Source organism: Dromaius novaehollandiae, chromosome 3 (genome assembly GCF_036370855.1).
Source record: "Dromaius novaehollandiae isolate bDroNov1 chromosome 3, bDroNov1.hap1, whole genome shotgun sequence".
Lineage (NCBI taxonomy): Eukaryota > Metazoa > Chordata > Aves > Casuariiformes > Dromaiidae > Dromaius > Dromaius novaehollandiae.
In genome coordinates, this window is record NC_088100.1 from 26,130,679 (window position 1) to 26,419,036 (window position 288,358).

General features: G+C 37.6%; 5 protein-coding genes and 2 long non-coding RNA genes across 19 annotated transcripts in view; 3 read left to right on the top strand and 4 right to left on the bottom strand.

Moving 5' to 3' along the window:
• Positions 1-11,991: 11,991 nt before the first annotated feature.
• On the top strand, positions 11,992-159,777 carry MCPH1 (microcephalin 1). Of its 7 annotated transcripts, XR_010388216.1 has the most exons (16): positions 11,992-12,111; positions 14,249-14,340; positions 16,814-16,932; positions 21,653-21,737; positions 22,363-22,483; positions 22,764-22,904; positions 24,930-25,022; positions 27,254-28,267; positions 34,452-34,564; positions 48,757-48,794; positions 51,621-51,783; positions 56,757-56,834; positions 151,093-151,434; positions 152,169-152,289; positions 156,335-156,492; positions 158,435-159,777. XR_010388216.1 is itself a non-coding variant. In XM_026097021.2 (14 exons), exons 1-14 carry the CDS (start codon positions 12,093-12,095, stop codon positions 146,589-146,591), a joined length of 2,370 nt encoding a protein of 789 aa, XP_025952806.1. In that variant the 5' UTR covers positions 11,992-12,092; the 3' UTR covers positions 146,592-146,801. The 7 variants fall into 7 exon arrangements, 4 of the variants coding, with proteins under 4 accessions (XP_025952806.1, XP_025952807.1, XP_025952808.1 ...); XR_003258697.2 differs by lacking the exon at positions 156,335-156,492 and having other exon boundaries at positions 158,435-159,775; XR_010388217.1 differs by lacking the exons at positions 151,093-151,434; positions 152,169-152,289; positions 156,335-156,492; positions 158,435-159,777 and adding exons at positions 135,483-135,613; positions 144,156-144,244.
• Positions 60,022-109,874, bottom strand: ANGPT2 (angiopoietin 2). 2 transcript variants are annotated; one of them, XM_026097025.2, is made up of 9 exons: positions 109,193-109,874; positions 84,624-84,779; positions 82,259-82,380; positions 78,866-79,098; positions 76,090-76,220; positions 67,879-67,980; positions 67,248-67,414; positions 61,966-62,096; positions 60,022-60,449 (listed from the first exon to the last, which is right to left on the bottom strand). In XM_026097025.2, exons 1-9 carry the CDS (start codon positions 109,475-109,477, stop codon positions 60,289-60,291), a joined length of 1,488 nt encoding a protein of 495 aa, XP_025952810.1. In that variant the 5' UTR covers positions 109,478-109,874; the 3' UTR covers positions 60,022-60,288. The 2 variants fall into 2 exon arrangements, with proteins under 2 accessions (XP_025952810.1, XP_025952811.1); XM_026097026.2 differs by lacking the exon at positions 84,624-84,779.
• A 14,188-nt stretch (positions 159,778-173,965) lies between the features above and the next one.
• Positions 173,966-176,799, bottom strand: LOC112981399 (uncharacterized). The gene is made up of 2 exons (XR_010388218.1): positions 176,544-176,799; positions 173,966-175,006 (listed from the first exon to the last, which is right to left on the bottom strand). It is a non-coding gene; the product is annotated as an uncharacterized LOC112981399 (long non-coding RNA).
• On the top strand, positions 176,750-238,264 carry AGPAT5 (1-acylglycerol-3-phosphate O-acyltransferase 5). 2 transcript variants are annotated; one of them, XM_026097020.2, is made up of 8 exons: positions 176,750-177,247; positions 194,308-194,377; positions 196,657-196,772; positions 202,587-202,676; positions 210,356-210,446; positions 220,196-220,357; positions 233,246-233,369; positions 235,675-238,264. In XM_026097020.2, exons 1-8 carry the CDS (start codon positions 177,029-177,031, stop codon positions 235,898-235,900), a joined length of 1,098 nt encoding a protein of 365 aa, XP_025952805.1. In that variant the 5' UTR covers positions 176,750-177,028; the 3' UTR covers positions 235,901-238,264. The 2 variants fall into 2 exon arrangements, with proteins under 2 accessions (XP_025952805.1, XP_064364614.1); XM_064508544.1 differs by lacking the exons at positions 194,308-194,377; positions 196,657-196,772.
• A 5,163-nt stretch (positions 238,265-243,427) lies between these two features.
• On the bottom strand, positions 243,428-249,342 carry LOC112981402 (uncharacterized). Its single transcript, XR_003258696.2, has 3 exons — positions 249,252-249,342; positions 247,328-247,388; positions 243,428-244,018 (listed from the first exon to the last, which is right to left on the bottom strand). It is a non-coding gene; the product is annotated as an uncharacterized LOC112981402 (long non-coding RNA).
• Positions 249,343-275,539: 26,197 nt separating this feature from the next.
• Positions 275,540-282,659, top strand: LOC112979053 (transmembrane protein 14A). 2 transcript variants are annotated; one of them, XM_064508550.1, is made up of 5 exons: positions 275,540-275,598; positions 276,411-276,496; positions 278,371-278,472; positions 280,944-281,031; positions 282,033-282,659. In XM_064508550.1, the coding sequence occupies exons 2-5, from the start codon at positions 276,421-276,423 to the stop codon at positions 282,070-282,072; spliced, it is 306 nt and encodes a 101-aa protein (XP_064364620.1). In that variant the 5' UTR covers positions 275,540-275,598; positions 276,411-276,420; the 3' UTR covers positions 282,073-282,659. The 2 variants fall into 2 exon arrangements, with proteins under 2 accessions (XP_064364620.1, XP_064364621.1); XM_064508551.1 differs by lacking the exon at positions 275,540-275,598 and adding an exon at positions 275,932-276,115.
• Positions 282,660-284,708: 2,049 nt separating this feature from the next.
• LOC135327822 (glutathione S-transferase) overlaps positions 284,709-288,358 on the bottom strand; it is a 9,241-nt gene continuing 5,591 nt past the window's right edge. For all 4 annotated transcript variants that reach the window (XM_064508549.1, XM_064508548.1, XM_064508546.1 and 1 more), the window contains 3 exons: positions 287,242-287,383; positions 285,892-286,023; positions 284,709-285,093 (listed from right to left, as the gene is read on the bottom strand). In XM_064508549.1, the coding sequence (XP_064364619.1) occupies positions 284,971-285,093; positions 285,892-286,023; positions 287,242-287,383 (397 nt within the window). In that variant the 3' untranslated portion in view covers positions 284,709-284,970. The remainder of the gene's footprint in view (positions 285,094-285,891; positions 286,024-287,241; positions 287,384-288,358) is intronic.

The window sequence follows — 288,358 nt, forward strand, 5'->3', positions numbered from 1 at the left end:
TATCATTTTAGGTTTCTTACATTGAAAAGTAAAAACATTTACATTAACTCCCTCAACCTTGTTGGTACCTGTTTATATTCAGAAATGAAACCCTTTGGTCATTATCCCTGAATCATTTTGTTACCCCTGAATTTAGTAAATAAGATCTTTATCTCTGTTGGTCAGACAGCTTACTTTCAGAGTGGGAGAGCAAGAGCAATGTCCCTATGATGTAAAATAAAACTATTGCAAAAATTGCTAGGCGTTTCCTTTTTAGTTTCTAGGTGACTTTTGAAAATCAATTGAGATTGAAAAGTTATGTAAGAATAGTTCTGAAAAATGAAGAAACTGCTTTCCCTGAAGCCTTTCAGATTAATGGCACTCCTGATTTTCTCTTTGTAACCAGAAGCATTGATCAGCTTTGATTCATGTAAGGATAATCTTCTGGTGTGCTTCTTTCTGTGATGTGATGGATTTAATTTAATTTGCTAAAACTCAGTATGCTTGTTTTGCTAGGAGAAGCTTATTTCTTGATTCTTGCTATTTTTCTTCCAAATTATGCACATTTTCTGTCTTCACCAATCAAACATAACTTCTGCAGCCATACATGCCACATCCTGGGTTCACAGTCTGCGTGTTGTGAACCTGATGTTGTAATCACGATGAGGTCTGGGACATGGCTACAATTTTCCTTTTACTCTCTGACACCAGATGGGAAGAAAGTCCTGAATTTTTTTTCTCATACAACATAGGGTCACAGTCTGGAAAAAGCAAGGATCACCACTGAACCAGATGGCATGTATAACACTGCTATCAAAAATGAGGCTGTAGTTCATAATACGCTGTCTTTAATGATGAAGCACACTTAAAAATTTCTCATCCCCAGCAGCTCCTTCTAGCCCCTCCAACTTGCTGTAAATCAGATCACCAAAATGAAATAACACTCTCAGAAAAATGGGGCTTGGAGGGGAAGACAGTACTGTAGAACACAGTCAATGAGGCATCATGAACATCAAACAATTGTAATGCCACACAGAGCGGGCAGCAAACAACGATGATATTAATGTGCATGCATGAAAGGGTTAATTTCTTCAGCCTATTTCACTTTCAAAGTGATTTTATCGCGGATGTACTGCCTGAAAAACTGTGCCCAAATACCTAAGGTCTCTCATGAAGTTTAAAAATGCCTCTGATATTTACTATACTGAGAATTATGATGAGCCCAAGTGGTGGTGGACTTGTTAAACTGTTCGAAAGCATACATCATCCACATAAGCTGGTAGTATTTCTCCATGCTTCTAACAAGACATACACATACTGGATCCAAAGTTCTCCCTTTATAGGGGCTTTCTTTAGTGTTGACTTCACCAGAAAGACAAAGACCTCACTCATCCTACTTTTTCTGCTGAGCTTTGGTGCTCCTGGAGTTTCTTTTTGTAAGAACTCTTTGTCTTTTCCTTGGCCTCAAGAGACATTCAAATCCTTTTTATAACCCAATATATTGCCAGAAAGAACTCCTTGTTCCAATAGGAAGGGAAAGCAGATGAATTCTACACCTCTGAGTATGTTCCTAGAGCATGAATCCTTTTACAATCCCACTTGTGAAAGACTTCATACACTACTTCTTATTCAAGCAAGTATAATGATGCAACTTTATTCGTAATAATACATTCACTTGCTTTTTGTCTGATATAGTTTTGCTGCTGCCCGCAAGTCCTACATGAAAGCCTAATAAACAGTATTTCTTTGCATTCTGCCATTCTTGAGAATGTCAGGTTTAGACCTAGATTTTTTCAAGCTAATTAACAGTTTTAGATGCTCAATCCAAACATCTCAGTGTCTTGTTTCAGAGAAAGGTGGACAATATTTTCTAAGAGTATCAGCAAGTTACCCAATTAAAAGAGGTTAGCATAGGGCATGAACATGCAGTGAATTTGTCATGCCATTGTAACCATCTGTGTACCTACTTTGCCTCTCATAAATAACATTATCTTGCTAGTCAGCAAGAAAGGATCGTCAATCATTTCCTTGCTTCCAGATAAGACAGTTGCCCTTGGGCAGTCACTGCACAACCTGTTGTGCTGTGACTTTGAACCTGTATGGTATACAACACCAATAGTAGCCTGACTAGTAACTGAAATTTAGGCACATAAAATTACCATGTGAAGTCTGATCAAGGGTCTGGAGCCTACTACTCATGGCCAAACTGCTTGTATTGTGAGCCCTTTCCTTGAAATCTTTAACACACAAGTCTCGGGTCTTAATTTCTAGCCTACAAAACCAATGCAAAAATTTCAACTAGATGAATAGTAACCAGTTTCAGAAATGTAATGTTGCTCTGTAGAGCTGCAAGAAAGAATAACTTTTTAACTTTTCCAACAGACATCTCTTTACAAAAGGTGATGCAGCATATGTGCAGTAGATTTAACATGATATAGCAAGAAGAAGGTAATCTTTTTGTTCACACAGTATCTAGCTTTGTGTTACACAAGTATATCAGAACTGCATTATGTGAAAGAACACAAAAGCCAAAGTAGCTAGATAATCACCTCAAAATAATCTCATTCTTTTCCTCAGGACTTTGTCCAAAATAATCTTTGCTCTAAAACTTTGGGATACCTTATAAAAGTCAAATAATAGTCCTGCTATCAATGACTGGCTTTCAACATTTTCCAGTCTGTGGATCTGTAGAGCTTTTCCAGTAGATATATGTGTCACTTCAAATTTCCACAGCCATGGATTATTGTATAACAAATACTGTTCATATTGCAAATCCCTAGGAAATGATCTATGTATCTGTAGCCCACAGGGCAAAAGCACTGCCATAATACATATAATGCATATACGTATTCTGCAAGCATTACATAACAACACTGATCACTCAACTGGGAGCACCCTTTTATCCCATTTCATATGTTTTGGACAGTTTGACAAAGTTGCTTACTTTTCTGAAAGGTTTTGTTGCATTCCAATGATCCAAACTTATTTCCTCTGTGCTTCACTGAAAGAGAAATTTGAATCCAACTTCAAAAAGCAGAAGAACAAATGGGTTAATCTTTAGCACTCCCAAGAGTCCCACCTGCCATTTAGCTTCTTCCTTATAATCCATTTTTACATTTTCTTCTACTTAACATTAGATTGGTCAAATTCATTACTGGCTTCAGTAGAATTACACAAAAGATTTATGTGACCCCTGAGTAACTAAATGCATATCATGAGCATTGGAAACAATCAACATGCATTTGTTCTACTTGCTCATGAATTAATGTTTATCTAACATTTGTCATCTGTTCATAGCAGCAACTTTTGCTGTTAGTCTATTATCTGCTTGCATATGTAACAGTACTCAGAGTTATACCTAGTTCTGTCACATTTCTTCTATGCACTTAGTTTGATAATAGATAAAACTAACTAAACAGAGCTAGAGGAATGCAAAAACATTTTGTAGCTCTTATTCTATATACTGTTTAGATGTATCACAGAAGGGGGGGGAAATGGACAAGTAAGATGAAAAAAATACTTTAGTCATTTTCCAGACTAATAACTTCATCAGAATATACAGCACAAAAAGGCATTAGATAATGGAAACTCTGGTTGACTCTGTCAATACTATTGATAAAATACTTATTGTACTAAAAACTAAGTGATCCATAACCTTCTGGAAGACGGCAATCTCAATGCTGATGTGTTCTTCTCTAAAAGATCAGATTGTAAGAGGTAGAGACTAGAAAAATGTTTTTATTCCCTCTTTGCAACATTGGCCTGATATACAGCATAAGGTGATGTCATGCACTGCTCTGAGGGTGCAGTTCCACTACTGGTGAAACTGGTCTAATTCAGATCTCCTTCAACCCCTCTCTCAACCATGTGGCCCTGTCCCCTGCCTTGTACATGCACTGTTGCTCATAAGTCATGGGGTAACCTCATTCAGGAGCTGATCTAGCTGAAAATTCATACAATGAAAGAATAAATCAGGTTGGATGGGACTTTTGGGGTTTGTTCAGTCAACACTGAACTGAGACCAGGTTTGCTTGGGACTTTATCCAGTTGGGTCTTGAAAACCTCCAGGAACTGAGATTCCACAAAGTCTCTGGGCAAGCTGCTCCACTGCTTGACTGTCCTCGTGGCAAACATTTTTTTTCTTATGTGAAGTCAGAACTTCCCAGTAGGGAGGATTCCAATTCTTATGGTGGAGAAATTTTTTTGTATATCCAGACAGCATCTCCCCCGAAGCAACTTATGCCGGTTGCTTCTAGTCCTGCTGCTATGCACCTTTGTTACTGTACTGGTATAAGCTCTTCTTGTGGCCCATGGTGTCCCATTCCAGTCTCAACTCAAGTTGACACTCAACTCAAGCCAGGCTCTTGATACGTTTACTTTCCTTCCTGAGTATAGGGATGGACCATGCTGTCTTAAAGACCTACCAGCTTTCTTTCCCATACACACACACACACACACACTCTCTCTCTCCCTCTCTCACTCAAACAGTCTCCCAGTCGACCCTCTCTCCCTGCACCCACACCCTTCAGTTCCTCTGGCAGTTGGCCAGGATTCCCCCCAGCCTCTCCAGTAGTCAAATCCCTCTTGGTCTCACCCTTACAGACACACACACATACCTAGCTCTCAGGTCACTTAACCAACTTGCCAGCTAGTCCAGCCTGATATTCACCAGTGATCACACACTGACTTGCATATACTCACTTGCTCCAATTGCTGGCATCACTGACACACAGGCCGCTATGACCCACAGTCAGAATCTGGTTGCTGGCACTGAGACCTCCACACACACATATGCACACAGAACAGAGTTCCTCACCCAGGAAAAATAGTTAGAAAGAAATTTAATATGAAGACAGGAGACGGACTGTGCTGATCAGGTGCACGGCATGGCCAGACAAGCATACTGACCCGCCCCTTGTTTACATGCAACTGGTCCTTTTTATCCCTTTATACCTCTAGTTTCCCATGTTTGCTCCTCCCCAAATCACCAAGATCTCTCTAATTCTCCACCTTTGGTTTCTTCCCTAAACAACCCATAATAAGTCTTGTGCAATCCCCAAATGCTCTTCCCCTGCATCCCACAATGTGTCCCATACCCCCAGGCAGTAACACCCTCAGACTGTCTCCAGGGACCTGCTCCCATTGACTCATCTTGATGGTTTTCACACCTGAGCAATGCCCCCCCCCCCCCATGCTCTCCTGGGACGGTCCTGGGAGAAGCCAGACAGGGTGTCTGCTGCTTTGAGTAGGTAATTTGGGTTCCTCACCTGCCACTGTGCCACTGCCTTCTTCTGAGCTTGTGGAGACAAGCCTGTGTGATGGGCTGAGCACTCTCCTGTGATGGGCCTGGGAGTAGCCAGGACAGGGCATTACTCAGGTTCCCCCACCTGCCGTTGTCCCTCCATGCTCCTTTGTGTGTGTGCAGATAAGCTTCTACCACATAACCCAAGTTATAAGTTCAGGAAAGCATTTAAGTTAAAACTTCAGTTTTAATACATTTAGTAGCCCTCAGTGTATCTTCCTTCTAGCCTCCATCTCAACACGATGTCCACTTTTGGCATCCACAATATCTGGCTGTTAGGAGTTCCACAGTTTACATTCCTCTTGTGTGAAGAACCACATTTTCCTGGTTGTTCTGAACCTGCTTTCTGCTAATTTCTTTTGATGCTTATACTTTTTTAATAGGGGAGGACAGTGAACAGGCACTCCCTAATTGCCCTCTCCAGGCTACTCATCAATCCATAGACCTCTAGTATATCCCCACTTAGTTGACGGTTTAACAGACTGATGAGTTCTAGCCCACTTAATCATACAGACCCTACTCCATATCTTTGATCATCCCAGTCCCCCATCTCTGAACCTGAGTAGTTCTTCCTATTTAACTAGGGAGACAAGATCTGCTGACAGAGCACTATAGTTACATGCATAATGGTATTCCTTATTTTGCTGCCTGTTCCTGAAGAGACAGAAACAGAGGGCTCCTTTCATATGCGTACCATTTCATTCATAAGGCATGTTAGAAGCTCTAGTTGGAAAGCACTCTAGGTGCCTTCAGATGAGCGTTCGTCATTCATGTCAGGGGGATAGAAGAAGTTCCCACTTCCTGTCATTTGTTTCCTTTGCTATATGTATTGCTTCAGGAGCTGAATCATCAGCAGCAAATGTGAATCAGCACCTCACCTGCCTCAGTTCACAGCCTGGACTCCTAATTTACTCTACCAGCACTTTTACTAACGGAAAAAGTGGAGCAGTTCTGGAGCAAACAGCAGGAGAAGACCTCTTAAATGGCTCTCACATGTATCACCAAGATCTACCTGAAGACACCCAAAGGGAGGGTGTTTTTAGACAGTCTCTTTCATGCTGTTTTGCCAAGTGAGAACAGCAGGATCATGAGACATTTCAGATTCTCTTCCTTAATGCTGTCTTCCATAGTCCAGATCTCATCTCCGCAAAGAACTGTATGAAAAGCAAGCAACATACAGTCAGTATTCCAGCTCTACATTGCTTAGGAATATCATACAACTTCACTGCAGAATTTTACTATAGAGGTCAGATAACCTGGCTTTCCCATCCCTTTACAGTTGCTGTCATAGCCTGAACAGCAGGCAGTGAAAGCTCTTTGGAGGACAGATGTGTAAGCTTTCCACACCAGCATGAACAACACAGACACCTGTTTATTAGCATGTTGTCGAGTCATGCTCTCAATTACAGAATGGGCTGTTATTTCTCAGTGTGGTGCTGTTTTTCTTTTATGCTAGGTCTTTTGGGGGCATAGTATGTCAAAGAGGTGTCTTGCCAGGTGAGTTAAAACTTACAAGGGTAGGTCTCTATCCTATTATCAGCATTTTGCAAACTCAAAATAAAGCTAGTGCTGTGTCAGCAGATTAGCTGTGGAGCTAAAAGGGATGATTTCTTAAACTGCAGGGTAGGAAGAAAAAATAAAATTGGTGTCACTGCCTCACCTGAAAAAAAATGAACTGCAGTTTCCTTTTCTGAAGAAGGCCTCATACTTAGCACATGTCACTTTCTTGATTGTGAACATCAGCATTAGAAAATGAACAAAGCCATCTCATTGACGAAAATATTTAATAATTTTGTAAGACTACATGATCCATAATATTAAATTTTCTTTGTGACAAGAAAATGTGTCTCTCATACTTTTTTCCATATACTGTCAAACACAAATAAGGAGTGAGGCTATCAGTAAAGGTTTTTGACAATGATAAATACACATCTATCTGACAGGCTTATGCAATACTCTTTCTCAATATCGCTCACAAAGATCCTCTTGCTATGTTAAAAAACCCCTCTACACTTTTTGTTTTAACATAATATATACTAAAGAAAGGGGAAACTATGAGATAAGAAATTCCCCTTGTCTGTTTAGATTGGATTACCCTGTAAAATGGAAAAGCTTTCATTGTTCTGTAGAACAGAAGTGCAAAGCTAAAACATGCTTTTTTAAGCAACAGCCAAATGAGGGAAACAGGAAAACAAACAAGCTACTGTTGGCAATCTCAGGAGGCATTCTGCTTGTGGAGAAGCAATGAGACTGGAATGCCTCTGAGACTATTGATGCATGACTCCTATATCTTATTTACAACAGTGCAACACGAACTACTGCCAGCATGTGTGTCAGCTTACTCTTCGATATGAAAAGTGGCAGTATCAGAGTATCCTTTCACTAATGTAGTCCTATTTTGAGCTGTATTAGCACGGCTTTGGGCTGGTTTCCTGGTCCACTCTGCATCATCAAAATTCAGTTCTCAGCAGCTGGAGGTGGCCATTCCTGGGCTCAAAGATGTCTTCCTTTTGCCAACTGCTCAGGAATGAATCTGCTGACTTCTATATCAACCAGAATAGAAGTAAGAAGAAGGGATTCAGGAGCAAGGCATGCCACAGAGAAGAGACAAAAATTCTCAATGGCACAGATTAGGACTCTTGCTATCACTTTAACATAGCACCTCTCTTTGATAAGAAAATCATTTTTTAGACAAACATAACAACAATTAGATCTATGTTACTTCAATAAAGCATTTGATATGTGGTAAGTTGTTATCTCAGAAAACAAAGACGAAGACAAGGAAGAAGAAGAAGAGGAGGAAGAAGAAGAAGGTGGTTTGCTCAATAATTCTTACATGGGGAAGGTAGATAAGGGTGAATTAGATTGCAGTAGAGGGAGAATTGAAGAGGTTTCTAATGGAGGTCCTCAATGGGCAGTTAAGATCCAGTCTTAGTTCTAGTTAAGTCTTAGATCCAGTTAAGATCCAATATGAGTTACTATTTCATTATGACCTTGGAAACAAAGAAGGTGTGTGCTAATGAAATTTGCAGAGGGCCTGAAACAAGGCTTTATTAAAATATAGGCAGACCAGAATATAGAAACAATTGGATGACCTCACAGATTGGAATGGGGTGAAATTAGAAACTAATAAGCAGGCAGCTACAATTTGGAAGCTCATCAGCTTGAAATATTAGTCAATTACAGAGTAACTATGTAGCCCTGAAAAAAGGCACATAGGATCCTAGAGTGGATATTGTAAAGTATATCTAGATATGCAGTACTAATGTCATGGTGCATGGCAGCTGGAACTCTGTGTAGTTTTGCGTGCTACTTAAGAAAGTCATGTTCAGACTGAAACAGGCACAAGCAAGAACTGTTAGGGTTATCGAGAAAATGCAGAGCCTATTTTCTTAGAGGAGACTATGATGGCTGAAGTGGCCAATCAGAGCTATTAGGAGGCTTTCTGCTGCTGCATCCTCCACGCAGGCAAAGTGCAGTTTGCACGAAGTATTTCTTCACATCTCTGCATCTATAATGGCCAAGTAGCATACTAGGTAAAATAGCTGACCTCCCCAAGTATGTTTTGGTGTATTCAGGTGTTATATACACGGATTGATTGGGATCTGCTACTTAGGGAGATGTAATGTACCCCAACTTTTTCAGTTTATCGGGGATTCATAGCTCACACTTGGAAATCTAAGAATGAATAAAAATACAAAAGGTTAAAACTGTTGTTTGTTCAAGTTAGAAATAAGTCTATCAAAACAAACAAAACCTGCTGATAATATATGATGCTAGATTATACTTAATAATAACATTCCTTCTTAATTGTTTTGGCTATCTTTTACATAGCTCAATGCTATGTCTGAGGGAGTAATTCATACCCCATCATCCAAACTGTGTTTCAGTGAAATGAAACTTGTCCCTGTGTTACAGCCTTACAGAGCACCACCCAAAGATTCCTTCCAATTTGCTGAGAGGGAATCTTTTGAATTATCAAAGAAATTATTGGTAATACAACTCCTTTTTATGTTTTACCTATTTTAGGAAAACTATTGCACTGTAGCTTTTTTAAAGTTGTTCAAGATTGTTTCAATGCTCAGTAAATATGTAGAATTTTTTAGGACTATGTTACCTTTGCTGTTCAAAGGATTCTTTGGGATGTTGACTATTCTTTTTGATCAGGAGGGCAAGTGAAATGCAACTTTCACTGGTCCCCTAAGATAACCTGTAAAACACTTTCTTCACAGTGCAGGAATCTATAAGCTGTATATCATATGAGATATTGACTGTAGAGAAACCACGTTAATCTTACAGTTCATGAAGTATAGGAAACTAGGGAATTTTAAGACACTATGAAATCCACAATCCTAACAACAAGCCTAGCAGGAGGGCACTTACATTAAGTTGACTTCCACTCCATTTGTTGCCATTTTCAGGAGTTCGTTACATCACAAAAGCTAAAACAGCTTGATGTGTTCAAACTAGTAAAATAACGGCTGCAAAAAGATTACTGCTTTCTGTAAGTACAGGGCAATGAATGCTAAGAAGGAAAAAACTATTTAAAGTGAGAGACAATATTGGCACAGGAACAGATAGGTATTAACTACCTATGGAAATCTGAAGTTTTGTCAACCATCAGAGAATGATGTAATGGTAAAGCTTGAGGTAAGTGAGGTCAAAACTTCAGCAGTTTAACACGAGCTCTGTAAATTCGGGGGATATTTTTGGTATTGTATATATTAAATAACAAAGGTCGGTGTCCCTAGTGCAATGTTGCTGTGAATAATCCTAGTCTGCTCTGACACTGAGTTGTTCCATCCTCTTGTAGCCACTACTCTTCACTGTGTCTACCAGTGGAGAATCAAAGCATACAGCTTTGATGGTACATTTCTGCATATTTCCCTTGAAAGTATTTTGAACAACTACAAAACCTGCTGACTCATCTGGAAACTATTCACAAAAACATATAATTTCTGCAGGTATAGTGAAGACAGGATCACTCTTTTCATAAATCAGCTTAAGACAATTATGAATCATCAAAAGTTTTGCAGTTTCCTGTCCCCATGCAAATCCACAGAGATGCAGCCAATTTATGAACTAATGTTATTTGCACATGCACAGCAGAATTTGATCTGCTCGCTAATTTTCCGAACATCCCAGTTTCATTACATGCATTTTCAAGCTCCATTGAAAGGCTCACAGCTATTTACTTATTCTATCCATAAAGATAATCTAATATAGGAATGGTCCTGAATCTAAGGAAAAAATAATTCAATGAGAAGACTCTTACTAATTTCAGTGGGACCAGAGTTTCACTTTGAGAGATTAAATGCTACCTCTTCAGCTGCTTCATCTTCTTATCTCTCTGCACTTCAGAACTCTTATCGAGCACAAGCTTATCTCTGATGGTACTGAGAACAGAATCTCTCTGACATGGTACGTTTAAATCTCCATCACCTCCTCTTCCAGAATTGGCTTCAGACCAATGGTGTTTATAGCAACTGAATTAAGACTAGATTCCCCTTTCCTTGAGCCAAGGTTGAGAACATTGGAAATAATATTTCATTATTGCCTAGCATGTATCTGTGTAACTTACTGACAGAAGTATAACTAAATATACACACATATATATACACACACATATATATACATATATATATACACAGAGACATAGATTCGTTGGTCATTTTGTTCACCCAGTGAATACACATGTGAAAGGAAGTCTGACACAGATTCAGAAGATGGAACTACTAAGAGATTTGCTCCAAACAAATAGAGCTAGGGTCATATTTACGCCCTAGAAATATTTATGCCCTAGAAATATTTCATTTTGCTTCTCTATTTTCTTTTAAGTTCTGCTCTGTCCTTTTACACAAGAAGAAATGAGAACAGCGCGTTGAAGATTTCCGAATGGCACTGATTTGTACAATGGTATGGCAATGTTCTTGGTTTTGTCCTGTGCTTCTGAGTTGTGTAGGTTGTAAGAGAGCCGCAAAGCACGACTTTCCTTTAAAAAGGTATGCCAATTATTTTTCATTGTAAATCTACTTGTGTTGGCTAATTCCATTATTTTATTATAAATCTTATCAATTTTCCTAGGGTAGACATCAAGTTTTCTAGCTTTTAGATCCCTGTGGTTTTTGCTGCACTCCAACCTTCCAGCACTAAAGCCCCTGAAGTGCTTTCACTAAGGGTTGACTTAGTTTAGCAAGAGTTCAGCTGCCCTCAGGTAATGCTGAGCTCCTGGGTAAACGCCATCTAGTCTTGCCCATTTGTTAACCCTCCTCTTGTTGGCTTGCTCAGTGTTTCCTTCTCTCCCAACACTGCAGTTTGAGCTGCTGCAGACGTCAGAAGACAGCGACTGGATTCTCTGATGCACCTTCCTACAAAAAAATTCTTCAGCGAAGCCTGTGGAGGGTTCCTTATGGTAAAAGCGGTCATGAAATATTAATTTATCGTTCCAAAACACTGTTTTCAGCAGCAGTCAGCTGCTCCCACACGCACAAACTAACGTCCACCGGAGCTGGACAAAGCAGACACATTTCTAAAAAAGTTATCGGGAAGCGAGAACTAGTTATTGTCACTGACTGCGGCACCCCTCCTAGCAGCGATGCCCGAGCACCACTCCCCGCACCGTCCCTCAGCGCGCCCGCCACAGCCGCCCAACGGCCGGCCCCGCCCCTCGGCCCTCCCGCTACGCCGCCGCGGGCGGGCGGGGCCAGGCGCGAGGCGGCGGCGCGCGGGGGGCCGGGCGCAGTGCGCAGGCGTGGGCGGCGGCGTGCGGAGGCGGGTTTGAACGGTGGCGGGCGGCGGAGCGGAGCTGCGAATGGAGTCCGTCCTGAAAGGTACCGGCCCGGCCGCCGGAGGGGAAGGGGCCGCCCTTCTCCCGGGACAGCCGCGGGGCTGGAGCGGGCCCGTTTCACGGCGCGGGCCGCGCCGGGCCTGCCCGGGGGGTAGGCCGCTTCGAGGTGGCGGCTCTCCTCCTTCCCCGCCCGGCCCTGGCCCTCTCCCTCCCGGGGCCGCCCGGTGCCAGGTCGGAGAGGAGCCCCGGCCTCTAGCGCGGGTTTAGTCCTCGCCGGCGCCGCGTCTGCCTTGTTTCGCTTCGTGGCTCTGCGGGCGCAGGCAGGGGGCGGCCCCCCCCCCCCCGCCCATCCCCCCATCCCCTCATCCCCTCATCCCCTGCAGATCCGCCGGAAAGCGGCGGCGGGAGCGCGCCCTGCCCCGTCCCCCGCCACGCGGCCCGGGGCGGCGGTGCTGCGCATGGCTGCTCTCGTCTCGTGTCCTGCCTCGGGGCCCATGGAGACGCCTCAGGCCTCCTTAGGTTGCCCTCTGGTCCTGTTTTCCTCACTATCACTGCAGCCTTTGAGGTCTTTTAGCATAGGTAGCCCTTCTGCAAGAATCTAGCCCTTCTCTTCCCAGACCTACTTGAAATAAAAAAGAAAAATTCTGAGCTCTTTCTCATCTTCGTTTTCATCTACTGTACAAAAACTACAAAATGCCTTGTCTCTCTCTTGTAGGAGTGTTTTTAATTAGATAAAATTGACTTAATTAGAGTGCAAAATGTACCTTTTATCCTTTTTGTTTTTTATCCTCATTTTTTTTACTCTTTTTACCTTTTATAGGTACATGCATTCCTCCAAGACCCTTGGTAGAACTTCAGTGATATTCTCCTATTTTTCTAGCAGACCTCTAACAGGGCTGTAAAGGCTATAAAAATACTTGATACAGGAGGAAGCTACTGTTTTTTTTTTTTCCCCCGACATGAATGCAGTATTTTTCACAGTAGAATAGCCAAGGAAAACAAAGCAACTCTGATAAAAAGCTGCCCTGGTGCATTAGTAAAATGAACACAATTAAAAAGAGAGAATTGGTACTAGACTTGTTCCAAGTTCCCCTGTGTATCTAAAGTCACAGTGCTGATAACAAGATTCCCCCCCCCCCCCCCCGCCCTCGGCTAAGTGCTCTATATTTCTTGTTTCTTTTATGGTAAAAAAAGTCCAGCAATTATAACATGTTAATTGATAACATGTTAACCTTTATAAGAGTACTTCTGCTGTTTCAGCATTATTCTGTTTTGTATTTAGAAAGAAGACAGATGATACTACATACGTACTTCCGATGCATTATTAACTGAGATACATAAACAATGTTTGCCAAGCATGACACTTAAACTGGCATTATCAATTTTATTCATTAGTTTTGAGAGTTGTCTGGCCTGCAGTTTTTTTAAAGTTATTCTTGGTACACTAATGGCCTTCCAGTTTTCTGTCGCTATTCAAAGAAGAAGTTGACCAGGGTAGCTATACATCTTTTAGTCTAATGCCCATCCTAAGTAAAACTAATGAAGGGATTGCTATGAATTTAATTTGTTCGTCCCTCCCTGTCAATACATCTATGGTGTTTTTGTAGGGAAAAAAAATTCAAGCTGATTCATTCCTTGAAGAGATTCTGAATCTGGTTGTTAAAGGAAGCTGTGTAAATGTACAAAAAAGTCCTGTGAAACAACTCACTTGAAACATTGTTATGTTAGCCTTGTGATCTGTACTTAGTTTGTGTTATTCAATATAAATAAGGAACTAGTGAAATTTTAAGTCAGTTGGGAGTCATTAAGTAATAATTCCATTACACTTTTCCCGTTATGTTCTGGAGTAACTTGTGTTAAAATTTCTGATTGACTCAAAGGTTAGCAGTGTTTAATGGTAAAGATAAGCAGACATGTAAAGATACTGTATTGCTTGATTAGCAGGTAACGTGTTTTAAGTTATCTAATAAATATCAAATGTAATAGTTTGTTCCATTACAACTAATTTAAATACTCTTAAAAGGAATTTTCCTTCTGCTGCTGAGATATGATATTCAGTTTATTAAAAGCTATAACTGTTAGGGAATGTAATATGTATCAAAGCAGAATTTTGTTGGGAAGACAGCTGTACCAGTTGTATCTCAGTATACTTAAACGGCTGTAACTTTTGTCTGATCCAGGTGTTTCAGCATTTGTAGATGTTTGGTCATCCAACAGAACAGAAAACTACTCGAAAACCTTTGAACAGCAACTTCTTGATATGGGAGCAAAAGTAAGGAAACTATTTAATTTGAAACAAATGGAATAGGAAGGCTCTTAATTACAAACTGTAGTTTACTTATTCTACTTGTCGTGTATATTTATTTGTAGTATGAGTTTATGAAGTGCAGGAAGGAAGATAATTGCAGACCTGAGAACAAATGAAGGTGCTATAGAATTCTTGATAGTGGCAGGATGGGAAATGCATTTAAAGCTTATGTGTATATATGTGTGTATTTGTGTGTGTGTGTATACACACACTTATATATATATACATACATATATATATATAGTATGCTGTGTACCATGACATTTTATTCTCCTCCTGTAATGTGGTTCAGTTGCAGAAAGTGCTAGTAAAAACGCGTTGGAGGGTCTTTGTATATGTTTGAGTGATTTTTTTTTTTTTTTTTTTGGCCATATCAAATATGCTTGACTTGTAACTGCAAAAGATGTTTAGCTGTCAGCTATAAAAATTCAACCTTAGACTAAAGGCAGACTAGCATCTCCTCTTCTTGCACATTATCACTGGTTAGTGGAGATTTTTACAGTCCACATTATGCTCTTAAAATTTGTATGAACTCTCAGTGCTTTCTAAATGGGTATGTTAGATGTATCTCATTGTAATTTATTAAATTTTGCTTATGTCCCTGAAGCCCCTCTTTCTCTATGAATTTAGCTGAGGCACCATGACAGAACAATAGAAGAACTGGTTTTATTATAAAAGCAAATGCAACTCACAAGGTGTATCTTTTGAGTAAGAAATATTTTTTGTTATGTTCTTTTCTACATGTCTGATAGAATAGTCTGACTGTTCTGATGACTTCTGGTTTCTCTCACAGAAAATAATGACAAAACAAAAGATTTAAAAATCCTTTTCCTATTTTCTGTTAATCAGAAAGTAGCTGAATGTGATAAAAGGTACAGGCAGATGATACAATGAGCTTATTTAGCAGATCGCTATGACTGAAAAGGGGCGGTCCTCCTTCATCACTTGATTCCTGGCCAGGTGTTCCATTTGCTTTTATTGGGCTGATATTATTACATAATACAGAATAAACTGAATTGTCTCACTTTAGCAGGAGAGCAAATTTCCCACTAGATTGTTGGTTGAGTGGTTTAGTCATCTCAAGGTAAGGTCAGCTGAGCATTGGAGAACCTCTGGGGTTAAGGGAGGAGGCAGGAGAGGGAGACTGCTGCATGCAGCTGTACTTTTGCTGTTGATTTTGTGATGAGAGGAAGGTGTGAAATGGTGCTTCTCCATATTTTGAAGGCAAAGCCACATCCAAGAATCTTGCTTCCTTAGGACATAGACTGTGAGCCTGATGCTAGCCAAAGTGACTAAGAACTTGTATCTGGAGTCATAACTTATTCCAAAAGAGGTTCATTGCTCCTATATAACTAAATATTTAAATCTCATGGTTTCTGGTTTCTGTCCTCTGTGAAGAGGTAAATCAGCTTGCAACTAGAAAAATCTTTAGAAAAGTCAAATAGTTTTTTCTCAAAGCTAAACATAGATCCAGTGTATTGGGAGCCAAATATAGTGGTGCAGCTGAGAGTCACAACAGAAAGCTACACAGCTACTGCTGTTTGGTTGTGCTGAGAAGATGCCGCTGTAAAATATGATCGTTGTTGTAAGTGAGATGAGTGGGATCACAATAACTGATCAAACTGTCCTGTGCATAGGATGTTTAGTCCACACAAAATGAGACTTTGGTTGTGAAGAATGGAGTAGCTATAAAGGCTTTCATTTGGTTGTCAGTAGAGACTGATATCTGAAGGCTTTTGAAGAGTTGTGCAATGCAGTGCAAACGTGTGAGGTGTGATGTGAGCTATTCTGACTTGGTTTTCGTATCTCTCACTTTTTAAGCTATAAATGTTCCCATATAACTTTTTTTGTTCATCATGGTTCCACCCTTCCATGATGACTCCCTCAAAATGAAAAGTGATCCTGAATGATGTGAGTTGGCTGAAAAGATGAGGTTAGCTTTTCTCTTTAGACCTATGATTTCTTTGCTAAATAGAAGAGATGTAATGGGGATTTCTTTGGGTAATGACAACTGATTTCTATGCTGGCTGTTGCATAAAATCATGTTGGGCTACTTAAAAATGTTGAAAAATCAGTGATATAGCTACAGTAGGGAGATGATACAGGTAACCTAGAGAAAAGAAGCTTGAAATCAGAAGGCTATTCTAGTCTGCCTTGTGTCAAGAGTACTTGCTTCAAGGTATAAACACTTAAAAAAAAAAAAAAAAAAAAAAAAAAAAAAAAAGAAGAGTGCATTGGTTTGACTAATGAGACTAAGGTTTTGGTTGCTTCAGGTTTTGTTGCTGAGATGGGAAAAATCAAAACAGTCCTTGATGTTATGTTTAGAGAAAGTTTTTATGTTAATGTCTTATGCAGAAAAAATGGACTACTCTGTCTAGTTTCATTAGCATTTTTTGGCTAGCAAACTGAAAGATGAGATCTCTGTGTACTTCTGCAGGTTTCAAAAACTTTCAACAAGCACGTGACCCATGTAGTCTTCAAAGAAGGACGTTTGGCTACATGGAGAAAAGCACAGAAGACTGGTGTAAAAATAGTTTCTGTACTCTGGGTGGAGAAGTGAGTAGTACTGAATATAATGAATGTGACTCATTCCAGACAGAATGTGTTCTAGTATTGTTTTATTTAAGAACTTAAAATACAGTACCTATTTGGGTTTTTCTATGCGCTTGAACCAGTGATAAATCTACGGGTAAATGATCACTGTGCTATGATGACATTATTCCTAATCTAAATTCTATTACTTCTGCCAAAAAGGTAGAATGTTCTCTCTTGAAAAATAAATGTGTTACTGAAGTAGTTGTGTAGTTGTTAACCATCAAGTGTTCCACTCCTTTGCTCTCAGATGGCATTCATAGGCAAGGCAATGAAGACCAGATATTTATGTTGAATAGAATTCCTCCATTTCCATACGAAAAGGCACATTTCATCATCTATGCATAGCACCTCCCCAGATTCCATCAGGGACAAAAATGAAGGAGGTAATTGTACTGTTTCTGCACTTAATTCCCATAGACAGAATATCTCCTGGCAAGTATATTTTCTAGCAAGTAAGGAAAAGGTCCATATGTAGTCGTGCGCTTAAGAAATGTGGCAGGGTCAGAATGGCACTGCTTGAAAATTCTCAATTTCCATATGGAAAAAGCTAAATTAAAAAAAAAAAACAACCTATCAAATTCCTACCAAATTTCAGCTTTGCTGCAATCCTATGAGAAAACTTGCTTGTAGTCCATGTTTTTTCCGCTGAATTTACTAAGTGATTGCGAGGCTTAACTTGGATTTCAGATAAACTGTAACAACACTTAAAATCTTTAAAAATGTGCAGGTGTTCTACTCAAATGCTTCAATGGATGAATTGCTGTGATAATGGAAAGAAAAATATAAGTTAAGTAAAAGGCCCTCTCCTATGCTGGTAAAGTGCTACATGCATGAAGAAGCATCAGCTGTCTAAGTGGAAAGGAAAAAAAAAACCACAACACCAGTATCTATAGCTGCAAAAGAAAATCATGCAGTTCTGCAGAAACAGAAACTTTTTTTTATTAGCATATCAGATGTAGTAGATAAAGCTGTACAATCCAGCTGGCTTTAACACTGAGAAACAAATGTGTTGTAAGTTCTCAAAACTGAACGTGAGCAATATAAAATGTTGTTTATATGAATATTTCCTTCTGTGACCTGGGGCTACCTGAGTGCACGTCAGATTAATGCTTAGTTCAGCAGTGAATCTTTGGTTATAAAATTAAATATACTTCTCAGATGGCTAATTGTGAAATTTGGAACCTTAGTCAAAGGAACTGTATTCTAGGACTTGGATGTGTTTAAAAAAAAAAAAATTTCTAATGAGTAGCATCTGTAACAGAAGAAAGAGAGAGAGTGCTAAGGAGCCTCCAAGATGCACTGTCATAATGGGGATAGGATTTCTGTACAATATTCAACTTTAAAAAGGAGTCTACATAAAACTGAGGAAGTTTGTTAAAAAGAAACCAAGACAGTGAGGGGAATAAATTCCTTGCTGGTATCATGGAGACTAAAGATGTATGCAATTGGTCTATCAAAACAGATTTTAAAAAGATGTGAAGGAAATTGGCATGATAGAATAGTTTAAGTAAAATAAAAGAACAGATAAATACAATTGAAGGAAAAGTCAGTGCAGCTTCTGTTTAGCGAAGCCACGGCCTGTGGCTGTGCTGGATACCTTTGAAGGAATCCGTAGGGAACTGGACAAAGAAAATCAGATATAATCTAATTGGCCCTATAAAAGGCAGTCAGCATGCCTCTGAAGGACTCTTTAATGAGCTGTATGGTGAAAGAATGTTCACAAATGAGTAAATTACTCTTTAAAAAAGGTAAGATGCAGGAATAAATCATCGGTTTTGCTAGTTGTTCATCAGTGGAGTCTTGCAGGGATATGTGCCGAGACTTGTGTGGTCCGGCATATTATTAAATTGCATGGAGAGGATGAATAGTTGGAAACATTTGCTGATGACATATTCTTGTCCTTAAAAAACTTCATATTGTGAAGAATTGTGATAGCACTTCACAAAAACTAAATAAGCAAAGCAATGCATGTAGATAAATGTAAAGTGATGTGCATGTCAGGGGGAAGACAGTCTTCACATTGTTTGATGATGGGCCTGAATTGATTACTGACAGGGAAAAATAAGATCTTGTATGTTACAGTAGATTTTTCATAGCATTCTCACTGCAACAGTAGTCAAAATCAAATGAAGTAGCACATAAAACTTTGATTTGCGTAATGGGATGATTGTATTCTGATGCTTACATAACGAACTTTCCTTACAGTTCTCCTTAGTTCTCCTTACAGTTCTCCTTACAGGAGGCAGGTTTAGAGCAAACAATAGTTGATGTTTTTAGCATAATACATAGTTAAGCTATAAAACTCCTTGTTAGAGAGTCGTTGCAGATGCCCAATATTTACATGGGTTAAAAAAAATGCAGAAAAAATAAAGGAAGAAAAATCCAGTTAATTGTTACCAAAGATGCTATTGCCTCATACTGTCCACAAGCCAAAAATCTGTGGAGTATGGAAGAGTAAACTGGAAACATTTGGCTGTGTTTTCATGTTCATACATACTCTAGAGCATTTTGATATTGGAGACAGGATACTGGACTACTTAATCTGGCCTCTTTGTTGTTTGGTGGTTGATCTCAGAAACCACTAGACAAGGAAGAAAGTCATAAATAATTACTACAGCATCTCCTGACTTTTCTGCTTTGGGCCAAATATTCTCCCACTTAATAGCGAATGCGCCCCCTACTTCGAAACTGTTATGCGTACACTAGTATTGCTTTCCTTTGAGCACTGCTTGTACCTCTAAGAGGAACACACCCTACAGTTTGAGAAATATTATAATACTTTTGTCCATAAAAAACAGTGTGAGTTATTAGAATGCAAAATTTTGTGCAATATTCCTTATTGAATGATGTCTTGTTGGACTCTCAGTAGATTTTGAGTGCTCTCTCTCCGATGATGTTCCTGAAACTTGTATTGGAAGCTTCTACCTTGCAGGGCAAGCCTCTCTTTATTTGTATCTAAAGTGAATGCAGTTCTATAGTTTAACAAGAAGTAATTTTATTGAGAAGGAAAGAAAACTCTATAAAGCTATAAAAATCTATAAAAATGACATTTGAAATTCCATAAGATTCCTAACTGCAAAGAGTAGAGTTAATGTATTAAAACATCTTTCAGATTTTTTCAGTTTTTTCCTAAGAATGGTAGATATGTCTGTCCTTAAGAATAGTGCACGAGAATCATGGACTTGCTGTAAGGTTCATTCAAACGGATTGCAGATTTAATTCAAAATGAGTGACACTTTCTGAATCAATGAGGCATTTGAATTGAAGAAGCACTAAAAAAAATTTTCAATGAGCAGTTTAAAAGAAAAAGAAAAAAAGTTACGTAGAATTGCTGAAATCTGTGTGTCCAAATTAAAGCCAAGAGGACTTAATGCTTACAAGTCAAATATACAGTTGGCAAACTCTACTTGTGTTTCCTTAATAAGGTAACTTGCTCATGTCACAAACATGATATGCTAAATCATTTACACTCAGATTTGTTTGCCAAGCAAAAAATTCTTCTAAGTTCTTTAATACTTACATTTCTTCTTTTTAGCTTCTATGAGTATTAATTTAAACTTTAATGTAGCCTCTGTAATGATTATTATCTAGAGGTTAACAATAGCCACTGAAGTCCGGGATGTTGAGTAGCATCTATTTGATGTTCCAGGGAACTTTGAACTTAGTTGACACATATACATGTAGTTGTTTGGCTTTTTTTACTCGAAACCGAGTAACTCTAAACATTAGATTGTAATTCTAAAAATATGAACTTTAAAGCAGTTAGATCACTAGGTGTCACTAGAATCACAGTTTTATATGACTTCTGGAGAAATTCTAGTGTAGTCCATAAGGTTCCATACTCTTTCTCATAGTCAGTTTTGTTACTGAAAAAAGCATTCAGGAATGAAATTATATTTGGCTATTTTGGTCAAAAAAACTTTAATTTTTTAAATTTTTGTAAGGGGTTCTACACTAATAATCTTGTCTTGACATTATCCACAGTGTTCACAACTATGGTTGATTGTATCATACCCCAAGATAACATTTGTTCCAGTGTTCTTAAGTCAGTCTGTGAATACAAAGAGACAGGAAAATCTGGGAGTAAGGTATAAGTTTGGCTGAAAAATGTCTGCATAAATATAGATTGTCCCTAGATTGGGGGTGGGGAGAGCTGGAAATCAGAGAGCTGATAATAATGGATAAATTGTAAAAGCCAGGATCAGGTGAGGCATCCCTCTTCACTTGCGTGAATAGAGGCATTTCCTTTTTCTTTCTATTTTCATGATATTCTGTAGATTGTAGTTGGGAGATTACTGTTATCAAAGTGTACAAGTTAAGGTTAAGTATCTGACTAGCCAGACTAGCACTCCAGTCCCCCCCAAAATTCAGGGCAAGGTTTGAGGTTCATGTGAATCTGGCCAGAAGAACTGAATAAAGGGAACTTTGAATGCAAGGGGAATAACCCAATGCACTGATGCAATGATTTTAGAGGACATCATTAGGACAAAAAAAATTGTATGATGTCCTTTATTAAGCATGTATGGTATAGTTGGGGGTGGGGGGGGTTAACGTTACAGTAGTAATGCTAAAGGCAAACTTGGAAACAGTTGGTGCTTCACATATAGGACTCGGACAAGTTTTTTGCAGTAAAGGTTCCCTTCCTAAAAAAGGATATTGACTGTTCTAATTTATTATACAGATGTCGAGAAACTGGAGTACATGTTGATGAATCTTTATTTCCTGCAGTATACGCTAATGAAGGATTGCCATTGCTGATTAAAAAAGTAAGTATGTGATTAAAAAAAATAGGTCCAGAGTAAGCAAACTTTGATTTTTGAACTTGACTTCCTGGCCTCAGGCATTTGAATATTTTTATTTCCAAATGTACTGTAAACTGTATCTATCCATTTGAGCAGGTTTTTAAAGACAATAATAGGTAATAGAAATGGAGATTTTCTATTTGTGAATAGAGATATATGGAAATAAAGATTTAAATTAAAATTTAATGACAATTGGCCATTAAAAAAAAAAGCCAGAATGACTTCAGTGTGGGAAGTGTTCCATTGACTTGCAGCAAATCTTAAAATCCTGGTATTCAAAAAAAAAAAAACCCAAAAACTTTTTAAAGCTTTTAGCTTTGCTGCAAGCCAAAAAAAAAAAATGTTAATCAGACTGGTGGCATAGTCTACATTTTTCTGAAATCTAACGTAAGCGCTCTTAGGGCCTTTTTTACTTATTTTGTATTAAAATTCATTTTGGAAAATGTTAACTTCTGCAGTTACCTGTGGCTCTCAGAGAGATGATTATGAATAGCGTAGAATAATAAACCGATATGTGATGAAGTGATAGGTACGTAAATTCTTCTGACAGTCTTATAGTATATACTTAATAGTTTTATATGTCTTGTAGCACAAATGTATGCAGCCGAAAGACTTTGTTGAAAAAACTCCAGAAAATGATAGAAAGCTGCAGAGGAGGCTGGACCAGATGGCTAAAGAATTAGCTATACAAAAAACGGCAAGTAATGCTGGTAAGAGCTACTTCAGAGTGAGATTCAAATATCTTGAAATTATTTCTTTAAAGCACTTAGAGTAGATTTCCATATGGCTTTTGTGCATCTCACTATAAAAAAGAAAGTTTAGTTACTTTTTATAGCGTTTATTGCAGGTTTGTGGTATTATCAAGGCATGTGTAGTGATGTTAGTATGTAGAAATTAAGTTCATTTTTTCAAAAAAGGCTTTTGAAAAAGTTGATATGTACATGCTACAGCAGCTTCAGAATAATGTACAAATGCATTTTTTTTGTGTAGAAACTGATATACCAGTTTTATTATTTGAAGATGATGGTTCGCTTGTATATAGCCCTGTTAATAAGATAAAAGACCAATGCAGTGCAATGGAAAGACGAATAAAGGAGATGAAGGAAAAGAGAGAAAATCTGTCTCTTACTGGTAAGAAATTAAATTTTATTTATTCATAAACAGGCACAGATGGCTACCATCCTTAATGCTGAGTTTTGGCACTTTTGTCTTGCTCTGTCCTTTAGGCTTCCCCCCTCGCCATACATTACTTATCTTGAAACATTTGCTTACCTTGACTTGAAATGAAAATATTTAATTTGAAAGGCATACATACTTAAACTAGACATGACTTGCTATTCTATCTATCTTAGAAGGATGTAATCTTGAGCTGGTACCATCAAAGTCAGTTAGGGTCTGTCATTACATGGATAAGCATTTCTAAAGGCATTAGTCCAGTAGTGTCCATAAATCACTAAAACGAAGGCTTTCCTTCGTCCAAAGTTGGAGCTTTGAGTCTTCGATGTAGCTGGTGTTAAGGGATGCAGTTGTTATTCTGACTGTGCTGCTGGTCTAAATGGTATGCACAGAACAGGTGGTACTTGTTTCCTCCTGCAGTTCAGTATTAGAACTATGTTTCTGCCCATTTGAAGAATTACATATTTTGTGTTATGATTTGGATTAAGTGTCCCTTATGATGACTGGACCCAAAAGCTGAGTTTCATTTGGATTTGAATAGATCCAAGTATCAATGAGCTTTCGAAGCTGAGCCCTTCTGTGGATTCTGTGCCCTGACCACCTTACCTGTTTGGCTGTACATTCTCCTTTCCAGTAGATGTGAATGTTTTAACTCTTAGTTTCCTTCTATTGCAATGGCATGAGAAGTAGTTATGGAACACAATTTTTGTAAAAAGGAATTCTTCAACAGTCATAGGACTGTTCAAGAGTACTAATGTATAAATCGGACTTTCTAAACTTGTGAATTATTATAACTATACAGCAAAATCCTAAATCTTATTTCCTATTAAGTTTTAATATTAACACTTTAATTGACAAAGATTTTGGGTTTTGCCTACAGTGACATTGCAAAATTAAAATTACAAAGTTTAGGAATTAAGACCCTGATTCTGTAAAGTACTTCAATATGATGTGCGATGTCCCCCTGAACTAATGGGAATGCTTAAATACTTTATTGATCAGGTATAAACTATTAAAAGCACAAAGATTTAAAATTACATGTTTCTAAGTTTTGTTTTATTGCTGAAGCAGTATTCACTTCAACAAATGATAAGATTTTTCAGTACTTGCAAGAAGTTAAGAGTGCTTTCATACTCCCAGGCCAACAGCTTAAAAAGGAGTCCAAAACTAATGAGCCATATGTCTAGGTACTAAAGAATGGGATTTAAAAATAGACTCAGTTGAACAAATCAAGATGACTTCGAAATACAGATCCTAGTGAATTATATCTAGATTTCAGCTTTCAACTCATTTGGACACAGGTATTTATTCTATGTTAGCGTTTGTGTTACCTTTCAGTAGAAGTATGAATGAGGTCTAAATTTTGTAGTTTAGTATAAAAAAAAAAGTAATTAAATGTAGATCATATTTTATAGTAATATTTGAAGGTTCAAAAAAATCTATACCTGCTACACTTTGAGTTTATCACTTCAAAAAATTGTTATGGAAAGAATGTGAAGAACTGGTGACATATGGATGAGAAATTAAACCTAATTTATTTTAGCATGGCTTGTATTTTGTGTTTTGTTTTGAAGTGTTAAGGTAATACCTTCAAAATTTTTGAAAAGCATTTCTACTATATCAAGGCATTACTGCTAATTGCAGAATTTGACAGTTTATTTAGTTAAAAAAAATGAACAAAAAACCCTCAAATGGCTTAGAAATATCCTTATATTTCATCAGTTGTATTTTGGTCTCAGAAAAAAATGGTGCTGAGTTTTCTAGAAATCAGACAAAAATTTTAGACTAATGACTTTTTTGTTAGTGATACTCCTTTTAAATACTCCCTAAGCAGTCTGATAAGCGTTCGTACGTTTATAGTTAGTCGACAAAGCAATCACTTATCTCTTACCATTGAGCTGTTTGAAATATGATTAGATGCTATGAAAATCTGTCTGTTTGCAAATAGCGCTAACTGATCTATTATTCATCAATTTCTAGCTTCACAGATATCTCAGATACCTCCATGTAATTCACCAAAAGACTGCCAGCTGTCCGCCTGCATTTTAACTGATTCACCAGATGCATTGCCAGGTAACTAACAACTTCTGTATATTTTACTTCAGAATATGCAGTGATATAATTGTGTACTGTAATAGGAACTTTGTGTTTGCTGTATCGTTTATATTTGAAGTTGAGTTATTTTAGTTTTCTTAACTGGTAAACTATGTAGAACTAAGAATTCAGGCAAAATGGAGCATGAGAAATCACTTATGGTAAATTCCCTGCCTTACTGCAGGGTTGATTGTGTCAGCTCCCCTTCTTTCCTTGCCCAATTCCCCATTAGGTCATTGTACTAGCGTTCTACCAGTTTTTCTATTCTTGCCATGATCTTGTAATAGAACACAATGTGTACGTTCAACAGTGTGATTTAGGAATCAAAAAAGAGAATTGAAGACAGCTGTTTGACACGTTAATGCAGATATGAAACACTTTATTGATGAAGACAATGGAAAAATCTGAATTTAGAAGAAAACCAAATGTGTTATCCAGTTTAAATATTCAGGGAGTGAAGACAAAAGTGCAAATGACAAGAGTTAAAAATCAGCCCTTGAATATTTGTTATGGTTACAGATTAATTCAGTAGTTCATGTTATCAAGGTTCTTAGTCTGATGCTCAGGAAGCTAGGTATTTGTTCATGTGTTTTGGCATAGTAGTAGGACCTAAGGGAGACGGTTACTCTGAAGGAGGTTGAACTACATCAGTGTGCATCTTTATTCATTTTGTTTTTGCTGTTGTATGCTTCAGATCGCTTTGCTCATGTGGCTGACATGAGACATGAACAGCAGTCAGATGCTAATGATTGACTGCAGCTTTTAGAATTCATTATGAGGGGCCCCTGGGTGGCCTGACTAGTTTTCTGTTCTACCATGACAGTAAGCCATAGCTTAAACTTTTTTCAAATGTTGTATTTTATTGACATCATACAGAAATTCTGCCACTGTGTCTTAAATGAGAATAGGGGCAAAGATTATACAAAGCAGGGCTATGTAGCCTTTGTTGAGACTGGTTGATATTTCTTAATGCATTGTTATGGAGAAGTATAGTTCAGTTTTGAAAGTAGCATAGCCATGCCAACAAACTCTTTGTCTTGGTGAATTAATCATGTGCTGGTCAGGATGGACACCATTATTTGAGAGCTTATCTTTAGTTTGTTCCCCAGCATTTTGACTGCACAAGGTAATTTTACATCAAAAAAAGACCTGCACACCCCTTCAAGAGATCCAGGATAGCTTCCATCTCTGATGTGTTATGACGGTGACCCTTTTGTTTGCACTTGTGAGACGTAGGGGAGTGTATTACTTAATAATGATTAGAAGAGTTGAAGAATCCTGTTTAATTAGAGGACATAAATTAAGACTTTTTCAGTTGTCATTTTGGGTGTCTGATCATGTCATGTGAAACCTCTCCATGTCTTTCATTATTCTGAATTTAGCTAGCTACACTGTATGTTTAAAAGTATTATTTATGTTTAGTAAGCAGATAACATCAAGAGTTCCTCTAAAACCAACAGGAGCAATTACAGAAGGAGTGTTGCCTGAAGCTTTGCACCCAACAGTGCATATTAATGTAAATACTTGTTGCATTAAGTATTAGAGTACAGGACCTTAAGAGTACAGGAGAGCTAGATTTTTAAATACATATTCTAAATAATTAAAGGTTCTAGCCTGTTCCAGAGGAAATTTTTGCAGAGTTATGAATAGATCCTATGTCATCCCCATTTCATTGCAAAATTGATTCATGAAAATAGCTATAAGAAACAATACATTTTTCCATATTCTAGTTGTTTTTAATATACTATTTTGATGTATGTGATACGGTAATACCACACTGTATTTAATTTCATCTTAACTCTAGGGAAAATACAAGGTGGTGGTAGCAAAAATGCTTATTTAATTTTCAGTATTATTATAGCTAGCTTTATCAATGTAAATGTGCTTTACGTGTGCTATTTTCTCCACATAGTTAAGAATGAGAGTTCCTCTACTGCTTTGTTTTAAAGAAGCAGAACAGCATTTGGGGATACTTATTGCCACATAAGAAGATATGCTAGCTAGTGCTATTCTTACTCCTTGCCAACGTAGAACTTGCTTTGTTTCTAATCCATTTTCCGTTTAATTTTTGTTATTAACTTAGCCACAGTTCAGACATATGGCTAAATCCTTGTTTACTTCTGTCAATAACTTCATTTTTGTTTTACTAAGGAATTTTGAACTGTTTTGCGATGTTAAATATTTATATTGTTGCTCTTCATATTTTGCAGAAAAACAGATGCAAGACTGCCTAAACTCAAGTTTTGATGATCTTTGGGGAACTAATAAGTTCAAAAGACAGAAAACAGAGGTAGTTGAACACATCTGTGATACTCGGAGTGATGCACACATTTCCATGAGTGCATCAGTGAATCCTCCCTCATGTAGCTATAACCAGAAGACCTTAACACCAAAGCAATCTAGCAGGAGATGCTTAGGTAAAAAACAGATTTTGCAACACACTTTGGATGATAAATTGTCTTCAGAAAAGAATGATTTTAAAAAGTTTCCAAACAAAAATTGGATTGGTGAAAATACCATAACTCCATTTGCAAACAAAAGTTCACTTCCCCAAATCAAGGGCTTGAGTCATGTTACTCCTTCTGAAAAAAAATTCCAGTTAAATACGACTACTGCTTTGGTTGGCAGTCACTCTGATTCACCAGTGAGCAGTGAAGACTTAAATACACATTCATTTGGTAGAAGTTTGCCTGTTGACATAAGCGATTGTACTCTTGAAGACAAAAGGAAGAAGAAACCAAAAGTACGATCTAGTTTGAAACTGGCTACCTCAGAACTGCGTGCATCAGGGTCTGAAAAGGAATTCTTGAGAGCAGTTACTACATATAACAAGCCTTTGTGCACTGAGGAGGCATCTTATGAAGACTACTTTTCATCATCTAATTTAAATGAAAATGAAATACAGATATGGGTACCAAAGAAATCACAGAATCCTCCTGAAGTTTGTTGCAATGACTCTTTTAGAAAAATAGAGTCACTTGATGTGAGTTTCTATAAGCTTCATGCTACTCCTGAGAAAAGTAGGGAAAAATCTATTCCAGCAAACGATGTTTCATTAGAGAATAACTTCAAGTCAACTGAACATCCAGAAAGCATACCATTAAATTGTATGTCACAGGGTGAAAATGCTGAGAATACAGAAGCTCTAGATTCTGACATTGTGGATAGGCATGCTCTCGACAAATCCTACGGAACCAATATGAATTACTGTACTCACATTACTGGTAAGTTGCTACATAGAGCTGGAAAGTGAAAAGATATTATCATGCTGCATTAGAAATATTTGTGCAACTAAACTGCAAAATAAATTTTCATTTCCAAGGGAAAATATATTTCAGAATTACATCAAAAGAAGAAAATGCTGCAGTGGTGACTTTCTTTTCTGAATGAATTAAGTGAGTGCATGGGAACCAAAAGAACACCTATTTATTTTTCCATGCATTACAAATATAAAGAAGGCACCAAGAGATAAGGGAACCGTGTTCACAAAATGCAACAAAAGTATATGAGCCTTCTTTTTCCCCTTATACCTGGTATTCTATAAATTGTCTTCTAGAGTGTTCTTAAAAACCATGGTCCTCTTGTTTTAAATGCTATGGTGCTCTTGTAAATTGTTTATAAGTAATTCCTAGTCATAGGGTCCCTTGCTTAGATTATTTTTATTTCACAAATTAAAATGGCTACTTCAAATTAGTTGCAGTTAAGGCTTAAAAACTCTAGGAAAACCTAATTTTGAAGTTAGCAATTTCTAACTTGTGTTGTGATGAAGACTGAGTTATAAATTAGAGAGCACATGCAAGAGTTACAAAACAAACACCTTTTTCAACCAAAACTTTTAATATAAAACTGACTGTAGTTTTTAATAATAATTTAAAGAATACTTTTGATATTTGAGCATTTTCAAGTTAGTTTAGCCACAATTATTTCAATATAGTCATAGATTAGAATATCACATCTCAGGAACTTCACTGAAAAATGCTCTTTGCATTGTGGTAATTACTTCCAGGTGTTGGTATTTTGATGTCTGTGTGTCAGCCTTTACATAGGGTTAATTACTTGTAATTATGATTGTATATTTTAGCCAGATTTTTCCCAGGAAATTCTGGAACAGTGCATTAATAAATTACAGTAAATTTAATACTAATAAGGGGCTCGACAAACATGCTGTCAGACTTACGAAATCATCTGGTGGAAAAGTTGAAAGGTGGCTGTACATATATCTGTGGGATTTAAGTTGCTGAACTGTGAGCTGTTAAGTCGAGTTCACTACATCTGCATTTTAATACCTGGGGCATATCATTATAGCATAGTTTTGAAAAAATTGTCTATGCAAGTGTGTGCTCATACAAGTGTACGTGTACATCCACATGTGTATGAACTCACTGTACACATTTTATGCCATGTGGCCATGTACTAGAAGATGATTCTTGAATGTATTTTTTAATGTTAAAAACCTGTAAGTTTTTCCTTAAACGATCACAAAAACAAATGAGGAGACTCAATTCTAACTGATACATTTTAGTATTTGAGTATGAACAATGTTTGAATATGCTACACTTTTATTTCCTCACTGGTCAATGTGCTTAAACTAATAGATTTTGGAGGAGAAGAAAAAGCAGTATCCAACAAAGAACTTTATCAGATATTTGTACTTTTCCTCCTTTTTGGTTAGTTAGGTATTTTTGTAAATCCCGAGTTGCCTCTCTAGTGATTTTTAATAATGTCATTTATCAGTGATGGCCATTTTCCTTAAAGAAGAATATGGTTTAATCAGCTTTGTGCATGTGCTGTGTAGTCAAGTAGAACCTCGAGTGTGACAGCTCAGGTCAGCTGTCTTGAAAATGGGAGACCCATAACAAAAAGTGAGTTGCATTTTATGTAATAATACAAGTATTGTGGGAAAAAATGAAAATCTTGTTTTAAACTTTAAACTAGTTACTGTGATTGTAATGTTGAATTATGTGTTTTATTAAGTATTGACTTAATATATTTTCTTATTTTTATTTTGCTTGAATGTAAGTTATTGTCCATGTTAATGAGTAAATAAATAGTAATTGCATTGACTTTTCTGTATGTTCCAGGTGATTTGAAGAGTGGTAAATACAGTATATTATTTTCAAAAACTAAAGGATCTCTTCATTCATCACATGTATGGATAGGAGTATTCAGCTATCCATATAAGATTTAATTATATATCTATATATATTTTAAATATCAAACATTTTTCTTGCCCATTTTCTCCTTGTATTTTTAGGTCAGTGGTGGTCTTACCCAATGTCTGTAATGAAAAGCAGTAAGATTTTGATAAGCGTTCTGTGTATAGACTAACTGCAACCTTTGATTTTAATGCAGAAGCGTACTATGTAGGCTAACCGGAGACTGACTTTTCAAGTCCTAATGCTTATATTGTAGCAAACTTCTCAAGTTCCTTTTTAGGGCACACTTGTGGCCATCCGTTTCTTCTGCTGAACAGCACAAGCATAAATCTGACTAATTTTCATCTTGTTTAAGTCATAAATTATGTAGAGATCTGTCGCAGATGGAAGAGTTGAAATTAATTAGGAGTTATAAGAAAATATTAAAAAAAAATCTTTCCCACTCAGATTTGCTTTTTCACCAGAAATAACCATGAGGAAGATGAAATGAGTTTTCTATCCTTTTAAAGCAACCACATGTGATATATTTCAGTGCTTTGTAATCAATAACTGTTGTGTAACTGGTTTTTGCATGTCAGCACCAAGATTTTCAGCAATTACAGGGTGAGAAATAGGTAGCTTTTCTCTATCATGAATAGAAGTTTATGGAAATGCAATAATGCTACTTTCTGTGAAAGTTAAAGATCTATGTTAGAAGGAATGTCTGAAAACTTCCATGTCATTCAACCTGTGAATTGCATTGCTTCAAAGTCCAGTTCATAAGCTTATAATTTATTTTGGTAGGGCTGATGGTAAGATAAGTTGTCACTTAAACTACATGGTTTAGAATGCTAACGCTTGCTCAGATTTTTGAATTCCTGTCTCTTCCCCTGAGAACTACAGCAGTAAATAATATTAGGCAAGGAATGCAAAAGATTACTCATTCTAAGATTTTATCATCTAACAATCACTTAGAAACTTGAACCTGGACTTACTATTATTTCTAGTCTCAACAATAAACTTAAAACTCAGTTGAGTGAATTTTAGATATTTATGGTGAATGTTGAAAGCAAGTATCATCTTATTTGGCAAGAGATGCAAACTAAGATCCATTACAGTCTAATGGACTTAGTTCAAGGTTAAGATGGAATCTAGAATATCTTTGTTATTTGTTGCAAAGTTGAACAAATTTAATTTATTTAGATGAATGAGTTTTACCTGAGAGTCTAGGTCCAGAATTTCAAGATGAGTGCTTAACGCTGCTAAAATACTGTTTCTTTAAAAACACACATTTGAATCTGCTTAGATTTGATATGCTTTTATTTTTTCTGTTTCCAGTTTTAGAAGAAGAAAAGCCCTCAGAAGTGTTGTATGATTCTGAGCCATTAAGAGGTTCTCTCTGAGAACCTGGTGGACACAAGCTTTCAGAGAGCTTGAAAGTGTGTTCTGATTAGCCATTGCTTAGTATCTGCCCACCCTGAAATAATGACACAAGTTATTAAATATTCTCTGAATGCATACTTACAGGATTAAGAATGATGACAAATTCAGACTTATTTTGTTCACGGTCAGGGTAAGCAACTCTGGATAAGTACAAAATAGTAGATGTGATAAAGTTTACTTTCAGTGAGACTGTTATAATATTCTCCAAGTAGAACACTATACTCTAGATGAAATTCTCATTATATGAACATGGTCGACTTGATTGACCAAAAACTAGCCCAAGGTAGCTAATCTTTACTTTGCTGTCAGCTGGAAGAAAATATCAAATGGAATTTCAAAGATATTCTTCTGGATCAAAGCTTCTCATTGATGATAAGCAATCATGAATGATGAGAAACTTAAATTGCAAGTTAGAGTCACTCGGAGAGGTTCTAATACTTCAGAGGACTATCAGATTTGAGGAAAGTTTGGTAGTTGTCATTGAGCAATGTTTTAGAAGAGAATCTAGGGGACCTAATGGCCTGCTTTGATGCGAGTTAGCTGAGTGTTTGGACTAAAGTTAGGGATAGCTAACAGTACATGAATTGCTTCAACAGGTTCTGTAAACCTCACCTGAAATACCCTAGGAAAGGGCTACTAAAGATGAAAACTCTCCACTTGTGACCAAGAAGGTGTTCTAACCAGCAGCAATGAGGGAAAAACAGGCAATAGATAGGCTTTAGAGCTACAAGATGGAAAAGCTAGGAAGTACTGAGAAGGCCTGATAGGAGAGAGGAAGTAGGAACTGGATTATGAAGAATGGTACGTATTCATGTAACACATAACCCAAAAGAGATAATGGATTTGATTCCCTACTACTGCTTTCCTGTAAATGTAAAGAATTAGTGAGTAGTGAAACCAAACTGGAAAGAGGTCCAAGCATTTGGGTGTTTGGACTATATCTCCAAGAGCGATAAAAGCTGAGGAGCTTGAGCATTCAGGCCAAGAGTGGCAAAAGGAGTATTTTACCAGTTCTCCCCCCCCCCCACCCCAAACCAGTAGAAATAGTGCTCAGTCCTTTCACAGTGATAATAATTGTGGAGTCCTTACTGGAATTTAACAAAGAGAGATCTTGCTTTTAAACAAAAATGTAAATATACTGTCCTGCTCAGAGTAAAGGAATGCAGTAGATAATCTCTTGATATACTTTGCAGTTCTGTATTTCTTTCTTTTAGGATCCAAAATGCATTTTTTAATAACAGCTTTTAGAAATCCTATTTTACAAATAAAAGGAGTTAAATTTTTTTTAGCAATGATTTTTCTCGTTTGGCACATGAAGATCTCTTCCTCTTGCCATTGGTCTTGCTCTGTGACTGAAGGTGATAAGCCTTAGTGCAATGAGAAATAAAAGTTAATACAGTGAAGTAATCAGTTCTGCATTTGTTAAATTACACTTTTTAGCTAAATACAAGGTTTAAGTTAATGATTGCACCTGAAAGCCAGCCAACCACGACAGCTGATTTGTGAGTTCAGGAAGGATTGTTCTTTGTGTAGATGTGTCTTCAGTTTTGGAACTAACATGCTCTGGTTTTCTTCTATTACACAAAGCTACTGTGACACTGAATATAAACTGATATAAAACTTGGAACTTCAGGGTGAAGAAATGATGAAATCTTGACTAGTTTAAAAGCTTAACACATTTTAGGGAAGTAACTGGTAGTGGAAAATGTTTGCCATCTTGTGTGGTGATGTGTCTTTTTTTTTTTCTGTCATTTCAAGGATTAAAAGTTTAAGTAGTTGAGAGGAGGAGAAATAAATGACTCTTGGTTGTTATATGCTTATATATGTATCTTAAATTCACTTTGGAGGATTTATGTGACCGAATTAAATGCAGTTAGATTAGTAACTGTGGATATAGTATCCTTCAGTATTTTCTAAAAATGATCAAAACATCTTATTTAGGAGGAAATGGATTTAGACCACTTAAAGTTTAGTAATTACTGATTAAACTGGTCTCAAGCATTTATTTGAAATTTTTTTTTAAAATTAAGGAATTTCCTAAAGTAAACTCCATTGAATTAAGTTTGGGAAAAATGACCTACTTTAAATCTTCAGTAGTTAAAGCTTCATTGATCAAAAGATAGATCAAAGGGTTTTTTTTTTTCATTTTATGCAAGCAAATTTTCTCAAATGAATCCAGAAGTTTTAGTGCTTATGAAAGTCATCCTGACAGCATGGAAGAATTAAAATATATCTTCACAAAATAGACAATGAAAGTACATACTACTTTGTGGTAGCCACATGAGAGTACTTTCTTATAGGCAGTGCCTTTTTAAAGGATGGGGCTGGTAAATGTGCATGTGCAGTTATTCCTTGCCTGCTAACAGTTTGCTAGATGTGCTTGCAGAGTGTCATTTGAAAACATGTTTGACCTTCTAGTCATTACAGATGCACATAATGGGTATTGAAAGCACCAACATTTCAATAAGAAGGGAAAAATCTAGCCATCAGTGCTTTAAACTCTCAAATTTCTATACTGTGTGTATTTAGAGAAATAACAAAGTATTTAATAAATAAAACTAATTTAACTGATACTTTAGCTCTGACTAATATATGATATTCAAAATATTGAAAATTGGGAGTTTTGCAAGAAGTTTGTTTCGAAGATCAGAAACTGAAATACTGTGTTTTCCATAATTGAAATAAAATAGAAAAATAATTGGTACAGATTATTAACTTAGATCTCTTAGTTGTACATAGCTCTACTTAGATAAAATAATTAGTGGCAATTTCATTTCACAAGATCATGGTTTTATTTCAAGTTTCTAAATTTAATACACTTGGTTTCTAGGTGATGAAAATGAAGTTTCAGAGTGTCATGTTACTGATGGCTCTTGCAAACTTTTTAATGAACAAGAAAATAAGCTCAATGGGGGGTTAAGGAAAACTGGAAGACTTCAAAAGGTCAGTTTAACTAGACATTGTTAAGCTCTTTTCGTGATGAATCATTGAGTGTTTTTTAAAAAAAAAAGCACCTGCATTCTTTAGGCACTATCAATTTAAACCTTTTCTGAATCTTATTTTCCTTGAATTAGTATGTGAATTGTGTTCAAAGACAATATATACAACCATGGAATTTGGCTTTCCGTATTAGAAACTTGTGCTGGCAGAGTTATGTCAAGTTAACATCGTAAGGGAGGTTGGCAGACTGGCTTAAACGACTTTAGTCCCATCCTGTTACCCCCTGCAAAAAAAATACCAAAAAGGAAAAACAAAAAAACCCCAACATACAGCACAGTAATGGTGTTGCTGCACAAAGAAAGTCCTGCTGTGGAGCAGTGTGAATTCTCCAGAATTTGTAGTGTAGCTGTGAGTCCCTGACCTGAAAAGATGTTTATCCTTTTTGGAGGAATTATTAATTGTAGTAGTTTGGGTGTTTTTTGTGTCTGTGGTGGTGGTGGTGTTTTTTGGTGGGCAGTTTTTTGGTTTTTTTTCTTTTGTAAATATGAAACTGATCAGAAGGAAAATAAATAGTAGTTCTTTTTATCAGTAAGTAGCAAGTAGTACGATTAGGAGGAGGACTGATTCGTCTTGAAAATGGGAGGTCCCAAAGCACTGCAAGAAATATGTAATTCTATGAACTAAGTTAGGTTCAGATGTTTCAGTGGTAGCTATTGGTGGAGTTTCAAAGAGTTTGATCAAAGATTTTGATCCTTTCTTATGTTAAAGTTCTCAGCAGGTGCAATTAGTAGGCAGTTCTAAGCTTCTTGAAGGTAGGCTACTAATCTCTGTGGACCAGTGATCTGCTCTGGGATAAAAGTATGATTTGACTTCCTGCCTGCATCTTATTACTTGATATATTTCTTAATTATTTCTTCAGTTTCTCTTTCTAAATATCAATGTATGTATCATTTATATAACTAATAACTTGAAGCATTATATAGAATGTATGTCAACCTCATTCTAGATCCACCTTCTGTAGTTGCATTAAGATTGCCTATGTTTTAAGCTAAAGCATCTGTCCAGAACAGGTTCATTTCCTGCAATAGAAATATGACTAAAACTGCTAAATATATTGCATATCCACTATAATCAGTGGCTCTTCTTAAGGCTATCCGCAGAAATAGTGCTTAGATTTATCAGATTTGATGGTACTGATTCCTTTTCCTGTGTAATTATGTTACAAGAGCGTTTTACAATATTGCTAATTTTTATTTCATTGTTCTGAACATAAAAATCCCAGCATAATTACTACATAACAAAGAGAAACAAAGAGCAATAAAATGTTCTTATTGTTCCTGGCTTTCAAAGCAAGGACCAAACATTGGCGTTCAAGTGACAGGTGGTTGTCTGTGAATTTTGCTCCGTGGTATCTACTAATCTTTCTCTTGCTTGTTGAAAAGCTTTTTCTGTGAGGTGTCTGAAGGTAGCAAAAACTAAGTTATAGCTGGAGAAAATTCATATTCAGTGTCTTGAGGTAGCTTCTTTCATTCATCCATTCCGTGATGAGGAAACCTGAAGAATGCATTCACTCAAGGGTTAATACAGATCAGTTCTCAAATGTCATTAACATAGCAGCACACTCTTTCTCTCAAATCATCAATGCTTTGTTTTGTCATTTTAAAGGCTTCCTGGCATGGTCTGTTTGTACAAATTTTTTTTGATGATAACATACAAACTTTGCAAAAAAGATTGTGACATTTAACCAACCAATTTGCACTGGAAAGCTTTTAATACCTATTTGCAGACAGTTGCTGGAGGAAGGGAAAATAAATATTAATGTTCATGAATTTATCTCTTGAAGATCTGTTATCCATTATTTGTATGCAAATATACATATAAAATTTATAAAACAAACACTGGAGATCCCTAGAAAATTCTTTGTGAAGAATTTTTAAGAGGTTTTGGTCAAAATTAGACCAAGTGTCTAAATTTTTGTAAAAAATTGCAAAGCTGCTTTAGTTCCAATCAAAATATTTTCATGAAGCTTTAAAAAAAAAAAAAACCTGAGAAAATTTTTTTATAAATATGAACACTTTCTTTGAATGTTTACAACTTAAACATTGCAGCATTTTACTAATGTTTAACAAGGTGAAAGTGAAGTTAAATTAGAAAATATTGTTTTGTTTCCTTTACCTGAAGCAAGAAGTGTGTGAGAGGATTAGCACAAATATTTTAAAAAATGTGATTTTATTGACTCATAAGATTATGGAGAGCATTTTAATGCTTGCTTCCATCTCAAAAGGAAGCATATCTGAAAAATACACGCGTAAAAGAAATGTCATTTCATTGCTATTTTAATGGAACAATTTTTCCAGAAATATGAATCTCCAGACCTTTTCTTTCTAAAAAACAGTGCTTGAAATAATATATTAATTGTAGAATAAATGCAATTTTATAATAAATCATTCAAATACAGGGCTTCAGATCATATTGCTGGTGTCCTAAGAATCCGTTTTAACATGCAGTCTGTTAATTTCATTATTTAGCTTTAAGATTCTCAATCTTGAAAGCAATGCAAACTGCAGTTATTTTTTTCCTTGGAAACATAGTTTGAGGTATAATCTTTCTTTAAAAATTTTAGCTGTTTGCTGAATGTAATTCTTAGAGAATATTTGCATTGAAACTTTACGTAGTACTTCTATTATAACTCCATTCTACAGTGAATGTATGTCAGGTATTTAAAGTTTGTGATGTAGTAGTAAAACTAAATTTACAAAGTACATGCAAATATCTGTAGGAATTATGGCCAGAGTTAGGTGTTTAGATTATTCAATTTCATTTGATGTGGTTTCTTTAATATATTATAAATCAAGCTTTAGATTTGGTGTTTCTCTGCAATGCTGTTGTTAGGCATTTATTTTCTTCAAAACCTCATGCAGTTTTAGTTGTTTGTTTTGTCTGTTTTCTGCAGAAGTTGAGATAGAGAATGAATTTGTTTAGGTACATTTATATCAGAACTGTAGATTACAAGTGCTCATATTTTCATTCTTTATCTGTACTATTTATATAGGCATGCTCATTGTATCCTAACATGCATGACTTCTAATCAAGGTTATCTAAAATTCTTACTTGTAAACTAACAAAAGCTGTGAAGACAGAGCAGTCTATAACAGCAACCTCAGGCATGCTGGGCAAAGATAAGTGATACTTTAAAAAAAAAATCTCAGTAGCATCAGGAACAAGCTTTTTTTTAATAACAAAATCAAGAGTTTTAAAGTGTAATACTTATTCATGTTCACGCAAAGGTAGATTTTTAGAAAATGCCCTAAATGCAAGAATTTTTAAATTATGGGTTGTCGTGCCTCAAAACTGAGGACAGTTCCAGATCATTCACATGCAGAGCTGGTAAGAACAAGTGGTGTGGGTTAATACCTATGAATGTCTGTAGGTGGCTGCCCTGGTCTAGAAATCTAAATTGATGCCACTGGTGTTCCGGGATGAAATAAACCCCTTACATACTGTGGTGCATTTTTCAGTTATTCCATGGATTTAAATATGTTGCTCTTTGCTGCTATGCATAAGGATGACCCAACAATATCACTAAAAACCACAAAGACAAAAATTTATTTAAATAAACTCAGTAGTGTTTCAGTAGTGTTAATTTGTTGGTATGAGGTTGAGTGCTTGTTTCATTGCTTAATGTCACAAAATGTTTACATTCATCACCACATTTTTCACATGCATCACAAATGTGTACATTTTAAACTTTAAACAGATCAGAGAGACTCATTATGAATAACCAGTTAACTGCCAGTTTTTCAACTAAGAAGTTGTTTGGGGTTTTTAGAGGGGGTTTGGGTGGTGGTGGACTTCTTTTTAAGGACCTAATAGTATCATGTCACTTAAAAATGCAACTGGAATAAATTTTGCATTTGAAAACCCCTAAGAAACAACTGTCTTTTGAGTGAATAGAGCAAACTAACCATGTGAGAAAGCAGTTAAGTATCATAAGAAGTAATTAAAACCATATATTCTCAAAGAAGGCAGCACAGACTTAGCTGAAATTCCTTAAGTTTTGTTTTTAAACAGATTCATCTTGGATTTTTAACACTGAACTTGTGAGATTTTTGAGAGACAGATTTTTATTAAAAAAATCTCAGCTCACACTGTGGAGAAGCTGGTATGAAACAAGCCATCTTTGGATCCTGTTGTCAGCATACTGCTTTTTAAAAATATTTTGTTCATGGCAAAACAGGTTTTAGTGTCCTGAAAAATCTACAACTATAAAACATGAAGTGCCCGGCCAGAAATACAAGAAAGCGACTTTATGTCCATAAATGTGCACTGATTGAAACAGATTGCATCTCAACAACATCTCATTTTATGTTTTCCTTCAATTTGGATTTAAGTCACTGAATAGCTAGATAAGTATTTTAAAAACTGATACTTAAAATGTTAATAACTTCCAGTTGCAAATGAATGTTAAACTACTCTGAATTAGACATGGTGGGAGCACTCAAGCTCATTTATAGTTAACATTGATGGTGTTGGAACTACCTGCTTGTTTATGGTCTGGAGAGTTATTCAAATTGATTGCTTCTGGGATCAGAGATGAGCGAGTGAAGCTGCGAATTGTACGAGTGCTTGACTGACTAACATTAAGGTTAAATTCTAGGATTTTGACCAAATGTCGGATGGTATAATTTTATGCAAATCTGATTAGATCCTGGAATGTTTCAAGTTCAGCTGATATCTCGTCCTACATGAAGTAATTGAGTGTCTGACCAACATCTAGGTGAGGGCAACTATATAGTTGATTGTTGTTTAACTAGTTATCTAGCTGACTCAACATACTGAGGGTTGAAGAAAGGGCGGGAAACAAGTTATTGAGCATACTGCATTGTTGGACAATAACTTTGAAAGGTAAAAATGTCTAGTGATAAAAAAAAGATTAAATGTTGTACATAACTGCAGAAAATGTGCTGCCTTGGAGCATCTGAAATAAGCCATTGAATGGGACATTGAAATCCAGTAAGACTGTTTGTTTCTACTGGCAAGATGCATCTTACGTCATTTTTATATTCAAAATATAGATGTGGTCATTTGTTCCAAACCTCTGGATTTTATAGTAATACTAACATTTGAGAGCAAAGTCAATACCCCTCTATGACAAAAGGCACAATCTTCTCTCAAGTTGAGAGTGTTTCCTGTCTTCCCGGTGAGACTTGCACCTGCTGTCCACACTGTTGATTGGATGGCTGTTTGAAACTCTGGAAAGATATACCATGCTGCTGATGTAGGAGGTGGTTGACTTTGAAATTTGTCATCCTGGCAAGCAGCGTGGTTAAGATTCAGGGAGCTGAATTCATCCAAATTCTTACTGAAAGTTGTCATTGAATTTCTATCCAGTTAGCAGACTTACATATTGGTTCTCTATCAGAACCTTATTCAAGAAATAGTGGCGTAAGTATACAGAGGATTTTGGTTTTGTCTGCATAGAATTAAGAAAAAAACTTTTCCTGTGTTTCTTCTTTTCAGAAGATACGCAGGTATGGTGTTTTTTGGTCCGGAGGCTTACATAAAGTCAGAATATAATCACTCCATCATAAGGCAAGTGTTTTTGATTCCCCATCTTAATTCATGTTTGCAAAATAACTACTTGGAGTTTTACATCTCCCTTTTCCAACACCTGTATAATTATGGAAACTTTCAGAGACACATCGTGTTTTAGTAAAAAATGATCTTCTAGATGCTATTCGTTAGGACTCCTTCACTTTAAGGCAAATGGGAGATGGTGTTAGAGCTAACTGTGGTGAAAAGTATATATAGATAAGCACAGAAAGGAAAATCCTAAAATCCCAAGTTATTTGAAGTACATCTACACTTTCTCTGTCCTTTTCGTTAAAAGTCCATGGCATTCTTGGATGTGGTGGTGGAAGAGAGGTTTACGGGCAAGAAATGAATGCAATTCTTTTTCTGGCTCTGATCGTGAGGGGAAACTGCACAAGGACTGTCGGAAGTATGAGGGCAAAATATTCTTCATGTTTGAGTGCTTGAGACACACGTCCGCCTCACTGAAGAAGATGTTGTATGGTATGACTTAACTCTCGTTACTGGTAAATAGTAGTTCTCTGTTTCCTTGGTACACTGTTACGTTTAAAGCTCTAGGTCATAGCTATCATGCCCCAAAACCAAATAATCCACTGGACTGCAGCTGGCTTGGCAACAGATCAGTATAAAACTGAGCATATTTTCCCTCTTGGCATCTGAAACCACCAGGAGGAAAAGCAACTGCTGGCTAGATCCTCTTGTTTGGGAAATTTAACTCTTGGAAAAATGAGCATCCTATGTAAACTCACTGATACCTGGCATGACTGTATAGGCCGGAAATCCTTTAGTTGATGGAACTGCTTTCTAAGTGATATCCTCACAGCTCTTGAAAATAGTTGTAAATCAATTTGAACAAAAGACTTCCTAAACTCTGTTTCATTAGCATATGACATATCTTTCCATTAATGGTTTCTCTTTTTTAGTAAATTAATGAATACCTTCATTCTTTTCTGTGTCTAAATCGTTTTATGGATTCTAGGTGTAATCTCTGTAGAATTGTGGTATGAGCTCACAGAAGTCTGAAAGGTACAGTAATATTAATATGCAGTCTGAGAAGAAAAGTCTTGTACCATATTACTCTTTAACAGTTGTATCTCTTTAGTATAAAGAATCAGAAATGCTGAAATCTGTGACTGTTCATCATAAGTACACACTCCAGAATTTCTTTTTCAAAAGAATTGTCTATGTATGACTAATTCATAATCCTTTAGGAAATGAAAATTCCTTAATAAGCTGCTTTTTAGAGAAGAAATTAATACAAAGTGGGTTTAATTATTTTCAACTTGTTGTATCTATGCTGAAATTATTTTTTTCTTTTACTCTTCATAATATTGCTGCTGCACATCAAAGCCTTCAATAAGTACTGTTCAATTCAGTTGCTTATCTTACTGTCTAGAGGGCAGTAAGGCTTTAGCTCAGACTGACTCTGACACAGGTGGGTTACAGTCTTGTTAGCAGAGCATTTACTGAAGTTTGCCATCTTGTATCGTAATCTATAGCTAAAATAAATCCAGTGTTTGGGGGGAGAAGGGGAGGGAGGGCTGCAAACTGTGAGGTTCAGGAGTATATTCATCTGAAATTCGGCTCTCCTGCTGCTTGGCTGGAAATCTTCAGAAGACTTCAACTATCCAAATTAACCTCACTATGTTAACTTAATTTAACAGTTCAGGTGATCTGAAGATGGTTCTTTCCCTCTTATGATTTCCATTTCTACAACCAGTGCAATGGGACTCTGTCTCTTTGTGCCTCAGTCGCTTCTGTCTGATGTCAAACCCATCGTGAGCAGTGTCATTGAGCCCCCGACCTCTGCAAGGAAGTGGCTGAGAGGCAGGCCTGGTTTGTTCTGTTCTTTCCATGATGGGTGGTAACCACCATTACCGAGATGGAATGGATAGCTGATGAGGGCTTAAAAACCACACCATTCATTTCATTAGAGCTACTCTACTGTTGCCCTCTTTTGTAAATTGTTTTTTTTGTCTCACAGGGTGGTCTCAGTTGAAGCCATATGGAAATTTTTTTAAGACTCATAATTCAGTTGTGTCTGAACACATTGTTCACTTAGTCAGATGAAGTTATAAAAGTATAAACCAATTTTAATGTTTAATTAGATGAAACATTTGCTCTTAATTACATCATATTTAAATTTTTCCTGAAATTATTGATGGAAGGGCACTAATTGTATTTCTGTTAATCTCGGGGAAAGGGGGAAATTTTCATATTGCTTAAGATTTCAGCAGAAAAAAATTAGCTATGCCTGACCTTCTCACAGATTATTTGGAAAGGTGAGTATACACTGGAAACTATTTGGTGCTAATGATAGAATTTATTTTTACTTTACTGCAGTCTTTAAAATATTTCTGCTTGCGTGTATGAGTTTTCTCCTTAACTCTGTGTTGCCCTATAACAACCCTTGTTCCTCTTTCTCCTGCCATGTGACTTTTTGGGGGCTGGACAGGGAGGGAGTCCTTCCTTCACCTGAGCTTTCTTTTTCTATGTTAACTATGTTTTAATTTAGATTCTTTCTTCATCCTTAACATCCCACTTCTTGGACTTCTCTTCTGTCTTACATGGGCAGGCTCTCCCTCTTTGCCTCCTCAAGTTTCACATTATATGGTCTACAGGCAAAACTAATAAAAGGCAACTGAGGACTATGCCGCTTCTTCCTGAGTGGTACCAACCAGCAAGCTAAACATTAACCTCTACTCATTGGAAGGACTTGGGCTTCAGTCAAAATGAGAATCACTCTTGCCTGTGCTTGCCGGTTGCTGTAGAAACGGTAGTCATTGGCTTTTGGCTTTTTTGGCTTTTTATGTCACGCTGATGGACTTTTACCTTTCTGATTGCAGTCAAAGGTGTGAGAAGGAACATCTTTGTTACTCTGCTGTCCCCCTTATTCTTTGTCTGTCCTACAGAAAAAAGACAGTATCTGGTTTTGCTAATGGTCACAGCCAGATAAACAGGTACACTGAAGTTGCAGAGGGCTGGGAGATCTGTCCCTTGCTGCAGAATTTTACATCACCTGTAGTTGACTTTTTTTTAAAAAAAGACCACTTTTTTATTATTGTGTTTAGCCATTGTGGCTGTGTTTAGAAACTGAAAATGTCAGTAAGTTGTAAACATTTTAAGTGACACTGCTACTCTGGAATGTCTGAACTGACAGCTGTTCATCATCCTTTATCTTGCCCACAGAACTTCTAGGGGTTCCCACGTCTTGATTATAGGATTCCTTATTTCCAGTACTTGACAGTGAGTGACTTCTGACACTCTGGCACCTGCCATGTCACTTTTATTTTTCTGTCGTGTTATAACCTACATTTTTTTTTCATCTTTCCCCATAGTAGGATTGATTTGATTAGGATGGGCACATCTTTCACATCTCTATAGGATCAAAGCAGAGGTCCTATTTTTGGTCAGGAAGTTAAAGTTGAAATTCCCTTTGCAGCCAAATGAATCCAGAAAAATAACAGTATCAAAGAACTGATAAGGAGAGGTAGGCCAGCCAGAAGGTAAATTACAGCTTTGAGTAATCACTGTTTAAAACTACTGAATAGTAATCATTCACTACAATTATGAATTACTGTCAACTGTGACGCATGGTTACATGAATCGAATAAGGTAACGGAATTTAGAGGTTGTTTCTTAGAAGCAGGCATAAAGCTTTGGAATTTCATTATAACTTTTGTATATAAAAGCAGAGTGAAATTAAGCTGATTCCTGATTATTTCCATGCTCCACATAGTTCTGTTTTATGGCTCCTGTAATAGTAGGACTAAAGAATGTGACTTCTGAAGTACAGCTGTAAAGACTGAAAGCAAACATGTAAGCTCTGAGTCAGCCTCAGAACTATCTGTTGGAACTATGGTAGCCAAAGGAAAAAGGAGTTGAAAGAATATGAAATGGCTAGGGATAATACTCCTGTATTCTCCCTCACTCTTAATTTGCATGCGCACGCACACGCACTTGCATGCACGCCTTGTCTCCCCTCCCCCCAAAGTCTTTGATCCCTGGCTTAAGGGCCAAAGCGCATAGGGTATCTTGTTGAGTCCTAAAGGTGAAGGTCTTTTTATGCTGTTACAGATTATGTCTGAGTATAAGAGAATGTTGAAGATTATTCCTTTTGGGATGTAGGTCAACTTCAGTAAGTCATGGAATGCCCTGCATATTAGAGGACTATTCGAAGTAAACAGTACATTCTTGAGGAGTCATTTGTATTGCCTGATATCCTTTCTTGGGGGGGGGGAAAAAATCCGAGGCCTGGGGACTTGTCCCAAAGACAAAATAAGATCTAATTTACTTAGGCCAGAATTTAAGCAGTGGCGAATGTAAAACATTAATTCCTGTCAAGTAAATTCTTATCATGAATGTGTTTTATTCTCAAGGATTAGCATGGAAAGACATTTTTTTTATGGTCACTTTTTAGTTCATTTTATCACTCATGGTATTCCTAGGGAAACAAAATTTGAAGTCACTTTTTGGAAAAGCAGTTTGTACAATATGATTTTTTTTCTAATTGACCTTCAGCTCCAAGAAACACCTGCTGAAACTTAGCAGTAACAAAGAACACATTTTGAAGTTGGATGTCTCTTTCGTGGTGTGGGTGTAGGGTGTAGGTCTGTTCAGTTGTGTATAACACAATTGAATTGTGTTATAAGTATTGGGAAGGTTTAGAAATATTGTTTCCTTTGAGGTATTGAAATGCATGTTTTATATGTCATATAACTTGGAAGAATTTGATTGTTGGCAGACTCTAAAAAGAAATATTAATGCAACAGTACTCTTAAGAAATACATAAAAGAAAGCTGAAACGTGTGCTATAGGTACATAGTTTATAACAGTCCACATTCCAGACCCCCAAAAATAATTCAGAAAGAAACGCGTTCTGATTTAGAGAACAAATATGCAGCTTTTTAGTATTTGGAGATTAGTTATAAATAAAAAGGGCCATTTAACTTAATACCACCTTTTCCAGTGTTTTATTAATAGTAATCCTGCTACAAATATGCATTAGAATTCATAATGATGCTCACCAGATGTCTTTTTGCTAGTCAGAAATGAAAATATTAATTCAAAATATTTTGTAATAAAGCAAAATGTAAAATAAAACAGACACCAGTAGTGCAGAAGAAAAATTGTATGTCAAGGCAGGGGAGAAAGCAATTAACTTAAAAGATGTATAACTGAAAATTAAAGCATAGTTTGGCTAAATTTTCTGATGAGTAACTAATCATCTTAAGGAAGACAGCTTGTCTTTATTGAAGCAGTAAAACAAAATGTTGTCTGCTTAGCAAATGACCTCTGACTTGCTAAAGATATGCTGTTTTGAAGGAAGATGGAATAATAGTTTGGAAGACATTAAATGTATACCAGTTTCTACCTTTTGTATGCCTCCTTTTGCATTCTTGAATCCTTCAATGTCTTTGAGACCACTGACAGAGGAGGAACACTGAAGACATTTGCACGGTATTCACTGTGCTCTGATATACTCTGTACTCTTTATGCTATGTGTTGTTCTAATAAAAGCTGATTTTTCAGGGTAATGTCAGGACAGGCTGTGGTTTTCCCAATTTCTGTGAATCTAGTCTGTTTACTACCTTGAGGATGGAGGTATTAAGGAACTGCAGGTAGCAAATGTTTCTGCTCTGAACCTGAGGAAACAGCTGTAGGATCTGAAGCTACTTTGTTGGCCTTTGTTTATAGTAATGCTTTTGTTAACAAAAGTTTTGGCAAAACTAATGGTCTGATCATTAATGTTTTTGACATTTCAGTTGCAAGCATGGATGTTTTTCTGCACATTCCTCAAACTAAACAGCTGCATCAGGATCTGAATTTGGGGCACATGCTATACAGGGGCCCCAAGGACCTAGTGCAGTTATTTGTGTGGATTAATTCCAGACTTTTAGCCAAAGAGCTTTATTCAGATGGCAGTGAGGCTTCACTTCAGGTACTGAAGGAGAATATCAGGGTCATGCTGAAGCAATCTGCAGATTTGAGTCGAGGCTTACAGCCTGGAAAAATTGGGTAAAGAGCTAAACTATGGTTTTAAGCCATGTTTTGTGCAATCATGGGCTCTCAGATCCACAAGGATCCCTTAAAGTTTTGGGAGTTTATGTAAATTTCAACAACTTTTTGTGTACTGGGACAGTATGAGGCATGTTCTCATTATTGTATATTGTGTCCCTGTGTCTGACTTAATCATCTTTAATCACCTGTCCCAGTATGACCCAGAAAGCCCAATATTGCAGTCCATCTGCCAGGAGAACCCTTACTGGAGAGAGATCTTTTTGAGTGGCTAAGCAAAACAGTTGGATTTTTGATTAACCACTAAAATTCAAATGCAGAATTGAAACTATGAAGGTCTTGGAGCTTCCAAGACTTATTAAATGTGACTGTTTCTTTGGAGTTCAAAGTAATGAAGTAGAAGGTCTTTTGGCTAAGAATACAACTAATTTTGGTTAGCCTGAGACATCATCAGTAAGTATTTCTGGTAATGTTAGGAATTTTGAAACTTACATTGCTATAATATTGCCTAGAATTTTTCCTGAAGAAATAGGAGATTTAAGGCCACAGGTTTGTATCTCCACTGTAGCCCACTGCTTCTCTACTTGCGTTGTATCTTCTTCCTTACAGTACTTAGCTCTCTTACCTTATTTTCACTTTTCTCATTTTTAGTTTCCTCATGTGAAGTTTTATTCTATTCTGTAAATAAGATTTTATTCTTTCACATTCTATATATTTTCACTTCTGTAGTGTTGTATAGTTTACGTAATGTTTTCTAAGTGTGTATTTATCATGAACTAAAAATTATTTGAAAATGCTACATTATTTTACTTCAAGATTTAAATAGCTTCTGATTTTATGTTCCTCTAATTTACCCAGCTTCAGGATGAAATTAGTTTGTGTAAGCTAAGGAAAAGACACCCTCCCTTCCCCCTCTCCACCCCCTGCAATCTTACTGGCGCTGTATGATGTTTTTGATTAAAGCATCTTTGGAACAAAGCATTGCTGCAAAAGAGATAATACTAGCATGTATACAGCTAGTTTTTAATATCTGACTTGTCATGAGTATCTAAACGGTGTTTTATTTATGCAAAGATTGTTAATATGATGAACACCTATATAGTCATGGTGCAAACTAAAGGCTATTAGTCTATAGAGCTAATTCTAAGGAACTCTGTTCTTCTTAAATGTGACAAATTGCTTGAATGCTTAATGGAGAATATTTCTGTACTGATAAGAGAGGAGGGATTAGAGAGGAGTTTTATTAGAGTAGGTTCCATCTTCAGTTCTGTGATTCATTACTGAACAAAGTTGCCTCTTTAGTCTTTTTTTGGCCTGTGCTACTAGCTGTAAGTTGATTCAAAATATTTTTGTGCTCTCTGCTCAAGACATGAACTCAAAGGAAACAGAATTTTAGGAGAGATTCTGGGAGCTTACCATTGTGGCTGTGGTAATATGTGGGGCAGAGGAGAGAAACGGGAAAGATTTGTTTTTTATAGAGCTGTAGATGTTCAGGGAAACAACTTGGAATTCATAAATTGATTTTTAAAATTGCATTGCTTCACAGCTTTATAATACTTCCTAAAAGTTAATTGACCTACTATTTCTACAAACTTAAAATGTTTGTATATGCATACCTATGTATGTTTATGTAGTTATCAGTAATTCTTAGCCACACTTTTCAAACACTGTTCTTATGTAGACTTTTTTGGTGATTGTGTTATGTCTAGTTACGTATTTCTCTGATGCAGCTAAAATTCAAGTTCTGTCCTACCTTCATGCTAGAGGCTTTCATGCTCGTCACTGATCCCTAGAGGACACCTCTTTCTCTTCTGACTTCTATAATGTTAACTCTCAAAATGCGTATATAGAACCTGTATGGGACAAAAACTCTTACTTTGCATGTAAGCTAGGGGGATCTGTTGGGGAGGGAGGTGCTTTTTAAGGCATCTCCAAATTGCAAATTTGAGAACTGGTGCACTCTTTGAGTGTACCTTGTGTATTATATTTCTCAGTCAGCTTTTTTTTACTAGATGAGATTTAGGAGTGAAATAATGTTTGATTAAAAACCTAGATTTACATTACTGAAATTTCCACACAAAAAAGAGCTACAGCACCAAAATAAAATTAAAAATATTCAACTTAAATATATTCTTTTGTTTCTTCACCATCTCAGACAGTTTCTGCCTTTCTTTTGAAATAAACTGGAATCACTTTTACTAAAGGGTGGTTTTTGTTGAAATTAGGCTGCTTTTTCCTTTTTATCTGAGAAGAAAAAGGAAGATGTCAAAAAACAAACTTTTTTTGTGACATCTCTGTCTGGAAAGCCTTTGCTTTGTTTTGGTCTCACTGGTGGAAACTTCCATTCTTGTTTTTTGCTATTGGATGGTTTGATACCAGATGTGATGGAGGGGCTTTCTTCCTTATCCTTGAAATTTAACATTTTTAGTGTATATGTTAATTAGTACAGCCTCTGCCTCAGCTGACACTGTAAGTATGAAGTAGTTTAGTCCTTTTAATGAAACGCTTTGTAATTTAAGGTTTTTTTCAGAAATAACTTTACAGATTTTTGATGTTTTCTTGTCTCTTCTTTTTCACATGTCTAGCCAACAAGAACACTAGTTATGACGAGTATGTCTTCTGAGTAAGTACCAAACATTTTGACTCTAGTCAGCATACAATTTAAACTTGAATGTTGTTAATCTTTTCATGCGTGTAAAAAAAAAAAAACCCAGAATTTGTCTATGCACCATGTGTTAAAATATTTTATTTCATTCTGTCTTCTAGCTGAAAACACACACATACATATTTTGCTGCTATTGCACACTGTGTAGACACTCGTGTGTGTACATGTGTGTCGTTATGGTATAGACAGAAGTAGTTTTTCCATAGGTGAGCTCAACAGGGCTTAATATCAAAAAGAATAAAATCAAAAAGAAAAAAATTAAGCAAGTTTTGAGTTTTTCTGAAGGAAGCATAAAAAGTGGAGTTTTATGCAATAAGTGGTTCAGACTTTCAGCCCAAGAATTAGCTTTTTCCACATGAATTTCAGTAGTTTTTATAAAAAATGTCATTATGATCTGAAACATCAGTTTAAAATGTTTTCTTTCACATAAATAGTTGCTGAAGAAATATCAGTTTTTAGGCTTTTTAGCTACTTTAGTTGCAAAATATTAGAAGCAGCTGCCACTGCATATTTGCAGAAGAGTTGATATTTTTCTAGCTTGCTCTTATCATTCTCTTAAAACTCTTAGAAAATAAAGAACATCCAACAAAAACACAATTCCATATTTCATAGTAAGCTTAGTTACAGTTTCTGAATTCTTTTTGAAAACTCAACATATTTGTACAAAATATTTCAGGTTTAAAGAAAAATAATTATATCATGACAGTTGCATAGATGTAAGCACTAAGAAGGAGCACTCTGGCTGTCTTTTACAAATCTTTGTGAATGTCAGTAGCTGTTACCAAGTATACTATACTATAGGTCAGAAACAAAACAAATAATACTTTGCTTAATAAAAATGGATACTAGTAACACTGAGACTGTAAGCGCACTTCACAAATCATGTAGTACAGTATCACCGTGAGAGAGCTAAAGATAATAGCTGCAGTGTAGATGAGAGTAGTGGGAAAACGGAGGCGGTGATCTGCATAAAAGAAGAGAACAAATCCTGGCAGGGCTGGCGAAAATATTTTGTTGAAAGAATGTTCGTGTGATGACTTTTCTTAATAAACAGTTGCTATTTTATTAAATAATTTAAAAGTCTGGTGATAACAATTGTTGTTCTTCATAACTTTTTCATCAAGATTGTGCTTTTGGCTGTCTAGAGTAGTAGGCATTCATCAACCTGTGAGTGGGTGAAGAGAAAGGAAGTGCTTCTGAAAGAATTAAAGAACTGAAAACATTCCTCCAAAGTACAAGCCAACAGAGAAAAGCCAATTATGTTCAAATTGGCCAAAAGTAGCCAAAAGCTACTACCGGGTAGCTACAATTATAAAAGTGTTTCATTAAAATTTAAGTTGCAAGATACATTAGTTCAGTGGTTTAATGGCATAGTGCTTTGAGATTATATTAATTGCTGCTCAGTGATTTACAACAGTAACTACCAGTTTTACTGAATCACAGGTTCAGTGAAATTTTGCTGTGAATTTGCATGCAGCAGTTTTTGCAGCTGACTCAACTGTGAATTTGAGAGTTTTCACTGTAATTTGTAAGGTATGTTACATTTAGCTCTTAGATGTATGGCAGGACCTTTTATTCTTAGGAATGTCTGAAGTTAGGCAGTTAACTTAGTGGTTTGATTATTAAGCGTCTCCACATACAATATCACCTTTTGACTTCAGTGTGAAGTTAATTTGTGTGAAGCTGTCTGTTTTTACTATTCATTTTTTGTTTGAAACTTATTTTTTTGAAAAAGTTGCTGGATTCCCTGTGTAGTGTTTGCTTTAGCTAGTGTATTTTTGGAGCTTTTTTTAACTGAGTTACTTTTGGTGGAGAAATACATAGCAAGAATAAAATTGTCCCAGAGGCTTGAGGAGGTGTTCGGAGTGTGCTCATGTTACGTCAGTGATTTAACTTGCTGTTTTACCGGAGAGGATCACCATTTTGTTAGATGTGACTTCATTCAAGGTTGTGCTTAATTACTTGCTCTTGTGTAGAATGCCACAGACATTTCCAAGAAGTCAGACAGGGAACAGAGAATCCAAGGGAATCAGGCTTTCATTCACAGATCTTCAGTAGTAAATTGTTCTTGTGCAGCAGCTATTCTCTAGGGATACCAAGATCTCACTGTTTTTGTGATGATACATGCTTCAGTATAGCTATGCAGAGGAGTTAACTTAGGATTCTAGATAGAGGTGACCATTCTGTATATGGCAATTTATATGGAGGTAATTTTTTATTTTTTTAAGGATAAGTGAATTTCACTAAAATACTAGCTCAGATGTATAGCTAGAAAGCCAAAACTTTAAGACTTTGCTTTAAATTTAGATGCATGGCATTTTATGCAGATGCTGAAAATCTGATACTTCCTAATGATACATTCAGAAAGCTTTGTCTAGATGGTTATGTTTCATGCAGTACTTTTGGTGACAGTAGTCTAGAAGCAACTGTGAATGAAGCTCTCTTGTACTAGCCACTGTACACAAACAATATGAAAATTTCTAATTCAAAAAGCTTCTATTTAAGCAGACAATATAGATGTAGGGAACAAAAGAATTTTGATATACAAGTAGATACAACTAGATGACAGACATTCTGTTCAGGTTTTGGGTTAAGACTAATGAATTTATGGCTAGAAAATGGGTAAAGGCTGCAGGAGGAAAAAAGATAAGGGGTGAGTGAGTAAGGAAGAGGTAGAAATAATGTAAGAAAGTTTGAGTTAATCTCGGTGTTGTGTGTGTATATACTTTTATAATTGTGTATATTCATTCAATATTGTATGCTTTTCCCTTTTCTTCTTTTTAGAAAACAAAATACCATAATTCAGGTAGTGAATAAACTTGGAGACTTTTTGTTCTCAGATGATGTATGCGAAACAACAAGTCATGTAGTTGCAGGGAGTCCTCGTCGCACCCTGAATGTTATGCTGGGAATTGCTCGTGGATGTTGGATCGTTTCTTATGAATGGGTAAGAAATATACTTCAATTTTACTGCAAAATAGAGTAAGTTTATTTTTTGTAGCTGAACTATCAACTGTATAACCGTGTGTGTCCATACTGCCTACAGTGGTGCAGTGTTTGGGTACTTGGGCTTACCTAAATAGATAGCTCAGCTAGAGGAAACTTGTCTCTGTGAAGCTCTGTGTTACCATGACTGACTGTCTTTTGCTACTTAATCTAACAACGTTTTCTTATAATTGCACTTCAGTGTGTAATTTGGAAATGCCTAAAGTCTCAACATCTGTTGCAGATGGATAAAAAAATCATGTCACAGGTATTATTTCTGGATAGATTAATGCCTAGACAAATCATTTCTGCTCGACATTAGCCAAGATACAGATTCTGAATAGGAATAATATATCAGGTTGACTTTTTTATATTTATTTAATATACTTCTGTTCTGAAACATAGTTTTGTTCAACACTGGTAAAAATGTAGGGGTATTATTAGATATTTTGCTGAGCAGTGGTAAAAACTCTTTTTCACCAAATGTCTGGATCAAATAATCACTGTATATCCTCAGAATTTCTTGTGGACTATCACATAAAGTTACCAGACTGTTCCCGTAAAGACAAGATAATAATGAATTACTTGCTGTGATTATACTGGTCAATTGCCAGCCATTCCTACAGACAGTTTCTCTGCTTTCTTCATATTCCCAAAGTTGCAAAACATAGCTGTTGAACAGCTATTTCCATAAAAATCCCATCTGATACAGAAAAGGGTTGTAGAATAACAGGGTTATTATATTATATTATAATAAGGGTTGTTTCTTTCATTTTTCTCATAAATACTTTAAAAATTAGTTATTGGGCTGAAAACAAAATAAATATTGTTGCCTTTTTGTTTACAAAATATTTGTCTGAACCAGTGTGAAAAAGTTGGCCCAATATGATATATATGTAGTTATCTGAAGAAAGCTGTTATGGTATCCTTTGGGTTTTCCTATCTTTTGTACACAAGGCAGTATTTGGATAATCAGTACTCTGACAATTGGTGTTCTGGAATTTCATTGCTTGTTTTATGCACTGCCATGACTTGTCATTTTTATGAACCACTCTATGGCAAAAACATCAATGTGCCCTTTGCTAGACCAGTGTTGACTGGTAGCGAAGCCAAAATCTCTTCTGCTTTGGAATAATTCCTATGGGGTACCATTGGACTCATCACAATCATACATCTGAAGTATTATTATTTTTCTTTATTCCTTTTCCACATCCTAAAGAAGTACTGAATAAAAGGATATTAGTGGCTTAACAAGAAAAAGTAGTTCCCTCAAGAATATTGCAAACTGTGCCTTGTTTTGGTCTTACATGATTTTGAGGCTTTTTTTTAGTGCTTCTATGAAAATACAGTTTGAAAAATTCTTTACTGAAGTCAGAAGCAAGCTTTTTTGTGTTCATGAAAACTCTGAATGTTTTAGTGAGTGGTGACCTAATTATTTACTGCAGGACCTGTTCATGAACTCTGTATCTCATTTCCTTTTAATCTAAGAAAGTAGATACAGTGCCTCTGTACTCAATTCCAGACCCATGATAGGCATTAATCCATCTTTTGTTCAGATAAACAAAATTCATTTCTAAACAAGATTCTGTAAATACTACAAGGATTGATAGAGGTTATTACTGCAAAATTGGCCTGTAAAATGAAATGAGATTACTTAAACATAACTAATCTTTTGGGTTTATGTTTTAATCGACTTGGGTTGTTTGCCAGTTACTCTTGGTACGGACATTTTGGTTACTATATGGACATGAGGTATATATTATAGAGCATGGTACATCTGTTCCTGCTCAAGATTTATTTATGAAGAAACAATTTTCACGAAGTATGTCTCTAAGAAAGAATTGCGTTAAAAGCTTCAACTTTCTTGGTTCTGTGAAAGTTGATTTTTCACTGTGTGATTAAAAGAGAAATGGCTTGGATTAACAAGTTGCTCCTTTTTTTGCAATAACTGTATAAAGCTGTAAGTATAGAGCTAACAGATCTCAATATTCTTATTTAATTGTAAAAAATATGAATAAATCCCACCTTAAAATTTGTATGTTAAAATCTTAAGTTGCAGTCTTAACTGAATGTTTTTAAGAAGTTACTATATTTGCCTTAGCTACATAGAGCAATGCATTGTATGTTTCAAATGCTTTTTTTAAAAGGTCATATTTATTAATGTCCTTAACTCTTACTTTTAGATTTGGTGTGCTTATAATGATTACAGAAGTAGTTTCTCTTTTTGTACAGCTGTTGCATTTTCAAACGTTCAGTTGTATATTTTCTAAAAGTAAACATTCTATTCTCTGAATTTTTGTAATAATAAAGTTCAACAGTAAGTTTGGAGATGTACTGCTTTTCATTAACAGCAAAAAAAAAGCTGTTTACTTCCAATAGCCTGCAATACTGAGCATCTTCCTTCCCCACACAAGTAAAACATCACTTCCTTGGTCACACAAAGCACCAACTTTTGCAGCAGTCTATGTAGGAGTTTGCTCTGTCCCTGAAAGTCATCAAGCATAGGCTACTTTTGACCAAAGACTTATTCTTGATAATTATGCGATTGCTTTAAAAATTCACTTTGCAATTTGCTTCTTGTAGCAACAGAATTTGGGCAAAAGAGATCTTTATAGAAAGTTGTTATAAGATGGCCAAATTGTATTTAGGAAAATGAGATTTAAAGTACTGGGTTATAATCAGTCTGTTACGTCTTCTTGTTTCATTAAGTAGTCTGTACAGTTGTAAAGGATAAATATATCATGCTTATTATCTATTATGCTAATTTTTGTCCAAGTGAAACGTTTTGTAATACTGCTTCCCAAATTTTATGTGCCAAAAATTTTAGAATTTTAATGATACATAATAATAAATAGACTTATACGGCATCTTCTTCCAAAAGAATCAAAAAATTACAAAATATTTCAGTTATTTGTAAATCAAGCATAGAAGTAATTTCATGCACCAATGAAGTTCAGCTTGTTTTAAGGTGAATAATGACTAAGTTTAATAGTGCATGGCTATGCTAACAGTAAGGAACAGACATGATCTATTTGAAATGGCTAGAGAACTGTTTAGGCAAAATGTGATTGCCAGAGGAAGAATTATGCAAAACACAGGGATTTACCTTCTAATTCCATGTATGCCATTTTTGGAAGTATCTTCTTGTGCACTTAATGCTACTTATTGCTTAAACAGCAGGGTATTGGGGGGTTGTTTTTGAGTACATGAATTGTGCTCTCTCATTAGCAGGTAAGAACAGTTATTTGAATTGTATTTAGGGATTGCCAAATGGGTGGGAGCTACAGGAAAGTTGTTGGGGAGCTCAGATATCCCTAAAAGGGGAAAGTTGCTCAATTGTGTGACAGTGAACAATACATGCAAAGAATTTGTCAGTCTCTTATTACCTGTTTTGGAGTTTATTGCTCAACTGACACCGAAGCCACTGGGGAGAGAATCAACTCCCCTTCCATTAGACTCTATCTGTGTTTCAGATCTTAAACTATCTAGAAATTAATAGGAAAATTTATAGGTTTAAGGATAGCCCCATGATACGAACTTAAATTTTTTTTCCATTTCTTATAAAGACAGTGTTTTCTGCTCCCTGAGGCATTATCTCTGAGCACTCTTCATAAAGTTTTCTTTTAATATTTTAGTCTATTAGCTGCAATTTATAATGATAAATTGCTTTCAAGAATAATTTAAAAGATCAACCCAGTAAAAATCCTGGATGGAGTGTTTTTAGAAAGTCTTAGGAAAACACTGTATTTCAGTAATTGAAAATACAACTATTTCAAGTAGTAGATAAAATGAGTGAAGATCCCTACAAATGAGATAATAGTTCAACTACCATGTTCATTTGTTCATTATATATTGATATGATAGAGAACTATTTCTGTGACAGGCAGAGGGAATGTCTTAATATAGCCTCAGTTTTCAATTTGTAGATATGAGCAATCCGTATGGAGGGAAAAAGTTAATTTTTTTTTCCCGCCACTGTTGTTGTTACCCATCTTGTGATGGCCTTGATGGGAGTCACAAAAATCTAAGTGTTAGGACTGCTGCTCTCCAAGAATCATGACCATCCACAGTTTAAGCTAAGTTGAACGCAGATGATCATATATTTTCCAGACAGTCAATGCTCTGCATTTCTAGCAACCTCTTTTTGTAATCTAGAATATGTTCTATATATAGAATATGTACAGGAGAGAATGAATTGGAGTTGCTTTTCTTCTGGCTTACGTATGTAATGTGAGTTATAGACAATATTTGCATAATCCCAGTTGCTAGTGGAGTACCCCAGGGGTTGATACTGTTTAACGTCTTCATCGATGACCTGGATGGTGGGACAGAGTGCACCCTCACCAAGTTTGGAGATAATGCAAAACTGGGAGGAGTGGCTGATACACCAGAGGGCTGTGCTGCCATTCAGAGGCACCTCGACAGGCTGGAGAGATGGGCAGAGGGAAACCTGCTGAAATCCAACAAAGGGAAGTGCCAAGTCCTGCCTCTAGGGAGGAAATATCCCCATGCACCCGTACAGGCTGGGGGCTGACCTACTGGAAAGCAGCTTTGCAGAGAAGGACCTGGAGGTCCTGGCGGACCACAAGTTTATCACCAGCAATGCACCCTCATGGCAAAAAAGGCCAACAGTGTTCTGAGCTGCATTAGAAGTTGACTTTTCTAATAGCCTGGCTTCCAAGACTTTTGACAATTAATGTAGCTCCACAAGCAAATATGACTGTGGTATTTTTAATGTTGTGTTTCAATTGTAAAATTTGTAACTTTCCAATTGCTTGATTTTTTGGGGGGGAGGGTTTGGGAAATCATTTGGTTTTGGTAAATGAAATATAAAAAACAACTGTTGTAACTGCACTGTTAATTCTTATTACACATGCAGAAAGTTTACTCTTTTGGAAGTAATGAGAGTTGTACTTACCACTTAATTTATTTTAGGTTCTATGGTCTTTGGAATTGGGCCACTGGATCTCAGAGGAACCGTATGAGCTATCATCCAACTTCCCTGCTGCTCCTGTAAGTTAAATTGCCCTTTATATTTGTGGACATTCTTTTGTTTTTCTTAAAAATGATTGGCCCTGTAAATAGGTTGTGAATAAGAATGCTTACTAGAAAAAATATTCCATTAAAGAAAATGTTATTTTTTCCTCTATCCGCTATTTCAAAGTGTGTGCAAAACCTTTCGCAACAGATTGATTCATTGATTAACCTTTGAATAACTTTTTTCTTTTAATTTAAGTATAAATATCCTTTAATTTACTTATGGTATATTTTATTTCTATCTGTACTTGTATATAAATTGGAGAGGCATGTTTTCCCATAATAGGAAGGTGTGTCAGGTTATGGACTCAATATTAGTCCAGCTGCTGCTTATGTTGTTATTTTTTCCCTTAAGTGACTTTGGGAATGTAAAATTACTGTGGGCTTCTAAAACTGTGAAGTGAATAAAATGGTGCATTTTTTCCATGTTGAATGCTCATTCTGAAGTAATGAACAGCAAACTAGTACAGAAGTCTGTATGTGGAGGCATGGTTGTCTGCTCTGGAAATGCGAGCAGGGAAGTTGTTTTTGTTGATTACTTATAGATCTGGGTTATATCCAAGTGTATCTTCACTCCATGTGTTGTAATTGATTAAACAGAAATTTTATTTTGGATTTTGAACAAGTAGAATTTTACCAGATTAGTGGTCAATAACTCTGACAGTTTTGTCAAAAAGACTTCATAATTTTTCTTGCTCTGTAGCAGCTGCATAAATGTATTTTTATCTGCTATTCATTTCACAAAGCTTCACAGATGCTTTGAAGAAAGAACATTTAAGGGGGGATTGGACTTCCTTTTTACTATAATTTTATTAACTTCAAGAACTTGTTATTTTTAACTTTCCTTCTAAATCTATGATTTATGTAAATTTACACATTCAAGATGAAGACTTTATTCCTTGGTTATAAGCGGTATGTTCTCAAAGCATAGGGAAAATGTAACAGTTATTCTGAAATGAGCCCAGAAAAATTAATCATCCACTATAATGTAGTATTTTTTCTAAAGGGTGGGAGTGGATTTTTTTTGCATAGCAAATACTTCAAGAATGGCAAAGCTTAATGTGGACAATAAATAAGGAGCAGAAAAAGGGGGGAAAAACCCAGTGCTTCAGATTAAGCCGTTTGTTGTTTTCTATTTCTTCTCAGACCACGTTGTCTAATAACTATGTATGTTATCGGTAACTGCTTAGTTTTACATACCATTCTTTGGAGGTGATTGCTGCTGGTGTTGTTTTTCAGATTCTGTTTACAACATTTATCCTTACAGCAGAAGAAGGGGGGACTTGGGAGATGGTGAGAAGATAAAACTGAGAGAGGTTTTGGTTGTGCTGAGAACTTGCATCACTTCTGTTTGCAGTGCGCTGCTTTTGTAGAGAGACAAAGTCAATATCCAAGTGATAATTCCAGCACCTTTCCAGTCATTCCCTCTGGAGTCATTCTCTTACTCTAACAGATGTCTTATTTTTACAGTTATTATTATTTGAGCATGAATGAATGTAAAATATTTTGTGTAGTATTTTCTGTAGTTCTCTGAGTAAATGCAGGAAAAAAACAGGAAATAAAGTAATCTAGTCTAAATATTTCTCTTAAATGTTATAGAAACAGAATAATTTAGATCGGAAGGGGCCTCTGGAGGTCATCTAGTTCAACCTCCTGCTCAAAGCAGGTCTAATTAGATCAAGTTGTGCAGAGACTTGGGGACAATGTTATTAAATAGTCATCTTCAATATATTGAGATTTTATACAATTCTTCAGAGGATGACTCTTAATTTACATTCATTAGGTTTATTTAAAGTGATATCATGAAGTAGTACTAGAAGTATTTTTTTGTCTCTGCTACGTTTTGGTAATGCTGACATTACACATATTCAGTGAGAAAGAATGGTGTTGTTCCAAACATTAGGGTACTCTTGGACAGCAACTTTAATGACTGTCAATATGAAATGAAGAGTGTTCTTCCACCTTTTTCAAAATCATTTAATGCTTTTAAGATATAATACCTTTTGGTAAGTAAGCTGCCAGAAACTTTGTGTCCAAGTTGTTTTTTTGTTGTTGTTCTTTGGTATGAGATATGTTCTTGTCTTACAACTAATTCAGTCATCTGTTGAAAATAAAATTTCCAAAATTATTACTTCAAGGCTAAGATGAAGCATGAGAATTAAAACCTGAATTTAATTTGGGGAGAAATCTCTACAAAATTATTTTGTGTGGTTTATGAAGAATATCTTCTGAATCTGAACTGCAGTGTACAATACACATTTTTAAAGCATACAATAAAAAATGCAAAAATCCCCTGGTGGTGTCATTTATTCATGTTGTATCATACATTGAGGGCCTATCTTCTTCACAGAGAATTTCCAGGAAGAAGTGCTAACCTCACTGGAAGAAAAAAAACATAAGACCCTTACTTTCAGTTTTTTTCTTCTTTTTCATATGTAGCAATTTTTATCTTAATACATGAGCAGAAATTGAATTGCATCAAAGCACATGCATATTTTTTTTAGATAATTTAGTTGTACAAAAGGTATAAATGGACTACAGCACCAGGTGAAAATTGATTGTCATAGACAACTGGACATCTGGTGTTAATGCCGTTGTCTCAGTTTTATGTAATACTTGTCAAGTATTTTACAGTTAAATGACAAGGAAAGTGCGATCTTCATAATAATATAAAAGGAAACACATACTATAACTTGCAGGGATTTTTGTAGCTTAAAGATAGTGACTATAATAAGTTTAAACTGAAAGAAATGGTGTTTTCTTTTTCTTTTTTTTTTTTTTTTTTAGCATGATATTTCCCAAGAATGAATGCAAAGTACTAAAATGCTATTTATCCCTTGTTAAGTAATACAGGCTATTGGAAAAAAAATCCCTGAATACGTGTAAGAAGTTTAGGGAACTATAGGAGAAAGAATATATTCTTTAACTATGGTATAGAGCTAATTACAGGACAGTATATTTTTTATGTACATAAACAGCAAACATGACATGGAGAGATAAATAGATCTAGATCTAGTTAAGTGTTTTATATTAGAGTAATGTTTAAAGTTCAGCGATGAAGCAAAAGGCATATTTCTAAAACTATTTTAGATATTTTTCACAGTTCCAGTTATTTACTAACACATACATAAATGATCAATAAAACAGAGTCCTTTAAGCTGTCTGACAGTTTCTTGGATGTTCTTTTTATTCAGTCTTTTGGCCAATTCACTGTTATATCAGGTTCATGCTTTAGACATGAATAATACGAGCTTTAGCTGATCGAGGCTACTGCAATTCAAGAATCGGAATGAACTGATCCCTTCAGAACACTAGCGCATGTTTTCTGGGCTTGAAAATGAAACAAGTTGCAGATGTGTGCTTATGTGCTTGGCAAATGAAGTCCTTGAAGACTATACAATACATAATTCATGTAAGAATGCAAAAGCATTTAGAAATCTGCTGGTCGAATCATCATAGTTGTGGCTTTGAGAGAGTATCCTGACCCTTTCCAGTAGTACCACTTGATACCATTAAACTTGTTGTTGTTCTGTCGTAACGGATAATACATTCCATTGAGATTAGAAGGACCACATGCATCAAACCACCATCCTGCAAGACCAAAAAAAAAATATCAGCAGATGAAAATATCAGCTCAGGTAGTTTTCAGAACTGTATGTGTATGTATACATACATACATACATAAAACATATGAGAAGGTGTTAACACTTTGTCCAGAAATGAGAAAGAAATCTAAAACCTATTTTTCATACTTGTGATTTGGAAGTGTCAATATAAAATATTTGCCTCAAACTCAATAAGGAAATGTATTTATATATTAACTGCATATTCTTGAAGCTTATTTAATACAGAGCTAGCCATAGGAGTTTAAAGTTGAAAGGGAAGTTGTTAATCAAGGTTAAATCATCATCAATATCAAAGATTAATGTTGACAATCTGAGGGCAGAACTTGGCCTCGACTTTAATGATGCTGGATCTTCTTTATTTTTCATCTGCTTTTTGATAAACTTATGTCCTTCACACATTTAAACTCTACACTTCTTAATATTTTTTCTTTTTTTTTTAAGAGGATTAATTCAGTTTTCTGTTTCAATTCTGTATGCAGATCAATTCAAAACCTCTCTGTGCTGAAACAGCTGAACTTGGTAAGAAGGAAAAGGAGAAAAAAGCAGCGTCTTTGTGGTCCTGACCTGTTAGTGGGTCATAAAGAAAATTTGTTTTTATTAATAAGATAATATTTTATACTTCTATTATGATGGTGATAATGTGTGTCCTGTTTTATAGGGCAGTAATCCAGTTATCCTTTTGGATAAACTGAAACTGCCTTTGCAGTTTGCATTTGCACCTAGTGGTATAGGGAATCAAATCATTGCTTAAGAGATAACAGGAAGAGAAATCAAATTTACAAAGCAGTGTTTATATCTCAGAATGTGGAATTCTGGACTTCTAGAATTCTAGAAAGTTGTCTGGTTCAAGATTAAGAAAATATCACCTAAAACTCCAATAACAAGTGAACCATCATTAGAAAAATGTAGATGCTCCATAAATTATGGTGTAGCTTAAATGTATGGATTGTCATTTAACCTGTGACCTGTACTGTATATAGCAGGTGAAGGCTTTTTGGTTTTTTGTTTCTTTTCCTTCAAGAGCCAATATAATGTTTTCTTTGCCTTTGGATAGTTAGGGAAGGTTTTTATGCATAAAGAATCAGGAATCATTTCACTGACCAGCTGAGTTTCTAGGGCAAGTTTTTGGACTTCTTAGGTGTTATGACCTCTGGGACTATGTTATCTCATTCCTTTGAAGAATAATCTGCTGTCACTCATGCTATTTTCACAATTACAGACTTTCTAGTACCACAACTTGAGAGATTGGATTCTGCACTCCCCACTCCAACACATGTAGTTTTAACTTCTCTCGTTTCATTTGAACTGACCTTTGTCAAATAGTAAAATATGTCATTTGAGGTCACCATACTAGTCCTTCTATCCGAGTAATGGACTTCTTCAGTAGTTAAAATTCAGTAAGTCAAAATTACCACTGTTTACCTCAGACATTTCAGCGCCAATAAAAATAGGAAGACTAAGAAGCTAAAAACCATTCTTACCTCCTGTTAGCATTTGTGAACATTTGCAAATACATTTGTCATTGTCTGCATCCTTTGTGCTAAAATCATTTCCTGGTTGGCTTATACTACTTATTTTGCCTGCTGTCCCAGTAAGTCCTTTAAGGTGGATCCTGTAGAAGTGAGCAATGGAAAATATTAGGTGGAAGTTAATGGCAGTTGATCTACAAAATAATGATGAAATATTTTTGCAATAAATATCCTCTTCAAATAGTTGAGTTCTATTCTGGCGAATGTACTGTTGTAAACTGTTTTGGAGCTTAATATTTTGATATGAGCAGAAATAGTCAGTGCGCTGTTATAATGAATAGAGAGTTTAACCTTATGTAGAGATGATTGTTTCTTTCAGGTCCTACTAGAACAAACTGAGAGCAGGTAGATAACTCATAATTTTTCATGTACACCACGCATTTCTTAATACTGTAAATGCATTGTGTGCAGATAACTTTTTTTAATTGAGTTCTTTTTTTTAGTTCCTATGTTGTTATTAGCTCAATGTGGCAATGTATCATTACAACTTTGCAACTGTGATGGATAAGAAGATTACCTGGACCACCAATTGCAATTGATATTTTAGGGTTTTCTCAATATTCCTTTTCCATTTTCCAAATTGCTCTTCCTTTTCGCATCTTTCATAGGTATAAAAATGTTAGATCATCTCAGGTATTTATCAGTGTATTTCACTTCCCCTAGGAAATTAAACTTTCAGTGAGGCTGCTACTGTTGGGATCTGCTCATCCAGGTGCAAATGCAGTCTCAATGGGGGGAGATATGGGGGTGCTGAACTGGGGAGGCGATTACACAGCTGCTGCTGTGGTATGCAACTTAAGAGTCCATGTGTTGAATTGGAAGGGCTTGAACCCCCCAGGCCCACAGTAACTCTGCCAGTTGCATTCCTGTGTCAGGTAGCTTATCTGTCTCTCAGAGCTATTCTGTTTGTTTAAGGAAGAGAACTGACTTTTTGAGAAGTAACTTATCCCCAGATCTGTCTTGATCTTGCATGTAATTCTCTGCTTACTATAAAAGTTGTTAGACTGAGGATTTTTGCTGTAGGATATGTATCATTATACTGCTATGTATTACCTTAAATGCTATATAATTTTAATTTCTGAGTGTCTTTGGTAGTTTAGCAGATTATTTTAAATATTTTTATATATTCCTTATGTGAAAATTGTAAATTCTCATTCATTTAGGTTTCAAAACACTAGATCACTAGAGATTTTTTTCAAAAATCTCTTTCAAAGACTTCTGTTTTTCCAGAATATACTTACTAGCATTCTTGTAAATTCAAAACTGTTTTCAAACACTGATCCCTGTAAGGCTGTCCCTAATGAAGGTAGAACTAAAGTTTCCAAATACAATGTTATGAGCCTAGGCTTGATTTTCAAATATCACTTGAAGACTAATATAAGTAGAGTATTATGCAAATGACTGAATTTTAAAAAGTATAACTTGGTATAACTGTTTGTAATATTGCCTTAGATTACAATGATTGTACTGCTGCTTTTTGAAGAACAGCAATTTCCCTGGCTATTCAGTCATAATTTCTCCATTGGTGATTTGGCTTAGAAGGTCACTCATTTTCCTTCTATACTTTATTTAGGGAGGATTCATTTAAGAAATTAATTTCCTTCTTAGTCTGTATGTTGTGAATTATACTTCGTAATACTTATATATTGCTCTCACACACATATCTGTGTGTGTTAGGGCAAGCTGATCTCTTAGGGTATGGCTGAAGACGAGAATAATTTAAAAAACAATGGAAGCAAAGAAAATCTTAACAGCTGCCTTGGACTGTTCCTAAATAAAGATGCAAGTGTAGTTAACGATGCAGAAATGGCAGAAGCACTTCTATTCCATGGTTTGAAAAGGAAGATACATTGTTACAAAATGAAGTTTTTCCAATGTAGCAACTTAAGAGGTTAATAAATATCATCTGTGTGGCATCAAGAGTCTCAAAAGAGGGAGCATCAGTAGGATAGAAATCTCCTTGAGCAAAACTGAGGAAATTCCAGAAAGACTCTTAAAACTATTTGAACATGAAAATATTCAGAAGGAATGAACAGGATGATACACGCTGTTCCTGAGTATAACAGAAAAACTTTGAGAAATGATCCTATCTACTAAATCTGATATCATTCCGATATCATTCTTTACCTCTATTATGGAAATTCTTAATTCTAATTAGCTAGGTCTAATACAGGTAGACCTGTGTAAGAGGTGTGTGTGATGGTGGGGGCTTGTTATTTTTGTTAATTTGTTTTTGTTCTTTTAGTATTCAGTGGGTAAGGAACTGACTGGCAGATACCAACAGTCATTGGTGGAGTATTTCAGTAGTTACTGATGGAATAGCAATTGCAAGGAATAGTAATTGTAAAAAATCGTGGGAACATTTTTCTTGGTCCAGTCTCAGGACTGGATGCATTTCTACAAATGTTTTACTGAATCCCATGTTCCACACACCTGTCAGATGCAGAGATATTTGGTTGAAATATAATGGCTCTTGACATATCAGAGACACAATATCTGGTGGTCCCTTCTGTTGGGAGCCCTGTGAAACTTGTACAAAGTCTTCCTACATATACCTTTTTTAAATGAGTTAACAAGTGAAAACAGTTTGGATAGAAACTAGGTAACATGGGTGTGCAGAAATTAAGATACTTAAAATCCCTGAAAAGGGGAGAATTTGAATGATATCCCCTTGTCCAGATAAAAGTAATTCTCCCTGCTATAGAATTCATGTAACTGAGCTGCAGGAGTTGTGATACAGCCATGTCACCATTAACACTCTGTCAGTATGTGTGAGAAGTAGAATCTAGGTCATCTTACCCTATTCAGATGATTTTCACTGTGTACTAGCTTGAACTAACATGAAATCTACAGTGGTGCATGTCAGGAGGATGAGAGGCAGTAGATATAAATTGAAACGAGAGCTTCTGACTGGATATCAGGAAACACATTCACTGTGATGACAGACGAGCAGTGGAACAGGTTGTGCAGCCTCCATCCTTGGAGGTTATCAAGACCTGACTTGCCCTAAGCAGCCTTGTCTGACCTCTTAGCTGACCCCACTTCAAGCAGGAAGTCGGACTCAACTGATGCCCATTCCAATCTGTTTTTTTCTATGATTCTATGAAATTTTGTTTTTCTGACCCAACTCATGTTCTTTCCAGCGTTCAAAAAATGCATTCATGTTTTTTAATGTAATGAAAGTTGCTCTTTATTGAATACTTTCTTAGTTTTTCTCTTTCATAATATAAAACGTATTCTTTAAACCACTGCATTCAATGATGCATTTAATATTTGGTTGCATTTTGAAAGGAAGTATCTATTTACAGACAATCATCTTCGTTTTTAGTAATTATTTTTTAATAATGTAGATGGACAAGGGTAATGACCCATTTTGCAAAGGTTGCCTTTATAAGTATTTTAATGCATTATTTTAAAAATCTCTGCTGTAGATTCTAACTGTTTCCAGATGAAAAAAATATTGTCTTTGGAGTTGAGACAACTGTATGCTACTAAGGCATTAAGATTTAGGGGGAGGGAGATACCGATAGTTTTGGATTGCTTTGCATATGAGACTAGAGTTGAAGTAACAGCATTGTCTTCCATTTACCTTTTATTAACTTTTGAAAGGGGAAGAATGTACTAGTTTTGTCCATGACTGGTACAAAATCTTAATTATATTTTATTAAAGTTATTTTAACAGAATGTAGTTCTTAACAGAATTCAGTTCTCTGAGGTGTCAGATTGACCTTCTTTACAATGAATGGCTGTTAGATCTCAGAAATATTAATTTAAATTTAGGCAACTTTTCTGTATGGTTGGGCAAAGCTCCATGAATCTATATGATTCACATAAAGAAATATTCCCAGACCATGTAGTAGGAAGGCATCTGCCTAGTTTCTTGTATAACCACTCATACAATATCTACTGCATTTACAGAGAGCCTGGAGTAATAGAATGAATTATGAACTGCCCATATCTTTCAGTAGTGACTGATACTATTTAAAGTGTATAAGCGCTTTCATTTTTTAACCAAACGTAATAAAAAAATATTAAGCTCTGTGTCTATATTTTCTAAAATGATGGGAGCATAAGTGATATGGCCATTAAAATCAGGTGTTGAAGATGACAGGTTTATAGAGGGGTGGGACTGGACTTTCTCTTTTAGCTTCTTTTTCACAGATAGGAGCACTATTCTTCTGGGGTCTGAGACAGTGAGTAATGGAATGAGAAGGTAGAATTACCTCTGTACTCAGTGTGCTGCTTTTGTAAAGTGAAGATCTTGTAGGATTGTCTGCCTTAGTCATCCACCTTCCAGGCATGTATTTATTTCCTGGAATCATGATTTAATAGTCTCTGATTTTCTTAAAAGTAATTTGCAATGTTAATCCAGCAAATTGTTCCTTGTTTTTATTTTGTTTTTATGCAAATAACATTGGAAATGAACTTTACAAAGTAAAATTGGCTTAGCATTTTAGTTAACCAGTTAAGAATTGTTACAATTTGATCTTAGTAGAGAAAGATCTGATTATCTAAACTATATTATTTAAAGACAATATCATTTAATTTGATTCAGTAATAGAATTTAAGACTTCTTTCTTTAAAATGTGGATAATTACTTAGCTGAATTTATTAGAATGCTGCAAGATACAAAATTCTGTTCAGATCAGAAGAAAAGCACATCTAAAAATTCAGTTTGGCTACTAGTTCATTTGAGAAGCTCAGCTATGATGTGGAAAGAATTATCAAAGCCAGGGAAAGCCAGTCATCCCACTACTCTGCTGATACTGAATTCTGAGGGTAACCACATGCATACATGAATACATTGTACATGATAGATGGTAGTTATTACCCTCTGTGAAAAGAGTATGCTTGTGTGGATCTACCTACACAGAGAAGAACATGAACATGGGGTCACTTTTCTATTCACTTCCTTTTTGTGCAACTGCAGGCATGTTCCTATCACCCTGGAAGTTGTACACTGCCAGCTGGTCTACTAGCTTCTGTACTATATTTTCTTTGTCTTTGGAGCATCTTGTATAGACTTCACCCAGCGTGTACTAGTCAAATGTAGGTACTGTCTTAAAACATATATATTAAAACTAGATAGGCAATAAGTGAAAATTGGAGTAAGCATTTTTTTTTCCTGACTGAATTTAAAAACCTTTGATTGGTATGAAATAAAGTAATGCAACTAAATGGTTTAAAATAATTAGCTTCAGATTTTTTTATTCAGAACAGGTTTTTCTGCTTACCTGTACTTTAGTTCTTCACCAGATAGATAGAAGTGGTCGTACAGTGAATATGCCTCATTGCCTTCCCAATCTTTCAGGTGTATTTTAAGAACATAACGTTTCTGATTAGTCAGTTGAGAAACAAACTCATTTCCCAGCCAGTACTCCCCAGCAGGATCACCAAATCCCTGTAATTCAAGTTGTATATTTAAGTAACTTATATTTGTTTTTTCTTTGACTTTGAAATGATCACTTTATCACTTTTTAAGTATCATAGTTTTCAGTCTGTCAGCTAATAATTCTACTGTGCAAAAGAGGGTTATATATCTTTAATATTCCAAAGAGTAGATTTCAACAAAGACAAATTCAGAAATCTGAAATGGAGTGAATCAATGCCAGTCTTAGTAGATTTGGAGCAAGTTGCCAGTAGAAACACAAATATAAATAACTTCAAAATGTGGACACATCATGTAATAGTTGATTAAGAGGCAGAAAAAAACCCTGAAGTTTCTCTTCATATTTTCTAAATGAACATGAAAGAAAAAAGATGCCTTTTGAAACCTGCTTACAATCTGAGGGCATTATTAATATTACTTTATTACATCAGATTTCGGATAACTAGTAGTAAGGCTTCAGAGGACATTGTTCTTACCATCTTGTACTCTTTCCATGTTCGGTGAAAATCCACACTGCCATCTTCACGTCTCTGAATAATCGTCCAGCCTCCTCCACCAGTTTCCATGTCACAGTAAGCCTACCGGAGTAAATGTATAACAGTGTAAGTGCATGCCGTCATTTCTAAACAAAAATACTGAGCATGTACTTTGCATAATTCTGTATGGTGGTGAGTGTTACCATGTGCAAGAGCAGAATATGTGGACTAACCTAAAAAATTGTGCTGTTTTTCATAGCTTTCACACAAGTGAGTCTTCAGTGTCCACAAATGATGTGATTGCTCGGCGTTCATCACACTTAACAGAATAAATCTTAAAAATAGCTGATAGTTAGTGTTAAAGCAACATCAACTTAAAATCTAGATATTTTTGAATGAAAAAAGTGTTGACTTGGATTCTATACTTGCCTGCCTGTTACACTGATATTTTTGTGAGTTTCCTGATCAAATATTCCTCCTAAAAGATGTTTTCACTTCTCCAGCTTTTTTGTGAAATATGAACTCAAATTTCCCATAGTTAGGCAGAGTATACACTTTGAATGTTAGATTCAGGCAGTGGGCAATTTGAAACCCCCCCCCCCCCCATTGTCATTGCTTCAATACCTTTGCAGATTTGCTCCCCAAAAAGTAAATCTAGGTATAGTGCAATTATTAGCTGAAAGTAAACCTTCAAGCCATATTGTTAGACAGACTGCAATGGATGTTGTATATTCTAGAACAAAAAAGCAACTACTATAAAATGTTTTTTCAGTTATCCATAAATCATTTTTTAATTTGCCAAGTTATTGCTAAACATTTGAAAGGTCTGACATGTTATAGGCAGTTCACTGAACTCAGTCCTACATTGCCCAAAAAATGCATCCCCAGCACAAAATAATTCTAATTTGAGATATTGAAACAAAATATTTTGTTCAAAATAGATATCCCTATCCAATCTGAAAGAAGCTTAGAAAATGACACACTGTGGATTGAACTAAAAACAATGAACAATGAATTAAGCACGACACAGTTGTGGTCTGATTTCTCTGAAGTATACTTTATTCCAAAATGTCCTTTCCTATAACCTTGTAAAGTAACTGTGTATATCATGTAAACAAAAAAGATGGTCCTGTGAATATATAGAGACTTACTTTGACTAAACCCTTAGTCAAAGTTTTTCAATTATTTTCTGTCTTAAGAAAAAAGCACTTTTCTTCCATGAGACTTATATTTCTAGAATTATTGTAAATAAAAAAAATAAAAAGATCAAATAATTTGAAATGTAATAATATATTCTGATGAAGTGGGCATGTCTTGAAACCTCTTTTTAAAAGTGGAGCCAAATTCACATCAGTAACTATAAATTACATGTTAGTACTGATACTCAGAAAAATCTGAAAGTTTTTGTGCAAGTATTCCTGTTCACAGTTGAACATTACAGGCTCTCATTTGGTAGTTTTAAAAAATTATATCACTTTCCGCTAAGATACTGAACTTCTGAGTCTTTTTCAAATTCTTTGAAAAGTTTGAAAATTATAGTTCGAGTATTAAACTGCACTAACTTTTAATCTGAATTCTGGATATCTCATCAATTAAGTGAAGTTGCATCTTCCTTTTTACAATAACGAAGCAAAGATTAGGCTTCTTATACTTTGGTTGGGTATTTCATGTTTACAGATTAGATTTAAAAAATAAAAAAAGAAGCCAACCCCTAGAACTGAGTGTTTCATTCATTCAACCTGGGTGTTTCTCCCTTTCTTTATTTAAAAAGAAAAAACAAAAACAAACCTCTTGGGTGATCTTTCTTCTTACCTAACTCATTACTGCTATTTGTCATTATGTGTCACAAGAAATGCCTCAAATCATGTTTGAATGACACTGAAGCTGTGCATCTTCATCCTCTTCTGTGAGAGGGGGTCTTGTCAGTATATGCAGTTTTGAGTTCTTTGAACCATGCTGACCACGCTGGAAGCTCACTGAATAATATGACTCCAGTCAAGCCAGAATTTGTTTCTGTGCTGTGGCTGTTGCATGCACTATCATGGGAAGGAGGGTGTATGCTTTACAGGTTTTCAATATATTTGGCTATTTCAATATGTGTGCAGTGTGTATATTTTTATATATTTATATAAATATATATACACGTATATTTATATATATTTATATAAAACAAACCACTACTTTATCATGTGACTAGTGGCATATATACTGTTGAAAGGAATCAGACTTTTAAAGGGAAGAAAAGCCCTTAGAGCTGCTAAAATGAAACAGATTAGTTAGTGTGTGAATAGGCTGTAATACATTGGAAATGCAAAGCACATGTTGTGTTTTGTCTAGACTGTTTGTTCAGCATCGGAGAATCGTGAGACGTCCAGCTGGAGTTTTTTGGCAAGATAAAAGAAAGAAGAAAACGAGTTGGATTAAGTTTTACTGGTTAAAGTATATCATGTAAATTGAATTCAATAGAAAGCAGCAACTTTAATTTTTACTGCTGCATGCAGTTTTTACAACTCAAAACCTGTTTTTTTTTTGGGGGGGGGGGGTTTGCTAACCTCTGTTTTTAATATGACTGGTAATGATTTAGTAATAGTTTGTGTGTGTGTGTGTGTGTGTGTATACATATATGAAGGTATATTAACAAAAAAAAAACTGCCTTGAAAAGGAAAGAGTGGAGTTCTAAAGATATTATAAAAGATTATCAATCTCTTTCAAAAAGATAACTCATACAATGTGTAATGCTTAGGTAAAATGTCATTGCCGCAAGAGGCTATGAAGAGGGATACAAGGGATGGACTAAAGCATATGCTGATAAGTTTATTAAGCATCTTTGCAGATTAAAATGCTGATTTAACAGTTATCAAATATAACTGGTTATAGAGCAAGTTCACTCCCAGATTCTACCCTACTGAAAATATTTTACAATAACCCAAATGCAGAATAAAATGTTTTAACCCTTCTCTGAAACATGTTTTAGTTACTTAGAGAGAGGTAAGATATTAATTTAGATGGACCACTCATTTAGTCTGATGCTTCTATTTCAAACATTAATTGATGTTTTTTTAATGCTGCATATGATTTCCATGGGACCTAGCATTTAAATTTCAATTCAGCTGGAATTATTACTTTGAAGCTATAAATACCTTGAAATAGCACTACATTTAGTTCTAATGAGATTAAAATATTCTCAAACAGTGGGATTTTCCATTGCAAAAAAATACTTTCCAGAACTTCTGTTAATGTCTTATATAAAATATTCCTGTTATAGCCAATATCTGTTTTGCATGTGACTGGTAAGATGACTTGCTTTTATAGATAGTATAGACTCTTTGGAATAAGTGTTTTGGTAGTGCAAATTTCTTCCCAAATGAAGAAGCAATTTAGTAGCAACTGAAATACATAATAAGAAATGTTGAAAGAAAAGACCAGAAAAATCCTGTGTAGATTTTTTTTTCCAATAATGATTTTATAAAGTTTGTGTAAACTCGAGAGTATAATTTTTCCATGCTATAAAAAAATTATCAGTTATCTGTAAGTGCTTCTTATAGATGCCAGGTTTTTTTATGGCCTTGGAAATGGAACTCCTTTTATTTATTGGGTGGAAGGTGGGGCACAGGCAATGGGAACGTGCTGGTTCACATCACCACCTTCTACTGTCATAACACCTGTTTTAAAGCATGACAAAATAGCTGTTTGAGATCTCAGTGTATGGTTTCTAACTGCCATACTTTACAGTTGCACACTAGCCCTCTTGAGGTAGATAAAAAGGAATAAAAAAATTAGTTTTACCAGCTTTACATAACCATGATGCAGTGAAATTTCTTGCTTTCAGGCTTGACTGGCAATCCAGAACTGTTTTGCAAGGCCTCACATATTCAGCTTTACTCATGAATCATTTCCCTAAAAATGAAATTTATCAATTCTCTGACTAATCAAGACTAAAATCTTAATCTGCTAGATGTCATATTTACTATAGAACTAGGAATTTTGAATTTACATATACGCTTTGTTTTTAATTTGGGAAAGAAGAAAGTTAATGAACAATGATAGTAAAAATTAAAGAAAGAAATTTAGTGAAGTAGATTGATTAACTGTTATTACTTTTTCCTAAAAGTGGATGATATATATTCATAAGTATTTTTAAGGATGAAGATTGGCTGCTCAGTGGAATGAAGATTAAGGAAAAGATTTGCTTAGTTTAAAATAAACACAGTAAATTTGCTGTGTCAGTCTGCAGAGGGAAACATTTCTTAGTGAAGTATGTGATAGAAGAGGGGGTAAGAAGTATTTATTTAGACTCTAACTTCTTTTAAAAAAAAAGATAATAATCTTCAGTAAAATGATATGCAGATGAAGCTTTCTCTAACACTCATTAGTGGAACAGAGCTCTTCTGATCTTTGAGCCCAGCCTAGGTTTTGTATTCAAAAGGAAGAAATGTAACATATCATAGAACTAGTAAGGACAGATACCAAGATGAGACAGGCAGCAGGAGTCTTCAGACAGATGCCAAAAGGAATAAAGAGATTAGCTTCTCAAATTACAACTTGGCAGGGGGTATATTTGATTTATCTTGTGAACTCCTTCACTACTTACAGTTCGAGCAGCTGTAGCACTGTGGGAGCTAAGGTCAGTTGTTTATATTTTTCACCTTCAGCTAAGGATCAGTGCTGTATTTTTGAAAATGTATTGTCAGAAGTAGTAACCTTTCCCAAAGATTCTGAGTGTGTCCACTGTGAGCAGTCAGTCTGTCTTGGCTGTCTAGCAACAGTGCTCTGGCCTTCAGAGCAAGTCTTTTTTTTTCTTTTTAGATGTATTTTTAGATATTTAGGGTCTATGTGTTTTCAGTCTTACTGTCTGCATGGTAAGACTGTGGCTGAGTTCTTGGGATGAGATCCACTACATTTCTTATACCAAAACAAGTAGGGTTTCCACATCTGTGCTGTCTTCATGACTTTTGGCTATTGTCTGAATACTCATGAAGAGCTTTTCAGTCATGATGCTCAATGATTTTTTCTTTCTCTGGCTCTGAGAGATGTGACTAGACAAGAATCTCGGCCTTGGTTTCATTGTTCTGGAGAGAAGTAATTACATACATGGTTTACAAAGTAATTTAACCTAATACCAATTACCAGTTAAAAAGCCAGATGATGAGACTCTTAAAATGCACAAAAAGCCCCTTCATTTAACCCACAATTGTATAGCAGAAGCAACATGAATGCCTTTTTTTAAGCTTCAGGTTGACAACACTTTATGTATGTGTATTTTAAATCTAACCTCTGTGGCATGGGCTCCTTATGAAATGACCAGCTAATTCTCTGCATGATCACTTTTCAGAAAAGTTTTATAAACTTTTCCTTTTTCAAGCTTGCCCAAATTGTTTTTTGTAAGAAAAGTTAAAAAAAAAAAAAGTTTAAAAAAAGTCCTCTGCTTGGAACATTTCTACTCAAATGTGGGAGGGAAATGGGGAAGAGCTCAGCCACTACTTCAGCCAATATTTTAAGATTTGGGATAATACTTAGGTAAGAGTTGTGGGTAATGGTTGAGCTGATATATTGCCATAATGTGGCATTCAGGGTCATCCAGGCTATACTGTTCTGTCTGATTAAAACCAAGAAGTTAGTTGGTTCATGTAACTGCTGTAAACATGAAGTTATTGGCTTTTCATGGGTTTGCCTCTCCTGTTTTCTCTTGTGTCAGCAGTCTTGCTGTTTTTCCTCAGTGTTTTTAAAAGGTCTTAGCTTTTGTCCTGGTGCAGAACAGGAAAGCTTGAAAATATTAATGGAATGAAATAATTGTTTTCCTCTCAGCTCTAGTATGCACTGCTTTAGTTTTGCATTATGATGGAAGACAAATTAGTGAAGTAGGATCGGTTACGCAGATTACACAGAAGTTGTTTATAAGCCTGTTGGGAGGTCAGAAGGTGTTACAAGAGGAAAAGATGAAAACATAAACAGCAGTGCAGCACTTCTGGCAAATAAAAAAGGTCATTCTGTTTCCTGGTCCGAGTAGCCATCCACATCATAAACAGTTGATAATGGTATAACGTGTTGATTATCCCTAAACCTTTGCTTCCCTTGACAACAACTCTTATGCATTTGTATTTGTGTAAAATTTTGTATCAGATTAAAACTTTTTAGTCTTTTTTCCCATTTCATATAGTATGTAAAATTTTCACTAGCTGTCTCTTTCAGGGTCTGTTTTTCATTCTGTCTGCAGTGGGCACGATAAAATTAATATTATTAAATATAATAAAACTACTTTTGTTTTAAAATAGCAAATTACTCTATCAGTTTTTTTTCTGCTAAGTGTTTTAGGCCTCTATGTTCAAATGTAAAGCATTTAATGTTTTACAGTCTAGTAAATTTACAATTGTACTTTTGTATTAGGGATAAAATATTTTGGCAAATAGTTTACACACAGAGTTCAGTAGTCTGGCAGACTACTGGCATTTCTATAGAAATGTGAATTGCTATAGATGCTCAGTAGTTGAAACAAAATGTACGCAATGTCTTAAACTTTATGGCCTTGAAAATGCAAAGTTAAAATTTGACAGTAGAAATTTCCATTTTGTAATATGACGAGTCTTTAAGCAATTTACTTCATTGATGAACTTAATTTCTAAATCCTTCCTATCAAAACTTGGGAAAAAATGCTTTCTCTGTCAAAGCTTAACAATTGCTTTTCCAAATGTGCCCTCACTTTATTTTTGTACATTTTCTGTTAGGTTTTTTGGATTTTGTGAGTATTTCTTGTATAATAAAATAGGGCCTTAGGTATTCCATAAATACTTTCTTTTGTAAGGAGAGGTCTACAATATTAAATCCTAAAATAAAAAAGTACAAAATCATCTCTTAGTATTTGTCTAAGAAATATAGTACGTGTTTTTGCATATATTCAAATGTCCCTTGACCTGCCTCAGCCTGCTGTATCTGATAAGTTGGGGAAAAAAATCATTCATTTGAGCCCTTGTCTTCAGAATCCTCCCTGCAGTTTTTGGTTCCTTTCTCCTTGTAATCCGCCTGGGACTTTTCTTGCCTTCCAGATTTTGTTTCTCTTGAATTATACCATTCTTTTTACTCTAGTAGGTGGAGTGTCTGTGTCGGGCATCCAGTGAATGCCCTTTCTAGCTCGGGTCTCTTCTGCAGGGTAGTATTGCATTGATTTAACTTAAATTGACTTTGAAGTTCATTTCAATTAAACATGTAGAAAAAATAAGTATTCATTTAAACTGATTCAGTGAAACCACTGCAAAGTCTCACCTTTTATGTAAATCAGAGCAATATTTTCTGGAGGATCTTCTCTAGCTGCGTCCCAGTGTCAGTTGCACTAATCTAATTGCTAATCGGTTATGCAAATGGCCTTAAAACTCTGCATAACATAGCAAATTGGAACGCATACGAGGTTCTGGTACTAGTAGATTGCTCATATGAATCCACGAGTACTCTTCTGTGCCCCCTTTTGTGAAGGAAGTATGTTTTTTGTTGTTTTTTGTTTTGTTTTAAACCTCCTTTTGCCACCTGGAGGGACTTGAGCATAGGAAGGTACTAAGGACTTTGAGAAAACAAGAGATTTCTGGAGCTCCTGGTGTCCTGAAACGCTAACTTTGACTTTCCTTAATTGACAAAGGTGGTGTGATCCTGAGTTTGTGAAGCTGCAAAGGAAGAGTTAATTCAATGTGAAATCTAAAGGAAAACTGCATTTTTTTTTAATATCCAATGATAAACTAGCTGTCAAAGCACAGTCAGTAGGTGTTATGGTTATAAAACACTCAAGGCTTGTACACATTAGTGTATCTTGGTCACAGGGCAGGAACATCTTCAGAGAAAAGGGCTACTATATTTGAGGGCTTTCATGCATTTTAGGTGGTTAGCATGGTATGTGCCACAGATCATATACAGTGATTATGTTGGAGTTTGAGATTTGATAAAGAGATTAAAGTATAATGTTACTTTAATTCTGTGTTTATTATGTGGAAAGAAAGAATGAAATCCTGGTAAGCTGAAGTGAACAATGAAATGCTTGGCCAAGATTTCTGAAGGACTTTTTTCCCCTGGGAGGACTCAGATCTGTAAGTGATGAACCGCCTATAAAAAACATGATAAGTAAATATTGGGTAAAAGTTCACTATTAACTAGGCTTTAAAATAGCGTATTTACTAGATCAAATAATTTTATTAACATGTGTGCATAGGTAGTATTTTATAGGCATCCTACCTTCTTTTCTTGCGCGGTGTTAGGGACCGTTAAGGTGTAGATTCCGCTTGTTGTGAGGCCAGATTTAAATGCTTCGGCACAGTCTTTGAAACTGATCTGCTCCTCTTTAGCTATGAAGTTGTTTTTAGGTGCTAAAAATAAAAAAAAAAAATTGAAGGCATTTAACAGGAGATGAATAAAAGTTACGGAGGAGTAATTAATGATGTAATGAAAAATATGCCCGGTCCTGGAAGAAATGGCAGATTATGGCTTTAATTATGTGTTACTTTATATATTTGGAAAGGTTGTTCTGATACAAGCATGACTGCTTGATAGGTTCAAAAGAGATGATATCTATTAATATGTTGAATAAGAAAACTTAGGATATACTATCTCATTCAGTTAAGCAGGTTCTGCTTCCGTTGCCTTTTCTGGTCTCTGCATGCATTACAACCTCATGATTAACTACTATTACAAACATGTCTATATAGAAACTGATTATATCAATAATGACCTTTGGCTGGAATTCTGTAAAGTGGTGAAATCTAAAAAGAGTTGTGAAATCTTTTATAACACAGCTGACTGGAGTAACTGCTCTTAAAAAGTTTGAGCTAGGTTTTCCCCTCTGTACTGAGCAGCAGTATCAGCAGGGTATGTAAAATGTTGCTCGTGGTCATTCAGCGCACCCACATAAGAAATCATACTTTCTGGAATTCATTTGTGTAAAAAATACATTTTAATATGTCTAAGCCACCTTGTTTTACAGAACAATCTAAGGCTCATCTTTTTGTTCAGTTCTTTATTAACTATGGAGGTTGGAATTTCTTGGCATTTAGCCTGCTGACTGATATTTTATACTCAATCCTTTGGTGGTTGGTTTTGTGTATTTTCCCTTTTTAATTTAATCTAAGGAACACAGCCAATCACTACAAAGTTTTAGGTGCTTTGTAATATATGCTTATATTATTGTTGTTTTAATATTATGTTCTCTTCAGCTTTCTTATTCATTATTTACCTGTTTACATGCTTTGCCTCAAATATAAAAATAACACGTTCAGTGTTAATTGATTTTCCACACACTATTGTTTGTATACTGTCTTAAAAGCTTTCCCTGCTAATTTTGTCTTTTTGGCAAACATTCATTATTTTTTCCACTCTGGGTTTAATGGTGTTGTAGCGAACATGACTTTGACTTGTTTACTTATTTGTGCACTAGCATAACAGATAACATCAGCAGGAACATGTACAGCCTTGGTAATGGTATTTAAGGGGATAGTGCCAAATATTAACACAAACTTGGTATTTTACTTTGTTTAAAAAGACCTAGAAGATCACAGTATTTAGGGCACTGTAGACAGAGCTTGTTAAACACTTTTCCATATTTGTGATCCAACTGTACTATAGATAGTGCTTGATAATTTCAAAATGGAGCCAACTATAAAACAGCTATAGGAGTCTTGTTTGATTATTCAGGCTGAATGAAATAGAGAAAGTAGAAATAGTATATAAAATGAAAAAAATGCTTTTCTTGATCAAAATAATAGTTTATGGAAATGTTAAATAAACTTTTGGTGGAATGAATAATGTAGGTTCCTGTTTTTATAGTAAAAAACATTTTCAACATTCTACATGTGCATTTATAATTCACTGGACACTGTCTTCTGGGCTGCAACTTCTAAGACAGGAAAATTTGTATTCTCAAACTATTGAAATTTAAATGTGTAAGCCTGTTTTGGGCCTATGTGTATTGTTAAAGTATGAAACTGAGCCCATCTATGCTCTTTTCAGTTGCAGTGAAAGCTATTTTAAATTCTTCCTAGTATTTCATTTTAAATCCTTTCTAGATGTCCTAAATGCTCTGCATCTTTCCAGCCCTGAGAACTTCAAAGGCCAACATTCTAGATTTTTTACTCTTTTATAGAGAATGTCTATAACTTCTAAATTTGTTAAAGTTCCGTATGAGACATGAAGTTAAAGATAATAAAAATTAGCTCACTGGTTTAATTCATGTGCAGCCATAATCTTCAGCTTATGGTTTGTGTGGTCTTTTATGAAGCATGTGAATCTGTATAAATATGGAAGCTATGGTTGGTGACTATGATTTGTTGCAGGGCTGTCAGGCATATTAGGGATGGCGCAATATGTAAAATTTGCTAAGGTGGGTGATTTTTAGGATGAATAGGGAAGCTTCAGTGAAAGACTGGAGGGCTTCTGGGAGTACCTGCTGCCCCAGGCTGGTGCTTTCTGTGGTCTGAGTGCTAAGCTGGGCCAGCACTGATTCCTTTGCCCTTAATGGACACTATTAGTTGTCTTTCTTTGATCGACTCCATGTATATACAGTAATGCAAGGTGGCAGAGGCTAGTTATGATGCAGGCTTCTGCAGTAGTATTTGCGAGCCAGGAAGAAAAACTGCAGGCCTACATCATGCAATCTAACCTGGATGTATGGTTAAGGCAATGTGTTACAGTATTGCCAGATGAATGAATGGCATGTGAGATAAATGACATTTGGCGTCTCTGTAATTTTTTGGATTACTGGAGAACTGGGCAGGCAAACCGACATAGAGCACAGAAGATGAGCAAAATATTGAAAAGCAATCATGTAAGCTTCTTCCCACCCCACCCCCACCCCCCAAAAGTCTGTTAACTCTGTCGTATGTCATAGAATTTAGGGTAAAAACATTAATTTTTGAGAAGCTGAAATGTGGGGAAACTGGTTGTAAAAGATTATAGGTAAGAGTGTACACAAATTAATGAATCTCACTCCAATGATGTAAGCGTATATGCTCTTACTTACAGTTTGGTGTAGATATCATAGTAAGCAAGTTATGAACAGTCTCCATCAGATCATGTTGCTGTTTTTGCAGAACCGAGTTGTTTACTGTAGCTATAACTAACTGTTTTTCGAGTTCTTCAATAATAGAATTTTGTCTGGATACTAATACTTGAAGCTGATCTTTTTCATCTTTTATTGACTTCAGCTGAAGTGTGTGCTTGTCTTCCATCTCAAGAACTCTTTTTTCTAGAAAGCTGAATGAAAGATTTCAGTTAGGTTCTCGAGAAACTATTTTGAGCTGATATAAAGAATATTAAGCCTGTTGCAGAAGTTATTTCCTGCTTTATAGGAGCACAGTTCTATTCTTTGATGCTGTGCATGCAGTAGAAACCTGAATGAAAGCTGATGTTTGATATATACATCTTTATTATATAACAAATTAGTGTATAAATAAACAACATTTTCTATTATAGTTTGTATCGCATGCTTAGAAAGTGTAGCAGTTGAGTGTTTGGTAAATCAATGTGCTGAAAGAAAAGATAAACTATATCTTTTCAGTCCTGGGAAAAGGATAGTAGTGCTAGAAGTACAGGGATGATCGGTATAAAATGGATTTAGGCCCAAAGCAACTGTTGCTTATGACTATGAACCTTTTTCCCAGAGGTTTGACATAACAGTGAAGGATTTCATGTTTTGCCCTATTAAAAGATGAAACTCATTTAAAGATGAAACTCATTTAAAGATGAACCTATTAACTTTTCAATTGTCCTCTATTATAATGTCTTTAATGAAAATAAATGTTAGACTTCGGATAGGGAAATGTACAAATAGTTACTCTATGATGTGTTACCCATCTTCAGTTCTGGAGCTGACCTGAGTAGGTGGCTGGCTGGAAGATGATTGGTAATTGTTTTGATACAGACTCTGGGAAAGCTAGTGTTAAAAAATGCACAATCAGAAGGGAGAAGCTGGCCTAAAATTCTTGATTGTACTATCGAAAAAAAATCCTGAACCTTTCAAGCAGGTGATCTCAATGTTAGATCATCTTTTTTTAGGTAAGAAATAACGCTTCTGTGTTTATATGGGTTTTATAGGGGTAGTCTAAGGTCTGCCGAGTTCAACACAAGACAGCGATGTTCTAAAATGCAGTATTTACTTTGCCTTCCATTGGCTAAGGATGCTTGTTTTATTAAACTGGTAGAGAAAACCTTTAGGGAGCATATATAAATACAGTAGAGTAGTGAACACAAATGTCAAAACATGTCTCAAGCTTTTTTAAGCTAATGTTTTTTAAAATAAAAAGCACTTTGCACATATGGTTCTCATTGAAAAACATGGCTTTGAAGGAGAAAACACACTGTTATTGCTGCTTTGAGATTTTTCTGTAAACTGTTTATTGCCAAAAGTAAAATAAGACACCAGCGATATGAAGCTGAAACCAGCTGAAAAAAAGGCATGCACCTTTGGACAGTGGCTGAGTACAGTAATGGATAGGAGTAATAGCTAGATATCAGTCTGAATTTCAAAAGATAGAATGTCTAGGAACCTGAAACATAGTGGTGTGGCTTTTCTCATAAGGTTAAAAAAATGTGGCAATGATAGGATTGTGTGTTGGGATAGCTGTGTACTAAATGAAAATAGAATTTTAGTTAAAGATGTGTTTGCACTGGCTGCGTTTGATCGTGTTACATAATTGATAACTTCATCTAGGTAAGTCTAAAGAGGAATATAAATTGGCTACAATTGAAGTATCGAGAAGTATTTCAGTTTCTAACCTGAAGTTCCCCATATAAAGCAGGACTTTAGTGAAGAACTGTATATAACCAGGACATGTCTAGTTAGGGCTTTGCTAGGAATAAACAACTGCTGCAGTTACATCTCACTGAAAGTCTATGGGATTTGGGTCTCTGATCGCTTGAGTTGGGATACGCGTTTGTTGACTCATCTAAGCACCTCAAGAAGGCTGTCTTGCACAGTAAAGTAAGTAGTCAGTGCTCCCAGCAATCACCATTTTGCACTTGAAATGATCATGTGCATGCTGCTTAGTGGATGCTTCACAGAATTGCACTTGCCTGTCTGATGTAAAATAGGAATAGACCTGCATGTTTCTTCTGGCCATAAATAATACATGACCTTTCTGACAAGTATAGCGGGGTGGGGGGGGAGGTGAGGGAGATTGTGTGCAAGGCCTAATAGGAAGATAAATCTGAGGCTTTTTTCAGTTTGTCATATCTGACAAACGTATCTTCTTGTCCCTTCGCATTTATGAATAATAAACTGAATAAACCTGCAGCCTCTTTCCCTGAAGAAGTCCATTAATGATGTGCGACTATTGTACACCAGAAAACAATGGATCTTGCAAACAAATGTATTTGTATTCATAGAAATAAGTGTTCTGACATAATGATTGTCTTATTTTCACTCAAATGTATTATTATTACTGCAGTGTATCAGCATACATTGCATGATCTAGTTCAAGTGACATATGGAATGGCAAGGAAGACTGGCAACACATGGCACATCTTTAGAGTGTATTTCTCCATTAACAAACTATCAGAGCTGCTGTGGTGTATTCTCATCACCTCTCTGTCTTCACAGCAGAGGTAGTTGAGGCCAGGAAGTAAACTGGTTCAGGGACTTGATCTGCTTGAAAACTGATCTATTTACCTTAGTGAGGACTCTCATCTGATGGCATTGAAGCCAAGTACAAGAAAGAAGGCTACTAGTCCTGATTTTTAGATCAGCTTAAGTTGTCACAGTGTTATATTTTCAATTCTAAAGAAAGACCATGAGCTCTGGTACATTTAGCCCCTCATGAACTGTGCTATTCGTTCTTTTTGTAAAATATAACCAAAAATTTTCTGTTCGAGAGATCTTTGTGTAAGCGTAGAGTTCTAATTGAAACAAGTTCCTTTGCTAAAGTCTAGCTACCTAACGTAACAGAAAGCCCATACTGTTGTATAAAAGGGTGGTATAAAAATAAGAATTTACTATAATGCTTATAACTGAGGAATGAGAATTAACAAACAAAATCAGCATTCACATGTCCTTGAATGTTCTGATGTTACTGGAATTTCTAAAAACAGATTTTGAAAAATGTTAGTAACAATTTCAGTTTAAACAAACTGAAATAAACCAATAATAAACCAATATACTTTAATCAAAATTATCAACAGTGGTATTTTTTATATTTTAGATAGTAAGTGTGGGAGGCTTTTTGGTGCTACTCTGGCATTTTAGCTATCAGTTCTTTCTGTATTTATAAACAAGTTTGGCTATTTCTTCACTCAGAAGATTTTTGAAACTGGTGCAATTGCAGAAGCATTATTTTCCTACTTAAATACTTTTGTTTACAAAACCATTAGAAGGGCACTTCAGAGAATCATATTTTGCTGGGTTGGTAGACAAGCTTACCTGTTTTTTTCTTGTAGTTTAGTTATTTCATTTGTCTGATCTGAAATCTGTCTTTCTAATTTGTTTGTTGAAAGAGAATGCTCCAAAAGCTGAAGTTCAAGTCTGGTTGTCTGGTTTAGTACCTAAATAAAATTAAAAAAAAAAGTCTTTGAAAACCAAGATACAGCTTTTTAACAAATTGCAGTTTCATTATACTGTGAAGTCATGCAAATCTCTATCTACGACTATAATTTGAAAACTATTTGTCTGAACACTTAGTATGGGCACAAGTGCCCACAGAATTAGAATGAAGAATACACAGAGTGGCAATTTTGTTGTTATGTTGACACTTGTTATTGGGAATATTTCAGTAATATGTTACATTTTTGATAAATGGTTGATTTTTACTGTGTCCTTTAATTTTGCTGTCATACCTTCCCCTTTGTTTTGATATCCTTATTTCATTAGTAGAACTATTGTATTTATTATACAGAAAATAATTTAAATTGAGATGTTTTCTCAGTCCAGTGTAGAAAGACACTCAATCTGGTGTCAGTCTGCTTTGTATATCTTTCATTAGTTGACATCTTGGCCCAGTCCTCTGAAATCACTAGATATTTCCATTTTAATTACATAAGTGCAACAATTTGACACACTGTGCCTAGAAATAAGTATTTAATTCTATATAATTCAATCCTAAATTATATTATAAAGTGTTTGTCCTGTGACCACATTTTTGTCTGACTTATTCCTTGTGTTTCAGATCTCTCTAGACATATATATCTCAATATATAAGCTCTCTATATATTGTTTACTGTTTAAATTTATTCGCATCTTTAAATGAAGAAATGCTTGTGTTATGAAAGATGAAAGATACTTTTTGCTTTGTATTGTATTGCATTACTTTCAGGCCTGTTTTCTAGAAATATTTCTTATTGTTTTAGAACAGCTTTTTTTAATTCATCAGAATTTGTCTTTCGTTGGCAGGAAGAATTGATTACTCATGTCCTTCATGTTAAACAGTCATTCAGGACATGATTTCACACTTAAGTGTAATTGAAAATTATTGCCAAGTGTCTTTGAGAAAGCAGTTGTTTGGTTAATTTCCTTATGTTGTTAATTAAGCCCTTAACCCAGTCGCCAGTAATTTCAAGCAGAGAAGGAAAGTTACAGTGATGATATTCTTCCTCTAAGCCAAAAATAATTGAGTAATTTCCATAAAGACGTTACTGTGAATGAACAAATATGTTCTCTCAACATGTGTAAAATTCTGGGCTCAGTCAGAAAGCTCAGTTCTGCACACCTCTGAACTATGAGCTGTCAGTGTATCAAAGAATTCTCAGAGGCTTGTTTTAGGTTAAAAAATATTAGAATTCATTGGATGAATTCTACGGATAGTACCATACTAGAAAGGATTTTAGTTTTTCTGTTATTTGGATTATATAAAACTAAGTGCTATATGCTATATTTTCAGCATTTGTTCCAAGAATTATGTATCATAATTTTCCTTCCATGTTAAGAAAACAAGTACACAGCATTCTACATTAATTGGCTTTGTCCTTATGTTAAAAAGCAGACTACATTAAAAACTTGCGTTCTATTTCAGATAGTATTTGTCTTATTATAGTTAATGTTTTTAAGTTAAAGCAATAATTAAAAATGTCTTTTAATATTTTGTTTGAAATCATTCAGAGAACAGCATATTTGCTAGGCAAGTTTACTTCAGTGTGAATTTACTTTTCTAGTAGTCTCCTTTTAATTCCTTTTTTTCTTGCTTGATTCATCTTTTGATTTATCCCTCTTAAGTAACAATAATAGAGTGCATTGTGCTGGAGATGATTTGTTATCCCACTTAAAGCATCTCTGAAAATGTTACATAAAAAACATTTTGATTGATAAGAAATTAAAAAATGGAAAAAATTATATATAAAAAACCTTTTGGCATAGTAAATGAAACAAAGACAGTTTAAATGAACATAATATCCTTATTTTAGATAAGATCTGGTAGATGAGGGATGAATAATCAACAATAGAGAGAACAAACAGGGGTTGTATAAAAGCATACAATTACCCAATTAGTGCTTGAATATACACCAGTATTTTTAAGTATGTAATCTTTAAGGAAGAATGTTAACAGTTTTCTTCCTGGATGTACTTAAATCCTCCTGACCATAATGGGAGTCTTTCAAGTGACAGTGAGCTTGGGATGGGGCTGTACCTTACAAAAAATTAATATTTTCTTAAGTAGGGCAGAGCCGTTGATTACAGTGGTTGACTTCTAATTGTTGAATACTTACAGCACTGCTTTTGTAACACTAAGCTGTGTTAAATGTAGTTACAAGCTTTGGGAAGCAGAAGCATTTTTAGGTTGAAATGCATTACTTACTTGGGCTTCAACATCTGTTAATTTGCGGGTCTGTTCAGCTGTTTGATTTAATAAGTTTGTGCCTATTTCAATCATTACTGCAGTCTGGTTCTGCACTGCAGTTTGCTGGATCTCTACCATTTCTTTCTTCATACTGTCTTGGATGTAATTCTCAAGCTACATGAGAAAGGAAAGAGAGAAGATAGTTGCATTCTTTAAGTGTTGGAAGGGGGGAATTTGTACAGTAAGTCTGCTGGCTCACTCGCTAAACAAATTCGTTCTTTGTCCTTGCCTGTTATGCATTTATGTGAGGTTTTTCAATGTTGCTAACAGAAATTAACCTCTGTCAGTGGCTACCGTTTTTTTCAACTCTGTAATGTATAGATTTGTCCTAGGTAGATAGAGGTAGTGGCGAGAACGCCTGCAGGCCCTTGAAACCTTGTCTGTGCTCCCGCTCCCACCATTGTTAGCACCTAGGAGCTTCACCAGCTCTGGCAGCAACGGGAATGTTTTAGAAGACCAAAGCTTAGGAGTTTAGTCATCTTCCTGTATCTAGACTTTAAATATTTTGAAAAGCATTTTTTATCACATGGCTAGAAGTCACAGAAGAGGTCAGATGTAATGTAACACTTATGTGCATATTTTTGTCAGAGGCACTTTCAAATAAATGTATGAAACAGTAGGGAAACCTATAGATTCTTTACCTACTTAATATTTAAGAATGCAAAAACTGTTTTAAATACTTGATTACATAGCTATTTCTATGGCTAAACTAATGGAGCTTTTTGGTAGTCATTTTATAACAGAGTACTTTTTTTTCAAGGAGCTAATGACTAGAAGGGGAAAATTCAGTTAATTTTTCATGCAGTCTTTTTTTCATGTGTCTAAATTATCCAAAAGCAATCTGACTTTTCTCTATGCTTCTTTTAAAATTATGTTCTGAAAAACTTCTGCAAATATTTCATAGTTCTTTCATGAGTCTTTTGCTTCTGTTTAAACTCTCTGTTAAAAGGCCTGGCCACATGATTTCTTTCTTTTTTTCTTTTTTTCTTCTTTTATTTTTTGACACAGGAAAATTCCTAGAATCAGATTTCTGTCTCAAAAATCAGTGATTTCACATTTCTACTGGTATATAAAGTTCAGATTTTGCTTACTGATTTCAGTAAAATGATGTATGTACTCAATTCCTTAAGTGTACTACTAAATCATATCTTAAAATGGTTTCAGAAAATGGTAAGCATTCACAGGAAAAAGAACTTGATATTTTGTGAGCAAATAATTACTGCATTTTTAAGAATTTTTCCTTCTTTAATTCTAAAAGTCTGTTCCAAAATAAGCCATGGACATGAATTAGGTTTTTTTGAGTTCAGTTTAAGTCAGGTTACACTAATATGAAATTGACACTTTTTGACCATGTCTATCTAGTTTTTCAAAATTATAGGTTAAGCTTTAAAACTGCTGCACTTCTAAGGAATCAGTGAAGTTACTTCAGAATCTGAAGTCTGAACTTACATGCGTGTGCCTGTAACTGAAGTCAAAGCTATCTTCAAAAAAATAAATAAATAAGCCCTTGGAGTTTGAGCCACAAGGTTAAAATGAGTCATTTTAACAGAGAAGTCTACTGAATTGGGATTGAGAGCTGTGGAAAACACAAACTATCTTTTCAAAATGTGGGAACTGTAAAAAAATAAAATAAAATAAAATAAAATTACTGAGAAGACATGGCATCTGAAAAAAAACAACTTTTTTTTTCAAAAAAAAGATCATAAGTCAGCATTTCCAAATTTCTGGAGCTTAAACAAGCGGAGGCATTTCAAAACAATAATTTGAAAAACCCTGTTTGCTGAAGGGTCACATTTTTGCTGAGGCTTTGGTGCTTTGCGGGGAGGTACTCAATCTAATAAAGCTAGAGGACAGAATACAGCAAAAAAAATATTTGTCTGTGTTACTGTTAGCCATAGTCTCTTAATATGTGGTTGGATAATCAATTCGTCTTTCTAGTCTCTTGGTAAGAATTTTGCTGTCTGTGCTGTATGTTGTTAGGGTTCTTTGGCAGATACCAGCATGACTGAGGGGAAAGACTTAAAACAAAGACTTCATTTTCAGCTTCTGCCTGTCTGTTTCTCTACGCTCCCAAAAATGCAAAAGCTTACCTGTTAATTCTTTATGGACTAAATACTGCTTTCCTAGATCTTTTCTTGGAGTAAAGTAAGTACTAGATCTATTTGTAAGCTTTTTTGGTATAGCAGTATTGATTATTAGGGGTTTTTTCCTCTATATTTTAATGCAGCTAGAAATTTTTTTGACCTTAGATGCTATTGTACCAGCAAAAATAAGTGTTCTGGATACTCAGGATTTACGCTGTTTGTCCTTCAGGAAGCCATATAAGCAAAATCACTCTAATGTTCTTCTATTAGCAGATTTTTCAGTTCCCCTGTCCTTGTCTGCACTAAAAAGTTGCTAAAAACACTTGGTCTGCCTATTTCCTCATATATACCATCAGGTATTTAAATTGCAGACAGTATCTTTCTAAAACACAGAATTTGCAAACTTATTACTGCTGGGAGTCTATCAAGCATGGATCAATAGCGGCAGTATGTTCAGAAAGTGTTTGGTAACTGGTTCCTTACTTTTTCCAGGTACATAAATAGTCTCTGCAGATTTTCATACCATGCAACTAATGATTAGTGAGTCTGGCAAGGTGAGGTTTGAGAAGTGCACTGAATAGAGTGCAAAATCAGATTCTTGGAGCAAGAATCCAACCTGGTCTCTGCCTAGGAACTGTAATGCAATAGATGCTTGCCAGTTATTACTTTCAGGAGTTTTACTAAGGCAGCCATCACGTTGCTGTAGCAAAGGTGGAATGAGTCTTACAGTCATCTGGGATTCAAGAGAGCTGTAACTATTTTTGAGCTCGATGCCAACCTATGAAGAGGATACTAGCTAGTATCATTAAGCACAAATTGTAAAACTTCAGCAATTCCTAATCTAAAGAAAATGATAAAAACAGTATAATTAATATATGTATATATTTTTTGAGTTAATTTGATAATGCTGTCTTGATACGGATGATGGCTTGCAGGGAGGTGAGCTTTAAAGATGATTATATAGATTATGTTCCATAGGAATAAGGAAGAAGAAGCTTATATTTGAACACTCTATTAAACCACTGTTCAGATATGGCTGTTTCACTTCTGAATAGCTAAAGATCAATTGCCAGTTCTATCAGCTTGGAATGTTTCCACCTTAAATATCACTTTGACAAGCATTAGATTTTTTTTTTTTTCTGGCTTCACAGTTATTTCTAAAAAGTGACAAAGGAAGAAAAAAAGGTGAATCAAGAAGTTAAAAGTCTTGTAAAACTAGAAGTATATTCTTAGTTTCAATTTAGCATTATTTCTTTTTGTCCAGTGTGACCAGAATTTCAAAGTAGGATCTGTTTGTTCACTCCATTCTCTCCGTGCAGCTGGTGAACTCCAGTACACAACAGAGATTTCAGATCTGGCACAAGTTTTGACCCACGTATATTATACTGCTGCAGAAGGGTATTTACTTCTCAGATGTATTGCAAAGATTAGCATTTTAAAAGCAACTTCCAGACAGTGCTGCATGTTCTTTGCATACTAACCTTTTTAGAATACTAAAAGTGGGCATACAATCAAATGGTTTTAGCATGATAATTTGATGTGGACATCTTCAATTGCCAGCATAATATGACAACTAGAGTACTTTTCTGTTCACAAGATCACACCTTTAATGTTTCCTGTTACTCCTGGGTATTCCTCATTTTAAAAAGCTTCCCCATCAGAGACAAATCTAGTTTCATCAACCATTTTAGTATTTTTAAAATCTTTGTAAACATCTTTTAGGTCAGTTTTTTCTTTTCTGTTAAAATAAGATCAGTGGGTTTTGATTGATAGGTTGTAATTGTTATAGACCTGCTCCAGACCAGCTTTGGGCCTTGAGGTGTTAGATTATGAGAACTTGGATTATAGTGATAATTTAATTTAAAAAGCAGTACAATATATTTAGTGCAACATAGTCCAAGAAGATGTACAAAAATTCTGAAGGCACTTATAATATGTAATTTTTCACTGAAGTTAGATCCTGCTCCATGAAGACTGAGAACATTGTTTAATGTGTGTACCGCTCTGAAAAGGTTAGACATCTGGCGCTTAAAGAATTTCTGATTCCAAATTAACTTTAGCAATCAAAGTTGGGGATCTGAACATCACTATGGACAGCTTGGAAAAGACCTTTGCTCAAAATGTGCCTCTGTTAAAAGAAAATGAAGGGAGATCACTAGAACGCATTTACTTTGCTTCAGTACCACACTAATGTATTATATAGATCAAGGATGTGGCCTCATCTGGCGCACACTATGCGTATAGATCATCCACAATTAGAAGGGACATAGGAAAAACAAGTGACATTTAGAGAAAAGTCGTGAGATATCTCAGGTATCAGAGAGCTAGCATATGAGAAAACACCGAAAATACTGTGTTTTTTTTTAAATTTAGGAGAATGCTTGCAATACATATTTAGGAGGCAATAGTTTTTAAAAAAGTATTCATCAAGAGCTTTGATTCTTTCCATTTCATTACAGAGAAGAAATTGCTTCATAAGGTAATTGTGGATATTAGACTTTGTGCTTCAAGGCTGGCTCCTTGTTCACTAGAGATGAGAATGAGAATGAGAATCTGAGCAGCCGTATCTGCAAATAGGATTACAGAACTGCATTACTTTGAAAATGTTATCACTTAGTTATTCCAAAACCCAGTACTAGAAATTGAGTTAATTCTGGGCTTAAAGGTAAGGTAAACATTTTAAGGTATGCTTAGACAATTGACCAGTTAAAACACAGCTGTCAGGTTGTTCTGATTACAGTCAGCAAAACCTATGATTACAATTTAAGGCATCTGGTGTTTCTGGTTACCACATTTTTATACCCCTTGTCAGTATGCTTACAACCTTAGAAAGTAGTTGTTTTGGGTATTGTAGATCTGCATTACAACTTATCTTATTTGAATATCTTTAAGTATAGGCCTATCTCTGAATATCTTAGCTCTGCAATATCTACTTTTGTCATATATGATCTTATTCATCTGGTATATACTAAATCATTGAAATATTTTCTTGACCTCTGGCTTAACAGTTTGTCTTCAAATCTGTTTTTCATCTTAAAAGTATTAAGCAAGCAACTTAGAGAATATGGTATTTTTACTTTTTTGTAAGTATGAAATATGACCATCAAAACAGATTTATTTTAACATTCATAGCCAATTTCACTATCTGGCTTATTTATTCTGTTTTGGAGCAACATGAAGCAGCAAAACAATACTGACCAATTAAGTGACTTTGGAGTTTCTTTTTCTTCCTTTCCCTAAGAATCATATAAAGCATAACATTTCTGCACTTTCTTTCATATTCACTAATCCTCTTCTCCTTTTGTCTGTTCTCTGCATGTGCACATTGTAAAATCTCTTTTTATGAATTGACCAAATATATGTGCTCACCTCTCTTTGCTTATGTTCCCCTTCCCCACAATCCAAAATTGTCAAAATGGGACTTTTTACAACTACGTTTCATATATATATACACACATATATATATATATATGTATATTTTTTAGTGGCAGGTGCCTTCTTCAAGTATAAAAGAAATACTTTCATCCAAAATGCCCATCATGTCCCCTCAATCTTAGCGAGGGCAGAACATATTCCCATAGCGTGCTCTCAGGCAGTGAGGCCCTTGTGTTTCTTTGAGAGGGGAAAGGAAGAACTTTTTTGTTGTTGCAGCCTCGGGTTAAGGCAGCCGTGGCTCAGTGTCACCGGCACCCTGGAGGATTAGCAGCAATTTTGAAAGAATGTCGTTCCTAGTGGCATATCCCATTGCAGTGTACTGTTAACCGACTTCTGCCAAGAAGACGCCTTCATTTATAAGCAGTAGCATAGTCAGAATTTCTGAAAGGGAAGAATGGCTTGGGTCATTTTCAGGAGGGACAGACGTGGGAGCGAAATGTTGCAGTTCCCATCCAGGAGTTCGAGAACTTGGCAGTTTGACTTGTAAAGCACGGCGTTGTCCTCCAAGATGGTGCTCAAATTATATACCAACGGTGGTTGGTATTTTGCCAGACTACTCCTTTGCTGCATGACTACTTATGGGAAGATAATTTTTAATCTTTTTAATTTTATGAATAGCCAGTGTATAGGACTTAAATGTTCATATATGTAAACCTTGATTACATGATGGTTATTTTGGACAAAGTAATTATCAAAACCTAATAGCTGACTATTAGCAATGCATCTTTAAATATTTTATAATTAAGAAACAGTTTGAATTCTCAGATAACTATATATGAAAGGCCTGTAAACTTGAGGTGAAAACATGGTATTCTTCATAGGTTGTTTAATTTCCATTTAAATGTAAGGCTTGTCTCAACTTGAGCTCAACCTAACAAGCATTGCTCACTGTTCCCTAAAAATGGTTATCAGAAATTCTGTTTTTAAGGGAACAGGTCAATAAATCCTGTCATAAGAAAACTGGAGGAAGGGAGTTATTAACACCAGAAGATTTGAAAGGATGCATAGTTCATAGTATTTCTGTGATTCTTGATGGGCTTTTTTATGAAACATTCTATTTTTTGTGCAAGACTTAACTGGTTGTCATGTATTCTGGAAGAAAGTAATAATGAAATCTCAGATGGGAAAAAACAGGTCTTTTAAAGTATGCTTAAACTGCCTTAAACAGCTGGCAAGATTTCAAAAAAAATGAAGAAAATAATTTCATAATTAAGGTTTGTAAAACAGTCATGCATTTTAGAGGAACAGAATTCTCTATTAGGATATAAATTTTGGGTTGTCATGCCTTATTACTTCAGATCGTATTAAATTATAAAATTTGACAAAAACACTTAGCTAAGTTGCCAAAAGAATGAGGATAGATCAATCATATTTGAACACATTCCAAAACATTGCTTTTATAGCCAAGATTTTGGGGTTTTTTTCTTAAACGGACTTTAAGTTGGCAAGAAAGAAAAGACAACATGTAGAGTATGCATTAACAGAAATTTGTTTTCTAACTGTTGGCAGAGGTAGTATTAATCATTTATGAAGTGAGATCTGCCAATTCATATTTAAATTAAGACCCTTCCATATTCCTGTTGTATAGTTTGTGTCCATATTACAGAACAGTATTTCCAAAGTATCAGCAAATTATTAGTGCATTTTGGAGGCATTTTATCTTATAATTTTTTCATTTAAAATTATGTATGAAATCTTGCTTTTATTTTTTGCCTGCCAAATGGTTACACTATACTAATTAAATGCTCGTGTTCTTGGCAGCAATTATAGCTACATTAAAATCCCTGCTTTGCCAAATGCTACCCCATATGAATGACACAAATAGTACTTGCTGCTGATTTCATCTTTATAGGTTTTGTCAGTTACTGGAGCAAACAGTCTTTCAAAAGAAAGTTTTCATGGTGATCTTTTAATCAGTTACAATCTTATTCTGTCAACTGTAATATTTATTTTCAAAGAGAACTAATACTAATCATGAGTTTCTAAATAGTAGTTTCCCATAGAAGGAGGAGGTAGATGGCTGAATCTGCATGATCTTTGTGTCCATCCCTAAGGTCATCAGAATCTGTCAAGATCTTTTTTTCTTTAACTCATGGGTGGATTTCAGTTAGTAGACTTAGCAATTTACTAGATTCAGGAACGTCATCTATAAATCTGTGAAAATACTGACAGCACATTTTTTAGGCTTTCTCACAACTTGTCTACTGAAATCTGAAGATAATATTTATTCTTACAAATACGACATTCTTACACTGTACCTACCAGGAGAAATAGTAAGGAGGTCAGAAGTTTATCTATAATCAAATTTCTATAACCCTGTATTTAGATCGGCAAAGACTGGCCCAGTAAACTCAGCAATTGCTATATATGATGTACTGTATGAAGCTCAGATGCATTTGTTATGTTCACTCTGTCTGACACCTAAATGCTGGTGTGGGTCCATGCCCCCGCCATGTGTTCCTGCTCCCTTCCTTGCATTGGCCATTATTAGACCCTCCACTCAGCCTGGAGACACTAACCTGAAAGGAAAGGGGGCCAATTCTGTCAGGCTTGTGGATTTAATCTGATTAATCTGATGTCCTAGCACTAGGGGCAGAGTTGCTCTCCAAGGGAGCACAGACGGGTGAGAAGGTTGCAGAGGAGGAATAGGGTCTTCCCTTGCAGCTGTGGTGAAGTTGTTTGACTGCCTTCAGTTATAATGTGCAATTTTACTATTCGGATACCATCACCCAAACAACCAATAAGGCTCTGAGTACATGCTTAAAGATAACCTGATGGTTAAGGACGCAAACTAGAAAGTTGGGTTGTGGCAGCTCATTGTCAGCTGCAGACCTCTAGACAGCAGAAACACAGGAAACCTCATGTTAAGGAGCAAAGCAATACAGACTGCACCTACCCCATCAAGGAGAGAGAAAAAGAAACAAAGATCTCAGAGAGTAGAACTGTTGCTGGTATAACTGTGGCTGTTAATAGTGTATAAAAGTTCTTTTTAAAAATACTACAATTTAAAAGTAAAACTGTATGCAAGAGTTTTAAGTATAGACTTTGCCTACCATTCTCCCAAGATTAACAGTGATAAGCATGTGAGGGTCATTATCTTCCTTTGGATAGGAAGGTGGCAGTGACAGCTGATTGTTCTTCTGCCACTTGTTTAAAGATTCAGGTCCTTTATATTCTTCAAGAGTTTTTTTCTGATACATATGAAAAAGTAAAACTAGCAGAAAGCTTTCTTCCTATTTGCAGGAGAGAAAACCAATGAATATGAATAAGGAGGTCTGGATTCTTCTGTATCCATTTTCTTGTCATCACTTCACATGCAAAACCTCAGTTTGTGAAACTGTAATTTATAACACATTTTAACAGAGAAGGAATATCATCAATATTACCAACTTCTGTTCCCCTTTTTATCTTATTCCTGTTTTTCAGAGTTCCCATAAACTTTGTCCATGTGAAACAGCTATTGATAATCTCAGACCTTAATTGTGGTTAGAAATTTTTTACAACATAGTTCAAAATAACTCATGGAAGTATTGAACAGTTGGCATTGCAACACATATTACATGCTAAGTCATCTATTTTAGGTTTAGAGAAAATTGCAGGGCTAATGATATGTCAGTAGTTATTTTCTTAATTAGGAAATTTGATGCAGTTCTGTCTGCAGCGTACAGTAATTTTCTAAGCATCCACCATAACTGTCTTCTGATTCTAATTTTTGGTTTCAGTTTCTAAAATGAGGGTAGATATAGTGAAAATCCTAGCAACAGAAAATACAACACACAACTTTGGGCATTTTTTTAAATATGTATAAAAGCACCAGTGTCTGTTTGACAAATATATTCAGTTGTCAAAAGCTTTTTGAATTACTGTTCTTGTATCCCTGTTAAAAAATGCCATGTGCTTTATGCAGAACTTACCTTTGTGAATTCAGACCAAAAAGATCTTAATAGTCCTTCTATACTTGTAGTCATCATCCTGAGATTTCTCTCCCTAGGCAGCGGGATAATTAGTATATATGCAGAACTGAGCAAGATGGAAAATGAACTTAAGGCAGCCATAATCAATTTTTTTCTTACTTCTAGTGACAGGACAAAGTAAGGAAGCCTCGAAGAGGAGTCTCTTCAGTTCTTTTTCTGAATACTTTTTGAGAGTATAGATGAGACCTTTCCACTTCTCATACTCCAGATGTCATGAGTTATCTTTAACTCAGCAATACTTGGTCTTAGTTGCCTGCCCTTGTTTCAGAGTGGCAGTGTTCTTTGGATTGTAGCCACATCTGGTTTCTTCATGAGTCATCTGAAGTAGAATTTAGCCCATAATTTGAAATGTTTTTTTTGAAGCTCTTTGCAAACAGCTGTAGCATAGAAGCCTATCTGTGTATGCCATGGAATCATCAATTGTCTAATTCACAGATACATTTTTGTATATAGATGTAAAATACAGTTTGTCAAAGACTATTTTAATGGACTTCACTTTTAATTAAAACATTAAATATATAAATTGTTTATTCCTAATATAATAAAGCCTGCACACCAGAAATGTTTTGGGGGATGAAATTATCATTTTGCATGCTCTTAAACATGTATAATGGTGAAATGTAAGGTAGTTTTGATAAAAAGAAGGAAACAGTATCATTACTTATATGAAAACAACAATTTCATCACAGCAGTTCACATCATAGACAATATGAAGTAAGCTATTAGCAATCATATAGAGTTTGCCTACATATATGTGCTGTACATAGTTTAGTGTGTATGTATGTAATGAATGGAGCACAATACTAAGTATTCTTGCCAGGCTCTCCGTGTATATTTATCTTCTGCATTAGTGCAATTTCTTGGTGTTATGGAGACTGAATACTATACAAATTCTAACTTTGCAGACAGTTTTATTTTCTTAAAAAAAATGCTCTTCATACTTGCTTTCAGTCTATCAATGTTGCTATTACTTAAAATTAGCAAAAAATTATCCCTTCCAAGGTTCATTTATCTTAAAGATATTGCATCAATCTATCAATCAAGCTTTAAGCTATTTTAAATTAGCTTTTATTAAAATATTGTATCTTTCTCTTTTCTGAAAGTCAGTCATCGATTTTAGTAGCCTGTAACTTTTGGAAAAAATCAGTACACTGAAGAAGAATAAAATGATTGGGTCTGGAAAAGAGACATTTTATATTGGGTTTATTGCCCTTTTTTCAGTTAGGGCAGGAAGTCCCCATGGACTGTGTTGTTTCTCAAGGGAGGTAAAAAATCTTTTGGGAATGTATATGGGAATGCTTGAAACGTCTCTACAGTATTCGCTTTTTACAAGCCCCATTGAGCATGTCTGCCTTTGTTAAGACCTCCAGCTAAGTTTTTTCTTCTCTTATCTCATTTTTCTGTCAGCAAACAAAAATGTGATAGTAACATTATAAGTGAATACTAGCTGAAAGTAAGCTGCGATTTATTGGAAGTTATCAAAAGCAGAATTGTGTAATAAAATACTAAAAGGTTAAATACTAACTCTTAGACTAGTAAATAAAGACTTCAGATTGTATGCAGGAGATGGTTCAGTTAAAGCCAGTTGTACACTAAATGAAAAATTAACGACTTATTCTCATGTATGATTTAAACCTCATTTGGAGTAAGCTGTTTGTTATGCTTTTATAATTTACATTTCTTCCTAGCAGAAGATGCCCCTTCATTGAGAATAATCTACTGGAGTTAAATCCAAATATCTCATTAATATAACATGAAACCAAATGTATAAAATGCCTTCATTGTCTTCACAATTATTTATAAAGAATAGCTTTCATTCTGTGTTCTTGACTGAAAGCATTTTGTTCTAATTACTAAAAGGTATTACGGTGCAATCATACTTGCTAATACATGTTTTAGCTAACTGCAAAAGTTAAATTCAAAATTATCTAGAAAAAGCAAAAGAGTGCATAGAATAAGGGAAGAGATCTTCAGAGCTGAAACCATCCCAAGGCTATCTTAGTTAGCTCCCACCTTTCCAGACCCTGAGCTTGTTTGGTACATGTTATATTGCACTACTGCTTTCCTAGCATCATGTGTCACTTGGAGGATGAGAGAAATTCTTTATAATATATATGATGCATATAATTTATATGGTATGCATATAATTTATGTGGTACGCATTTTTAAGAGATGTTAATAAATGTGTAAATTAGAAAGATACTCCTGGTATTTAAAAAAGTTTTTAATAAAAACTAAGCTATCACCCTGACAAATCTTTTCATAACCTAGTTTCTGTGTGGGTAAGGAAATCATTTAAAAGCAAAATTTAACAACAGTATCTTCAGGTCTAAAATCAATTATTTGATGATTAAGCATTTTCATCAAGAACAAAGGTTATTCATTAAGGCAGTAATCTGAGATTCTGAATCACTGTTTTTAAAGATCATAGCTAAGTGGTATTTCTCTTAGAAATCAGGGAAGGAATTCATAAAGTTCCCATTAGTCTAAAAATAAAGAGCAAATAAATAAATAAATAGTCTCAGTCATGAATGGCATTTTGCCGAAGTTCAGTAGCATTGAAGCCAGGAAGACAAGAAGCCAGTGACGCTTCTGCCATTCACTGAAATGAATATAAATGTTCCTCATTCAACAACCAATACTCAAAATTAGGATTCCTTATTTATGAACAGTATAAGAAATATTGCCACTCAATATTCATTTTTTTAAATTCTAGGTTATAGCATTGGGCTCTAATTTGATGAATATTCAAAAATTTCTGGAGACAAGTCCTATGACTTGTCAGTTATATTTTTACTTTCATGCTGCCTTAAGTGAATCAGGACTCTTCCAGATCGGTGAGATTCTGCCCTGAAAAGCAGATAGTTTGAATAAACTCAGTGGCTATCCCAGATCTAGAGTAATCCTTTGCCATTTGTATATATATTTTTTTCATTACACTGAGCCACTGGCAGCTGAAATAAACTGATTCTGCTAGTGGTACTTAACAGCATTATTCCTGAAAGACATTGGCTGCATAGCCTTACAAACGTTGACATTTTTAGCAAGTTTATATCTGGCACAAAATTTCCTTAGTCTAAAACTGTTTACCTTTTTTATCTCAATTCACAAATTCGAGTGAAGTGTTTTGAATTCATCTTTCAGTAGGACAGCCTATTTTACATAATAACTCACAATGTAGCATAGCAAATCATAATGCAATTATTTGGGAAATAAGAAGCAAATCCCTCTTTTCAAAACGTGTTATTGGGGTGCTGAAAGAGAGCTAGGCATTTACAGTTCCTACTCAGTACTGCTTTCTAGGGAAGCAGTCATCTTGCATTTCACTTCCAACCAGAAGGAAGAATGATTTGGAGTTCAAGGATCAAACTAGTTAGGAAGCTGTGGAATACAATTACTCCCTTTTGTAGGCTATAAAACTGGGTGTCTCCTGTTTCAAAGCTGTATTCTCAGAGCATCTTTGAGCATGAAATATCATTAGATTTTTTGAACTTCACAGATAAAGGAAACTGAAAACATTTTGAGTATTTCTTAAACTTTGGAACATACTGGCTTCCAAATATAGTTTACAGAGTTTTTGTAAAATATACTGTTTTTTGAAGAAGAATCAGCGATGATGCTACTAAGAGAGACTCAGTCATTTGAGCTGAAACCATGCCAATTTTTGAATGTTTGAGTTTGAGGCAGTGCACATGTTGTCAGTTGCTGACCTCAGTTTTGAAGGAATGAATTTCTCTGCTAAGAACATACGCACTCGTTTTCCTGTACATTTGCGCAAAAACAACAAAAAACGTAATCTGATCTTTTAATTTCTTAAGTGCAGAAGTTCTTTTTTAAGGCATGCTGCATCTTTCTCTCCCCTGTTTTCATTGCTAATACACTGGAGGACAGGGGAAGTGCTGTTTCTGAGAAGCTGCCTCATATTTCCATCACCAGCGATAGAATTCCTCACTTTTGATGGATTTTTTTTCCTCTGAATATTGCCAAATCAGAGCTGTCAAAGAACTTCTCTAAGTTTTCTAAAATACTTGGGCAAGGGGGGTTGGCAGGACCCAAAAAACAAAATGCATTTGACTGACTACAAAAAACACTTAAGTGGTCCTTTAAACAAGGGAAGTTCTGATGGTCACCTCTGCTTAGTTCAAAAACTGAACGTCCCAGCAGCTTGATATGTTCTTGTCAAACGATATTTATATCCCATTTTTGTTCCATTAGCACAGTTAATCTTAAAAGCGAAAGCTCCTGAGGAATTCCAAGCTAGAAAGATAAAACAGGAAGCTACTGTGTTGAGTGGACAAATATAAATATTTGGCAGTAAGATCAGCACATATAGGCAGCATATTACAGAAACAAAATGTATAATTTTAGTATGTGATACAGATGCTTGAGGAAAACAATGTATTTTAAATTATGTAATCCTAATGATAGATACTTTTTCACCTCAAGAGCTAGGATTATCTGTCTAAAAGCAGGTAGCTCAATTTTTTGCAAAAGCATCAAGAAAAAAATTCTTTCCATTCAATGCTTCCAAACTCCCCTCATTGTCTCTGGTGCCCTGCAGAGCGCTCGAGGGGTGATGGAAAGTCGCTTCTTGAGCTGAAGGGTTCCAGTCAGTGCTCCTGGAAGCCTCTAGCCAGAGAGCTGCCAGTTGGTGCCCTTCTGTGGAGAGCAGAAACAGGAGCCAGATACTCTCAAAATTGAGCAAGCAATTCATGTTGATAACATAGAAGAGGAGGAAATCTGAGCACAAACAATGATTGAGAACCAAAGCTGTGCATTTTAGGATGGGTATTTTATGAGATAAAACTGTCTGTCTGTCAAGATCTGATAGGTTGGTCCACTGACGAGAGAGACTTTTAAATGCATTTTCAAAAGACTTCTTCAGAGGCAAGGCAGTGCTTCCAAGATTAGTAACCATATCTTGTAGTGGCACAAAATACCAGGCCATTGGTACTTCATGTAGCTGGCCAAGAGAAGGAGTAAGGAAAAGTCTTAATACCGCATAGAGTATCCATAGGGGTGGGGTTTAAAAAAAAAAAAAAAAAAAAAGAGAGGCCCAAAGAACCCAGAATTGAGAGTTGTGAATGACAAGAGGTGTAGCAAAAGGGAGTTCAGACTGGAAAGCCAGGAATGCAAATGCTCTTCAAGAAAGGAAAAAAAGAGGCTGAAGCTGGGTCCAAGCAGAAATAGAAAAACTGATGTGTCAGGGATGTGAAAGAGTCTAGGAATTCATAAAGGCGCAAAGAGCTGCAAAAGGAGGCTGGAAGACTGATCATAAAGCTGGCTAAGGGCAGGAATTGTCTGGTTGGCTCAAAGTTTAAAAAAACACCATGAAGCTGGAAGGAAATCCATGGAGGAAAATGGTGGGTGTGAAAGGATAGACTGGATCATACTCTGAGGAAGGGTCTTTCCCACTTAGACTTGCGAGAAAAAAGAAAATAGTATCTGGTGTTTATGTATTTCCCTGTAATTAAAATGATCGCTCTTTTTTCTGTTTGTTACTCATTAGAAGTGGTCTTCATGAAGAAAGACTTGCAGTAAGTTTGTTTTACTGTTTTACTCCACTATCATCCTCACATGGTTAAAAAAAAGCTTCACCTTTAGAGTCACGTAAGATTTTTAGATGCACCAGATAAAGCCTCAGTTCACTAAAGTCCATGGGAACTTTTCTACTTGCCTTCAATGATTTTTTTATGTTGTTCTCAGGATCATTTTAAAATAATGAAGCTTGCTATAAGGAAGAAGTACAACTCAAAGCATGGATAGATTTTCTTCAGATGCAAGTCAAAAATTTGCAAGCTTCAGAAAAAAAATAGGATGTTACTGTACTATGTTTAAAACATCTTCTGTAGCTGGTGAAATGTAATTTAACTGTTTTTCCTATCTTATATTGTCAGAATCCTTGTTTGTATGTGGTGGAGGCTCCAGCAGAGGTCAGACTGTTTATAAGTTGTTGCAGCTTACATCTCTTCTAAGGGTTAGGTTGTTATTCTTGTGTTTTACCTGCTAGTTATTTGTACCTTATTTCATCTATGAGTAGTTTTCAGAAAGCATTCCAAAAAAGGCTTCAGTAGCAGTCACAAAAGTGCTCTTTATTTGCTATAACTTCAAAGGCAATTATTATATCTGATAGAGATTATGGTATTAGGATGAAAGTTTGACAGAAGTTAAAAATATGGGGAAAGGTAATACAGTTGAATTTCAGACATCACACAAGGGAGTTTAATTTTAAAATTCCAGTTCTTTAAAAGCATAAAATAAAAGATTGTGTCTGTTCTCACTTATTCACTTAGTCTTTTGCCTGTTTTATGTGTTTTTTCTTAAATCATATTAAGAAAATGGTAGTTGATGTTCCTTTAAAATAGTTGAATTACCATGTTAATAGGAAGACTTATAAATTTGTATTTCTTACATTGCTAAACAGAAAAGCAGAATCAGGGAATTTTCTGGAATATTGAGCTGTCTGACTGCATAGGCTATCTATTAATGCAATAAGATACTGAATGCAATAAGATACTGTAAGCATGTCTTGCTTTACTACGTCTCATTCAGTCCTGATCTGCAGCTTTTTTGATGCTTGAGTGCTGGCTTCTTCCATAGCAGAGACTGCCAGCTGACAGCTGATAGAGTGGAAGGAGTAGGCTACTGCTACTTGATTGATTGGTGCATTCTCTTTATAGGGCTGTTTTGTGTTTCATTTTGAAACTGTAGATGTGAACTAATATCCTGCAGATGCTTACACCTTGCAAATGGAAAGCGGAGGAAAATCGTTTCTAACCACAGTTGCACACAAGACAATGTTGTTGTAGCTCAAAGGAAAGGCTCTCACGAATAAGTTGATGTAGATCGCTTTGTTAGGAGTGAGGCAAAATTAAAATCACTTTTGGGCGGCAGCTACCAAAATTAAACCTCTCGGCTTACTCAAATACCGCAGCGTAAGACCATACAACGAGTCCTGTGATGAAGGGCAGGCCTGCAGTGCACTGACGTCACCTGGCAGGTATGGGGCCTGGGGCACTGCCGGTGGTAAAGGCTACCGCTTTGCCCAGGAAATGTCCTTCCCGTGGAGCTGGGTGTCTCCCCATTCCCACCCCCTGACACAATGGAACGAAAGATGCTCTTCCCTTCCGCTGTCACACGGGTCAGGTGCAGGCCTGATTCAAAAGAGACTGTAGTGACGAAGCTGATACCATGAGCACGTGGGGTGGATGGTTCTTGGCCTTGCAGTGTGAGAAGGAACAGGCCTGCACGGCGGTTGTTTGGACTAGGCTTAATAAACGTTCAGTCATTTTACACTGGAGACTTGAAGTCAAGTTCCTGTCATTTTTAAATGGGTACAATTTTTCTTTCTCCAGTGACGAGAACTTGCAGTTTTTTACTTCACTATCACAAAGCTCTATTAAATAGAGTGATAATTAAAGGTAATACCTTTGCCTAGTGTGTTTTCTTATGGTTTTGGCAAACAACTTACTTAAAAAGCATACAAAAACATTACTTCTTGAGTAGTTCAAATGACAGTTGTGTGATTGATCATGTTGTACTTGAACAGGTTTCTCTAATATGGTAATTTTGACTGTATACTGAATTACTGTGGTCATCATGTAGGCTTTATAACATCTTTTGAAATATATTTGGTTACTTTCAGTATCTTGATGATTGCATTGTTAGAAGATAATACAGACTTTAGAAATTGAATTTCTGTTCAAGAATTTCAGTTGTCACCACTGAGAGAGCTGAGATTGTATCCAGCCATGCTTTTTTCCTCTCTCCTGGAAACTTAAATAGTAATATGTCATAGCTAGCTATTCAAAAAAATATTGTCTGTTAATCTCTTAGCTGTGTTGTCAAAACATGCTTATTTTGATCACTGACCAAAATCAAGGCATGCTATTTGCTCTGTCATGATGCTTGAGTCCTGACTACAAATGCAAAACTGAAAGGTTTTTTTTTTTTTTTCTCAACACTATTAAAGGGTGGTTGAGTAAAGTTAAGATACTTCTTGGGGTTAACAGAAATATCTCGAAACAGCTGGAATGAATGGAAAATCTAAGGCATCTAAGAATTCTGAAGTATTCACCCATCTACTGAAGGAAATATTTCACTCCTTATAGCTTCTGTGAATAATAATATTCTGTGAAGAATACTTGGTTTGCATACTTCTACTAAAAGAGAGAGAAGTCAAGGGAATGTTAGCAGAAAGTATAAAGATAGTAGAAAAGTACGTGTAGCTTCACTCTCTCTAAACTGTATCATAATGTGCTGAAAGTTGAAAAGAGAACAGACAGGTATTTCCTGACCATGCAAATTGTGGGATACATTTTCTGAGCTTTGTAAACAACATCCTAAATTTAGGATTACATTGTTGCACATGCAGATAAAAACTAATTCTTTGTGCGGGAAAATGTAGTAAGCATTAGAAAAGGCATTTAAGGAGTACTGATGTATTTTCGTAGGCAGCCGAAAAACTGACACAGTGAGTGTTTGCAGAACTGTTTAGGTGTGGAATTTTTTTTATACAGAATATGGATCTGGATTTTGTAACTCAGAGAATTCTCTAATATTTCCTATGTGCTTGCTCTACTTAGAATGGGCTTGAGATTCACAAAACAGTATTTCATTTGCTTCTAGAGGAATAACTATGATTCTTTTTTTCTCCACTCCACTTTTTAGAGATATGTCTGTTAAAGGAAACAAAATGATAACCATATTTCCAGTTGTAAAGCTTTTTTCAATTTTTTTGTGTTTGAGGTTATTTGGCTTAATTTGTTCCACTGTGGAATGTGCCATATCTCTGAGGCATTTCTGAATATTCACATACACTGTACCATGCCTCTGTTTTTTTCCAAGATGTTTAACCCTGTGAAACAATCTCATTCTCCTTTTATTTTTTCACCTGTAATTTACATTTTGATTAATCTGAGAGTTTGGAAATTCAAAAGAATAAAATAGCAGGCAGAATTATCTGGGTAGCTTATCTCTGAAAGTACTCATTCAGCCCTCTAAAAACTCCCCTTTTTGAAGGTTATATTTCTATTTATAGTCTACTGACAATTTTTTTTTCTCAGCAGTGTAGCTGGTTTTACAAGTGAGAGATTTATTAGAGTGTATTTGAACTACCAACTTATTTTCTCGGTGTAACATCCTTATTTCATATACTAGCCCATGCATGAAACATTCATCTGTTCAAAAGTCATTTCTCCCATCTTCTCTCACTGCTTAAGAAAGTCTGCATTCTGTACTGGTATCCTTAAGGCTCCCATCAGTATCCTATTGCTAGTTAGTTGCCAGTACTACTTCTCTGAAATGCAGCTTGCATCTTTTGTTGGGGTGTGGGAACGGAGAGACGCTGAGCTCAATGGAAGGGACATTAGTCCCAGTTTGAGCCTTATACCTAACCTGTTTTAATGAGTGGGAAGCATAATGTATATATTCATATCTTAGTAGTGTGTTCTACACTTCTACTTATTGTCTCTTAATTCTGAGGTTTGCAAACATCAGTGCCAAAGTTGTGTGCTAGGGTGCGGGCTATGCAGCATGCTAGCCTTTGCAACTTCTTTGGCAATGCTGGTAAATTTGCATCTTCAAGAAGGATTGCTTTTTCTTCTCCTATTCCTCTGTTTCTTTTTCTTGCAGACTGAAAAGGTGGACCAAACTTATTCTAGGGCACTAATTTAGATAGTCTGAGTTGTCTGATGGTACTCTGGGTTTACTAAGCTCCAGAGAAGGATCAGAGAATATCACCCCCCTCTGTTGTAGGCCCTAATCAGTCTGAGACTGTATCTTCTCAGTCACTTGGCAGCATTTTACATGCCTAGCTCTTTAATGATAATGGTGCAGAAAGTCTTACTTTGCCCCATTGTGGCCTTCAGCCAAAGCTATTCGAAACCCCACAAAACAAGAGATGCAACAGGAGGTTCTTGCATAAAAGTATGTAGAGGGTTGTTAAATAAGTATTGTGTTTCACTGAGCTGGTTTGGTTTACTGTAAGAAATATTATAACTCAAGTAATGCATAGTGTGGTATATTTTCAAAAACACCAAATATTGTGGTATGAAAACGGCAGTATCATAATACGGTCACTGAAGCTACCAAGCTTTATATTAAGATCGTGATAAATGGGAAGCTGTGTGTGTTTTAGGCAAAATTCAATGCTAAGTAAAACATATGTAGTTTGTTTCTGGTGACTAGAAAGCAAGCAAATGGTACTAGTGTTTTTTTTTCTTGCTAAATTATGAGGAAATACGTATTAGTGATTTAACTCATGATTAACAGCAAAAATGACCAGTAACAAGATAACTGCCTGTAAAAGAAATGACACTTCTAAATGAAACTCAATCTGCAAAAGGTTCTAGACATTCTAAATGTTCTGTTATTTATTTTACAGTATGTTTATGCTAAGTGGGTGTGCAAACAAAAAGGGCCAGAAGCTGTCAACTTAGGCATCTCCAGGCTTATTTCCTACATGTGCACTTGAAGGAAGGGGAGGAGGAAAAGCACTTGAGGTCAATAACAAATGGGGAAGGTCCCCCAGTTTGCTGTTTGGACCAGCCAAAGATGATAACTTCATGATCATATTAATAAAAACATAAGCAAAGCACACGAGAATATCTTTTGAATGCTGGAGACTGGTTCAGTAAAGCAAAAGTCTGTTTACCATAATTTTTTCTGATTACTTCTCAGAGATGGTGAATTCTCAAATTCAGTTTTGTCTTGTAGATCTGTACAAGAAAAACTCTACTCCTCTTTGTTGGTTTTGTACAATTTCATACCTGTTTCATCAGTTTGTTATTTGTGGAATGATGCTCAAACAGTCTTTACAACATAATTTTTGAACACATGAAACTGTAGAATTTCAAATCCTCTCTTAGGAGTTTATCTATAGAAGATATAACAACAGACTCCACAGTCAGATCATTTAATATTCCTTAGAAACTTTACCCGATATCATGCACCGATCTCAAAGTAAAACAGGATTTTCTTTTGGGTCCTACCAGTACTCTTTCGCTTAGTAAATACATAGCTGATAGACAGAAACAAGCACTTTTCACATATAAGTGAAAACAGATGCATTACTTAAGAAAGGAATGCAGTTCTTGAGTTAAGAGTCAGAATCATCTCTTGTGTACTTAAAAATGCAACACTGTACCATATATTTGTCCTTGTGTATTATGTACAGCTGTTTGTGGATGATGGCATATGGAAATATTCTTTTTCATATTTGAGATAATACATAGGGTTTTATGGAACTTCAGTACAAGTATTACAAGAATTATTACCATTCATTAATAATTATCCATCAAAAGTTATAAGGATTCATTCCCTTCACCTTAAAATATCTCAATTTATGGTGCTTAAAGAAGAAAAATGTTTCAATATGACCAAGAATTTTTAGTTTCCAGGAAAAGGTCACAAGAAAAAAGGAATCGCAGTTCAGAATATCCAAAAACACTGCACTTCTATCAGTAAAGTGTTCATCTCATAGTCTGCTGGGTTCAGGATGAAGTTCTATTCTTAGGTTTAAAAGTTGACTGCTGCTGCAGACTTTTGTTTTTTGGCATGCTGATAAACTACAAATGAATTACCTATATTCTATATGCTATAATCAATTTGACCATATATTGTTTTGAACAAGAAAGGCTAAGAAAATGCAACCCATTTGTTTTGCACAATTGCTTTGGACAGAGACTCATATCTCCCAGAGTTATAGGATGTAGTAGGAAATAAATTCAAGTCAACATTTGGTTATCTCAGTGTCTTAATACCTGAAAAATGCTGTTGCTTGGGTAAAATTGCCATGTTTCAAATGGTAAAGGTGCCATTAAGTCAGATAAAGATTTGTTTATTTGTGGACAGACACTTGCCTGTCTTTTAGGAATATCTGAAAACCTGATCTTTTTTATATGTAAAAATGTCTCAATGATAGTAGTTAACAGTAGTTAGAAGACTGGAAATTTTAAATTTAGTCATGTATCTCAGCTGTATGCCAACCTCCTAATCCCATCAAATAATTTGAAAATCTTGATAGATTTATTCTCCTTGCCCCCACAAGCCTCTCCTACACTTCAATATAAAATCGATCCCAAGGTAAGGAAGGTCAAAGAAGAAAGTTCATTTTCAGGTACATAACTGCACAATTGATCTAGGGTTTTGGCCTTTGCTCTACAGCATCTAATGCTAGACACTGAGTTAGGTGTAACAGTGGTTTGTATGTCATCTGAATGCTAAAACCGCTTTATATATGGTATTTACAGTAGTGGCATAAGGCATTAACACGCTTCAGAGAAAAGAATGTGCTTTCATGAAGCAACACCCAACTTCATTTGTAGCAACTGTAGACCAAAGTCTTTTGCTCTGCATACAGGAGTAGATCAAAAAAGAACCTGGACCTACGTAACTGATTTTCTTCCTGTTGTGTTTGTCCATTAACCAGATAAAGCGCACACTTCCCATGCTGTTCCATTCATACAGCCTAGTGTTCATTCAGGAGCATAATGTTTCCTTTAGTTGATGGATTAAAGGCGGGAGTGGGGGGAGGAGTGTAAAAATGTTTGGGGATGTAAATGCTTTTGGAACAAAGTTTAAAGGTTAAGTCACACTAGAAGCTTGTGATACAATTTTAATTTTTTTTACACAGCTTCCAAAGGCAACCGGTTCTGCCCCTTATTTGAGCAAAATAATTTTTTTCAAAAGCAAGACATAGGGCAGCGTTCTGTGCAGTTGCTACGAACTTAATGCCATGGGGTTTTTTTAATCAAGATTCCAATACATTTCGGTACAGTATGTAAAGTGAGTGAACAACATATTTTTGCCAAGCTTTGTCTGATCTTCCATTATATTTTGGTTAACTGAAATATGAACCTAGCTGTGTGTTTTATTGACTGAAAAAAATAGCAAGTAAACTCAGTAAACAACTTTAAAGGTTATTGTTTCCTTTTCATCTTCACTTAGCAGACCAGGTGTCACTAGCACAGCAAATCTGAGGAAAAGCTACTTTTGTTGGGAATCTCTTTGTGAACATAACAAATGACATAAAAGGCAGGTGTTAAAATAGTGAAAAAGGCAAACAGTAGTTACTTTACAGCATGTTTAGTTGTGGAACGTAAAAAACCCTCAGCCTATTCTAAAGCATTTTATTTGGAAATCTTTGCTCAAATGAAAGAAATGTGTCTGTCTTGTAGGGCAAAATCTGGCTTTTGATCCCCCCAAAGAATGTGTTAGATATCCTTATCCTATGCCTCTTGTAACTGATTTCCCAGAGACTGACAGGAAAAAGGGCAGTTTTTACTAAATAAGGATGCTGGAATTTGCTTACTGCTTTCTGTTTACCTGATGTCACTTACAATATTGTGTTTGCCTACTTAAGTGGTATTTAGCACTGGAGTTTTGTGTGTGATTTCTACTGTTTATGTTAGGAAATTGCTTACCAGCTGGGTAGATTAGACTGTTTTACTTTGTGTGTTTTTCATCCTGCATTGCACATCTGTTACTGTTACGCTTAACATTACAACAGTGAGCACTGCTAAATTAATGAGCAGAGAGATAAATATGTATGTGGAGGTAAGTGTGCTTGCATGTGAAATATGAAAAAGAGCTACTGAACTGATGGTTTAGCTAACATTTGAAAATGTGGGTGTCTAATTTAAGCATCCTAAGCCCATAAAGATGACTAAAGACCGATTTAGAGGCCCACACTGGAGCCTTCATGTGTATGGATTTAAGCATCAAAGCTTATTTTCAGGTGATGAAAACACTTTGCTTTCTACTGTGAAGTGTGACTGTTCTGCTTTACACACACAAATTTGCTAGCCGGTTTCTTAGATTTTATCATATTAGTTCTGTAACTCTGTGACTGATGAGAGACGCAAGCCCTAATGCAAAATGATTTGATAATCATTTTTGACTTAGATTAAAGAAGTGCCTACTCATACTGTAGAGAATTACAAATATTCTCCACTGGCAACAAGTAGTTTTCTTTATGAAAGAAAGCCTTCTGATATCATTATAGCATTTAAAGACTTATTTGTAGTTACTATGTCAGTTGCTCAGTTCAATTCTCAAAAGATTTATTGCTTAGAACATAGATATCTTGGTATGAGACACAGACACAGGATTATACGTTTACCATGCAGTTAAACTATACTATCACACTTTCTTAGATGACAGTGAAATAAAAGTTTAATGAATCAAAATATATAGAACTGCATAACATTTAGAGTCAAGTGAGTTTCTGTAAAAATGTGGACTAGTGATCAGGTTTATTTTTCAGTAATGTCAAGTATTTATACAGTATAACTTTTTCTACTGTTTCAGGTAAAATTTTATCAATGTTGCCACTTTGGGAATAAACATGTCATTTTTCTATAGTTACAATGGAGTTGCATTAAAAGGCAGTTATGTGCCATCTGAGACACTGTCTTTCCCCAATTCTTTTCCCTCGAATATTCTGTATTTGAGTGGAAATATTACAGGATGCAAAGGATTTCCGTTAATGAACTTTCTTGAAATTCTGTCACTTCACTAGACTAATTTCACTGCAAGTCAGACTTGCAGCCTGTGCTTGGAATTAGTTCTTCGTAGCTGTGGCTTACGTATGTTATTTTCTTGCATGCAAATTTTAAAATCATGTTTCAAATACGAAAAAATGTACCTCAAATAAAGACATGTTCCATATTGTTTAAATAGAGATAAACTAGCTCTTGTCAGTGAATTGTGAAGTGTCTGGTTCTTTCATGTCAGACTTTTCAGACATGCTTGCAGTCTGCCTGTGTAATTACTATTTGTCCAAGCAGCTCCAATGTAATGATAAACTTTAAAGCATGAGTTCTGCAGGACAGTGCAATTTTCTGTTCCCTGCTAGTCTGTAAAATTTTGTTTTCAGACTTCAAAACAACTCTTTGATTGAACGCTAATTCAGAAATGTAGTCTAGATCATGCATTTTGTGAATTTAGAAACTCTTAGGAAAAAAAAAACAAATGAAATGGATAACAAGATCTTGTAAACAAACTTTTTAGAGTAGAAATAATATTGTCCTACCTTCATTAGCCACTGAGTGTTGTTTTCCATGATGTTTTCAAGTAGTTGCAGTCTTTGTACTGAATCATCATAATCTAAAGGTGCATCCCTTTGCACTGCGTTAGACACGTAAGTGCTGGAAGATCGGCAGTTGTCTGTCTCAGGCAAAAGAAAGGTATAGCTGCATGACCCGTGCTGAACCTGGTACTGCTTCTTGCCTATAGTCTCCATGCTTTTACTAAAGGAGTTGTATCCTGAAGCTAAGAAAAGATTGCAGCTCAAAATAAAGTAAACACTCAGCCGCATTTTAATTCCTACGGTAACCCAGCAGACCTAGACGGCTTCAGTATGCTCTCAGGAGCCCAGACCTAGTTAACCTGCTCTGAAATTCAGTGCTCTGCTGCCATGTGCCGTCTGAATGAGGGCTGGGCTTTTCTGCTGTCCCCCGGCAGCCGGGAAGCCGCGGTCCTCTCCCCGGTCGTGCCCAACTGTCAGATGCGGAGAGGCAGAGCAGCCCCGTCTGCGCTGCAGGAGCTGCGCTCGTTTGGAGAACAAGCTTGAATGCTTTCTTCTGCTCGTCTTTGCCACGGTTTTACGGCTTCGGTATCTGAATCAATCACTTTCCTTTCCTTATATGATAAGTTGATAAGAGAAGCCAGACATGTGTAGCTGAGCTGCTCCTCCCTCCTGGCTTGTCCATTATCTTCCTGCAGAGGGAGGTCACTTGCAAGGGAGGAGAGAGCCGGAGCGCGCTGCCCAGCGCGGCATGGTGTGTTGGAGAAAACCTCCGGGAAGAGCGATCCATTACAGGACCCCTGTGAATTCCTGAAGCACAGCTCTAATTAAGAATTTCCTAGACAGAGAAATCAGTTCCGATAGCCTGCAACTATGTTTTCAGAGGGAGCTTGTAAATTATTTGTAGCGGTAGTAATTTTTAAACCCTGTCCAAAAAAAAAGCGCCCCTGTGTGTGTTTGTTCCTTTAAAGAAAACTATTTTAAAATGCAGACCAAGATGAAACTTCATTTATGTTTAATACATCGTATAATTGCAAAGATACTGTCCTAAGCACACCAAAGTGGGTTTTGGCATGCCCTTGCAAAGAGAGTGAGAGAGGTTTTTTTAATGAGAAGTCTTCAGTCTAAACTTGATATATTTTACCATATCTCTGAATTGAATTTTTTTCATGCATGTCTTTCAGGAGTTAAATGTTTTCAAGCTTTTCTTTTTAACCTTTTTTGTCTGTATTAACAGGCTAACTTTAAAAGGAATAACATTAAAAAGAGTTACAAAACAAAAGTCAGCTGGGACTGAAAGAGGGAATAACTTTACAAACAAAGTGGCTGTAAGGCATTCCTCAGTAAGCGACATGGGTGTATATTAGTTATTTTATCAGTTTACATTAGCCCAGTTCTGGGCCCTCAAAGTGGGAAATACCTGTAAAAGGTCGGGGAAATCTAATAAAGGAAATATTTGATTGTATATATAAGAGTGAAAAAGAACTCTCCCCCACATCCCACTCCCATGTTCTCTGCAACAATCAGTGGACTTAAAAAAGCAGAAAATTGCTAAACAACTTACCAAACTTTTCTTGGGAAAGAGTTGATTCCACTGACATTTTAGAAAAGTTTAGTTTTCTGTTGCTGAAAGTATCTTCTTGACAGCAGCCTGTTAGGAAACTGATTCCTGAAGAGAAACTGCCTGGGAGTTTTTCTAGGTTTGGATCTGGAAGCTATAGATTTTCTTAATTAAAATAAACAAAGGGAATGCCATGCTAGTCAGACTAACATGAATTAGAGACCAAAGGTTCTCTTATGCTAGGAAATCCCGGTGTGCCTCAGGATCTCTTAGGACAGACTTTCTTACACAGCTTTCTGTGTTTAATATAGTGTATTAATGTGGTTTTTACTTTTTCTAACATGAAAGTTGTGTTGAAGGGTTGTCAAAAATAGTTTTAGCAGCTAATATGTATGCTGTGCCTTGTTGGTAGCTGTTGGGATTTCTTTACGTAATACATTCTGTTACCTCTCGAAGGAGCAATCTCTATAGTCTAATTCTGGAGATGCCAAAAGGCTCAAATTGTACTTGGACTGTGACCCATAAAACCAGTTTGTCAGATTTGCTTCCTGTGGAAGGTTCATTTGCTCTTGTTCATCCTTCCAGTCAGAGGAAATGGAGGAATATGTTTGGAACTTGGGATACAGTCAAGACTCTTTTCCACAAATGGTACATATTGGAGGCTTTGGCATATATTTGCATTCCCCATCCATTCAGCTTTCTACTGCAATTACAAAGCTAATTAATGTGACAGCTACCTGTGTTGTTAATGAAACTTCAGAACTTTTCTGCACGGTGATTTCTACTTTTCAGTATATTGAAATCTTTGAAAGAAAGTTTATCTCCAAGTGAATAACAAACTTTTGCAAGGTATTTGAGGAACCTACTATTACGCAGTGAAATCAGCATGTAGGATTAGATTTGCATACTAGACAGTGAAGCATTTCTAGGTATCTAACCAGACATTCAAATTCATTAAGTATTTTCTTTAATTTTGAATACTTCCTATAAAACATTTTATGAAGCTGAATGAGAATTTCCCACTATTACTTGAATTAAATGTCCTTAACTTGGCCTGTCCCCTGTTTTGTTTTCCTCTTACAGCTACTCCAAATAGTATAGGACCCCAAATAGAGTAGTGCTGAAAATAAGAATGTTCCAACCTTGAAAGCATCCCTCTCCCAATGAGGAAGAACTGGAAAATAATCTTATTAGTTTTCTTAGGTTATGTTTTCATGGATTTTTTTTAAAAACCTTTAGTTATTTATTGAAGGAAAAGGTAAGACTGACCATCTTTGTATTTTAGAAGTTTTCTTTTTAATTACTAGACCTCTCTGCAAGGGCTGTACATATGTAAAATTAAGGGAAATTGTTGACTGAGAAATTGTTAAGCAGGATTTCCATGAGAGGCTGGATTAGATCAACAGCTTTGGAATTGCTCTGAAGCTTACATCCGTACGCCACTCTGGTCAGTCAGATTACCAATGCAATATTCCAGCTCAGTTTTGCTGGGTTTTTGAGGAAAGACTAGAGTGTCTCCAAAGGTTTGAAGTGGAATCTCTTTTCCTTTAGGAAAGGCCAGTACGTGACCCTGGAAGGCTCTCGGGCAGTAGAGGCGCCAGGAACAGAGCTGGACTTGGAGGCTGCCTGACAGTGCTTGCTGTATCTTGGACCTCCACTAGGGAGAACTGTGGTTGTAGGAATACTGGGAAGAGAAATTAGCTTACCTTTTGCTGTTCCTTTTCTTGAATGAATGGCCAGTTGCTATGGCAGCTGTCAGCAGTTCAGGGGAAAAGTATGGGAAGTGCAGGTATTGCTGCTCTGCGCAATGCCAGCGAAGGCCTATGGGAAGACCCGTACCAGCACGGCAGGGACCTTTAACTGGGTCCTGTGCTGTGCTTCTTGTCCAGCTCCTGGAGTAACACTCTGAGGTTCCCATGCTAATGCTTTTCACAACTTTTCTTTGGTAATTCCTGGCTACAACGGCAATAGCTTGAATACTGCCCCCCAGCACACACATGCGTGCACGCACGCACACCGCTACCTGCGTGAGAACGTTGTCATTTCCCCAGCTGTACCCAACGGATTTAATGCAGCGCTCTTTCCCACTGCCCAGGAATGCGAGCGAGCTTTCACCTTACCAACAAAATAAATATACATCTCTCTAACCCTGCACTACAGGGTAGCGCTGTATTCAGTGCATCTTTTAGAGCATTTGTTTGTGATCCTTCACCCTTTCTACCCCTTTGGGAGCAGCTTTCCCAGCTGTGGAGGAGGAAGTGGTCTTCTCTGCCTCCCCAGGGAGACAAAGCCAGTCAGAGTTCAGGGGGAAGGAAAGTAGTAAGAGCTAAATTTAGAAAACTAGTGTGAAAAGTAAAGCAAGTTACTTTTTTGTCCTTGAAAACTGAGGAAGAAGGAAGATGCCTGAATACAGCCTTTTACTGAGCCTCGGGACGTTAGAACAAGTGTTCTTGCAGGGCAGGACTCATTCCAGCAAAGCTGAATGACAGAGAAGATCTGTCTACTGTCAGTTAGGAGAAGGAACATCTCATTGTTAGACATGTTGAAGTGGGAAGGAATGTAAATAATTTGGCATGGAATCTTATATATGCCAGTATGAAATTCAGTAAAAAGTTATAATTCAGTTGCTTCTTAATATTTTTTAATGTTAATTGTGCTGTCCATCTTTTATTTGTGCTGTCGAGATGGAGTACCATGTCTGCATCCATGATACATTTATTCTGCAAACTGAAGTATTGATGCTTAGTCTGTGATTTCCTGCTTGCTTTATAGCTGAGTGTATATAGTATTTGACATAAAATAGCAAATAGTGTCTTGGTATATTTAAAGTACAAATGAGTTCTTTCCCTTTTTAAGAAAGAAGATATTCACTCTACAGAACTCACCTTATAAAAAGGGCTGAAATGTATATTTTGTCAAAACCAAACATTTAGAACGTTTTGCCAGATGTTTCAGGCAATTTCCTTTCCTGGGAAACAGTAATTTCCCTTACTCAGCCAATCCTGTTTTTATTCCATACAGCATATGACTAAGCTGCTTTGAGAGAGATGCCTGAATACCACTAACATTATCTTTCCAATTATCATTTTACTTACAGCTGCACAGCTTCTGTTTGACAGGCTAATACAGAGGCACTTTTGTGAGACCTTTAATAGAAAAGGAAGCCTAAGTTTTTGAGGTAATATAGACTAAAGCCAAGTCAACATTTTCTTGTATCTGCAGACTTAGCCATCTAAAACTTTTGGGGTGTTGATTTAGTAGATAAGCAAGTTCTGGTTTCAGCAGTTCTTATGTTTTTTCAATGAAAAAAAATACATAATGAAATCTACAAAATATTGGTATAGCAATGAGAACAAGTATTTTTTGTGCTGCATTGTTATATGGTTATTTAATATATATATAAATTAAAATGCTGTTATATAAGAATGTGGAACTTCAAAATCAAATCTGAGATGAAAAATTATCAGAAAGTTTGCAATAAAATTATTAAAGTATTTTATATATTCCTGGTATTTACATTCCTCACATTTTGACACCCTTATGTTAAGTCTCCACCTTTGGTTCCTGATACTTTAATATTAGTTTATGGTAGTTCCATTTGCTGGCTCCAGAATATTTTCTTTCACTGGGAATTTTTTTAGCATGTTTCTCAGAAACAAATGTCAACAAGGGCAAGACTCCTGAACTCAGAACTTAAAAAAAAAAAAAAAAAAAAAAACAGTGAGTAGGATTTTGAACCCTATTAGATTTTTAGTCTGCTGAAAATCTTATCTGTTCTGAGATCTTACACTCCCCTTAAGAGAAAGGAATGCCAGATTATGTTTTCCAATAAGGCAAAATGAATTGTTTTCTTCAAATCACATAATTAGGCCAGTTCCTCAGCTTTTCTAAAATGAATGGTAGTGTCTTACCACTATAATATGCTCATCATCTTAGTATCTGAATTAGTATATAAACTTACATGAAATATTCACTATAAATTTGCTAAAATAAAAGTATTATGCAAAAAACCCTTATTCCAAAAGAAAAAGCCAAGGTATTCTTTTTCTACAAACTGTTCTGTGTATCTCAAGAAATATTTTTTTAATATAATCACTTTCAGAAATTATTTAGAAACATCTGTGACAGTAATAATGAGTGTCAAGGCATTGCTTCCATACATTTATAACAATTATTTACAAATCAGAGAGTAATTTTTAGTCAGTCTTTGCAGTGATTCCTGTGCCTTAATTCTCTAACTTTTGTTCTTTTTTTGTCTTTTTTCTTTTTGTTCTTCCCCTTGTAGTTCTTTCCTCCTCTGTAAATGTCTTCATGAAATCATCAGAAATCTCCTTTCATTCTTTCTGATGCTTCATCCATTCTCTCATATTTTTCTCTACGGCTAACTTTGTATCTGTTCTCTTCCCCGCTCTCCCCACCACTTGCCTATTATCTTTTCCATTCTGTCGAAACTGCTCCAGAAGTCCACTCACTTTCTCAGCTGCCGCTTTTTCCTGATCATTCGCAACATCTGTTGTAGCATCTTGTGAATTCATCACTGCCTTTCTCTTCTGTCTTGGATTGTTCCCTCCACATCTCCGTTGATTGGCCTTCCTTTCAAGGGAGGGCATTTACCCAGTATTTCTCATCTTGCACTTTTACTGAAAGGGCAAGAGGTCATTAATCTAATCCACTGAAAATTTCAGTTATCACTCTGTCTGGGTGACTCAGTCTGTTTGTTCCCATCTTGCCTTGTAACATCCAATCCATCATTTTGGTACACATGATATTTTTTCCTAGATGCCATGCCATTAGTTAAGCCAGATGTGGCCAAAAGTAAACTTTTTATCTTCCCTTGGAAATGCTTGCTAGCCCCTTTTCTCTTTCACAGTTGACTCTGCCACCATCCTTCAGTTCACTTAAAACTATTGTCTGCAGGTTATCTTTAGATCCCTTTGTTCCTTTGGGCAGTTTTTGGTATTTTATTTTCTCCGTTTTCTTGATGCTGTCCTTTCATTTACATTTCTCAAATTCTTGTGCTAATCCTTCCCATCAACACCTTGAATTTTGTAACAGATTCTTTCTGACTCCTCAATAATAGATGAAATGTGACTTGCCTGGGAAGCTCGTATCAGTTCTGCCTCATTTAGTGAGTTACGTGCCACTTTCTTCTCACAATAATTGTTATGGCAGCATCAGAGCTCGCACAAGTGGACTTACCTGCTTAAATGCCTGTACTTTGTTTCCATTCCTGCAAGCTCTAAATTCAGCCTCCTTTTCTTCTACCAGATCTGTCAGCTTCATTGCTTCCTTTGCACTTTACACTGGAGTGGCTATCTTGGAGTGTGTTGGCTACATTTGGAATGTCTTTTCTCAGTTAATCTGCTGCTTTGCGTGACCGTGTTTTCCAACTGTAGACTTATTCTGATGTCCCACTTTTGTTATATAGCATCTGCTCAACTTCTTTGCTCAAGGCTCTTTGAATGAGGTTATATTAACATTAAAAATTTTATAGATGTGTATATATATTGATGATTAACATGATTTACTTTGAAAAGTGCTTAGTATGCTGTAGATGCCACTATAACTAAAATATATTTGGTTATGTTAGTGTAGATTGGAAATTTGTGGTATCTTATCTTGAGCAACAATGATCACATGAGTACATGATTTTTTTGAAATTCCTGTTCTTACGAATTCCACATTCAATACACATCAATCCAAATTTTCAAGGGATATCTAAATTAGAATACATAAATGTCTATAAAATTCTAATCTATACAAATAATCAATGCAGGTATCTGAGAAGATTCACAAAAGGAATAATGAAGTTCCTATTAATAGGACAAATGGTAGTTTCTTCTACTGTGAACATATTTACTTAGTGCCTGCATATTTAGTCTTGATTATTGAATTATAATACAAGAAATGAACAGAGGTATTCTTACTCATACCTTCCTATACTGTTTATATGCTCTTTTGAAAGCTGACTTTTTAACCATAGTTTCATGTATTTGGACTATTTAAACCTATGAAGGATTTTGACTTTTGTTGTATTATGATGTGAAAAGGCAGTAGACTGTGAAAGAATCCAGAAGGCTTTGAAAAATGAGAAATCTGCCTTACTGACATCTTAAAGAAAAATGTATATGCTGTTTGTTAAAAGGAATGTATTTTAAAAATGTCTAAGCAGTTGACAGTAATCTAGCCTTCCAAATAACCTTAGTCCTTCTGATTTAAACCTTTCCTCTGGTAAGCAGTCCTTCAGGTTAGTGGAAGGTTCTTTCATCTGGTAATAACATATTTTATTGATAACAACAGTATGCCATACTTACCACAGTCAGGTTAAGATTTTGAATTCAAAGATAAACTGATGTCAAAGAGAGAATGAAAAGGAAGTGAGAAACTGTATAAGAGGAATAAACAAAGCTTTCAGAGAGAAAGAGGACATTTATGGCAACAGTAAGGTACCTAGTTCCTGACATCTGTTTCCCTCGAGAAAAAAATACAGTGGAGAGTGCAAAAAAAATATTTATAGCATTGTTTCATGTATTCATGTATTCATAGTTGTTGAACTGTATTATACATATGTAATTTGGAGAGGCTAGATCAATTATAAACTATGTTTCCATTATGTAAAGGTAATTCTTTGCTTTCTTCAATACTAATAAACACAGTTCACTAATAGCTCTTAAAAGCAGTGCCTACCCTTTTACTGACTCCGCAGCAAAAACTGGGGGTTCTTTTTATCATCAGTCTTACTGCTGTACAAGCAAAGAAAGTAAAGGCATGGTGTTGCCCTTTTTTTTGTCCCCTGGTTAACCTGTGATGGTTAGAGGAAACCAGGAGAACCAGGGACAGGAGAAAGATTACCTGCCTACTGATAACAAGAGTAGGGTTCCTCCTAGCTTTGACTCCTTGCCTCCTCATGGCCATCTAGTGAAACTCCTATTCTTGTGTATATATGAACATAAGTACCTCACTGGCTGAATACCAGTCTGTTCTTTATCTCTTCAAATAAATCATTTGCTGGAAAGATAATCCTCCATCTCCGATGGAATATGTACAGAAGATCAAATCAGTATCCTATCATTAAAACAGTATATTTTCTTCCCAGCATAAACCAATTAGTTCTTTTATTGCTCTTTTACTAAATCTGAATTTGAAATGAGTAGTTTCACTACACAGAGGAAATCTAAATCTTTGAAAATCTTTTTTTTTTATCTTATTAGAAATGGATATCAATGAAATTCAGAGACAATCACAGATGATATCTCTATTGTCAGAAGAAGAATCCCCAATTCAGGCTCGCCACAGCCAAACTCTGATCCATATTTAGAAATTCGAACAAACAGTTCAATCTTACCTTCTTACCTTCAGTTTAAACGTGATTTTAGGAGCTCTTGTAGTTATATATTCTCACGTGGTTTTAAAGTCAGTCTCTTCAGTCAAATCATGTGATCAAATTCTCATTTAAATAATTTATAAAGCTTAATCTTATTATAAAGTTATGTATTATCAGTTTTTACTGGATCAAATGTAGCCTGTGGGGTGTTATTAATCACAATGTGCAGTTGATAGCATTTTTCTTTAACATAATTAACTTTATATCTAATTCATCAAGTTACTGAGCAGCTGATGTTGTTCTACTATTTCCTACCTTTCTTTACCTATTCACTACTCATTTTTCTTTTGTTCATAGAGCAAAAATACATACCTCAAATTTTTAAAGTTTACTAGATTTTGGCATGACAGCTAGAAGAATGATAGATACTGCCTAAACCTGCCAGTTAAGGATTTTTTCCTCTTCTATCAATGAAGATAGTATCCTTGAGTAATGTATCATGGTGGGATTCTTTAATATAATGTAAACATCACTGTATGCTTCCTTGTAGAGTCAGTGGAGAAATTTCTCTTCACTGATCATAATATGACTCTTGAGTAACTAGCTTGAGTGAAAATAACTACATTATAAGCATCTGGATTTAAGTGAGATGAATGATATATGGTTCACTAAACATTATAAATGCTATCTTCATACTTATTAAAAAAAACAGATTTCTTGAGAAGGTGGAGAGATCTGAGAATGAAACCACCTGATTTGTCATCCTATGCTAAAAATTCTAGTTTGACTTACTGAAAGAAGTGATGGTCTTTCCATTTTTCAGGTATGTCCCATTCTCTCTGCTTAAAGTGCCATTATTGGTATATTATCAACTGGTATTTTTTTCATTTTCTTATACTTTCAGGCCTGTTGCATCCCAGCTTTATTGTTTTGATTCTCATCTCTTTCAGTAATGGATTCACTGGACTATGAATCGATTAAAAATCAGATCACCAAGACACTAGATCTGACTACATTATTCACTATGGAAAGATATTTCTTTTATATTGTAGGCATATTTCTCAAGGTGAAGGCATTTTATCTTTGGTAAATGTCAGGAGAAGTGTTCAGATAGTGCCTTTTGTGGAAGCTCATTGCAACCTTCTTACAGATGGCAAAGAAGGATGGGCTAAAGAAGAACCGGGGTTTCATCCAGCTGGGAGGAGCTCCAGGCAGGACTACAGCAGGCAGGGAAACAGTTAGGAGTCACAGCCTAAATTTTGTTTTAATTTTATACCAACTGTAAAGAAATATTTTCTGACACTAAGATCTGTTAGGCTGTAGGAAAGCCTCTCATGAGAAGTGGTGGAATCCCTATTGCATGAGTAATTTAATATAGATGGACAAAACAGTAAAATATGTAAAGAAAAATCCTGTACTGGCAACAGTGTGCATTAGGTGACCTAGTAAGGTTTTTCATCTCTAATTTCTGTCATTAAACCCCATCACTTTGCTGACAGAAAGAAAAATGTTTATGTTGGACCTCCATGAGAAAAGTACTTATAGAAAAAATATCCATCCCCAGATGATAAAAATATAATTAATGTCTTTGAAATAAATCTTGCATTTTCTCACAGCCATGAAATTAAAACCATCAGCCACAAGCTAGTATTAATGCCTGCAAACTGTTAAGCACAATTATTGCAATATTAGCAGCAGTGATCTTAAAATCAGAAATTATTATATTGTTAGATTTCATTGCAATACTGGAACAACTGCATTGTGTATTATTAATTATAGCAGTGACATGTAAAAGAATATAGTTAATGCTATTTCTAAAAGCATGAAGGTGAGCCTCTGGTTCATTAACTACTATTGACCACAAGTGAGCCTGTGTGGCTAACTGAGAAATTTACAACCAGGCAAATTATTCTCAAGTATCAATAGCTTAATTGCTAATTTTGTTTTCAAAATTAAAAACATTCTTATTTAAACACAATTCCAGTAAGTGAGTCAGAATGGGGGAATCTTCAAGCAATTGCCATTTGCATTAAATTTACATGGTCAGGATTTTTTTTCAGAGATGTAGATTTCTCACCAAACATTCACTGGACTAGTTAAACCATTGGAAGTATCTTCAAGAGGTGTCACTCAGGTTAAGATACTGGCTTTCATGGCTAGTCCAAATGAGAATGAGGCTTTACAGTAAATGAAGCTGGTTGCTTCTTACTGATTTGCCAGTATTGTTCATGAATTCATTAAGTGTGGGAAATTCCACATCTTTGCTGTCTCTTCCTTGTCAGAAAGAGGCATCTATTTCCAGCAAATGAGGCGGCATAAGGCTTAGTAAGGTTTTCCCATATTACAGCTGGGAGAATGAAGTAATTAAAATGAACAGCAGATGAACAACAATGAAGGAACTCAGTATCATAGAAAAGGGAGAGAAAGTGTCTTGTCTTGTCTTTTTTTCTCCCCCTTAGTTAATTTTCTCTCATTGAAAGTAGGGTTGTGAGGTCCCAAATACCAAATGTTAAAATCCGGGACAGTTGTGGACAGTGTGACAGCTCCCTACATGAACAGCAAATATGCTGTAGTGGGTACTGCATCTGCTATATATACATGTTTTATCCGTGTGTGTGCTGTGTCATTTTTCACAGTTTAGCAGGCATATGGAAAACAGCCTGATTTTGATGAAAATATGTGGAAAGCCATCCCCTGTATGCTTTTCATATGAGACACAAGACTTGACTGTGTAATATAGGACATCCCCTGTTATGTGGGACCTCTTCCAAGCCCAGCTGAAAGAAAAGATACAGGCAAGAGAACAAAACCAGAGGAATAAATCATTACTAAATCCTTATTCAGTTTCTAATGTTTGTATTTTTCTCTAGTCTCAGCTGTTCTAGTCCACTTTAACAATGTCTCTAAGCTAAACTGGTTCTCTAGAACAATTAAATGTATTCTGTTCCTTCTAATCTATCAAATGCTTTATGGTTAAACTTTAAAATGTTCTTAATTTTTATAGGTGATTGTTGGTCAGATTTTAAAGATAATGTGCCATATAGGCCAAAATCTGTTAGGCTTTGAGTCTTCCAAAAATCCTACTGTGTGTCCATTTGCATCTTTAAGTATCTACACATCTCTGACCCATAAGCACATAAGGGCCTTTTAGTAAGTTAAGCATAAGTTAAGCACCTGCCTGAGTGCTTCAAGTCATATTTGAAAGCTTAATTGCAGCAGTTATTTTTTGCAGCAGTTTTGGGGTTAAAAAAATGTTGCCTGGTTTTTGCGTATACCAGTGTTGCCAGTGCTTGTGTTACTTAGCTGTTTTGGTTTTATTATGTCCTAGATTCTGAACTAATTAAATTAAGAGAAAATCATAGTTTTAATTTAGGGAAAAAAAATCTATTTCTCACGGTCGCAGAAGCTTGAAAATGTTACTCTGCAAGGTGGCAGAGGAAAAGGTGAATAATTAAAACCTATAATTATGTTTTCATCATGATTTTGAAAGCCACATTTGTGATTTCTGAACATTTCAATTCGCAATCCTGAACATGTAAATTCCACTGAAAGCCTCATTGAAAGACCTTTATTTCATGTTTTTAAAATTAGTAGCGTGAAAACTGATAATATTCTATGTGTTTGGCTTTGCTTTTGAGACTTTTTTCTTGAAGGTAAAACAGGAGAATTTGAGAATCTCTTAGTAGGCATCTTCATTAGTGATGCATATGATGATGGTAATCTTTGGATTAGCTAGAGATATTATAATGAATGTGTTTACAGATAGGATCCTCATTTAGTTTAGAGCTAGAGTGAAGGGCAGAGACAAAGAGGAGAAGTAAAATAAATGTGCAAGATTTTAATGCCCTGAACATAATCTAGATTATCATTTTTTAGCTTTAATTTATTCATTTAATTTACTCTGTCAGAGTTAAATTAAACTTCTGATACAGCCCAAATTGCCAGTGTAGTTGGTGGTATTGCAGAGGTGATATTTTAATAGTACTTCTATCTCAAATATATTTGCTAGATAACTTTGTGGATAACAAGTCGTTATCCTTACTTTCAAACATCTATTTACATATCTAATGTTCTTCAGCCCCCGGTTTCCTGGGGTGTATGTGTTTACTATACCTAATGATAAGCAAGTCCTCTCACTACAGCTATATTCAAACATGATTCAATACCTTTGAAAACTTCAGGTTAAATTGGGTGTCACACTTACAGGAGCACAATATGATCCATACTTACACTACAGTTGTCCCACAAGTTTCCTGCTTTGATGAGAATCTACCTTCATTTACCATGTTTTCAGTAATAACTGAGTTAGCCAAAGGAAAAGAGATGGCAGAGACCACTTATCCCAGCATGGTCTCAGTTTGAATAGTAGTTCAAAGCACATGTTGTCAGGCCATTACTTTCTGCAAGTCACATACTGTTTCTCTATGTAATATTCTGTTGCTCTTAGTTTGGCTGTGTCATGTATCTGTGATAGTCAGAATAATCCCTTTATGTATTTGATACATTACTACAGACAAGAGAGAAAAGAACTTTCATATACTCAGGATAAGGAATGCAAGTTACTATTTTTATTTAATAAAGACAGATGGTTGAGGCTGGCACTAATTTTATCCTTTATTACCAATTAATACATGAGAACTTGAAGTACATCCTGCTTCCATACCAGGGAGATTGGCTCACACTGAAAGAAGGAAGACGTATCATAGTTTTTTGTAGACTGTGTCCTTTAAATGTTAGTTTACAAAGACACTCTGAGCCAAAAGGCCAGTTTTGTCCAAAAGATGTTTTTAAATCTTCTTTAAGAAGCATGTATATATGTATAACAAGCATATTCAGACAAAACAGCCAAGACAGAACAGTTTCATAAACCAGTTGGACTTTATGTATGCAGGAATCCATTTTGGGAAAGCTGCCCAACTACCTGTATGGCTTGTCTGGCTCATATACTTGATTTGTACATTTGAACACATTATCACATCCTGTAATGATTTATGAAGGGCATGTGACACACCAACTAGTTGCTAAAAAAAGTTCTAATTTGGCTATATAGGTAATTTTCCATGATAAAAATCACTGTATGTAATTCCTGTGAGGTGTAGTTTTTACCACTCTCTGGTCCCTGCTTACGGCGCTGTGGACTTACAGATCTCACTAACAGGATCCTGATGTCTTGCCACACTTTGGACCTTTATCACAAAAAAAAATTCATTAGTTAATTTGTTTGTAATTTTAATGTATGCCACCAGTTTTCTTTCTGCATTCGACTGGTTTGGACTAACATGGCAAAGAAAAATGAGTGAATATAAAGTCTTTGCTAGAAGAAGGACTCAAGTGTTGACAGGATAGCTGATTTCAGCCCAGAATTTTCTCTGCATAGAACACATTTCATAAAGCAAAACTGCAGTTTTTGTTTGTTTGCTTTGGGGTTTTGTTCCAAGTTTCTTGAAAGGAGATGATCCTTAAATGAAAAGAAACACTGGGATGTGTTTCCATAAACTTCTTATGAGAAATACTATGATAACAAGGCACCAAAAGAGCAAGCTAAATCTGGAGCAAAGAAGCTGAAATTAATGTGCAGATATTAAAAGGAACAGAGTTGGGTCCAGTCGTCTTTGCAGCCAATATTCGTTGCTACAAAGAAATTGACGTTTATATTGTTCTGTTGAGATGGCTTTGATAGATTTCTGACTTGCTGTAATTGGTAACACATTCTACTTTTACATTATTGTCTGAACTGTAACCTTGCACTTCTAGAAAATCAGAGTTTGGGGAAGCTGTATTATCATATAAAGACACAGTGAAAGCTTTATTTTGGTCTTTCTTTCCGCAGTTGCAAAAGCCTGGTTGAGATTATGTGCCTTTGTCCCATTTGTTGTCTTACGGTGCTGTTACACTGTGACTGTGATTGTGTTTGCCTGTATGATTCATTACAAGCTTGCTGGCAGATGGTCACGTACACAAGGCAGTAATGCTTCATACTAATAGTAATCAGCTTTTAGCTTTTATCTGATTTTTTTCTGGGGTAAATAGATAGTAATATAAGCATCATCCTAATGCCTAGAAAATCATGGTTGTTTTCAGTCAGTTCCATCACTTCTTTTATCCTATTCAGTAAAAAAGGTTTCTCTGATTGTGCTCAATATTCCATGAGGGAAAGTAATATTGCATTTTTGGATGGTAGTGACAGAAGAATTAGTGTACCATGGCTCTTATAAGAACGTGGTGGAAGAAGAAGTTGTTCATGAGAACAGCGTATGCTAGAAAACTTCCTGGCTCCTGCGTAAGAATGATTTTTCAACAGTTAAACCGTTGGAGCCCCAAAGGAGCTATATAGCTAAAGCTTCAGAAATCCTGCTTTGTCTCACTTGATCCCCACACTTGTTAGTTAGAAAGGAATTGTTTATGTATGTTTTATTACATAACAGTAAATCAGGCTTATATGCAATGTTTATCTATCATGGTTAAAATACTGGCAGCCCAAAATATATTCCATTTACTTAAATTGTGAAAATGTAAAGAACTTCTACACATAGAAAAGTAAAATGTATCTATCGAGCAATGTTGTTGTATAAGAGAAAAAAATGTGTGAGTTATGTGGTCTTATCATTATAATATGACAGAGACACATTTCTTGGTTCTTTCAATACCGTATATTTAGCAGTAGTTTTAGGCAGAACAGCTGATGAAGCCACAATATGGTGGAACTTCTGGGGGGACTATTTATAGCCATCTTTACTTCCAGAAAGGAAAATATCTAGTCTCACAGTTTTAGTGGAGACAGCTGTTGAGAAGCCCTCGTTGGCTTTTGTTTATCATAATTGTAGTACACTATATCCAGGCAATAAAATTAGTTATAAATCTGACTCCCTTATAACACAATGTCATGTAATGGTTCCATCAAAAGTGAATCTTAGTAGTTTAATTAAAGTTCCCATATTTTTAACAGATTCCTTACTCTGTTTCCTTATTTAATTATAAGCAAAGGGATATATTGCAACTCTACTTATGTTCTTGCAGGAACATATGACAGTAAAGTCTGTGCCACAATCTTCACAGCGTAGGCTCATGGCCTGCAGACCTGATTAGATACTTTTTTGTGAATGTAATTATCAGTTACACGGACAGGAAAGTTGTCTGCGCTTTCTGAGGACATCAGCAAGGGCATTTTAGCTGATAGAGCTCTTCCTTACAGACTCTTTCATAAATGTGGGTAAGGTATGGTCTTAACTGCTGCATTCTGTCCTACAAGGATAGGGGTTAAAACAATTCACAGCTAAGATGAAGAAAGTGCTACATGAACCTGTGCCAAATTCTGTCCTGCCAGTCCTGGTTTCACTGGTATAAAAGTTGTAACAGGCTCCTTTGATTCCTAACTCCCATACCTTTGCTCCAGCCACACATACACACAGAAAAATTCTCTCTGTTTTAAATTTCTTGTAAGATAGTTGCAGAACCAAACTCCAACTTCAGTTAATTTATTTTGCATTGTTTTTGATTTAATGTGCTTGCATGTGTGTAGAGACATACTTCTGTTCTTATTCTTACTATATTGTGATTTATTATGTGTTGATGAGATTCCATTGTAGACCTTGGAGGCTTTTCCAAAGACAAGAAGTTCAATTGTCATGTTTTTCTTCCAATGATTTATGTCTTGTGTATTGAAGTTATTTATCAGAACTATTTAACAGAGCATCTAAACTCATAATTTTTTAAAAAATATGTTATTTAATATTTGCCTAAGGATGGTCCCAAAGGCTGCAATCAAAAAAAGGGGGCTCATGTTGCTAGTCAGTATGTTAGTATTATAAAGGTACTACTTCTTCATTATTTTTCACTGGACATAAAACAGGACTCTGCATCTTAATGTATTGTACAAATCCAAAACAAAAGATAGTGTTGGCCCCAAGGACCTTTTTTTCTGCAGAAGACTGTTTCCATTCTTTTTTTTTTCCTTCTTTTTCTTTTTTTTTTTTTTTTTTTTTTTTTTTTTTTTTTTGCCTACCTGTACAAGAGATCATACTTTTCCCACATTCTGTTTTGCCAAATTTACTTACGGCCCTGAAGCTCAGTCAGCTTTGTTTCAAGAGGAAGAATCTGGCAATAGCCCGATACGAGGCACTTTCACCTGTGGAACTGATTCCAGGCAGCCCAGTTCTGCCGACCTTCTGCCAACTCTAGTCTTTGCTGCGTGAGATAACTGTTTTTAAAGCTACTGTAGAAAGAGAAGTTTAATTGGAGTATGTTTGCCTGAGGGAGGGGAATTTTATGGGTAGCCTGAAAGAGGTTGAATTAGTTGACTTTTTAAAAGTATCTGTTAATTAGTATCTTTTAATAATGTATTTTGGAGAATCCAGGACAAAAGAGTAAAAATTCTGTTTACTGTTAATTTCCTAAAATCAAAGGAAATAAACATAAAAAAAAAAAAAAAACTAAAGGTGCAGTGCTAGCATGTTAAAATTGCAAAGCTTGTCCTAAAACTTTGAAGGTTTCCAAAAGTTTTGCTTAGCCTCAGAGAGTCCTACATGAATCAAGGTAAATGTCAAGTGCCTGAAAGAGCTTCATTTTCAACAGAAAGCCAGGTCAAACTCTGCAGGGTTCATTGAGTTTTATTATATAAATTCAGGGTTTAGTCTAACATGAAGGAGGTAAACAACTGTGTAAATGTTGATAAAAATTTAATGGCAAAGTTTTGCACAAAACTTTCTCATCTGAAACTAATTTTGTTCAAATAACGCTAATGAAAAGGACCATAACATACTAGCTTAGATCTTTTAAATTACCAACTTTTTCTTTTTTTAAAACCAGTGGGTGACAGTAGATACAGGTAAACAGCACAGCCACTTAAACTTTTATAGTTGATTGTGGCTGAGAAGAAAAATTGTAAAATCAGAACATCATGAACTACAGAAAGCTGTTTGTTGTCCACTGAGTTTTCACTGTAGCTCAGCACAAGCTTATGAAAAAATATATGCTTTCTTGAAGTGGTACCATCTCATAGTGTGATCTTGTCATATGCTCAGTGCTGTGTGGATTTGGGCCAGCTGCTGCTTACCTATATAGAAGACACCTGAAGGAGACATACTGATCCATCTGACATGCAGTTAGGGAACATGATAGAGGTATTCTGCCTTTTCTGGAGGTTGATGAGATCATTTGTCAAATTCAGGATTTCCTGCAGGATTAACTGGACTATTTCAGGTTTCGTGCTGTCCTTGAAGAATGTTGGAGACTTCGTATTGGCTATTTGTGTTATCAGTTCTCAGCATCCTCTTTTGGCTGGTGGATAGCTCTATGTTAAAGATATCAGTGCATGTTCTTTTGAATGCCTTCCGAAGTCACCTCGTACACAATTGTAACCAGGTGATAATGATTCTAACTGCATTGAGGTGACAAATTCTCTGTTATATGTTCAAAAGAAGTAGTGCTCTTTGCAAAGATACTATGCAAATGGACACCTTTTAGTAACAGTTAATTTACTTATCCAAAGTGGAATGTGTTGATTAATTATATACCTTCTGTTATAACGTCATTTTTTAATTTGAGCTTCTGTGAATCAGCACTTCCACTTCCGGGATTAAATAAATTCAGGAAAGAAACCATCTGTGTCGTATTATATAGATTGTATTGTACTTAACCAGACAATTATGCTATGATGTGTTTGCAGGACTGCTACTTAACTTTTCTTTGGAAGTTGTCTTTCTCATAACATTTGCAAATCAAGTAGAAAGAGATTTTTTATCTATAATCTGAACATGAGCAAAAACTGAGTATTACAGAAAGAGGGCATCGTAAAGGGTACTTACTACTGTGATCAAGTAGAACATGCTCAGGCAAACACAGGATTGTTTCTGATTTAAAAAAATTTTCACATAGTATGTTACATGATTTAACACGAGTTATGATAATAGGTAAGATTTGCTGTAGAGAATAGTGTATTTATTCTAGAATGCTATAGAATAGTATTCTATCATTCTAAGAATGCTTTTGAATCAGCTCACACAGATACTATGTTTGCATGGTATCAGACTTATTAGGGAGGTTGACTGCTACTTTTAATAGTGTTTTTGCTAATAGTGTATCGTCAAAGCTATTGCTTGTGCTTCGTCTCCAAGGAATGCATGCCATAATTCAGTGCTCTTCAAAAACCAAATAAAACTGAATGGAAGAAGTAACCAGTAAGGATGTTCTCTTGAGCGTTCTTTCTTAGCATGATGAATGATGCTTGTTTTTCTCTTCTCTTTAATTAGAATGTTTCTACATTTGCCAAAGAAAATGTTGGAATGCAGACAAAAACTGAAATTATAGGAACAAGGCTTGATGTAATAGCTTATTTGTAAAGGAAACACAACTTGTTTGGTATTTTATTGAAACAGGAAGTTCAGAACCCCAGTACACACAAGTACAACAAATTCTCAGGTGCTCGTTGAGTCATCTGTTGTTGGAAGTAGTCTCATAGAAGGCTTCCCCTTGATTTAGTTTTAATCTTCAATTAACAAAGGGAAGGAAATTACATACAGATTTGGGTTTAGATTATGCGTAAAGCTCTCTACATCGCTTTTTAGTTGTCACCCTGATGTGCATACTTTGTGTGTATATCATGTTGGCACAACTGGAATGTTTCTGAGTGAATATATTCAGTTTTTAATGAGCATAAGTAAATTCATGTGTTTCCTTTTTCTAAAAAAACATAAAGCTTGCTTAATCAAAATATTCTGATTTTTCTTCTTCCTAGTCATGTCATACCTGATTTCATTCCGTTTTACTGCTAGCAGGGAAAGTAATGATCTGTAATAGGGTGGTAATTGATAAAACTGCTATTTAAATTAAGTCTGGGTTTATTTATCTTTTAATTGTCACGTTTGTTTATAATAATAAGACTGTTCTACGGCAGAGAGGAGCATGGCAAAGCCATGCAGTTTTCTTTAGCTGTAAAATCTTTAAAAGACACTTGGGAATTTGTGTGTGTGCTCTCTGTAGAAGATTTAGTTTTTCCCTTCCTTCAGAGGTCCGTATGACACTGGCCTTTGAATGAGAAGGGTTTTATTGAATTCCCTCCAAATCCCGTCAATACTGTTCCGCTGTTTAACCCCAGGAATACTCCAGTGTTGTACAGTGAATTTTGCTTTCCCCACCAGCAGTCTGAGCAATACTGTCTTTGTAGCTCTCCCAATACTGGTCCATAAGACAAGGATGAGTGCATTAGCACTTTAATCAGTAAGGTAGTGTTAGAACTGTCATGCCAACTCCTAAATTTTAAAGTTAAGATATCTTTAAAATAAAAATAGACACAAGAGCCAGTGAGTACACAGGATGTTTTTAAACCTTTACCATATACAGGGATATCTAGATTAAAACTGAATTTTTTTTTTTTCGATCTTCTAAGTGTTGTATATATTTAGTATAGAAAGTGTAGTATATCTGGAGCAGTCTTCTTATGATGTTACACACAAATGTATATAAACAGTACTTACATTAGGGTAGTTTATATCATTTTATGGCTAATGCTGTACTCCTGTTATGCCCACCTTTTTCCACTGATTTTATTTGGAATTCTATATTGAGATGGAGCCATAGACTGTAAATATTTGTTTTACAGTCTTGTGCTAGAAAACTAGTGTATTTTTTTCCACAGAACATTGTTGAGCATTTGTATTTTATCTAAGTTATCCAGTTATTTGACTAAAAAGTAACTTTAATAATTTTGCTTGAAGTCCATATCTGTTTCTGTGCTTCAGAGTATTGGGCATTGAGCACCTACACTCAAATATCCAGCTGTTCATAGTTTATGCACAATACTTGCTAAGTGTCCTTTGGTCTTTAATTTGAAAATGCTTTCTTATGCAATTGGCAGCCTCTTGAAAAGGCCTTCTACTCTTACTAACACACTTCAAATAAAATTTGGACAGGCTAAAAGTAGCAGTCTCACTGTCCTGCATAGCTCCTAGATGAAGAAAAAACACCTGGTCTACCTAACTCAAAGACATGACTGAAAGAGTAATAGGAATATAGGAAAAGAAGCCAGAGAGGAAGGCAGGGTCAGCAATTTGACCCTACAAGCTTTGCCCAGCTGACATGAGAAGTCACTGAAAGTCCGCTATGATAATAAGTTAATCATGTTACAGCTGGTCATCATCTCAAAATAAACAACAAAAAGAAATTCTGTGTGTATTTTATAAAAATATGTCTTAAAAAAAAGGTAGGAAACCACTCTTGAATTACATTTGCAGTAAAAAGTGGACCATCTTTGTGCCATTTTAGATCTACACTGTAATAGCTTCACCTGTAGAGTCACATTTTTGTTTCATCTTCAGTAAGATAAGGTTCTGTAAGACTAAATACAGATATAAGGTAATTCAAATTAATATTGCTGCATTATCTTTGTAACTAAAAAATCACAAGATCCTATTTAAACTAGAAATAAGTGATAGAAAGGAAGCAAAGCACAAAACACTGCTAACCTTTACAGAAAAAGGTTAGCACATCTTAAAATACGAAATGCATGTGAAATCCTAAGCCACAGTAAGACTGTATTCTGGACAAGACATACTCTAAAATGACTTCCTCTTCTTATTGGCAATGGCAGTTGAGATCCAAAAGAAAGTACAGAAGTGTGAGTTAATATGTTGCACCTTCTGTTTGGTGTATCAGCTTACAAGCTGATAGGTGGCAACTCCTCAAAATAGTCATTGAAATTGGTTATTTTTAGAAGGGACTCATTTGGTACCACTCACAACTAATCATTATGGTTTGTGAATTATTTTTCCACTTTATTAAAATCCACTTGATGGCTTACCATCAACTTGAAAAATGCTCTGGTTTAAAAGGAAAAAAAAGAAGACAGAATAAATGTAGTGTCAGGTATTCTGCCTTTTTCCTACCAACTTTTGTGTCACGAAAGTACTTTATATTCACAGCATAAATCTTCCTCCTTCAGCTGTAGAAAAGACCATCACAGATTGCTGTCAAACATATAGTCAAAGTTTGTTCTTCTTCAGTCTTTCATTTTTTGTCATGCTAAAAGATACAAAAGTACATAAAAAGAATATTCCAATAGAAAATGTTAGTAGTGGCTTTGTTTAGTACTTATGAAGAAAGAGATGCTTATGAAGAGTTTCTCAAAGAAACTCTTTTCTTGAATAATTGTCATTTAAAAACTTGATTGATAAAAAGCACCTGGTCAAATACTGTTCACTTTAAATACTTTTTTTCTGTAAAACATTGTGTGCTGGTAGCTCCACTTGTTGCTCTTAGCACAGGAGGTTTAAATGACTTTACTTTTGATACTTGCTATGGGATCTTTTCTTTTAACTTGTGACATAGATTAAGTTGAGAAGATGTTAAACAAATACCCTTGCCAAGGAATACTAATCAGGAAAATCGTTGACCAGAAGTAATTGTGATAGTAGTTCTGTCAAGATTTTATGAAAAAAAACTAAATCTGTTATATGTTGTTATATATATATATATATTTATACACACACACACACACATATATATATGTATAGGTACACACATATATATTTGTAATTAGTGGCATTCCATAAGACTTGAATCCATTTGAATGATGCCAGGTAATCTATTTGAATAGTTTTCTTTCAGTAGTTCTCAGGCAATTTTAAAGATTTTTCTGTCACTTGAACATTAATGCAATTTCAACTGACCCTTTAGTTTGTATTTCAAAAACAAAGCATTCCCTGCTACTTATCATTGTAGTGCGTGAGTTTTGTTGCAAATATGGAAAATTACATATAAATTTTAATGCAATGCTCAGGATTTTTACTGTGCTAAATCGTTACCCTGCATCTTTTATAAATCATTTGAGGAAAAAACAGCCCTTAATCATGCATCACTTTTTCATTATAATGTGATCTGTTATGTTGTAGTACTTTGGATGCTGAACAGAAGTATTTTACATTTTTGTTAATGAGGGAATATTGTAGGCTGCCCTACTTAGATACACTTTTTTCCTCTGCTGAAACTAAAAAAAAGGAAACTTTTAAAAAGTAATTTGCTGATTCCTCTTTTTTAAAGCCAAGTCTTTTTTATTTGTCTCACTGAAGCATATCAAAAAAGGATTGAGAAAAGTCAATCCTATGAAATTTGAAGGAAAAAGAACTGACTGCATTCAAGCTTTAACATATTTCATAAAGCTGTTGAAAACTAAACCATGAAAGCCAGATTTATGAGCTTTTTTAAAGTTATTTGTAGATTCCCAAGACGATTGTGTTCCCATCACTTACTGTAGCCTTTAAAACTCAAATGACGCTTAAAAATATTCATGTTTGGCACACATTGAGTTACTGCTGGGCGTTGCAATGGCACTCAGCTAAACTAAAAGAGTAGAGGGAAGAATGTACTCTGCCTTGGCTTAAATCAATTCAGTTTGTTGAGGCAGAGCGAAAGGACTTATATATTCATATTTTAAACATGAAACTTGGAATTGATTTTAATGTTAAGATTACTTTTATGGTGGGTTAATACAATCGTTTGGGGAAAGAGCCTTTAGGGAGCATCTGTGTAACCCTTCACATTTTCCAGGCTTTTCCTTTCAACAAGATCACTGATTTTGTTATTGCTGGAATAGAAAAGCCTTTTATTTATTGAAGCATTATTCATCTGTACTTTGCCAGGTATAGGAAATCTGTTGACAGCACTGGATTTATCATTTACAGTTAAAGGCAATGGAAGGATTCGCCTTGCCCCTAAACCACCAAAACAAGTCATTCTTGGAGCTTGCTGCACAATATCCTGTGTTGATTAAAAAGAAAGTTGGACTATCCAAAATGTTCCAATATCTCAGAAGTCTAAGACAGTTAAAATGAGGCTATCCTTTTCAATGTATTTTATGCAAATGCTAGGCTTCCATGCCCAGTACCTTGATTATGTAGTCTTTAACTATAAGGAACATAAGTTGTTTTCAATTAATTGCAGCACATTATTAGCTGATGGAATTTCTGTTTAAAAACAGTCTTTTACTGGTAAAATATACATGGCTTGAAATGTGTTATGTTTCAGTCTGTGTAAATGCAGGTATGTTCATTACATTCTCTGTGCTTCTTCTGTAATTAAACTTTGCTACTTACTCATTAACACTTCATCCCTTAAGCTGCTCCACTGAAATGAATGAGCTACTAATGGAACAGGTACTAGTTCCATGGAATAGGTACTGGTCTGGGGGGGGGGGGGGGGGGGGGAAGCTTTTTGTGGTTTGGCAGAGTCGAGTAAGTCTAGAGGATATTATAGGTAAAACGTGGATAAATGGTTTCAATATAGTGGGATAAATGCCAACATGTGACATTCCTTATTGCTGCCAGATGGGAATGGACTATGAGAGAACAATAAGGATAGATTGCAACTGTTATCGTAAAAAAATAAGCTAAATTTAGTTGAGGTAATTATTTTTGTGCGGATAAGAATTCAAATTAAAAGATGCATTCCATACCTAGATTCCTAACTTACAATTTTAACTCACTAAATATACCTATTAGATCTGCCAAAAGTGACTTCATACTTACTCATGGCTGTGTCTACGTAAGCCAGTACTGCAAGAGCGATGGGAATGGATGGCAGAGCGAACCAGTTAGCACTGAGAACCCACCTTGCACACAATACCTAGTGTGGTGCTCTGGACTAATTCAAGTTTGGTCCCTTGAACTGAGTTCATCTTCTGGTTAAATTTCCTCTGAAAGGAATCCAGTCTGTGCACTTGAAGGCTGCTCCACAATGTAAACCCAAACAGGCTTGGGGACAAACAAGAGATTAGTATCAAAATCACACTCCCAGTTTGAACTAAAACTGTGAGTATGTAAGTGTCTTCTGTGCTGAAGGTCTTGTGAGGCTATATCCAGCAAGAGTAGGTCTTTGTAAACTGTGAGGGAAAGCATCTCTGTGTACATGCTGCATACCTTTTAAAGTTGTGGATGGTTTTCTAAAGCAAATTATTTGGAGACTGAGATGTTATTGATTTGTGTGTTGGTTCAACTGTGTTTGTTCAATTGCCAGCTGTCTGAGTTAAGGAAAGAGAAGAATGTCTGGCTTTAATTTACTTCCTTTTGATTTATGAAGCAGAGGAACTTGCATACATTTAAAAACTTGCTTAGATGGAGAGTCCTACCAACAGTATCAGATAGAAAATGGTGGCTTCAATGTGGCTTGCTTCAGATCTACCGCACGGATGATCTATATATGCTCAGATCAACTCTTTATCATACACACAATGAGGCCACCACACCAGCATACTTTGGAGTCATTGGCATACAATGTACGGCTATCCTATCCATATGCTACATTTGATTTTTCTAAGCCACCAGGCAGGAAAATCTAGTTAATCATCACCTAAAGTAGTAGAATTGATTGACTCTGTAAGTGGTATCCTACTGCCCAGCTTGTCATAGCCAGCTTTGTTGTCATCCCTATTGCAAATTAAAATAAAATTTAACATACTCAAAGACAAAACTCTCAATTTGCTTTTAAATTGCTGCCATTTACATGGCAATTCCTGCCATATTCTATGTTTTTTCCTCTCGCCTATTTGCATGTAAGGATGTTCTTTAAAGAACTTTTCCTTTTCTACAGCAAGTAAACACTCCGGAAAAAAAAAGACTTTTTGCTAAATTATGTTTACATATTGCAGTTCTTAGTTCTGCACAGATTTTCATAGATTGCTAATTCTGTACACACAAATAATCTCATTGAGGTCAATGGCATTACTCAGGTGCATAAGGATAAGGTTGGAAGTAAAATGATCTTGACAGATTTAAGAAATCATCAGAAATAGATATGATGGAGTTCAATAAGGAAAAGAGCAAAGCAGGGAGAATACTTGACCACAGAAATGAAAAATTAAATTGGCAATATTTCTGTCAAAAAAGCAACTGAGTGTTTTAGAGGATCCAAAACAGAATATGTCACCTATGTCATGCTCTGGTGAAAGAAGGCATGCTAGGATGTGTTAACAGGAATGCTGTACCTAAAATGCAGGAATTATTCCCACTGTACACAGCACTGGTAGGGCCTCAGCTAGAGTATTGTGTCTAGTTTTGGGCACCAAACTTCAGGAAAGATGTGAATCAATTGGAGGGAATCCAGGAGAGAATAACAAAGTGATCAGAGGTCTAGAAAACATGACCCATGAGCAAAGATTGAAAGAACTGTGTTTGTTTAGTCTGGAGAATAGAAGACCGAGGAGAGACATGATAACAGTCTTCAAATATTCAAAAGGTTGTTGCAAAGAGGAAGAGAATAAATTGTTCTCCATGTCCCTTGGCCCTAGGACAAGAAGTAATAGGCTCAAAATGCAGCAAAAAAAGTTAGGTTAGATATTAGGAAAAGCTTTCTAACTGTAAGAGTATGCAAGCACTGCCATAGATTGCTTATGGAGGTTGATAATTTCTATCTTTGAATCTTTTTAGGTTTCTTCGGGTCTTGCTACTTGTAGTAGTATCTCTAGTGGTACACCAGAATGATACATGGCACAGAGGGATATGTGGCACACTCATGTACCACTTCAGAGTGATACAAGGCACAGAACTACTATATCTGGGTGAGAAAAAATCCCTTTCAGGACTATTTGTTATAATTGGTAATTATCTGCAGAATTTAGAGCTCAATTTGCAATTGCAGTTTGCAGTTTCATCACTGCCTGATAGTCAGTTGAATCTGATTCTCTTGAAAGAAGACAAAAACAAAGATGAACAAGTTATTGAGGTATTTCTGAGGGAAGGTTTAAACTTTTACTCATTCAGAATAATTGTTCTTTAATTTATAATGAAAGGTTTTTTTCATTTCAAAAAGAATTAGTTTGTGTTGAATACAAATACAAAAATACTTAATTCAGAAAGTTTTTGGATTCATAAACAAATAGCCACAATAAAGAGACCACATTTTACAAACTTTACAGAGTTTTTTAAAGTGATATATTTTATTCTATATATATATTATATATCCTATTATATATGTAGGAGCTGAAGTATAGCTCCTTGATTTAGATGTCATGCTTATCCTCAAAAGGGAGAAGACTTATTTTTTACCCTAATTTTTTCTATTAATTTATAGCTGCATATGTTGATATTACATAGTATTTAAAAATAGTTCCAGTTTTGGAAAACAAGTAAATTAAACTAAAAATAAGTGAATTTGTTATCTTTTTTCCTGCAAAAATTTGCTATGCCGGAAGAAATGTTTCAAACATCTTCCAGTATAATTTTGAATATTCGCCAAACAGTAGATTTATTTGCCAAACATTTTCATACAGTATTCCCACTGGGACTCAGTCTTTCAGAGAATAAATTGGTGAAATTAGCTTTTCTTATCAGTCTATGGGATTTGAGAGAAGCAGCTTGTCTGCCAACACGTAGTGGAAAGAAACAATGTTAGCTAAATCGTCTGCATTTTAGCTTTCTTCCCTTCATCTTGGCCAGGAAACACATGAAGGACTGTGGAGAGGAGGGGAAGAAACTGTGTTTTGGAGAAACTTCCAGATAATACAGTGTTTATTGTATGTCATTTACCCTTCTTTTACATTCCTTTTTCTATTTTTTTTCCCCCCAAGAGCAAACATGGGAGGTTTCTTTTTTCTGGACCAAATTTTCCACTCTATCTTTCAAATCTTTCTTCTTTTTCTTCTGGCTCCCGCCTCAGTGCATGGGTCCCTTCCTGCAAAAACATAAACTGAGTTTGCCTGTACATAATCTCCGTTTATGTGCAAGTGCTGGGGTGATGATGTAGCTCTATCAAGCATTCAAAAAGTGCATTCTCAGTTTTGTCTGTTTGAGGGCTTATGCTTCTCTGATTTGACAGGGAGCTTCTATTTTAGCCAAATGTTACTAATATCCAATATAGAAATGTTTTTTCAGTAAATATTCAGAAATATGGATATAATATAAATAATTTGCATGAATGTTGCAAGTTGAGTTATGCTCAGAGGATAAAAACCATCTCTACCAATTATAAATGTATTTCATGCCAAGGAGTGGAATGAGATTATTGTCGCTATTCAGACAAATATATTTACCCAGTTGCTTTTTACTGAACAATACTAGTATGGTTTGAACCAGTTGGACTCATGCATCCATGTGATGCCCCATTAATTTAGACGAGATTCTTCAAAAGCAAAGAGCTATTTCTTTGTGAAACAACTTGCTAAATGACCTTGTATCCAACTTTCAGCAGGCTCTTTTATCCTGGTGAGCACCAATTTATTTATCTAGTACAGCATTTCACTATAATTTTAAATTAAAGAATTTAGTGAATATTATTTCAACTCTAAAACTGTTAATGTATTGAAAAAATAACAGCAGAGTGCTAAAATAAATTGCAAATAAAATCAAACGAAAATGGTGAGCTGTTCATTTAAGTAGAAAACGTATGTCACACATTGTTAGTACAAAAATAGAGTTGCTATTTGATTAGTCATTTCCATTCTTTTAATAAACCTGACATTTAGAAAGATGGGAAAGAGAGCATTTCTTCCATGTCCTACAGGAGAGCTACGGCACTGTTAGCACAAACTCTCTTGATCCCTGTAGGGTCCTGCAGATTCTGCAAACTCCTCGCTGCAGGATAACTGCACTTTCCGAAGTCTGCCCACTGCAATATGCTCCCCTTTATCAGAAGCAGGCCAGTACTTCATTTCTGTGTATGTGTGTGAGCTTTGATCTTCAAATGTACATGGGGTTCCACATATGTGTTTTTCTTTTAAATTTTTACTAAGTGACGGACTGTCTGAACATGCACATAACGATATAAGGGTAATGTTTCCTAACAGTGCTGTAGCTTGTATATCTAGCAGTGTTGTAGCTTTAGTATGTTGCTCTTCTTGAATATGTTGGTCTTTCTACAGAATTGCAGTAACTGAAAATACAGTTGTTACTGGCATAATGTATTTATCTGTACTGAAATCATATGGATATTAAAATCTTAGACATTAAGATTTCCCCAGCAACATTACCCAACCGTATTAAATGGATGTACTATTTTATGTGCATCTTTCTTGTTAAATTTGTAGATTAATGAAGCATAAAGACTTTTTCAGTTTTATCAATTTCATGCTTTTTTGACATTTAATAGTTGCAGAGTGGTGAATTAACCCATAGACTTTAATGGTCAGATCCTTTTCTGTCTGATGAAAATGGACGATTTCTCATCAGCTTCAAATGAAATAACACTTGGTCTTTAGATAGATATAAGCCATAAAATATACAACGTTATCTCTTCAAACTTATCTCTGAAATTTTATCTTCTGCTGTTTGCATTTAATAAAATGTATTTATTATTTTTGCAAGTAGCACTAACCAAGATGTAGTTAAAACTTTCCATATGTTCAGCAAATAACTTCATATGAAAATAGCCTAAATAGATATCAGTAAGGTTTCCAATACTGTATTAACCTCTCAGCAAAATAGTAGTGATAAAATAAATTTTTGAAATGTATTTTTGTAGGTTTATTTGTCTCTGGTTAATAACGGAAATTAAGAGTAAAGATCTACCGTAATGCACATTCAAATTTTTAGACATGTATAGATATTACAAATGTCTTCATTTTATATAATGTTTTCAAAGCAAGCATTCCACATTTTGAATTCCAGACTACAAATACAATTTCTATTAAATTTAATAATTCGGGACCATATTTTCCATTTAATTCTTGTGAGGAATTATTTTTCTAATTGTGTTTTAGACTGGAAATGTCTTCATATGCCATTTTCTGCAAGTATACTGGAAATTGTACTGTTCACAGGACCTTAGCAGTTTCATTGCTGAAACCATTCCCATGTACATTCAGAAAAATTATTTTTCTTATATTGTCTATTGCGTGAATTCAAGTATCTATTCAGATACATACCTTAGGGGAAGAACCCACATAATTCAAAAAGTAAAAATAATTTTTACTAAAAAGCTTTTTTCTTTTTTAATCTTCCCCTGTGTAGCCTACACTAATATTTTAAAACAAGCTTATTTTAACTGCATCCAATATAATATTTTCTTAAAATCTTAAGCAAAAACATTATTTTACTATTCACTTAATGATGACAGACTCTGTATGCCATCCTTTCTTGTTCTTGAGCTTAACTTTTTCACCTAGAATTAAAAACAAAAAAGGGGATGGGTGGAAAAGAGATTGATGTCTTGTAAAAATATAAATCAGAGTTCACTCCATTAGTTTCAATGTTTCACAAAGAGAAAGCAACTTACAATCAGATATTTTTCCTTCCTTCTTAGCTGTGTTTTCTGATTATCATCTCTGATCATCTTCTCTTGCTGCTGTGATTTGGGTCCCAGTTTGACAAAAAGATACACCTTTGGGGTACTTGAGGCTGTTTTCCTAAGTCTCGTTAAAAGGTCTCATCCTTGCTCCTATATGGGTTTTTCTATTTGTTCCCACCCCCCACCCACGAAGAGTTTATCTGTACACATTTTCAGAACATTCTAGCCATAGTTGTAAAGTTTGTTTAATAAGTGGTGTTTTGGTTTGAGGAGATTGAGAACCAGAATCAAAATTGAACAGGTGGATGGCAAAAAGTCTCAATATTGAACAAGTACATGTACAACGTAGGTTAATAAATTATACTGTTTTGTTTCTCATGCTGTTGAAATTTCTGAGCTGAATTATGGAAATATTAGGAAACATGAGATTAACATCTTATACTACTGAAACACAAGAGGGCGGATAGTTGGTGAAATGTATTATTTTTGCAATGAAGAAAAGTTCTATTTCTTTACCATAAGTTGTCCATAAGTTTTATTTCTGTCAAGAGTGATTTTTTCCCTTCCAATCTTAGATTCAAAGAAACATCTACATTAATGATACTTTTTTGACAAATACATGCATATACCAGGCATCTTCCTACCATCCATCCATCTAGTGAAGGAACGAAGTTAGTGCTTACGGTCTTAATGAAAAGAGTAAATAGACGCTCTTATAAGAGATTTCATTTTTCTATCCGTCTGCTAGCAAACATAATTAGAAAGGAAAATTGCCGTCACTGTCTGTGATATCATAGCAGACAGTGGTGCCATCTGTAATAATACAGGCTGACACAATTGTAACTATAACTACCAATTGATACAGACACAATTTGTGGAAATAATCACTTTTGGGGCCTGAAATTTTCCCAGGCTTGGTCTCTGCTGAGGATTTATTTATTTATTTTTAAAAGCTTACACAAAATCTGTATGGTTTCAAAGGGCTTGAAGCACTCCTGGAGTGCTGTGAACTCTTTGATGTTGCAGAAGCAGCTGAGTCAATTCAATGGTAAGAGCTAGATTATGCTATTTAATCCCCAAACCAAACTCTGTACGGTCAGCTAAATGGTTGTCTCTTCAGCACCTGGCTAGTAGTATTTCTTTCAGATTAGTGGGCCAGAAAGCAAAGTTAACCTTTCAGGATACTCTGTGAGCTGTGTGAACTTGAACGCTACTAATTCTTCCGAGCTGTGAGAAACGGGTGGTCCCTGTGTGCTCAAGCAAATCCAAGCACAACCTGCCTGGGAAGCTCTGGTGGTGATTCAGGTGAAGGAAGAGTAAATATGAAGTTCCAAGCTGAAACTTCTTTTGATTACGTCACACAGATGTACTGTATACTTTATCTTATCATACTAACAAATGCATTGATAATACCCATAGCTAGGTATTTTAAAGGACATGTAAGAAATCAGGTACCATCTCAATAGCATATGAGCATTTCACTTTCTTGGGCTCTTTTAATCTAAGCTAAACATAGAATAGAACATGCTATTTCTGTACATCAGCTGATGCAAGTGTTATTTGGTGCTCAAAATTTGCATTTCCTGATGTGATGATTAGCTGTGTGCATTTTTGCCTTTAATATTAATTTAATTGAAAAGTTCTTCCTGTAGAAAGGCATAGTACACAAAAGAGTTGTCATTACAGTGACAACAAATAAACACTTTCAGGGAAAATGCATGAGGAAGTGGGAATACAATTAGCTCTTTTAAGTCATATTCCGCAAAATGTGTGAAATTGCAGCAAGTTTTATTTTGAGTCTTCTATCTAACACAAATTCTGCTTCATTTTTAAAATAACAATTTTCTCAATCCTAATCATTTTCATTTTTGAAATCTTAGAGTTACAGGCTGACAAAAACTGTGTTAAGTCTCTGAGTTAAATCTGATTTATTTTAGATAAACTAACACTGAAATCTCTTGGTAATTGTTTTTCTTCTTTCAGTTGCAGTTGATTTGTCCAAATAAACAACTGCAGAGATCTTCTGTGTGTCAGATCAACTGAGATGGGATTGTATCTATCATGAGGCTGTTTTGAGGTTGATGTGAAGTGATTATTGTTTTTCATTAGAGTATAGTGCATTCTTTAATGTGTTGACCTAGCTTACCACAAGCACTTTTGTAGTTGCCCCATGGTTGCAAAGTTTTTTAATATATGAAAATGAAAGATTGCAATCCCAGCAATACCAAAATCATGACACCGCTTTTTACGTCGGAGATTGCAAGCTGTGTTATATTCTTGATCTAGTCCCATTTTAAGATACTGACCATAGCCTCAGAGCCTAAGCCTCCCAAGACCGCTTCGGCAAGTGGTACTCTTACAAATTCCGAATCTGATGCCACATGTAAAAATTATACAGTACTTAGTTTTCTGTATTTCAGGACATCAAGATGCTCAACAGCCAGGTACTTACAGGAGAGCATTCTGTGTGTCTCCATCTGTACCTCAGGTGGAGGTAAGTGGTACATATCTGGTCCAAAATAAGAACTCCTGCATGTGTATAAGATATCATGTGCCAACTTATGCACAGGAAATACAGTCAGATATGTCCACTGCATGAGTGATGAAGAGTTGCTCTGCACATGTATCATTTATCTCACTGCGACTCAAGACTGTCCCTCGGAACTGAGCCCTCATCCTCCGAAGTCTGCAATGTAACTCTGCTTTGTTGCTGTGCTCGACAGAATTATTTAGAAGTTCTTTGGTTGCAGTGAGGCAGAATTAGGTGCCATTACATTCATAAATATAAATTCACACATGAATAAAAAGTAGAGAGTGTCTCTTGGATTCTGCTCGAGTCCTTCTGGCGTACTTCAGCCATAGCAGTCTCTGTAACCAGCTGCATTCAGCATACAAAGAATCAACTTTGTTGTAGTATCAGGAGAGTAGCCGAGGAATTAACAAGCACAGAAAGCTGAATTCTCTGTTGATGGAGGAGATCTCAGAATTCAGGCTAGGATTGACTTGTTTCACACGCAGAGGACAAGGGCACAGGGACTACCTGAGCTATACCTCATATTTCCACGGGCTTCACGTTTCACTGGTGCTTCAGCTAGCAATTTTTTTTAAAAGTGCTAAAGCAATTCGCTTTCACTTTTATCTAAGGATGTGTGAAAATGCCGTAGAACTTTTTGGCTTCATAAACCCTTTTAAACTGTGTGAAGACTCTCTGGCTGCACATCTCCTGCTAAGCATATATGTTATTGCATTGAAGTCTTAACTTCTTGTGGGCTCACAGCAAGTTTGTGCCAGAATTGGAGGAAGAACTCAGGTATCTACTCAACAAGTAATTCCTTCCATGTTCCAGTTACACCTCTTCACTGACTACAGTTTCTTATTCATCCGTGTTATGTAAATATAACAGATATATGCAGAGTAGCCTTTTTTCTGCTGTGCAGTTTGCTCTTACGATTCCTTGTGATCATCTGTATAAAAAATTACAAGCGTCAAATAATATGAAAGCTTTATTTTTGTTTTCATCTTACTATCAACTCCTAGCTCATTATAAATTCTCTAAACTTTGACAAGGGATACAGGGTCAGAGATATTACACACTTACTTGTCAGGTCAAGGTTAACATCACTGTAAGAAATACAAGCTTGATTTCTTTTTTCTTTTAGTATGAAAACTCTATATTATTTAACATGATTAGTGTGCTTATATGCATTGCTTTTGTGTGTGCTATAGTTAAAGGAAATGGTTTTAAATGCCAAACCACTCTCCTGTCTGGTATATGCAAAGAAGAAAACTTGCCTCATGTAGATCAAGCAGGTTCGTATTTGATAGTGTTACGGGCTGTATAACATTCGCTAAAGACTTCCTTTTTTGCCTTTGTGAGGACGAAAGAGTTTACATGAAACAGTTTACAGATTCTGCTAGATATGCCACATAGTTTTGTTATGTATTTTTACCAGGAACTGGTTGTTTTAAACTGTCTTCTGTCCCCTTAGACTGTAATCTGGGCCTATCAGAGGGAATTAGGAGTTAAGGCGTGAATTTCCGTTAAGTATTTACACAAACACGCAGCAATGTTAGAAACAAATAACGTAGAAGACAGTTATTTCTAGAGGTTTACCTTTGTGTCTTTTTCAGTTGGCCCATACTCAAATGCAAGGTTAGGTTTAGATGTTTTTTTAAATTTAATTGAGCCGGCAAAGGTAGTTAAGCTTTTGGATGCGTAAGCCCTTTTCAATATTTGAAATAGAAAAGCAGCAAATTACAAAGCTAAATATAAACTGATTAAATTGCTCTGAGTTTTGTTATTTGTGTCACATAATACTGCAAGAAAAGGTGGCTGGTATCTGTGGAGCACAGGAGGTAAAAGTAGCCACTAAAGTAGTATAAAATCTAAATTATCTACATTTGTAAAGTTCACAGGAACAAACCGATGACCACTATATATTCTAAATTCTGTGAAAATCTCTGCTTGTGTTTGCACTGAACAATTATAATTATGTAGTATATCCTTTAGTATTTCTTTGCAATAACCAGTATTATAAATGTAAGGATGTATGATTATGGTGAAAGACAATTCCGTCAATAGAAGCATTATAGGAAAACCATCTAATCTGTAAGTGAAATTGTCTCAGCTCTGGTTTCGGAATTATATCAGTCAAGTACATTGTATATGGGCATTTTAGCTCTTGTATCAAAACAGCTGTGATAATAAAATACACCAAATTCATGGTACAGTTTACCCAAGAGCTTCTGAATCAGCTGACAAGTATGACATATTCATATACTATAATTCTTTTTCTGAATTCATGAAGAAAAGGATTGGTTTTACTTTGAGTGGAGTTAAAACATATTGGCTATTAATCTCCTTGTTTCCTCAAATACAGATCTGCAGACTTCAACGTTATCTATCAACAGGAAAATATCAGCAGAATCTCTTTTCAAGTCAGCCTGTGATGTTTGTATCTCCAAGCAGTCAGCCACCCTGCAAAAAGCTGATTGAACTTATACAGCTGTCAGGAGGAAAAATATGTAAAGCCTTACGTCAGGCAAAAATCTGTATAGGAGGATACCCAGGAAAGAAGTACCAGGAAATAAAATACCTATCAGAAAAATGGATATTAGGTAAGAGACTAAATTTCAACCCATATAAAATATTATGGAATATGTATTCAAAAAATAACTGTAAATAGATTACTAAACTGAGATTATGGAGAGAAGAGACTGGAACAGACTTTAACAGTTACATTTTTAGGAAGATTGTCTCTGTGGTAAGAACTTTCTCTTAAAATTAAGACTGCTTTTTGCTGATCCTATTAATTACTTACCATTGTAATTGTACCAAGACCAATTTCATCCAAAGTGTTTCAAATTTATCTTTTGTGTGATTGTTTCACTTAGACGTCATGTACACCTGAAAGTGTACAAAGTAAATTATGGGAAAACCCCCTTGGGATAATTTCTTTTAAAAAATGGCATGTGTTTTAGTTTTAGATGTAAGTAAGAAAGATTTTTAACTGGTGTAGACTGTCGTAGCACTACTGAAATACTGTAGTACCTGTAGTACCAAATGATTTGTACCCTGTGATAATCTGTCTTGAATCATATATTATACATTTGAAATACAATTTTCTGCAGTCACTATTTCACTTGCAAAAAATTTCTTTTTAAAATTTCCTGTTAAGTTGTTAGTTGACTGCTTTTTCATTATGGACACCACAGTTCCAAAGGTTATCTCTTTGCAAGGAATCAGATGTAAAACTGCAATATCCTTTCTCTCAAAGAAAAGCTTTTGATAGTCTGTTTAGGATTTACAACTTCCAGTCTGACAGTTTCCCTCTTTTTGACAAGCTAAGGGTTTTTTTTTTCCAAAAAGGGAGAACTCTTGCATTCTAGAAAAAAATTGAGATTAAAGTTAATTTTCCTCATAAACTAGCTTCAATTTATCTTTGACACTCCTCCAGATAGTACCTCACTCAAAGTCTGGCAATAAATGTACCACATGACTCAATACTACATGAGACCTGACAAACAAGTCCTAATCTCTTGACTGTTAATGCTATCTGATCATAATGACTTAAAACCTGAAAGAATCACTGAAAAAAGAAAGAGTGAGCCAGCCATAAGGAAAAACTAGTTGTCTAAACACAAGTGTATTTGATACAACAAAAATAAAATCGTGACGAGTTGAAAGAGATGCACAAGAAGAAGCCATTGTTTATTTTGCCTTTCTTAAGCTCTGAAGAAGATTTAAAGAGCAAATGTGTCCCAAAAAAGTGATGAGATGAAGAAACGAGATCTGTGTGAGACTAAAAATATGATGTAGTAAATTAAACAAAAATGTTTTTCATAGCAGTACATCAGTCATTACTTTCAGATGGGCAAATGTAATAATCTAGAATGACATGCAATTCATCCTATAACACATGCAATTTAATACCCATCTCCTGCTATTATATAATTTTGGTGATAATTTTGTCTCTACTTTATATGTAAAGTCAAGTTTCATTGCATGGGACTGTGCAGGTCTAACTCTTCTCCTGATCTCATAGAGTTGTGCCAGTCTTCAGCCCCAGTTATCGCATGAGCTGAATGCAGTTGGAAGAAGTCACTTGTCCCACCACACACAGTTTCACACATTAGGAAATGTATTCTGAATTCTTTGTGTCTTTTTCAAGTTTCTCAGTATATGTTCTTTTGCATTCTGATGATGCCTTTTCTAACTGTTATATTCTGCTCATGAGGCATGGTTATGTAGATTCCTGCTAAAGGATGGTAAGTGATTAATCATGGGCATATACTTTAGAGGAAGGATACAGACCTTTGAAGTTCTGACTCTTTCTCAGCAACTGTTGACATGTTGATTATATGAACAGCGGCAGCCTGTCGCTACAGATTGATGTGTTAAATCAAATCAAATCAAATCTGAAATTTTGTCTAATCTTTGACACTTCTGTGTTGCAGTCCAGTTGCTTTGTGGTTATCTGCTTTCTGCTCTTAATACCTACTGCCAATTAATTCAACCAAAGTTGACCACAATAAAAAAAATTTAAGTTGATAATTCAGCAACTTTTTTAAACTAAAGTAGATGATATGTTTGCTGTACTGTCATTTGACTGTTTGAATTTATTTACATGGTCCTCTTCGCTCTATTCTCAGCTCCATCACACTGTTTTGTATCAAAAATTGCTCTAAAGTACACCGCACTTTATAATCAGCTCCTTGTGCATTTTATCCTAAATAATTCTTCTTTTTTATTTCTTCTAGATTCAGTCACGCAGCATACAATATGTCCTACGGAAAACTACATTTTTCAGCTGTGACCTAACTCAACAGTTTCCATATGGTTGTAAGGAAACAAGCCTAGTTTGCATTCAACAAGAAACTAAGCTGTGAATAAATTTTCTAAGAAAAAGCAAGTAACGTATTTATAAATACAGTCAAATGTTTTCTACATTTTTATTACTTGTGTAAATGTCCATCTTGTGAAATCTTTAGCTTTTTATAATAAAGTGCTTCCCTAATAAAAGTCATCATGCTTTTATTTATTTGTCAAAGACCTTTGGGCCTGAAAGTTCAATTAATCATTATTCACTGAGAGGAAGTGGGAAGATACCTGCTAGTGCCTGAGTGAATTTGATCGTGTTGCAGTGCAACTAGAAGATGTGCATGCTGTGTGGATGTGTGCCTGAGCTGGCTTTAGTCTAGGTAGCAGGAGCTGTGCTACCAGTGAAGATGTGTGGATGCTGTAAGCCTCCACTATTCTGTGTGCCTCTGTGGACAGCTGAAGGCCCGTGTTGCCACATCTTCATGACTAGTGCTAATTAAGTTTTTAGATAAAAGTATAAGGTTGCCCATCATGCTTACCTCACACTCCTGGTATAAAACTTGCACTTCTAAATCCGATTTTCAAAAGTAACTGAAACTCAGTAATTATGCTCAGATGCATAGTTATGGTATTACTTTATTTAAATACTTTTAACTGAATTTCAAGCTGTGTTTACCTCACATGTAAGCTAATACTATAAGCAAGTACTGATCCTGAGTCAAGTGAATTAAGGCAGCGAATCATTCATATGCTTAAATCTGTTGAAAATAGAACTTGTAATTAAATTCTTTAGGTATATTTGCAAATCTTACGTTCCTGTAAATATCTTAAATGTTAAAATCCTCTTCAGTCTGAGGTCTTGTTTTTAGTGGGTACAAAGTAAAGTTTGTATGTTTGTAAAGTGTGTTATGTAATACATATTAAGCTATAAATACACAGCCTCCCTTAAAGATTTGCAGAATCCTTCAAAATGATATATCATCACCATTGAGAATAATGTATAATCAAGTAAGATAATGGCAGCTCATAACTCACACCTTCCAAACTCAGTGCTCCCCTCAGAGAACTATCAGCATAAGACAATGGAAACCCTAGACTAAAAATAATGGTCTCAAGTGAGTACTGCGGAACAGTCAAGGTATAGTGCTTTATAAATGTTGCCATGCTATTGCATTATTCTAACTTCTTGGGGTTTTTAAGGGCACAGGGGTTTGGATGCGCAATTTCTTTGAACTTGAGGATTATACAGATGTTTTTCCTCTGAAAAAATTCAGCAGCATCTAGGCAGTAGGCTATTTCAGGCACAAATTGCATCCTTATAGTTGCTCTGCAAAATGTGTAACATACTTTTTAATGGAAAAACTCCAAGTTATAATTATTTCATGGAGCATTAGATTGACTGTATTTTCAGAAATACTGAACACCGGTAATTCAAGAGGATTTTTTTTATCAATAATATCACAATAAATACTATTAATTGAGGTCTTTTGCTGCTAACTTTTCTAACATGTCCATTTGTAACAGTATTTTACCTAGGAAAAATATGTTTAGATACAAAAATTGCTAATCAGGTCTGTTTATAAATTTAACTATTTTAAATTGAAACTATTTACCTACTTACTAAAAGCATTAGGAACATGGTACCACTCTTCACCCTTGACCTTATGAGCCCCTCTATTTAGGAAACTAGTTGCCAAGTACTATAAACTAAAATAGAAATACTTAAATAAGCTGTGACATGTGAACATGTGGTTCCCAGTAAATAGCAGAATAATTTGTTTAAATTATATTGCTTAACTTCGAATATTATGACCTCCTAGTTTATTTTGTAGTCATTTCTTAAGTGTACTACACATAAAAATTTGTCACTACTAATTTATATGATGCAGCATTCCAAATCAGTTTCCTCATAAATCTTCTTCAGATGAATCTCAGCTATTTAAATTGTAACTTCTTGGGTCAACTTGTTGGTCCTTATTAGACACCCATGAAAAGCCTAATAGACTTCTTTTTAATAAAAATTTCAGATAAAACAATCTGTTACTTCAGATAATTTCAGCTTAAATTGTGTGTTTTGAAAGAAATCCCTATCTCTGTTGGCAGTTCTTGCAAAGTTGTAGTAGCCAGGTAAATATAGCCAGCAGGAATTTAAATGCCTAGTTTTGGTTTCACATTGTTGGTATATCCATGATGACAGTTGTACAACTGTAATAAAATTGCATTAAGATGGTTAAAGATTTCTTTAGGTTAGCTTAATTTTATTAGGAATATAGAAACAAAAACTGAATTAGAATTAGAAATTAAAACCAAAATAGTATCCTTCTGAGATTCACATTGGCTGAGTTAGTTTTTGAAAGTGGTTTAATTCCCAGCACAGGTCCTGTTTTAACTCATGACACTTGCATAGATGGTATAGGTCATATCACTTGATAATTCATGGTCCACCGACATCCTTACCACAATTCCCACCTTCCTCTTCCAGAGATAGAGTTTACCACACTTTGCATAATTTACTGGGGACTCACATTGGCAAATGCAGAAATATTGAGGACAAACACAGGGGTGACCTTGTATTGCTAAACTTGTGTCAGAATGGAAGCAAAATTGGTGTCTTGTTCAAAAAGGGCAGCCTTAAAAATAAGGTAGGATCTAAAGCTATTTCTTTATAGTTACAGTGGCTAATAATATGAGATCGGCTAAGGATGTGTTTTAGGCAAGACTGCTGGAAACTAGTAAGGTGTGTGGATTAAACATCTGGGTTCCCCCTCCCTTCTCTATTTTTGCAATCAGTTTTAGATTATAATTGTATTTGGGGTGTATGTATCTAGTGAGTAAAAAGCCTCTAAATATTCACAGTGATCTTGGTATATGAGCCATCTGGTACGCATTTATTAAATACAGATTTGTTCAGCTGCTTTTATGTTTCTTTGTGTTTTCCTGACTCATCCACGGGTAATTTTTTTGAGATAGTTACTTATTAAATAAAAATGACTTTTAAAGACTATTGCACAGCGTGAACTTCTATTTATAGTTTCACTGTGAGAAACTTGTGTATCTTAATTGATCTGTATAGAAGATAATATAGGCATGACTGCATTATGTGGTAAAGTGTTGTCAATCCATTCAGAGCTAGGAAGCTGCTAGCGCTAACATGCATTTGTTTGTGAAGCCTATAAGCACCTTAGGGTCTGTGAGGCAAAAGTCTTTTTAAATTGGTATTTCTGAACAGGAACCGTGGCTGTGAGTAGAGCTGTGGCACTTCTAGAGCATGACATGGAGGTGTTCTAGGAAGACTGTCTAGAGAGCTGATTAAACTCTCAGCTTTTCCTCAAGAGCAACTCACAACCCTGGAATAAAACTGGAATATTTGCTCAGACTGAAAACTGGAAAGCATGAAAAACTCTGCATCTGTGCCAGCAGTCTGACTTATTTAATGACAGATCTAATAACAGAAAACCAAATGGCTGTATGCCTTCTTGCATTAAGCAGAGACTGTTATTTCTGATCTCCTTTTATTGCTGTATTTCAGAATTCACTTTTTGCATGATACGACCAAATGCTTGAGTACTGGAAGAGCATTACCTTTACTTCTGCAGAGTGCAGCAGCTTGACAATAAGGGGGTTTAAAACTGCTGCTAGTAAATAACAGCTGGTGTTTCAGGTTATCAGCACAGGTGTCTGGTAAGAGCTGTGGCTGGCAGTAAGCAATCTGGAGTTTTTCTTCTGTTGATACAGATGTGGAACAATCCTTTAACCACTAATGAGCAGCTTGAACTCTTGTGCAGGTCTGAGGTGTTGATAGGTAGCAGCCAGGTGTAATGCAGGACTGCAAGGTGCTTTGAAACACTGGAGCCAGTGTCCCTCAGAGGGGCCTTTGTCTGGCGACGTGTGGCAGCACTCCCAGCCCCTGGCACATCCGCACCTTCATCGCCTCTGGGAATCCTGGAGTTATGCTAGCCGAACCTTCCTGGTTTCTATGACTTCTACGGTTCTGGTTGGTGTAGTTTGTGTAGTAGCTTTTGTTGTCTGGAAAACACCTGAACTACCATTAAGGATAAACCACCCTGCGGAGTTTATTTCCCAAAGAGATTTATCAATGCCCAAAATGACTTGCATGTTGTTCTTGGTCAAAAAAAAATTCTGCAGTTGCATGTGAGATGGGGAAAGGATTGTTCTCCAGCTACCAGAGGTTGATACTGCAGATCCAGACAGGTTTGGGGTTGTGGTTTTAGTTTCTTTATGACAGATTTTATGAAATCATATAGTTATGGATTTTCAGAGATACAGAAACTAGATCTTAATGGGAGGAGTGGGTAAACGGAGCTGATTTTGCAATATTGTCATTGTGACACAATCTTTTAATAACAGACAAAGCAACTGAAGCTCAAATTTCCAAACTTCAGTAAATAAATGCTTTCTGCAATACATGAGTCTCTTTTAAGATCCTGTTTTTTCTAATCTTGGTTTCATTAAAGAAATATACTTTGAAATTGCAGGAGGAGACAGCTTTTCAACTGAGAACTGTGAACTTCAATAAATATCAGATACAGTTGGATGATGTAGAAAAGAGACAGGAATCAGCATGATCAGTTATGCTGCACACTGACAAACCATCTACTCATTCCAGAGATGATCTCATGTCTAAATTACAATACAGGATATTTACACACAAGTATCAAAAGAATGCAGTCTGGAGCATAGTGTAAATAAGGAAGAAATTGCCTTGTCAAAGGTGGAAGAACTTCCTTGATAAGGATATCACAGACCTTGCTAGCAGGGGATGAAGAACCATCTACAGAGGACAAGAAACAAGCAAATCCTTTTACTTAAAAAAAGAGGTACAATTTTGATATCACAGAGTGACTGGACATAATCTTTTCCACCTTTATATTCCTCCAAAATAACTATTTCTTGTATAATGCCTACCTATTCTGTTGTGCTTTGTCAGTCAAATTCATAAAACATGCTCTGTTTTTGACTTGATTGTCCCCTCTAAAGCATAAATATTTTCCTTAGCCAGGCACCTTGGTTTTCACAGAGACTTCAAGATCTACCCTTTCCTCTCTGCCAGAACTGCTGTCCAAACATTTTTCGTCTTGAACACCATCTTTCCTATTTTAGTCACTTGCTGCTGCCCTTCTTCCAGTTTATGAGAAAAGACTTCCTTTTTTTCTAAGCTCTCATTAGTTTAGTCTCACCCTTCGTATCAGATCTGACATGTAACTACTTGATTCTCACTTTTGCTTCACTAAGGGGTACCAGCCTTGATCACTAAGTCTTGAGGGAGTTAATAACTGTTTTTATACTTCTCTTTTTGGACTTCTCTTTTACAAGTTACTGCAGAAATCCACTGCACAGTTCTTTATCCTCTCCAAGTCCTTCTTCAAAGTTTTCTGCTTCTTTACCATGTGTGGTACACCACTAATACCTGCTCGTGGCCAAGCAGGTAGAAAGCTGTACTTTCAGCTATAATGGGCCAGAACTGCGTATCTGCTCTTTTATTTGGATGGTGTTACTCTGTCTATTCCCCTTCCAGCCCTTTGGTTCATCTCTCGTTGTGTGTGTTTCCCAGGCAAAGCTCTCCTCCAGCACATTGTCACATTCATGAGTGGACAAGTGCCAGGGACCATCAGACTGCCTTGCCGGAAACATGGAAGGAGAGTTATAACAGAAGACATTTTCATTACATTAAGGTAAGACATTGTATATGTACTTTGCACAACGCTAAGCCTATTATCAATGGACAGTAAATAATGTAACATGTTATCCCGGAAAGGCTGTGTACATTCAGACTGTATGCACCATAACATGCTTGAGCCTTAAATTACTTTTCAGAGTATTTTAGATTCAGCTAAGGATAATTTTCCTGTAGATCATTTTTGTATTGTTGACATGACTGCAAGTATGGGGAGAGGTAAACAAAGAGCGCTTTCTAGCTTTTCTGTTCCAGAGTGAAGTATTCCAGGTCACACTCTTAAGCACGAGAAGTTCAGTCTAAAGCTAAGTAATCACTGGGTTTCAGAAATAAGCCTAAAACCAAGATGATTTTTATGTATGCAGTACTGAAGATGACATGAGTTTACATGTTCAGTGTAACAGATACAGGTAAGACTTTCATCAGTGTGGCTAACTAAACTCACATCTGAGATTCTGCATCATCTGGGGAGGGGTAAAGGTTTTAAATTAAGAAATGAACAAATATAGACCTGCTCTGATTATAGCCTAATGTGTCAATTCAGATGAAAATCCAGTCATTTGGAAATAATATTACAAGCTTACACATACTTGACCTCTGTGAAGAGCCTGACTGGTCACTGTGCCACTTTCAATATGCACTTAAAGAAATCTGGTGCTCCTCCTCCCCCCACTGATGACTGAGTATTTCTGAATAACTTAAAATTCACACCCACTTGAAATGTTGACTTGGGAATACACTTTTTTGGACACATGCTTCATCATATTTCAGCTGTACACAAAGATAAGCATTTTAGAAGTTTGGAGGCAGAGCATTTCCTCCTACAGAAGAGAATTTATATTTTCCCTGACATTGCCCAGGCAACACAGGCTTGAAGAAAAAAATTGACGCTAAAAGCAGAGTTCTGTAGTCTGGGAATCAACACTGTTATTTTATTCCCAGCTACATTCAGTATCCTACTTGACAAAGAGAAGAATGTACTTTATAACTGCAGGGACACTGAACATATTTTGATGACCCATATAAAAGCTATTAGAGGGCACGAGGAAGCAAATAAAGGAATCTGGAGTTTTAGAAAGATTCAACATCAGATTCTCCCTGACTTCATCCAGCCTTTTGTCCTTCTGTGCCATTTCTTCTTTTTTTTTTTCCTGTTATTATTAGTGCTATTTTATGTCTATTAAATTTAAAAAATGGTGCATGAGAGACTGAAACCCGTAGTCTGTTCTCACCTAACCAGTATCTTCGCCACTGAGCTTCACAATCAGTTCTGCTCTTCTGCCTTCCCATTTGAAATCTTTCATATACCTAGAACAGCCGTGGTGAACCACGCACAAACTTAGGAACTAGAGAACTCTCATGGGAGCCATGGGCTTAATTTTCTCAGGCTCAGAGGGACTTTGGACCCAAGTCTAATATAGCTAAAGTGACAAGTAATCCCAAAGGTGTCTACACACTGAATTTAACAAAGGTTCCCTACTTCATGCCAGACTAGCACCCACCTTCCTTCGCGTTTCCAAGCATGCAGGCATGTGGTTCTGTTCCCCCCATATCAAAACAGTAAATTTCGAAGAGGCATAGAGAGGAGCACAAAGTCAAACTTACAAAGTAGTCTCCAAATGAGAAATGATTATTTAGACTGAGATTCTCCTACCTGGAAAAGAGATGGCTGAGAGGGAGTTGTTGCTCTTCACACAACATATAATCAAGCTATGAAACTTCATGGATGTTGAAAGTTTATTTGGATTTAAAAAGCAATTGTACAAATTCAAATCGGAAACATCTGTCTCAGGAAATTCCTAAGTGAGGAATTCTTGGAGGCTGGGCAACTCTCTTGAATGGCATGCTGACTCCCTTGATCTTGATGGGACCAATTCCAGGTGCATTCTGGCCTTTTTGCATAACATCAGCCAGGCAATTATACAAGATATTATACACCTTGTAAAACTAGTTGAAAGAGATGAGTATGCTAATCTATATTGGTCTGCAGTACTAAGGAGGTACAATGTCCTTCCTGGTGATAAGCCATCCCATCTGGTGAGGGCAGCAGGTAAGATGCATGTTGCATCAACAGGCTACAACACAGTTTGAGGAAGCTATGACAAGTCTCCTATGATTTCCTTTCTTTCTGTCAGCCTAGGATAGTGTGAGTTGAATCTTATGAATGCTGTACCATCATCTTTGCAACTCTGGAAATGGAAGTCAGCATCCAAATAACCTTAGCAATCTTACCTTGTTGGTCCTATCATTACTTCACCAAATAAGAGAAGCCGTCTCTATCTTGAAGTTCTTCCTACACTGGTGAGAGACCATGTCTTCCCACAACAACAGCACAAACCTGTCACTACTTACCACTCTTCGTGGACCAGACACTATGAAATGGGTGTATAACCGCAGAAAATGTCTACCAAAGTAGCCAGCCCTGCCTGCCCTAACTCTGCACAGATGCCACCAGCTGCTCTGTATGGCACACAGCAACTAGGAAAGGTTGCTTGCTGCACAAGGAGTCTCAGTACAGTTGCCAACTGTCTCCACATCTGCAGTCAGAAATGGACCTGTGCTGCTGCTGCAACTACAGCTGTCCCAGGCAAAGCTGAAAATGGCACGTCGCTCTGGCTGTGCTGGGATGCAAATGGTAGTCTGGCTCAGCAGTGGCATGCGTGGCACCTTCTACACAACTTCTCCTTGCGGTGGCTGACTTGAGAAACATCCTTTTCACAGGAGCTGCCCGAACTTATCCATAACGTGAGCCATTCCACACCCAGGGCAGGCTAGCGGTAGGCTGGGCGCAGCGCAGTCGTCGCTACTGCAGGATACAATTAAGATGCATCTAGCTGAAAAATCACCGTCAGGTGCTTTTTTAATTTGTTGCTGTCTACTTGAAACGTGTTCCTTACAGCTGAGTCTGTACTGACAAGTGCTCTGGACCAGTGCTCAAGATCATGAAATCACACCCCTAATGAATTAGTTTGGGAAAGGATAGTATTCCCATGTTTCTTAGTTATTTACACATAACCCTTCCTAGTAATGGCTAGGAATCATTCAGTACTTTAAGTAACTACGTTATTACTGTTTGTTTTCCTGGAGCCATTATCTGAGTAGCTAATGGTAGCTACTAATTAATACTACTCCTTATATCTGAAATAACTCTAGAATTCTTGCAAATTAATCAAAGGACAGTGTTCCAAATATCTTTAGGAAGCAAAAATATTTGAAATTGTGAGGAAATAACTGAAGCCACTGCTGTTATTACTTGATCTGAACTTGATAACTTTTTGCTGTTCTGTTTTTTGGCAGAATCAGCTTCAGTTAATGAGATAAGAGGGCTTTTACTTTTTGCAAATCAGAAACAAGTGCTCTGCTCCACCCTAGCTAATGAAATTCCCTTACATCAAAGGCTTTATCCTTTCTCCAGTTCTGTTAGTAGCTGATGCTGTAAAACCAGAAATTCACTAAGATGATTAATACCTTACTCCATAGTAAGAGAGTATAAATATTCTTACGCCGGCTTCCAAATACAAATGTTCAGCTTCCAAGTAGAGAAAAAACTGGGTCTACAAATGTACGATCCCAAGTTATACATGGAAAGAATACAGACCCAGGGGTCTCTCAGGAAAACTGAATGGTACACTTAGAGTGTGGGAAAATGCTCAGAGCTTCAGGTCATGGCTGACATTTAAACTCAACACCTCTGTTTCTGTGTGGCTATTACTGGTAGTCAGTGACGTAAAACATTGCTTTGCTGTGGGTTTGGTATTGAGATAATTTGTACAATCAGCTACTGAGTATGGGTATATTTACGAACTTAATATAATCTTAGTACAGAATACCAAAACAGGTACCTAGAAGTAATGTTCTTTTTTAACTGGAAGAATCATGGCTTTTTGTAAGACCTACTCAAGTAAAGTACTAATATCTGTCTCTCTAAAAATATGATCTATCACATTATTATTGTTCATGATTCAGGTAACACAGCTAAGTTTTGCACCCAAAAGGATCTAGTGGGGTGACTTTTCTTTCTCCACACTTTATTTTTTCATCAGCTCTGTTACTCAAAAGAAGAAAAATTACTGCACTAGAAATGGTCTGAGGTGCTTCATCTTTAGCCATTGCCTGCCATCTTCTCCTTAATAAAGGGAAAGACCAACATCTGAAGTAGATCAGGACAGGCTCTGTCGGTCCACCTCTCCAGCAAACATCGGTAATGATAGACCAGTTTATGGAGAGATGATGCTATTTACTTTCCATGTTGTTTTTTAAATATGCTGCTGTAAAACATTCTTCTATTTTTCAAGAGAATGAGACCAGCTCCTGATGAATTTGTGGTTTGGAAAAAAGGTGGCACATTGCATAGAAGAAATAGCTTTGAAAATACCCTTTAGAAACACCCAGCATTGTCTTAGGTAATACTTAAGTACTATGCACATGGCTGCTACTAAGATTATAAATGGCTGCATTAGCGCAAATAAAAGAAGCCATCTAGATCTGCCTATTAAAAGGCAGCTTTGTCTGCAGCTTTCTAAGTCTGTTTTTCCCACCTTAAGAGGTTGCAGAATCGTTAAGAGAATCATGGCAGGGTTAGTAACAGTTAGCAAATGCCAGCTGTGATAAACCAGATCCTACTCAAGCCACTCCCAGACTGGGCTTTGACTGTGCCAGAACAACTTTACCCCATCTTTGCTCATCAGCCCTTCATACCATGGGAGGTAGTAAAAGCACGGGTGCATCCGATGAAGCTCTGATGGCTTTGTTCTTTCAGCAATGGAAGCCAGATTCTGACGGAGGGAAATTATTCTGCATGTCACCAGCATTTGATTAAAATGTGGTCTGTTAAACCTGCTATATCTGAAAGGGGAGGTGGGGAAAAAGAAAATAGCACTTTGACGTTTTTTTCACCCCAGGAAGCTTCCTCCTTTTCCCCTTTACTGTGGGTCACTACAGAAATATATCCAAGCTGGGGGAAGTAGTGAAAAAAAGAGGAAAAACAGGCAGCTAGTTTGTACATGTACATATCCACTGATACAGGTTTTTGGGTGAACAGATATTTCAAGTACAAGATAAGAAAGTCTAGACACCCAAAGCAAACATCCTTGTCCCAAGGGCTGGAAGGCTCAAAGGGAGCCATTAGCAAGCAGAGATGTTAAGTAAGAGGTTATCACCTACCTGACTGGTGGGAATCACTGTGCAAGAGCTCTCTGCTGACCCTAAACCTGTGGCAAACTACAAATGATACAAGGCTGAAAGACACTTGCACAAATTTCAGCATTATGATTTCACTGCAGAATCAAGTAGAGGAGAAATCTGGCTTAGAGCAAAAATGATAGTAATAACAACCTGGTCCATAGGGCATTTTTTCACAATAGGTGCCACAGTGTTTAATAAAACCCTTTGCAGTACAACTCCCTGAAAGAGAAAACATGACACAGGATAAACCACCAAAAGTGACAGTCGGATGCGAAGGACAGGTGGAGTCAGACTGATTCACAAACATGAACTGCCTCACCTGACGTTTGGGACGCTGCAGGCCATTGTGTCGTTTCTCCGAATGAACCAGTTTGATATTCTGAAAACCAAATCCATCCCCAAAGGATGTAAGGAAAGTAGGACTCCTGTGCCCAAATTTAACAGTTCATTATATCTCTCATTTTAAATGAGACATTTAAATCCTCTATTCAAAGAATGAAAAGTGTTTTTTAAGATACTAAAAGATGTCTCTTCCAGTGCTTGAAATAATCCATTTATGAGTGATACTAACTGAAAGATGTCATAAACGGAGTAAAAAGTGTTGGAGGATAGCACAGCTTTTTTAAAAATAATGTTTTACCTGTGAGCTTTGTTTTTAGACATTTTTAAAAGAGACAAAGTTGATTTTGAACAGTAACTTTATCAGTGAATCACAATAAAAAAAACATGAATCACTGTGATTTCACGTTACATATTACACGTTACACTAGCAAAAACCTCCCCTTAAAAGGCTTAGTTGCATTAACAATGTCATTTTATATGAAGTTTTTGTACTAATAAACTGCATTTCGATGCCTTACTGAGCTCATACAGGACATTCATGTTTAGATGTCAGCTTGCATCTGCTGATTGTGTTCAATTGCCAGTAGTGTAATAGAGATCTTTCACTGCTTTTCTAGGTGCTAGGACAAATTTGGACTTATCCAATCCAATTCTGGATTCTGACAGAAGCAGAAAAAGCTTTACAGATTATTTCTTTTTAAAATGTAATCAGACACCAGCGAGCTCTGAGGATGGAGCGCCCCGTCCAGCCCTGCCGCTCGCTGCCTTCCACGTGGGGAATCCCGGCTGCAGATGAGTCGGAGGAGAACCCGCATCTCAGCACAACCAGTGACGTGCAAACTAACGCACCCAGCGACACCCAGCTCCTGCCGATGCCCCCAGCAGGTCACTAAGGAAAGGGCTCACATCCATGAAGAGATTCAATACATAAAAACAGGTATGGGTAATGGCTCTAATACAGTTGCAGTCGGTATGGATTTCTTCTAACAGCCAGTACTAATGAGCCTCTGGCAGTGGAAGACATCGATAAGGAGCCAAACCTGAGGAGCAAGTATGTGGGTCCTGATCACCTTGCAGCTCCCGGTGAAATCGGTGGTCGGGTGGGTGCTCAGAGGCCTCATCGAGACAGGGTGCTCTGCAGAAGCAGTTTCCTGTTTTCACAACATGAAGTGTGTGTTTGCCCTGCTCAACACCACATTAGGTCTTTATCTGGTCTTTGATTTCTCCTGGGTTTCATAAATCCCCTCTAGCCCCATCCCTCACTCCAAAGTACCATTTAATGTAGCCGGTGGATAAAAAGCATATGTAACTTTTTCAATAAGATTTCTGGCTTCACTCTTTTAACCCAAAGAATAACTATAAATAGTTTATAATGTCTGGGATTTCCACAGCCTAAGTGCAGCTATAAATAGTTCTAAACATTTTCCCACTTCATGCTTTTGAAAAGAACATTCTCCACTTCCTTTCTTGGCGAACCCCTGGGAATAATGCTAGATCGCAGCTCAGAAAATATGTATATTAGGAGAGTTTAGCAAAACATAGCTAACAAAGTTGCTAACAGCAGCTCTCAAATTAATTTCACATAAGGAAAGGGTCATGCATCTTTTGTAACAAGTTCATATTCATAATTCACCCCAGGACACTCAAACCAACCATTTGTGGTATGTCTCTATTCACTCAGCCCATAAGGGTATTTTGAGGGTTGTTTGTTTTTGCAAGGAATTCGTTGTTCTCCGGCCTCGCAAGCGATGGCAGGATTTATTTGTATTTACTTGAAGTACGTGTGTGTCCAGCATCTGGTATTTCAGACATTAAAGCAGAACACGTCCTTTCGTCTTATTTTTAAGCACGACTTCAGTACCCTCCTGCAGACGTCTGTGCGACTGGAACCGCTCACCCGAGACGCGCAGGAAGGGCATAAGCCCGGCTCGGCGGAGGCTTTCCCAGGCGGCGGCCCCGCGGCACCGGAGCGGGGCAGGCGGAGCCGCCTCGCGCCACTGCGCGCTGCTCCGCGCCGCCCCGCCCCGCTCCGCTCCGCGCTGCGCGGCAGCGCCCCCTGCTGGCGCCCCGCCCCCGCGTGGGGATCCCCCTTCGCCGGGACTGAGGGAGCTTCGCAAGGAGCCGGAGGCAGGGAGGCTCGTAAATCTGATGCTCCCACGGAAAAACCAAACCCAAAAGCCGTACGTCTGCACGGCAAACGCGACTCCCTGCCGCTGTGTCCTTCGTTGCTTTTTATGTTGCCTTTTTATCTGGCGTTAAGTTCCCACAGCCCTTTTCGCTTAGAAAGCTCTAAAACCTCCCCTATTTGTTTTAGCCTTGACTTGGAGATACTTGAAGTTGATGATCAGAAAAGACTGAAATTTGTTGTTGCAAAGGACAAGAAGAAATTATTTGCTCAAGGAAAGCAGATCACATATCTGTCTCCTAATGGGCAGATATTTGCAACATGCAACTACAGGGAATGGCTTCCATGCAGAAACTTAGGGACGCTCAGTTCAGTACAACAGCTTGGTCCCAGAGACCGAGACCATTTACCCCGAGTAGCTCAGAAAAATGTGCATGTGAAAACAGAAAATCCCAGATGCCATTATATCTTTTCAAAATACAGAGCAGTTTATTGAGAGCATTTCATGCGTGGCTTACATGTATACAAAAATCTAGATGAGCAGTAATGAAAGGCCAGATTCAAAACAAACATTTTTAAATTGGGCCTAGGAACTGGCAGGGATGTTGAGTTCCTAATATTAGATGGCAACGACTTCTGTAAACAAGTAGCATGAGAAGAGAAAGTCCTAACCCCATAGGACCCCAGCAACTCAGGGAACCTCAGTAGCATAAGGTGTAAAGTGTGTGATGGCTAACATTAAAAGCACAGTGAAATGGTTTACAGAATAGATCAAATCAAGCTGAGATGCCTCTGGGAATTCAAAATTGTTTTCTTTTGATCCTTTAGTTTTAAATGTGTTCTTATGCAGTGGCAAAGTTGTATACATCTTTTATTAAATACAAATTGGCAGTGATGCAACCAAAACCAAGATGCCGATTCCTTCAAAAGAGGCAAAGCTTCCAAAAGGATTACTACTGCAGCCTTTCCTCTGGTTTGTTGCATGGCGTGCAACTCTGCATCCACTTAAACACTGAAAGAAATAAGGCTACCACTTCAAAATGACTCTTTTGTCATTGACTCGATTGTAGTTGCTCTGGAAAAGAGTTGTTGAGATTGTGCAAAATCCGTCATAACCAAGAAGATCTGATGGTATATGGGAATAGAGAGCTCTCAGCTCCGCGAGCGTGGCTCCCTCTCACACCTTGCTGAAGGCTTTGGAAGTTGCGTGTTGCAGAGGGGACCAAGTTTTGATTCCTTAGATCCATTGCAGCTAGAATGTGGGGCATAAAAATAGTTTGTATCACCACTGATCAAGCAAGAAGTGAGGTGACCAGTGAATGCTCTGTTGTCCATATGAAAAAACACTTTACTCATTACCGATTACCTCTATATTAAGCTAACTGGGAGAAAAAAGAAGTAATGCCTCTGTGGCTGATAGCAAAAGACAGCGCTGATCTCTTGGTCAGGGAGCATAGCTGGCTGCCACCTAGCACTGTCGTTCGGAGTATGCTGAATAAGAACTGAGATGACTCTACCAGCAGACCAGTAAAATGAGTCTGCTGTTTGGACAGTACGAACATAAGCCCCTCAAAAAAGCTAGAGAAATGATACAGCTTTGATATAACACTTCTTCCTCTAACTTCCAAAGTATTCCTGAAAAGAGCACTGAGAATGCACCCAGCAGTATGTTGCATTTACAGTTACCTGTGATAATCTCATATTTGACCCAGAAACTGTGTGAAGTCAAAATCAATTGGCATAGCTTATACCATATTGTCACACAGTAAGCGTTCTCTAAGCGTTCATTCTCCTCAGCTGAGTTTCTTTTCCTCCCAGTCTTGCTTTTCAAGTGGAACTCCTTTACTACTGAGCTTTCATTTAAATAATCATAGTATGAGCCATAGCCCCTGAACTGCCAGTTTCACTCACCTCCCATCTGTGCAGCACTTTTCTGTCACATGTACCTACCTCTCTATAGGGTACAAGTGCAAGTCATGCTGGTGTTTTCGACTCAAAGTGCTGCTCCCGCCTGCAATGGAGCCAGGTCCAACTGAACCCAGGAGCCACACATACAATTTCCAAACAGGAGTAATGTGCTGACAGGGCTTAATATGCTGAGAGGACTCACCTCCCAGACAAGACTTCACACTATTCTAGGTAAACCGCACTGTGCAACTGAATGGGGTAAGTTGAGCTAGGAAAGAGTTAAATGATCAAGCTGAAATGTTATTTAAAAATCATGAATTAAAAGCTCCAGACTAGCTGCAAAGAATAAAAAGGGGCACAAGCTTGGCAATGTTCCTAAGGCAGTAAAAGCAATGTTTAAAGAGAAAGAAATCTTTGTCTGTATGCAAAAAGGAAACTGAAATTGGCAAAATGGAGCAAGGAAAATGTATCTGGGTGATAGCAAACTGACAGAATACAAATTTCCCTCAACACAAGCAGAATCTCCATGAACATTTAAGCACGGCCACTGTGAAAGATCTCACCTTGTAATACAGTCAATGTGGAAACCCAGCAATTCCATCCTCTGTTTTAAATGCCGGTGTTTAATTGTAATTGTTTCTGTCACAATCCACTCTCTTTTTCCCACCATGAGGAAAAAAAGTCAGTCCCTTCTTCCTCACTCGTTTATGTTGTGACAAATGCTGTCTTAGAATGCAGCCTGCTTCCATTGGAGCCGTTTGCCGATGATTTAATTGAAACAGGAACATGGAGACCAGCCTCCCTGCAACCCAGACCTCTTGCCTCGCCAAAGAAAACTGTTAGGCAGAGGAGTGAGGTTACACTAGTGTGTCGTAACTGCCGACCGTTGCCGAAAAAGGGTGGTCCCCCGCCTCCTCCGCAGGGAACCTAACACAGGATAGCCACGGACTAGGATGGATCTGACTGCTGTTTTGATGGAAGTGACCCTTTTCATTGCTTCAGTGGATCAGTTTTCAGCTGCTTGATCAGGTTCAACTTGTAGTCACCCAACATTGAAGTCACATGTCGGGGAAGCAGTGGGAACATATGGAGTGGGAACATATGGCTGAGGGAAGAGGACCCACTCCAGTCAGAGGCAGGGTTAAGTTGCAGCAAATTAGGTATAATGTGAAATGGCCTGTTGAGAAAAGCATGATCAGAAGCCTCAGTGCTAGACCCTAAAGGACAAGGATGAGAATTTCTATAGGGTGCAATTAATTGCATTGCTATGCTAAGTGCTGAGCATTCCTTTCGCTAAATTGCAAGCCTGCCATTGAAAACTGGGTGGGGAAAATTAATTCAATTTCTTGGAGGTTGCATTCTTTCTCCCATCTCGCTCTTGCAGTGAGAAATTCTTCACACAAGACTGTGGAGGAGGGAAGAGTGCTGCTCTGGAGCTGCAAGATCCCTTAAATCTGCCAGACAGAGTAGAGGAGGCAGGGAGCTGAGGCGGTAATCCTCGTGAGCCCTGTCAGCCAGCGTGGTGACTGACAGGGTGATTTCTCCCACGGGAAGGTTGCTCTGTTATATTTTCATGGGGGGTCCACATCAGCCTGCCCCGGCCTTGGCACTTGGCTTGTGGTGCTGCCGGCAGGGGAGGCTGATGGCTGAGCACATCCCATCACTTCCAGCAAAAAGGACATTCCTCACCCCGTGTGCAAACAACCAAAGCACATCATGGTACTTCTAATGAAACCCTTTCTAAAATGATTGTCACTTTACATTTGCCTGTAAGGAAACCCCCCAGAATAACTCAGCGCACATCTAGCTCCATTCACTGTTGTTGTTACTGCGCCGTGCCAAACACATCTGAGAAAACCTCGGTACTTACATAAATTCCTGCAACCATATGAACAAGGAGAAATGTCTTCCTGGCTGCACCTGGAATTTGGCATATGACACATTAATAGCCTTTGTAGTTTTCTCCTAGGCAGAGTAACCACAGAAGCTCTCTAAACTGAAATAATTAGGACTTTGGAGATTCCCTAAACAAGTTCCCATGAGAAAAGGATTTGTGGTTAAGTTTTCAGAACTCCAGTAATTTGCCAAGGCTGGACTATAATGACGTTATTCTTTGCAGTGACAGAAAGAAAGAAATCACAAGATAATGCTGAAAGTGGATCCCTTCAACTGGAAATGTGGTATTATATGATTTGCTAATATTTTTATTTTTCTTCTATTCTCAAAGCAAACTTCGATGAATAGTACCTCTGTGCTGTGCTGATAGTTATGGATGAAACATTTCAGAAATTACCTCTCATGTACCTATCTGCCTATACAAGAGAGGGATGTAAATTTAACTATATTCAGCACTTTTGCAGCAAGTTTTTTCGTATGAATCTGACTTTAGTTTTACAGGACTGGGTTCTGTGAAACTAAGTAGTACACTTGTGCTGCTGCATGGGAAATGTCTTGTTTTTAATGAGTTGCCAACTTAATGACCTGTGGGATTTCAAAGTTCCTTTTTGGTTTTAAAGGAAATGATTAATATATTTTCTGTCTTTAATTATGGTACCATAATTGTGTGAAAGGAATTCCATTCATTCTTTTCTTCATTTACATGCTTTACATTTGTGAATGATAGACAATGTATTCTCTTAAAAGGTCTGTCCATAAAAGAGATGTATATTATTATCCATTTTCAGACTGAAGATTGATGAAAATAATGGTACTCCTCAGTTTTTGGCCAGAATATTTTGAATCTGACTTTAAAAGGATGCACATTAAATGACTGCTTGACTAAAATAAGGTGGATTTATATGGAAATAAATGCCATGGCTTCAAACATCTATTAATGTAATTTATTTTTTACAACAAAAAATATTTTAAAAAACAGGAAATCTCATGTGCATATTTTTGTTGATACTGTAATTGGCTACTATAACTCACTAACAAATGTCCTAGACTAAATTTGGATAACTGGTAGTATATAATATATTTTAGAAAGCAAATCTTGATCCTACTGCTCTGTCTGCATAATTTAAGCATTTTCTAGTTCTGAAAATGCTTCGTGACTTCTTTCTCCTTTTTGTGCCCCATAATAATTGGGAGATTAATTTCTTAATTTTCTAAGAGTTTACATAAAGAGTGCAGTGTACAATTCCCATCCCTGTGACCCAAATATTTTGAGTCCCGCTATTATGGACCAGATATTTTTCAGTGATCTGTGGATCTCTGGAAATAACTCTTTGATTTGACTATCCCTTGTACCTAAAGAGGACTTGATTTTGCAAAAAATTGCCATGTGGAATGAACTAGATGCCTACTCAGAGCCTCCCTGACTTCAGCAGAGCTGTGTGAAGGCAAAAAGCTCTTCAGAATCATAAATAAAACTTTTTTTCCACGCCAGGAAAGATGATCTCCAGCTTGGACATTTTGACAGCTATCTTGCTGGAGGTATCATCTTTCCAATCCTAATACTTAGTTTATTTGTAGATTTGGAAGCATTTCACTGTTTGCGTATTGCTCAAGACATATTTGTCTGCCACAAGGATGGACTATAAGGCTTTGATTTACTGTGCCTTTACTGTGCACAACAAAAACCACACCAGTGCAGCGGACCTCTCCCCCACTACCTACTCAGCTTTTCTGACCCAGCACCCCACCAGGTGGCTTCATGGTGCTCATCACCATGGATCTCCAATTCAATTTCCCACATTGTATGGACTGGGGACCAAAACGCACTCTCTGACATGGGTCACAACGATAACAGATGGAACTTTTAATACTGGAAACCTTTCTTTCACATATGTCCAAAAACTCTGTTTCTTTGGGGTTTTGCATAGTCCCTGGTACTTTAGAAAAAAGGTAGCGAAATCTGTATTCCCTAATACAATTCTCAACCTCTTGCGATGTGCCTCTCTACCCTGTCAGGGGCACCTGGCTCTTTCCTCAGCAGCAGCACCACTGCAAAAGCAACACAGACCAGGAAAGGACTACGCGGGTCATCAAATCCCAGTTGTCTGCTGTCTTAGGACCATTCATATAATCCATTTGTAAAGTTATCAAGCTCCACCTTAAAACTACTTAGGCTTTATTGCCCCTCTACACCTACTGGAAAGCTCTCATTTCCAAGAGGTAAGCTTCTAGCAGAAATACTTATTATTAATCCTTCAGTGCATAGACTTGCATTATGCAGTATTACAGTTAATCCCACTTCCATTTCTCCATAAACCTGTTAACCTTACTGAGCTGTTCTGCCTTTGCCGAACTGCAGCAGGAAGGATGTAAGTTTGAGTTTTTTGACACACAAGAACTGCATTACTGTTCTGCTGATAAATAGAAAATATTCTACTATCTCAAGAAGGTTACAATGGCCTTGTTTGTACATTCAAAAATGAGAATATATACACTCCTTTTATTAAATTAGAATGCTGGAGTATCCTGCTACAAGTGAAGTGCAAAGTTAGATTGCAATAATTAGGATTATGAAAAGAAGCATTGAGGTAATTTTCACAAATGTGATTAACCAATATAATTCTTACCTAATATATGAATGTAGGAACCAGTATGGTTAAGATAAAACTCAGAAAAAGAACTGTAAAGCAGATGATAGCATAAAAACATAAGGCTAATTTTCTGTAGCTTTCCCTGAGCCGTGTTTCTGGAAATTCTGCTTCTGGCTTAACTGTAGACTATGTCCAAATGAACAAGATATGCAGTTTAGAAAAAAAGAGAATGCTAACTCTATTTCTATTTAAGTAGTTCTGTAGCTTTCATTATAATTTTACTATGTTCATGCATGAACCTAGCAAAGGAACCAGTGCTCCCTGTGCTCTAGGCTAATGCGCCATTGCCATTACTAACTCATGCACCAAAGCTCTGTCCTGACCCAGCTGCTCTGTTTGTGCCATTAGGCACATCCCTACTTTTAGTGACAAAATCATTAAACAAAATATTTAATTATATCAATGCCAAGGCCTGTCTTTGAGTAACTCTGCTTTCAATCACTAGTTCTCTTTTCTTTTTAGCCAGTTCCTCACCCTGTCTACAATTCTAATACTAACCTTCAGGTTCTCCACCTTAAACAATAATTTTCCATTTGGCACTGTATCAGGTGCTTTACAGAAGTTCATACAGGTCTATCACATTTTTTTCAGTTACCTTATTAAAGATAGATATCCAGTTTGTTTTTCATGAACTACTGTTGGTAAATGCAGTTTGAATTTTATCCTCCTTTACAGTAACTGTAGTCTCTTTAATCATTCTTTCCATCAAAATAGATTTTAAAGTCCTTTGAAGGACTTTATCCAGACTATCCAGATCTTCTTTCCTAAATATAGCATCATGTATTGATAGAATTGAAACCTTGCAACTTGTGGAATCAATGTTAACTGTTTACTTCATGCACACAGCAAATTCTGCCTACCCTCAGTAGACTATGAAAGTATTGTTGGTAGAGGAGCAGTAATTAAAAAGTGGATGCATTCCTCTGTCTGGCATTCCAAGTAAGATAATGAGAAATGAATAAACTTTATATTTCCCATTGTAGAATTGGATAACTCCACGTATTTGCATGTATTCTGGATTATATCACCAATCATTGTTCCACCAATGTTGCAGTTACTTGCAGGCCCCTGTGGAGTAAGAACATAATTTCTACAGTCTATAACGTTGAGTCACAACTATGTTTATAGCTTCTGTGCCCTGACAGATGCTTCAAATGATTATGTCTGATAGCAGGAGCTGGGCATATGGCATAAAGTGTAGGTCTATGGCATATTACTTCTTAGTCTTACTGTCCACAGCATATATAGGAGATCTTCTTTCCTTATTATACTGGAGCCACCTTTTGCCCTAAGTTTGAAAGAGAACCACACTGCTCCTTCTTTCCTTTTTCATGTACTATTCCTTCCAGGATGTCTTCTTAGGTGGCATACCAGTGCATCCTGGGTGCTCACATGGGGTTCATTACTTTGATTCTCCCTTTCTGGATGTTTGGTTCTCATCTCTCCAAACAAGAGGATTTTATAAAACACGAAATAACTATTCTGTTCTGTTCTCTTTAGGAGGAGGATTTTAAGCTTGGGCTTTAAGAAAGATGTTGACAAAATGGGGAGAGTAAAGCAAAAAGCAAGTAAAATGAGAAGAAATTTAGAAGATGTGGCCTATGAAAAAAAGATTGAATAAATTAGACTTGTTTACTCCAGAACAAGGAAAACTGAAGATACTTCATGGAGGAAGGCTGGTAATAACCTTCTTAAAAGTAAAAGATATAAAGGACTATCTAGGTAAGCTTGAGCTTATCTTAATGCAAGGGGCCTGAAGAGATTCTTTTGAGATCTGTCAGTCTTGCATTTCTATGCTTTTGTCCCAAGATGGAAAGTCATTGCCAATGCCACAGATAGACATTTTAGGAGTTTTGACCATCAGTACCTTGAGCATTTAAATTGTTGTTTTCATCCATATATCTGTATATAAACTCTATTATTTTCCTTTTCTCAAATAGTTCTATACTGGATTCAGAGATAAAAGTGGCCTATGGCCAAAGAACTGGCAATCTTCCACCCAGTTCCACCTAGTCATTCACAAATTATAGGTGAGCACACACAGAACGATGACTTTGCATGTGTGCATCTTATAGGAATTCTACTTGTTGTATTTCTCAGGTTATTCTTCTGGAGATGAATAGAGGTTTGTTTTGCTGAAGCTAAACATATTATTAAAATGTTATGTGTATTTCCCTTTTTCTTTGGATATTAGAATATCAGATAAGGAAATATCACCTTCCCTTTATAAGAAAAGGAGTAGGCAGAGTGAAGATCACCCAGCTACTTCCACATGTGTTCTTACACCAAGATCTCATCAGTAGGCGAATGGCTTGAGAAACGACAGATCTCATGTTTGGAGACTGGAAAATGTGATGAAAGTACTGTGGGAAGCAGAGAAGGGACTAACTGTAACTGTTGTGTCAGTCATCTTTCTACATTGTTTATCGCTTCTTACACAGAGTGCTATACTTTTCCTTGCCTCATGCAATGTACTAGCATTAACATGAAAGACAGTTCTGCTCTGAATAGGTGAACAGAGAAGGGCAGCTTTGTTTTGCAGAGGATTGTGCTATTTCAGAATACGATTTCTTTCTGTCTGGAGCAATCCCCCATTTAGAAAAAAGGAGTGGAACTGTGGCTCGGGGGAACTGCCTGAGGTGGAGTGCCATGAGCAATAGGACTCCCCACACAGCAGGCTGCCCCACAGCTGTGGACACTGAGAGCTCCAGCTATCAAGGAAAAAGAGCTTGGAAGCCCTGAGAGCCAAGGCTCCCGGCACTTCCCAGATCTCTGCCAAGGAACCAGGTCAGCAAGCTGTCAGGAAGCTGGGTAAGGTTCTCATTGAAATGTTAGATTCTGATGAATCAGCAAATACTCAATTAAAAACATGTCAGAATTTTTCCAACCAGCTCTACTTGTAATCTAAACAAATAAAGGGTGTGGGGAGGAAATACTGTCCTTATTTTACACCATAGGGACTGAGGCACAGAGATACGAAGTAACTTATGCCAGGTGCTACAGAAAGCCTACACTCAGGAGGCAAACTGAGATTCCATGCAGTCCCTTAATCACAAGAGTATCCTTCCTCTCAGCTTAATTAATTTGCCATTACAACGACCTTGTGAGGTAAGTATTGCTTTCATTTTATAAGTAGGAAACTGAAATAACTTTTACAACAGCAAATAGGAAGCCTGTATCTGAGCCAGGACTTGAACCCAGTATTCTTAAAGCTGCTCAGCTTTAGTAGTAAGCCTAGCTTTTTCTTCCATGGACAAGGTACACAGACAAGATACAGTCAGGTGTATAAGGTGGATAACCTTAATTACATAACTCTACTAATAGCAGCAATGGTATAGATTCCTACAGCAAAATACCTCTGTGTTATGGTCTTCTCATACTGAAGGCATATCGTCCATACAAAAATGCTGTTTTACTGTGGCTAAAGCCTTCATATGTGGCTTTGCAATAGCACAGAACTAAAAAAAATGGCAATATGTAAAGCTCTGTTTTCAGACAAAAGGAGGTAACTGATGCTTCACTAAAAACTCACATACACAGTTAAGCTGTTTTTCCTGGCTCTGCTAAACACTGGCAGCTGTATATGCCTCAGCATACCACATAACCTGTTTTCCCAACTCTCTTATGGTACCAAGTTTCTCAGGCTTCTGTATGCAAATACTAACTTTGTCCTTCAGCTGGATTTCCACTTTGAACACAGTGCCTAATTGTAGGCGAGAACTGCAGCTCACCTGATATTAAAGTCAGTTCATAATTTTTATTAATAAGCTCTGATTTCAAATGTTTTTGTTTGTTTTCTTTGCCCATTTTAAAAGGTTGGGTTGAAATTTTCTAAACTGAGTTCTTTTAGGGAACATAGCTATGGAAAACATGTTATTCTGCTTGTGTCAATATCCTGGTAACCTTTTTCTTTTCTACCAGTTTTCGCCTGTGAAGAAGAATTTGAAATTTGATATGGTAGTGGCATCAAAGTAACGTAAGGTAAGTGATAAGACATTCGTGCTATGGATGTCTCTTCTGTTGCTACAGTAAAAATCTGCTCAAATTCAGTGAAGTCACAAACCTTTTAAATCTGTTTGCAAGTACATAATGGAGATGGTATGTTTACCAACAAAAATGCTACAAATTCTCTTCTCACTGACCATGCCTGAGTTCTCTGCTCCAGGCCGTGTAGATACTAGCCTTCCTAAAGGACTGAGTGTGCTTCTCCCCTTAGACCTGGCCAAGGCCTATCTGGAGATAGGCAGCAGGCTGTGAGAAGGTAACTCACTTTCCCATTTTTCTCAGTGCTCTCACTGCTGACACCTGAGTGCCACAGAGGAAGAGGCCATGCAAGTTACAGGCAAAAGTACTGAGAGTTTGAGCAAAGGAGGAGGAAAGAGTATAAGTCTTGTTCGAGGGTGAAACTGTGACTGAGAATTGCGGAGGAAAGACTGGACTGGGACCAAGTAGGCAGGAAGTAAAAAATAGAATTGCTTGAGCAAGGAGATTTTGACATAAAGAAGATGGGATAACAGGATTAGGAGCTCTCAAGGGAAATAAGGAACAAACTAGGATTCACTAAGAAAAAGAGACTGACATTATATGAGAAATATGAATGGGATGCACAGGAGTCATGGGAGTAGAAGTACTTAGGTTTGCCTGGGAAGGAGATGAGGAAAAAAGCATGCAGATACAGAGTACAACTGAGAACAAAGGATGGATTTTGGAAGGAAGACTAAGAGTTTGACAGGTGAAGGCTGGAAATAGGGTAAGGAGCCTAACAGGAGGAAGGAGAAAACATGGAGCCAGAGGAAAGGTGATAAGATGGAAGAGATCCAGCTTGATGCAAAAGAGTCTGTGTTCATTAAAACATACTTTCCTCCAAGGTCTATAAAGAGTCTTGACAATCATCATTTCTCTAAGGTCATCAAGTATGTTTTAGAACCATTGACAAAGTGTTTTTCCTCCTTTACTAGTTTGGTTTATTCAGTGGTGACACACTATACTAGATCTGTAGCAGAGTTTCTGAAAGTTTTTACAGATAAATCCTATGACAGTCAATATAATGTCTCACTTGAAATTCTGGAATTTATTTTTGGATAAAGAAGAACGACTTGCAAAATGAAACCTTAAAAGTTAGCAAATAGCATAGCTGATGTTCACTATGCCTGTGACAGAGAAGATATAGAACAGTTTTCATGTGAGGCACAACAGAATAAAATTCAGCCTGGAAAAGGGACAGCCTACAGAGGATATGATATAGGTCTGTAGAAATCACAAATGGCACAAATAAGAGAGTGGAAAAGGATTTTCTGTCTCTTTCAATGGAAGATGTAAGGTACATAAAATGAACCTACAATGAGCCAGGTTCAAAACAAAATGAGATGATTCTACTGCTTGCCAAAGGATGGTGTTGATACTGAAAGCCTGTATGGGTAAAGGAAAACATGGATAGGTACATGTAAGATAAATCTGTTGGTGATTCCTGCTGTATAGAAGTGTATCTGGCTCTGGTCCCTGAACCACAAAGGGGAGGAACTTGCAGAAGTCTCAGAGAGCATGGGAGAAGTTTGCCCTGTCCTTACTCCTAGGTATCTGCTGCTCTTATTGATATGTGGGGGGAAGAATAGAGCCAGATCCTCAAGAAGAGGTTCCATAGGAGGCAGAGAAGGACTGAAACCTGTTAATGTACATCTGAACCAGGGTTTCCCTTTCACTGCAAGGGTATAAGTCAGAGGATTTTGTAAATCACAGAACACAACCACTGTCATCCAGAGACGGGTCTCTGGGCAGGACATGAGCTAAAGAATGGAATAGGCAGAGCACGGGCATGTAGAAGTGTTTCTGAGGTGGACTGGCCAGATATTGTGCAGCATGGTCATGTGCTGTGTGAGAGGCAGTCAAGAAGTCTCACAGGATAGAAGCCCAAGAAGTAATCCTGCAAGGCCAGAGTCAGGGGCCACCCTCCCATGAGTCTCACCTGAGATGGGAAAGGATTGCAGAATTCAAGGAAGCCTTCATCTCCTAGAGCAAATATTGAGAGATACAGAAGGCTTTGGCCATCATTAGAGACAAGGGACATGGCTAGAGGACCTGTAACATAACCTAGTGCAGCCACCCTTAAGAACCGTTTTCATGTTACATTAAACAATCACTGGGTAAATGCAGCTTCAACATGAGAGATGCCCATTATTACCTTGAAGGTCACTCTCCGTGGTGACAGGAGCTATGTGTTTGATACCCTCAACAAACTGAATCCAAGTCTAATCCAGCTCTTTATCCATGAGGGTGGAAATAGGTGATGGCGCTGGCTTCTTCTCTGGCCTTGTTAAAAGAAGTGTGAGTTCTACCAAACTCTTTCAGAGAACTGTGAGTGGTGGATCCCAAGTCAACAGAGGCATTTCTGAAATCCTGAATGAAGTCCTGAGAGGCAGGATTTAGGACACAACCCTGTCCTCAGCATTTACTTTTACCTGACTCCATGCAAATACTCACTGAGCCTGATAACTTTAAGCAACTTCTTGCTCTGGCTGTTGATTCATTTTGGATACTATTCTGTGCTGCTTCGCTCTCTGCATGACATGCACTGTACAGACAGCCTAGGTCTGCACCTCAGGGCAGTTAGATTTGTATCTAATGTTATCTGGCTTCACTTACTGTAATTGATAATTACAGTGAATGGGTGAGAGACTTATGAAACGCCATCATGTGACTAGCAGTATGAAAAAAAATCCTTTGATGTTCTCAGTGGGCACTTAGAGACACAGTTTATGGTTCCTTCTAGAGGAGACAACCATGGGCATTTTTCACTATAAGATGAAAGTTTTATATTTTTCCAATGTGGGGCGAGTGTCCAGTTTATAGGTGGCAACCACTGCCAAGGGACTGAACACACAAATACTAATGTTCACACCAGACAGACTCAGTTCTTTAAGCATGTCAGATTGACGCTTCAACCCAAAATTTTACAGGCTTGTTTATTTTTTAAACATGTCAAGGCTGTTATGCCAAAGAAAATAATGAAATACCTTAATAGGTTTGGAGCCCTAATTTCATAATGGGGTGATTTTTTTTCTTCTAGCTGAAAGTAAAATGGCGGGTAATTAAGTCAGATGATAGACTGACATTTCAGTTAAAGAAGGTGTTATTAGGCCCTATGCTTTCATAGGACTAAAGATTACAAACTGTAGAGATGGTCAGAACATTTTTTCTCATTTTGCCTCTGTAGTCTAGAATGTGAAAGACCAGTATTCAAATTCCTGCGGTTTAAATTGGAATGATCTAGGATAAAAAGTACCTATGAATCCCAAGAAGCAAGGACTTGTGTGGCAGGGTCCTGAATCTAATCATTGTGGCAGATATACTCATTTCTTGAATTGAAAAGTTTGAGTTTCATTCAGTTGCAGACATTTCAACACCATATTACTTTTTGGTTAAAATATCTGAAAATTAATGACAGTTGCAGAAATGCGGAATCAAAGCATATAGCAGAAACTCAAAATTTGGCATAGAACTTAATGATGTCCTCTAAGCAAAAACAATGCATAGCTTCTGAAGCCTTATAAACACAAGGCGATATACCAGCATAATTTTTATCTCATAAATTTTATAAATAAAACTTCTGGTAGGGACAATCTTATTCCAGTATAAAAGCTTTCATACAGGGAATGATACAGCCACACTATAGCAATATAATCATACTGATATAATCATACTAGAAAATTAAACAAGCCCTAAACCTCAGTAAAGGAGACTTTGTACTTTTCGTGTGACTGAAAACTGAAGTGGTGCCCCTGTATATTTGATAATGTATGTTATCAATAATAAAGACAGGAAACTATTAAAATAGCTTATTGAAAATATCGAATGATCAAAAGATGAAGCAGAAATGAATTGTGAGTGTGTGGGGGGGGCACACGTATGGTATGGGAAGGTATAGATTAGTGTGTGAAAAAACATCAAATAGAAGAAAAAATATGTGGACCTTAGTATAACAAAAAAAAAGGAAAAAGAGGAGGCATATTAGAAACATGCAAAATGTAAAATACAGCAAAGAAAAATCAGGTAATCCTATTTACCTGTTGGAAGTACAGGAGAAAAAAAAAAAAGACATTCAAAGGAATTGATGGGCAACCATTCTAAAAGTGGTAAAGACAAATCTTTTTGTATACATGCCTAAAGAACTCCAGGATCTCAGTGCTCAGTTTTAATTTTGGTGTAAGGACTGAGTCAGATTCAAGATAGGAATAGCCATCTACATAGAATAGCCATGTATATAAACATATAAACAAAAGGGCCCCACAAATCCTAAACTGAAAGAATATTATTAAGGTTGCAAAGTCAACCACTTAAATTTATCAAGAAATGCCAGACTGTGTTAACTATGAGATTATGTACTACTTTTCCACAAGACTTCTATTGCATTTGTTGCACAGGATGTACATTGGTTTGTGGACGAGCTTGATGATTTATTTTCTTCTTTGTCCAAGGTGTGTCTTCAGTTCTTATTTATTACATGAAAGCCAAACCATCCCTCAAAGGCAGGATTGTTCATTTCTGCAGATTTTGTGTTCATCATAAAATCACAGTTCTTCAGAAATATTAGTGAACTTATTTTCACAATCATCCTGTAAGGAGAGAATATGATTTTACACATAAGGAACCAGAGACCTCAAGTTAATTCCTAGATATTCAAGATTTCTTTATTCCTTCCACACTCTTTTCTCTGGAGCTTATCTCTTCAGGCTGTTCACTGGGCCTTTAATCCAATCTTGCAAAACCTGCCTTTAAGCCCAGCAGGCTAACTGTTTTCCCATATTTTTCCATGCTTTCCCAATCCTCATCCAATTGTCTCCCAATTCCAACTTGTTTTCTTTATTTTACTGCTAGTCTCAATTTTTCAGTTTTAATCCATTTCTTTAGCCAAACATACCTATTTGCCCTGAATCCTAGTGTCTAGTTGCAGTTTCCTTTGGGAAGCAAAGGGTCCGGATCCTCTCCTCAGTCTGTCCTAATGTTCCTCTCGCAGTAGAAAGCCACTACTTCCTGCCCACTGCTACGGCACCCACCGCCCACCTACACGCTGGCCTGGGGCAACTGCATACCTGTTTCTATTCTCCTGGCCTCAGCTTTATCTTCTCTGGATTGCACTGAATTACTTTCTCTTCCCTGTACTGTGTTGAAGAATCACTTTCTTTTTCACGAGGCCATGCCATGGGCATTACAAAACAGAAGCTTCCTGCTCAGTTTTCTGCTCAGCCAATCGAGGACCGTGCAGCTTGGAGCAGAAAACGTCCCTGCAGGCCACGGTGGGGAAAGCGATTGCGCTCCAGTAGTCCTGAGCTCAGGGCGCTGTATTCAGTGAGGAGAGAGATGTACAAACTGATCAGGACTGGGAGTGCTCCCCCCTCCTTTTTGGAGGAGGGGAAGGAAGTAGAGAAGTTTAGTCTTGTTACAGACACAAAGTCTATGATGTGTGTCAAATACCAGTTCTTACTGCAGAGCACAGGACCACTGAGGCAGGTCAAAGAGAAGGTTGCCACAAATATCTTTCCCCCAGCCTCATTTTGCTGAACTAATCCAGATAAAGTTTTCAACATACTTTAAAAAACTGTTCTGCATGAGATAAACAACAGCAATAGGAAAAGCTTGTGCCAGTTAAACTCTGGAGAAGGAAGCAGATTCTTAAGAGAAGGTATCAAGCATCCACTTCTTTTATAACTGAATCTTCACAAGTTTCAGGATAAAATGTACTTTTTAAAAACAAGGAATATATAATCTTCTCCGTGATAGGGTTTAGTAAGAAACTTCCTCTTTGGGCAGGTTATTGCACAACTCTTCTCTGCAGGATTTCTTGCACTCTTCTTTAAAAGCAGCTGGTGCATCTGGCTGCTGCTGTTACTGCATGGGGGCCAGGGATGAGCTCAAGCTAAGCAGGCAGCTGCCTACTTTTGTGAGAACCTGGGGGAGTCAAAACACAAGCTGGCAAGCGTGAAACATGTACAAACCCCGGACAATAACTGTTGAAGTTGGCAAAAGGGATGAATCTAATTTCCTTGGTGCCGCACTTCAGACCCACAGAGGAAAACAAAACAAAACACGGGAAATCCACTTCTGCTTAGAGTGTGAAAAAACGAGTTAGGCTTAACGCTAATTGCAGCTCACCTAGCACGCGTGGGTGCCTCACCCATGGTGCCTGGCAGCCCTCGGCCGCACCGGGGAAGGACGCCGGTCCCGGGGGGTGCCGCGGCCCTTTCAGGGAGCGCGCTGAGGGGCTGCGCTGCCTGCCGGGGTCCGCGGCCGGGGCGCCCCGCTGGTGCTGGGGCTAGGGTTGAGGCGGGCCCAGCGCCCGGCCCCGGAAGTCCCCGCGCGGGCGCCGAGGCGCCGCCTTCCTGCCGCCGCGGCTCCTCCTCCGGCCGGGCAATATGGTGGCGGAGGCGGCGCAGGGGCAGCCGTGAGCCGCAGCTGGTGCCCGCTGCCCCCGCTGCTTGCGCGTCCCTACTCGGGAGCGGGCGGCCGCCGCCGCCTCCCGGCCCGCCCCGCGGTCTGCCCGGCGCGGCGCGCAATGCGGGCGGCGGCGCTGCCCGGGTCCCGCTGAGCGCGGCCGCTGCCCATGTGGGTGTCTCGGTGAGGCCGGGGCCGGCGGGACGATGCTGCTGTCGCTGGTGCTGCACACCTACTCCATGCGCTACTTCCTGCCCGCCGCCGTGATGATGGGCACGGCGCCCACCTACGTGCTGGCCTGGGGCGCCTGGCGCCTGCTCTCCGCCCTGCTGCCCGCCCGCTTCTACCGCGAGGTGGACGACCGCCTCTACACCCTCTACCAGAGCATGGTGCTCTTCTTCTTCGAGAACTACACGGGCGTGCAGGTGAGCCGCGCCGCGGCGGCAGCTGGCGGCCGGCGGCCCGCGTGGGCCCCGCATGCCGCGCGCGCCGCGGGCAGCCGTTGGGGACCGAGCGGCCGTTGGTGATGTCAGCGGCGGGCCGCACGCGCCGCGCCTCGCCGCGCGTGGGGCCGGGGAGGGGAGGGGAGGGGAGTGCCGTGCCGCGCCGCGTGGGCTGTCGAGTGCCGGCGGCGGGGCTTGCTCGCCTCCGCGGGCCGCTGGCTCGGCAGGTGCGGGCTTCGGCCCTTCCCTCCCCCGCGCTGCAGGGGCGAGGGCTCCGAGTCCGCGAGGTCGCCGCGGGAGCCTTGCCTTTCGCATCTCCTGCTGCTGCGCTAATGGTGCTTTTTTTCCCCCCAGAGCGCTGGTGTTGCGTTCATTTTGCAGGTCGGAAGTCGGAGAGGAGTGATGTGGCATCAATCGTGCTCTGTCAGCGTTTGAATGGCAGCCTCCCTTGCACACGTGAACCGTGTAGCCTGTTTTGCACAGCCCTAGTGTTAAACTGATAGTAGCTAAGATCGTTATCATCAACTATAATTGTGCTTAATACATCTGCAAATTTTAAATGAATAGATTACTTATCCTCTAAACTACTACAATTTCTCAGTTTTCATGCAGTTTGTCCACTGTCAGTTTGGGGCCCTTAAATTCTGGATCAGGCAGGAGTTGTGATTAGTCAGTGCCTCAGACGCTGAGGTCCCACGCTTCAAGTTGAGAGGTTGGAATTGGAGGCCCCTCTTGTACTACCGGAGGGATATCTGGGTGCAAGTAATAACACTTCATTTAACATTTAGCCTATGAAATGTTAAATGTTTCAAGGAGTTACATGTCAGTTTGCATCTGGAAAACTAAATATAGAGACTTTTAATTCTACATTAAAAATAAGTAAATAAATGACAGGTGCCTGTGGTGCCTCAGCCTGGCTTCCAAAGCTGCTGAGTGTGTAGAAATGTAGTTGAAGTTAGTGTAAGCTTTAGGTACTCAGGAGTGAAGAATAATGAGTGCTTACATGCTGATTGGCAAGCCATAGAGCCGGTACAGATAGGTCCTTCTTCATTTTTATGGCTAAAGCATTCAGCCACTGTATCATGAAGCATTTCTTACAAAACTGGGCAAGATCTCCTCTAACTTCCACTCTTGAGCTGCAGTAGTAAGCCTAGCCTAATAGTACCTTTCATGGAAACCCCCAAAGCCAACTAAAGGGAGAGAGTGGAATTGCACAGTTTGACAGAAGGGAGAATAGAAAGGATACAAAAGGGAAGTGAGATCTTTTAGGGGTGCTTAGCTCTTTGATTCAGCTTGTAACTGTTGTAACTTCACCCTCGCATCTTGTCCAAGTTAGTTAACTACTTTTGTGGTTTCCATATCTGTTTAAAAAAAAAAAAGTAATAGTTCACAGGTTAGGTACTTACTGTTGATACCTGCCTTGCTTTTTATGTAGCATCTTTAATGCACGTGTCTTGATATGTAGTAACACATCAGTAATTAGCTGCTAAAGTAACTGTGTAATAGCTTAACTCAACCCATTCTAACAATGAGAACTGAAAGTCAAGGCATAAACTGTAACAAAAATATTCAGATTTCCTATCAATAGTGTGCACAGAGTAGGTAACACTTCAAATTTTTGATAGGCATTTTTTTGATAAAAGTGTTTATCACGTAAAGCTACAGAAAGGAGAATCACAAGGCAAACATTGTCTGTCCGCCTTTTGTTGTACTGATAAAACTTTATATCAGAAAAAAAGGTAGTACAAGTGATCGTTTAGAACACTATCAAGGTAGAGATACTTTGTCACAGTGCAGCAACAGATGATCTTAGGGGAAGAGGAGATAATATAGGCAAAGATGAAATAAAGGATGATAGAAACAAAGAAGAGAGCCAAAAAACAATATGGTATGTGTCACAGGATAAGGAAAATAGTAACTTGGACTGAAAGTTAAATAAAAACATGGAAAATGTGATACCTATGTAGAGAGATAAGAGGAAGAATCCTTAAGATTCATGTATCATTTAACTGGAAAATATCCCCCATTTATTTGAGGAGGAGAAATGAGATGGCCTCTAGGGCCTACTCTTGCAAACACTGAACTCGTTTAACTCGAAGCTCACTGTGGGAAGTTAAGCATATGCCTAAGTAATCTGAGAGCTGTGATGAATTGGCTGCCTTAAGGCATGTCATTGGCTTAATGGAACAGGTGACTGGATGCAGAAGTGTTTCATCACTAAACTCAATTATTGCAAAAACCAATGTGATAATAGTGGTTTGTTTGATTTCATGAAAGCAGCTGTAGGGCCTTACCAACAGTAAGGCATCATAATAGCCATAGGAGGGAGGAACTTAACATTTTTTTCAGGACTGTTAATTTATTCATTTAATCAGTCGAATTTATTGGGGGTTTTTTTGTTTGTTTTTTGTAACAGGATAAATGTGAGGCCAATGACCTCATCCATCAGAATACTGGAACACAATGTGTAGTCTTACCAAAGTCATTAGGATTAAACAGATGCTTAAGCGATTTACTGAATCAAAGCCTTAAGTGACTTTTTCGTAGCACTGCCACCATCTTATCCTGCATAAGAAATGTCCTTAAGATTGTGTACAGTTCAGTAGGCTTTGGTTAATTATGCCTAAATTATTTGGGATTTTCAGTATGATAACATTGAGGCTACTGTGAATATTTGATATCTTTGATCTTAAAATCATATCTTGTTGCAATTGCCGATAATGTCAGTGGAATGTTAATTGACTGAAAGTTTGTTTGGGTCCTAAACATAGATTGTTTTTTGACTGAATGAAATAGTAGTGTATCTTGTTTGTTTTTGTCCAGGGAATCTTCCTGTGTATCAACAGCTTTTAATCCATAAAGTATCTGATTTCTCTCTCCCTCACAAACATTTGCACAAATGCAAATTTTTTTTTCATTTTTTTCTCCTCTGACTTGGATGTTTTAACTAAGTTTGTTAAAACAAAGCTCCATGCAATGTAGGCATTTTATCTTTGTAAGAAATGCTTTACAGTTGTGAAATGCGATGAAATAAGGTAATATGTGCATGAGAAAGGATCTTGAGAGACTAATAGTGCCTGTTCTCTTAAATATTTGAGAGCTAAAATAATTAGACTTACAAGTGCTGTGAACGATTACTGAGTATTTATATTCTAGAGAATGGCTCATGAAATGACTGTAAAAGTTTTACTTTCTCACACAAGAGATACTTTTAAATTTTGGGTCAGTGCTGTTAGTTTTGCCACCAAAAAGACTTGTTTTGCAAAGCCTAGATAAAATTTGAACTGAGATGGGAATTGTTTATGTTTTCCAATAATATTAGAGTTCTGTTCATGAATTACCAAAACAGTCTTATCGCTGGTAAACATGTATGAGTTGGCTGTAGAAGACTGAAGTACTTAGGGTATAAAAAAGCCCAGAACACATCAATTCTGTAAATGAGGTAAATTGGACAAAAACATGACTATAAAGTGAAATCCTATAAAGCTATGTAAATTTTTCAGTGTGCAGTTGCAGTTCAGATATCCATGAATTTTATGATGAATAAAGAGCTATAAATATATACAATTAATCTATACGTGACATTATGACAGTGCTCTCTAGCAGTCTCCAGGATTATAAACTCATAGTAAAGAAAATCTGTAATCAGTTGAAAATGGAACAGAGAATGATCCTACCCTTTTCCCATTGCTTTTGATGCAAATGCAATTGTGGTGGTTCCCACCTGTCCTGCTGTAAGCTTCAGAAGTGCTACAGTATTCTTTTCTAGGAAGAATATATGCGAGAGGTTTGAACTCTATGTAGAGTGAGTAGAAAGCCTTAGAGAGCAAAGGATGTTAATTTAATCAGTGATGAGCCAAAGCAGTCACTGACACAAACAGGTGCAATTCAAGTGCTCTGGAGGACTTGCATTTGCTTGTGCTAAATGTGGGTTTGGCCCCAAGCTTCTGAATCATCAAATAGCATGTGAACTGTGTGGTTGTCTTACTGCTTTTTGTCTTTGCTGTGTTAGGGAGTTCTGACTCTCACATTTCATACAGCCCAGCGCAAACAATAAACAGTAGTATCTTAACATAGAACCAAAAAAAAAAAATTGGTGAAAACCAAAATTGTTGCACATATGCATCTGATTAGGACATTTGAAGGGCTGAAAGGGCTAGTAATTCAATATGATGAATCCTGTCATCTGTCCATGACCCTCAGAGTCTTATCCCAGTTGCTGTCACAGTGATGAAATTAATGCCTATTATGTTTGTGCACATACTTCAGATCAGATGAGGACTAAATGTTCTTCATTTTTTGTGTGTGTTGTAATTGTGCTTGATATTTTGCATTGAGTGGCAGTGAAGGAATATTAAAGAAATCATCACTTGGACTGCTTCCTAAAGGATCATTTTCCATCTGAAAGATTTTGACAATTGAATAAAATCCATGTCAGAATTAATGTGTATGGGTTTTGTTCAGTGCTTATGTCAGCTCTCTCCCCTGCCTCCCTTTGAGTAGCAATTGTCGAAAGTGGTGCTTTCAGTAAAGGCATTATGATATTCTAATTTTCATGGTCATCACAGGTCTCTGTAAGGGCCGTGAGAATTGGACACTACCTCAGTGGTGTTTAGCAGAGCTGTGATATTTCTAATAATTATTTTTAAAAATGCATGAGATAATTGTTAAACAATACAGCGTGCTCTTTGGTTTGGTATCGAAGCTTGGACTGCTGTGTTTCAACAAAGTTGCAAATTACCTAGCATTAGTGCAAATTAAAACTTCAGCAGCACAGTGTCTCAGTCAACTTTTAACTATACCTTCGTGCAGAGTAGAATCCAGGCTGTGTTTAATGTCTTGGCTCCCTAGATCTGTGAGGAGAGTTAAGTGACTGAGGATTGGGATAGCTACTCAGTGTCCTAGCCATCAGCCTTTTCAAATTAAAAGCGAGAGTTCAAGTTCTGTGCCCCTCTTGTTCTCAAGACAGCAGCCTAGCCAGATGAGGTTATTTTTACTGTAAACACTCCCTGTTACTCGTTTTGAAGCTGTTCCACTAAGCAGCAGGTAATTCAGGAGGGCCCTAGGGCAGATGTGGGAAGTGAAATAGGCAGCACAGGTCTAGTGGCAAAGTTACAGTGTATTCACTTCAGAGAGGTGCTTCTGGTTGCTGTTGGTGAGATGGATTCTCATTTCTTAGGAACTGAGGTCTTCCCTCTGCAGTGTGGGGGAAGGCTGTACATGCATTGCTGCATGATGATCCAGCTTCCTCAAAGCAGAGTGAAGGTTCATTTTCTAACTACTTTCTGTCCTTAGATGTGTGACTACCCCTCAAGGTGAGGACCCATTTCATGGACAAGTGCCATAACCGGCAAGTTAAAAGGAAGCAGCACTCTTCAGCTTTCTCTGATTGTGTTTGTAAAGAAAGTACCAATAATTGTGTCTCGTCAGGAATCTGGTTTTATAAATGCGAGCTTGTGTTTTATAAATGTGAGCTTGTGTTCTCTGAGGCGCCCTCCCAGACTGGACACCTGACTGGCCATATCAAGAGTGGAACAGTGCTGGGTTGGTACAGGAAGCAAGCTAGAAGGCAAAGAGCTGAAGACAAGACAAACCTCCAAGGTTAGGTGGAAGCTGAACAGAGTTGAAGGGCTTGTATTTTGGTAGTCCAAGTCCTTCACAGGATAAAGCTTGTAGCACATTTGGAAAACGATACTATTGGGCCACAGCAACCCTTGTTAGCACTTACTAATATTGCCATTTTGTGAAACTACGTTAAGATTGGAGATAATGGGAGAACATAGTGAAGTTAATCTTTATTTTCGTGTGATAAACTTCTGAAGGAAGCCCTGCTTTTCATAATGAAATTTTCCCACTACAATGCTAGCTAGATGAAGACAGTTTACCCTAGCTTGTCTTACTAGAAATTTCAAGGAGCCACTATCTCCAGAAGAATGTGTCTTTTACAGTAAACAACAAAAGCTCTGTGTGTAGTTGTAGCAGCAATTAAATGCTACCTGCAAAGCCTAAGGGATGTTGCTTTCAAGTTGAGATGGATGCCTAATTTTAGACTCTTACGTTCAACTGTGGTATGAGGTAGCACAAATAGATGCGGTAGGTATGTAAGCATTGTGCTCTTTCTCTTCTGGATATTTAATCAAATATACGTGCATATGTCTGGCTTAGTTTTTATTGTGACTGCCTTTGGCTACCATCCTGAAGGTGCAAATGAAGTCCCTTGTGACTCCTGCTCTTTTGGATATCAGCTAGAAATTTGGTATGTTGTAGTTTCTGACACTAAGGCAATCTGGAAAGAATTTAGTATGGGGAGATTCTGTATTCACTACTGGTCCTCATTACCCCCTCCACCCCAATATATGAAGTACCTCATAAATTAAAATGGAGACCTGTATTTTTAGAATCTAATCTCATCTAATACTGTCTGCAATTTAATACTAATATATGTAGCTGTTTTTTAAATGTAAGCATATATATCTAAGGCAATCCTAAAAAGTCAAGTTCATGTCGGATAGGAAAAGCTAAAGATTGAAAGGGTTAGTTTGAAAGCATTTTTAAAATCTCATTCCAAGTATTTAGCTAGTAAGTTTCACAAGCTTGCAATATGATTTTAAAATTTCTGTTTAAATATATTTTAATTTGAATATCTTAGGAATTATAGCATATTCAATTCTTAATATAAGTTGTCTTAATTTCACATAGTTTGCTACATTTGGAAATGCAAATATTATTTATCACATTTTAAAAAGTTATATATATTTTTTAAACTACATATAGTAGGAGGTGGTTATACTTCCCTATTTTTGCATCTAGCTGTATTTTGGGAGGTGGTAGGCCATGGAGTTCTGCAGTGCTCTGCCTTGACCTTTTCTTTCTATTATGTAATACAGCTATAGCCTTTGCGTTAAGATGATCATTAATTGAGAATTTTTTTCCTCTTGATGCTATATTGTCAGAGACTGTTCTTGCTAAAAGAAAAATCTAATCATAGTTAAACATTTGACTCCAGTTATTTCAAATGATTTACTTAAGGTTTACAAAGTATCATTCATTTTTCTCAATTTCTTGGTAGTGTTAGATAAAGGAGGCTCAGGTGTCAAGGATTTTGACATTACAATTATAAAGAAGCTTATCTTTTCAGGAGAAAAAATACTCTTCTTTAATCATTGTTCTGTCAACTTGGATTTACACTGTGAAGAAGTTTGGGATAAGAAAACAGGGAAATTAGTTCCTTCTTCATTTCACTTTTGTCACATAGTATTTGTCTTCTTCCCTGTTATAGCTCACTCTTCAGTGTGGAAATAAGAAATCATGCAGCTTGTGCTAGTGTGATTTTTAAATTTAAACTAGCTACACGTGCTTTGGTGGAATCTCTGCATTGGAGCACATACCCAAATGCTAAGAAAAATAATTATTTAGGAAGGCATTTAACTGTATTGTGGTATTTGCTGTAAATGTATCCTCTCAAACTTATGGACTTATGGAATGACATGAAAACCATACCCTATCGCATTTGCTAAAGCTGCTTAGGAACCTGATGGCACTCATGTTTCTGTTATGTAAGCAAACGCAGTGCAAACTTCCAAGCAAGCTGCGGATGAGCAGGCTCATTCGCATGGCGTGCAAATGTACTGAGTGGTTCTAAAAGTAGTTATTTTTGAGGCTGATTCAAGTTTATGGTGTTCAGATCTGGAGCCAGATTTGTTGCAACTAGCTCAGCTATCTCCCTGGATATTCTCTTCTGTCCTTGCTTCTCCTTCAAAGTCCATAGTGCTCAAATTCTAAGTAGCTGTTGAAAGTGATGTGTGGAGGCACATTGGAAAATCTTATTCCATAATCACAAGTAGCAAACACGGAGGATTCTTAATCTTTCTCTTTCCCATGCATGGTGACTCACTGATAACTGCACAAGTTCAGTTTGTACTTGATAGAAACACTGCAGGAGTATTACAGATAAAAAATTTAGTCAAGTTCTCCTTGGAGTCCTTGACATCTAGAAACAAAGTTCCTATTACAAAGAAGTCTAGCTAGAGGAATACAGCAAAAACCATCACTACCAGGAGGTTTCCTGCTTCTGCCTGATGTGAGGCACACAAAGTGTAAGACTTTCAGAATGTGCTTAATGGACCAAGGTACCGTACTTCATTTTTGGGACATTGTGTGCCTTCCACTAAGGAAAAGTAACGAAGGCAAACAAAAGTTGCATTGAGTGTGGGTCACTTTCCTTTCTCTTTGAAGGAAACTACAAAAATCTGTGGAAAAATAATCTTCAGAAACGCCACAGGTTTATATAAGGGAGACTGTATTGCTTTCCTAATGAAGCAGGTGGAATGCTTTCACTCTTGTGCTGAAAGGCATATTTAGGTTTTGCACCTGAATACCAAATCTTCAGAAAAACCCTTTAGCTGAAATCTCTGCTTATAAATAGAACTCCTTTCACACATGCTGTATGTATTTCAAATACGTACAGTACTTGCTAAAAATGTAATTACTGGCAATTTATGGTAAAAGTTATTTAGATGCTCTATGACTTTCCCAAATGAACATTGACTGGCATTGTGCATTGCTGTGTGGTCTTTGTCATAGAATTGCTTTGTGATCAAAAGCCAGTCATTTGCAGAAAGATCCAATAAAGGATTCAGGCACTGAAAGTAGGATTTATTCAGAATTTAGCTGACAAAGTCTGAAGTTAAGATCATGAAAATTCCTGCTTTCTTTCTGTCGCCAACCCTGAAAGAGTTAAATTACGCTTTTTTTTTTTTAAGGTCTCCCAAATAGCTTTAAACACACCAATTTCTTCATTCTTGCCTGGCCTCCTTAGCTAGGTGCCGAAACTATATGTAACTCTAATCAGAATCCAGAAGCAAAGCTCCAGATTCCACTAAGTACTGTGAAAAAGTATTCAGCGTATGCTGGTAGGACTGGGAACCTCAAAAAACAGCTTTGACTATTATTTTCTATTTAAAAAAAAGAAAGAAATGGTGATACCTCTCTTTAACTTACTGAGTTAGAGCATGAACTCTGCTTGTGGGATGAGTCTCTTCAGTTCTCCCTACATGCACATAACTGCCACCCACGATGATTTAGGCGTGTATTCTTAGAAAAGAGAATCCCATATCCATAGAAGTACTCTCTAACCGCTGGGAGCAGAGTATTATGGCAGGATAGGATTTAAGATTTGCATGTGCTTGCGCTGCTCTTTGTGGACTAGCTGCTGGCAGCTTTGTTCAAAGCTGTCAGGCTGCAGGGCGCTCCCTACGCAGCAGTCCGGGTCCCCTTGTCCCATTCTGCACCGCTGAGCTCTCCCCGAGCATTTGTGTGGGATGTCAAGAAGTTGTGGTTCTGGATTATGTTCCCTGGCTAACCACTGGAGTGCTTCTCTTGAATCTAGTCTGGGGGGCATTAAATAATTTTAAATAAGTAAGTGTAAACTAGCTGAAATTGCCTCAATTTACTTGTTATTGTGACAATTTACCCTCTCTGATATTAGTTCTTTGCTTGTTAGATATCCCAGATGTTACGAACATTTCCCCAAACTTCTGTGCTCTGGCATGTGCCCCTCTCCAAACACTAATCATCACCTGAATTGTCTCCTCAATGAGAAGCTGCAAAAATACACACACTGTGGATAATGTTAGGCTTATGTGCATAAAGCTTTTTATAATGTTCTGTTCTAAATCACCATTTAAAGCTTTGGGGAGGCCTATAAAAAAAGGTGGGTAATGCTGCAGTAGGATTAAGTCCTTAACATCTCAGTCCTCTATGTGCCGTCTGTGAAAGTTCCAGACAGATAGGAACTGAAAACAAAAATAGTCCGGTTAAATGATACTGCTCATCTAGCAACAAGTGTCTCCTCCTTTTTACAGGATTGCGGGCTTTTTGTGTTTTTTAGAATTCCTCTTATCTTACTGAGAACATTCAGAATAGCAATTTCCATGGGCTGTTTGTATTGTTTAGCCTGCTGCTGTAAGTAGATGTTCTAAGTGAATATCTTTTAGCTAACTTTTCTCTGTGTTAAAATTAACCTTAAGAAACTCTTAGCTTTTGTTCTGAAGTAAGTGTGGTAACCGTTATTGCTGTCACTTGATTTCCTTCAGTAAACTGATGGCAATGGAACTATCAATATTTTTCTTCAGACAGATTGTCAGCAATGGAAATTATTGAATTCATTTTAATAGAAGCACTATAACTCTAGAAAATTAGGCAATTAATTTCCTCTAGCCTAGATATCTTAAAGTCTTTTTTATGCTCAAATAAAAAAAAGTAGTCAAAGAAATATGCACAGAATAAAATACTCTAAAGCTGTATTTTTACTGACATTGACATACTATTTTATTATAAATATTAATGAATATTTTCTTTAACTCCTCATTTCTTTTAAAATTTTGTTGATGCTGATTCTTCCAAGAGGAGCTTTCCCTTTGGATGTACTTTAGACTATGGAAATGGACTGAGAAACTGCGGAGCCTTTGCACTCAGCATCAGAAGTATACTCTTACACATGTAGCTAGTGCCACTGAATGAAGCATAGCTGCTCGTGTTTGTAAGTGCCAGACATCCATTCTTGACATCAGATGATGTGATGTAGTCATATGTAATCCATGTATGTTCTAAGACAGTCTCTTTACAAAGAGGAAATAGAATGGCAGTAACTTCGTATTCTGCTGTATTTTTTGGAAGTTATCTGCTTTCCGGCTCAATCAAATGAGGGATTTTTGAACAATAATTTGAATTATATATAGGAATCTCCTCAGAGTTCCCCAAAGCTCAGTCTCTTGGCAGTAGTCTTCTTCTCAGAACCCCAGTAAAATACATAGCTGCAGAATATCTGAGTGAACTGCCTGCTTCAGTAAAATGGATTGGATTGTAATTTGATGGTTTGGTGTTGAGTCTGAGTAGCAAATTTTAAATTTGTGCCACTGTATTGAGCAGATGGTCTCTTTGCTAGCTAAATAAGCTGTGAGATGTAATAATACTACTACCTGTTAAACCATTATGTAAAAACTGTATGTGATCTAAAGGTACTTTTAGGAAAAATTATATTTAAAGGTAAACTTTTATTTGCTAATTTAGAGAAAAAACAGCTGAACTAAAACACAAGCGTTCTTTCTCCTTCTCTCCTATTCAGCCTTTCATCCTGATGCATTACTTTGAGTTTAGGTATTGCTTACTGAAAATTTAAAGGACAGTAAGTTGATATAAAAGACTGTAATGCTCCTTTTCAGTGATTCAGAGGACATTTGCATTCTTATACGGTACACAAATGAAGCCTCTATCTGTTAAATCAGAATAAGAGTGCTTCCCTATCTCAGTTCGGTGAAGAAAAATAAACACTGTGAAGTGCTCATAGTAGGGCACCAGAAAACCTGAGAGAAATGTGTCAGCGTTGGAGTGTAAGGCTCCCAGTTGTGTCCGTTCTTGAGCCAGCTGCTTGTCAAACAGGGTAAATGGGTTCTGTGATATGAGATACTTTATAAGCTGAAAAGACTGGTTGTGTCATCAAGCAGGTTTTTAGAAGAAGAGAGAATTTAAACTATTTCCCATAAGACATCAGTAGCATTACAATTTAAATACTGTTACAAGAGATCCTTTACCAGCACTGCAGTGCTGCAGAACTCAGCTTACACAGGGTTATGTGCTGACTTCAGAAGTTGTATCTGGTAGTTACTTTTGAAGGTTTGCTGATGCAAACTCCACCCTTTTACCACAAAATTATTTCCAGACTTCTTAACAGAAAGATGAGAAATGTGTCTTTGGATAGCACTTACTTTAATAAGTACTCACATCGCAGTAGTGCCCAGATAACAAAGAGGCTCTTGTCCCAAAGAATATGCAATCCAAGTTATAAGTTAGCTGTGAGGAGATGGCAAAACAGAGAATTGCGTGTTTTGAGGAGAGCACAGCTCAAAATACTAAGTTTGTAAGGTTGTTTTTAAGTGAAGCATTGGATATTGTCTCTCTTCTCTTCCTCCAGGAGAGGGAAGGAAAGTTCTCCTGCTGTCACTGTACTTCTGCTTTTATCCTCCTTTCAACTTGTTGTTGCCTGTGTGCTTGAAGCTGGCATTTTGCCTGATTAGAGTACTGCTTTTCTCTGCAAAAGACCCCAGTGTACATCAGTTCTGTTGTTGGAGTCATAGCGAAGAAGGGAGCATTATTCTGCCATTCACATCTGATTTCTTTGAACAGGGAGAGGGGAAGGTTGAGAAATCTCAAGAACCAAGACTGTGTGTGGTACGGTGGGGTGTGATGGGTGTCTGGTAGGACATAAAATGAGATGGCCGAAGTTTTAATCAGCTGTGCAGCTGCAGGAGAGGTACCTGGTCTGCTTGCAAATCAGCTCCAGAACTTCTCCAATTATCAACCTGATGTTTTAATGTAATTTCTTTGCCAGGAGCCTGATGTCGTCACTCATTGACCTGCTTGCAGGTCTTCTGGTAGTATGATTTCTTTTACCTCTTAATTATTTTGCCCTAGCCCTGTTTACTAAGCTGATGTAGCTAGGATATAATTAAATGATCTACTTCATTTTCTTTAGTGTGCACAGATTTTTTTTAAAGAAGAAATCAGGGGCATCCACCTTGTTTCTGTCAAGTTTCTTGCAGATTATGAGTTATTCAAGGGTGGCTGCCATACAAGACTGTTTTGCATAGCTTTGCAACCTACCATGTTAGCACAGCTGTTGTTGAATAAATTGAACTTATTGCTGTAGAAGAAATAGAGGCTGTTACAGATGCTGAAGCTGGTATCACCAGATCACCCTGGAGCTAATTTGCATACCAAGTTCAGCCTAATGCATTAGTAAATTCTTCCTTCGGGAGAACTGTTATCTCCTGCCTGTGAATCAGAGCTGCCTCTTTCCTTGGCACTCCAGGGTATGTGTCTTGTGCTTGCCAAGCATGCGAGCAGCCTGGTATATGGCATACAAGGAGCCTTCCCACAGGTTCGCTGTCTCTGCTCTAGTCTGTTAGCATCCAGTTTCCTCTGAGGCCTGACTGAATCAAGTTTGACAGAGGTGCTATGTAAATAGATGGCAAAAACCCATATCAATGGTAACTGTAATATCTATTATTGTGAAATGGACTGTGAAACAACTAAAATATGGCTAAAAGCACAAATCTTTATTCTTTACCCAAGTTGTGCTTGCAGTGTGTTTTTTCCCCCAATTTTCTGCTTAGGGCTTCTGTTTTGACTTGCTGTTTTGCTCTTCCTTTAAACTTGTTTTCTTTTCTTGACTTCATGGTGGGTAGGTTTTTTGTTTGTTTATTTTAATGAAACAGCACCCATTCTGATGAATAGGTTCCCATTGCTTCATTGTGACAGGTAGTGCATTAATCTCCTCAGTCTTTCAAACTAACACTTTGGTTGGATGTATGTATGCTGTGGTGCTTGTAGAGCTATGCATAAAATGTTTGAAACACTGTGATGTTAGCTTCTCCCTGAAATTGAAAATTGCATCCCAACCGAATCCTGCCACACTTGCCTGTTCCTGACTGGCTAGTGTCCTGTAGGTGGAAAGAGCATCCCTGCTGGTTCTTTCCAGACGGCTGAAACTGCACTGTTCTCCTTCTGATGAAGAATGAGGATCTCCTAACTTCCTAACATGTTCTAGGTTGCTTCAAAAGGGGCAGTCTGACACTATGGACACTGTTTCTTCTGTACCGTCCTTGATAAGTCACTCAAGTGCTTGCCTTCACCGTGGTCCTTAGTTCTCTTCAGTACCAGCAGACTGAAAAGGAGTCATTTGCTGTTACACGATCTATAGTGGCAGGGTATTCTGTGGCAACAGCTACAAGCAGCAGCAGCGAGTCAAAGCTTTCTGGGCACCTTGAAAAACAGTATTGTATCACTTCCTTCTGCAGGTATTAACCAGAGCATCTAATGCTCACCTAAAAGCTTTGAATTGCCAGAAACTGAAGGCATGTCCTGAGGGGACTCTTTCCCTGCTTATCCACAGGCTGAGGAATTCTTCAAACGTTATGTATTTACATTTATCCTGTCACAAGTATTTCTGATATACTATAACTAAACACCATTTTTGATGAGTGGGGAATCACGCGTTTGTTTGAGTGTCTGCAGTTGCTGATGTTCAAAGAGCAATTTTTACAAGTTGCTTTTTAAATGAGTGTTCTGGAGCTGAGCTAAGGAAAAGGGGTGACATTTCTGCAAGACTCAAGTGTTTAAACTTTTAGCCCTTTGTTGTGTAAGGTCTATGAAAATTTCCAGAAATGCAGCACTAAAACCAAAATGCTTCATTCTCAGGAGCAAAGCTGCATGGCTGAGCACAGAGTACCTGTCTCTTGTGGTTCTGTAATATTTCGCAACTGAAATCTGAAGAAACGTGTAGAGAATGAAGATAGGAAGTTGCCACTTTTGTTGTAATAGTAGTGGTATGATACAGTTTCTAGCTCTCAGTTGCTAGCCATGAATGTCTAGTATTTGAATAGTTCATTAAAGGCAAAAAAAAGCTGTATAAGTCTTCTGTTGAAATTACTGAAATAGGCAGCGCTGAAGTGAATGATGCTGTAGTTAAAGCTGTTACATCCTCTTAGACTGAGCCATCTTGTCCTCAAAATGATGCTAAAGGATTATTGTCTTTCTGGTTGTTGAATGAACAAAACAAGTTTTCAGATTTTCTCACCTCTTCCTTCACTTTCAAATAAAATATCCTTTTTGTCTTTAATGAGAACCAATTAGGAACAGATTTTTCTAGTCTTGTACAAAAGTGTGGCTGCATGTTTTATGATGAGTAAAAAACTAAAAAATTTTGGTGCTGTAGCTGTAGAGGCATTTTTGGCAAGCTGTTATGGTAGCCTTTACATATCGTGCACAGAATTCTACTTCCGATAGCACTGAGAAGGTACTTTTCTAGGATTAAAAAGTGAACTAGATTCAATCTTGTTGAAATAAAAGGCAGGATAGATTTACTGTTGTTTGGCAGACAATCATATATACTTTTTTTTTTTTTTTTTTAAGAGAGTCATCCTTTAAATTTGTTTTTACTAATGCAGTAGTCAGAAGTGAATGCTTTGAATTGTAGATGTGATTACACCAAGATTTTTAACTTTATATTAAAGGAAGTAGAAGTTAGAAATTAAAATTTTAAATTACATATTTCAAATCCTCTTTCTTTCTTGGGTGGGCTCTTAAAATGTCAAGTGCAGGGTTGTTTTCCTCTTGTTCTTATTTTCTTACCTTTTATGAAAGCATAGATAGCAATCAGTACCTTCTATACAGTTCTAGTGATCTGTTGTACTGGTCTTTTTCTCTTTGTCTAAAATGATCTTGGCCAGAAACTGGATGGTAGAGTCAGTTACTTGAGGTTAAAGAAAACAGCATTTACAGGCCTAGAGAGTAACACTGCTAGAAAAATATACTTTTGAAAAATTAAGCTTTAACTCCATAAGCAGGTATAGGAAGATTATTTTTTACTTCAGTAGGATTTCTGTAACTGAACTGCAAAATTGGATCCTTTGACTGCTGCTTTGCACATAGTAGCATGTCGTGTCTGGAGCGTCAGCAGTAAGGTTGCAAATTCTCATTGAACTTCAATGACAAAAGTACTCATACACCTTTACAAAATTTTGCTAGAATTTCTTGAGAACTGTTTAGTCTTGTTACAAATAATTTTTAGCTAAAATTTAGTGTGTATGCTCTTTTTGAAAAAAAAATTAATTCAAATCAGTAATGTTCTCTTTAGTGTATAGTGGATGATCTCCCGTTCACGTATTTACTGAATACTTCAATTTGTCAATACCTAGTTTCTTGTCTTGAATACGAAATTTGATTAATGGTGCAGTTCTATTTGCTAAGAGGGGACAGCATGAATGTAAAACATGTAGCTCTTTTGTGAGGTGTTTGCACAGCATAGCAGTGCAAAAAGTTACCCATTTCGTGTAGCAGATAAACTAAGGCGTTGGCAGATTTTTCCAAAGAGGTGCTCGGTAAGGATCAATATGAGACTTGGCATAGTAAACAATTTAAATCAAGATCTGAAAATTAATTATAAATATTTTCCTGATTAAAATCTCCACATGATTCAGACTGGGAATGTGATGATGATGATATTAAGTGGGCAAAGTTTCCAGGTAGCTTCTTTTGTTTTGGTAAATCGAGTCATTTCAAAGGTGTGTTTAACACCGCTAACTTCTAGAAACAAGGCATACAGCCTGTTAGAATTCTGGGAGTGGGGGGAATGCTGCCTAGAAAGTACAGATTGGGAAAACTAAGCCAAAATAGCTAAAGGAAGTATTTAACATTTAGTTTTTATTGAGAGTTAAGATGCTTTATGGATTCTTCAGTTCACAGTTGAAATGATTTAATTCACTTTCTCATTGTACTTTTGAAATAAAGCCTAATTGAATTGATCTACTTTAAAAGCTGATTTGGATTACTACTTCTGAATCTTGCTTTGTAATCATGCTCTCAGAAGATTATTTCACTAGTAGACAATTACTTCAGTAGGGGGGGAAATTGCAAGGTTGTAAAGGGTGCTCTAATGTAATGGAGAAAGGCATAACAAAAGCTGTTGTTAGGAAGCTGAAGACCAGTTTAACGAACCTGCCAAAACGTGTCCATTTCTGTTCTTGACAGTTAAAATTGTGGCAAATGGTTCAGATTTTGTTCTTAATCTAATTGAGGAAAATTTAGTTTTAGATTTAACTAAGCTAATAATGAGTGTCTGGCTGAAGCAGTCTTGCACATTAGATGTATAAAGTTAAATGATGCTTTTATTCATGTCTTGTGGTCCCTTTTAATTACATTAAGGTAGGGACCTTGTCGGTATAGGTCTGCTTCCATGGATCCAGTTATAGGACTGAGATAGAACAGAATGGCTTTCTTATGCCCTAATTAATTAATATTTACTGCCTTGTTGATAAGTAGATTGTATGCATGATGGGTACTGATACAGTGATGAAGTGTATTTTTGTTAATGGTGCTAACTTGTTGGCAGCTTTCCTGATAAATAGCTATTTATCTTATTGGGTCTCATTACTAAATAACGCAATGAATGTAAATAGTAAAGTAATACTACATTTCTTTTTTAGGTAATAATCTATGGGGATTTGCCAAAAAATAAAGAAAATGTAATATATTTATCAAATCATCAGTGTACAGGTTTGTATTGTTTTTTGCTTATACACTCTTATACATTAAAAAACAGCTTTGACTATGGATATTTCAGCCCACTCTGCAGTTACGAGCTAGGAGGGGAAATAGCTACTATGTTTTAGGTTCCCCTCTGTAGTATTTATTTAATCGGAGCTTGGTTTGGGCCTTTTTTTTTTTTTTTTTTTTTTTTTTTTTTTTTTTTTTTAACACATTTGTAGTGAAATGCATGCGAAGTACCAAACGACTTGAAATCTCAGCACTTTCTCTGTGTGGGTCAAAGCTAAGAATGCACAAAAATCTTTTTATTGTTAATAGAAATGTAGTGCCTACAGTTGAAGTAGTAAGATGCGGTCAAGATCACTGTATTGTTTTATAATCACTAATTTTTTAAATGTGATATTGTCTGTTTAGGACTTGTGATTGGTTGGTGAGTACATAGAAACCCAAATATGATACATATATGAGAATACATTCATAAAGCTGTGGACCTATTTCTGTAGTGTGTCTTACCCTCAACTTTCAGGATTGCAGGGAAAGTTGGCTCCTTCTGTACTAAATGCAAGCTCTAAAGATCCTCTGGATTTAGTCATGACTTTCCTATTTTTCCCATCTCAGTATTTAGCTAAAGAAAAACATTTCAAAATTCAGAAAAACATTTGAAATTACTTCCCCTTCTTAAATATCTGCTGTTCCTTAAATTTTTTTTTTTTTTTTTTTTTTAACTGAAAGTCCACACCACTGAGAATCAGATCTGTGACTGGGTTGACTTTAATGTAGCAATATCTGCTGAAATTTTCAAAGCAGTAGAGGAAGAGGGTTAGCTATTTTATAGAATAACCTCAAATATAAAGGCTTCATGTAGAGTATAAGTAATGTTTTTCAGTGCACTTTCTCGACTGAGTTATGCATTAAAAAAAAAAAAAAAAAGACTTGATTGTAAATGATGGCTAGGGAATTGTACATTGAGAATATACCAGTGGACCTATTGCTACAGGAGACAGTGATGCCTCACTGTGTTAAATATTTAGCTGTGCAGTGCTGTTTTTTGGAAGGTGGGCTGATGATGCAACATCTTGATCCAAAAGAGCAGGCAAGAAGCTCAAAGCAGGAATATGAACTCTCTGCATTTATTTGAACCAGAAGCTGGGTAGGAGGGAGAGAGAGAGAGAGAGAGAGAGAAAGGAAAGACCACAGCAAGGTTCCTGTGCTACGCTCATAAAGTTAGTTGACAGTACTTATAGCTAACACTGGTAGTGACTCTTAAACCAGGTAGTGTCTCTGAAGTATCCCAATTAGGCCAAAGGTAGTCTGCCAAGTGTTCAGAAAGACTGGGCAAATGCGGCAGCAAGGCCCATCTGATGTAATTTCCATTTGTAGGATTTCAAAGGCACCTCTCCCTCTCCATTAACTCCACAGGGAGCACTGTAACTTACCTTAAGGACGTTTCACCAGATGCCTGAAATTAATTATGAGTTAGACTGCAGATAGGTCTGTCCAAAGTGAAACAAATTAGTGGCAGTCTCTGTGGACTGGTTGGTTATGTACCCAAATGAAACTTGTAATACATCAAGCAAACTGGAAACCAGGCTCTGTGATATTTAACTTGTTAAAATAAGGTTATCCCCATGAGCTCTCATTCCACATTTTGGGTTATTTGAGGAAGCACTGTTAGGAAAATAGATACTGAAGCACAATTTTAGCAAAATGTAAAACTTCCATGATGAATAGCTGAGTGTTAAGAATGACTGTTTCAAACATCTCTCTTGCAAAATGTCAGCAGTGAAAGAAAGTAAAAATGAAACGGTATTTAAAGCTGCATTTAAGTGCTTTGGCTTTCAGAATTTACTATGTCTAATAGATGTGGGCGTTGTACATAGAGGTATGTAAATTTAACATGCCCATGTTGAAATCAAAATAACTTATTTTAAAAGTTATCCTATGGTAGAACCTTGTAGTTCTCAAAACTTCTCATAGGAAAGCTAGTATTGCAGCATTTAAAATTGTGACTAAATAGGAGTTTTTTATATAAAGAAATTGGCAAAGTACTAATCAATTTGATTCAGGAAATTTCTTTCCCTTTGTTTTTCCTTTTGCTCTTACATGTTCTTGACAGTCTGCTTGTCAGTATACTGTGTCTCTTTCCAGCCTTGCCCTAATGAGCTTTCTGTCAGATTTTTTCATTCAGAAGCCTTTAGTGATACTTCTATGTGCAAAGTATCCTTTTATTTTTTCTGTGGCAGTTGAAAACTGGTTTAACTAAACATTTTGGGCTTTTGTCTTTGCAGTTGATTGGATTATTGCAGACATGTTAGCAATTAGGCAGAATGCTCTCGGGCACGTCCGGTACGTTTTGAAAGATGGGTTAAAATGGCTTCCATTGTACGGGTGGTATTTTTCACAGGTAAGTCTATTCGGTTTTTCCTTACTGTTAGTGTGTCATTTATATATAATATACTTTCCTTGCATTTAGAATACATATTTTCAAGATATAGTTCTGAGCTGACGCTTGTTTATTTGAACATGAAAACTGATTGTTTCACTCAGTGTAATTAGATGTATATCTTTCAGTTGAGAGACACTTATTAAAGAATCAGTTCATTTTTCTAAAGTAATATTTTATATGAACAGAATATCTGTTACTAGAATTGGAACTGCAGAATCTGTGTTAGGAGCCATTTCAGAATATTCTAATGCTTCGTTCTTTTTGCAGTTCAAATGCCCCCTTAGCAGAAAGTATAACCACACCTTTTTCCCATGTTTTTTTTGTCATGCTCTAAACTAGGAGTAGATTCACACTGCTCTGGTGTACTTCTTCATTTTTCAGTTGGTAGTTTTTAGCACAAAATAAAAAGAGGTAAATTGGACCTTAGTATAGCGTGGAGGAGAAGCAGCAGAATCCCAGTCTCCGTGAAAGTGTCGATGGTTTTGCTTTGGACTTCAATTAAAGCAGAACACTGTAAGCCTAAACGGGTCTAACCATATTCCTGTTACTACCTTTTACTTTCTCTTCTTCCTGTGTTATGCTCCTCTTGTTCCTTTTAGTCTGAGAGTACAACCTGATGTGACTCAGAATTATACAATTACAGAAGAAACACAGTCATTGTACAGACGACTTACTGAGTGGATGTGATCTTTAATCACATGGTGATGGTGGAGAACAATGTAAATGACGTGTATTTATTACCTCTCTAAAATCCTCTCTGAATTTCTCAAATCTATTCCTTGCTTTCTCAGAAAGCAGGATTGCTTCTATACATAAATAATTTTAGATGTGTGAACGGAGTGTTTGTGTGAGTATTGGTATATCTTGTAAGGTGATCTGAAATGGCTTCACGGTATTTATGTCAAGATTTAAGTAGATGCTTGGTTGTTAGAGTAGAAATGGGTTACGTTTTGGGTAACTGTTCCAAAGGGCCTGTTAAGATTCTTTTTCTTTGGCTTCTGTCCTTGATTTTTTACCTGTTCCCTGAACTTTGTTGTTTTCTAACAGAAAAAGACCTGCCTGCCCCCCCCCCCCCCCAACAAAAAACCTTGAAAAATACTTCTTGTAGAATCATGGTTTGATTGAATTGGCTTTCAGCCCTATCCAGGAGGATGGGCAATATTGAGAGGAATACTACACAGAGTATGATCTGAACTATATATTAACATAGAAGAATATATGAAGAGTAGGAAACTTATCTCTTCTTATTCAGAGTAGAACCACAGCCCCGAGTTTAGTTCCACCAATTCACTTGTGCATCATATAATAAGAATTAACAGCCTAGTCTTGCAGTTTTATCATTGACTGGAGCTGAACTCGTTGCAGGCTTTTGTCAGAGGAGGAGGCTGTACTCTATCCCTCCACCTTGGCTGCATGTTCCTCTACCTCACCACTTGCGCTCTTGCCGCCACAAGGCAAGGTAGATCAGCTGATTGCTAGAACCAGCAAAAGAGGGAAAAGGTTTGGGCGAAAGACCACTGGTGGGAAGAGCGAAGGAGACAGGACAGCCCTATTCTTGCAGTAGACCACAACTATATTGTTTGACTTTGAAACTGTGCTTTAAACATGGGATTCCAAGAAACTAGCATAAGTTAGACTATGTTTAGAGAGCTTGGGGGTGGCTTGTTACACATGGCCTTTCCAGGCAATCAGATGTTGCCTTCTAGCTTGGAAATAGATGCCTAAATTGAATTGAAGTGCAGAGCCTTGGATGGTCTCACCTAAGTTGCCCACCTCTAGGGACTGAACTGTCTCACTGTTCTATTTAAAACCATAGATGGTGGCTGTGGTTCCTGCTTTCTGTACAATATGGAAGCGGTTAGAGTGTTCCCCAAGATACTGGGAGATCCTGGCTCAACGTTGCTGTCAGCCTGAGGGTTGGAAATGTTTGCCATCTTCCTAACCAGTAGGCTGTAAAACTAGGCTGGAGTATGGGTGCTTGCCATCCTGTCCTCTGAAACAGCAGTATCATCTGGATTTAGAAAGGAATATGCCATAGAGAAAATGTGAAAAACACTGGTAGTTTCTTTGTTTCTGGGTGAGGGTTTGCTCTCCCAGGCCTCTAAATAAGTACAGAGTGCAAACCCTGTCATACCTCAGTGAGGGTGTCCGCTGGGGGGCAATGAGCTTTTTTCTTCTGTTGTCTAATACTCGCCCCGCTAATGACTGGTTCTCTACATTTGTATTCCACAAAAGAGAAAGTGACCAGTCTGATGCATGGAAATAATCTTGCTGTTTTTCCTTGCCTGTGGTTGTTAAATTGGTGGTACTTTAAGACGTCTTTAATTAAAATACAGACAGGATATCTATTCTATCCACTATCGTTAGGTGTCCAAAATTATTTTTTTCAAGATTTTGGAAAATTGCTATTGCTATCTGGAATATCCGGTGCTTGGTTTCCTGCCTGCTAAATTGACTGTTAAAAGAAAGTTCCTGTGGAAATTAATCTGAATGTAGGCTATGTTTTTAAACAAAATGCAATTATTAAATAAAACCTGTTCGGCTCTGGATTCCTCAAAACATAATACTACTATAGGAAGTAGTGGGGAATAAATATGAAAACAAATACATGAATATATAAATATATATGTACGTGAATAATTTGGTGACACAAATGTAAAGCAGCTTACTGACAATGGTGATGTGTATGTGTTTAAATTACTGAGACGGGATGCAGCAGGACCGTAGCGCAAGCTAATAGGTATTTTTATTGTTTTTATCACACCAAGCAGTGCAAAAACATAAAACACTTCCTGCCCTTCCTGTTGATGTTCTGTCAGTGATGTCACTTACACTCCACTAAAAGTTTCCACGTAATTACGGCATGCGCACGGAATTCATATTCCCTACCTCAGGTAAACATCCTGTTTGGAAATAAACGTAGTCTGGATGTCCAGGAGAGCGAAATCCAGGCACAAAGGAAGTATATTGGTAAACATAACCCATTGTTGACTAAGAGACAGGCTTTTAAAGTACAGCGGAAAAAAATTAAAAACTTAAAAACAATACTTCCAGAAATCTGTTTTGAAAAGCATTCATATATTTGATCTCTTACTGAAAAGGAAATGCAGTACAAATTGGGGAATTTGAGCTATATACAGCTGCATAACTAACAAATTCTTCTTTGGAAGCAGCTATCTTTCCTAAAAGGAAAAAAGCCACTTAAATTAACCTGTTATGTTCCAGGTTTGATTTATTAGCCAAAAATATTTCTCTTCATAAAACTGGCTGTATTGTTTTTGGGTGGATCTGAAATTTTTTTTGCCCTATCTTTCTCCACCAGAATGCCACTAGCTCCTACTCATCTTATACCACCTGGTGAGGCTGGGACGCAATTTTGGAAAATATTTTTAATAACCCAAACTTTGCTCGACTTTTTAATGTAGGAGGTATATCTTTGTCTTTTCAGTTATTCAGCTTCAGCTTGTCTACCCTTTTGGTTGTCACTGAATTTTAGCCAATAGTTTAGCTAATGTGGCATCTTTCCTCTCTTTAGCTTTGCATTCCTGTGCATTTCCGGAGCTGACATTATATATTTGGGTTTTATGCAGTAACTGGTGATCTTACAATATGCAGTTTGTCTGTTCTTGTGTTAAGTATCTGTTTTCCTATTTCCTTGAGAAGTACAGGTCTATTTCTAAGCATAAAAAAGTCTGAGGTGGGGACCCCAAAACCATCTGTGGTGTTGTGGTGTCCCAAGTAAACTGTATGACAGTAACTGGGATTCCCCCATGTTCACAGATGAAAAAAGGAAAAGGTAGTTCAGCACATTCCCAGTTTACTGCAGCTGTTTAGTAATTTAATGAATAAGGGATGACTGAATTCAAAGCTTGGCTTAGTTGAGTGCACACAAAATGATGGCTTACAAATTATATCAAAGTCTTGTATAGAAGATATATTTTTTTCCATACCAAACTAAGCTTGGCCTTCCTGTAGGCAGTTGTGATGAGTGTAACTTTGCAGAGTAAAATTTCTACTTCCCTTAAATGGTGTCAGATCTTAAAAAATAGCCTTACACATGAAGTGTGTAGATAATGTGCATCCGTTTGCTGCACCGTTGTTGCAAGTTTTTTCTGCTTATGCCATTATCTACCCAGGACTGGTAAACGCATGTGGGATGGTGCTGAGACGATGCTTCAGGCTGCAAAGGCCAAGCTAGAGGGATTCTGTTCTCCATTTATTTTTCATCCTCTCCAGCCATTACAGCCCAGCTGAACACAGCAGCTGGCTTCTTCACCGTAGGAGGAGATCATAGACAATAATGTTAAGAGTGAATATTTAATGTGAAGTTAATGCACCATTGACTTCCTGTTCCTTTTCACTGCAGCTTTTGGAGAACAACTTACAAGTTATGTCAAATACCTTTAGTTAAGCATCTGCACGACCATCTTTCCACACAGTAAAAAGGAAAGGGTGAAAGAATAGTACGTAGCTCCTTTTTCATCTGCCTTCTTCTAACCGTGAAACTTTGTTCCTGTCCACACCGTGCGAATGAGGTACTATCTCCCCTCACACACACATGCACACACTGCAACATCCATGTTTCTATAATGTACTGTATCTTTTTCTAAGATAAGACTGAGGTTCAGCTCTTACTAGTTTCAATCTTACTGTCAGCCTTCTGTTACGAGCAAATAAAACCACAAATGGAGAGAAATTATCTGACAAAACCTAATGCTAACAGTCAGGGCAGGGGGGCAGAAAAGAGTATTACTGGAAATAAGTTAGGGAATCCCTGAAAATGAGGTCCCTTAAAAATGAAATTCTGTTATTTGGAAGCTATGTTTCTTTTCTTTTCTTATTTTTTTTCTTTACTGTTTTCAGAATTCATTGTGTCAGTAGTTCATCTTGTTCATCAGCATGTTTGTTTAACCCATTGTAAGTACACTGCAGATGAAACAAAGTGATGGAAGAGACATATGATGAGGCAAATTTTGTCTTTAAAATCTTCTTCCTCTGTGTGTACTTTGCCATAGTGCTTTTACTGAAGTTTTTGTGATTGAATTGTATGCAACAATGTATAAAATGAATCTTTCCAGAAAATGATCCAATTTTATAGTGTTTTTCAGCAGAAGTAGCTTATGAAATCCTTTACCTTCTAAAGGGTTTGCGTTTCTGTATCTCAGTATTTAACTTTTCTATATTAAACATTTGGTTCTTTAAAAAAGTGTATGAAATTGTTTGCATGACCTGTGCTAATTACTTCTGTGCTACTCATAAAGTTTGCATGTATATGTGCAGTACATGTAATTCCAGCATTTGTTTTAATCACTACTTAAGAATGGGCACATAAAGTTGAAAATGTTGAGCTGTAAATACCTGTATGTGGGTGACTTCACTGGCGTGAATTCTCTTGATCTACAAGTGGCACAAGGGAGAAGCTAAGCTGTGTTTGTCTGTGTTTTCAGGAATAGATCCCTGGGGTTATTTCCAATGCTGTCTTACAGTTAATTATTTAACACCTTTGAACAAGACACTCAGACATCTTCTGATTCCCCCCCCCCCCCCCCCCGGTAGATGTGATCTTTATACAAACAGATCTTGTGAACTTATGCAGATGTAAAATTAGTTTTAAGTGTTTTCATCCTGGGATAAAATGTCTCATGGAAGATTTGTGGCATGAGTCATAAATGTGTCTTGTCACTGTAGTCTTGTTTGTTCTTTTATCAAATATTCCGTGTTTAAAATATTTAAATATTTATCCTTTTCTTTTCTTTTCTTTTCTTTCGTTAGCATGGAGGAGTCTATGTAAAAAGAAGTGCCAAATTCAATGAAAAAGAAATGAGAGATAAATTGCAGGCCCAAGTGAAAGCTGAGACTCCGGTAAGATTACACATTTCTTTTTTCCCCCCTCTTCATTTCATTGAACTTTTTAATGGCAGAGGCTTATTTGGATAAATGAACTGTGCCTGATATCTGCAAACTACAAGACAGCAATCATGGATTTTGTTTTCTTTCTGTATTTTTGCAGTTATTTTTTATAATTACAATATCCTTAATTAAACTGCTAGAATTTTGATTAGTCTTTTGTATGAATAATATGAACTTCTTTATTCTGTCTGTAGAGGACAGGGAAATCTGGACTAAATCTTAGAACGTGAGTTATAGTAATGCCCTTGAGCAATCAACTTCAGTGTTCCTTGTGTTTCAAGATACAACATTTTGACTACTGTAATAATGCTTGTCAGAGATCAGTATTTTTGTGAGAAGTCTTCTGAAAGTCCAGATCCATTCTTACAAAATGTCAATTAGTCATCCCAATGATCAGTCATTTTAATGAAAGTGACATCTTAGAACTGAGTAACATTGTCTGCTACTCTTTAAGGAAGAAAAAATCCTACTCTTGATAATTTTCTATTTGAAGAATGACTGTTAGTGCCAAGTGACTTTTCTCATGACTCCCTGTATGGTTTGTGGCTCAGTGGTTAAAATCGCTATGCCTCACTTCCATTACTTGCCGTGCAATAAAATATTTTCTGCCTTTTTGGCTTGACTTATGAAAACCAATGTAGTGACCCTTGATATTGAACAGTTATGCTTTTATTTAATTTAAAATGATTTGATTAGGACTCACCAGTCCACATACTAATAGTGGCACACCTCTTTAAAGCTCAGACTTGGGTTAATGGAATATATAGGTTGTTTTGACCTTCATAATACTCTTCTGTGTGTATGTGTTCACACAATGAACAGGCCTTTTTTGGATGATTGTACATATGCATAGTTCTGACACTTACTGGAAAGCCTTAAATCAGTAAATCATCTCTCTTAAGACAGTATTCAAACTCATTCTGTCTTGAAATGAGATTTAGTATGGACAGATTATTCCATTATTATTATTAATATTTATTTGTTAAATAATTGTATCTATTTCCTGTTTTTAAAGTATCAGCTATGATGGCCAGAAATACTTTATAACAACTAAATTTTTGCTATGAATTTTTGGCTGACATGAAATGACATTAAGCTGCAGAATTCCACTTGTCCTGTGGGGCAACTCTCTCTGATACACTAGTAAATAATGTTCATTACTGTTAGCATGGGAGAAAGCAGATCAGTCAAATTTTGGCTGCTGCTATTTCTATGGCCTATAAGGATGTCTTCATTCTGTACTATTGTGCACATACGTGCATTTGGGGGGTTTTTTGTGCCAAATTCTGTCTTCATTTGTATGCACAAAATGTATTCTTCATTAGATTATACCTCTGTTGCATTGCACTCTATATTTAACAAATACTTTTGAAGTTCTTGGTGTCTTAAAAATATTTCAGCTAGTGAAAAAGTACTAGTTTAGGATGCAACATTGTTTAACCATCTTTACATATTTTTAGCCTTAGAGTAATATTGTACTTACTAGACATTGTATCTTCGTGAAGCTCTCTTGAAAGGTCTGTCGTTTCTTTGATTTATGTGTGCAATTTGATATTCGTTTTTCCAATCAATATACCACAGTACACTGTCTTGGGCTATGTTAGTTTGGGAATGTCTCCCTGGGAAGTTATCTAAATAACTTCTATTGTAGAGTTTGACAGTTGCTCAGCTCATAAGAAGCTTAGGTATATCTAGATGTGTCCCTCTAATAATATCCATACTGAGAAAGTGGCCATATTTGATAATGGTAACTTGTCCTTGCATTACCAAGGAGAGCCATTTTATCCAGGATGTGAAAGGATTGCATTACATTGATATTTTCTCTGTGTAAGTGCCAAAGATTCTACTTTCTGTAAAACATACAGCATAATTCAATAAGCAAAGACACAAACTGCAGGATGTGTGAAAGCGTGGATTTGAAGCCATCTCCCTGTTTTTTTTTTTTTAAGCTGAAGGTTGCTAAACGAAGCTGTCAGAAGGTTTTTGTCTCAAGCATGTTAAAATGCAAGCTTCTAAAATACGAGTCTTGGTCTCAATCTTTCTTTGCTAATGCTGGGAGTGGAGCTGAATTTATTCCGCCGTTTAAATTAAGTGTCTTTGGAGTAATACAGAAGAGCCTAGTACTTCTGATACGCTTTTAAAAAGTGCTGCAGAACCAGTGATGAGCTATGAAAGATATCATCAGGAGCAGACTGCTTTGTTGAAATAACTATTAAATAGTGTAGAAACATGGTAATAGGTTGTGGTAATATAAAGTTACAAAAGCAGGCCTAGGAAAAAATGAGTTGAAAATACAGCCTCTGTGTAGGATTGCCCATACTCCAGGTAGGCTGGTGCGTTGTGCAGCTGCACGTTTACTGAATGGGGACAGTCATGCAGCGTTTGATCTGGCACTACAGTGGCTTCCCGACTTCTGCTCGTTCTGAAGTTGCTGCTGAGAAGTGTTCAGCTCAGGGTGGTGGCACTTGATTTAAAGCTCTGCGTAACACTGTGTCTTCCTAAGCAGTCGCTGCCCCTGCAGAGTGCTGGTGAGTTGCTGTGATCAGCGTGAGAGAGAGTAGCCAGGCAGCATGTTTTCCCCCATAAAGCTGTTGATTTCTCACTAGCCAAAGAGGCAGTTGCTGGTTGGGTTTGGTTTTCTGGCTTCCCTCTCCTTTCCCCACCCAGTACTTGCCCCAAAGCACTCCCCCCCCCCGCCCAATGGTTTGGCATTGATCATGATAATAAGATTCTTGGTTCGAACTCTGCATTAAATCAGCCTGTTCTATAGAAACATCTGATTTTTTTTTTTTAGTGCAGTTGTAGGAGCATGTGCCCAGAAACACATCTAATCCTGCGTCTGTTTGAAAATCTGCAAATAAGTGTTTCCACTTTTGCTTCAGTACTATAAATTTACTCAACAGGCTAATGCATATTTTAAGACCGGTTGGAATATAAGGGAAGGTTTAAGCTTAAAGTGTTTGTTTAAAACTGCATTCACTGTTTGTTCTGCTTTTCATGATGGATTTTTACATCTGACTCCTAGTAAATCCAGAAGAGGGGTTTGTTTTGTTTTGCTTCGGGAATCTTCCTTCTCCTTCTGCTTCAGGCGTGTGTGTATTCAAAACCCATACCTAAGCTAAGCCAAACAAATATAGGATCACTTTGGTGAGTTTGTGTTTTGGTGTAGTTTGGCTCTTCAAAAGTCCTGTGGTGTGGGAACTGCACACCGAAACCGAATCTGCTTTTCAGACAGTTGCTGCCATTTTCTTCATATTATCTTGGGTGGCAGTATGGAAGTGAACTAAGTGCAAGTGATGTAAAAATGGAAGTATGCTGTTTTAAATCTTTTAGTCAAACCATATAGAGAGAGATGCTTAAGTTTACAAAACTAAAATAAAGTTGTCAAAGCCTATATACCAAGACAAATGTTTGTATCTGCTGGGGTAGAAGACACAAACCATTGAGTTGTCATTTGAGGAGAGACTAAACTTTCCATAATCCACTTTATCTGATAATTGTTTAAATATAGATGTTGTAAATGCCCTTTAACCTACAATTACTACTGAGAGAAGAATGTGATAACTTGTCTCCTTAATGCATTATTCATGAAGAAGCTTTGCAGTTCTGTAATTTAATGTGACATTCATAAGCAATCATAATGCTTTTAAACTGAAGATGCTTTAATCAGTAAGGCAAGTACATCCTAAACTCATTGAAACAAGAATAAATTGCTGTAGGCTTCATTTGAAAAATAATTAATTTACTACTCTGGAATTTCTATTAAAATTTTTGAACTGGATGGTGCAGTTCAGAATGGGCCTTTTCTCAGTTTAGGGAGAAGCTACAATTGGCAGTGGCTCTGTGCATGCGCAGTGGGGTTTTTCCTTCTTCTCTTTAATCTAGTGCTAGAAAAAAGTTTGCCTTTCAGCTGCTAAGGAAAGAACTGTATGCTGGCAGAGAGGTGGAAGGGAATCTGTGTTAAGGGTAATTTTGTTACTTACAGTTTCTCTCCACATACAGTTTAAACAAAAGAAGCCAAATGATTAATGTTCAGTCTGTCTGGAGCCTTCCCCGTTCCTGTTAAGAAACCTGAGGCTTATAGGAAGGCAGAACCAGAGCCTCTAACTCAAGTTAGTGTAACAGGGTCTTTAGCTATTTAACTGCCACATGTCGCTTGGGTCTTTTTTCTTTTTCTCTCTTTTTTTTTTTTTTTCTTTTCTTCTTTTTCCCTAATGAGAAGTAAATTAGAGGTTGAAGACAAACAGGAAAACAAGGCTGCCTCTTGGCCTCTTCAGTTCAATGCAGAACCAGATGAGGGCTCAGGGATGCCTGACACGGTGCCGGGACAGTGCGTTGCATGGCACTGCCATCTAGCCTTGTTTTGGAACTTCTACCTGACTGCGTTAAACAGCCCCTTTTCTGTCCTGCTGGTCACGGCCGTGGCACCCTTCCCAACCATGGCGCGGCAGCCGTCCAGCTCTTAGACACGCGCAGCGTTCTGGTGGTAGGCTGAAAGGTCACTACTCCTGTATCTTCTTGGTAGAATTGGAGCTTTTGAACTACTAAATTTTCCATTTCTTTCTTGAAATTATTTCTCAAATCACCATTTAACTATACACTCAAATGACTCATTACCGAGCCTTTCTAATTGGCAATACTTAATTGAAACGATGTGATTTTCTTTATATAAATCCGATTGTGAACAGATTTTAATCTTATGTCTTGTTGTAAGAGCAGAGACTGTCATACAATTTGAATGACACTTTTGTGTATGTTTTAATGTTGTTTTGAATGTGAACGCTGTATTTGCATTCATTGTGAGAATGCATATAGCTTCTACATGGCTAATTACATGGCCCTAAATGAAAGATTCTGTAAGCAAAAATTGCCTTAGGTGCAGCTAGTCTTTCTAGGCAATTAAAATGTTCCTACAGTTCAGCAATTCATTATCCAAGTTCAGGGAAGCTTATTTAGTAATTAAAATCTTGAAGATTTATAGTTCTTATAATCTTCTGGAAATGGTGCTTAAGGATTTAGCTTCTGCTGCCCGTGTCGGGAGATGAGAATAGCCAGTCATGCAAATAGATTTGGTAGGCCGAATTGCACTGGCAGAATACTTTTGTCTTGGGCGGGACTGTCCATGAGTATAAGTAGGACATTTTTACCTGAGTATAATTCGGGAATGTAAATAGAATGTAAATTCAGGAATGTAAATAATAAGCAGGTTAGGTTTATATACACTGCACGTAAAGCAAAGACTGCTTCTCCATCTTGTTAGTATGCTTTTAATAAAGAAATATTCAGATTTTGGTCAACAAACTTGTTCAGCTGCTGAAGTTTGAGGTTTACAAGAATAATTATAATATAATTTGTACCCCTGCTTTATATTACTCATCCAGGACAGGAGTGAGTAGATACTGTGCTCCTTTTGTGTAATCAGCTTTCAATGACTGATTATCTGTTTTGAAGGGAAAAGGATGGTGATGTCGTTGAATGTTTTTAACTCCTGATCTCTGTACCAAGAATAATTTTCCTATCCTGTATGCTCCACTGTCACGCTTACCTGTTATAGTCACTGTAATACCCTTTGGAGCTTAGCATTCATTCTTTAGTGATGGGGAAAAAGTATCTTCATCTTGGACTACCATTTTAAAGATCTGATCCAAATTACATGGTTTGAATATCAGCACATTTATGAAAAAAATGTATCTGGGATTGAATATTGTGTTTTTTCCAGCTAACTCTGAATATTTCTATTTAGTCACTTAAATATCTCGACTGTGGACTTCACAGATGAAATGTGTGTATGACTAGGTGGAAGTGTGGACTGCAGCTGAGTCTAAGTTTTGCTTATGCTACTGTCCAGTTAGAAAAAAGTAAGCACCTTGCCTCGTAAAGGAAATTTCTTTTGATTTTTCCCTCCTCCACAGAAAATCTGTATATGTCTTCATTTTCTGCTGATCCTTGAAAATGCACCATCACTTGGACTTCAGGTGCTTTTTCAGTCTCTGCATTGTCTTCCTCCTCAAACATGCTGTTATATGTGCAGCCTTTCCTGTAGCTCCATTCAGAATGCCTTGTGGTTTGTCTGTTTGCTCAACTCTACTGACACCATTTTTTGCTATTCTTAATCCCTTCCTCCCCCTTGGACAGATTCTAGGCTGCTTACTCCATTTTCCTTGTTCTTGATCTCTCTGCTGATGATTTTGACACTATCAGTCCCACATTCTTAAGATCCTTGCTGGCTTCTCCAGTTGGCTCATTTCCTAGATTACTCTTCTTCTCTGCATTTTAGCATATGTTTCAATCTTCTCCACTATGTGATGATTCTGAGGAGTTCAACTGTTGGATCCTTTTCTGCTTGAAACCCTTTCTCTGGCTGTTCTGCAGTCAACAAGTGTTGCCAAAAGCACAAAGTTATATTTCTGTGTCTTTCTTTTGAGCTTTTATTTTAGTTTGCATCTTCTCATGGATGTGTCCTCCCACTTGTCAGCATCTTCCTGTACTCACTGATAATCTTCCTTGGGCTGTCTTGTAAATCCACTATCTTTTTTACTTTCAGATATTTCTTGAGACTCATTTCTGCAAAGATAAAAAAGAAATAGTCCAACTACAGCAGGCATGATTTAATTATGAATGTCAATTCATGTTCAACTCCATGCTAGTTAGCATTTGTGGCAGTAGCCTTTTCTGCTGCAGATGAGCCCCAGGTGTGAAATTTTCACTGCATAAGTAGTATTTTGTATCAACTTTATATGTAGAAGATTATGCAAGATTAAAAAAAAATTGAGGAAGGAAACCTCTGTTCTGTTTTGGAAATAACCTGAAAATTCATCAAATCTGATTCCTTTTATTTGGGTACATCATTTTACACTTAGTTATGCAAATACACATATACTTAGGCAAACATGTATGTAATGTAGGTAATGATTTGAGAACCCATAAATAAAATTGTTGCTGAATAGGTAAGCAAACTAATTTACCTGTGAAATCTGACCTCGCATATATAGATGCTTAAAGGAACATGACTTTAAAGTTCCAATTGTGCTAAACTATCAGTTTACTTTCATAATATATTGGACATCTAATACAGTGAGATACATAAAACGTTTGGGACATAAGATAGCTGATCTTACATAATCTCAATTAATAGTATTTCTGATTATGAATGGGATTTCAGTATAAGGAAAGATAAGATGCAAGGTAGGTGTTGAAGCAAAAACTATGTGGTTTAGGTCCTCCATGACATGTCAAGGGGAAGAAGCTTTTGACTTGAATATTACTTGGAGACCTTCAATTATTAGGTCGTCTCTTTAAAATCTCCTTTTATCCCACTTAACAAAAACAATATTGTTGATATCAGATGCTCCTGACTTCTTATTTTTTTTGTTGTTGTGTGCTATTTCTCTTCATAAATCACCTAGATAGCTTTCTGTGGTGTACAGATGACAGAAAATTATTTTGAACCCTAAACAGCAAGTTTGTTGGGGCGAAGAAATTTTTAGCCCAAGTATTCTGATTTTCTTTAGATCCTTAAAGCAATAGATGGTATGAACTAAATACCGTGGACCTTTCAAGTAATGCTAACTTCTGTAAAAGGAATCAACTTCAATTACTCTAAGAACTTGTGTCTGTTTTTTATCCCACAGATGTATTTAGTGATTTTTCCAGAGGGGACTCGTTACAATCCAGAAATACCAAAAGTCATTGCAGATAGTCAGTCATTTGCTGAAAAGGAAGGTAAGCAAAAAAGCTTTCGAAATCATTCTTTTGTTATAGTGTTAACATACATTATACAAAATTATTGGTTATGTGATATGATGATATCACCTTAACTGGACTATTAAGCCTGTCCATTTCATACTTAGCACTTTAGAAAGCCAATGTTTCTCTTACTAATCCATCCTTTCTCTTTTTTCAGATAGAGCTAGCTTATATACCGACATTTTGTGCATTTCACATGGTACAAGAGTATTAATTTTCAAGAAAGTTCTCTTTAGTTTCTATCTATATTTATGTATTTATGGACATTTCTTTTCCTACTCCTTCTGGGGCATAGAAATTGCATACACTGGATCAGGCCACTGATCTATTCACGTTATGACTACAGTTACAGTTACTACTTGTTATAGAGGATATTTTACAGAGGGAATGTTAGGCCTTAAAAACAATCTTCCACTTCCAGTTACTATTTACTACAGGTACTACCATGGCCTTTCATTTTTCTTTCTCTTTCCCCTTCTATTCTCACCCTTCTTGGTTGAACTTTATTGTGGGGTTGCTTTAATGAAGATTCGCGCTGTCTGTGTCGACATAGATGGGATTTTTTCAGCTTTGGAATGGCTTGCAGAAACCCTGAGGGTCTAAAGTTTTTTTTTGTTGTTTTTCTCACATTGCATACACAAAACGTTTAGACTTCTCACTTGAACAATTCAGTGAACATATTTCCTGGTTTTGTTTTTTCCTGTTGACCAAAAGTGAAATAATTCATTCTGAAGGTAAACAAAGACTAACAAATGGGTCTGGTAAATTCATTTCTGTGACACACTGAAATGAATTCAGAAGTCTGTGAATCAGCCTGTTGATATCATCAAGCTATTAAGTGTATTGTTAGTTTTTGTCCAAAAGGATATATGCTTTTCTTCTCCTTGGGAAGAATGGAATGTGTGTGTGTGTGTGTGTGTCTGTGTGTGTGTGTGTGTCTGTGTGTGCAAGACAGCTTGAGTCATAATGTATTCATTGCTTCAATTTCCTGTCGGAAATGAAAGTCAAATGTTTCATTTAGGTTGGTGGTTCTTTGAGAGTTCAGATTGGGTATTTAGGATTTTTTTTTTCCTCTCTCCTCTTTTTGCAGGGAGAGGGAAGGGCTCTCTTTGGCTTTTTATTATTTTTTTAATAAACTTCTTAATTATATCTCTCTAGTCTGTAAAACAGCAAACATTGCTTTGTGCTTTTAGAGGACTTGTTCATTTCTTCTAGTTCTTTCTCAGGTGTTGATGTGCTTTTATAAATCTAAGGCTCACTCCTTTTAAAAACTTTTCAATACAAATATTTATTAAATGGAAAGCATCTCCTATCCTAGTGTAGAATCCTTGTGATCTGCTTTTTGCTTTGCTTTTTTTTTTTTTTTTCCTTCCCCCTCCCCCCCAAAAGCTTTCTCTCCAGCATTTAGTATGGAGAGAATGGGAAGTGGACCCTGTACTAACAAGTTAATGGTAAGATTCATTCAGCAGTCTGTATTGACAAGTTAATGGAAGAATTCATATTCACTTGAATTAGAGCATCTCTCACATAAACATAGCAGTGAAGCAGGGATGGCCAGCCTGTCTGACACTGAAAACTGCATATCAAAGTATTCTGTCGGCCAAGAGCCACAAGGCACATACCATATACTTCAGGAAGCTGAGGACAGGAAATTCCAAGAGTGGCCACTGGCAGGAGATGACAACCGCTCCCCGGAGTCCCCCCACTCCACTGCACAGTGATGTTGGCCTAGCTTGCAGTTTTCATCCAGCAGCCCCGTTGCCACCATAGTCCCAGCAGCTGGCTGCGTGCTGGTGCTCCAGCACGGGAGCCACGTTTGAACTTCTCACCAGTCAGTCACATGTAGATTGAGTGCTGGCTTTGCTTCTTTTAAGTGTACTAAGGTTGTTATGTAATTCTGCAAAACTGAACTAAAAATTTGCAATTGCATAATTGTCCAGAAGATGCTCAGGGCTTCTGACTTCTTACAGTTTTATGAAAGGTAGTAATGCCCCACACTTGCAGTGAGAGGAATAAGGGCATATTGTAACTTAATGCCTAAAATTGGTATTTCATTCATCTTGGGGAAATCAAGATTTAGTCTTGTCATCTTAGTATAACTGATACCAGATCATTAATTAAATAAATCTATCTGTCCAAGAATAGGAACAAAGGATACCAAACACCAGAAGAATTTAAAGGTGACTGAGGTCCTCCTTGAAAGAGAGGCACCTTTTTTTATTATTGAAAATATTTCATATTACAGTTTACTCTGCTATAGGACTTGAGTTATACATAAGATCTTGTCTCCTAGCAAGAGTAGACAGGTTTCCTTTTTCTGAAACACAGGCAAATCAAACACACAGGGTGGATTCAATTTGGGTATGAAGGAGTTGAGACTGATGGCTATAAACCATGGAGAAACTTCTAGGGAAGAAATAGGGCTGTATACTTTCTCACTATTTTTAGAAAGGAATAAAGGATACTGTACAGTGAAAAATGAGTTTCATGAGCTGGACTTGAATATTTGTCATCCCAGCCAAGTTCTAGGTTGAGTGTACTGCCAGTTCTTTGTTAGGAGCATTAATGTTCCTGGTTTTCTTGTTGGAGACTGGCATACACAGAGTAGACTTCATTGCTGCTAAATTTGACACAGCAAAGCTGTATTCTGATTCATTTGAATGCTATTGTAACTTCTGTCCATTGTATCAGTGGGATACAAAAACTTACCTACCTCTAGGGACACTGATTTTTATGATGATAAACTGAGAACATTGTCTCATGTCTCATGATGCTAGTACTCTCAGAAACTGCAAATTATTTATTTTACATTTTACAAGTGGCAGAAAATTCCAATCTACCTCTTGAGTTTTTAAGCCAGAATGGAACAAGCAACATTTGAATCTCAGAACACATTGTTTGATTGCATTAGGAAAAGAAAAACATGCATCCAAAAGTTCAAAAACAAAAGCAAAAATCGTCTCTCTAAAATTAAGTTGTTTGGTTATTTATGGTAGGATTAATGCAGCAGCCATTCGTAGAAAAAGTAAAATTTTGGAGAGTTGAGAAAATTATTCCAATATTTATTTGTGTTGGCCAAAATTGTAGTTGTTCGCTGGAATTTCGTAGCCACAGCAAACCATGTAAGCAGTGTTGCCAGAATGTCAGATGAAGACATCTCTCAGGTCTTCACATTTCTCTCAGAGGTGGATAAAACACCCCACCTCCACGCCAAAAGGGGTACATGCCACGTAGCTGGATTTGAACCATTACTGCTTGTTGTCATTTTCTGATGGCAAGTACATGGCTCTGTGAGATGAGTTCATCAGTTGCCCCCAGGATTGTCTTCAGTGGATTTCAGACTGGTTGTTACTTGTGTTTCTAATGTGACATCTTTTAAGATTCTGACAATCAAGGGAAATATCTTTCTCTCTTCTTCTGTATTCAAGGTCTAGGCATGGGAAGATACGTGTTTTGCTCATGTCTCCTGAGTTCTCCTTCTGCTTTTGCCTTCCAACTTCTGCTATTCAAGTATATAGTCAGTGATCTTAGATTAGAATTTGCTTTAGTTTTCCACTATAAGAGAGTAGTCAGCTAATGTGATTGTTGTCTTCAAAATGTGGTGCAGTCATTCAGTTGACTTAGATCAGAGCCTAAAAAGGACCACTAGTATTTTAGACCTCTTAAAAGTGCAGTGATTCTTCTGCACTAGTGAGTGAGCTTGAGCTCTTGAGTCTGGGGAATTATAGTATGCAGGTAGCACTCATATTTTCATAAGGATTTAATTTTAATCTTTCCATAATATTAGAAGTGGTAATTTTTATTTATAATAACTGTACATCTTTTAAGGCATATTATTGGCACTGGACTGTAGAATAAAATTTCTAAAAAGCGCACAAAAATACGTAATTTTTTTTGGTATCAGCTTTTAGTGTAAAATTTGTTGTATTTATGTCTTTCCAAAATATATACGTGTAGATTTCTGATTGTTTTCTAGGGACTAGGCCTGCATTCTGTAGATCTAGACCTGTAGACCTGTTCCAAACAACCACAGATTTCTTAGGTTTAGTATATTATGATCTTTAGCCAAATTTTGGCATCCAAATGGCAAAGATTTGAAAATAAATAAGAAAATCCAACACCTTCCTACTCCTAATATTATTAACTTTTGAAAAGTTAAAGAGAACATGATAAAAAGCTTGTTAAATTTAACTTGGCTTGCTGTTGTCGAACACAGACAAAACAATCTTCCCTGGTGAAAGGCATCTAATGGAATTTTATATTTATGTTTGATTTCTGACATAGGTCGTTTAATCAAGCAAATATTTCAGCTATTTGTTTATTATCTTTTTTGTTTTTAGGCAGAAAAGTTGCAAATGTAAATGTTTTCTAATTCAAAGTTTATCTTGACTAGTATCATGCTTTCTACTAAGATGTTTGTGTGTGCAGGATATGCTTATCTCAAAATTGCTTTTACAGGTCATGTAAAAAAGTGGTATTTCAACTGAGCTAATTGAAAATGTTTCCCTTCTAGATCTTGGCATTAGTTTTAGATTGTAATTTAAACCAATCTGAAGTATTTAATATCAAGAAATGTTTATTTGGAACTGTCTCTCAAAAATAGCTTTTGGTGATATCTTTTTTCCACACACTTTCACGTAAGCAAGTTTGATTTAAAAGTGCACAGTGAAATGTGAAGAGGAGAATATAATTAAAAAATGTGTGTGTGGAGGGAACTTGAGTAGCATTTGAGATGCATATATCAGAGTGAGGAAGGGGCTTCCTTTATTAAATGTCATCCTTTAGGGAATCAGGTTTAGGAGGGTAAAAAGCTGCTTTGTATTCTTAAGAACTTTTTTTGGAGATATCTATTATGGAAGAAAGGGTACCAAAGTGTGATGTCTCCTGTGTTTAGTGTGGGATGGTCTTATGCTTCTTGAGGGCATTATTTACATTTCTTGTTCATGATAACAGAAAGCACCTTTTTCAAGAGCATACAACTTTTTAATATTATCATCAGCCAAGTTCTTTTTAAATAAGTGAATGGAAAGTAGCATGCAAATAGTGTTCTCCATATTTTCCTTTAGGACTTTCAATGTCGAATGTTAGGAAGAATATTAAAGTTATAAGAATAAATTGTAAAATGACAAGGATGGGGTTTTTACTCATCCACAAACATAATCACAGACTAAATTGCTTACCTGCTATATTTGTGTTCCTACATTGATTACCTATTTTTTTCAAAGAGGTTGAACAGCACTGTTTTTCATTTGACTTTAGCAATAACTGAGCATGCTTGCAAGTTTTGGATGAACATTTCTTAGTTGTGGCACTATATCTCATATTTAAGATTTTGAAAATATGGATGCAGTCAGTGCTGCAATATTTGTCTGAACATTCTGAATTAATATTTCCATTCACTGAGACAAGAAATCATTTTACAGGAAAGTAGTAGATGATTTGGTATGTTCTACTCTGCCTATCAAAATTAAAACTATTTTTTTACAAAGCTTACTATCTAAATGCACACAAATGACTGCTTATGACCGATTTTTCTCCTTCTCTCCAACTTTTTTTCCCTCCTATATTTCTCCCTTTTTTCTTCAGCTCTTTCTTCCATAAGTCTGTGTGTTTATGAATGCCCCCTTAATGCTACTTCACTATGCTGGGGACTTGCGCACTTACCTTGTTGGGGCTGGTCTTTACGTTGTGGCCTGGCAAGGGTTCCAACCTGCATAGGTGGCCAGACTGTACCTGAACATCTTGGAAGGATAATTGAAATTTGCTGCTGTGCAACTAACTTTTCAGTGGGGAAGAAAATGCAAAGTTTTATAACTTTCATTTCAGCAGATTTCTTCTACAGCTTTTTTGGCAGAATTCCTTCAAATCTATTCTTTTAAAGAGGGAGGATAGGAATTTAGTAATATTTGTAGCTTGGGAAGAGGAAGCTCCCACACAAACATTCCTGTTGAGCTAGAGCCTTTTCTCCTGCCATATGTAATTTTATGTCTCTCTCTGGACTCTGGCTGGTTTCAATAAGTAACCCTTAGCTCACAGGGGGAATTCCAGAAGGCTGGTAGGAAGTTAATGTTGGGTGAGTATTTAGGACAGCCCAGATAACTACAAAACTTTCAGTTTAACATTAGTCCTGCACCAAAAAACAAAAGAATAAACTGAAAGATCTAATTGATACTGAATTTGATTAATTTTTTTCACCCTGCTTTTAATTTTTATATTAATGTCAAGTGATGTGGATATATGGGGGGAAAAAAACTTCTCAAACTAATGTCACATCCACTTTTAGTGAGAGCATGACTTCTATTGATTAAATATGATAGCGCTAATGTAATACGTTAATTTAGAACTGATTTTTATACTGTTTTCATTTCAAAATATGTGCTGTGTGCATATGTCAGGAGTAAAAATAGGATCAATGGACAAATCTGAAACTGTAGCTGGCCTGCTTGCACTGCACAGCTCTGTTTGTAAATTTTTGGCCCAGAGGAAAGGAGAAGAGCAAGAGAGATCTTCTCTATAGAGTTGTACTTGGCTATCATGTAATTCCACTCTGAGGGATTAAATAAGTGATGGGTTTGTTTATTTTTTATTCTTTTCAGTTTACATGAAAAAATCAGTTCTGGAGACACTGATGATTTGGGCCTTTGTACTTCCCAAACTAAAACCTTACCTTTATTTCATTCAATTTCATTGCAGTCTTTTTCTGATGTAATTCTGTAACTTATTATAGTCTGGTAAACAGGATGTTTTTTGAAGTACCATTGCCCTCTTTATTTCTCCAGATTTTCACATTATTTTAATGACTTTGGAAGCCCTTGATAGGCTTTTTTTTAAAAGCCTGCATTGAGATATAATATTCACTATTTTATATCTTCTTATCACTTAAAAATTAGCTAATATTGAAAAACAAGGCTGTAGCATTATAAGGTAGAGTATCACATTATTAGACATTTAGCTTGTTTTCTTTGGCATTTAAAGTAAAATCTCATGACCTCAAATACTTTGACAGAGAGTCCTAACTTAGTATTGCACAACATTTAAAAACAGTTTAAGCAGTGTTTTGTGAATTGGATATAGGCAGCTTGCCAAGGTGACTACAGCATACCGAGTTGAGTTTGAATTCTGTTATGCTGATTTTAGCAAAGATCATCAAGTAACTGCAAGAATGTGTGGTTAATGTTTTTATAAAACAGATTCTTTAAAAGGATGTGTTGAACTCCTGTTGTTGTTGCACATCTGTCAGGCACTGGAGATATACTAAATAATGGATTATGAACTTTCTTTATTGATTTCAACTGGAGGCATACTCCTTTTGTACTTAAATCTTCGAGAGTGCAACAGTAGCCAGTGGAATAGGAGAGGCTTATGCTACTATTGCACTTCACAGATTTTCCCTGACCATGTCCACTGACAAAATAGGCTGTGGATTCAAAAACACCTCTGCACTGAACAGGCTTTGATAGCTAAATTAATTTGTCCAAAGGACACTGTCCTCACTGAAGCCTGAATTTCCCCTTCCACTCTCTACAGTAGTAGTTTGGCAAGGGAGGAATGTGAAATTTTTAGGGCAAAATGAGTATGTTTGGGAATGTGGGTCAGCAAGAGGTGCGCTGAATGGAACGTCCACACTAACCTCATTGCTGACACCACAGTGGAGTATGCAGTGCTTCGCTTGGTGAGTAAACATTTGGAAACATAACATAATTAGCTGTTTGATGTAACAGTTCACAAGCTTAAAAAAAAAAAAACAACAAACTACCACTGTGTTATGCTTCAAAATATTTACAGGATCCATGTAACGTTTTGCACAGACAGTTATCACTATTGCCAGTAGAACTTAGAACAATGACTTCAGAAAGATTGCCAGTAAATAACCTTTTATCTCCTTGTTTGAACAAAGAGGTCCTTAACAAATGTTAAGAAATCAGGATAATGATAATGATTTATACTGAAATTTTCAACTATAAAAATCCTGGAGCAATTTAGAAACTGATGTTATTTTACAGTGTTTGGTAGGCATTTCCATGATTTTAAATCAGAATATGCTTTACTCAAAAGAAAGGGAGAAGAGTTCAGTCAAAATCAGAACATAATATAATGTCTTTTGTATTAATTTGGTAGGTTACTTTGGTTTGGAAAAATCTCTACTCCATTTTTCAGGAACTACGCGCAGCAGTGGGTGGTTCTTTAAAAGTATACTGAAGAGTAAAACAGATGATAGATAAGGCTAGAAAGGAATAACCCCAATCATATTCTGATACTTTTCTTTGAGAAAGATACACATTTAACAACAAGATACTGAAAATTTTCAATTCATATACTTTTTTTTTTCCTACAGAAGCACTTTCAAATAAGTATGGAAGAGCTGTGTTCACATCATGAAAATTTTGTCTTCATTTTGAGATTCATTTTTATTGAAATACTGGAAGTATATAGTTTATACTGTCAAGCCCAGTATGTTCTCGAGTATGCTCTAGGTGGAAGCGGTCAGAGGAAGCAAGGAGTGATATGAACTACTGTTGTTAAAACTTGCAGGTTGCTGCTAAACTTGACGTTTTTTGTCCTTGACATACCAATCTGTTTTTTTGGTCTGGACTGGTAGAGAAGATTTCTGTGACTATGGTTTTGTTAGTAGCTAAGTGAGTCTATTAGCTTGCTGCCAGGGAAACAGCAAAGGTTTTCTCCTTCTTCCCAGCTCCGTGTTTTGTTATCCCCAGCCTGCTCTGATGGTTGGTTTTCTGCTGGGATGGTGAGTTAAATCAGCTGGGGGTTGGGGAGGGAGTGCCAGAGCCATACCAGCTTAGTAGCAGGAACATGCATGCAGCAAGAGAGAAGTGGAAGGAAATGGATGTGAGGATAAAGTGGAATTTTTGCTTTTTGAAAGCAGCAAGTCATTATGATTAATTCAAGCTGTCTTGAGTTAGACCAGAGCCTAACTGTTCTCTGTCATCTTTGTGCAAATTAAGGACCATCAGAGTAACCGCATCGAAGGTCCTAGTATGTGACATTAGTAAAAGGGAAGCAAAAATATGGGAAACTAGAATTCAAAGTAGAAAAATAACAAAAGTTGAAATTTCTGATAGCTTTTGGCTTTGGAAAAGTGCAGCATCCTGTTTTAGCATGTGTGGTTTAATATGACTGCTGTTTTATTGTCATGGGGCAGGATTAGGATTCAGTATGTTGATAGAATTGTTTTGCCCATTGGAAGTTCAATGCTGGGTGAGCATTAAGAATCCTTGAGTCTATCTGTACTTATGCCTCATCTACCAAATTGGTTTCTGATACAGAATTTCAGGACACTGTGTTCTGTGTGTTTAGTATTTCTCAGCTCATTCATCTCATTTTTTTACCTCAGTCAGACAGAAACAGTAAGGAGGAAGATCTTTTTATAGGTCATGAGCCGCATCAAAACCCTCTAGAATAGGAGCCATAGCAAGGATTGTTTTGTTGAGCAGCCTGCCTTTCATTAAATTCCCATAAAATTTCTCTTTTATCTTCTACATTTGCTCAATAGAAGAAATGTAATGTGCTTGCTTGTTTTCTCTCTCTTTTTAAACACATGAAAACTAGCAGCATGTAGCCACAGATTATAAATTGAGAATTTAGATTAAAAATACTTTTTTTTGTATTTAGAGTTGGGGGTGCTGTGGTGTCTTGGCATGATGTTTCTTTTCTGTGTGAAGTCCAGTTCACTTTCAAAACTGATTTCTCTCTTCCCCTCCCGCCAGGACTTGCTATATTAAAACATGTGCTGACACCACGTGTGAAGGCAACTCATGTAGCTATTGACACAATGAAAGACTATCTGGATGCGGTGTATGATGTGACTGTAGCATATGAAGGTACTGTGGACCACAAAGGGCAAAGAAAACTGGCACCATCTATGACAGGTGAGTTGGTGTTGATTAAACATGCTGCAGTCATATGCTTTTTCATATACAAAGCCAGCTTCAGTTGCCTTGTGATAATCTGAAGATAAAGCAATCTTCACAGTGCTTGGGGATTTAGCTGTCTTGCAAGCCATTGGTAGGGCATACTGGTGCTCTTAGGAGTTAAAATGAACTTGAGGCCCTTGGCATCTGGTGCCATTTACCTTCATGTTTCTTCTAGCCCCAGGATTTGGGGTGGTTTTAAATTCTCTTTCTCTCTCCCTCTATGTTACATGTACACATATGATGTAGTTGCTGAAATTCTATATATTTTAAAGGAATGTGCAGTAATGTATTCTATTTGTATTTTTTAAAATTGCTAAACATATCCAGTAAGGTTACAAATGCTTAAAAAGTATTTTATGCAAATGGCCTTCACTTGCTGTAGTATTTTAAACTGATTATAGCACCTTAAGAGATTGGGCTGTATTAGTTGTACATTCCTTCAGTAAACTAACCAAAAATAAGTTTTGGGGCTGCTGTTGGGGGAACTTCTGCGAGAGAGAGCTTGGGATTGTTTTTTGCTGCTGTTATTGTTTGTTGGAGAGTTTTTCTTTTACCTTTTTTATTTTTTTTATTTTTTCCTCAGGTAACTCATTAACTGGCACCATTAATGGAGGGCCAAATGTCATGTTTCTTTCCAATTATAGCTGATGCAACTCAGCTGTATTTGTCCACCATTGTCTCTTGCCATCTAGCAGTAGGTGATACTTGTGAGTCTTGTGCTGTACTGATACCAAGAAAAAAAAAATAGTTCCACAGAACTGTTCAACCTTTGGGCCAAGGGATCAGTGTTGCTTGCGGGGCCGGCAGGCAACTTCTTAACTAAGAAGCTGGTTACTCCTCAGTTGCTCCTCAGCTGGTCTTGTGTCACTGTGGGCCTGGGACTTAATCTTTCAGCTGCTAAAAATACCTCATAGTGCAGCTGTTCACGTGTCCCGTTAAAAGGTGTATCTTGTTGAGGTGATATATACAGTTCACATAAATTCCTTCGAGATACTGGTTACTTAGATGTTCTGAATTTGCACCCTATTTAAAAGGTCTTCTGAATAGATAACCAACAGAACTGTTAAGGCTGTATTTTAACTCAACATTTTTGTTGACCTGTAAGTTCTTAAGATGACTTTTTTTACATGTACTTTGTTCCAATCGGGTTTTTGGTGATTAATTATTGAAAATGCTTTTCTATATTTTACTTCTTTTATTTATAATCCTCTTTGGACTTGCATTTTACAGATTTTATGATTTAATTTTTTGTTGTTGTTTTGGGTGGTTTTTTTTTTTTAATAACTTATGACCCTCTTACAGACTTCCTTGAAGACTGGCACCTTCCCTTTTACCCTGTCAGACAGTCATTTTCAAGAGTCAATTCAAAACAAGTAGGGTTATTTCCCCTTCCCTGCAGCATCTTGTTTTGTGACTTAATTAGTAGCTGGTTTCAACCATTCTCATGCTGGACTCTTGACTGCCTGATGGTTAATTAAACTGTTAAAATGTAATTACCTAATGATAAGATGGCAAATGTTCAAATTCCTTTCAAGACCTCTTCACCCGTTGAACCTTACAATTTGTATAAAACATGATATAATTATGTAAACAGAACTAACAAACTGGATTTCCCTGCTGGCTCTTTTGTTTCCGGTGTCAAGTGCTAATCAAATGATTTGGGGTGACTGCTCCCCATCCAGCCTTTTCAGGACTCCACAGCAGTGACTCACTCTCTGGGTGTATCTTTCAGCTGCCCTTGCTGTTAAGGTTGGGATATTTACTGTTTCAGTCTTCGGTAACAATAAAGCTAGTAATGCAGAATGAAGGGCAGCCAACCAGTTGTTATCCATTACAGAGTAGATGATAAATGAAATATCCATCCAAGACATTCCAAATTATTGTGGTAGTCACATATATTCCATGTAATATAAATTACATAGATTAAAGACGCTTTAGAAATTACAGAGCAGAGCATATTTGTCATTCTTTTAGGCCCTCCAGACACAAAATGGAAGAAAAATAATTTCTGTTCTAAAAGGTCAAGATCATCTCACCGTTTGTTCTGCAACAGTCCAACATTTGGTCTGTTCAGGGATATGATGTAACAAGAATTGAATTATGAATTATTATGCATTTAAGATACATGAGATGCATTTCAGTTATAAAATGACATTTTCATCTGTGCATTTCATACGAGCATCTCATTTGTGTCAGTGATGAATGAAAATTTTGTTTTTCATTCTCACCAGAACAAAATGGCAATACAGTCCTGGTAATTTTTAAAAGATAAGGTTGACATGTCTTTTTCAATCTAGCAGCTCTGATTGAAATTTATTGCATGGAAAACAAATTTCTGATAAACACAATTTCATTTGAGGACTGTGTTTCTCATAGTATGACATTTCCCATGTGAATGAAATCTAAATTCCACATAGATAAAATGTGTTCTCAAGAAACACATTATACTTTCAAATCTATAAATCTCTATTCCTCAGAAGAGCCTGTGCCACTCCTGAAAAAACACATATTTATCCAGGGACATGGTTGGCTCTTGATCACTGTACTCAGTGGTAGGCAGAGGCGGTTAAAAGGAACATTTCAGTGACTGAGATTAGTCCTACCACTCTTTATCTGAGAAACTATTTTAATAAATTTTAACTGAAGAAAGCTTTTTTTGGGGGGGGGGGGAAGAAAAAAGGATGTTAATTTCATTTTAAATTTGAAATACAGAACTCTCACAGTAAATAGAATCTATCTTAAAATTGATTATTTTTTTCACTCCAGCAAGCTGAAATATCATAACATTTACTTGTTCAACAGGATTGAAAAAAAAAAACATAGTTTGCTAGCATCTGGAAAAAAGATATTCACAATCCCTTCTGCATTAGTGCTTTGAGTACAACACAGAATGCCAGGAACATCTGTTAACGTGGTACCTTTTTAAGCCCAAGCAAATTGTTATAATATATCCTTTCAAATATGTTGTACTTCTTGTTACTATTTATGCATTTTAATGTTTTGTTGGCACTTCCCAACTGCAAATTCTGTTTGTTTTAGAAGACATCAAATTTGATTAGTAATTTTAGACAAGGATGTCACTTCTAGTTACTGTTTCACATCCAACTGTGATGACTACCGGTTGCAACTTTTTTGCTACCATTTATTAGTTATTCATTCCTTTTTGTTCCAGCAAGTTTGGATCTTAGTACATTACCAGTGGAAGTTTGTCCACATTACAATTGTCTTCACATGGCAGCCTTTCCAGAGAAAAACAACTTCCTGTAGATTTCTCCCGTCATGCTACTAAAGATGTTTTGTCCAAGTCATTAATGACAAAATATGATGGTTCTGCTTAGGGAAGGTTATGCTGCTAGATTTTTATTTGTGATCCTTAGACTGAGATCCAAACGATTAAGTCCATATTAATCCATATGATTACATGGGTGCAGCAACACAGCTTAAGTGCAATTCAGGCACTAAATTCTGAAAGAACTGCTTAGAAGGGACAAGAAAAGAAAAACTGTTTTGTGCTGGATCTGTTGATCTTCTTTTACTACACTGTCATTAAATAAAAAGTAGAAATAAGCTTGGGAAGAAAGAATGACAACCTAGTGTTCCCCCCTCCAAATTAATGCCTTAAGTGTTCATGTCTAGCCTTGCCTGGTGTTAAGGTCTCATGAGATGTGGGAAATGTTGTCATTTTTGCACCTAAAAGAGCATTATGTTCACATTTACATCTTTATTATTCTGCCTGAAGGTTTTAACATAACCAGATGGTATTTATCTGGCTATTGTGGATGAAAGAGTGTGTGAAATAGCAGCATGTGACAATGGTAAACATTGAATAAAAATAGAAAGTACATATAGACTCTGTCTTAAAGAAGTCAGAGGAATTCCTGAGAATTGATTCTGTTGTATATCAATTCCAGAACAAACAGTTTGAAAGCATGTGTATGTGTGCATTTCTGAAAATCAGAACATCACTTTGATCAGTATAATTTGAGGAGGTCAGAGTGGTTTAACTTCCCTGGGGGAAATTACGCTTTTCCAAATGCTTATATTTTTGTTAGGACCCAATTAGACAGTATAGTACAGAACAATAGAAAAGAAACTGGAGCAGTAGAAACCAGTCCTAGTCTGGACTGTGGCCCAAATTTGATCATATCCTTTGTCTTTTAAGGTCCAAAGAGAGATAACAAGCATATGGTTACAGATATGTTGAAAGAATTAAAAAAACTAAGTTAATAACCTGAAAAAGAGTAGTAAAAATTGTAAAACAGTAAAAGTAAGATTTATAGTCATGAAATAACTATTAATCTGTTCACATGTCTGCTAGTTGTAATGTTCTTATTACATGAAAAAATACTGAAAAGTTAATGGCAATTAATTTAGAGCATCTGAAGAAAGGATATAGATTAAAATTGCATTTGGATGTCAGCACTGGTGATATTTGAGTCAAGTGTGGGATGGCTTTTTGAATGTATAGTAAATCTCATGTCATGGACTTGTCATGTTTCATGAGTTCAAGCAAAATTTAAATAACGACCTTTTGTATTTCATAAAGTAAATTTTCCATTTAAAATTTGGAGTAATTTTGATAATAATAGTTGGCAACATAGTTCTAATGATATTCTGTCTTACAGTTTTACTTATATAAAAACCTTCTAAAATCAGTCTGAGCAGCATGAAAAGTTCATCTGGTAATTTGTAGATGGCTTATTTGAAGTGGTACTTTGAGCGTAGATTTGCACATGTGCATCAATATTCTGCAGATTACAGTATGGCTATATTATGTAATGCAAAATATTTTAATACCTTAATTAAACATTGTACTTCTATTGAAAATAATGACATTTCACTGAAAAGTAATATCAATGGGAACCTGTGTAGGCTTTGTTGTAGTCCTTTATTTTCTCTCTTTCTCTCTCTCTCTCTCTCTCTCTCTCTCTCTCTTTTTTTTTTTTTTTTTTTTTTTTTTTTTTTTTTTTTTTATGAACGAATAATGAATCTGTAAAGGTCTGAGCTTGAGTGTAGCAGAACAGGTAGCACCTCTGTTTCTTTACCTATGCTGTATATATTTGTTCTTTAAGAATGCAAAGACTGTTTTGGTGAACTAGGCTGTGTAAGCACTATTGGTTTTTATTGAATAACATCTTCTTTCAGAAGACAGCTTACAATGACACTGCCTGCTCTTCAGTGCTAATACCAGTATAGGAGACTATAGGAACCATTTTCTAATAATAACTTAATGAGTGTCATCCTTTAGATCTGTGCATCTTGAGGAAGGTACAGAAATGTGATGATCTACATTGAACAAGAGTTCTTTTCTACTACTTACATGATTTTGAACTGTCATATCTTCCCCTCTGCTTTCCTCTCTCAAAATTGAAAAGTCAGTCTTTGTAGTGTCTCCTTGTTTGTAAAGCAGTTGCTCCATCTCCATAAACACTTTAGCCTTCTCTAACACCACTACATCCTCCTTGAGACACAGACACCAGAATTGCACACAGTATTCAAAATGTGGACTCACAATGTTTTTATATATCTGCAGAGTGACTCCCTCTGCCTTCTTCTCAGTATCTTTCCTGATGCTGTCCAGTATTTGGGGCGATTTTTGGCTGCTGCTGCACAATTGAGTGGATGGTTTCAGAGAGTGGTCACTGATGACTCCAGAGTTTGAACCACCAGTTCCAAGTAAAGCATCATGTAGTCATGGTTTGGATTATTTCCCTACATATATTTATGCTGGGGCTCAGCTGCTACCTTTCCCTCCCTGATTGTTCAGCTTTGAGGTCCTTTAGGAGTTCCTCACTATCAGCCAGCATTTGACTACTCAAAAGAGCTTAGTATGTTCTGAAACTGGAGACTTTGCTGTTTGCTCCCCTCTTTGGGTCATTGATGATGATGAATAAAACCAGTGCCAGCATCAATCCCTGGAGGACCCCAGCTGCTGTATCTTCTCCATCCTGAAAAGTGACCATTAAGTCCCTGCATTTGCTTCCTATCCTTAAGCAGCTTTTAGTCTATAAAACATCATTTCCTCTAATCCCATGGCAGCTTAATGTCTTTAATAGTCTTCAGTGCAGAATCCTGTCAGGGGCTTTATGAAAATTCAGATATATCATGTCCACTGAACGCCCTTCATCTGCCTGCTCCATGACACTGTTGTAGAAATCCAGCAAATTGGTGAGACAGGATTTTGCTTACAGAATCCATGCCAACTCTTTCCCAGCAGACTGTAATCATCTTTGTGCTTAGTGATCTTACAGATTCTGCTTTCTTACCCAGAGATGTCAGAATCTCTGGTCTATGTTTCCCAACATTATCTCCAAAGCCCTTATTTGTAGAAGGGAAACTGCATTCTTCTGTCACAATGGCTTTTTCTAATGGTAGGTTACACATTTTTGTTTTTAAATTTCAGATTTGAGGGCTCTTGGATGAATGCTGTCTGGTTTTGGTGACTTCCTGACAACTTGTTTATATAGTCTTACTAGTTTCTGTCTGTTTAGTTCAACTCAGTCTAGTTCCTTTGAGTGAGTGGTACAAAGAATGCAATGGGTGTAGGAATCTCCCCAATATTTTCAGTAAGAAAAAGTAGTGCAAAGAATAATTTAAGCTTCTCTTCTGTGATCTTATCATGCTTTTTCTTGAGTGCCCCTCTTCACACTCTTGTTATCCAGCAATTCCACCAAGTCCTTGGATGGCCTGCTGCTTTTGATGCATTTAAAAAAACATGTTGGAATCCGTTACAGCATCCTTTGCAAGGCAGTTTTGAAGTTCCTTTTTAGTCCTCTTAATTTTGTGTTTACATTTGACCTGAAGTGTTTTGTGAGTTTCTTTCCTCACTTGTACAAGCTTTCCATTTCTCAAAGAGGAGGTTGAAGTATAATGGTAGCCCCTTTAACTTTCCCATTAAGCCATGCAGTGGGTGGGGTTTAGCCCACTTTTTGTTTTGTACTGTTGCTTGTATTTTACCTGGGTTTCTAATACAAGGTTTTTTTGATGTTTTGGCTTTTTTTTTTTTTCCTTAGCAGCCTTTAGGCTACCTCCCTTTGGACTGTACCTTTTAGAATTTTTGACAATTTTTTTAACATCATTTCCTTGACTGTGTGTTTGTGTGCTGGATTTATTTAGCCTGGGCTAAATACAATGCTAAACCACTGTCTTTACATCACTAAACTTAATTGTATTATGATTGCAGAGCACCTCTCACTAATACTATGTGCACTCAAGACCACATCAAGAAAGGTGTCTCTTCCTGTGGGTGCTCCAACCAGTTGTTCCAGCAAACTCCCTCCCCACACACACCTCATCCTGGTAAAACACTGATGCAGTCTCTGTAAAGGTAGCTGCAATCTCCCCCTTCTGCTACCAATCCTGAAGCTGTTGTTTAGCTTAACATTTTCTCATCACTATCATCCAACATATCAGGAAGTCATCTAATATATATTTTATTTCCATCCACAAGGATTTCAGAGTGCTTCTGTCTTCCAGTACTATTTTTATGCTGTTACACTTTATATAATCCTTAATACATACTGCCATTCCCTCACTGTACATCCTATTTAGTCATTTCTATAAAGCTGGTAGCCTGGTAATGTTGTACCCTCCTTCAGGGTCACTGGGATGCCTATTTTATAGAGGTAGTCATCTGATACCACACATTTTAGCTCTCTTGCCTTCCTATTTAGGCTTCTAGTATTGCTATAGAAACCTTTTAAGTTTTGCCTTCACCCTGTTGTTTAATACTGCATGTGCTAGACTATTGGCATTGCAGATGGTCTAATTTGCCTCTGTCATTTATTGTGTTGTGCTTTTTATTTCCCTCCTGGCTGTTTTAGAGGTATGTTGAATTTTAGCCACATCCATCTCATATATTATGCAGTATTTCTGAGAATGCTATTCTTTGTGTCCCAGACTTGTCTCCTGACTAGAAGCTTGAACTTAGCCTCCTGAACATCCCCCCTGTGCTTCCCTTCACCCCTGGTACCAGCAGGTACCAGTGCTACCAGCTCCTCAGTTGCATCCTCAGGTTAACTTGTCAAAAAAATCTTCACTGTACCTTGGATGTCTGCTTTTCTGTCTAGTGTTGTTTTGCTATACCACCACTTTATTTTGTTAGTGCAAGCAGTGAAATAGTTTCTTGTCAGCTTAACGTGAGGTGATTATAGATGTGAGGCTGAGAAACACTGCAGCTCTTAACATTCATTTTGCTAAATGATTGTTAATTTGGGGTGCTGCATAAATGAAAGCAGTGAGATTTCTTTCTTTGGGGAGGAAATAATTTACTAACTGCTTCTGTGACTGAACATGTAAGTCTAGGCTAATGATTTTAAAAATTTTAAAATTAAAAGAGGAGAAAGCATCTACAGTTCACAGAGGAGTGTGCCTTTGCTATCATGTTTTGCCTGTAAAACTATAGTAACAGAACATCGTGTTCTGGTGTGTAAAGAGATATATTGTTACATGTTTGAAATATGAGTTATTTTTAATAAAAATGCATTATTCAGTTTTCAGTCTCCTGTGATACCACTTTCACTTTATTGCAAAAATTGCTGAAGTCTGTTAAAATAGGAGAGAATGGGAGCTGTTTTATATGTGGACATCATTATATCAGGCTTCGGTTTGTCCGTTTTTAATTTTGAAGGACTGTGGCAATAATTATGTTGCAGTAAAAGAGCTGACATAGGAGGTTGAAATCTGAGTTACTTTATTGCTGTCGTAGTTAAAGTGCATTTCAAAATATACTACTTAAGTAATTGAAAGCTGGAATGTCTGTTTAAGGTAACATCACTGTCACAACTTTCTTAAGAGGTAAAACAAGTAATTTGGAGTGGTGCAATGAACTTTCGTGATAGCACTAAAGGAAGGCTGGTTTGAAGCCATTTGTAAGTCCTTTCTGGGCTGCAGGTATGTTTGTGCTTTGGAGCGTCGCTCGTTTCCATACTTTCCCCAGTAATGCTGATAATTCCAAATAGAATTAATTGATTTTTTGAAGGTTAGGAATTAAAAACTGATATAATTTTGCCAAAGTCCCAGCTAGCAAAACACTGCAGGCAAAGTGCTTGTTCACAATTAAAAATTCTGAGGAATCTGATTCCTTCCTTGGAGGTTGTTGCAACCTTTTTCATTAATCTAAATTCTGCATTGAATCTTTCAGTACTGTGTTAGTGTGAATTCTCTCCTACAAACAAAGGGTTGGGATTTCACAGTTTAAGAACAAAAATGCTAGATCCATTGTATTATTTTAAATTCCTGTCTTCTACTGTGATTGGTGCTCAGAAGTATTATAAATATTTTGCACTCGTATCTGTTACTTAGCCAGAAGATAGAATATTTTATTAATGAACTATCTCCCACATGAAAGACCATCCACTTGGCTCCCACATAAGCTGTTAATGTTCATTTAACCCAGATCATACTTGGTTCTTGATTGACTAACACTGTCCCCAATATCATATTTGATTATAATACATGGTTTGTACTTATGCGTTGTCATTTGAAGGAAAGTTCAGGCTTGTTTGCTCCTCCTGTTAATTATAACAAATTCTAGCAAGTTCAGGGATCTGAGAAGCCTGTCAGATGCTGGCCTTAAGGGCCAGTTTCCCTGAAGTTGGATGTAATTTGCACGTAATAAATGACTTCAATAAGATTTTGTTTCTTAGCTTAATTACATAAGTCTTTGGGGAGTTAAGCTGATGTGAAATTAAGAGTCATGGGACCACCACAAACCTTTAGAGGTTGCAGTGATAAAATCCAGCTGTTTTTTCTCAAAAACAACCACCAAATAAATTGTTCTTATCCACTAGTGTTCTTAAAAGATTGCAGTGACATTGTTAACCTAAAAAAAAAAAATGGATTAGTTGCATTAAACACTGAAATGAATTGCATAATTAAAGACTAGTCAGATTGCCTGACCAGCTTGATTGCATGCATTACAACATCATCTACAGATGTACTGGATGTCTGGGCTTTGGACAAAATGACCCTAAATTGATGACTGGTAATCTTGATTCTCTGTAAGGGGAGTATCAGGTAGCTGCAGATCACACAGCCCTTGCGAGGCTGTACTCAAACTGCAAGGGTGGGTAAGGCAGTGAAGGATGATACTGGATTTTGCATAGGTGGGAAACTAAGAGGATGTTTTAGGATTTTCACCTAAGTGGATTAAATTTAAACTAATTTAAGAAAAATAATATGGAGAGTAGTAAGAATCAACTTGGACTGGGACTTGGGTATAAGGTAGAAAACCAGGAGCAATGCTTAGATATTTGTGGGGTTTTGCTTACTTTCTAAGCAGATTGGTAAAATGGCTAAATTTCAGACTCTGGGAGGAAAGTGTTTCTTTTGAACTATCTGTATCTTATTTGTTTCTTTTGAACTATCTGTATCTTATTTGTTTCTTTTGAACTATCTGTATCTTATTTGTTTCTTTTGAACTATCTGTATCTTATTCGTTTCTTATGAACTGGAGCTTATGGGTGATAATGCCCTCTATTGCTATTTTTAAATGACCAAATATCAATATTTAAGGAGCGTATCAATAGTTTTAAAAATACCATATAACTATTAACAGTGCTATTATACGACTTAGATTTTTGCTTCTTTTTTTTGTAATTTTCTTTAATAATTTATGACTGGAATTAATAAATAACATTAGGAAAGAGCTGTTTGTTCCTATTCAGAACAAACTATAACATGAAGCAATAGAAATGTATATTGTACAATGCACAGAATAATGTTTTAAATATCTGTTAAAGCTAGATCTTGAGCCCTTCCTGAGCATGCCTAGCATTGTAAAAATGAAGTGATAGATACACTTACATAGATGCTTTTTATAGGAATATCTAGTACAAAAAAGACCTTATAATCCAGCTCCCAGGCATTTGTTTTCTAGAATACATTTTTGCATATTTTTAGAATGTTCCACTTAATACCACTCAAAAGAGGATGTGTACATCAGTGTACATTATGACCATTTAAGATAAGGATGATACCTCTGTAATCTTAAAATACTCATAGTGTGCTTTTAGGTGTTCATATAGTGAATGACCTTCATATGGTGAAGGAAGGCCTTAGTTTAAGAATCCTATCAGATAGTGTCCTTAGAGAAACAGACCTGGAGAATCCTTCCTTCCCATAAAATGCAAGAGGAAAAGCCTGCTGTCTGATACATGAACACTGTTCACAGGGTGGTTAGCAGAAATACTGCATGTAAACCTGAAAACAGAATCCTATGCATATGGTAATTCTGGTCCTCCAAGTACTTAACTTGCCCAGCATCTAACAGCAGCAGCTTCCTTAGCTGTAGCTCAGAGACTGCTTGGCCAGAAAATTTTAAAAAGTAGCATATTTAATGGCGGTTCTGTTTGCTGCTTTGTAGCTAGGAGGTGGAACTGTTTAATGAGAGCCCTCAGCCATTTCTGGAGTTAATGGTGTGTGGGCCTTGTTCTTTTGATGCTAAGGTGCTGTTCAGTGAAGGACACTGCCTGAGGACTGGACAAAACTGCATAGAGCACCTTATAAATGTCTGCATCAAGTTGTCACAGGACTCTGCTGATCTCTTTATCTCATCTTCTTTCCTCCCCCTCTAACAAGCGCACAAACACATTTGCATGAACTGGCTTTTAAAATTCTTTAAGGGAATTTCTAGCATATGATAAGGATTGCTTTGACAGCAAAGTCCTTAAAAATGAATGATTCTGTAAAGAAGAACAACAAATGGGAGGATGTCTGCTTTGGCAGACTAATAAAGATGTACGGGCAGTGACAATTATTTTGCACAGTAATTCTTCAAGATACCCCTAACAGCTATGGGTCAAACTCTTCTGTACGGCTATGTTCCTGCCCAAAGAAAACATCAACAGCCTAAAGGGACCGCCCAGTATGTGTTACATTTGTTGCCTATATGTGTCGTAGGAAGGCACTTCTAATCCCTTTCCAAAATATGAAGATTGTCCAAATGTCAAAGTGCTTCCATCCTCCCATCGTGCATGTTTTTCTATAAGGATGCTGTGGTTATGGTGTTAAACTACTATATTCGTCGCTACTGATAGATGCAAATTATTATCAATACACAAAACCTGGTGAGTTTTTCATCCCTCATGCAGTAATTTTACCAGTTGTTAGTTGTAAGAAATCTCACAAGGCTATTTGAGTAATGGAGTTTTGCTTGTAACTGGCTTGATGCTTACTTAAGGATGAATTTGAGGAGCTGAGAGAGGGGAATTGCAGTAGGCTCGTCATTAGCTTTCTAAGACTGTACATGACAACAAAAAAAAAATGAAGGGAGGCAAAATGAAAAGCAGCATTTTGTTCCGAGAATATCATTTGCCCTGTTATACATTTTAATTATAGGTTATGACTTAAATTGAAACTTACTTCCTTCTGGAGATGCTTGGGGAAACCACTGTAATTCAGAGTCTGTCATCCACGAGCAGCAAAGTTTAGACACTTTTTTTTTTTTTTTTAAGAGGTTTACTAGCTTCAGTCAAAATTGCAGGCTCATTAACTTTCTGACATAGAAGTAGCTGCATCCCATGTTACAGAATGGGTAGATTACTACTGAGGTAGAGGTGTAATGTTTTCAAGCACAGCATTTTATAGTTAGCAGGGTGCATTTTTGGACAATTTTTCGTGCTGCACCTGACAGTGGGCCACATTGCAAAAGCATGAAAGTCAGAGAGCTTCAGTTCGGTAAAGTGCTCAGGACCCAAACATAAAGAAGAAAGGCTTTCGAAAACTGAAGTTAGACTTCCAAGTCACTTACAGCTGCAAGGTCAGAATTTCAGAGTATTTTAGATGAATGAATGCTCTGCCGTGTTTCCATGACTCAGTTCTGTTGTTTTGCTCTCTTTTTAGAGTTTCTTTGCAAGGAATGCCCAAGAGTTCATATTTTCATTGATCGAGTTGAACTGAAGGACATTCCAGAAGAGCAGATGTATATGAGAAGGTGGCTTCATGAACGTTTTGAAATAAAGGATAAGTGAGTAGCAATATTCAGAACTTTCTCTTTCAAGAAGCTTGCTTATTTCTTTTATATTAATAGAACACAATCTAGGATGTTCTAGGTTCATGTCTGGGGTCAGAGTTGTCCACCGTAGTAAAAACGTCAGGGAGAGAGTGTGGAATACAAACTGTTTTCCCCATTCAGAATTGATTGTGAAATACCCCTGGTGACAAGTAAGTACGGTTCCTCCATTAGTGTGTCCTCAAGACATGACATTCTTAGGGAATCTGTGAGCAGTGCTTATACTTAATAAATATATATCTGGTTAAGGCCTTCATGGGTCTTGTCCAGGTCCTTTCCAACTTGATTCAATTGTCTCTTTCTAGGCTTTCCTCTCTTGGCAGATCCTCCTAAGAATGAAAAGCTATTAGTGAATCTGGTGATAGACAGGTTACGTTCGCCACACCTAACTCTATACCTGTGATTTTTGTGTTACCAGCTGCAGAAGCTGAAGAGCTCTCCGAAGGCCTCTACTGAGCTATTCAGCAAGTTAGTAGTCTTGTCCATTGACTGTACAGGGAACCAAGGCAGTCCCAGAGTGCTTTAAATTGTGCATTTGCTAATTGGGGAGGTGCCAAGATCAGTCAATGGAAAGCACTAAACACAGAAGTGAACACCTAACTCGGCTTTGTGGCTGGCACTTCTTTGCTTTCTGACTTCAAACTGTTGATCACGCTTTGGTTGGAGTTGCACAGTGTGGATATTTTGTGCAATAACTTCATGAGTAAAGCTTTTGCTCAGGAGGTTGGGATTCCTGGGTTTTAGGCCCTCCTTAGCCAAAAAAAAGCTGTGAATCCACTTTTCAGGAGGAACTTTATTCGTCTAAATACTTTCCATTTATCTTCTTAGAGCTGAGTCAAGCATGGCCAGGAGTGTAAGATTCCTAAGGCAGACAAGCAAGCAATAGAGGAGTTTGATTCTAGCCTAATAATCAGTATACTGCCAAAGTGTTTCTGCATCTTCTATCAGAGAGTGTTTGGATAAAAACAGAAGTGACCCAGAGATCCCTGTCTTCACTGGGGAGAATTAGGCAAAGTGGAAGTTTTGTCTGTCCACCTTTGAATTGTGGCAGAACTCAAATGCCTGGTTCAATCCAGCATCTCCAGATAAGGTCACTAGTGAGCATTTGTGACAGATTCTAGGGGTCTTTGTGCTCCAAAAGGGAAGGGTCTGCTGTTTGTTTCTTTTTTAATGTGCCTGTGGGATTTAATTATTATTTGATGGTAGTTTCATTTGCCTTGCCTGAAGTCCAGATTTAGGGAGCTGAATCTGCATACCTTCTAAATCCTGAATACCTGTATAAGTAAGAGATTTGCCAGTTCTTTAGGTATGTTCTCTTTTAAAATTCCACTGTTGCCACTCCACGGAAGTAAATGAATGGATGAATTTGACCCATGATCTTTGAATCCATGTAAAAGTTGTTTATCTGTAAACATGGCATTATTACTAAAATGTCTCCGCAGTTCAGGATAACTACTTTTTATTTTCGTCACTTCCAAGAGCCAAGAATGTCTTAATTTCATTTTACAGACAAGGAAGTGATACTAAAATAAGTGGCTAGTCCAGTGTCCCACAGGAAGTCTTCTGGTGCAGACTAGCAAATTTGAGCCCTGATCATCTATGTCTCATTACAGATTCCTGTTGATTGGAACATCCAAATCAGCATAGCAGGGTACCAAAGCAGACTGTCACGTGAATTTAGAGATATTTAAAACAAAAACCCAAATTTTTTTTAAATCTATTTATTACTGCTTTTTAAATACAAGAGAAAAAAAATACCACTAAGCCTATGGTTTAGCATTTTACTCTTACATTATTGACTTCCAAAATATTTTGCATGTTATGAGCTCTTGTTGTATTTATTAGTTTGTAATCTGAATACATTTTTTCCCTCCTTTGGTTTTCAGTGGTTAACTGTATGGTATTTTATCTTATAGTATTGACCAATACTGTGGGCTTATTTGCTAAGTGCTGAAAGAAAATGATTCTTTTAAACTTTTATATTCAATGTTAAAATTATTCCCGTATGAAAAAGCTGCTTTTATTGCCCACAGGGGTTCATGCTGAGTACTCTGATTGTGTAACATTGCTTTGATGAATACAGCATATTCTTAAAACATGTTCATTGTTTAAACTTGTTATAGATGAGTTGCTGTACATACTGTTGAGCTAAATTTGTTATCTAATGTGTGATTAGAAACAGTTATTGAATGAAAGAAAATGACTTAAAACTTCCTATACTGATGCATAAATTTGACCATCTACTTTTGTCTGCTTATAGGTTATTAATAGAGTTTTATGATGCAAAGGATTCTAAAAGAAGAAATAAGTTCCCCGGAAAAGGTGTTCATTCCAAATTAAGCCTCAAGAAAACTTTGCCATCTTTGCTGTTTTTAGGTGGCCTGACTGCTAGTATGCTTCTGACAGAATCTGGAAGGAAACTTTATGTAAAAACATGGATATATGGGACTTTAATTGGCTGCCTGTGGGTTAGCATTAAACCATAAGCAGATGTTAGTCTCCAGTCAGTGAAATGTGCTGTCTTTTCTTGCACATTGCACCAAAATTTTCCTGAATTTATAGTAAAAAGAGTGTAAATAAAGCCTTATTGATTGAACATTGGAAATAATAGAATTTGTGACTTAAGCCTCTGTGTCGTTGGTCTGGAGAAAATACATGTAGTTTTTTAAAAACTGATACTGATTTTTGCTGGAAGAATGACAGATAAACCGAGTTACATGACAAATTGTTTTTCCTATGAACTAACAACCATCTCTATCTGCAAAAGACTGATGAAGTATGAGTTATGCATAAGGGAGTCTTAAGTGGACCTGTGAATGTATTTACAGAGATTAATTTAGGGTATATATTTATTCCTCTGATATTGATGTTGAATTTTTGTTACTCTTTGGTGCATTGCAGCAGCTCAGTTGCATCTATCCCAGCTGTATCGCAACTAAAATCAAACTTTTTTTTTTTTTTTTTTAGAATTCTGCTTTTCAGTTTTAGATAAATACTTTGTTCTTTAAAAGGGACTACGTAAACTGGCAAATCATGAGATGTTACGTGAGTCAGAATAAAATGTTCCTGAGAACGGCTGTTCATGGGGAAGAAGTTCTGTTTATCTAGTGCATGATCTTTTGATTATGTTACAATATTAGCTGATTATTTTACATATGCAAAACATTAAATTTTACTCAGCAAACAGCTTATTTTGCGCACCCTGTATTTGTGCGTAAAAGGAATGTATGCAGTATAATGAAATGTTAACTTTTTAAATGTGGCCTAACCAGACTGTAGCCTACCTTGTTGTCTGAGTTGTCAATGGCTTGTTGAAAGTTTCAGCTAAGCTAATAGAACTGTAGTGTGTATGTGCCATAAGTAGCAGTGAACATTCAGAAGTTTCCTGTTACCTCCTGTTATCTGGAAGCAAGCTTACCTAGTTTTTTTAATGTATAGAATTACTACAACTTCAGGAGTATGGGTTATGGTAACAAGGAACATTCAGAGTTCCTGCTAAATCTGAAGCATGTGCCTTTTCCTACTAACCTGATTTACCCTAATGTTTCACAATCTGGAAATCATCTTAGTGTTGTAATATCACACTAGATTTTCAAATCATTGTAGGTGATGCAGACTTCAATTGGACTGAAGTTATGGGGTTGATTATATATGACTTGCATGATAGACTAATAGTGAAAGAAATGCATATCCTATCAGTATTTCACCTGCTTGAAAGTATACTTTAAAAAACAAAATCAGCAAACCCTTATTATCAGAAGGTCCGTGATTCCCATGGCTGATATATTTGTTGGGGAAATGACATTTCCTGATATAAAGGGAATAGTCTATATACAGCAGTGGGGTAGGAAGGAGGATGTATTTTATCTTCTTTCATTAGAGAATCAGACTCTATGTATCAAAATGAGAGAACTAGAGAATATTTTTATACTGCACTTCTAAGCTTTAAATGTGTATCTCTTTTTAGCTTCAGTGGGCTTTGTCTTGCGTTAGAGCCCATTAATAGTTACAATGATATGTCTCTAAAAATCGTAACTCCGTTTTTCAGATTCCACCATTGCCAGTTAATTAAAGATACTGCTTTTACTGTGTGTTTTTTTCATATAATTTTGTAGAATAATTACAGCTCCACCTTAAAAATCTTTCAGTACAACTTTCAGTTTGCAGTTCTGCGTCCTTCCATAATAGATTTTTGTCACTGGAGTTATTTATATCAGTGATTGATTCAGGATATGTTGATGAACCATGTTAAAAACAATGACTGGGAACAATGTTGAAAAACAGTATTGTTATGAGGCTGTGAAACCAGGAAAAAAAAAAGCCATTTTATGTAACAGCCAAATGTGCTCCCATATAATTCTTCCTATTCTCAGCTGAATATTTCCAGTGGGTATGACCAGAATGCAACGTTCCTATGTTAGTTTTGTTGATTTTTTGAATCCTGGAATGAAATTTCACTCTGACATGATTGAATTTCTTTGTAACAATGAAGAGTAACGTTTAATCATACATCAAAAATAAATGCCAACTGCTTAACTCATTTGTAGAAAAATAACTGCTGTTTTGGAGAACCTAATTACCACAAAATGTTGGACCTCTCTTACTGTTTAACTACTGGGAATATAATTGACGCAATGCAACAAACCAACAGGATGTTTATTTTGAACATTACTCTCCATGTTAATCGTAAACAATTTTGGTTTTTTGCAATTAATTTATAAATTTTTGAAACTGTAATTTGCTGGTGTATTTGTTATTGGGAGTATTACATGCTATTTCTTAATATGAACTCATATTAATTTGAAATATTTCTTCATTAAAAGGAGAAGAGCCAGTGCTCATTCAACTTTTCTGTCCTGTCTACTTGTTCAATTTTTTCTGCATTTTTATGTCTGTAACTTGGTTAACAGGAACTGTCTACAAAACGGCTACATATGTGGCTTTAAGTCCTTGATGGAAGGATTTGTGTGAGAAGCAATCATTGAAAAGAAGAACACCTTCGCCCTTTTTCTGTGTAGCTAAAATATTTTAGAATTTTGATACATCCTGTAGAATCTAATGCATCATACAGCCAAGCTAGTCTGGTTGGAATAGCTTCTCAGCTATAAATAACTGCACCACTTGTTGCTTATTTATAATGTTTGCTAACATGTAGTACCATGGTGTTGACCGGGCATCAGCCTCCATTGTGCTAGGCCTGTACAGACAACACTGGCAGGTAGTGTGAATGGACCGGACAGCCCCCAGGGATGGGAAGTGTATTGCAAGCAAATACGGGAAGAAGATTGTAGCAGCCAAAGCCACCTAAGTTTCCATGACATGTTAAATCTGAGGAGCGACTTGTATGCTTAAAAACTTGTCTTATTTTTCCAGCTGTATCAGTGCACCTAATAAAAGAGATTTCCCTCCACACAAATATTGTTCTGTTTGTATGCATAAGCCATATGTAAACCTTTTATATTCAGCAACACCTCCACTATGCACTGATTCCACAATCTTGTATGTGTTTACTTTTGTGGAAGGAATTGGGTTAGTAAGGAAGGGATAACTTACTTAATGGAGAACATTTAAAAAAAAAAAAAAAAAAAAAGAGAAAACTAAAGTGTGAGTAATGCTACCATGAGGAAATGTCTGAGTAGGATATCTGAGAAGATCACTCTGTAGAAAGAAGGGAAAGACCAGACAAAATTATAAAGTTCTCTGAAGCTCTTTGTCTAATCTTTGGCTTTGTAGCTACTTCACCCTGCTGCAGTCTTCTGCTAACTCCTCTGGAGTGTTTTCATAGTGTACTGCTAAATACTTTGCTTTTTTACCTTCGGGTGAATATAGCATACCTATAAAACCATTTGTGCCATCACTTTTTTTCCTGCATAAAAATTGACCCATGATTATTTTGGCATTTTAGAGGGTCTAGAATAGAATCTAATTTTCAGAGAGAGGGAGGTAGCTGTTTCAGGAATGGATATTGAGGGAGATCAGGAGCAAGTGTGGGATCTCTGGTTTAGTGTTGTTAAAGGTGATAAAGGAGACTTCTCTCCTTCTCGAGGAGGGCCCTGTTCTCTAAATAAAGGATTCTCTTAATTGCAGAAATTTCAGGTTAACAAAGCCCAGAAAGTCAATAGAAAAGAACTTAATATGTTTAGGATCTTCCCACCTTCCTTATAAAACCTTTAAAAAGGCTTTTCCTTTATAAATATGGAGACCACAATTTACTCCTAAGCTGTAGTTTTAAGTCACCATTAAGCAGTTGGCTCTCATGACAGGGTTTTAAGTGAACATTATAGGGTTTCTCTTGTCTTCATCTTTTTTCTTAGTTCCTGTCCATCTTGTTAATTTGGAGCTCTGTGGTCCCAGTGAAAGAGATCTTGACATCCTGTGTAATAATTTGCTAAGCATAAGACAAAAAAAAGTTATTTTAATTTTCTAGAATGGCAAAAGTTATGCAACTAAAACAATGTACAGCAATCTAGTGAGTGAAAAGCTGTGATAATCTAATACAAAAAGATTAGAAATATGTAGACCTCATCAGGTCTAATCACATTTGATTGACTCCAGGGAAGATTAGTCTTTCATGTAAGGGCAAATTTCCCTGTCAGTGTGGTGCATAATTCTCCTTTCCTTTTTTCTTTCAGTCCTAGATCTGTACCTCTATCCTTGATTCCTTGGTTCTGTTCTTAATGAGTCCCTCATCACCTATGCTTGGTTTTCAGACACTGGTGTGAATCTCAGATTTCCTTCTTTCTCCTCCATAGCATAAAGTATTTGCTTATCTGTGTTCAACTAGATAAACTGCTAATAGATCATTGACACTTATCTTCATGCAACATTTTCTCCTTTTGAGGATTGGTGAGCAAAGCCTCCTCTGCTTGTGAAGAGGCTGAAATCTATTGCTAGTAAACTGTGAAATAGATTTTGCTGTTCAGATTGAGGTTCCTGGTAAGTCTATATTAAATACACATTTCAGCAGGACAAGAGGGGAATTCCATCTACTAATGTTCCACTGACTGACAGTTTGCACAGCTGTAAGTAAATATAAAGACTAGAACCTACCTTAAAATAATTACTTGTTTCTGGTTCATATTTATAATATGAAAAATTTATTAGATATGCTTGTACAGACTGTATTTTGCAGCCATTGTTTCTTTTTTATCTTGTATGGGAATTCAGTTTTCAATTGAAATTATGATGCCTTCTGTTTATGTTCTCTGCGTGACTAATTCAAAACAGAATCATTTTAACCTATTCGCCTGATTATGAGGCAAGCCCAAAGATAATACACAGGACACAGATGTTTAAACGCAGAAGCTGCTTTTACTTGCCTGCCCCATGCAAAGCAAGTGGCATCCAGACCTGCTGTTCTGAGCAGCTAGGTCCATCACAAAGTATGTGCAGATAAACAGGTCGCTCAGATCTCAATCCTAAAAGTGTAATACTGAGACATGACTCACCTAGAGGTGCCTGTATGAAGTGTTTAGGAGAGAGGCATGTCCTAAAATCCACTCTTCTCTGGAGTTCAGCTGAGTCAGGGTCACAGATGATGGTTGTTTGCAAAGTATCCACAACTCAGACTTCTCTCCAGAAGGTCCAGCTTTTACCATTCTCCTTTGAAAAAGTAGGTCAGGGCTCGTTCTTATTTTGAAGCATAGCTGGATGAGGAATTGCAGGGTGATAAATACTTCATCTATAGAAGTCTAGTCATTGGAGCAGGAAATAGGAGATACAGTCTGAATACTCTCCTGACCTGAGGAAGACCAGAACTGCAGCACTCTTCCATCACCACCGCCACCCTTTACTTAGGTAGGCTCTACCAGGCTATTCTGAGTAGGCAGGCCTTTCATCTCTTTGGGGTGTCTCTGACAAAGACCAGAAAAAATTTCACAACTCATATGGCTATCATGATTGTCATTAGTAATTAAGGTATTGGCTGGGTACATGGACTTCTGCATTCAATACTGCTCATGGCTATATCTTTACCCAAAAAATGCCCTAGGGACAAAGTAGAACCAAAGATCCCCCCACCATGCTCACACAGCTGTGCCAGCAGTTGTATCCTAAAGTCTGCAGCCACCGCATGAGAAGGGGAAAGCTTCTTCTCTAGCACATCGCACTCTTGAAGTACCTTTCTTTGCTCGGAACAAGCCTCCGGTGACATGGGTGTACTAGCAAATGTTATCCTCAGCACCCCTATGTCTGTTTTGGTCCTGTGTTGTCTGTACCAAGACTCTCCTTCCCCCCGCTTCTTTAGAGACTCCCACGAAAGCTGAATCTGCCAAAGTGATTTTAAATTTCTGGACACAGCAAGCCTCTGGCCTTCCCAGCTGTGCAACTATTTCATCCAATTGGGACCACAGGGGAAATTGAGCTAGAGAGAATTTAATTTGCGATTGGCCAAGATGTGAGAGTTAACACTGTAATGATCACAGTAAGTACTAAATGCTGTACAACATCATTAAACACAAATAAAAGAATATGCAGAGTTCTCAAGGCTGAAACCTGAACTTAAGGTATTAAGTTAATTGCCTCTTATGCTGTGCACATAATAGTCCCTGGTTAAGACTTTTGCTTCTGTTTTAGCAGGCATTTACATCTGCTATAGTTTAACTTTTCATTTTTAGTAGAATCATTATTGACCCAGAAAATGGCATTGCCTTTACATTAGGCTGTCCTGTCCTGTGTCTACATAATCTATATTTTTTGGCTTTCTTAAGCTAAGAAATCTTCCTTCATTGTCACATGAGGTATAAAAAGGTTGGATTGACATCGAGATGCTTTAATAAATTTCTGTTGACCACAAAAGATTGCATTATTATGATCAGGTACTAATGAATGTTGAAAAGCTTTTTTTAAAAACACCCACAGTTTTTTGTAGGGAGGGAGGATAAGGAATTAAAAAACAGAATTATTTCTTTCTGAAACCACAGACCTGTAGATAGAACTTGATTCCAGTCATAGACTCACCTGTTTTTCTAATAATGGAGAAATAAAAATAGGTAAATAACATAATTCACCTTGCTGTTTAAAAAGATGTAAGAGTAGGAATAGCTGAAGAAATTGTGTTTTTATTGTCCAGAAAACCAATGGTACTCCAAACAGCTGACAAATAATTTTGCATAGCTAAAGCACTACTGCCAGTACAGGATATGGTATTGTTTTCTATGTTTAAACACTAGTAAGAGATTGTGTATAAATATCCTGATACTGTCAGTTGTATTCCTGTTCTATGACAAGATAACAGATTCAAGAAGTCACTATTTAAAAAACATCCCCTTTTGCTCTGCAAGGTTGAAAACTCCAAGTGGCTGTTGTCTCAAGCTTGTCCTCAATGTCTGTTTGAAAATCTGTCTGATGCTCTCAGAGCCAGTTTAAAACTAACAATTATTCTTGGCAGCGTAACACGTATAAAAGCAAAGGTGTGATCAGGGACACGTACTATTACCAAGAATGCTGGTCAAAGTGATAAAAACTAAGCGGCCCATCAACAAACCCTACAAAACTTTGGAATGAAAACTCCAGACAAATGGTGGGACTGCAGTCATGGTGGGATGATAAAATACCATTTTGAGGGAAGTTAGAGGTAAGTACTGGGCATTAGCAGCACAGCTGGGATCACACTGTGTACACAGAAGTAATATCTCGGGGGGCAAGACCAGGCCCAGTTGAAGTAAAGAGGAACTTTGCATTGGTCTTTTTTAGTCGGACAGATGTTAAGCTTTAGTAGAGAAGCCCTCTCCAAATTTAAGGACATCCTGAAAAGGAAGGAGAGTTCCTGAACTCTAGAAGTTCAGAGTAATTTTGATATCAAATGATAGCATAGAATCATCTGATAAGGGCTGCCAGGCTGCAGGTTTTCATATTGCCGTTCTTTCTTTGTCAAGTCAGGCCAAATTCTTCTACATGAATTCTTCTTTATGACTTCTGTGTTGCTTATTCCTTAGGTCCCTGACTCAAAACTAAGTCTCATTTGCAGAAGGACTTAGAACTTCCATCTGCTGTAGAATGCAATAGGAAGATAAAAAGTACATCCATAAACCAGTATATGGTGGTCTGATAAAGCAAATGTACTTCTTGGATTGAGTATCCTAATAAGCCAATGCTTCTAGACTTTGGCTTTCTGTTTGTAATATGATGATAATGCCTTTCCTTGCATTTCAGGGGTGTTCAATAAGCACTCTTTTTTGTGTATGTGAATTTTTGGAGCTTTTTTATTACATTTGCCATGATGGTATCAGGAGGAAATGTATATAATTCTGTTTTCATAACCAGATTTATTTAATATACATTAAATAAAGTATAGGAAGGCAGTCTGAATGAGAACAGCTCAAATATTGCAAAGTGAGCTCAGAATAATATGCAGAGAGGGGCTGAAATGAGATCCCTCACATCCTTTCCTTGTGCATGGCTTCCCAGTTGTCTTGCCAGACTCTGCACTTGGTCTTGTCTCAGTCTCTTCTCTGTGCTCTGATTTCCCCCAGTTTCCCTGTAGTTCCAGTTCTCTCAGCTCCTGCCAGCGCTCATCTTGTCTTCTGCATCTACTTCTCCAAATTATCCCCTCCTCTTGGATTTCTCTCCTCTGAATTCAATTCAGCTGACTGCTTTTGCGTAGCCTGAAAACAAACAGGTTAAAAAAAAAAAAAAAAAAAAAAAAGGAAATCACCACCCTTTCGATTCCAAGTATTTGGACTTAGACTTGCTCCAGCCTGGAGCAGCTAGGGATTACAATGGCTAGGAAAATCCTGCTGTGGCCCTGTGGCCCCAGCCCTGGAGCTATGCTAACGTTAGCCATGCTAACAAACTCGCCAGAGAATTGAACACTGCAAGCTCCAGCAGGCCTCTGTGGAAGATGTGTGAACAACAGCCGGTTTGGTTTTTTTCCGAAGCCTTATGAATCGGCCAAACTGGGACAGAATTTTCACTGATATTACAAAAAAGTCCATCTCAGCACTGAAGTTAATTTTCTGTCCCGTTCCAAGGCCCTCTTCCAATAAAAAGAGTGATAGAGCTTTTCAAAGAAGATTGCCAGAATACTGGGAGGGGAATGGGGGGTTTTGTTTGTTTTAAACTGGCTACGATTAGGTTAAGGAAAAAGGATGGTCTCAGAAATGTTGAACTGTTTTGGCTGAAAGCTTTGAAGAAATGTCGGCCCTTGACACATACCTGGCATGGAAATCGTTGGTGTAAATGTTTTCAGACTGGCCAAAGTTATATGCAACAAAACCGAGTATCTTACAGTGAGATGTGTTGGGCAGTCCTAATAAAAAGTTGCACTACTCATGTGATTTGTATCTTTTCCTCCCTCATCCATGGACTTTGAGAAAATTTGGACTCGAGGATTGATATGGAATCAGTTGTTATTTGGGCCAAATTTGGCTTAGTCTTTGTTTTTAACTGGGCCTCTTTGGCGAATCCATTTTATTGCTACATGTAGCTGAGATTCTATTTTTCTGTGTAATTAACTTTGGTTATATGAGCCAAACTTGCTGATATGCCAAGACAGCTTGGCTATATAGAGGGAGTTAGAGGAAAAACAAAGGACTGAAGTAGAGAGCAACTAACTCATATACAGCATGTCTAAGTGTTTTGCTTCTTTACCTAGGTAAATACTGTATTCTGACCACTAGGTATCAGCTGCATAACAGCTGTTCCTGAGTGGGCCTTGATCGGTCCAGCACCAACATGTTCGTAAAGTGGTCCTGCTGCTCAGGTGAGGTCAACGTTGCTGCAACCAAACTGGCTGTCTTTTATTTTTGGCTATCTGCTGTTACTAACTTCTGCCTGAAAGAAGTTTGATAGTTTGATTATAAAATACATTAGAAACATGAGACTTAGGAAGGGGGGAAGAATGCAGCACTTAGTAAGAAACAAAGAAACAAAGAAAGAAAGAAAGAAAGAGGCTTGCCCCGTGCTTGCTAGGCCCTAGTTTGCTGCCAACAGCAGCAGCTCAGCCAGCATCTTTGGCTAGCCCGGGTTCAGGCCCAGCTGGCCCGGGCAGTGTGGATGCTGGCTTACCCCCAGCACAAGGGGGCTGCCTGCAGCCTCCCCTTGCTCATACCCACGCGCAGGGGGCTGCGCTACCGGGCAGGCCTGTGAGGTTCACCCCTTCCTTTCCTCTGCTGCTGGAAACTTGCATTCGTGTCACTTCTGAAATCATCATGCACCTCGCTGCAGTGATGAGCTCTGGGGACACCGACAGCTTCCCCCTGCGGAGATGAACCCCAGCTTGTCAGCCCTCCCCGCAAGCCTCCTGCCATCCTCAGCGGGTCCCAGGCAGCCTCCGCGCGCTCTGCTCCTCGGGGGCAGGAGCTTGGGCGGGATGCCCCCTACGAGCTTATTCACCGTCACTGGACCTACACAGTGTTATGGGCTAGCCGTTTTTTGGAAACATGATTTTGCTTTGAGTCCTTAGATGTTAACAGTATACAAGGAGAAGGATTAGAAGGACTGTTACTGTTTATAAGCCAAGGGGGTGTTCTCCCCGAGGTGTTTATTTTTCTGCAGAAAATGTGTGAGCAGGCTGAGCATGCTCCGGGACCGCTGCGATGCACCTCTGCTCTCTCATGGGGTCTGCCAGCGTGCTCCCTGCCAGCGGATGCCTCACGCGCCTGCAGCGGAGCACGCAAAGCCCTGTGTGAGCCCACACAAGTGCTTGGGCATAAGGACTGTTTTTTTTCCATATTGCTGTAGGTAAAATTGCAAATGCAGAAGAGACCTCTTGGTCTGCACCGCAGTTAAAAGGTCTTTTAGCCTCAGATCTTCCTATGAGGTTTTAAATGAAGCTTCTAACCCAAGTTGTCTTGTCCGCACAGCTTCTGTAATGTGGTGGCTACTCTAAGGTGGTCAGGGCTCTTTTTAAGGCACTTTGTAAGGCACTTAAGGCACTTTTTCATAAGACAGATATTCCTTAAGGAGTTCTGTGCCAGAGCACTGGGGATGCTGGACTTTGACAGGGCCCCACTGCCTGCTCTTTGCAAACCATCCCGCTTTGCCCACCACAATCTGAAGGTAACTGCTGGTGAGAGCTGTCTTTTCTTCCCTGCAGAAAGCTTTGGTGTGAGACAGATGTGCGCAAAGCAAGCGCTGAGAGGAATCTCGGCAGTGAACCCGTAACACTTCCAAGCAGGGAGAACAGGAGTTACTCACTGGTGATAACGGGTAAACAGCAAGGACAAGTTTTTGAATATCCAGGGTAGGGACTACCATGTCAAAAGGTAAAGGAATCAGGAGGAGAGAAAATGGGGCTATAATGAAAGCAGGAGACTATTACAGAGCATTTGCTGATGCCCAGCATAAATCTGTCGCCCTGGTATGACTCCCCTGAGGGAGGGGAAGAGGGGAACCTCGCACACCAGATGATGGGGGCTGAAACCCGCGCAGAGCTAGCATTTACTACCATCTAGTGGTGAACTGGGAGATACCAGCTCTTTTCCATTTCCACTCGCTCATAGAAAGGAAAAAGGGCAGGGATTTGGTGCTCAGGTTTGAAAGTCTGTGCTCCCCCTGGTCCTGCCTAGCACCGAGGTGGTGCTGGGAGCTCACTAAGCTTCCCGAGCGATGGCACGACAGGAGGCACAACCAGGTGACCTTCTCCGGCGGTCGCGGGCTGCCGCAATACGTGCCCCAGCCAGAACGGGCCAGAGAAAGGCCATCTGGCACACCTGCACGCGCATAGACTCACAAACTGACAAAGCTTTAGTAAAAGACCTCAATTATAACCTGCAAAAATAGCTCAGGAGAGTTCAAAGCACTGCGGTAGCAGGACACTGGCCAGCTGAAGGTGCCAGGGGCTCCCACGAAGCTGCTCTCCGGAAAGGTCCCGCTTCCTCCCAAGGAGCCTGCCACGCTGCAGGAGCACGTGCTCCTCTTCCAACAGAGGTAAACATTTTCTGCATTTTGGAGGGGGAAAAGAGGAAACCTACCTGCTCCTTTTTTTCTGCAGTGTGGTAAACATTTCGAAACAGCAGCAGTATCAAATCAGGTCTGCAGTGAAAAAAAACCATGGAAATCAGTTTAGAAAACAGGATTTCTTAGAGGGATGGAGATGGAAGGGGCTGCCAAAGCCACATGGAAGATTTATCATTTCCTACTGAAAATATGTGAAACAGTTTTGAGCTTTCTTCTAGCTGCTTTCAGAAACCAGTGACACAGTAACGAGCCTTAATGCACCATGTTTTATGTAGGAAACCTGGCCAATGCTCAGTGAGTAATTCCTACACTTGAGATTCATTCCCGCCTAGCAATAAATCACAAAAGGTCTCCAGTGTGTGTGCTGCTGGGGTTAGCAAGCTGAAATCTGAAATGGATGGAAGGCAGCTGGGAGGACAGAAAGGCAATGCAAGGCCAGTGGTGCTTACTGACTGCTATCGGGAAGCAAAATACATCTCTAAACAAATGCTCTTCTCATGAGCTGGCTGTTTCAAACCTGTTTTCTCCATACAGAGCCTAGGTAGTTGGACCTCAGGTTCTATGTACTGACTCACCTGTGGCCTACAGGAGTAAACTGGTTTTTTTTTCTTGTGCTATGCGCTGTTGCTTTTGGGCCTTTGGTGACTTTCTGTGGACTTTCTCAGTTACCCTGTTCCAGCTCCCAAAGGCTCGGTGCTGTGCAGATGTCAGCGTACGGAGCCTTCCCGTGCTCCGTGCGGCCAGGGACGGTCTTGTCCCCGCTCCGCGCTGCGGGGGAGCTGCTCCGCAGACCTGCACCCAGGCTGCCCAGGGACGGGACCCAGCGCAGCTGAAGGGAGTCTGTGTTTGCCCCGTCTGACCCTGCTGGCTCTGAATCAAAGCAGAAGCATTTGACTGCATTTGAGTGCAGTCCTCAGATCAAACTGTCTCCCTCTCCTAGTCTGCAGCAACATCGGGGAGAGGAAGCGAGATCTCTATACTCTGACTTTCATCCCTCTAGAAAAAAATAAGGGCTTTCTCCTCCTGTTTTGGAGGGACTCCTAGCGTGGGCTGTTTTGCCTCTGGATCCAGTGCCAAGCTCCCTGCATTCCTTCTCTCACTTCTTGGCTTTCCAGGCTGGAAAGAGAGTGTCTGATTTAAATGTGCAGTGGTGACCAGGAGACCTGTAAGTTATACCTGAGCAGACAAAGCATTTGGCATCACGCTTATCTCAGATAACTTGCGACATCCACAGCATACACAGCTATGGCTACTCTGGGCTCCTTTACAGGAGATAAAGGGGCGCAGATCCCTACGTGCCTCTCTACTGTCACTGGAGAGATAAATGCCCTTTCAGTATTTCCTTCATCTGAAAAATTTTAGATATTTATGTTAGGACATGATGAAGCGCAGCCTAGAGTGATTCATTATATTGCCCGTATGTCTACAGCCTGTAAAAAGCACAGTGTGGCAGGCTGAGACGCAGACGTCCATGCTGTTAGTGGCCAACATTTAGCAGAGGCACAGCACCCTCGTCCCTGGGGCGGGCTGGGGGGAGGCTGTTCCTGCAGAGGGTCTGCTGCTACTGCCTCTCCATTTTCTCACTGGCCGGCTGTTATAGAGCAAGTTGTGTTGTACCGTCGAGGCTGACAGGAGCAGAGTCATATTTAGCAATGTTCCCATACAAAAGATTGGTAAAAATACAGTGTATTGTTAAGCAATGCTTGATGTTCTTCACTCAGTGATGTACCTGGCTAAATGCCGTGCTCTGATCCAGAAATGTCTGTTGCCTGAGCAAACAAGAAACCCAGGACGTGTAATTGCGTGCCTACTTTTAGAAGGAAAAATCTAAACCATGGAACATTAAACATGCTGGGAGGTCCTTACTTTGGATACATTTAAAATGTACTTTAGTGCATTTATGGGGTGACCAAAAAAAAAAGAAAGCCAAAAGCTTACCACCATTTCCAAAGCTAAAAGCTCTGCATAGTGAGATGGGTCGAGGCTCCCAGATCCTGCACTGTGTTTAGATCTGGCACATCATTCCCACTGGGTTCAGAGTAAATTGCTCCTATCCAATTTTTAACAAACTTGCATTAAACTTTTACGTCATTGGGCCTGTTTGACTGTTAATCTGAGTTTTATTTCTGCTCTCAGGCAGGATCACTTTCTCTGTGGTGTTAATGATCTCCTAAGCATTCCTGATGTTTAACTTCCCATGCAGAGTGATGCATGATGAGACCTGGGCTGTATTATATTACATTATAATAATGTTTCTCAAGCTGATATAATGAAATACCTGCAGTGGAGTCAGAATGTCCAAGGCATCCTGGTGGGTGTTCAACAACATACCATATGCAGCTGTGCATATTTCTATCAGTGCAGCCCATGGTCAAGGAAAACTGAAGAGCAGAAAATGGAGGAATTTGTCCACTCTCACATTAGATGCCTGCATGCTAGAACAGGGCCAGATTTATTTGTGGGGTGGCTTGGAGCCTGTATTCTCAGCTGAACTGTGGAAGGACAGACAAAGTGGAATAGTCTGTCTAAAATTAGACAATTGTTGTAAGTTTTGTACTAGTTAATACAGTTAGTGCAACCTATAACCTACTCTGCCTCCACACTGTACCCCTTATCTTGGAGATCTGACACATGGTTTTACTGCTTATAGAGAGCATAACTTGTATTGCCAACAGCTTGGTTTATACTTAGTAGTTATTAAAAGCATGAAGGAAGCAAATAAAAGACACCATTGGCTCTGAGAAGATCTCTGCTCTGCAGGCAGTCAGCTGAGATGACCTTGAGAGCTCCTCTGTTGCTGCTGGCTGCGGTAATCACTGCTGCTCACAAAATGAGCCTGAAGAGAATGAATTCAGCACATGATTTCCTTACATTTTTCTGTACTTGCTTTTTTGTAAACGCCTCCCACACTCTCAGCTTTCAACTCGCTTTCTCTGTTGTTCAGTTTTCCTGTAGGTTTCTATCCCCTTCACTTGATGCTGTCTTCCCTCTGTTTGTTCCCTTCTCTTCTTTGTGGTTTCTAGATCACTGATCTCCTACCCACAGACCTACACTGTATTTCTTTGTGTACTATTGCTTTTCTTGCATCCCAAACTTGCTCGCTACTCTTCTTTGTTACTTTACCTTGCCCCTTCCAACCGTACTGCCTTTTACCTCTCTCCACTTTGGGATACATTTTCCCCATTTGCTTTTGGCCTGTTTTTCATATTCTGACTTGTATACCATTATTTGGTCTGGTTCTTTATTTTTCTGTGTAAAAAACACTACATTTCCTTAGTCTTCTCTAGTATGGTCTTACTGCCACTTACACTACCTTAACTTCACTGATTTCAGCAGCACCAGAAGGAATAAGAGGATAATCAAGTTTGCAAGAGATCAGGACCCAGACAGCACAAAGTGGCAAAACGAGGAAAGACAAGCCTAGGGCAATCCTTCAGCCAGGTGCTCCTGTGCTGCAAAGGGAAAGCTCACCCAGGCGCATGGGTTTGCTGGAGTAAGGAGCACCAGGAGACCTCCTGGCACGATCGCTATGTGCAGGCTGGTAACGCCAGAAACTCCCCTGAGCTTTCCAGCACCAAGCAAATAAGGGGTCAGGTCACCACCATGGCTTTCCAGCTTCATTGCTGAAAAATACTGTAGCCCTACTACTGACAGTCTCCCATTAGATACCAAGAGTAAATTTGGGGCTACAGACGTCTAGGGAAACTCATGTTACAAAACTTGCATTCTTACTGCCTTTTTCACTGGTGGCTAATGACTGCTAGCTCTTTTTTTCCCCACGTTATCTGTCTCTGGGCTGTGAAACACAGTGAACATCTGTTGCTTTGTTCAAAGAGTCTGCTGATGCCCTTCTTCAAAGACGGAGCAGTATCTGGATTAGGGAGGTGACTTCTATTTACAAGAACAGCTCTATCAGTCCAGTCCCTAGTGTGAGGCAGTTACATGTTCTGTCGCACAGCCTGGCAATTAAGACACTACCCTACTGTCCCAAGTACAAGGCAGGGAATAAGCTCAGCCAACGTGAGGTGCTGCTGTGCTGTGTGAGTGCAAAAATAAAGAACCAGACCTAATAATAACGCGTAGTTAAACCAGACTGCCAGCTATTGCCGTCACCTTCCTGCTGGCCGAACTTGCAGGGCCGTAATGCTGCTAGCAGCATGACTGCAAATAGGGGATGGCTTCCAAGCAGCGGTTCATTAGTATACAACAACAAAAAGTTGCATCTCATCCATCCTTATTTAGTCACAATAATTTAATATCTGAAACATTCATCCTATATAATACCCATGCATTATGTTCAAAACTCCTTATGTCATGCAAAATCTTGATTATCCAAGACCCTTTCAAAGTCCCCAGGCCACCAGGATAAATGTATCTGCGTCTGCTTCTCCTCAGTGTTTCTGCAGTTCATATCTATGTAAGCCTGTTCTTTTTTGGCTCCAAATGAAGAACAATTTCCCAGTGTTCAAACTCTGTCTCCCACATAGTGATTTAAAAATCAAAACAAAACAAAAAATGAAGCAACAACACAACTGGCAGGCAGGCCCTGTAAGGTTGATTTTGCAAAGCCAACACACTGAATTGTTCTTGGTGCCCCAGCTCAGCCCCATGGACATCGACTCTTGGGAACTGCAGCACGGCCACGGCCGGGATCGCTGGCAGTCTGTCACCGGCTGGATGCTGCTGCAAGGCCGAGCACAGCTCCCTCGTGCTGGCAGGAGACAGCGTGCATCACATTGTGCACTTCATATTGCTACTAACAAACATACACTCGGAACTGCTGCAAAAACTGAAATTGCTCTCTGACTGGCTCAGGGACTTGAAGTGGATAATATATGAAAGTATATTAAATCATGTCTTTATAAATTGCATAATATTATAAATTTCTCGAGCTCGAAGTACTGAAAGTTATTTTGACAATGTTACCAGTGAAAACGCAGTAATTTTATGTATTTTGCCTAGAGTAGATTATAACGGCGATTGAATATGCCACCCCTTAAATGGAATTTCCATCTCCTTTATTGAAATAAATTGCCCCTTTGCACTCTGCAATGGATATATTTTTCATAACAGGAATGTTTAAGAGTTGCTACATCTTTCATTTTCTTAACGAACACAGGCAGTAGGATTGCTTTCCCACATTGCCCTACAGAGTTAATATTGACCTACCTTTCATGGCCAAGGATTGCCAAGATTGTAAGTGTTGGCTGAACTGTTTCTTAGAATTTTGCTTGAAACTTTTCACTGGCCGTGTGCGTGTCCTCCTCATTTCCTGTCCCTCCATCAGTCCTAGCTATTGCTCATCGCCCAACCAACAGTCCCCAGCACCTCACTCCTGCTGCCCAGCAGTCTGTGGGGGCTGTCGCTGGCCAAGTGGCTCAGGAAAGGTAGCATTTTCTCCCGACTCACAGGGAAAATATCATGAGATTTGCACAAAGATTTTATTTAGGCAGCAAATGTGCTCTAATGACTAAAAATCAGGCCTGGCATTTAGTGATGTAGCTCAAACCCCACCCTCACGACACTGAATAGGCCAGTTAGTTTCATGTCCCTTCTCTTGCACCTCCCATGATGGAGCTCAGAGATCACAGAAGAGCTGAGGTTGGAGGGCAGCTCTGGAGACCGTCCTGCCCAACCACCTGCTCAGGCAGGGGCAACTAGAGCAGCTCACCCACAACCATGTCCCATTGGGTTTTGAATATCTCCAAGGATGGTTCATAGGATGCTAGGGTTTAGTGTACCATTCTGATGGCAACTCCTGACCAGCTGTGCTGGGGTGGCTCCCTGAGCTGCTAGCTGACTCCTGCCACGCAGACCAGTAGCTGGCACCTCCCAGAGCCCTGCTCTCCCCCCTGCTCATTTCACTGGGAGCCAGCAACCTCTGGGGCTGCAGCCCCCCTTCAGGCTGCAGGAGTAGGCGTGGGAAAGGAAAGGTAGGAAACGCAGGTTGACATGAGAAAACAGGGGTGAAGTGGAGAGAGGTGAAATAAGAGATGGAGTGGGATCCCAGCTGCTGACATGAGGGAGGTTAGGATATGAGTTAGGGATCCCAAAGCAGCAGGCAGAGAGTAGGAGCCTGGACTGAGAGTGGGTTGTTAATAGAGAGGCATGGGGCTGAAGTACTAGTTTAGAGGGATGAGATGATGTTAAAGGAAAAGTGGGATTGGAGGTAAGTCTTCTCTGGTGTACAGCCCATCCAAGTCATATTTGGAGTCCCTGGTGAGAAGCAATTTTTCCTCCCCACCCTGGAAGCTCTCTGAGCCCTGAGCAGAACGAGAGGGTTCCCACCTGGGACTCTTTCTGTGTTGTCCCGCCTTTCCTCCCTGAGAGCTGGTTTTTTCTAATGTCCTCTCAGATTTTCCAGCTGTGACAGTTTTTATCACCCTCCTATCAGGCAGGAAGCCTGATGCTGCAGCAGCCTTTCAACTGTGCGCTGTTTGATCAGGTGCACAGAGGTAGCAGAGGGAATTCAAATAACTCCCTATCTATACAATAGCTATTGTTTCCTCTATCTCCCAACTCCAGAGCTAGAAAAGAAAGGTGTTGTTTCCCATGTTTGCTTCAAAAAGCCAGGGCTTTCAAACAGCCTTTTGATCTGACTTTCACTGAATGTCAAGGCAACTGGTTCCGGGCTTGCATACAAAGGTCTCTCTCTCTCTCTCTCTCTCTCTCTCTCTCTCTCTCTCTCTCTCTCTCTCTCTCCCCCCCTCCCTCCCCCTCTCCCCCCCTCTCTCTCTACCCCTCTCTCTCTCTCCCTCTCCCTCTCCCTCTCTCTCTCTCTCTCTCCCCCCCCCCCCCCCCATTTAGTTCATTAAACTCCAGGGCCTAATTCTGTGCTGTTGTCCATCTCGAGTTCTGAAAACTTTACTGCCGCCAGGTAGGTTTATAACGTTACTGTGCTGCTTTTGATAAAGTCTCATTTTTGGGTTTCCAAATCTGGAAATAAACCAGCAGTGTGTAAATCCATGGAGAAATGGGCCTCTGCTGTTCATTTCTTAATCAATCAATTGCATCAGGAAAACCATCTCTCAACCATTTTAACATGACAGAAAGTATGTCCCAGGAAAACCAGAGCAACGATCACGAGAGCAAAGGCCAAAGAGGAAGAGTGGACAGATAAACACGGTGGGCTTGCTGATTTAAAAGCTGCATGAGTGTGAGATGTCTGCATTTGATTACTTTAAAGAAATCCATTCCTCTCATCTTCTCTCTCCTTTGCGTGGCCTACAGCAAGGGAGAAAATTCATCCCTGCTGTAAGCCAACTGAAGTCATTCTGATCTCACTGTTTTTAATGCTCACTGCTGTGCTTTTTGTATTTATATGAAGAAACAGCAAAAAGAGGAAAAAAAGAGAGAGAAATTAGGCAAAGTTACAATAACAAGGGAGATACCAAGAAAGATTAAAGCAAGAAACAAGAAGTCACAGCTCAGCAGGGGGTCAAATACATAGAAAAACAGCATTTTTATCTTTAGCTCTCCTCTTCCCACTTTGTCTTGTTAGACTGTCATCAACTGCCATCTCACATATCCCTGATGTATTTTACATCTTAAGAATTGAAAATGGAGGAAGGATGAGGCCTTGCTTCTAAATAAGATGGATATATTTCAGATAAGATACATGAATTCCAATTAACATTGACATATGCATGTAAAATACATACACGCTTCTGGAAGTTGAGACCAGGACTAGGCTTCTTCCTCAGTTACGTGAGCACTCAGATCACTAGACTTCAAAGACATACATCTTTTTTGCTTGCTCTTTCTTTACTTTCAGCGATTGTCTGTCCTGTGGCACAACTTGAGCAGGAAAGGTGTCTTCCTCTCGTGATGGACACTCTGCAGTAGCTGGAAGAAGGAAATGAATATGGGTCTCCCATTTCCTGGACTTCTGCTTTAACATTGAATTTCACCCATATAAAAGTCCCCTTTTCACAGTATCATCTCTTCCCTGAAGAAATTTCTCAAGGAAAGCACAGCTACTTCTCTTGGCTGAGAGATGCTCCCTCCAGTCGTGCCAGGGAATGCCGTGAGAATCTTCTCTGGATCAGGAGCCAATATGGAAAGGATCCTTGTTTCCTGCTCCCACCCTTGGGGGTGTGTGTATGTTTGTAGGTACATACACGTATATCTGCATGTATGTAGATAATGCTTTAATATTAAATGCTACAGTCCTGTCTGAGCTTCCAAAGTTAGGGGCAGAGGAACTGTAACTTCATACAGCGGCATCTAAATTTTGTCTGTCCTCTTGTCTGGACCCAAATCTCCATGACTTAGTATCCAATATATTTATTTTATATGGTAACACTGCTTTGGGATGAACCTTGAGATAGAAGTGAATTTTTCTCTCATCTCCCTGCCACTTCTTTTTAGAGGAGAATAAAATTAAAAGGTTAACTGACAATGTAAAATTTTATTGCAAAGTTCCAGGGACTCATTCTGCTTCATGAGTAGCAACTAGCAATAAATAGCATCTCCATCTTCCTCTTCAGTTATTTCGGGTAAGCCAGCACTGCCGCAGAATCTTCCAAATGCAAAGCAGTCTTACCCTGTCACGCACAGCCCACCTCGGCCACCACTAAGGACTTGCCTATGCACACCGGGGAATATCATCTGCTGTACGGATAGCAGTATAATACAGAAGTATCTATGTAAACTCGGGTTTTAGAAGCAACCTGTTGCAATAACCCTGTGTTCTGAGGTTGGAAAACTCTTGTAAGAAGAAAGGTAAATTAGTAATACCGAGCCAATGGCTTGGATATCATTGCAATCTCCAGTCAAAGTGTGCGCAGTGCAGACGTACCCTGCACAAGCACAGAGCAGCAGTCGGGACAAGAGTAACCTGGGGAGTCCACAGCTGGAGACCTGCCACCTACACACCAAATACCTCTGTTTTCTTCCTGGGATAAAATGCGTATGTTTTCTGGTTACAGCTGTGTTTGTGAGTTCAGCTAAGGGCATCAGGCCTGATAAGCATGCATCAAAGCTGAATAAAGACAAAGCTCCAAATATGGATGTTGGTGGCAACACATAGATAGTGAAAGCAGCTGTGTACCCAGCTTGCTGGAGAGGAAGATATGGTTGTGTAAACATGGCACCTGTCTTTGAACATGAGGTGGCCATCTAGTCATTTACTATGTTTGCTTGTGAGTGTCCTCCTGCCCTGCTGAGACATTTTAAAGAAGATATTGGGGGTGGCAGTTACAATTTCATCCATGTGTACCGCAATGAGCATCCAAATACCATACAAGCCACTCCTCATAAACATTGCACAGAGCAATGCAATATTGCTCATGTCAGAAGACTTGGCTAAAAATGCCCATAAAGTAGAGAGCTGTTTCCCTTCTTTCTTGGGCACATTACTGAACCCCTAGGCGGGTTCAATAATGTAACATGAATAGTTCTAAAAGTTTAATTATAGTTCAATATTTACTAATATTTTAATTCTAACAACCTCCACAGAAGATTCAAAAAGGTAAATTTTATAGATGAGGATAGTGTGACCAAAAAAAGGACAAAAATTGGTAGTCTGGGGCTATCCAGCAGCGCCATGTTAGGGTCAATCAACAACGACAGTCTCCCAATTCCCAAGCCTCTCTCCTAGGTATTAATTCACATGACGTCCTTTTCCTTTAGAACTTTTAGGGTCTCTTCCTTTGCCTGGACACTGTCTCCAGTGAACATGAGCAGGCTGCAGTCATTACTGGCTAGGTAACAACCAGAAGTGTGAGACTGGCCAAAGTCCACTCAGCACAGGACTCTCCTCTCTGGTGGCCAGCAGCAGATATACAGGAGTCACAACAAGCAGCACCATGTGTAGCCTGAACTTTCTCCTGAGATGCCCTCTTGGCCTCCAGCCAACAGCAATTTAGGAACTTCCTGAGATGAAAGTTTCATCCAAATACCTGTGTACTAATGGACTTCTTTTCCATGAACTTTTCTAATCACATCTTGAATCTACTTGTATTTTGGGCTGCTGCAACATCTTTCACAATGTAATCTTACTCAATGAACAACTCTTGTTTGCTTTTAAACGTGCTGATCATTTTGTTCAGTGCTCCCTACTTCTTGTTTTCCAAGAAACACTGACTAATCATTCCCTCTTTAGCATCTCCACAACATTTGTCACATTATAGGCCTGAAGCACAGCCAGACCAAGCAACTCTTTTTCAAGTTGCCAAGCCTAGCCCATTTAGTCTTTTCTCACAGTGCTCTTTCCTGTTTCAGGAGATCTCCTGTCCAAGCTCCTGCCCAAAGCAGGGTCAGCTAGAGGGGTCAGACCAGGCCATTTACCCAGTTGAGGCTTGAAACCTCCAAGGATGGAGACTGCACAATCTTGTTGGGTGACCTGCTCCACTGCTTGGCTGTCCTTGTGGGGAAAAAGTTTTGTCTCATGTCCAGTCTGAACCTTCTTATTTTAGCTTGTGCCTATTGTCTTCCATCCTCCTGCCAGGCACAGTTGTAAAGAGCCTAGCCCTGTCTGCTTGATAACCTTCCTGTAGGTGGTGGGGGCTGCTGTTAGGTCCCCCTGAAGCCATCTCTTTCCCAGGCTGAAGAAGCACAGCTCCACCAGCATCTCCTCACAGGGCAAGTGCTCCAGCCCCCAATCACCCTGCAGTTTGAAATGCACAAGGGTCTGAGTCACTTTAGGCCAGTCATCTCGGATGGGAATCATCTCATGATCTAGTTTCACCTTTAGCTCGCTTCATGGTTCGTGGAGAGAGAGAGAGAAAGATTGCCTTGAGCTAGAGAGAACCCATTTCATCCTCTCTAAGATAGATTTTTAACACAGGTGGGATAAATCACTACCCACTGAGGATCTGTCTTCACTAAGGAAGGAACGTAAGCAACTCATGCAGTATTAAACATTTAACTTTTAAGTGGCTCAAGTCAGTGGGATAAGCTGTACGCTTGCTATCTTCGTATTTTAATTTCCCATCTGTAAAATGAGAATGCTAATGCTTCCTTGTTCCTCACATCTGTTTGGACTATCTGTAATTACTAAATTAGGCTGTAAGAACTTTTTGGCTGGTGCCTAGAATAATGTCAAGTGACATCTCTCTGAGCCTCTCTTGTCATCATGCTACCACTATTAATGTTGAAGGGATGGAAGAAGGAGCTTCTAGAGCAAATAAACTTTTAAGCACTTGCACACAACCTAACCAACTCACATGGAAGAGGCGTGAAGGGAAAAATAAGGCAGTGAATTTCCAGTTTGTCAGTCTCTCAACATTTTGAATTGCTGCCAACTTCAAATCTAATTTGACATATTTCTTATTTTGCTGTTTTTAACAGGGGATAATTATAGCTCATTGTTCCACAGCTTACTGTGTAAAATGCTGAGCAGCCCTTCTGTCTATTCTTCTTAGCTCTGAGGAACTTTAACTACTTTTGATTTTTGTGTCCCAGATAAGCATTCTTTAGCAGTTAAAAGTTCATTAAAATGAGGTCAAACATAGATGAAAAAGCCAACAAAAACGTGTCTGAAAAGACAGATGAACAACATGGCAGTGCCAATAGAAACAGGTTTTCTCACACTATATTTTTAAATCTATCTAATGGACATTTTATAAACTTTGAGGATATTATGATGAAGCTGACTTTCTACAAAGTAATTGTCCTAAGGATGGGAAATTAAAAAATGTAAATGATACTTTGAGGCAGCATACAAAGAGGATACATTCTGCAAATATGTGTGTTTCTTTCCTGACCTAGGGTTCAAATATCCCTGCTGTTTTGCAGACTATGAAAATAAGTTTAACCTATAATGCACAATTAAAATGAAGATGGAAAAAGCAAGTTTAAGTTGCACTCCTGCACTTTTCCACAGTTACGAAGGGAACAATTCCCCTGGCTTTTCCTTCTTTGGCTGTGAAGGAAAATGACTGACAGGTGTTTCCTAAATACTTCTGTGCTATTCCATGACATCAATTAGCTCTTCAAAAGGAGATTCCTCCTCCCATTCCTTTACCCCAAACTCCAGTTGAAAAACACATCATTAGAAAGCATTCTTTTAGAATTGCCTCAATTTTTCTTTTTTCATTCAATGCTTTCCACATTGAAAGGATACTCAGATCTTCCCTCTCTGAAAGTCTTCAGCTTTCTTCTTCTTTGTATATTGGTAGAAAGAAACCAGTGCTTTTCTCACCAGCAGGAAGACAGAGTGGGTGAACAGGGCACCACAAACTTAGATTACGACAGAGATTCATCACTGCCAAATAGGGCAAAGGTGCTGGTCAAATTAATTCTTACCAGAAAATATTTAACACAGATAAGCACACTTGGAAGTACAAGTTGCAACCAAAATTCCTGGCCAGGTCTCAGGGAAAAAAAAAAAACAAAAAAAAAACAAAAAAAAACAAAAAAACCCTCTTTTCCTGTATTTAAAACCACCTATAAAATATTAAACAATTTGTAGTAAGCTTTGTGTTGCAGCAGCCGAAGATGCTGGCAAATAGGCAGCAGGGGAGAATGACAGCCCACAAAGGTGAAAAGAGAAGTGTCAGCAGGCCCACCTCACAGTCCAGCACATTTGTGGAATTGCACTTTCACTAGAGCCTGAAATAATTGTTCAGATTGCAAAGTAGGGCAGTTCTGGTACAGATTCATGCTCAGTTATCCACCACCTTGCTAGGGGACTGACTGGCAGGAAGAGGATACAGATAACCAGCTATATGACTATATCTGTTATGAGGGGAACAATTTTTTATTTGCCAGAGGCAGCAAAAATCCCCATAAAAGCTATTGTTCTCTCATTCCTAATGGTTTACAGCATTGTTTGCAGTGTGTCCCAATGAGAACCTGATGGTCATTCAAAGATATAAAATGAGCCTCTTTCTTTGTTTGTTCATGTTATTCTATGGGTTGATAAAAAGAGACAAACATAAAGTTCTTGCTAAGGAATGCAAGAAAATCAGAACATTTTCATTAATCCATCAGAGGCCTCACACTGTACTGAGAATCACTGATTAAATTCATATTTATTTTACAGGAGGATGCGGGAAATGTCCAGACTAATACTGATTGGTCATTATTTATGTTATGAAAATGTTATGTAATAGGAGTGGCTAAGCACTGCATGGAGAACCAAGAAGGCCATGATGTAAATCTTTAAGGAGATGGAAAATCACCCATGTGTCAATTATTTATTATGTTGGAGATGATCTAAAGCACTCAACTTCCATTAAAAGTGCCAGGAGTTGAGCTCATAAGTTCCCTGTACCTTCAAACCTTTTTCTTTCTAGTATCATCGAAATCTGAAATTATTTCTATATTTTCTTCTTAACTGCTGCAGAACTTCAAAAATAATGATCCAGCCCCAAATTGTCATGCTCACACGAACCCAAACAGGGTAAGAAAAGAAACTGGTGAATGTGAAATATCAAACAAAGAAAAACAAATTCATACAAATACATAAGATGAAAAAATGAGGCTAGAAATGTTTTTTGGCTATGTGGTTGCCCTTAAAACTTCAACAAAGAGCCCTTCCAGTTTGGTTTTCAGCCAACATATTGCCTAAGCTTCTTTTCTTTTATTCAACAACATAAATGATTTGTGGTCCTGTTTGTATGTTATTTCCTCTCATTTTAATCTTCACAGGATCAGCAAAATGTTACTCAGGGATACTTTCTCTCTGAAGCACAACAGGCTTGGTCAACCTGCTTTGCATAAATGTCTGAAAATATGTAAACCAATTGCTTTACCAAGGGCAGCACAATATCTAACTTGCCCATTCCTTCCTGTCTTGAGGTAGTAAAGATTAGAGACCTGAGACACATTTATTATTTTTTCCCTATGCTTGAGCAATAAAAACGCAGTTCAGTTAAGTCAGTAGAGTAACACCAAGGGTACTTTGACCCTTTGTGCTTTACCATCACAAATGGGGCTGTAAGGGCATGAAAGATGATGGTTTGAGCAGTCAAATCTTTCTGGGTTTTCTTCCTCTCATTTCTGAAGGTCAGTCAGGCAGACAGGTAATGTGGGACTGAGATAAAAGGGATCACCCCAAATTTAGTAAAGTGAGCCAGTCCTGTTTCTTTTTCATGCCCTAAAACTTTTAGAAATAGGATAGAGAACTCTTCTAGACATTTTTATATGCACTTTTCATTCAAACACATGAAAACACACTGCTGCGATTCAGAAACTCCCCAGGTGAAGTCTGGGGGCCATGATCTAAGCTAGATATAAGGAATAACACATTTAGCTGGAGTCGCAGGAAGCAGCAGCAGAAGCAGGCTGCTCCTAATTAGATCTGAACTGGCTAAGTACCAGCGATCCACCCTTGATTTATAACAAGGCCTGGGACATCTTAAACAGCCACAGTTGGTCGGGACTATGGCCAAAGCAGCATTTCCAGGACCACACGCTTATCTGATGCACATCACATACCAGTTAAGCAGCATTCTTCAGACAGCAGTGTGCAGCTCTGGTCAGCCTCCCAGACCCACCTGGCTGGGCAAACCACATCAGGAATGCATCGGATCTGCACCCACCACTCAAAATGTGTGTCTTCATCCTCCTTGTGCCTGCTCTCCCTGACACCTCATCACCACTGTGAACTTGGCAGTGAAACAAATCTTATCACTCACGGATGAATCAGGCTGAGCAGAGCCTCGAACCTGGACATCCATCATATAAGTGACAGTTTTGAAAGCTCTTGTTCAAGGAAGAACACACACCAATGTTGATTTGAGCTTCTCTGGAGAAGCTGAAAGGAGGTCCTCTGTCTTCCCATGGTGTCTTCCAGCACTGAGTAAAAACACTACAAAACACAAATGCAGCTAAACAGACACATTTGTATCTTTGCTAAACACTAGATTTGGTCCCTATTTTTATCCACTGTTATAGCTAAGATGGCTGAATTACAAGGTCACGTATTTTGCTGAAGGCTGTATCATGAGTCATTTGATTAAAACTCTGCCCTTCCTGACTCTCAGTCCTTTGCTCTACTCATTAGTACACACAATGTAATGAAATGTTGGAATATCCCCAGAAGGGAGTCTTGCTTAGACCACTTCCTCTGTAGTTCTCTACCACAGACCTCAATTCTTGGCTTGGGCAGCATTCCAGCTGAACTACATGATGCGAAGTAACATTTTAAGTTAAATTTCAAGTGGGATAATGAGCAGCTACAGAACTTCAAACTACAAACATTGTTCTAAATTTAAACAGAGCAGCAAAAGGAATTTTAGAGAGTATTCAAGAGAGTAAACAGAAGAGAGGCTAACCAAATATCTAGCGGGCTCTATTGTCCTGCCCTATTAGCCATCTTGACATGGGTTCTTTGATGCATTTAGTGACTTATGACCTCCATTGCCTTTTTTTCACTTTTTTACAAACACCCCTTACCCAACTCTCTAACCCAGGATAAAGCAAAGATTGAAAAGATGGTAAAATTAACCAGCTGTGCTGACTGCTGAGAAATCACTGATAACAATAGATATTTTATTAAATTTGTATTAAAACTCTTCTATTTAATAACACAGTTTAAGGAAGGCTTCATTTTATAAACTCATAGGGTGTTGGAATGAAAGATGTGATAGTTCCCATGTAACCTCATAAATTCTCTTGCTAGTCAGTCTTGAGTCTACGAGCTCTAATAAAATTCTCATGAGAACACAGTATCCGTCCATAAAAACTCCTGAACCCCCCATGGGAATTGGCTCGTTTAGAAGGGTTCAGAGGTTCAAGCCTGTGGTTTATTTATTAAAATTTTCTCAGTAAATATATCATGGTATAATAGATAACAACCACACTGTTCTGTGCTAATAACATCCGTCTTCTATAAAACATATGAACAGGAAGCCTTAAAAACAGGAACAAAGAAGAACCTTAAATTACATTTAAATAGGGGTGCACTGGACTTTTTCTCAAAAAGATGCTAAAATCAGAAACAAGAGTGAGAATTTTTCTGCTTTATTTTCTTCCTCACAAAACCACTGTCATCAGAAGCAGCTAAATGTTGCTACATGTAAAGCTATAAAAAGGAAATTCAGATCACCTGAGCTTTTGACAGACTGGGCTGAGGTTAGATGCATACCATCCCAAAAGACATTGGTGGCTTAGAGATAAAAACGTAGCTGTAGTTTTAGAAGTGTGAATCTGATAAGGAACACTGTGTCAGTGCTGGAAATTCAAGCATTTTGTATAGTCTGTGATTGAAGGCTCTCAACCCACCTCCCTCGATAAAGCCTCCAAACAAACCCCCAAAATGAAATGTGTAAACTGCTTCCCTAGGAGCCAGTGAACTGCAGTAGCAGTGTGACAGACTAAACGGTAGCTTCTGTAAGACAGTATCGTACCCAAGAATTGCTCAGATACCGTAGTGATGAGTTTGATGGTTATGTCAGCCTAATTATTCTAACATTAGATCCACACAGTCATTTCCACCATTAAAGTCTCCTTTGTGAAGAAGTAAATCATTAAAACCTAGAAAAATCTTTTTTTTTTTCTGTTTGAAAGCAAAACCAGCTGGTCTAAAACTCAGGTGTCTGGTGTTGTCTTCTTGCAGAACATCTCCACCCTACGAAAGAGCAGATCTTTTGCAGACGTTTTATGGCAGCTCATTTCCAGCCTGCCCTGCTCCAAACCACTTCTGCACTTCATGAAGGCCCAGACGTGGGCCACATTGCTGGGCTGTCTCTGCAGCGTGTACGGTTGGGGAACCAGCTGTTGCCTTTCAAGGATCCCGATTTAGAGGCAGTTCTTGAGGATGGCGGAAACAAGGAAGTTAAAAATCCCTTGCTCCCAGCACTACAGCCAGCTTCCAGCTCAGAGAAGGAGCAGGCAGGTGGTCACAGCGCAAGCCCCCAAAGTCAAATACATCCTTATTCTAAGGTGTCTGGACTGAGCATGCCACAGGCAGGCTCCACTTTCTCTATTTCCCAGGTACTCTCATTTTAAGAGGAAAGGGGGCTCAGGATAGGGGATCCCCTGCGGAAAGGATGGAAAACACCTGCATATTCCCTGTCTTGACTCACTGGGACATAAACACAGAGCATGTATCTGAATAAATCTGCTCTGTGCCCTGTACTGCATCCCATACTCATCTCCCTGTTCGTTACAACTAATGCAGTGCTTGCCTATAAAGAGCACAGGCCAATGCAGCAAATGAGCCATTAGTCTTATCTCCCTGGAGTTTGCCTGCATATAGACCCTGCTCAGAAAAATGGACTTTGCTTTGATCTCAATCAGCCATCCAGTGAAATTTAAAGGTGTTTTTCCTTTCATTGTCAGGACACTTCAACCAACTTCAAGCAATTTCACAGGCTTCTTTCACTGATCATCATAACACCTTGTATATGTTCAGAAAATTTGTGTAGCTTGGATAATAAAGTTCTGGCTTTGTATTTCAAAGCAGTGTACTTCAGACCCTGCTGGGATTGCACTTTTATTAAAAATTCTCTATATCTTTCCTTTCTCTCCATGTAAGTTCAGCACAGGAACAAAACTCAAATGCCTGGATTAGAAAGAAAATTAACAAAAATATTCAAACAACCTTTTTTTTTCTGGAAGAAGCCAAAATTATCCTATGTGTTTGTATATGCGTGTGCATGTGTGCAAGTGTATAAATTACACAGAGAGAGCTGGTTTCCTTCATGCTGTCACATCCAGTGTATTTTTAGGTGGAGATGTGTGTGCAAAATTTGACTGTTCAACATGTAAAGTAACCATTAAAAATCTTTCTTTCTTAATTTCTTAATGGAATCAAGAGTCTGATCCTACAAACAGCATAGAGTATTGTTTACCCTAAACCAACTAGAGCCATGTACATGTGTAAAGTTTGAGGGCACAGTACCTTTGTACATCTATACATTTTTCTCAGGAATACAGCTGGCATTTGCATTTTCCAAATGATTTATATCATAAGATAAAGCAAGGGAATATGACATTCAGAGAAACTGCATCTGAATTCCATTTTAACCAACTCAACACCCAGAGGCTTCAGGGAAATCTTCCACTTGCATTTCAACTCTAGCAGTAACGGTGGGTTGTAATTTACATAGCATATCTCTTGAAAAATGTCAAATTTATACAGTTGTACAGGGGTCATTTCAGCCAATAGTGGCTGGATGGAGGAAAATAGCAATTTATGAGATAAAAGGATAGGATGCAAAAGTGGAAGACAGAAGACCAAGAATACTGTATTCCTTTGAAAAATGTAGACTGTAAATGATGACACTGGATTATCCTTAGATTTGTAAAAAGCATCAGAAGATCTTAAACACCTACAGATGGTCAGTGCCTCCATTTTCAACTACTTCTGACAGATGGCTCTTTCCTACGGCCTAGTGCTGATATGCCAAGACCAGTGATTAGAGATTGACACCAAGGTAAGAGCAGTGCCATACTTTGCAGCTGTATTTATAGTCAGACCCTCAGTTTTCCTTGCATGTCTATCTGCAATCCAAAAATGCAGCCTGAAGACATACTGAAACAATAGCAGTCACACAGTTTTATCCCCTCGCTGCTTTTGCCACCATAAATCATAGTGTATTGAGAGAAAAGACAATTCATCTGTTAAATTAAGAACTGAGAACTTAACCGTGTCCTTTCTAGAGCTAACAGAAATGTGTACACTTACTACATTGTATTATCAATGTAAGCCTCTATCATATCCAAGAGCTGAGGATTCAGTTATAGATGAAGTCAGTTATAGTACTGGCGAGTAATCACAAAACCTGAGCCAACTGCTGACAAACCAAATCCATAACTGGCATTTATACAAAATTAATCTTGTAACACGTGGCATTTGTTAGCTCTTTACCACACTGTACAGCATCTGGTGATTTCCTGACTCCAGTTCCAGTTTCAATCACAGCTCTTAATTTTATGTAAAACATCCAAAAAATAAAATCATCCAAATCTCTTTATCACCTCAGAAAATGTAAACTGTGGGAGTGTGAAATATAAATTCTTTACCATCCAGTAAAGCACCAGGCCCAGATGGCTTCTCCGCAGAGTTTTTCCAATGATCCAATTTGCTGCTTCTGTCTCTTTTATGATCCCTTCATTAAGAATCATAATAATAGGTGTTCAACAGGCATGTAGTAAAGCAGCCATTAATTTTATTTTTGGACTTTGGAGCCTGAACAGAGTCTGGAAATGGGTTTGCTTTGTCCACTTGTGATTACCTTCAGCCATATCAAGTGCATCCAGAACATCCCAACTCTCTCTGGTCTGAACCGTTCAGCCCACATGGCTGCTGGCAGCTGCTCAGCCATGGCTTCACTTGACAGGAGTCAGACTGAAAAGAAGTATAAAAGAAGCACAAAAACTTGTAACAGGATGGAGAATCCTTGGAGTGGAAACAGGAGCAGTCAAAACCCGGTTTGATGCTGCCAACTCCTGCCTACGCCATGGGATGCAGCTGGCACCCCACTGGGCACTGGCAGCACAGGTGCAACCTCATGGGGCTTTCTCAAGTGCAGGTGGTTCAACCGGTGAGTTCTGGGGAGCCACAGGGGTTCGCATAAAGCTAGAGGACCCACATCTCCCGCAGGAGGTATGTACGTATAGGGAAACCTGACCTCTTAAGAAAATGAGAGGTTTCTTGTAACCCATACAGGCCATGGGCAGGGGACATACAACTGTGTGTATGTGCACTAAGACTGCTTTGGGATTAGTTATAAAAGGGTGTTTGGAAATTTATAGATGTTTATTAACATTTCATATCTAGTATTATGGTTTGCCTGTTGCATTACTCATCTTGAATGCATAGTCCACTGACTGCTATTTAAGTGCATGTTGTCAATAAAGCAATAAACTGCTTCAATCCTGATTTGCTTTGCACTATGTGAACTAAGCATTTTTTCCCTGCTACACCTAACATGTTGCTGAAGCAACTAGAGATCTCTGCAGCACAAGGATTTTATGTTTTCTTCTAGAGTGTTGCTACTGAATAAATTCAGATAATGAATGAATTCATGTTTAGTGAATATGGTCCCCTGAAGCTCTAGGTACAGGTGAGACCACTTCAGTGCATGCAATGTTTATTTCTCTCAGAATAACTATTTTAAAGTCAGACATTACACAGATGCTTATTTCAATCCTGTTTCTTATGAGTTTATACACAAATGTTACATGGTTATCATTTGTAATTCTTGAACACATCAGGATGAACTGGAATGGCATTTCAACCTTAACTTTGAACGTCCTGTTTTTTCCAGTTTATGTTAAGGACAAAGTTACTCAAACAATTTAGAAGCATAGATAAATCCTAAATTTGTGTCAGAATTTCTGAAATACTAAGTTTACATCTTCAATTTTACTTCAGTGGAGAGATCAGCACTCATTGTTTCTACCATAATTTCCCTTTCAGTAGTCCATGAAAAGAACAAACTGGGCCAGATTTGGAACTCAGTTATGATGATCTGACAGAGATGAAAAGCCACCTTAGCTAAGCCCTACTAAAGAAACAAAAATCATAACAATACAAGTGGTTTTTGCATGTTGCAGAATTTTTTAAATTGCATTTTTTTTGTAACATCAAGTCAGAACTCCCTTTCTTCTGCAAGACACAAATCCTTTTAATTGTACCCATTTAATTGGCTTGGCCAATGCTCCTTCCTTCCATAGTTGTAATAAGACACTCTAGTATTCCCTAAAGCACGTTTTGCTGTGCATGCCTGGATATGCTAGCCAGTGCTAATTTGCTATAACCCAGCTGTCTTGATTTTCCCAGACTGCATTGATACAAACATAGTTAGGCAGTTCGGTAAGTGTGGACACTGGGATAGCCCCACAGCCCTGAATAAAGCCCAGCACTGATACATTAGCCACGACAGAAAAATCTCTGCACATCCTTGCAGTGTGCCCAGAGCCTAAGCAGGCAATCAGGAATGCTCTAACACTTACTGAACAATGAAATTTAAATAACTTTGTAAACGAAACAGAAAAATCTATTTCTGGGCTGAGATTGCTGCTGAGTATCCCAGCCAAGGATAATTGCATTTCACAAAATTATAAACCTCACTTGAGGGTTTATAGTGGAAAAATACTGGCAGGCCATTATCTGCAGCATTGTATTCACAGTGCTATAACTATAGCTTTATCATAATGAGTGTAACTCTGTGGTCAAAAAGATGGCAGGAAAATGGTATTTTTCCATGGAATAGTTCTTCCTTTATAGATGTTGGACTTGAAATCTGGAGGTTAAGTTGCAGTATTGTTGGCAGTATTTTTCTCACATTTTCATATTTTGGGGCTGATTCATATAACTGCCCTTTACCTGGCTTCTCCTTTTATATGTAAAAATAAAAATGACTTCATTTTTTCCAAGACTGATTAATTGCAGGTAAAAACAGACAAGTAAACCCTTTCTATTATTTGAAGTTTACAGTCCTCCCTTTGCATCCACAGTGGTACTCCCTTGGGTATTGCCAGTCACAAAGAATGCAGATGGATTTTTTTTCTTTTTCTGACTTTGGTCACTGCTGTTATTAGGTCTCCCCCTGAGGTGAGCTCTTGCTGCACTGTGCCCCCCCATGCCTAGCTTGGCTGCTGGTGAAAGTTAGAGGGGCAACAACCACCATGAGGCATCAGCCTTATGCCCATGGGGGTCCTTTCACCACATAGTTCTGGTGAGGTTTCTGGCACATCTGCACTGGAGAAGCAGCAAAAAAAAAAAAAAAAAAAAATCCCTCAGCAGAGACCCTGGCCCCATAATCAAACAACCTTGAAATATAGTATTGTCTATTATACCCCGGTGGACTCAAGTGTGGGATGAGCTTTGGAAAGGGAGGGAAAATATCATCTGAACTGTTCTAAAAGTTACTTCTGATGGGTCTAAAAGATGGGTTGGGACTCATTCCTGGAGGCTGCTGAGTAGTGGGTGGTCCCCCTTACTGGATGTCCCAACTCTAATGTGCTCTGAAAACAGTGCCAGAGTCTCACTGGGAAAGTGGCTGGAACAAGAACATTGCTTTGAGGGCTCAAGCTTGCTCACCACTCCTTTTCTCAGTAGTACTTGTATAAGCAATACTCCTGATGTTAATGTGATTATATAAAGGCAGAAGGAATATTCACAAAAATAAGGGTTGGGATTCATGCCATGTCTAATCTGGCACTCTCTCTTTCAGTTGCACTAGATGTTTTCCAGCAGAGGACCCCCAAATAATATATCCAAAATACACTGATATCCCAGGGGAAAATTCTACCATTGCTTAAGAAATCATTTCTGGGACATGATTCTCCATCAAGTTCTGTGCAGACAGAGCAGAAGGATCACAGGGGAAAAGAACAGCATCAGGAGGGCTATAGTTTTGTCTAAGGATCCCTTTCTAAGTGCTGTCAAATATTACTTGGGTTGTCCTAAAATGGTACATTTTCATGCTTAGTGGTAGTGATCTAAACATCGGGTTTCACTGAAGGAAGAGAAGCTTGAGACATAACCTTCAAATGATTAATAAAAACTATCCTACCAATGTATGTTTCCTCACATGTATCTGGATGCAAATCTATGTCTTATGATGGCTCTGATAAGAACATGAGAGACGCGCCGGTGGGTCAGACCAACAGCCACCTAGCCCCAGTATCCTTTCTCCAATAACACGAAATGCTTTTTAGGGAGAACATGCAAGCTTGGCTACTTTGTGCATTTCCCTTGTTCTCCCCCAGCTTCCACAATCATTGTATTAGTGATGTTAGCGCATTCCCTACATTTAGTATATGTTTATCAACCTGTAGTCTATTTAATTGTTTAGTCTCCGTTTTAGTCTGCTGGCACTAGCTGCTTCCAAAACCTTTGATGGCATCAAACTTCAGAAGTTCACTATCTGCTACATTAAAAAGTACTTTCTTTTATCTGTTTTAAACCAGTCTTCTACTGGTTTCAACATGTGCCCCCTAGTTCTAGCAGTGCAGGATTTGGAGAATAACATTCTGCATTCACTTTACCCACTGACTTCACAATTTTGTAAACCCTGATCATCTGCACCCTTTCCAAATTGAAGTTCACATTATGGGTAGCCTCACTCCCTTGTATTTACCCCCTGAGAGTATGGCATGTGGGTTTGAGCAGGACTGTCTGTCAGCCCTCTGATACATGAGCAAGGATCCCAGGAATCATCAGCTGTCTAAGACTGCAGTTACACAGCAGAAATGTCAACAGGAAACTAAGCCCTTTTTCAGTTTTCTAATGATTTATCCTCATGGCTTGGCACAGGGTTCCCTGAATGCCAGAGCTGGTTCAAGGAAGGAACCAAGAATGGGGTATCCAGTAATGAAAATAACTCAAGTCATTTTAAACCACAAAAAAACAAAAACGACAGCTTGAGCCACTCTCTGTGCACCCCGTATGAGCCAGAATCTGGCAGACTTCTTCCTTCTGGGAGGAGGTAGTATTTCATTTTCCTTTCCGTCTTGGTGTGAGAATGACCTGAAGGATGTTCATGGTTTGGAAAGGGGAGTCCATCTTTCCTCCTTCTCATAAGACCCTAAGATTGTCCATACTGGACCAGACCAAAGGTCCATCCAGCTCAAGATCCTGGCCAAGGATCAAGACAACGGCCATGGATAGGAGAAAAACAGTAAGAAGAGTAGTCACAAACTGATGTCTAGGGAACAGTAAGGACAGGACAAGCATATATGAACTTTCATTCTAAAACTTTCCTAACTTCAAAGTATTTTCAGCTCAAGAGAGCTTGCTTGAGCCAGATATGGGGTTTAGGTATGCCTCTGTGCATCTGCTACAATTTGAAGAGGGCAAGGGAGCCTGTTCCTCTGTCCTTAGGCGAGCTATTGTCTGGAAAATTCTGCCCGTCAGTGTGTGAAGCTGAAAATAGGCCTCTCTGTACCAAGCCCATAGTGATGAGAGGTATGACAGAACTGATTTCTATCATACGATCACAAATATGAGGAAAGGGTCTGAAAATATCCACTAAAAAAAAAATCCCTTCTGCCTCTCAAGAACCTTTCATCTTCCTGAGTTGTTTTCAATCAGCCGAAAACACCACACTATGGTGAACAAATCATTTCAAATGCCTCTCAAGTCCCTTGGGGTTTCATTGTGACTTCCTGAACTACTTTAAAATCCAAATACTTAAGAAAGATGGGAATTTTGGAATATCTCAGAAGGAAAGCACAGCCAGTGGTCCTAATTGCAATTTATTTAAATCAAAGATCCTGAGATACTGAAGAGAGATATCTCCATTTCTTCAGAAGACAGTTTCTATCAGCTTTTGAGAATTCAGTTAGGAAAGCCAAACTACTATGCTGATCAGAATCCAAAGCAGCTTAATCACTCACTTTTAACCCCAGCTAAATCCCTTTGATCATGCCTGGTGGGCAGAAAAAGTTTTACATACGCTCTCTCAGATCACTACATATCACAATCACATTCCTGTTTTCTCATTAATCCCTCCTATATTAATGTAGCTAGAACCTAATGTCACTGGAGCTCTCAGAGTAAAATCCTGCTGGCTATTGTCAGCTCCCGGGACCCAGAGTTAGGTTTCTGTGTGCATGTACCCTATTTCAGTGTTTGCTAGCATCCAGAAATATTAATTTGTTAGACTTTGCATCAGGAAGATTCCAGAGATACCACTGAATAACCATAATTCTGAGTTGCATTTCAGTGAATCTACCAAAATTCATGCAGTGCCATAGCATAATGCTTCCTTGCAGGCAAAGTTCACTCAGAAGTCAGGAAATATATAGCTTAAGGTTGCCTCACTCTTTTTTGCTGACCTTCACACATGCTCTCCCCAGGCCTACACTTGGTCATGCAATCCAGTTCTTCCCTTATGCTGGCCCTGATGCTTGTTGGACTGTTATGTGAGCTGACTGAACTCACTAAATCAGTGGAAAACTGTATTTTTCTGCCTGGTTAGGTTTCTGCTGCGCTACTGCATTGAATCGGCTGTTGAGGGTTGTGGGAGAAGGAACAATACACATCAGTTGCTGTGCAAAATAAGGGACTAGAAAGCAGAACTGGAAGTTCTGTGAAAACAGTGCCCAAGAAACCATCCCTTTTTCCTTTGCTCACTCCTTTCTGCATGCTTTAGTTCATGTTCATATATGTTTAGTTCATAGAAAAAGCTTTAGTTTATGTGGCTGTTTATTAATGTATCTATTCTGCAAGATTTTTCTATATTTATTATAAGAACAATATACCTTTTATACGGCTTTTTTACCGTTTGATTTTATTGCCAGAGATGCTTCTAAGTTTTCCTATTAAACTTTCCAGGAAGTGACACCTCAGGACTGAAAGGTAATGCCTCATTAGCACAGCCCAGTGCGGCTCTAGATCACTCTCCTCAGTCTTTTAAACCCCCCTTTTATTATTTTAACACTACTGTCCTTCTTACTGGTTTCTTATATAAATGATAGCTTAGAGAAATTCATTCTGACACTCACCTTTCTGTACTGGAATGTGATAACTGACTGCTTGGCTGTTTAACTACAGATTATTAACCAAACCTGAAGCCTCTGAACTGCATTTTTAAAATTATATTTTGCTCATCTTCCCTCTCAATTGTCCCACTGGACGAAAAGGACAATCTTTTGCATAAAAATCTTCTAGAACTGCAGCTGTCTCAGAGTGTTTAGCTGCTCCTTCTTCCACTCAGGACCTTTTCTCTTGCCTCTGGTGTTTTGGAGGCAGTCCTCCATTTCTACAAATCACTTCTGGTATCACACTGCAGTTTTGGGTGGCAGTTGGCAATAAATCCTGTTGCAGCTTACAAATATGAATAGTCTTTAGTGTTAATAGAGAAAGACCAGCAAATACAGTAAACAGCTTATCACAGGAGACAGATCTTTGTGTCAACAAGATCTTTCTGCCAACGCTTACTCTAACAATAGGTAGCTTGAGCAAAAATGTTTAATGGTAGGGAGAGGGGCTGTTTTACACTTCAGCCCAAGCCCCTCAAAGGCTCCTTATTTTATTCAGAACATTCGCAGCACAAGGCAGAAGCTCAGCCTGTCTCTGGGGAGGTTATATAGCATTCAGATGTGACTGCAGAACGGCCTACAAAAAGGTGACACATGCAACACAGATGGAACTTCTTGGGGCCCGGGCTGTACAATTCTAATAAGCCTTCACTCAGCATTCTTAACCCGTTTTCTTTTTAGGTCACATTTTCATAAAGATGGCAAAAACACACCCCTGAATCCAAAGCAATTCACTTGCCAAATTTGAAAGCTGTTTTTCTGAAGCAGAGAGATGTTAGAAGCCATTCAGTGAAACAGTTATAAATGTTTATGATAGACAAAACCATGTATTTTCCCCTGAATTCATCCTTGTAGTTGGCTAGACTATTTTAAGTGGAACTTTCCAAAAACAAAGTAAATAAATCATAATATAAAGAAAAACAATCAAAACAAGCTAAAATAGACCAGCTGGAAGCAGACAGCTAACAGGGGAAATTTCAGCTCAAACTGGCAGTTACGAACAACTGAAAACTAAAATAGAAAGTGCTAAACTATATTAACATTAGCTTTGCTACTAACTTTGTTATACCTCACTGTTAGGACTAAGAGGTTTGATTTACTATGCTACGAACAAACAAATTTTATGAATTCTCTCCCCACTAAAACCAACTACCTGTGCTGTAAAATACAGCTATGATTTTGATTTCGCATCAGACAGTAGTTTAAGTAACAAACTTAGGGCAAACAACACCAAATACTTTCATAACTAAAAATGTAGGGAGAACATAACAAGCAGCATATAATTAGGCAAATTCAAATTTAGCCCAGACTTCAGGGCTATCCAGTCTACTTTCGTGAGGAGTATGATCAAATCAGTAACCACAACTGGTCATTACCCTGTAGGTGCCAAAAGAGGCTGTAGTTGTTCCCCTTTGGAGTCACCTCAAATAGAATTACATGGTTTTGTTTAGTTTAATCCACTGTTTATTTTAATGCACTTTTCCAACAGCCACAAGTCTCAAAATGCTTCACAAAGAAATCCAAGATTTCTAGAGCTCAGCTTATGAATCCGCTTCTGGCTTGCATTTTGAGGCCGTCCTGCCCTCAAGTGTCCTGTGCTTGTTTTCCAAAGCCGCTGTACCTTTACTCTTCCTTCCCACAGATGCTTGCAAGACAAGGCGAGCAGCGCTGTTTTCCACCGAGCGCACAGCCTTGGACAGCTCACACGCAGCGGGGTTGTGTCACAGTGATTTAACACTAACAGAAAACACAAAGGGAACTTTAGGAGTGGAAACTAAGTACGTTAACCCTAATGAGGAAACCGATTCCGTTTCCAGCAAATTCCTTAGAGTGGAAAATGCCCACACCTTTAAGCAAATAAATCTAAAGAAAAGGCAGGGTGCTGGCAGGGATTTTCAGGTGGCCCCCAAGGCGGCAGGTACCCAGGTCCCATCGCGCGGTGGTGTGCGCTCTCGCTGGGCCGTGTGGGTGCTTACACGGACACGGGGGCCGTGTGGAGTCCCACAGACCGGGACGGGACCCCTGAATCACAGCTCGCACGTCCCGTGCAGCATGAGAGACGTGCGCGTGAGGGGAAGCTACGGGGATTACAAGGATGGTGGCAATGTCCAAACGAGAATAGCTTGTAATGGAAGAGTGCCAACGAAGCGGGCTAGCGCACAAGGAGGGGATAGGTTAGGATAACCAGGTCATGCAGCTTCATAAATTGAACACAGGTGTAGCATCTCACATGCGTATCTTGGGGTTTGGGGTCTGTTGGTTTTCCTCCGTAAATAAATAACACTGTCATTATATCCATGTCTGACTGTGACTCCACGCAGATATCCTCGAAGTTTTGAAGACGCAGTTAAAGGAAAGGGGGTGATGTGGAGAACCAAGCCCAGGAGGAGATGCCACGTGCGGGGGGCCATGGGCAGAGCTTTGGCCCAGCGGCCATCAGACCCAGCGGCTTGGTCGCACACCGCGCCGGAGGTGCAGCTGGGAGGCCGCTGGGGCTTTTCTTTTTCTTTTTTTTGAGATTTAAAAGCCTAAAATAAACCACGGATCTGTTAGCTGCCCTCCGGGCCCCCGGGGGCAGAGGACGGCACCCACAGAGCGGCGGCGAAGGGGCCACGCCGCGCCTCCCCGCTCCCCCATTTCAGCCGCGCCCCGCTCCGGCGCTGCCCCGACATGGCGGCCGGCGCCCGCCGCGGCCCGCGGCAGCCGAGGGGCGGCAGCAAGGCAGGGCCGGCGGCTCGCCGCGGCCGCGGGGTAGGCTGCGCAGCGCCCCGCTGTGCGACCGGGCCGGGCCGGGCCGGGCCGGGCCGAGCCGTGCGGGCGCGGCGCTGGGCGGTGCGGCAGGCGGGGCAGGAGGAGGGCGGAGGGCGGAGGGGCGGGCACGGCGCGGCGGGACGAGGTATGGCGCGCGGCGCCGGGGGGCGAGCGGGCAGCGGGGCTCCCCCCTCCGCAGCCGCCGCCCTCGGGGCGCTCCCCGGATTCCCGGGGAGGCGGAGGGAGCCCCGCCGGGCCCCAGCGCGGGGCGTCGCGGGCGGGCTGAGGCCGGCGCCCGGCCGCGGTCCCCGTGACCGTACGTGCTGCCGGGCGCGCCCTGCCAGCTGCGTGTTAGGTTGGTGGGTAGCGGCGGGCCTGTGCGCTCTGCCGTGGTTTTGGAGGGCAGAGGCCTAGCTTCAGACCGCGCGTCAAAATCCGAAGGGGAAGCGAAACCATAGACAGAGACGGGATAAAGCATCCCCAGATCCGGTGTCCCCAGACGTGGCCTGCGTTTCCATCCGGGCTCTAAGGCTTCCTCTTCGTGCCTGGCGCCGCAGGGCCGGTCGCACCCTGGCGGAAAGCGGCGCTGAAGCTGCGCGCTCAGAAAACCCGACTGCTCCGCAGCACAGCTGCCCATGGGCCCCGCGGCGCGCGTGCGACAGGTCGATGCTTTGGGTGGTGTCAGACTTGCTGCTCACACACGCGTGCGTTGCCGTCTGGGGAACGCTGGATAGAAACATGGTATACCTAGGCGTGTGGTGTGAAGGAAGGCAGCAGTTAGTGAAAAGATGATGCAATAAGTCCTTTTAGCCATTTGAATGTTTTGATGCAGTCATTACACACATTTTACAGCAGTGTATTATTTAGAGCACTCTAAATAATGAAGTAAGGAATCATGCTTTTTTCAGAGAGGAAGGAACTTGCTTGTCTCTAGTGGCAATGTCTTTTCTCCTCCAGGACTGGGACCATGGCTATTGACTGGCCTGGTTTTGCCTATGCTGCGTTGCTGACTTTTGGAGGTGTTTTAGGATACACTCGTAAAGGTAAACAGTGGGGTGCCACGATTTGGAAATGAAGCGTTTGAGTTTCCTCTCCACTTTGCTTTGTAAAAAAGAACTGATGCAAGAGAGAGGAAAAAAAATGTTGTAATGAACGTGGTTGCTTCTTAAATCCGTCTGCACGGGTATAAATGAGCTGAGTCCCGTGAAATTACTTGGGTCAACTTAAGCAGAAGCAGTCACTTTTTTCTGTTAATTTAACTGATTGAGTTTGGTTTTAGGGCAAGAAGGGACTGTTACATTACTTCATATTGTAATTACATATATACATATTTGCATATTGTATTACATGTACATATTTTTGACCTTCAGTCTATCTTGGACCTTCTCATTTCCTTTGATCTTTCCTATGTTGAGCATAGTAGATTATGATTGATTATTTTCTACAGAGACGTCCAGGCCTGATTTGGGGTTTTAGGAGGTGTACAGCAGATGTACGCCCTTTAGTTGCCTATTTCATCTAGTGGTTAATTGTATCTGACTGTTAAAAATATGCATTTTCACTCTAAGACAAACAGACGGGTTTCACGTTATCGTTCACTGACAGCTGTTTTTCATATCTCAGTCGTATCTATGGCCCTTCTCTGAACTCGCCCAACTGCCAGCCTCCATCATGAGCTGGGGGTGCCAAAAGTGAGCACAGTGTCCCAGCAGAGGTCGCACTGGTATCAAGCACAGACAGGCTTCATTCCTAGACATGCTCCAGTTAAGTGTCCCCCGAAGTGGGAACACATTAGTCCTGTTCCCCACTGCATTGCACTGGGAACTGACATCCAATTGATTATCCATCGTGATTCCTGTGATTCAGGGTCGCTATTTCCCTGCATAGGGTGTTCTGCATGCTCTGCTTTTAGAGACATGGCTTCATGTCAGACTTTCTTAACAGACTTGGTGTATTTTTTTTATTTTTAACCAGATGCACTTACTGACCATCACATTGGTCTGTCCTCTTCACTGTTTAAGTCTGTCAATCTTTGTGGGAAATTTAGATTTTAACAGTGATGATATATGTTTTCTTTCAGATTCTTGATTAAAAATATTAAATAGCATAGGACTGAGATGTAAATGACACAGAAGGGTCTGGATTCTTCATTTACAATAATTTTGGGGTCTGTTTTAGTCCAGATAACATCTGCTGTGCTGATTCTATAGGTTTATCTTACAGTAGCAAGTCGAATGCCTCTTCAGAAACTTAATGATATTATTAAAGCTCTGGACTTCATGAAAAAAATTTGTAATAGCATGGAAAGAAAATGTCAAATTATAGTTTAAAAAGCTTTTTTTATCATAAATATAATCTAACTTTTAATTCTTTATTAATTAAATGTAATATCAACAATACCATTTATTTTTTCCAGGACTGATGTCAGACTGAAAGCCTTATGACTACCTGTGTTGTCCAATTTACCTTTTATACAGACTGACACATCATGAGTTTTCTTTCAGTTTTTTAGAGACTCTCAAGTGTTATAAGGTACAGTAAAAATCAACAGTGATAGTCTAGAGAGATTACCAAAATGCTTTTAATAGTGTATGTGGTAAAGCAAATAGCCTAGTTCAGGTTTGTGCTTGGAAGATTATTTTCCCAAACAGCAAGTATTACTAGATCTTCATCATCTCCCTTTGCTTGAACAGACTTTGCCAGTAATGTCATCCAAGAGAGTGGCCAAGAGTGATGAAAGAAACATTACCTTTCTTTTCACATTTGGCAGGTTGGCTGCACCATGGCAAAATCAGCTCTATTTTCAAAATATTAAGATAATACTGTTTAGAGATAGAGCTATCTTAAAGATACTGTACTGAGAAACAACTCTTGAACATGTGTTTTTTGGGTTTTTTGTTTTTTTTTTTTTTTGCAGGTAGTAAAATCTCTTTAGCTGCTGGTCTCACATTTGGTTCTGTGGCTGGTTATGGAGCTTACTGTGTAACACGTGATCCAAGAAATGTGAAGATATCATTGTGTAAGTGTTTTACTACAGCAAAAGGAAAAGGCAGTTGCCTGAAATGCATGTCAAAGTCTGTATTGTGTTAAATTTTGAGCATAATGATCATGCTTCAGTTTAAATGTTAGTTTTTAAATAGAGTTAGACACTTGTGATAGATACCTCACTTCAGCTTAGCTTGCAAAATTTGAGAGCTTAAAGTAGAACTGTTTGCAAGATAAGGCAGGTCATTCACACAAACCCAGCAGGTGTGTGCTATCACCTGGCAGTGCCTCCTTTTGTTATCTGGTTGTATAATACCATATATATTGTGAAACCCAGTTGAGAGATGTGGAAGAGTACTAGAAAGGTCTACAGATTAGAATGTAATTTGACAGGTAAAGGTATTATGAAATCCAGTCTTGCATGATGTAGAGTATCATCAGCTCCCAGTGAAGCAAATATTTAGCCTTAGTTTTTTCTTTGCTGCCAAGAAATTTATGGTCTGAACTATGGAATAATTGTCATGTTAGCTAGTCTGCCATGAAATGCTCGTGGAGGCAAAGTACTACAGCCTCTAAGGGTATGGTGTTAAACTTGCCTAACTGATTTGCAGTGAGAGCTGTTGGGAGCTTATCCCACTTACAGTTTTAGCGTGGATGGCTTAGGCTGTGGTTCCACATGTATGCATACCAGACCATTAGGATACATTTAATCCACGCTGCGTGAGCACACAATCACTTTTCTGACCTTAGTCAGAACATACAGAGCAGTGTTCATGCTGGCTTTTGCCTTATACCAGCTACAGCTGTAAAATCTTCTTTCCTCTCAAAAAAATGTTGACTGCTTTTCAGTTCTCAGAGTGCATTTGTACTGAGTTCCCTTAATAAAGGTGGTCATGGAATACCTGATCTGCTACTGGAGAGCCTAAAATTGAATATTCCAGTTTTGCAATCATGACCTTGCTCTGATTCATTATCTCACTGCTGAAAAAAATCCAGCTCTTTTGCAGTGAAGATGCTGCCTTAAGTATATGGGAATTTGGAATCATTTGGAGTGGCATGCTTTTAGGGACCATACAGTATTGTACTTTTATGGGTTAATTAAATCATTAACTCAGATACAGAACTTGTGGAAGAGAAGACTAATTAAAAATAAGTAAATGTTGCATGTTTCCCAAAATGAATTCCTCATGCTTTTTAGCTTGTAATTAACTGTATATGTTCAGGGTGGTAGGCAAAACACACATTGTGGCAGTCTACCTTTCAGACATTCCTGAGAGGATCAGAGTATGGGAGCAGAAAAGAAGAGCAATGGATAATGGAGCATAATAGATTTTTGCAGGATATCTTAGTGAGTGCACATGTTTAGCTGGTAGTTTCATAAAATGCTTCTGTCAATGGTTGTCTTACGGTGTTAGGATGAGTGTAAAACTATTTCTTGACAACTGTGAGCACAGCACTGTCCACAGAAGTGGGCAATGGAGTTTGAGAAGAGTTATCAAGGTGGTTTAACTGCCCTATAATAAGGGGAGGAGACTGGTACAACTGCCACTGCTGCAAGTGCTGCAAGAGTGCTAAAGCCCAGTCTCCTGTGATAAGTGCTGCCTCTCTGCCCACTTTTAGGCAGCATTTCAGGTGACAGTTCTTTAAGTGAGCTAGCTACCTTTGTAGAGTTTGTGTTCTCGTTAATCTTCTCATTTATGTAGCACTCTGCACTCATTAGCTTAGTATGAATTCCCCATGCCTAATTGATCAGGAGTCATTGTTACCTCCATTTTTAGGAGGTAAAGGAGCTGCAGGAAGAAGATGTGATTCCTTTCTTGATGTTTGTTCTATGTAGCTTATACTGCATCTGTTGCCCTTTTGGGCTGCCTACCTCTTGTCACAGACAAGGATGGTTTCCTCATAGCAAAAGGAAGTCAAGGAATTTGTAGGCGTGATGTAGATGTTGACAATCATATTCTGTAGAAAAAATAAATGGCAAGCCTTCAAATCTGTTTTTTAAGGCTTGCTCAGCAAATAAAGAGCTAGCATTTAAAAATTAAAAAAAACTTAGATAAAGTCGGATGCATTAGTTCCTTAAAATAGCTAGTAAGAAAAGGAGCTGTAATGATCTAGGATGATGGGATTCATAAGCCACTGTTCCTGTAGTTCAGCGTACATGTTACAGTTATGACGAGGATCCTTCCTACTTTATTGGAGGAAGCCCCTGTGAATGTAAATAAAGGAGAATATAATTCATGGTCTGACAAACTTACTTGCTATCTGTGGAATAGGATTTAGCATTCTGCTGCACCTGTGAACGTTATTTGCGGCTGAAAGAAGCCATAGTAGTGTATTTTGGAAAGGCAAGAATGTTTCATAGACCTATGTCTCTGATTTAATATTTTATTAAATTACATTTCATAGCAAACAGCAATTTATTTTGCAGAGCTTTGATAACTTCATGTTCCTGAATAGTCCACTGGGAAAGGGGAGAACATAAACGTATTGAATTGTCTTTTACAGTTTCAGCTTTTCTTTTGACCATTATAATGGGAATGAGGTTCAAGAGGTCCAAGAAATTAATGCCAGCCGGACTAGTAGCATGTATGAGGTAAACTTATTCAGGATCTTAATGCAAAGATTTCACTGATTTTCAGATAGCTGCCATTCGACATCTGATTCAAGTCAGTATCAGTGAAAGCTATTATCATTCAGCAACTGTATGGTTTAAATGAAGCAAGTCCTGTTTTCAGTAAGCAGCTTGTTCATCTCGCTAGACAGATACATCCGATATGGACTGACTTTCTCAGCAAAGAGAGGAGATATCAGTAATTAAATTATTAATACATATTGATAAGACTCTTGGAAGAACCTGAGGTAAGCCTCAGTGTTTTCAAACATATATGCATAAAGTTAGTCAACTAATTTCCTCCAAAATGGCCATCTTAAAAAAAACAACAATAAAAAACCCCTTTTGATTTAGAAGTGCTGCATTCAAAAATGCTGGAAGCTCAGCACCTTTGAAAACTGGAAAGATTTTGACCTGACCTAAGAACTTTGGTCAGTGTTATTGCAAATGATGATGTTACTAACCAGTCTGACTGCTTTATATCTGATGTTTATTTTGGCATTCTGAAAAACATAATTTTCTGTACTTATTTTGGAACTAAATTATGGAATAAGTCCAGGCTTTTTTCCCAGTGAGTTCCTAACTCAAAACAATTTTCAGCTATAAGTCAGAATCTTCTTCTGAAAGAAGCAAGAATGACTTTTGCTTGGATGTCACCAGATTGGATATAACTATTAACTTATTTTACTCTCAGTACATAGAGGGAGGAAAAGATGGATATAGAGTGTCTAGATGCAAAAGTTAAGAATTGGGACTTAAATTGGAAAATGTTATTTTTCCATTACAGATCTCTTAAAACTTAGACAGACTGATGTGTTTCAGTGAACACTGAAGCTGTAGATTTAGTCGTGTTTTAAAAAATTGTTTACTAGAAGCTCTAGAGTCACGTATTTATGAATGTGCTGTTACTTAGAGATGACTTTCACTTTTTCTGTTCATGCACAAACATAATTATGTGTTTTGTTCTTCTCTTTTTTTTACAGCCTTTTGATGATTTTGAGGCTTGTTTTTATGCTGCTGTAGGAAAATTTAGCAACTTAAGAACTGAAGTATGACTATCATGCCCACCTGGCAAACAGGCAGGCTTTCCGTACTTAAAAGATAAGTTTGAATGCAAGTCTTAGTTTGCATTTATCTTTTCTGTAAAAGATCTTTACCTGAAATTTAGTTTTTGGCATTTGTTGATATTTTGCCAGCTTTTGTAAAAAAACAAAAATGAGTGTTTTGTTGATGATGTATTTTGATATACTTCTGTTTAAGCTCAAGGGATCTTTAATTGTAAGCCTGATTGATTGGTTTTAGAGGTGCTGAGCACCTTAAGAAATTGAATTAGCAATGCACTGTATTTTTCAAAGAAAAACATATGTCGATATATCATTATGATGAAGAGGTATATTGTGTTGAACCATAATTTTGTAGCTTCTGAGATTAAGTAATTGATTCTAATCATAGCATCAGTTACTGTTCAGTAAAGGCTCATGCCTGTACTATGTTGCACTAGAAGACAGACCTTCCTTTCAAACCCAGCTATCATCTTCTTCCACTGGTTCTAAATGTAAAAACTATAATCAGTGTTCAAATAAAAAGTAAAATGTTTGAAGCTTCCCTCAGCATTTTATGTAGAGACTGGTCATTTGCTCCACACATTACTGTTCAAACATGCACCATGCCATAAATTCCCACTGACGTAAACCACAGCTGAGAAAAGTTCATTATCTTGCACCAATAGGTTCTAAATGCTCAGTCTCCACATTCTTTAACAGGTTTGCAGGTGTGAGCTGAAACAGATTCTTTTGCTGAAATCCTCTCCATAAACAAAGGGGACTGTTCAGACATTAACTATTCAGGGACTGAAGTGATTCCAGTTTGCATAGAAAATAAATACTCCTTGGGTCTGAAAGCTTGGCTGAGGTTGTCTTGTCATGCGCAGGATTATGCAGCGAAATCATTAAGAGGCTGAATTTAGGTGAGTGCCCTATTGAAGACTAAGAGCAATAGGTGCTTCATTTTTTTTATACAGAGCCTGATTATGGAGGCTCTCTCTGACTACAGCTACCAGATCTAGTGCTGCATAAATTCATCAGACTACCAAGCTTATGATTCTTGGTAGGGCTTTAGTGGAGACAAAGTGCTGTAAGCAGATGCTTATGATTCTTGGTAGGGCTTTAGTGGAGACAAAGTGCTGTAAGCAGATCATGTGACTAAGGCACATCTTACCAAAAAACAAACAAACAAAACAAAACAAAACCTTTAGATCACTGGAATCTTTTGCTAACAAATGTTGGTACCGGTGGCCTCCAGGTGTTGCCAGTCTTACAGGTGACTGAGACAGTGTGTTCAGGATTTCAGTTTGGGATGTTAGTACCTAAAATGACAGTTGGGCAGTTTTAAGATGTGGCTTATTTTATCCTGAAGTAGAACTTTTCAGACAGATCAGATGAATTGGACTGCCATGAACTTTAATAAGAGGCTTGGGTGACTGATGCCAATGTCAATATTTGCACCATAGATGAGGTGACTCCTACCTTAGTGCCAAAACATAGAAGCCATCCTGCGGTTGGCTGCTTTCCCAAATCCTAAATGCGATAGGATTCTCTGTTTTTTGGCATCTGCAGCCTTGAGCCTTCTGTGTTCTCAGAACCACCCCGTGGTGATGGGGCTGCCTTCCAAGCCCAGCTATAATCCAGAAGCTTCTGCCTAAATTCCTGAGCATCTCAAACCAGCAGAGGTCTCACCAACTAGGCATTCACAAAATGCACTGGTGCTGGCCCATGTCAGTCTGTGTAGCGGTTCAGTGATTACAGCACTTGCCTGGAACACCCGTTAGCTCTATAAAACTTGAGTTACTATCAGGCACATTTCAAACTGCTGCTAGCTACCCAGGAAATTTTAATGTAAAAATCTTCAGCTAATCCTGGCAGTGCCTAGGTGCTGGGTGTGTTTCAGGTCTGTGCCTGTGAGGATATGCAGAATTCAGGTGCTTTCCTCCATTTTGTGTTCTTTTTAAAGCTGGCTTTAAATCCTGCCTTGGTTCTTTTGTGCATAGAGGGGTGGGGGTGGTCTCTGTGTCTGTACTTTAAAATGGGTACATCAGTGTGTGAAGGAAACAGCATCAACTTTGAAAAAAACATTCTGGGGTAGAGCTTACTTACAAAATCAAGTAGCATTTTCCTCCCTGTACCCATCTAGCCAAGCAGCAAAAGGAGAAGTGAGGGAGGAGGCTGTTTCAGTGGATGAAAAACAGATCAAGCTAATTAAATACATGTTCTTTGATCTCTCAGTGAACAAAATCGCTGCTGAGAGATTAGCCCAAAGGTTTATTTGGGGATTAAAACAGGTTCATTCTTCTGCCCATAAACTTACAAGGATCATGAGTTTGGAGGAAAAAAAAATGTTAGGTTTTCTTTTATTTTAAGTATGGAGACAGCAGTGAAACACAGCAAGGGGACAGGGAACACGACTTTGAATTTACAGTCAGGGAGACTAAGTAGGGGCCAGCAGAGATTCCAATTCTGAATTTAAATGACTCCTCTTTTTACAGAGTGTCTCTTCCGTGCTGCAGTTTGCAAAAGGCTGGAAGAGAGCTTTCTCCTGTACTGCCAGAACTACAGCTGAAACATTTTACCCTACCAGGCATGCACTGTAAATAAACAAGCACAAAAAGTTATCAGCATGTTTTATTTCATGTAATTGTTCCATAAAATACTACTTTCTGAAATCAACAGCTACAGCTCAGCCTTTTAATCTAATCAAAAAGATTATTCTGTTATATATTCCATATATTCTGTATACTCTGTTTCAAAGATTTTCATGTAACTGGCTGTGCGATGCAAGCTACAGAATGCACCTATGCAGTTTACACCTATGAGGCATAGCTCAGGTGATCTACTACAGTTACAGGATCTTCAGCAGCCACATTGATTACATATCGAATATTTCCTTCACACGTGCAATAAACTTTTCATCTGCTACTGGTTTCCTCTGGCTGCCAGGCTGCAAGAATTTTTTAATTGTTGGAATGTTGCTTATCCTTCCTTTAAAAGCCTGTAAGAAGAAGCAATAAAACCAATGAGCATAAGGAAATTATATGCCATCCTTTATAGCTTAAAAGTCAGCTGACTTGGATTTTTCCTTCCCAGACATGCTTCAGCAAACAAAGCAAGTTAGTAGCTACTTATGTCCAGCTCAGCACTCTGCATCCTCCACTGCAAATCACATATCAGTCTTTTTGGACAATCTAGATGTAAATACTCTGATCTGCAATACTGGTGCTATAAAGTTTACCTTGGTTTCACAGATGGGGATGGGAGAATTTAATATTAAAGAGCAAAAGATTCATCTGATAAAGGTGGGAGAAGAAAAATCACAGCCTCAGTCCAGATAGCTGGAATATATTTGGGCTGAAGAGAGGCATGGACACAAGTATTTCAGTGTAAAGCACCATGGAAGCAAGAGAGAAGAAAATGAAGAGCTCTTGTCTCTGATTTCTTCAAAATACAATTTTGTTAACAAAAACAGAAGGATAGGAACTGCAGACAAAACAGGCCGTGTTTGAAGACCTGGAAGTAACAGTTACAGGACCAAACTGGTAGAGTTGGTAAGTGAATTCCTGCCAACAGAGAACTGGCAGAGCAGGAGGAAGGACTGGACAATGAGCCCTCAGGAGCTCTGGAGGCAGGACTGAGTGGGTGCGTTCAGGTGGTTACAGTCAACAGAAACAGATCAGAGAGCTGTCAGCGACATACTACAGTGGTTCAAAGGATTTAAACATCAATAAGCTTTTAAAACTGGTCAGTGACATTGGTATGTTATATTCCATATTGAGATCAGATGATTACTTACCTGTAACAGAGGGAATGCAGAAAGTATATCAGGCTTACATTCTTCTGTCATTAAAATGGCTTCCAGCAGATGGATGTCTGCCCAGCTTAATTTGTTGCCAACAAGATAACCATGTCCATGGTCTTTTAAGGCCTACAAAATATAAACAATTAAAAAAGTCATATGCAGTGTAATGATTTTGTCTAGCTATTCCATTACAGCTTCTTAGTTCCCAGGAGGCAATTCCATGATGATTTTGGTCTTGTAACTCTGCATCTCTTTTGGTCTCTGTCTCTCATCCCCTCTGTAATTTCCTCCCACCTCCCTCCTAGGGCTTCAGCTGCCTGTGAGCCAAGGACCCAGGCTAGGAACCAGGCCCAAATCTAATACAGCAAAGCTGTGTAACCTTGGCACAGACTTCTGAGGAGACTGCTACATCACGAGAAAGAGCTGTGAGAAAGTCTGTACAGTACAGCCACACAAGGTGAGAAAGGTAAAATTACAAGACAGAAGCAGGATTGTTGAGATGAAGATCATTGCTAGCCCAATTCAAGAAGAAAAACACCAACATGAAAAAGTCTAAAATGCTAGAGGGAAGAAAAAACGAAAACAAAAAAACCCCAGGGAATTGGTAGAAAATGGCAATTCACTAGCATCAAGAATATGTTCCAGGGAATAGCAGAGGGCAACCTTTCCCTCCTGATACCTGCCTGGACACCAAAGATGCTTCATGTGCCTTATAGGGGGTAGAGAGCATACTAATGCTTTACCTAGTAGACCATTAGGTCCCAAGTTCTCTTTTGTGCCCGCTAGCCAATAAATAATTGCTCTATATTTTTAAGCTTTATACATCCTGTTTGCAGAGTCTTTCCGTGCACATATAAAGATGCCCAAATAAAATGACTCAGAGAAGGACAGTAACAAGTCTCTAGGTATTATTACAATGTATGTAAGCAATGGGTTTGAGAAGGATCACAGGATTAGGTCCACATTATAAAGCACAATTGTATTTAACTTTGAACAGCAAAAGTATATACACTTTCATAGGTATTTAAATGGTGCACATATGCAAAATGCTAGCAGCTATGAACCACTAGGCTAGTTTTTAAAAAGCTTGAGCCAATCCCTTTTCTCCCAACAAGTAGGATTTGCTCTGTGAGGAGTCTTCCTGAAGTCAGCAGAGATACCTAGTACCAGAATCAGCCCGATGTTATTTTGTGGTCCTCTCCATGTCACTCAATGTGGGCTCCATCACCCAGTTCCAGAGTTGTACCATCACTTGCCTTCTGGGAAGCATGCGTTGGGGCTGAGCTGGGGAGTGTTAACTGTGCACTGCTTTACTGTCTTTGTGGACTAGTAGTAAATTATCACCTTTTCATAGACAGGAAAGTATCTGGCTGCAGCTCGTTCAATGATTAAGGCAAGATTCTTCTCTTTTGATTCAGCCGGTTGAAAAGGGATATACATGATCATTCCCATCAGGTCCGTCGTTCCTTCCACATACATATCAATCCTGAAACAAATATTTTTATTTAACATTTCTTATTTGAACAATCCATTCTGGTTATTTGACTGAAACATGGTGCTAAAGTTATCAGAGAGTTAAATGCTCACTAGCCAATGTAGAATAAGACATTAATTTGTTTTCTTGTTCTTCGTCTTTGATGGAAGAGGAAAAAAAAAACTGAGAAACCAGCTCCAGTTTTTTGAAAGCACAGATCTTTATAGACAGGTTCATTGTGTCTGTGACATGCAGGATATTAAATACAGTAATTACACAGACTCTTATTTAATTGGAGTTCATATTGTTTTCCACTGATATCATACTGATTTATACTGGGGGACAGAAGTATGCATATGCCAACTGCTTTGGGGGGGGGAGGGGGAAGGGGAGGGGCATTTGATGCCTAATTATAAAAGGTTCCATGCAACAAATGGCTGCAAATTGCCAGTTCAGACATGCTGATCCATAATAGTAGTCCTCATAATCTCTGCTGAACTGCCTACCCATTGTCAGATACGTTTTGGAAGATTTGTTTATGGGAATAAACCCTTTACGGCAAATTGGAGTCAGTTATGTTAAGGACTTAGCTGAATTTTTCTATGATTTTTATTTTACTTGTTAGAATGAGTGAATCAGAATTTTTGCTTTTGTATGAGCTCTTTAGTTATGACTGGGGAAAGCCAGTCTCACACGTGTACACCCAGAGCATACATGGTAAAGTAACATTAGGAAAATATTGGTTTATTTTTCAGTAGTAATAAGCCACTGAAGATTTCTTCCTCATCTTTCATCAGCTAGGAAAAATTCTTCACATTTTGAAAAAAAGAAATCAAAATGCTTAAAGATATTTCACAATCTTTTTCATGCAGCTCTAAATTTTCTACAGTTTTCTAGTTGAAAAAAATCAAGGCATACTTAGCCTTTATTATTGTATTAAGATTCTGCAGTTGCCCAAGAGTTTAATGCACTTCTCGTCTCTGTGCA

Excerpts from the sequence above, each read along its gene's own strand:
- ANGPT2 (XM_026097025.2), bottom strand. The coding sequence starts at position 109,477 with ATGCGGCTGAGTGTTTACTTTATTTTGAGCTGCAATCTTTTCTTAGCT. Across the intron at positions 82,381-84,623 it reads TAACAGATGTTGAAGCCCAA|GTACTAAACCAGACAACCAG; the intron begins GTAAGTAATGCA and ends AATTTTATTTAG. Across the intron at positions 67,415-67,878 it reads CATGGAAAGAGTACAAGATG|GGATTTGGTGATCCTGCTGG; the intron begins GTAAGAACAATG and ends CTTGAATTACAG.
- MCPH1 (XM_026097021.2), top strand. Across the intron at positions 48,795-51,620 it reads ATGACGAGTATGTCTTCTGA|AAAACAAAATACCATAATTC; the intron begins GTAAGTACCAAA and ends TCTTCTTTTTAG. Across the intron at positions 56,835-144,155 it reads CCAACTTCCCTGCTGCTCCT|ATCTGCAGACTTCAACGTTA; the intron begins GTAAGTTAAATT and ends CCTCAAATACAG.
- AGPAT5 (XM_026097020.2), top strand. The coding sequence starts at position 177,029 with ATGCTGCTGTCGCTGGTGCTGCACACCTACTCCATGCGCTACTTCCTG. Across the intron at positions 210,447-220,195 it reads GTCATTTGCTGAAAAGGAAG|GACTTGCTATATTAAAACAT; the intron begins GTAAGCAAAAAA and ends CCCTCCCGCCAG. Across the intron at positions 233,370-235,674 it reads CGTTTTGAAATAAAGGATAA|GTTATTAATAGAGTTTTATG; the intron begins GTGAGTAGCAAT and ends GTCTGCTTATAG.
- LOC112979053 (XM_064508550.1), top strand. The coding sequence starts at position 276,421 with ATGGCTATTGACTGGCCTGGTTTTGCCTATGCTGCGTTGCTGACTTTT. Across the intron at positions 276,497-278,370 it reads TTTAGGATACACTCGTAAAG|GTAGTAAAATCTCTTTAGCT; the intron begins GTAAACAGTGGG and ends TTTTTTTTGCAG. Across the intron at positions 278,473-280,943 it reads AAATGTGAAGATATCATTGT|TTTCAGCTTTTCTTTTGACC; the intron begins GTAAGTGTTTTA and ends TGTCTTTTACAG.